At 40.8% G+C, this 288,358-nt stretch overlaps 8 protein-coding genes and 2 long non-coding RNA genes across 29 annotated transcripts; 5 read left to right on the top strand and 5 right to left on the bottom strand.

Annotated features, from left to right (window-relative positions):
• Window positions 1-22,446: 22,446 nt before the first annotated feature.
• MOB3A (MOB kinase activator 3A) lies at window positions 22,447-40,970 on the bottom strand. Of its 2 annotated transcripts, none has more exons than XM_026698977.2 (4): window positions 40,693-40,970; window positions 29,986-30,524; window positions 26,286-26,488; window positions 22,447-22,999 (listed from the first exon to the last, which is right to left on the bottom strand). In XM_026698977.2, the coding sequence occupies exons 1-4, from the start codon at window positions 40,887-40,889 to the stop codon at window positions 22,970-22,972; spliced, it is 969 nt and encodes a 322-aa protein (XP_026554762.2). In that variant the 5' UTR covers window positions 40,890-40,970; the 3' UTR covers window positions 22,447-22,969. The 2 variants fall into 2 exon arrangements, with proteins under 2 accessions (XP_026554762.2, XP_087778871.1); XM_087922745.1 differs by having other exon boundaries at window positions 40,697-40,788.
• A 4,111-nt stretch (window positions 40,971-45,081) lies between these two features.
• On the top strand, window positions 45,082-60,138 carry IZUMO4 (IZUMO family member 4). The gene is made up of 6 exons (XM_026698402.2): window positions 45,082-45,316; window positions 47,076-47,156; window positions 50,352-50,423; window positions 51,567-51,593; window positions 55,717-55,792; window positions 60,087-60,138. The coding sequence occupies exons 1-6, from the start codon at window positions 45,082-45,084 to the stop codon at window positions 60,136-60,138; spliced, it is 543 nt and encodes a 180-aa protein (XP_026554187.2).
• A 6,282-nt stretch (window positions 60,139-66,420) lies between these two features.
• On the top strand, window positions 66,421-74,565 carry LOC148128396 (uncharacterized). Its single transcript, XR_015741314.1, has 4 exons — window positions 66,421-66,463; window positions 69,153-69,170; window positions 71,789-71,811; window positions 74,430-74,565. It is a non-coding gene; the product is annotated as an uncharacterized LOC148128396 (long non-coding RNA).
• Window positions 74,566-74,950: 385 nt separating this feature from the next.
• Window positions 74,951-127,196, bottom strand: AP3D1 (adaptor related protein complex 3 subunit delta 1). 8 transcript variants are annotated; one of them, XM_087922740.1, is made up of 34 exons: window positions 127,071-127,196; window positions 126,691-126,852; window positions 114,807-114,902; window positions 111,437-111,517; window positions 110,767-110,847; window positions 109,755-109,862; window positions 108,038-108,167; window positions 106,647-106,786; window positions 102,701-102,774; window positions 99,996-100,045; window positions 99,801-99,850; window positions 98,883-98,931; window positions 96,823-96,968; window positions 96,319-96,467; window positions 94,820-95,050; window positions 94,432-94,663; window positions 94,165-94,310; window positions 93,792-93,933; window positions 93,288-93,359; window positions 93,054-93,129; window positions 90,790-90,989; window positions 89,865-89,938; window positions 88,986-89,009; window positions 87,733-87,934; window positions 87,088-87,150; window positions 85,208-85,294; window positions 84,762-84,899; window positions 83,976-84,023; window positions 83,616-83,805; window positions 82,429-82,517; window positions 81,629-81,714; window positions 79,943-80,064; window positions 78,618-78,697; window positions 74,951-76,865 (listed from the first exon to the last, which is right to left on the bottom strand). In XM_087922740.1, exons 2-34 carry the CDS (start codon window positions 126,784-126,786, stop codon window positions 76,770-76,772), a joined length of 3,648 nt encoding a protein of 1,215 aa, XP_087778866.1. In that variant the 5' UTR covers window positions 126,787-126,852; window positions 127,071-127,196; the 3' UTR covers window positions 74,951-76,769. The 8 variants fall into 8 exon arrangements, with proteins under 8 accessions (XP_087778866.1, XP_026554765.2, XP_087778869.1 ...); XM_026698980.2 differs by having other exon boundaries at window positions 126,957-127,089; XM_087922743.1 differs by lacking the exon at window positions 88,986-89,009.
• Window positions 127,197-130,995: 3,799 nt separating this feature from the next.
• On the bottom strand, window positions 130,996-136,968 carry LOC148128395 (uncharacterized). The gene is made up of 2 exons (XR_015741315.1): window positions 136,855-136,968; window positions 130,996-132,226 (listed from the first exon to the last, which is right to left on the bottom strand). It is a non-coding gene; the product is annotated as an uncharacterized LOC148128395 (long non-coding RNA).
• Window positions 136,969-137,802: 834 nt separating this feature from the next.
• On the top strand, window positions 137,803-214,219 carry DOT1L (DOT1 like histone lysine methyltransferase). Of its 8 annotated transcripts, XM_026698983.2 has the most exons (29): window positions 137,803-138,173; window positions 151,831-151,874; window positions 156,191-156,265; window positions 161,722-161,785; window positions 163,588-163,816; window positions 165,809-165,903; window positions 168,854-168,916; window positions 172,753-172,808; window positions 174,952-175,031; window positions 178,814-178,882; window positions 179,778-179,884; window positions 180,589-180,630; window positions 181,255-181,338; window positions 183,744-183,981; window positions 185,419-185,532; window positions 186,872-186,963; window positions 188,501-188,602; window positions 189,483-189,620; window positions 190,192-190,317; window positions 191,026-191,510; window positions 192,429-192,552; window positions 195,562-195,708; window positions 197,142-197,271; window positions 197,758-198,383; window positions 200,861-201,066; window positions 203,287-203,351; window positions 204,241-205,191; window positions 206,086-206,720; window positions 212,132-214,219. In XM_026698983.2, the coding sequence occupies exons 1-28, from the start codon at window positions 138,093-138,095 to the stop codon at window positions 206,679-206,681; spliced, it is 5,229 nt and encodes a 1,742-aa protein (XP_026554768.1). In that variant the 5' UTR covers window positions 137,803-138,092; the 3' UTR covers window positions 206,682-206,720; window positions 212,132-214,219. The 8 variants fall into 8 exon arrangements, with proteins under 8 accessions (XP_026554768.1, XP_026554769.1, XP_026554770.1 ...); XM_026698984.2 differs by lacking the exon at window positions 151,831-151,874; XM_026698985.2 differs by lacking the exon at window positions 195,562-195,708.
• A 5,761-nt stretch (window positions 214,220-219,980) lies between these two features.
• On the bottom strand, window positions 219,981-229,524 carry PLEKHJ1 (pleckstrin homology domain containing J1). The gene is made up of 6 exons (XM_026698987.2): window positions 229,403-229,524; window positions 226,892-226,959; window positions 226,068-226,134; window positions 222,482-222,572; window positions 222,085-222,148; window positions 219,981-221,338 (listed from the first exon to the last, which is right to left on the bottom strand). The coding sequence occupies exons 1-6, from the start codon at window positions 229,494-229,496 to the stop codon at window positions 221,273-221,275; spliced, it is 450 nt and encodes a 149-aa protein (XP_026554772.1). The 5' UTR covers window positions 229,497-229,524; the 3' UTR covers window positions 219,981-221,272.
• A 187-nt stretch (window positions 229,525-229,711) lies between these two features.
• Window positions 229,712-244,231, top strand: SF3A2 (splicing factor 3a subunit 2). Of its 2 annotated transcripts, none has more exons than XM_087922738.1 (9): window positions 229,712-229,908; window positions 232,490-232,641; window positions 234,324-234,395; window positions 235,855-235,901; window positions 239,197-239,306; window positions 240,767-240,816; window positions 242,154-242,294; window positions 243,063-243,131; window positions 243,801-244,231. In XM_087922738.1, exons 2-9 carry the CDS (start codon window positions 232,516-232,518, stop codon window positions 244,122-244,124), a joined length of 939 nt encoding a protein of 312 aa, XP_087778864.1. In that variant the 5' UTR covers window positions 229,712-229,908; window positions 232,490-232,515; the 3' UTR covers window positions 244,125-244,231. The 2 variants fall into 2 exon arrangements, with proteins under 2 accessions (XP_087778864.1, XP_087778865.1); XM_087922739.1 differs by lacking the exon at window positions 229,712-229,908 and adding an exon at window positions 230,249-230,465.
• Window positions 244,232-248,478: 4,247 nt separating this feature from the next.
• AMH (anti-Mullerian hormone) lies at window positions 248,479-260,452 on the top strand. The gene is made up of 5 exons (XM_026698452.2): window positions 248,479-249,206; window positions 252,478-252,656; window positions 254,393-254,516; window positions 255,579-255,762; window positions 259,382-260,452. Exons 1-5 carry the CDS (start codon window positions 248,612-248,614, stop codon window positions 260,325-260,327), a joined length of 2,028 nt encoding a protein of 675 aa, XP_026554237.2. The 5' UTR covers window positions 248,479-248,611; the 3' UTR covers window positions 260,328-260,452.
• A 3,923-nt stretch (window positions 260,453-264,375) lies between these two features.
• On the bottom strand, window positions 264,376-286,150 carry JSRP1 (junctional sarcoplasmic reticulum protein 1). Of its 4 annotated transcripts, none has more exons than XM_087922736.1 (7): window positions 285,935-286,150; window positions 276,027-276,165; window positions 274,576-274,622; window positions 270,493-270,799; window positions 269,202-269,345; window positions 266,830-266,909; window positions 264,376-266,380 (listed from the first exon to the last, which is right to left on the bottom strand). In XM_087922736.1, the coding sequence occupies exons 2-7, from the start codon at window positions 276,142-276,144 to the stop codon at window positions 265,712-265,714; spliced, it is 1,365 nt and encodes a 454-aa protein (XP_087778862.1). In that variant the 5' UTR covers window positions 276,145-276,165; window positions 285,935-286,150; the 3' UTR covers window positions 264,376-265,711. The 4 variants fall into 4 exon arrangements, with proteins under 4 accessions (XP_087778862.1, XP_026554773.2, XP_026554778.2 ...); XM_026698988.2 differs by having other exon boundaries at window positions 285,980-286,115; XM_026698993.2 differs by having other exon boundaries at window positions 285,625-285,999.
• Window positions 286,151-288,358: the final 2,208 nt, after the last annotated feature.

Below are 288,358 nucleotides of genomic sequence, written 5' to 3'. Positions count from 1 at the left end.
TTTTTTGGAGTCAACTCATAAAGCCTTCCTATGCCAGATAAGGCTTCTGAAGGACACAGCTTCCAACTGCCCAGTCTTAATGATACGAATCCTCATTTTTGGAAGTCCTGGATCCCAGTGGTAAGGAAGAACCTCAATCTCCCAGTATCAAGAAGGCCTTGAGGACTCTTGTTCCCCAGAGTTATTGGAGGACTCAAACAATTCAACCTGGCAGTCAATATCTAACTCTGACTCTTTTTTGCATGTGTCATAGGTTATTCCCATCTGTTGTCGGTCGGTCAGATTGAGTTACTAGATTGCTTCGTTTACTGTAGTGGTCTATAAATACACAGATATATAAATGATGGGAAATAAGTATGCTTGACATGAATGCTTTGCTTTGCAGCAGGCAAACTCATTTACCTTTTTGAAAAAAGCAGACTGGACAAAATAACATTAAGAGGGGGATGAAGTCTGTTAAGCACCAGCAAAAGTTTCCATTGGGAACTAGGATGAAAGCTAATAAAATAAAATATTCCAGATACATAGTTTTAGAGACGGAACTTAAATAAAGTGAGGAATAACCCCAGTTTGTGGAAATAAAATAATAAAATAAATAAAAAATGTGGAGGAAAGAGCAAATGTTAAGCCCTACCTGGTCACCTAAAAAATTGGAGATTTAATATTTGCCCACACCTTTCCTTTAGTACAAGAAGTCCTCAACTTCCAACTTACAAATTTAGCAACTGTTCAAGGTTACAAAGGCTTTGAGAAAAGTGACTTAAAGCCAGTTCTCATATTCATGACCCTCACAACACATAGTTGTGTGATCAAAATCCAGGTGCTTGGCATTCAGTATGCATTTATGAGGGTTTGCAGCATCCTGGGGTCATGTGATCACCATTTGTGACCTTCCCAGCTTCCCAGAACAAGTGAAGTCAGTCTGGATTCGGTTAACAATCATGCAATTCACTCAGCAACTGCATTGATTCCCTTAACAACCATGGAAAAAATGTTGCAAAATTAAGCGTGGCTCTCTTAACAGCTATCTTACTTAACAACAGAATGTCTGGTCCCAATTGTGGTTGCAAGTCAATCTTTAATTCAGGCTCTTGCGAAAAGCAAGACCACTCCTGTGTTATTATCTCGAAGCATCATTTTGCAGAAAAGTTTGCAGAAAACAATTGTTGTTGTTGTTTAAGAACCAAAACAAAACCCAAAGAAACCAGAAACCTGTTGGTTGTCACACAGTTGCAACACAGGAACACAGGTGGTGACATTCCCTGACTCAAGTTCTGCCAGCCCAAGGTCAAAGTGTTGCAATTCCACTCCCTTAGGATGCTGGAGAGATTCTGTTTGTGTATTTGGCAGACAGCCCAGCTGGAAAACCCATAGTCCATCAAGTTGCTGGCAACCGGGCGGTCCAGACCATATGACCCTGTGGAAACAGAACGTTCTGAAGGATACACCACAGCTTGGGGGCACGTCCAGGACACTGCTTGGCTGAGCTGCTTCCAAAGCTGCTGTCTTTTGTGTTTGAAAGCAACCGTCTCTCTCCACCACATACACACTTTCCCTCCAGTGGGCAAAATAGCCAGGGAATGTAAATTGACTTCACGATGACTTTTGCAAAATTGCAACCTGGGGAAAATTGCTACAGATCAGTGCAACCCAAATTGTCCACGTTGGTTTGTTGGTATTTGCAAAATTCCCCGGGAGAACTGCCAAAAAGGGTGGGAACAGAGCCCACTGCCAAAGAAATAGAACAGATCCCACAAGTCTGCAACTTGTTTTCAAATTTTCTGAGCCTGAGCATCTCTGGTGCATGTGGAAAAATCCTCCCAGCAGGAGAAGAGAAAGGCAAAAAATATTTCTGTGAAAGATCTAACATATGGTATGTTCCTCAACAGAGATATTTATCCTATGATAAATTGATACCCACAGCTTTAAATTCTGCCATTTGCACATCTCTTGAAAAATGCAGTTGCTTCAAATTCTGAATAGTGCGGGATTTGTTTTGAAAAAAACAAACAAGAATTAGGTGCAAAATCCTTGTCCTATTATGTGCAAAAAGAAAAAAATAAAATAAAAACTAAAGCAACATAGAAAAACCATCAGATCAATGACAATAGGTTTCTCTGCCCTTTGTTTGCAGAACTTCAATTTCAGAAAAATCCTAGCACTATGAAAAGCAGGCCTTCTTCCATATATTGTTGTTCCTGGCCAAGTGATCAAGTCACTCACAAATTTACACACCAGCCTGTGGATGTCAATTGTAACAGAATTGTGAAATGTTGTTCGCCTTGCAAGAAGAAAGCTGGGTACTCTGTATCCACACAACACAGGATGAATTAACTAGGGATTACCTCTGAGTAAACATACATATGGTTTCCTTAAACAAGTTTGGTTACTTATGCCTCGAAACCTGTTTTTCTGGTATATTTTTTTCCTGGCCATTTCTGAAGGAGGAAACTAATGAAAACTACAGTGTGAACCTAAAATAGGCAAGACACAATGGGGGAAAATGCAAAAACTGCCATCTTATCCACAAGAAAATCAACCTGAAGAGCTATAGCTAAGCCATGCCAGATCTTCATACAATACTTACATGCAGAAACATTTTTTTGAGGTGGGCTACTGCAGGTAGTCTCGACTTATGACCACAATCGAGCGACAAGTTTCTGTTGTTAAGTGAGACATTTGTAAACCGAGCTTTGCCCCATTTTACGACCTTTCTTGCCACAGTTGTTAAGTGAATCACTGCAGTTGATAAATTGGTAACCTGGCTGTTAAGTGAATCTGGCTTCCCCATTGACTTGGCTTGTCAGAGGGTTGCAAAAGGTGATCACTTGAACCTGGGACATAGCAATAGTCATAAATATGAACCAGTTGCCAAGCAGCCAGATTTTGATCACATGATCATGGGGATGCTGCAAAAGTCGTAACTTTGAAAAACAGCCATAAGTTACATTTTTTCAGTGCCTTTGTAATTTTGAACGGTCACTAAACAAACTGTTGTAAGTCGAGGACTACCTGTATACATTTAATGACCTGGGACAGTCCCTCCCCTAAATTTTCAAAACCCCTAAAATTCAGTTTTTTGCAAGATACGCATGTGGATTAAAGCCTTAATTTTAGGCTTTATTGGAACCACATGGCTATGTGTACGTGTCTTCCAATATTCCATTGCCTGGGTTCCCATAACCCTAAGAAAAATACCAAGGCTGGGTTTACATTAAATGCTAGGCAAAAATGTTTAGGTTCGTGGTTCACCACTGGAACCCGAATTTGGCAGGTTGCCTCGGGGCATCAAAATAGTTTCTGGTCTTTGCCATCTCCAGGAACAAAGACAAAGGGATTGAGAAAATCTTCCGGATGGCAGTTACCCATCGAGGAAATGTTAGTCAACTTAAAATGTACCAATAATTTCATGTGATAAAAAGCCCCAGCTTCCTGTGTTGGAATCCATATGCCCTCTTGCGTTAATAAGAGTCATACTGTAGGTAAATAATGAACCTCTGACAACAATTGGAACATCAAAACAACATTTTATGAACAAGATGGTGCCCAAGGGATGTCTTTCAGCGGAGTTTGGACTTCATCTCCCAGAATCCCCTCATGATTAAATACTGGAAAGATACTAGCTAGATCTTAACAGTGAAAAAAAAGAGAAAAGGATGTGCTGATTTAGGATTCTGGTGGAAAGGCAAGAAAGAAAGCTAGCACAGAAAGATGTGAAATGGATAAAATACTCGTGTAAGGAGGCCTTTTGCATTACAGAAATAAGTTTTTGCTTTGGAAACTATGATCAGATCAAAATGTCTCACCCACCTTCCCATCCACCTGTCATATCATTTCAGCATATAATCAGCAAGGTTTCTCCCAGAAAACAACAGCACTTAGCTAGGCTTGGAAACGAAGCCAAATCTAACCTGGTTAGGACTGCAATGGGAATTTTCCAGGAAATCTCAGGATAATTGTCTGGCTGGGAAGAAGAGAACAACAGATCACCAATCAGTTCTGCAAAGAAAATGAGGGGTGTCACCAGGCATGAACCTCGACTCATGAAAATTGCAGTGTAGATTTTTTTTTAAAAGTGGGCTTCAAAGCCCATGAGTATTGAAGTGTTCTGACCAAGGCTTCTGAGACCATAATTATGCACATGCTTATTTTAAAAACAAGTCTTGTTTTATTGCAACGCTGGGAATTGTTTTCATTCCCAGCCGGTAATGAATCTCAAACAGTCCCTCGAGATAAGCACCCACCTTTCTTTTCTGTGAAGTGCTGCCAGTAACAGAAGTGTCAAATGAATTAGAAAAAGAAAAAACCAACCAAAGTACAAAGAGCTTCAAGAATGAATCTGAACTGAACGAATGACTTTGCTTCCTGCAAAGGTTTCATCATCTTTGCCCATCTTTTATACCTTATGAGAAGGGCAATCACCTCCCAGCCTTACTCCCGAGTCGCCCCTTTTGTTTCAGCTGCTCTTGCCTTCTAGCAGCTCTGTGCATATGCACACTGGGAACAGGCTCCCCTAGGTCCTCTGCCTCGCTGTTGCTAGACTCCAAAGGCTCTGGAGTCAGCACCCCACTCCCAGATGGTCCTGGCCCCCTCTCTGCATCGGATGCAGGACCCTCATCCGAGTCCTCCCCAGACTCCCAGATTGATCCCCTTTCTTCTCCACTGTCCGATTCCGCTGCCATCTACACAGGCTGCCAGCGAACCACAACATGAAGCAGATGCTTTACACTGAATCCTCCCTTTTGGTTTTCAAACTTAATTTTAGATCCTGGGGTAGTCCAGCACCTTGACCCTGGTTGTTGCAGCTCCCTGAGAGATGCCAGGCTGAATGCAGGCATCGACGTGGGCATCCTTGCCATGGCAGCTGGGAGAGAGATGGTTGCTTCTCCAGGTAGTTCGACTCTTGCAGGTCACTCTGTCCCACTGCCAGATAATCAGCAAAGAGCTGCCAGTGGCTGTCTTGCCTCTGGCCAGGAGGAAAACAGGGTGGGTGTGAGAGGGAGTGTTGTACACTGGACCAGGGGGACCACATCAATAATTATTGTAAGCCACTTAGAGTAGCTCCATGATGAGATTAGGTGGCAAATAAATCGAACAGAGAAATAGATAAAATTAATACAGTGGGGAGGAGAGGATTTTCCCTTGCTGGTTTGTTGGGAGGGGAGGGGAATTTTGTACATCCAGACTTTATAACCTGTGGACTTCAACTCCCAGAATTCTTGGGCCACTCAAGAATTCTGGGAGTTGAAGTCCACAGGTGGTTGTTATAATTGCCCACCCTTGATGCAGATTGAGACAGGTTAAATGTGTTGGAAAAGGCAACCAGGAACTGGGTGAAAATCAGGGTTTTGTCAGCATTGCCTGGGCTAACCTGAGTAGGCTGGGGGAGCTCAACAGCAGCAAAAATTAGCTTTTCTCAGACACATATATAGAGTTTTTAATTCTCTTTTGAAAATGTTTTACAGTCAGGAGCTGTTTGGTAGGATGTGTGGCAGAAAAAAAAGTATATTATTTATTTTTATTGTTTTCATTTGTTTCAGATTTTTTTACTGCTGCTTTTACTTTGTAAGTAGCTCAAGGGCAAACATGCATACCTAATTCTTCTTCCTCCTCTGTTTTTCCCTGCAACAACAGTCCTATCTAGAGGTTTGTGCTGAGAGAGAATGACTGGCCCAAAGTCACCCAGCCAGCTTTCATGCCTAAGGTGAGACGAGAACTCACAGTCTCCTGGTTGCTAAGTCAGCATCTTAACCTACACCAACCCAACTCTTTTATTTTTTTTTAAAAAAAAAATTTATATTTATCTTTTCATTATTTTTAAATCATCTTGGAACCCAACCACATTTGTTCTAAAGCCTAGTGGCTCTTCAACAGACTGTAAGGTGAGGGGAGAAAGCAAAGAACATTAAATGCAATTTCTTAAAGAGTGATTGTTATTTTCGGTGCACCAGTGGGTAACATCAACATGTCCAAACTAGCTGTATCAGCAAAACCTTACCCTTTATACAGAGGGCTAATGAAAAAAAAAAAACGCCAGTGAGTAAAACAGCTGAGGCACGGTAATCCGCTGTGGTGCCCCTCAGCTGAGCTTCAAAACTGCAGAAGTAAAGGAAGCCCAACCGATCGCCAGAGCAAAAGGTTCTCCTGAACCCGTGTGAACCCTGAGCAGCTCACCCCTGCCTTGGAGATCTTCTAGTCCAATTCCTCTGCTCTGGCAGGAAACCCTATACCGTTGTTGGAAGAAATATCCTTCTGGGTTCAGTTCCAAGTGGGGAAAAAGACAATGGGAACATGGAGGCTGCTTGGAGGGTTTAATGGTGGACAGGAGGACCACATGGCCCGGAGCTCCAGAGTGAAAAGGAAGGATGATCACATACTTCAAGGTGAAGGAAGAGATCAAGAAAAAAGGCTGAGGTGCTGAGAGTGCCTGGGTTTTATACCCTCTCTTGGGATTTGAATTGGAGCTTGTATTCTAATTGGTTGTCAGACTCCCAGGGGCAACTCTGTAGGCTGTCCTGAGTTCCAGGCTTGGTTGAGTCTTGCTGGATGATGCACTGAAAGGGCTTTGGGCAATTGCTATAGTTTTACCTGGAGATCTTTGCTATGCAAAGTATTCTGGCCCAGGCCTTAATGGCCCACCCATTAACAAAGGTGGGGGTGAGTTTCTGCTTCTGAGTTTCTACTCTTTTTAGGGGAAATATTCTGCCTTTTTAATATTTCCTAGGATATTTCAATTTTCTAGGAGAGGGGTGGGTGCCAACCTCCTACACCATTTCAGACAGATAGTTGTCCAGTCTCTTCTTAAAAACCTCCAGTGTTTGGTGCATGTATAGTGGTGTAAATTATATATGGTGGTGTATATATGGTGTAAAAATACAGTTGAGAAAGTCCAGAAATATTTCACAAGAAGAGTTCTCCACTCTTCTACTCTTTGCAGAACACCTGATGCCACCAGACTTGAAATTCTAGATCTAGAAAATCTAGAACTACGCCGCCTTCGGTCCGATCTAAGTATAGTGTATAAAATCATACATTGCAATGTCCTACCTGTCAATTAATACTTCAGCTTCAACCATAACAATACAAGAGCACACAATAGATACACACTCAAGGTTAATTGCACCAAACTTGATTGCAGGAAATATGACTTCAGCAAGAGAGTGGTCAATGTCTGGAATACTCTAGCTGACTCTGTGGTTTCTTCCCCAAACCCCAAAAACTTTAACCTTAGACTGTCTACTATTGACCTCACCCCTTTCCTAAGAGGTCTGTAAGGAGCATGCATAAGTGCACCAACGTGCTTACTGTCCCTGTCCTATTGTTTCTTTTTATTTTTCTTATATGAATCCAGTTCATGTATTCATAACTATGTTTATTCTTATACCTATTATCTTATAATCACTTGACTAAACAAACAAACAAACAATTGGCAAAACGACATCCCAAGCAGAGAATTTCCTGTTGCCTCCATACTTTTGCACACACAGGTGTATGCTCACTTTGGTGCAGCAAACCCACATGTGGGATTGTGGTGCTATTTGAGCCAGTCACCTGCTTACTCCATTTCTTAGCAACAACACTCATGAACATCCACCTGCTTGGATCTCCTTCATGGAAAGATTCTTCCCCAACCCTTTTCCCTCTGGAAACTTCTAGTTACATAAAGGACGGTCTGCATGGCTGCCAGCAAGATCCCATCAGTCATTTGCAAAAGGCAGCTTTACTTGGAACAGCTTACATTTGCAATAATATCTTTAATACCACCAAGCAACAACACGGGAGGGAGGTGCATGAAGGGAGGCTCAGCCAATCTCATTGTACACATGTTGTACTCTGACAATAAAGGTAATAATAACATCTGCCTATCCCAGATCAGTCCTTGGGAAGGACTTAATAGGTGGACAAAAATGCCAAATCCAGTCTGAACATCTGACTGACTAGGATGAATCATAGTAATAATAATAATATGGTGCATTGAAATATCTGAAGGAAACACCGTTTGCCTCAAGCAAGAACTGAGCAGATCACAAAATAGAAAAGATAATAGAAAACAAAGAAGCTACAGTGTTCTGGGACTTTAGAATTCAAACAGAGAAGCACCTGCCACATAACACCCTAAACATAATACTGTAATAGCTGATAAGAAAGACCAAAAAAAGAGGTCTGGATAGTGGACTTTGCAGTACGTGAACAGTAGAAGAGAAAGAACTGGAGAAAAATCACAAAATACAAAGGCGTGCAAATAGAAATAGCATGGCTGTGGCAATATAAAGCACAGATTGTACCAATAGGTGTCTTGGGTGCAATCCCAAGAGATCTGGAGATATAGACGAACTTAGAATAACTTTATGGTCACTTTAAATGTACACTAATAGACATACATTAAAATGAAATTTTGTTGCACGCAGCTCCCAGATAACAGATAATCAGAGTTGGAAGGGACCTTGTAGGTCATCTAGTCCACCACCCCCGCCCAAGCGGGAGACCCTACACCATTTCTGACAAATGGCAGTCCAATCTCTTCTTGAAAGTCTCAAGTGATGGCGCTCCATCAACTTCTGAGGTCAACTTCTGTTCCATTGGTTGATTGTTCTCACTGTCAGAAAGTTTCTCCTTATTTCCAGGTTGAATCTCTCCTTGCTCAGTTTCCATCCATTATTCCTTGTCTGGCCTACAGGCGCTTTAGAAAATAAATTGACCCCTTCCTCTCTGTGGCAGCCCCTCAGATATTGGAAGACCACTATCATATCTCCCCTGGTTCTTCTCTTCACTAGACTAGCCAGGCCCAGTTCTTGCAACCGTTCGTTGTATGTTTTAGCTTCCAGTCCCCTAATCATCCTGGTTGCTCTTCTCTGTACTTTTTCTAGAGTCTCAACATCTTTTTTATACTGTGGTGACCAAAACTGGATGCAGTACTCTAGGTGTGGTCTTACTAAGGCTTTATAGAGTGGTATTAGTACTTCCCTTGATCTTGATTGCATCCCTCTGTTAATACAATTTAGGATTGCATTAGCTTTTTGGGCTGCTTCTGCACACTGCTGGCTCATATTTAGCTGGTTGTCCACTAAGACTCCAAGATCCCTCTCATAGTTACTGCTGTTGAGCCTGGTTTCACCCAGTCTATATGTGTACTTTTGGTTTTTCTTGCCTAGGTGTAGGACTTTACTTTTCTCTACATTGAATGTCATTTTGTTAGATATGGCTCAGTGTTCTAGTCTGTCAAGATCCATCTAGATCTTGAGCCTATCTTCTTGGGCGTTAGCTATTCCTGCCAGCTTAGCATCGTCTGCAAATTTGGTAAGTTCCCCTTCTATTCCCTCATCTAAGTCGTTAATGAAGATATTGAAGAGTACTGGGCCTAAGACAGAACCTTAGGGCATGCCATTGCTTACTTCCCTCCATGTAGACTTAGACCCATTAAGGACTACTTGTTGAGTAGGGTTTGCCAGCCAGTTGCAAGTCCATCTAGTGGTGGTGCTATCTATTCCACTTTTTTCTAGCTTATTAAGAAGCAGGTTGTGGTCTACTTTGTCAAATGCCTTGCTGAAATCTAAATATATTATGTCCACAGTATTTTGATGGTCTACTAATTGTCACCACCTCCAATATACACTAAATAACAGGGGTGGGATTCAAATTTTTAATCATTTCTGTGGGCATGGCTTAGTTGGTGGGCGTGGCTTGGTGGTCATGTTATTGGCTGGGCATGGCCAACTCAATATCACTCACATCGAGACACGCATCTCCTCGCCTGGCCTCTCATGACTGGGGATGCTGCAACAGTCGTAAGTGTGAAAAATGGTCATAAATTACTTTTTTCAGTGCCATTGTAACTTTGAATTATCACTCCACACAAGCAAAGTACCAGCAAAGGAAGGGAAAAAAAACTCCAGAGAAGTTCCTGAGAGAGGAAGTCTAGTCCTGCCAAGAATGTAATAAGGGTTAACGGAGAGGCAGTTTCTGTAAGCAACACCAGAATGTTTCCTTCCTGCCTTCCTTACAGGATTAGGCCAGGAATTTCTTCTAACAACCGGTTCTCCAAACTGTTTAGAATGTATACAACCTGTTCTAGCGAATAGGTGCGAACCCCACCCTTGCATGTGTGGAGGGGTGGGGCACACATGCAGGGAGTCACATGCACATGCGTGTGGGTGGGGTGCATGCATGGGGGCTACGTGTGAATGCATGGGGTCATGGGGGTCGCATGTGCATGCACAGAGGGCAGGGCGCCTGCATGGGGCACGCACACACATTGCATTTTGGGGATGCACGTGTGCACGTTTTGGGCCCTTGGTGCCGAAAAGGTTAGCCATCACTGATCTAGAGGTTATGTTATTTGATATGGCTTATATTGTCATCCGTGCTGCTACAGAAGCCAGTCGAAGGGCACGGGATCGAGCCTACAACTGAGATGGACAGCAGTGGAAAAGACATTTATTTCCCTGCACCAGCTGTTCCTCGGCTCTGCGACATCTCCCTTTCCATGGTTAACCACACATGGCTGGCCTTCTCCAAGGCCACAATCCAAGCGCCCCAAACTTCCCCCCCCAACCCCCAAGCCAATTGCAATGAATCATAAAATTACCAGCTCCGATTCTTTCCGAGAAGGAAACAGTAGACACCCTCCTCCCCCTGATTCTAGGAATTCTGGCTCAGGAGACACGAAGACAAAGTTCAGAAGAAGCCTGGCCAGAGGATTGCCTTCGAGCCATACATGGCCACCGTGTCCCCACAACAGAGCCGAGAGAGAGAGAGAGAGAGAGAGGGGGGGGGCAAAGAAGGGGCAAGGTGACCTAACTCCCACCTCAAACTAGGGGTGGGGTCAGTCACTCGGGTCATCCAATAATGGGATTCTGCTGCCCGACAATGTGCTTGCAAGAGCCGCATTAAAATAGGGCCAATGTTGACAAAAACAGGGCCCCTCTGTAGCAAGGCCGAAAGTGAAAGCTCAGAAAGGATCAACACACACCTAAAGTCCCTCAGTACACAGAGATTAGTCTTAAGGGTTGCAAACACACACACACACACAAACAGACATACACAGACACACAGAAATTGTTTTACAGGGTTTTTTTTTCTTCCTGTTCAGTCATGTCTGATTCTCAGAGACTTTCTGGACAGGTCCCTACAGTTTTCTTGACAAGGGTTTTTTTCCCCCCCAGAAGTGGTTTTGCATTGCCTCCTTCCCAGGGCTGAGGTAAAGTAACTGGCCCAGTGCCATTCAACAGGCTAAGGCAGAACTAGAACTCACAGCTTCCTGGTTTTTAACCCGCTGCCTTTGTTCAGTACACCAAACTGGCTCTTCACATAACATTCAAGCAAACTCCAGTCTTACTGAGCCCATGTACTCATTTTTTCACACATGCACCTACCATCCAGATGAATGGTACATGCATACATTTATTTCTTTTTTTAATAAACTTTATTAAGTTTTACAATTAAAATACACAAACAACACTCAAACAAATTGGGAAGGAAAGACAACAAAAAGGGAAAAGCGGGTAAATGATTAAAAACGATTACATCATCAACAGTTTGTGGTTCCTTATTTATCTCATTATTTTGTGCCATATTTCAAATTAATATTTAGTGCAAATATCTAATCACTACTATTAACACTCCTCATTCACAATTTATTATTATTATTATTATTATTATTATTATTATTATTATTATTATTATTATTATTATTATTATTATTATTATACGGTCTATCTTCTATCAATCCAGCATACATTTATTTCTACATGGCTTGCCATTTAAAATGGGCAGGGGTTGTTCAGATCGATGTCTAATTTTAAATAAAAATTCAGATTCCCAAACAACCCATGGGAACATCAACCAGTGGAAAGGGCTTTTAATCGATTTGAAAAATGCTCCAGATTAAATTGCCTTTGGGAACAAGCAGAATGCAAATAAAGCACATAAGCAAACAAACAAACAGTTAAAACAAAAAATCAGGCACAAGAAATCAGGATTGTTCAAATGTGTACGAGTTGTGGGCACGGAGGGACTCCCAACTGATGACGTGCTTGACCTCTCCCTCAAGGTCAGCCTGGTTATCTCCTACAATGACTTCCTTGTACTCACTTGAGCACTTGCAAACATACATGCCTCTTCCAGGCTAAGGGACAAAGTATCTCTCCTCTCACTGATGAAGGAACTCAGGGATGGGCTTCAAAAATTTTAGCAAAGGGTTCTCTGCCCGGTGGCTGGGTGGGCATGGCCTAGTTGGCCTCCTGCACCACAGCGGCGGGGCGTTTTTGCCCTCCCTGGGCTCTGGAGGTTTTCCGCAAGCCTTCGGGAGGACAAAAACGGCCACCCCGGGCTCCGGAGGCTCTCTGGAAGCTGGAAATGGGCCCATTTCCGGCCTTCCTGAACTTCTGGGAGGCCTGTTTTTTGCCCTCTCCAAGCCTCCATGTATGCCCTGAACTTACCTGCATCCAAAATGGGCCGTGTGAGAGGGGAAGGGGAGGGGTGGGCGAGGTCAGCCAGGAGAGAGATTTGGAGGTTCTTCAACCTGCACAGAATTTTAGCTAGGGGCTCTTCCGAACCCCTGCGAACCCCCAGCAACCCAGCCCTGAAGGAACCTAATGATTGAAAAGGAGACATTTTGGAGTCTGATACACAGAATTTTGAATGCCTCTTTAAATTCTGACTTGACATTCCTGTTCTCAGGGTGAGGCATTTTCTATTCTTTCTGCTTGCCAAAGAGAAATAATCAGGGGTGGGATTCAATTTTTTTAACAACTGGTTCTGTAGGTGGTGGGCATGGCTTGGTGGTCATGTTACTGGCTGGGCACGGCCAACTCAATATCACTCACATCGAGGCACGCATCTCTTCGCCTGGCCTCTCATGACTGTGGGGATGCTGCAACAGTCATAAGTGTGAAAAATGGTCATAAGTCATTTTTTTCAGTGCCATTGTAACTTTGAATGATCACTCCACACAAGCAAAGTACCAGCAAAGGAGGGGGAAAAAAACTCCAGAGAAGTTCCTGAGACAGGAAGTCTAGTCCTGCCAAGAATGTAATAAGGGTTAATGGAGAGGCAGTTTCTGTAAGCAACACCAGAATATTTCCTTCCCGCCTTCCTTGCAGGATTAGGCCAGTAATTTCTTCTAACAACCAGTTCTCCAAACTGCTTAGAATGTTAACAACCGGTTCCAGCGAATAAGTGCAAACTGGTAGAATCCCACCCCTGGAAATAATGTTTAGGGACACATTCTTCTTCCTCCCTCTGCCATTTTGGGGCAAATATTTTTCCTAAGAACCACATCATTCTTATGGAATTGTAAACAGATGTTTTCTTATTCGTATCCATTTCATGTATTCATAACCATGTTTATACTTATACCTGTTATCTAATAATCGCTTGACAAAATAAAATACATAAATAAAAATAAATTTCACTGGTTGTTAAGCGAATCACTGTGGTTGTTGAGAATCATGCAGTTGATAAATGAAGCTGGCTTCTTCTATTCACATTGCTTGATCACAAATGGTGATCAGGTAACTCAGGACACTGCAACTATTGTAAATACATCCTGTGGTTGCCAAGTGCCCAAATTTTGATCATGTGACCATGGGGACGCTACAATGGTTGTAAATTTGAGGACAAGGTCACTTTTTTCAGTGTCCATGTAACTCTGAACAGTAGCTGTGGGGATGCTACAATGGTCATAAGTGTGTGCAGCAGCAGCCAAAAAAGCTAATGCAATCCTAAATTGCATTAACAGAGGGATACAATTAAGATCAAGAGAGGTACTAATACCATTTTATAAAGCCTTAGTAAGACCACACCTAGAGTCCTGCATCCAGTTTTTGTCACTACACTATAAAAAAGATGTTGAGACTCTAGAAAAAGTGCAGAGAAGAGCAACCAGGATGATTAGGGGACTGGAGACTAAAGCATGTGAAGAATGGTTGCAGGAACTGGGCCTGGCTAGTCTAGTGAAGAGAAGGACCACAGGAGACATGATAGAAGTCTTCCAATATTTGGGGGGCTGCCACAGAGAGGAAGGGGTCAAGCTATTTTCCAAGACACCCAAAAGCCAGACAAGGAATAATGGATGGAAACTGAACAAGGAGAGATTTAACCTGGAAATAAGGAGAAACTTTCTGACAGTGAGAACAATCAACCAGTGGAACAGATGTTGCCCTCATAAGTTGTGGGAGTGCCATCACTTGAGACTTTCAAGAAGAGATCAAACTGCCATTTGTCAGAAATGGTGTAGGGTCTCCTGCTTGGGTGGGGGTTGGACTAGATGACCTACAAGGTCCCTTCCAACTCTGATTATCTGTTATCTGTGAGGAAAAAATCGTAAGTCACTTTTTTTCACCACCACCATAACTTTAAAGAATTGTTATGTAAATTGTTGCTAAATGCCCAAATTTTAATCATGTGACTGTGGAGATGCTATAATGGTCGTAAATTTGGGGACCGGCCATAAGTCACTTAGATGGCCTTAGATTACGGAGGCTCCATTTATTCCTTGTAGCTAAATAGCATTGGCCATTACCACAACAGAGCAATGGGATCAGAATAATGTCATAAATTAGTATAAATTTTTAAAACTATCATTACATATGTGTGGTTGAATTTTATAATTTACTGTGTGCATATAAACATGCACACCACATGCTAGCTGGGAGTAAAAGTCTATACGTGTTAAAGTTGCCAAGTTTGCAAAACATCGCTAAAGTGAGAAAATAGCTTTGACTAAAATTTTTTCTTCTCTATGGTATTACCATGATAGGCATCACCCCCTAGAGGTCAAATCATGATATAACCATTGAAAGTTTGACAGGCATAAGCTCTGTCCATGAACATCCTTTTTCCTAGAAGCTGAATTACTTAGGATATGAGAGAGAGAGAGCTTATCTGTTTACAGTTTGGAAGGTTGAAGGATGGAATGTGGGACTGAAAATTGGCTGTTGAAGTAATTTTTTAAAAAAATCTTTGTTTTCTTTCCGACAGGTTTTTAGTGCTGTTTAGCTATACATGCTTGCTTTTGAATTGTAGTCCTAGACAAGACTCTGGGACTGCAAGGAGATCAAACCAGTCAATCCCAGAAGAAATCAACCCTGACTGTCCTTTGGAAGGACAGATCCTGAAGCTGAAGCTCAAATTCTTTGGCTGACAGATGAGAAGAGAGGATTCATTGGGAAAGATGTTGGAAAACATGGAAGACAAATGGAGACAGGGACCAATGGCAGAGGACGAGATACAGTGGAAACTCAGGTCATGAACGCTTCTGTTTGTGACCAAATCAGGGGATGACCAAAAAATCTACCCGATTTTTGAATTGGGTCATGATTCAAAAATCGGGTGGCGAACAGAATCGGTGCAGAAAGATTTCTTTTCTGCGCTGATTCCCCCTTTGGCACCATTTTCTTTTTTTTGGTCCATGCATGCGCAGTCGGTCGTGCTTCCAGTCATGAGCAAATCAATTTGCAACCATAGTCCTGGAACAGATTATGGTCATGTCCCAAGGTTCCACTGTAGTTAAATAGTGTCATTGTTCTAACCAAGGCTTATTGAAACACTAACAAAGCACATGTTAATCCCCTAACCCTTTTTTCAATGGCTGTGAATTTTATTCATTCACTCAAACTGTAATGAGTCTCAAACAGTTTGTCAATAGTCCCATGGAAGTCTGCCAAAGTCCTTCAGGATAAGTCTGATAAGCACCCACCTTTATCTTCCTTGAAATGCTGCCAGCGACTAAATTTCCAATTAGTTATATGAGGCCAAATGGAGCACAAATTCAACACAGAGCTTCAGGTTTCAAACCAACCAGTATGAACAAAGTTGCTTCCTGCAAAGGCTCATGTCCCTTTGCTCTTCCTTTATGTCTTATGGGAGGGCCAATCACCTCTAAGCCTTACTCCCGAGTCACCCCTTTTGTCTTAACTGTTTTCGCCTTCTGGCAGCTCTGCACACATGCGCACTGGGAACAGGCTCCCCTTGTTCCTCTGCCTCGCTACTGTCAGATTCTATAGGCTCTGGAGTCAGCACATAACTCCCAGATGGCTCTGGCCCCATCTCTGTATCGGACGCAAGACCCTCGTCCAAGTCTTCCCCAGACTCCCAGACTGGCCCATGTTCCTCCCCACTGTCTGACTCTACTGCCGTCTCCGCAAGCTGCCAGTGGACAACAGTCACTGATGCAACGAATTTGGCAAACTCCCAAGAGACAGTGGACACGGGGAGGCGCTGGCATGCTATGGTCCATGGACTGGCAAAGTCAGATACGACTTAGCGACTAGACAACAACACCTGCTTTTATATCTGTGTGTTTTTGAGTAGGTCTTGAGCTCTGGCATAAGTTCCTCCAGTTTTCTTGGCAAGATTTTTGGAAGTGGTTCACCCTTAGCTGTTTCCTGGGCTTGAGAGAGGGCTTAAGTATGGCCCAGCTGGCTTCATACTTACAGCAGGGCTAAAACTTATGGTCTCAATCAAACAATCAACCAATGGGACAGTTTGCCCTCGGAAGTTGTGGGAGCGCCGTCACTTCAGATTTTCAAGAAGAGATTGGACTGCCATTTGTCTTCTAAATGGTGTAGGGTCTCCCGCTTGGGTGGAGGGTTGGACTAGATGACCTACAAGATTCCTACCAAACTTCCCTTCTTAAACTCCATGTCACAGTGACTCTTGTTTATCAGTTTTTTTTTATCCTGCCTTTATTATTTTATAAGCAACTCAAAGAAGTGAACATACCTAATGCTTCTTTCTCCTCCTATTTCCCTCACAACATTTATGAGGTGGCTTGGGCTGAAAGAGAGTGATTGACTCAAAGTCATCCAGCTAGCTTTCAGGCTTAAGGCAGGAATAGAACACACAGCCTCCTGGTTTCTAGGCCATACCTTAGCCACTACAGCAAACTAGCTCTCTGTAAAAAGTGTTTGTTGAATTACTCATAAAATATTTATTACTGTGCATATAAAATTAATTCGAGCCACATTGAAAGATGAACTTGAAAAGTGGGGCAATATTATTATAAATCGGTAGATAAAAGGAACCAGATAACCAACTGAGAATAATACTCAGAAGGAAACAGTTCCTGACTACAGCTCCAATTATCCCAGCTCCAAAACCCCAAAGGAAAAAGTCTTGTTTTAACTGCCTTTCTGAAACTCAGCAGGGTTGACTCAGGGGTTTGCAGCAAAACCATCCCGAAGGGCAGTGGCCGAAACAGAAAAGGCACCCCTGTCACATCAGATAGAGCCTAGGATCATGGGGCTGGAAAGTACTCAAGATCTTCTAGTCCTGTGTTGGCGAACCTATGCCACGTGTGCCGGAAGTGACACATGGAGCCATTTCCCCTGGCACGCGAGAGGTCGCCCGGAAAGCTTCACTGCGCATGTGCATGCGATGCCGCCCGACAGCTGATTGTTGGGTATCTGGCGCGCATGCACAGTGGGCAGAGGGTGTGTGCGCAGGAGATGCGTGTGCATGTGAGGGACACGCTGCACGTGAGGGGGAATCACACGCACATGCGCAAAAGATGCACAACATGTGAGGGGGAATTGCGCACGCATGAAGATGCACACTCACAAGGGGAATTGCATGTGCATGCGCAGATGTGTGGCGCAGGAGGGGGGTCTTGCATGCATGCGCAGGGGGCGTGGAGGGGGCAGCAGACATTGCCTTCAGGGTGCTGGCACGCGAGTGCGCGTGTGTGCATGCGCAATTATCGACACGGGAGCCAAAAAAGTTTAGCCACCACTGTTCTAATCCAATTCTCTGCTCAAGGCAGGAGATCTTATACCATCCCCATCAAATGGTTATCCTGCCTATTTTTGACGGAGCATCCACAGCTCCTGCGGACAAGCTATTCCACTGATTAACTGTTCACACTGTTCGAAAATTTCTCCTTCTAGTTCGGATGTAGAATAGGATAGGATAGGATAGGATAGGATAGGATAGGATAGGATAGAATAAACTTCATTGTCACTTTGTACACGAATTGGCATACATTAACATTTTGTTTCATAGAGCTCTCTAAAGGGTCACCACCTCAAATACCACCTCCAGTATAATGGCCTGCCACCCATTGCTTCTGGTCCTGCCCTCTGCTGCTTAAAAAGAGTAACCCCCTCTTTTCTGTGACGGGCCCTCAAATACTGGAAGACAGTTATCATGTCCTCCCTAATCCTTCGGTTAAGCTAGCAAGGCAAACTTATCTGCCGTCTTGTTGGTTACCTGAGGTTTGGCCATATGACTGGGAAAGCCATGGCAACCATTGGAACTTTGAACCCGGGTTGTAAGTACAGGTAGTTCTCAACTTACAACAGTTGATTTAATGCCCTTTGAAGTTACAATGGCACTGAAAAAGTGACTCATGGCTGTTTTTCACTTATGACTGTTGTAGCATCTCCATGGTCACGTGATTTATGGTCACGTGATTTATATTTGGATGCTTGACAACTAACGGTTAATAATAATAATTATGATGGGTAATAATAATAACAGATAATCAGAGCTGGAAGGGACCTTGTAGGTCAGGGGTGGGCACACTACGGCCCAGGGGCCACATCCGGCCCGTTGGTCTTTTTAATCCGGCCCGCCGAAGATTGGTACAGAATTAAGGTTTGATGTGAATGATTGAATGATTGCATTCATTTGATTTTGACTTGTAATGACAGGCATTCCGACACCAGGTGGCGGCCCGTCTGTCAAATTTTAAAAGTCAATGAGGCCCCCGAGCCAAAAAGTTTGCCCACCCCTGTTGTAGGTCATCTAGTCCAACCGCCCCCCCCAAGCAGGAGACCCTACACCATTTCTGACAGATGGGAGTCCAATCTCTTCTTGAAAGTCTCAAGTGATGAAGCTCCCACAACTTCCGAGGGCAACTTCTGTTCCATGGGTTGATTGTTCTCACTGTCAGAAAGTTTCTCCTTATTTCCGGGTTGAATTTCTCCTTGTTCAGTTTCCATTCATTATTCCTTTTCTGGCGTTCAAGTGCTTTAGAAAATAGCTTGACCCCTCTTCCTCTCTGTGGCAGCCCTTCAAATATTGGAAGACCTCTATCATGTCTCCCCTGGTCTTTCTCTTCACTAGACTAGCCAGGCCCAGTTCCTGTAACCGTTCTTCATATGTTTTAGCCTCCAGTCTCCTATTCATCCTGGTTGCTCTTCTCTTTACAGTGTCCTGGAGTCACTTGATCCCCTTTTGCAACTTTCTGACAAGCAAAGTCAATGGGGAAACCAGATTCACTTAACAACCGTGTTACTAATTTAAGAACTGTAGTAATTCACTTAACAAATGTGGCAAGAAATGTCATAAAATAGCGCAAAACTTGCTTAACATATTTCTCACTTAGCAACATAAATTTCAGGCTCAATTGTCGTCACAACTTGAGGTCTACCTGTAGTAAGTTTTAAGTAGGTTGTAAAATACTTCCATCCTAACTCTGAACAGTCACTGAGCATAAGTCAAAGGCTAATATATCTTACTCCTTAAAGAAGAGACGGTGTTATGAAACTGGACTGTTGAAACACAGCACAGGTATTCCTTGACTTATGACCACAATTGAGCCCAAAATTTATGTTGCTAAGTGAAACGTTTGTTAAGTGAGATTGCTCCATTTTACGACCTTTCTGGCCACAGTTGTTAAGTGAATCACTGCAACTGTTAAATTAGTCAAACGGTTAAGTAAATCTGGCTTCCCTATTGACTTTGCTTGCAAAAGGCGATCACGTGACCCCAGGACACTGCAACTGTCATAAATGTGAGACACTTGCCAAGCAACTGAATTTTGATGACATTATCATGGAGATGCAACCATGGCCACAAGTGTGAAAACTGATTGTAAGCCCCGTTTTCCAGTGCCCTTGTCATTCTGAACAGCCGCTAAACAAACTGTTGTAAGTTGAGGACTACCTGCATAGCCCTATTCCTCAGCCAACAGAGATCACAGGCGTGGAAACGATGCTGGCTGCTCAGGAAAGAAAAACCAGGTTCACCAGCACTCTCCCCAAAGTGAAGAGCAATAGAAGAGCATTTAAACCCTTAGAATAATCCTAGGAAGACAAGTTTCTAAAATATTTCCAGATGCTGATTCGGTTAATTACAAAGGACTTCCTTCTAGAAGCTGTTCCTGGTATTGCTACAGCTGCTCCCTTTCCAGAAAGAAGTGCTGCTGGCGCACAGAAGCGGCCCAGAAGCGTTGATGGGAAATTGGACACTCCTGGCTGGAATGTCCCTCAATCCGAGAAGGAAGCAGAGGGGGATTTTCCAGGGGAAAGACCCAAGGAAACACCATTCATCTCCCAAGGCCCATTCAGATTGCCTCCAGTGCAATTAGCTGAGAAAACTTGGGTTGTTTTCCCAACATGGTATAAGTTACACAACTCTTGCAGCATCCTCATGGTCATTTAATCAAAATTTGGATGCTTGGCAAGTGGCTCATATTTATGACGGTTGTAGTGTCCCGGGGTCATATGATCACGGACAAGCGAGTCAATGGGGAAACCAGATTAATTTAACAACCATTTTAGTAACTTTATAACTGCAGCGACACTTAACAACTGTGGCAAGAAAGGTTGCAAAATGGGGCGAAACTCACTTAACAACTATCTCACTTGGCTATGGTTGCTTTTTTAAAAAAAACACAACCCTGACTCCAGGTCTAACATCTCAATTCAGGAATGAACCTGAAAGGTTCACAGAAATGAGAATTTGAAAGAAGAAGAAGCAGGCTCATTGAATCCTTCCCCCTGCAGTGTGCAAAACAATCCTCAAAAATAGCTGGAAGCTCCACTTCCAACGTCAACATCCACAAATTTTCATCGGTTCACTGTTGTTATGAATCTTATCCCTAGGAAGTTTAGATGAAATCCAGGTAGCTGCAATTTAGAGCTACTGCAGTTAGTCCTCGGTTTACAACCGTAATGGAGCTTGGAATTTCCATTGTATGTCGAACTGTTAGTGCACTTGTACTGTATGTAGGCAGGCAGAGGCAAATGGAATCAAATCATGGGCGGCAGAATCTGTAACAACCGGGGAACACTTCAACATGGTATGTCATCATGACCTCATTATGCAAATTAACATACTGAGATGATGGCAAGTTACGTCATGCCGTTTCTGTAGACATTAATGACCTAGCTATGAGTGGCGCAATGGCCTAGAGGTGGAGCTCTCGCCTCACAATCATGAGGCTGTGAGTTCGATCCTAGGTAGAGGCAGAAATTTCTCTCTCTGGGCACAATGAGTTTATATCTGCTGAGCAAAACTCCGCATTGGTGACAGGAAAGGCATCCTGGACATTAAACTCTCTGCTAGCTCCATTCAGTTGCCCAGACTTTACCCTGCAAGGGATTATGGGGTCGTTAAAAAATGATGATTAATGACCCGTCTATCGTCTGTTGCTCCTCTCCTCCTTGCAGACACCCACAATCAGAGCCAGGATGTGGGGGGACTGGCAAGGAAGTAAATTTTTGAGGAAGCACTAAGAGCAACCTAAACTTCCAAAGGGCACAGAGATGCCTTGGAAGGCAATGGACCCTTTCACTGGAGATCTTTGAAGCAAAAGTTGGGTGGAGTCCACCATACAAACTAGAGTTTTAACTAAAAAATTGCACATCGTTTCCAAATTTTTAAAATTATTTTCTGGGCATGTAAGCCTCCCCCCCCAAAAAAGAGGGGGTAGACAGAAAATCGGAAAACTCCCATATACTGATAGTCCTCAACTTACATTCATTTGTTTCAGCAGTGCTGATAAAAATGTTTTACAACTGGTTCTCACATTTATGACCAATGCAGCGTCTTCGTGGTCATGTGATCAAGATTTGAGCATTTGGCAACTACTTAAGAGTTGCAGCATCCCAAGGTGATCCTCATTTGCTACTCAAAGGTGCTTTTTTTCCCCTTTCAAAAGGCCACTGGACAATTTTATTTGAGGAAGAAACGGAAGTTATAAGCTTCACCAGTTATAAGTGATATAACCAGTATCAGTTATTACAATGGATAAGCTTCTTGGATAAGAAGCAAAATGGTCTCCCTCTTCTTCCTAAAGAAACCCACAATAGTCCAGTTGCCCTTTGAAAGGAAAAAAAAGCACCTTTTGATACTATTATGACTTGGTTTACAGAGAATGTTCATAGACATCCTTTAACACCTTCCCAGGCGCTTTCTGATAAGCAAAACCAATGGAGGAAGCATAATTCACTTAATGACCTGTAAAATCGGGCACAGCTCACTTAACAACCACACTTAACCGTGGAACTTCAAGCCCCAATTTTGGTCTTAAGGAGAGGACTACCTGTAAACCAGGGGAGGCATTTGCAGTTCATAAATTCCAAGTCCCAAAGCCTAGTTTGGCTCACTGTGCGTGACCCAAAAGAGAAAAGTTAAATTGCCACGAGATAATTTCCTTCCTCTACTTGGGAGAACAGGAAACAGAGCCGCTACATAAATATGCCAACAGGAGATTTCAAGTGAAAGAAGTGCTAAAACTTTATTTTATTTTTTTTGCAACACAGGTGATTCCAAGTAATGGCCTAAGCAAACTCCTAAACTACTTATAGGTGTCTGTGGATTTCTCCTCATTTAAGTCAGTCACTCCCTTGATGTAATAGATGTTGTCTTCTGAAGTCCAGGCGTGATTTTGGCAGCAAACCTCAAAATAACACTTCCAAATCAGCCCCCCACCCCCCCACCGTTATACGATGTGAGAAGAAAGACATGGAGATTTAAAGAATGCCTTACAGTTCCCAGTGGTCCTTTCCTTCTTAAACAAACATACATATTTCAATCATCCAACAATCATGTGATTTTACAAAAAAATTCATTAGAAGAGCTTCTGAAAGCTCTTTTTTTTTAAAAAAATAAAAAAAAATAAAAAGATGTATAAAATGGAAGTCCCTCTGGATCATAAGGTCTTCTGTGTGGTGTTGGGCAGGAATGATCTCCAATCCGGAGGGCATTTGGCTTGAAAGATGGCAGACAAATTCCCAAGATGTCAGTGGCACATCCGCGAAGTCATGTCCTTCTGTCAAAGAGAGAACCCTTAAATGTCACTTAGAAATCACACAAAATAAATAAATACATTAGAAATCACATTTTCTAAAAAATAAATAAATTAGAAGTTATTACAGGTCGTCCTCGACTTATGAGGAGATTGAGCCCAAAATTTCTGTTGCTAAGTGAGACCGTTGTTAAAGTGAGTTAGTTTTGCCTCATTTTATCTTGTTTTGCCACAGTTCTTAAGTGAATCCCTGAAGTTGTTAAGTTAGTAATAGGGTTGTTAAATGAATCTGGCTTCCCCACAAACTTTGCTTGTCAGACGGTCACAAAAGGGGATCACTGCAACCATCATAAATATGAGTCCATCGCCAAGCGTCTGAATTTTGATCACGTGACCATGGGGATGCTGCAATGGTTGCAAGTGTGGAAAATGGTCGTAAGTCACTTTTTTCAGTGCTCCTATAACTTCAGATGGTCACTAAATGAACCACTGTAAGTCGGAGAACTACCTGTATATTAAAGTAGCCCATGAATTATGACTGGTCCCTTAATGACTATTCAAAGGTCTGATAGCCCTTCCTGGGGGCACATGACCCCATTTTGAAATTTTAATAGCCGCCTCCCCTCCCAGGTCATGTGACTCCACTCTGGGCACACTGCCATTGGCAGAGTCCTGCAGTCACATGATCACATTTTACAGCAGTGTTGCCAAAAAAGCTGCATTTACTTCTGGTTTTCAGCAAAACCAGCCCATAGGAACCACTGGTTTGCTTAATGACCGCCACACAAACAAACAAAAAAGGTTATTAAACCAGGTAGGGCACATGGATAACCTGATTTACAAGCATCAAAGTTACGACAGTGATAGGCAGGCTTCATTATGGTTGTAACTTGAGGACTGCTTGTAATTCAAGAAAGTATGAGGTGCTCTCTGAGTCTGGATGCTTTCTTGCTGACATTTCATTACCTAATCTAGGTAACATCTATCTATCTATCTATCTATCTATCTATCTATCTATCTATCTATCTATCTATCTATGTTTTCGCGGGTATTTATATGTATGGTATTTAGGTTTCTTTGGGTATTTTCCCACGTCTTAATATTTGTGCTTTTATTATAGCGATGTTTCGGCAGAATCTCCTCTGCCATCCTCAGGCTTGTGTATTGGGTTCTTTTTAATCTTGTGTGTCAGGCTTAGCAGCTTAACAAAAAACAGCTGCTAAGACTGACACACAAGATTAAACAGACGAACACAATACCGAAGCCTGAGGATGGCAGATGAGATTCTGCCGAAATGTTGCTACAACTTTAAAAGCACAACTATAATGATGTGGGAAAATACCCGAACCATACGTATAAATATCCATGAAAACTTAAGAAAATCTCTCTCTCTCTCTCTCTTTCCATGCAACAGGATCTCAAAATTAATGCAATTTAAAAAAAATTGCAAGAAAAGTAAACAAACTCATGTAGAGCTGAGTGGGAATTACATTCAGAGGAAAATAAAGATAGGTGCTATGTCATCAGTAAATAATAACAATAATGACACTATACCGTCACTTTCTCTTTTAACCAAACATGGATCAGCCATGCCAGCTACAAAACCTATTTTAGTTAATTCTTTAACTATACATTGGTTCCACTCATATCCTGATTGCTTTAAGCCATAAAGACTCTTTTTCAATTTCCAGCAATCTTTGATACCTAAAGGTTTCTCTAAATATATAGTGTGTTGCAATGGTGCATGCAGATATGCTGTCTCTGCATCCAAATGATTTACAATGTATTTCTCCTTAGCTGCTCACACTAATACTGCCCCTAATGTAGTAGCCTTCAGACTAGGTGCAAACACCTCATCATAGTCATTTGCTGTCTGATTGAACCCTTGTGCTACTAACCTGGCTTTATGGGTAACAGTCCCATCTACACCTGTCTTCAGTTTATAAATCCATTTACATCCTATGGCGTGTTTACCTGGTGGTAACTTAACATTTTCGTATAACTCCAGTGTTTTTAATGATTCCAGTTCCTTATCCATTGCTTTCTGCCAAGCAGCCTGATCCTTAGCAGGATACATTTTCAGTTCACTATAATTACTTGGAACTGTATTCACTTGGCATACAACACTAGCCTGATATCTATCAGGTGGTCGTGTTACTCGGGTAGAACGTCTTGGTAATACAGGGCTTACTGGTGGACTCACCTGTGCCACCTACTCCTATTCTTCTATTTCTTCCTGTGCCTGTCCTCCTACTTCCTCCTGTTCTTTAATGGCTATTTGGGGTTTACTGATTTTATCTTTAGGGACTATTTGGATGTCAAACATAAATCTTCTTCAAATTCTCCCAACACCTAGCAACTATTTTCATTCTGTTTTTGGTTTTGTCTATAGAGATTTTATTGTTTTCTTGCCGACAGTTGTTAGCTGCCTAGAGTTACCTACTTAAGATAGATAGCCAAGTACCCTTTCCAAATAAATAAAATGAATAAATCTCAATAGTCCGATGTCATTTATTCCACTTGTCTACAATAAAGATGTTGGAAGGATTGTCCAGCTACAGATGGAAAGCACCTGGGCGTGCCACCCCTTCCTTCCTTGTTTCTCTTTTCTTCTGCACATATATTAATGTTTATACAACTTTGTTAAATATCTAATCCTAATCAATAAGTAACTAAAACCTCAAGTTGATAACATGCATTTTATACATCAGAGTAATGAAAGGGAATAAACTTAGTACTATATATTCTTGTTTCTCTTTTTGTTTTGCAGAGGTGTTAATGTTGATACAACTCTGTTAAATATCTAATCTTGATTACCATAAGTAAATAAAACCTCAAGTTAATGACATGCATTCTATGCATCAGAATAATGCAAGGAAATAATACTATATATTATTTTTATATTCATTTTTTCAAAAGAACACTTCCATGGTCTTATTTATACCTTCCTTGTTTTTAATGGTTATTTAAGATATGTTTTTATTGTTTTACTGAAAGCCATTCAAAAATGGGTGATCATATAAATTATATACCAAGCTTCAGCAATAACATGTCCTAAATGAATTCTGTGGCTCTTCGTTAAATAAAAATGTACCCTTTTTCTTTTAAAATGACCAAACTCTTCAGAAATTACCAAATCCCACTGTTCCGGGGTGAAACTTGAAGAACAAACTGCTGAAATTGTGCAATACCCGGGGAGCTCAGGAGGGGGAGCTCTCCATCCCTCTCAACTCAGGTATCTGAACCAAGGCTCCCCAAGTGGGACATCAGCAAAAGCAGCCACCCCCCACCCCGACTCCCCTGCACTCACCAGAGGCTCCAGTTCCTTGTTGTCTATGAGATTGAACTCTTTTACAAAGTAGTAGAAGTGCTTGTAGCATGTATTCACGTGGGCTTCCGAGCCCATCTGGGCGATACGGTCAAAGTGGTGGATGTAGACATGGACAAAGACGCGGAAGAGACGAGAGAGGATCTTTTTCACAACCTGGAGGAAGTTCTTAGGAAATGGAGTACCTGTGGAAGACCACGACAATTAATTTTGCTTCCTTCTTCCCTCCCTCCTTTTCCCATCTTCCTCCTTCCCTCCCATTTCTTCCCTTCCTTCCTTTCTCCTTCCCATCTCCTCCCTCCCTCACTCCTTCCCTCCCATATTCTTCCTTCTTTCTTCCCTCCCATCTCCACCCTTCCTTCCTTCCCTCCCTCCTTCCCATCTCCTTCCTCCTTCCTCCCATCTTCTTCCTTCTTCCCTCTCATCTTCTTCCTTCTTTCTTTCCTCCCATTTCCACCCTTCCTTCTTTCCTTCCCTCCTTTCCATCTCCTTCCTCCCATCTTCTTCCTTCTTTCTTCCCTCCCATCTCCACCCTTCCTTCCTTCCCTCCCTCCTTCCCATCTCCTTCCTCCCATCTTCTTCCTTCTTCCCTCTCGTCTTCTTCCTTTTTTCTTCCCTCCCATCTCCTTCCTTCCCTCCCTTGGTTTATTTAATCAATTTATCATATCCATAGCAAGAAAGATGGCAGACAATTTAGGTAACTAAGTATGCAACTTGCATATTCCCAAAATTAGAGTGTCCCTTTCCAGCACCCAGTAAGAGGAAATAAAATAAGGAAAAGGAGTCTTGGGTTATATTACTCTGTAGCTAAAATAGATAACTATTATTTAAGATTTTACCAAGATATAAACTGAGTTTAGAACACTGTGCTGAACACTAATCTGAGAGTTCAGTCAATTGTGGCTTAGTCAACAGACTAATTTAGAATTAAGCAAGCAAGCGTGAAGGCAGCTGTAGAAAAGACGAATCAATATTCATCATAGAGTGCAAAGGCAGTGTGTGTGTGTGTGTGTGTGTGTGTGTGTGTGTGTAATTAAGAGAAGGGAATAAAGGAGGCTGCTAGCTTATAAAATTTGACAAGGAACATTATGGATTATATATTACCTGAAACCCAGTTATCTGAGTTCTGGTTTGAAATGTAATAATTTATTAAATCTGTCTGCTGCCCAACTCTCAACCGCTGAGCATCTTTCCCCCCTTTCACCTCTGGAACTTAAGTCGCCAATCTCAGGAATAATCAAAATTTCACAAAACTGAATCCTCTCATGATTGCAACCATTAAAAAAAAAACATTCTGGGCCCCACAGCTTTTGCACAAAGTCACGTAATGGAATCAGCACTCAAAATGCAGATTCCTTTCTATATGTAAGTGGCTCCATTCATGAACTGCTTTCATTGTTCAGCAATTTCTTCTGTGTTTTAGCCAATATTTGTCTTGAGGAATCTTATGTTCCTTAAGAGCTGCCCCTGCCAGTCCAATCCATCTGTTTTTACTTTCATCTTTTCAACCACTTAAAAAGGGTTCTTATAGAGCAGGGCTGTCAAACTCCTGGCCCATGGGCCAGATGTGTCACACTCTGACCATCCTACACCCCAATTTAGTGAAGGAGGGAAAAAAATCCCAAAATGTCACATGATGCTGCCATGACAATGTGAGTCTGACACCCGTTTAGAGTCTCAACCCATTACATTTGTTCAGCCTCCTGTAGGCATCCCCAGTGACACGCCTAAAAGACAGTTTCAATCACATCATTCCTGCATTTCTTAACTTTTCTAAACATACTAAGCCCATGTATCTAGCACTTCATCCAAGCATAGATCTCATCCCGTCCCCCCACAAATATCTAATTAAGATAAAGGTTCCCCACGTGCTAGTCATTTCCAGCTCTAGGCGGTGGTGCTCATCTCCGTTACAAAGCCGAAGAGCCAGCGCTGTCAGAAGACCTCTCCGTGGTCATGTGGCCAGCATGACTAAATGCCGAAGATGCACGGAACGCTGTTACCTTCCCACCAAAGGGGTCCCTATTTTTCTACTTGCATTTTTTTTTACGTGCTTTCGAACTGCTAGGTTGGCAGAAGCTGGGACGAGTAACAGGAGCTCACTCCATTACGTGGTGCTAGGGATTTGAACTGCTGATCTTTCTGATCGACAAGCTCAGCGTCTTAGCCACTGAGCATAAAAGCAGAGTTTAATGATTACATGTAGTCCTCAACTTGCAACCATTCATTTGTTCAAAGTTACAATGGCACTGAAAAAGTGATTTACGATTGATTCTTCTACTTATGACTGTTGCAGCATCCCTCCTGTCATATGATTAGAATTCAGGCACTTGGCAACTGGTATTTATTTAAGACAGTTGTAGTGTCCCAGGATAATGCAATCATCATTTGCACCCTTTTCAAGCTTGACAAGCAGTCAATAGAGAAAGCTTGATTAGCTGAAGAACTGCACAACTGTAGTGACTCACTTAAAAACTATGGCAAAAAGTGTCATAAAATCAGGGGGTGGGTCACTTAACAACTGCCTTCTTTAGTAAATTCTGATCCTAGTTGTGGTACTGTTGTTAAGTCGAGACATTTGCTAAAAGAGTTTTTCCCCATTTTATGAACTCTCTTGCCATAGTTCTTAAATGAATCACTGCAGTTGTTATGTTAGTAACACTGTTGTTAAGTGAATCTGGTTTTCCCATTGACTTTGCTTGTCAGGTCACAAAAGGGGACTCCAGGACATGGCAACCATCATAAATATGAACCAATCTCCAAACATCTGAATTTTGAGATCATGTGGCCACGGGGATGCTGCAAAGGTTTGTGTGAAAAACAGTCATAAGTCGCTTTTTTCAGTGCTGTTGTCAAGTTGACCAGTCATTAAATGAACTGTTGTAAGTCAAAGACTACCAGTAGATGTAATCCTATGACTATTAACTATAGGTAGTCCTCGACTTAGAACCTCAATTGAACCCAATTTTTGTTGTTGTTAAGCAAAACATTGGTTAAGTGAGTTTTGCCTCATTTTACAAAACTTTCTTGCCCCAGTTGTTAAGTGAATCATTGCAGTTATTAAGGTGTCAGGGCTCCAACAAATCCACCCTCAATCCAACCTCATTCAAATCAAGTCTCTAGCCGCATCTCAGAGAAAAGAAAATTGATTTATTAGAGGCTGCCATGTTGGCACGTGGCTGGGTGCAGCCAATACTAAATTACATCGTACATTTTCCCCTTGACCCCGGTCTTTCCCCCACCCCCTGGATGTGACTTCTGTAATGGGACACATACATCTCCAAGAGTCATCCATCATGATCTCCAATAACCTTCTTACGCTCCGACAACTTTGGGCTATCGCGGTGATTATCTAGGCATTTAAGGAATGCACTGTTTTCCCCCACTCCCTTTTTCTGGCAGCTAAAAAGACGAAAGGAGTATCTTTTTAGTTGACGTAAGGTAGTAATACAGCTGCTAAGTGAATCTGGTTTTCCCATTGACTTGGCTTGTCAGAAGGTTGCAACAGGCGGTCACATGACCCCCAGTTACTAAATGACCCTGGTTACTGTCAAGGGCTAGCTGTGCACAATTGCACTAGTCATTTTTTGCACTGGCTCCACACCATAAATCTTACATTCATTTTCTAATCAATTCTGTAATTTTCTTCCTGTTTTTTTCAACCTCTTCCCAACCAACTCACCAACGTTCGTAGGGAAGAGATCCTCGTTGTTGATCTGCACTTCAATCCAATCCATGAGAAGGTTCATGTATTTAGGCGCGGAGAGGGCAGTGGGCTTACGGTACTTCTCATCCTGCCACCGATACTCGTACTTTGGACCGCCAGACATGACCGGGCAGGATTTTTCCGTGCAATAATCACTGATTGTCCCATAGATGAGGTTGATGCGGTTGAAGAAGTCCACCACGTGAACAGCTACCCAATCGTTCAGCTCCTCATCGTGAGGGAGCTGCACAGCCAGCTTTAAATCCAGCCCAGCATTCAGGGAGGCCTGGGCCTTTTTGTGAAGCTCAAAGCGCTGTGTCCCAGGTTCAAATTTCCGTTTAGGCCGGAAGGTCCGATCCTTGTTAAAAACTTGTTTCAAAGGATTGGCCATCTCTTGCTCCCCAAAGTTTCGAAGATCTAGAAATCCACCACCACGTGCCTCTCCAGGAGTGTGATCACTACAACCAACACCACCTTTAAATCTCCTTTGGAATTCCACTGGTGAACTTTGCAATCTGCAAGGCAAAAATATATAAAAGGAAGTTTGAGAGAAGTGGGAAAGGACGGTTTCAAAATAAATTCTAAAATTTGGTTCTCCGGGTACATCTTTTATATTCTGTTCAAACTCCCTATTCTGTCCTGTACAAAGGCAGATAGATAAACTCCACAAAGCATCCATACAAAGTCTTTTTTATTGGTTCATCAGGCATCCTCAATAACTCACAATTATGACAAGATTCTTCTCAATGTCCAATCCTTTGCATATCTGTCTTTCTGGATAAAAAGATGGTTATCTCTTATCCCTTTTATCCCATATCGTAGAAGCAGGGGGTAGAGATGCTACCATGAGGCTGTGTTCAGGCAAGAGTGAAGAAACTTCCCCCAACCCACCAAGGGTCAATCCAGTGACCAAACAGGGTTACATATGTGGCCACATGACATGAACTACATTTCTCAGGATACCTTAATTACATTTACCATGATGCATTCCCTTAAGGGGACAGCTCTCAATTCATAACTAACTATCCCAAATCCCATTAATTCTAAACTGTCTGGACAGTACACTCCCATTTAAAAAAACCAAGATAGAATTGGGCAGTATTTAGATACATGACTGGGTGCCTTCATGGGAATGCAACTTTGAGAAAAAGAGTCACAATAAGTAAGACATACACAACAATAGAGGTAGATATCAATTTAGAATCCTAATGGAGCCTGCCTATTGTAGCAATAGCAGTCTTATATTACAGAGTCAGCCTATTGCCTCCAACAATTTCGGTCCTCATTTTACCAACCTCAGAAGGCTGAGTCAACCTTGAGCCTGGTGAGATTTGACCTGCCAAATTGCAGGCAGCTGGCAGTCAGCAGAAGCAGCCTGCAGTACAACACTCTAACCACTGCGCCATCACGGTTTACTATGGTTGTAAGTCGTGACATCCATGCGACCGATCCGATTTTATGACCTTCTTAAGCAAACACTGTGGTTGTAAAAACAAATCCATTGTTTGTTATGGGGCGTTTTTGCCAAAAACCTGTTTCAGCAAAAATGCAACGTAAAAATATGGTCCTGAAACTATGGAATATTGCAAATGACCATAAACATGGGTCTGCTGTCAAGTACCTGACATGCTTGGTCACGGCACGTGACTGCAGGACAGTGGCCATCTTAACTTTGGAACCGAGTCATAGGTAGCTCTGGGGAAGCCCTTCATAACTTTGAATGGTCATAAGTCGGAACTAGCTGTGCTATGAATGACTTGTGCAAGAAGGAAAGCATTCTCAGCCTCAGAGAAAAAGTGAGGGACTCTTGATTTCTTAGCATCTTCTCTGACTTGAAGAATCTTCATTGCTTTTAAGCTTCACGCATTCCTAACCTTCTACACATATCACTGAATAAAAATAATAGAAGTTACTCCGGAGCGTAACAGCTGTGAGGGGAGCCTGACTGAGAGAATGAGGGGAAGGGTAACAAAAAGACACCCCCTCTTCTAAAATCAGCTGTTTAATTCCTTTAAGTTTCCTTTAATTGCTTCCCACTCAGTGGCCTTATAAGAATCTTGCCCCGTCTGATAATTTTCCAGGGGGTGTGTGTGTATCTGAATTGAAGATAATCATATCCAAAGTCCAGCATCTGGAATGCTTGCCAGACCATGTGTCATGCCCCTGTTGGGAGTCTGAATCCGAGGAGGAAGCCAAACAGTTGACAGGGAATGGGAGTGTGGCTCCGGTTGACTATGGAGCAGGTTGGGGAAGGGCAAAGACCCGCTGGGCAGAGCAGGGAGAGGTAGAACAAGGGAGAGGGAGTTCAGAGGAAGACCCAGGCCCACCCCCTCTTCATCCTAGGGCACACAGGGAGGAACAGAGAAGAGAGCAACATGGGTTGCGTGGCTTACGGTGGAGGAAAGGGCCCTGATTCCCTTCATTAGCCACAGCTGGGAAGACAGTTGATAAGAAAGGTAGGCTGCGTGAAGCCGAGAGCAAACTTGATTTATCCTGTGTTGTCATGGCTTATCTGTGTTCCTAGCATCTTCCCAACCATGTGAGTTTTGCTGTGTCTTCAAGTCTGAAATTCTTGCTCCTGCCCTGCCAAACTAATTACTTCAGTTTGGCTTGTTTGGACTTTAAGTTAGTTTGAGATGACCATGTTTTGGATTTAATTTTCTGCAGTCAAAGGCTGTTCCTGGGAGAGTTTTTCTCCAGACAGAAGGTAACCTGGACATTGGGGGCAAAGTTGGAGATAATAAAGAGACTTTTACTGATTATCTGACTGGGTTGCCTTTGTGCCACGCCCCGGGTCATCACACAATGTGAGCAAAGCCTAAAGTTCATTCCCAGTACAGCTAGACTTCCTCTGAACATGGAGTTTCCTTATCTGCTTCTCAGCCCTGGGTATAGACTCAGCCCCAATCTATCCAAGTTTCCTTTGGATTGCCTCCGTTGGCTGCTGAAAAGATCTCTGTGAGAAATCCACAAAGGACCAGTTTATCCTTTCCACAAACTGGTATGCACAGGTAGACACCTCCTAATGTTGGACGTTCCACTGATCCTGTTTGGGGAGAACCTATTGGCCATATGTATAAATACCCCTAATAACTCTTCATCCAATCTCATCCAGAAAGCCGCGTTTTGAGAAGGCTCCCCTAATTCTCCAAAAGGCCTCTCATCAGAATGCAGTCTGGGAGCAAGTACGGAAAAGGCAGCAGAAGACAAATGCTGTGACTCTTCGTTTACTCAGAAACCACCCAGAGTCTGCCATCACCGCATCCTGTAAGCACCCATTTCAGTTCTGTTAAGAAAGCGGAAATCCAGTGAACGTTTACCCAACTTGCAAAAAAAGGAGAAGAGAGCAAAAGGTCTCCTTTCGAAGCTCAAGACAACAAATTACTAATTTTCCTCTGAAATGAACTTGTTGGCTGCAATTTAGCTCAGTCTTTCCTAAACAAGTTCTCTCTTTCTCTCTCTCCTCTGAGTCCAATCACCATAATCCATAAGCAACATCAAAGATCTTGGCCAGCTGACATTATGGGATGCTGGAGGAATGGGAGAAGGCCCAGCTGTGGGTTGTGGTAACAGGAAAAGAAAGAGGGAGAGGGAGTGCCATTTTGAGCTCCTGAAGGAAAGGGAGATTATAACTTCGGGAAACAAAGAAAACTTGTATTACACAGATTAAAGAGTCTGGGGTAAGAAAAAAAAACATATCTCAGTTTACAGTCTGTTTGGTGCTGGCCTAAGATTTCCAGGAAATGCATAAGCAAGGCTGAAAAGCAATATCCTTCCCTTCTTGCATGATGTGGTAACTACCTTAGTCTATCTTAGACTGACTGTGCTCAGGGTGGATCCATTCCATTGTCAAATCTATCTATCTAGTCATCACCTGAGACTTTCAAGAAGAGATTGGACTGCCATTTGTCAGAAATGGTGTAGGCAGGGTCTCCCGCTTGGGTGGGGGGTTGGACTAGATCAGGGGTCCCGAACCACTGGTCCCTGGACCGGTACCGGTCCGTGGAACAATTTCTACCGGGCCGCCGGTTTGCTGGGCGCCACCATCTTGTTTTGATGAAAAAGTGCTTCCGGTGAGCTTTTCCGGGTAGAAAGCGGCGTTTGGGTGCTGAAAGAATCCTCACGCCTTAGTTTCATCGAGGGGGGGGGCGGCTTCGAACGAAACTAAGGCGTGAGGATTCTTTCAGCATGCATGGTAAGGCGAGCCGAAGCCGTCGCGAAGCCCATCGACACAGGTACAAAGGAGGAGTTGAAGGTGGCGGGGAGAAGCGGGGGACGGCTGGCTGGCTGGCCGGTCGCTCGGCTCACCTTGCCATGCATGCTGATGCCGGTACCGGCCCGCGGATGATTTTGTGATGCCGGTACCGGGCCGCGGCACAAAAAAGGTTGGGGGCCACTGGACTAGATGACCTACAAGGTCCTTTCCAACTCTGATTATCATCTATCTATCTATCTATCTATCTATCTATCTATCTATCTATCTATCTATCTATCTATCTATCTATCTATCTATCTAATCTTCCACCCATCAATCTTCTACCATCCATCCACTTATGATATTTTTATTCCTCCTTTATTACTTTTAAGAAATTCAAACTCAAGGCAGGGAACATACATAATATTCCTTCATCCTCCTTTTTTCCCCCCACAACATCAACCCTGTGAAGTGGGTTGGGCAGAGAGAAGTGACTGGCCCGAAGTCACCCAGCTGGCTGGATGAGAACTCACAGTGTGTCCTACTTACTAGGCCAGCATCTTAGCCACTACTCTAAACTGACTCTCCATCATACAACACATGGATATGACTTGCTTGTAATTCACTGCATTCTGAAATCCTCCTCTTCTTTGAGTTTTGGATAACTCAAGACAGTTTGCATAAGGCTGCCACCAATTTCCACATATAACAACAACCCTGTGAAGCAGATTCCTCTGAGAGTGGGGAGAATTGTCTCAAAATCATTCAGCTGGTTTTGATGCCTAAGGAAGACACTCACGATCTTCCAATTTCCGGGCCAGCATCTTATCTACTACATCAGGGGTCTATGTTGGCTGGGGAATTCTGGGAGTTGAAGTCCACAGATCTTAAAGTTGCCACGTTCTGAGACACCTGCACTACACCAAACTGGCTCTGGGTTTGAATAATGCCAATGAGAAATTCAGGAAGGAACTGATCCCAACTTAAACAGAGACAGCAGAATTTATCTCGAGCTGCTGACCAGGCAACACGTTTGTTTATTGACTGTTTCTAAGCAACTCCACATCTGTGGTTCTCTGGATGCTGTACACAATTGAGGTTTACGTTATGCAGAGAAAACTGCCACCACCAAAAACATCAGAAACTTGGGCACGTCTAGTCTAATGAAGGACTAGGGTTGATATGATAGCAGTGTTCCAATATCTCAGAGGCTTCCACAAAGAAGAGGGAGTCAAGCTATTCTCCAAAGCTCCTGAGGACAGAACAAGAAGCAACGGGTGGAAACTCATCAAGGAGAGAAGCAACCTAGAACTAAAAAGAAATTTCCTGACAGTTAGAACAATTAATCAATGGAACAATTTGCCTCCTGAAGTTGTAAATGCTCCAACACTGGAAGTTTTTAAGAAGAGATTGGACAACCATTTGTTTGAGATGATATACCGTTTCCTGCTTGACCAGGGGGTTGGACTAGAACAGGGGTCGCCAACCTTTTGGACCTCAGGGACCACCAAACTCATAATTTTAAATCCCAGGGATCACTAACTGGTTCTGTGGACGTGGCCTAATTTATGGGTGTGGCTTGGTGGTCATGTGACTGGCTGGGCATGACTTGTATGTAAATATTATAAATATTTATATAAATATTGAATTTTTTTATAAAAAAGAGCAACTTTTACCCAAACCCAGGCAAAGCAGGCAGGCAGATTGAGTTGCTCACAGAATCACATATATATTCAGAGATCTATCTATCTGCTATCGGCTACCTGAGTCTATCACATAAAATTTGCTTGACGTGAGTCTGCACTGAATAATAGAACCTTCGGTCCTAAGGAAGGTTCAGCTGTGCTTAAAAGCAGAGCCGAAGAGCTAAAGACTAGAAAGCAAGAAATCCATTAATTTCTTGCTTTCTAGCTAATCTAAATCTCCCCGCACAGCAGAACAACTGATGGTCGGGGGAAAAAAAAAGGAAAAATAGCAATTTAGCGGGCAAGTTTGCCGGGTAAGGAGTGAGTGGGCGGGAAGGATTCCCGCGGGCCATGTGGCTGGCGCAGCCTTGTGTTTCTGTGCAGCCTGGATTAATTGCTTTGGAGTGGGGGCTCTAGGGTTGAAATTTCTCTGCAGCTCACCAAAATTTTCTCATGGACCATTCTATTCTAGTTGTCAATCAGCTACGTGACAATTCTATAGAATAGAATAGAATAGACTAGACTAGAATAGAATACAATAGAATAGAATATCCTTATAGAGGAGATGGGCAGCATAAAAATGTAATTAACAAACAAACAACAAATCCATTCCTCTTAATGGCTGGGAAATTCTGGGAACTGAAGTCTGCTTAAAATTGCTAAGGTTGAGAAATCCTGATCTACAGAGATGATAAGCAGGGGAAGCGATCAATTTACAAAACCACATTCAAAATACAGATGGACAGCAGAGGCAAAAGATTTTAGAAGTGGCAGAGGAAGAGTGTCAAAGTGGGGTTTTTTTTTCTCTACCAACCCCCAAAGGTGAAGTTCCTCAATTCGGTTGAACTGATGCAAAACCTCAATGAGTAATACCACTGAAGTGCATTGGCGGGACAGCTGCCCTCCACCAAAAAGGGGAATAAAAAAATTTAAAACCTCGTAATCTTATTTATATAGAAGTGCCACTCCCTCTGCCATTTAAACTTTTTGGAAGAGGGTGTGTTGGCTTCTGGCTGCAGGACCCTAAAACAGCAGCAAAGTTGAAGGGAGAAGGGAAGACTCACAGAAAAGAGCCAGTTTAAAGCAGGGAGAGATCATCCTTTTTGCCTTATTTTGTAAGTTAAATTTTCACTGGAGTGACAGAGTAGAAGGGAGCCTCAAGGTCATCAAGGCTAACCTCCTATCAAAGGCATAGCTGAGATATGGCTGCCCCATCTCAGCTTAAACTGAGTTTAGTGTCACCCAAGGCACTCAATTCCACTGCCAAACAGCTCTTAATTCAATAGCTACATAATGCATGTCAGGTCATCGATTGTTGCTTATTCACATGAATAAAAATAAAAAATTACACTATAATCAATTCTCATGGCTTCTCTGGATGAGTTCCCATATGGGAAGAGAGGAACAATTTATCATAATTAGCATCAACTCTTTCGGTCTTACTACAGGTAGTCCTTAATATACAACATTCATTTAGCGACCATTCGAAGTTGCAACAGCACTGAAAAAAAGTGACCTTTGGCCATTTTTCACTTATGCCCTTTGCAGCATCCCCAGGATCACATGATTTATATGTGGCTGCTTGACAACTGGTTCATATTTATGATGGTTGCAGTGTCCCGGGGTCATGTAATCAGCGTTTGTGGCCCTCTGACAAGCAAAGGCAATGGGGAAACCAGATTCGCTTAACAACTGCAGTGATTCACATAACAAATGTGGCAAGAAAAGTTGTAAAATGGAGCAAAATTCATTTAACAAATTTTTCACTTTGCAACATCAATTCTGGACTGAGTTGTGGTCGTAAGCCAAGGACTACCTGTACTAGATTGACTCACTACATCTGGGGTTGGAGGAAGATTTGAAAACTTCCAGCACGTATGTACACTTATTTAAGCACCATTACATGTGAATTATGTGCAGATCAAGATCCTTAGACCTGGATCCTTTGTCTGCATTCACATGATCCATTAACTATCCAACCACTACAGATAATTATCCGTTTAACCACCCATTTTATGACCAGAGTTATGACCGTTGGAAGTTATGATTTATGACCAGTCCTTGCACTTATGAACATCACCAGGCTCAATGTTGACTCTGCCTTCCATCCTTCTAATGTTGGTAAAATGAGGACCCAGACTGTTCGGGGCGATAGGCTGACTCTGTAAACTGCTTAGAGGGCTGTAAAAGCACTGTGAAGTGGTATATAAGTCTAAGTGCTATTGCTATCACAGGACCCCCATGGTCATGTGAGCAAAACTTGGACACTTGAGAACCAACTTGTATTTCTGATGGTTACTGCACCCCAGGGTGACATGATCACCTCCTTTGACCTTCCTATGGGGCTTCCAACAAGCAAAATTAATTGGGGGAAGCTCTTTAACTACCATGTGATTTGGGTTTTACGGATTTTCCCTTTATCCCTAGTAAACGATGCTGGAACAAAGATGAGGGGAAGTATTTTAATAGCTCAGTTTTTAAACAAGGAGAAGCAGATACTGGTAATCAGAAAAGTAGAAAAATTTTGTGCTTTCCCCTTTCAGCATACCAAAATCACATCTTGTTTTTTAAAAGACAAAACTACGGCTTTGAATAATCAGACTTCTGTCTTCTTAATAGTTCTTTGAAATGATCACATTTTCAAGATGAGTTCCAGCTACAGGAAATTCTTTGTGTATTTCTAAGTGGAACTCAGCCAGGCTTTTCAGAGAAAATCTCAATTCCCCCCATCATGTTAGAAATGACACTTCAACAGGATGTTGGTTTGCACTGATGCTGTTCTGCTGTTCCAGAATACAGAGAATTTAGCCTGCAATCTTAAATAGCTAAAACTTCTGTAGTGAATTTCCTGATTGCTCTAATTCACCCTCAGGATTCACTACCTGAAAAATAGGGTTACTACTATAGTAAGTACTTAGAGGGCATAGGCAATATGAGTTAGTAGGAAAGGCTAGGATAATAAGTCACTTAGTAACAATAAACATTTATCATCTTTAGAATACAAAACAAACAATCTGCTGAAACTCACAAGGTTATTTTGAATTGTGTGCACACAAGATAGGATAAGTGCCAAAAGTCCAAACTTGGCACTTATGAAGAACACATTAAATAGCATTGAGCTAAATACTGTATAATAAAGAACGCAATAATATATACTCAATGACTTAATACACCACACAAGACTACGCTAAAATGGAGTTGGATTAGTTGGCAGATCAACATACAAGGGGAACCCAAACACTGTTTTAAGAGGTGGGAACTTTATATTAAATAAGGTATATTAGTTCTGCGTTACAAAACTCAAAAAAACGATTAGCTGTTGTCTAGATTTACGTAGCCCTGATCTGGCAGCCTAGGTCACTGAGTAAACCAGTGGTTACAAGAAAGCAAACCATATTTATTAATCTGGTTTCAGTCTGTTGTATGAAACCCAGCAACTGTGAATGATGGCAGGAGAATCCATTCAGATTTCCTGGACTTGCAAAAGTTATTGAAACTCCGACAACTCTCTTTCCCAATACAGCTCCACCCCAGTGCCAAAACAATCTGGAAACGTATTAAGCAACACCATTCACAAGCCTTCTGTCCTTCAGATTTGTTAAACTATAACTTTCATCGCCCTCCACCATCTTGGCTGTCTGACAAGAATGCAGAACTACCAGGCTGGGATTTTGAGATGACCAATGTAAAACCCATCACGTTTGAAAAAGTGGGGTGCAAAGCTTTTATGTGGTGTTTCTTGACCTCTCTTCTCTCAGGACCTTTCCCCACTTATCAAAATCATGGAAAACCCCTAATATATTTGATATTTGCCATATTGAAAATTAAAACTGGCGCCACTGCTGCTTCTCATGATAGTTTGGTGGGAATTGTTTAATTAGGCTGGCAAATAATTTTGATTTTGTGGACCCCTGAAAAGTTTTGGGGACTTGCAATGGTCCCAGGACCACATTTTCACAAGTTCTAAAGATTTGCAGACACCCTTTCTATCATCCAAGTAAAAATGTTTGTACTATTTCATTCAGCAGTCAAAATCATTTTGCCAATGCTGCTAGCTGTGACGCGGATCATGAAAAGAAAAGAAAAGAAAAGAAAAGAAAAGAAAAGAAAAGAAAAGAAAAGAAAAGCAATAGAACATTTTATTCTTTAAAACAGTGTTTCCCAGCCGTAGCAACTTCTAAGATGGGGTGGATTTAAACCCCCCAAATTCCCCCATGCTGGCTGGGGAATTCTGGGAGTTGAAGTCCACCCATCTTAAAAGTTCCCAAGGGTTAGAAACGCTGTTTTAGAAAGATCGAAAATAACAACGCGGCCTCCACATCACTGATATTCACAGCTATTTAATCGCAGAAACCAGCTCGTGAAACTTTCCATACCACGGCGGTAAACCGGATCAACGATCCGGAGTAGGAAATGTTGTGAGGTCGGGCGCATCTTTCCCGGCCAGTTGCCAATCTCATGAAGAAAAGCGCACGAGGGGCGATCAAGGTAATCCTTGGCGGAAAGCATTTCTTTTCCTTTGTGCCCTTCATCCTAAAGGGCCGTTTGGAGCCACTATTCCTCCTACTATGCCTTTACTACGCCGCTCCTCTACTGTGTCTTTACTACTCCCGCGGGCAAGGAGGGCTGGATTGGGTCAGAAGACAGCGGAAATCCAGCGGCAAGAGGCGCTGCTCTTCATTGCAACACCGGATTAAAGAGAGCCGGCGACCGTACGTTTGCTGGGGAGGAAAATGCAACACAAGCGAAAGAAAGCAGAGAAAGGGATTGCGGACGCGGGCAGATTCACACGTGCATCCATACCTGCCTCGGTCTTGACGAACCTTCCCAACGCGGGAGAAAAGGCTCGTTTCTCTCCGCAACCCGAAACGCCGTCTATCCGTCCGCCCTGCAGGCAAGATTTGAACCAAGCGCCACCCCTTCCGCCTCTCCTTACAGTCAACCCGGCTTCCTTCCCTTAAACGGATAAGACCCGTATCTTTTGCTTGTAAGGATGGCATGGGGTGGGGAATTCCTTTCCCGGAAATCCTTCGCTGGAAAAATCAAGCGGTTTTTTTATTGCCCTGCATGGCCTCTCCACGTGGACAGAGGAGATAGATGGATGAAGGTTTATTTTTATTTTGGTAGATTTTTGTTCTGCCTTTTTTTTTTGGTTTACTCTTCCTGATGGCTCTTTCTATTCCCGCCCCCCAACCGCAGCAGCGAAGGAGTAAAGAATAATATGGTTAAAAACACTTAAATTAAGTTGCTGCTTAAATTCATCAACACTTATATTAAATTTGTTATCAGGGAGCCCAATTTACAGAGATAGCCAAAGGATATATAAAAAAAGCTTGGACATTTTTTTAGCAACTCCCCACTACAGAACCTCCAGAAAATGAAACATCTAAAAATAGAAGAAGATCAAAATTATGGTTTCATTCCATGTCACCTTCACCTTCATATTCATTCTTTCAATTCATATTATTGTACTCTCCTTCATTGCTTCATTGCTTTGCTACTGTTATGCTAACACTTTAATTATTTTTTTCCTTTTTACTCTTGTAAGCCACGACGAGATGGTCAGCAAATACATTTATCAAATAAATAAATACATTTAACAAATTCATAGACCCAGAACTAGTGAAAGCATCCAAGACGGCAGTTTAGATAGACCTCAACTTATGATTAGTCATTTAACAGCTGTTCAAATTTATGATGAAGTTGCACCCCCAAAAAAATACTTATTACCTGATTTTGAAGTTACAATGTTCTTTCCTCCCCCGGAAATCACATGATCATATTTTGGCTTCTCAGCAACCAGCCTTCATTTATGGCTAAATACAAGGCCTGGAGCATGTAATTACAATTTACTAAGGTTTTGCTGGAAAATGGCATTTGTTTCCTGTTTTGGGCAAAACTTATCCCAAAGCGAACAACGGATTTGCTCAATGACCACTGTTTCCTTAAAATCACTGCAAATAAACATTGTAAAATTGAGTCCAGTCATATAGTAGGAAGTTAGCACCCACCCCTCTCACTCCTACCCACTGTAGGAAGTTAGCACCCACCCCTCTCACTCCTACCCACTGTAGGAAGTTAGCACCCACCCCTCTCCTAGAAAATTGAAATACCCTAGGAAATATTAAAAAGGCAAAATATTTCCCCTAAAAAGAGTAGAAACTCAGAAGCGGAAACTCACCTCAGAAGCAGAAACTCACCCCCAGCTTTGTTAATGGGTGGGCCATTAAGGCCTAGGCCAGAATACTTTACATAACAAAGATCTCCAGGTAAAACTATAGCAATTGCCCAAAGCCCTTTCAGTGCATCATCATCCAGCAAGGCTCAACCAAGCCTGGAACTCAGGACAGCCTACAGAGTTGCCCCTGCATGGCCCCATGGGAGTCTGACAACCAATCAGAATACAAGCTCAAATTCAAATCCCAACAGAGGGTATAAATCCAAGGCACTCTCAGTATCTCAGCCTTTCTTGACCTTCTCTTCTCACCTTGAAGCATGTGATCATCCTTTACACTTTGGAGCTTCAAGCCCACTGGTCCTGCTGTCCACCATTAAACCATCTTTCCTAACAGCCTCCATGTTTCCAGTGTCTTTTTCCCCACTTGGAACTGAACCCAGAAGGACATTTCTTTCAACACCACCATCATGACTTATGACCATAATTGCCAAGGTCAATTACGGTCATATCTCAAGGACTACTTGTACAACCAACCACAACACACAATTAACAAGTAGAATAGCTTGCCTTCAGAAATTGTGGGTGTACCATCACTGGAGGTTTTTAAGGACAGTCGTTTGTCTGAAATGGTATAGTGGACAACCAGCTAAATATGAGCCAGCAGTGTGCAGCAGCAGCCAAAAAAGCTAATGCAATCCTAAATTGCATTAACAGAGGGACACAGTCAAGATCAAGGGAGGTGCTAATACCACTCTATAAAGCCTTAGTAAGACCACACCTAGAGTCCTGCATCCAGTTTTGGTCACCACACTATAAAAAAAGATGTTGAGACACTAGAAAAAGTACAGAGAAGAGCAACCAGGATGAATAGGAGACTGGAGGCTAAAACATGAAGAACGGTTACAGGAACTGGGCATGGCTAGTCTAGTGAAGAGAAGGACCAGGGGAGACATGATAGCAGTCTTCCAATATTTGAAGGGCTGCCAGATAAGAGGTGGGGTCAAGCTATTCTCCAAAGCACCTGAAGGCCAGACAAGGAATAATGGATGGAAACTGATCAAGGAGAGATTCAACCTGGAAATAAGGAAAAACTTTCTGACAGCGAGAACCATCAACCAATGGAACAGAAGTTGCTGTTGGAAGTTGTGGGAGCTTCATCACTTGAGACTTTCAAGAAGAGATTGGAATGCCGTATCGTCAGAAATGGTGTAGGGTCTCCCGCTTGGGCAGGGGGCTGGACTAGATGACTTATAAGGTCCCTTCCAACTCTGATTAACTTTTATCTGAGCAGAGGGCTGGACTAGAAGACCTCCAAGGTCCCTTCCAGCTCTGTTCTATTCTAATACCTGATCTGGTCAAATACAATCAGATTGAAATATCTAGAATCATGGACCACATCAACTGCTGTCTCACTACTTATTTTCAGTTTGATGGACTTATATAGCAACAAATCAGAAACATCCATAAGATCATCACTCTCACAATTCATACATGAAACCATAATGCAGTGTCTAGAAACTACAGAACTCCCATGCAAATAACTGAAAGTATGGATCTGGTATGTATGTGACACCATCATAATAAAAAAGGAACAATTGGAGAAGATACATGAAACAATCAACATCTTCAAAGGACTAAAATTCACGAAAGAAAAAGAAAACCCACTATCCTTCCTAGCTTCCTCATTAGCAGAGGAAATAGTGGGAACTTAGAAATACAATATAGAGAAACAGCCCACACTAAACAAGTGTTCTGCTACCAAATTAACAATCCTACCTCCGAAGAGGAGTTGTGTAAGAATGTTATTCAAATGAGCACAAACACACTGCAGCAACCCGGAACACCAGAAAAAGAAAAAAAAAAGTTCACCTATACAACAACATCATTTTCCAACAAAATGGATATCCACCCAACTTTATCAAAGTGTCTGACCACTACTGCACAATCAATGCAAATTATGAAAAGGATAACACTGTCGTTTTTTAAATTTAACAAATTTGTATTGCTGCCCCCAAAACTTCAGAAACATGTCAGAAACAAATAACAGATTATTACAGCCATACAGCTTCATCATAGCACACAACTAAAGCCGTTCAAAACATCTTAAGTAAAACACACAACCCAGTAGCCCAAGAATAAAAATAGGAGTCATCTACCATTGTGAGGACTGTAACAGCCCGTTTTTATTTATTACATTTATTAAATTTATAGACCGTTTAGGAGAGGCAGAAAATGAATAGAGTGCTATTAGTTTGTGATTAGAATGTGCTAATAGAGCACATTCATGAACCCCAACTAGCAATAAGAAGGCACAGTGAAAACTCCATAATCTCACAACACAAAAGATCAGAACACGTTCCCTCCTGCAGCAAACAACCAGATAAGCAGGGATTAATACCAGACAAACAGTGAAAGAGAAAACAACACCCTAATCTTTATCTCAATCTTCCTTTCAAAAAAGAAAAAAAAACAGCCATATGTTTCAAAATATGTTGTTATTATTTAGTGCTCCAAGTTCTTGAAACACCTAACTTCAGCATGCTGGCTGGGGAATTCTGGGAGTTGAAGTCCACACAACTTATAGTTACCAAGTTTGAGAAACATTTGTTTGAGGCAGGGGTGTCAAACTGGCAGTCCACGGGCCAGTTGCATCACATGAACGCCACGCCCACCCCAGCTCTGTGAAGGAAAAAAACGTCGCAATATGTCATGTGACGGCAATGTGACACCAGGAGTTTGATACCCGTGATTTAAGGGCTCTTGAATAGCCATGTTCAATTTGGTGACTCCCAAAGGCATTGGTCTTCTGCTCCCAGAGTTCCTGCTTGACTTCCTTCTTGTGAGGAATTCTGGGAATTGAAGTTCAAAGTTCTCGGAGGACACCAGACTGGGTGTGGCTGTTCTGGAACAGCTGTATCTGTTCTGGAGAGTTCTATGGAAGCAGAATGTCCCACCAGGGCCCCCATTGTCTGATCTGGGGATGTCATGTTCTGGAATAAGGAACGCAGCCGAGAATGGGTTGCGAAAGCCTCTCTGTGGCCTTAGCAATTGTTCTGCTTCTTGAGCCTTGCCTTTCTCTGGCTTGCCTGCAGTGCGACCCCGATTTCGCCAGCCACTTTTCCTCTTATGCCCCAAAATTGAGTCGTAAGTCTTGGGGGCTCGGTGTCGTGCCAGTGGCAGGACGGAGGCTACGGGGCTGGGTTCAAGATACTCTTCAGGAATTGAACCTCAAGATTTCCCCCGAGATCCGTGAGTTATCTCCCAAGCAGGGCTGGCCCATATATCTATTTTGTTTGGGCATCAAACAAAGCTCAGTCCTAGATTTTCCAAACCAACATATAACTAGGGTTGCCAACTCATTCTGGCTCAAAGGACCAGGTTATTTGCTCCTCCCCTTCTCTTATGAGTCACTGGATCTCTCTCTCTCTCTCTCTCCAATATAGTAGCCGTGTTGAAAAGGAGGCTTCACCAGTTGGATTTCTGTTTGTTGCAAGCTGCTTAAGACATAACAAACCAGCTTAATATGTGGGAAAGAGATGTTCTAAGCCAGGGGTGTCAAACTCGATTTCACTGAGGGCCGCATCAAGGTTGTGTTTGACTTTGGGAGGCCAGGATGGGTGTGGCCAGGGGGTGTGGCCAACATGATGTCACTCACGTCAGGGGTGCCTGTGGGGGACCAAGCACTCTGCCAGTGAAAACTGACTCCTGGGCCCTGTTTTCAGCTGCGATGGCCTGCAGCTCTCTGCCAGCGAAAACGGAGCTTGGGGGACGCATGCGCCCACCCCCGAGCTCCATTTTCATTGGCAGAAGGCTGTAGGAGGTCGCCACAGCCAAAAAAGAAGCCTGGAACAGCTGTGCGTGGCCCTCCCGAGCTCCATTTTCACTGGCAGAGGCACCACAGGCCGGTCCTTTGCTATTTCCAGAGCAGCCCTGTGGGCCAGATCTAAGCACCCTGTGGGCCACAGGCCTTGAGTTTGATACCCCTGTTCTAAGCCAATGGTCTCCAACCTTTCCGGCTTTGCAGACGGGTGTTGGTGGTGGTGAGAGGGAATGGTTCTCTGTGAGTGGCATGTGCATGTCTGCAGCTTCATTTACGTGACTGGCAGGCCGCGTGCCACCCACACGCATAAATGGAGAAGCACACTTGCCACCAGGGGTGGGCTTCAAAAATCTTAGCAAATGGTTCTCTGCCCGGTTGCTGGGTGGGTGTGGCCATGGTGGGTGTGACCTAGTCGGCCTCCTGCACCATGTCAGGGGGGCATTTTTGCCCTTCCCAGGCTCTGGAGGCTTTCCTCAAGCCTCAGGGAGGGCAAAAATGGCCTCCCAGGGCTCCTAAGGCTCTCTGAAAGCCAGAAATGCACCATTTCCGGCCTTCCCAAACTTGTGGGAGGCCTGGTTTTTTGCCCTCCTTGAGCCTCCGCGTGCACCCTGCATCCATAACGGGCCACGTGGGGACTCGGGTCGGGTCAGAGTGGGTGGGGCCAGCCAGGAGTGGGATTTGGGGGTTCTCTGACCTGCAGAGAATCTTAGCTAGGGGCCCTCCCAAACCCCTGCGAACCCCCAGCAGCCCACCCCTGCTTGTCACCCTCTCTGTGTGCAAGCAGAGCTGCCTGTACCTGCCATTTCTTCCCAGTTCTGAACAAGCTGCAGCCTGGTAATGGGCCATGGCCCAAGGTTGGGGACCCCTATTCTAAGCACTGTTGACAGTTCAAGGTCTGGGCCTACCTAGAGCATATTGCTGCCTGTTGAAATAGCCACTATTCTGCCCCTATAAAACAAGAGGCCTTTAATGGAATAATAGTTCAGTTTGTGGAACTCATTGCCACAAGAATTAGTCCCCAGAATTGGAAGAAAAGGAAAGTTTTAAGACAATAAGTACCATACTGACACTTTTGTCAAGCATTGATTGATTTCAGATATTCCCCCCAAAAATCTAGATGGAGATGGCTTGGATGTCTACAATTCTCTTACTTTCTCTCCTTCCCCCACCCCAACCACCTCTCTCCAGCTACAAAGAAGTTGCACACCATAGCTATCACGGTGTATGGAAAACTTGATATGTTGTTCAAAAACCACACCTACAAACCAGGTAAATATACAGAGGCAGGTTACTACAGGTCACAGTCATTTTCTTGCCTTCGTTGTGAATTACCTTTGCCATATTTAATCATCAGGTAGATGCAAATGCGTCAGAGGTGGTATTCAGCAGGTTCTGACCAGTTCTGGAGAACTGGTAACTGAAATGTTGAGTAATTCAGAGAACTGGCAAACACCACCTCTGACTGGCCCCGTCCCCATCTATGCTCTGGCTACTGAGTCCCAGCTGATTGGCTTGGTCTCCCTTTGTTGCCCTGCACAGGAGAACGGAGCTGGAAAGCAGGTTAGTGGGGTGGGGGGGTGGAATGGAGATTTTATAGTATGCTTCTGCTGCCACGCCACCAAGCAATGCACTGCCCACCAAGCCCCGCCCACAGAACTGGTAGTAAAAATTTTTTGAATCTCACCACTGATTAATGCTTTTACTTGGTTTAGTAAGAAAATTACTTAACTCACCTTTCAACTTACCTTTTCTCCTTCTGTCTATGTGTATTCACTTTAAGCTGTTTTTCTCTTGCCTTCTTGGGTTTTCAAGACACATGGAACAACAAGCTAGCATCCTGTGCAAATTCAAACCACGGGTTTGACTGATGAGTACAGGTAGTCCTCGACTTACAACAGCTCATTTAGTGACCATTCAAAGTTACAACGGCACTGAAAAAGGTGACCTATGATCTTTTTTCACACTTACGACCACTGCAGAATCCCCATGGTCACAGGATCAAAATTCAGAGGCTTGGCAGCTGGTTCATATTCATGATGGTCAGGATGTCACAGGGACATGTAATCTGCTTTTGCGACCTTTTGACAAGCAAAGTCAATGGGGAAGCCAGATTCACGTAACAACTGGGTTACTAATTGAACAACTACAGTGATTCTCTGAATAACAGCAGCAAGAAGAGTTGTAAAATGGAGCAAGCTGACTTAACAAATGTTTCACTTAACAATATAAATTTTGGGCTCAATTGTGGTCATAAGTCGAGGACTACCTGCAATTGTAAGGAGTGTTGAGTCAATATTGATTCCTGGTCACTGCCTTAGCCAGTTTTCTGGCAGTTTACTAGGTAAGATTTCAGAATCAGTTGCTATTATTGACTCCTTCCTATGACTGAAAGAGAGTGACTAGCTCAAAGTCACTCAGCTGACTTGGTGCCTAGAAGTTACAGTCTCCTGATTTCTAGCCTAGAAGTCTAAAAATAATCACAATATTTCTATTAAATTCAAATAGTAAAAAAATCCTGCCATTCTCAAGACTTGCTGTTTCATAACCTGAGTGTTTAAAGAGATTTGGATTTGGATTTATGGAGATTGGAATCATCATACCACAATTCTCAGAGTCAGAACAGAAATGACAGATGAACAGTAATTCTTAAAAAAAGAGAATAGATGGAGAAATTGTATAGGCACAGCACTGGTTGAAGTCAAAACAAATAAATCATATTATGGCTCAGTATCTCAGCCATTATCTCCCTAAATCAAAAGGATTTTGTAAATCCAGTTGCTGAATTGTCCAAATTCTGGGAGAGCCGAAAATCCTATGATCCGGATATATTCTGCATATTTACTAAATCCTTTTAAATTTCAGCAAAGCTGTTCCCAAACATTCATGCATTGGATTGCTTGGCATCAACCACCAAGTCAAGTTTGTCACTCACAATTTTATGGATCTGTATTCTCCATAACTCACTGTCTTGCATTGCCTCCTTCGGAGCATCTATGGCAGGGATGTCAAACTCGATTTCATTGAGGGCCACATCAGGGTTGTGTTTTTCCTTGGGGACCAGGGTGGGCGTGGCCAGGGTGGGCGGGCCAGCTTGACGTCACTCGTGTCAGGGGCGGCAGTGGTGGTCCCAGCGCTCTGCGAGGAAAAATGGGCTCACGAGCTCTGTTTTTGGCTGCGACAGCCTCCTGTAACCCTCTGCCAGCGAAAATGGAGGTCCATTTCTGCTGTCAGAGACACTGCGGGACGTTCCTTTGTTGTTTCCAGGGTGGCCCTGCAGGCCAGATCCAGCCCCCGGGCCTTGAGTTTGACACCCCTGCTCTATAGTCATCTCAATGTCATCCTTTATAGTGCCCAGACAAGGTACTTGGGCAGTGGTGGCTAACCTTTTGGGGCTCCTGTGCCAAAAATTGTGCGCTGCTGCTCGTGCGCTCGCGTGCCAGCACCCAGAAGGCAATGCATGCCCCCCTGACCCCTGCACATGCATGCACAATCCCCCCACCCCTCTTACCTGCACTGCACCTCATAGCTGATTTTCAGCTGGTTTGAGGCCTTTTTCGGCCGAAAAAGGCCTCAAACCAGCAGAAAATCAGCTGTGAGGCACGCGCATGCATAGTGAGGTAAGTTTGCCTGCGGCTCACGTGCCGGCACAAATGGCTCTGCGTGCCACCTGTGGCACGCATGCCATAGGTTCGCCATCATGGTACTAGGGCGTCCCCAGTGGTGGTACTCTACCGGTTCGACCCGGTTCTAGCATATTGGTAGCACCAAAGAGCAGCGGAGACCGAACCAGTTCTCTCTGGCCCTCTGCTGTGGGGCCCACCCACCTGCCCAGGCTCCCATATTGACCTTCATTCCCAGCTTTTGAAGCGCAGTCGCTTTGTGTGGCACAGCAGATTGCCACACGTCAGTTGCTGAAGCGACAAGGAGAGTGCAGGATTGCTGGAGGTGAGTCAGAAAGCCTCTGTGCCTGCGCAAAGTGTGTGTTTGGCAGGCATGTGCAAAGTGTGTGCGTACACACAAAGTGTGCCCATCAAGCCGCGCCCACTGAATCGATGGTAAACTTTTTTGAAATGTACCACTGGGCATCCCCTTCTCTTTTTTCCACTGATCACTCCCAACATGACTGACTTTTCGAATGAGTCAGCTCGCATGACACAGCCAAAGTATGATAACCTTTGTTTGGTGATTTTAAGTTCTACAGTAGTGATATTTTTGGTGAGGTTCAGTCTAGGACTTTGCTGCAGTCTATGGGATGTGTAATGATCATCTCCAAGTTCAAAGCTGTCCCCCTTTCTCCTATCTGCCTTTTTCCGAGTCCAGGTTTCGCAGCCAGAAATAAATAGCAATTGAAAAAAAGTATTGCATTGACTAATCTGCATTTGGCTGGAAGGCTGATATCTTCACAATAATGTTTTGGTTGTGTGTTCTCATATTTCTGACCTGTCGGATCTCTTGGTTTCCCAGGTGATCTTCCAAAAAAACTGGATTCTATTTTTGAAGAACAAATCCAAATGCTACAGGACGCCATCATTGACAGTGAGCTTTCCTTGTTCTGTTTCTGAATTAATTTGAAAGCTGACGAGAATGCCTCTCCTAAGACAGGGCCTGCTGTAATATGGACCACAAAGTGGAGATGCCTCTTTTAAAATGGGGCATCCTCTAATGCAGAGGGGTCAAACTCAAGGCCCGCGGGCCAGAGGGTGCTTAGATCTGGACTGCGGAGCCACCCTGGAAACAGTGAAGGACTGGCCCGTGGTGCCTCTGCCAGCGAAAAGGGAGCTTAGGTGGGCTGTGCGTGGCCTTCCGGGGCTCCGCTTTTGCTAGCGGAGGGCTGCAGGATGGCAAGCTGGCCACGCCCACCCTGGCCACACCCACCCTGCCTCCTGAGGTCAAACACAACCCTGATGCAGCCTTCAATGAAATCGAGTTTTGATACCCCTGCTCTAATGTCAGGCCAGTGGAATCTCCCAAGATGGGCTGGTGACCTGCCTAGGGGTGGGATGCTACCGGTTCAGCCCGGTTCTATAGAACCGGTAGCTCTGAAGAGCAGCTGACACCAAACTGGTTCACTGCGATGGCCTTCTGGTCATCTGTTTGGCCCACCCGCCCACCCAGGCTCTTGGCTGTCCTTTATTCCCTGCTTTTTCAACCTCAGCTGCTTTGCGCGGCACAGCTGAGGTTGAAAAAGCAGGAAAGAAGAGGCTTTTCAAATGCTGTGCACCTGCGCGCAGCATTTGTCAGCTGTCCAGGCGGCACAGCTGATGATTTTTTGTAAATGCTGCACACACACACGCAGAATGCCCTCTCACCAAACCGGTTGTAACACCAGTTTAATCCCAGCTCTGGACCTGGACCTTCTTCTCAGATGGCACCGGGAGGGTATGTTTCCCTTATTAGAGCAACTGTCAATAATTCATCGCGGATGAAATCCTCTTTTGATGTGGCAGTGGGTGTGAATGCTTCCTCCAAGGTAAAACTTATTGAGGATAAAATTCCAACAAATGCCATTGAAAATCACAAATCTTCTGCCTGTTGAGCGGCTCCTTGGTTACCTATCCAAAAACCTTTAAAAATTGCAGTGGGATTTATTTCTGAGTAGACCTGCAAAGGAATATACGATGAATGGATGGAATGCCTCCGCTTGGTTAACTGTTGAAATTTTTTCCCCCTCTCTCATAGGCAGACTCAAGTGTGAAAACCACTGTGGTAAGTGGGGGGAGGAGAGCTGTTCTTTAAAACAAATGAGAGATTCTGCACACTACAGTGTTTTCATTAAAAAAAAATGTCAAGTTTTTTTTTTTAATTTATATATAAACATTTGGAATACAGTGTATTATCCGGTCATACCATTTTACAAGAGAAAAGAAAAGAAAAAAAATAGTAACATATATGCTAATAACAATAGTAGTACTACAACAGAATGATTTAACCATATTTATAATTATGTTAGATTATTTGTAATCCTATTGATTTTATTAACATACTTATAATTACAAACAATGTTCATGTTTAATTTATACATAGCAATACTCCTTCTTCATCTAATTTCTACCTCTTATCTCTAACCACGGATAAAATCTATTCCACATTAAGTAATACTCTGTATCTCCTTTATGTTTTATTTTCAATGTCAGTCTATCCATCTCTGCACAATCCAATATTTTCCGAATTATATTTTCATCCGATGGGGTGTTCTCATTTTTCCAATATTGTGCAAATACAATTCTCGCTGTGGTCAATACATGTAAAATTAAATATATAGTCTACAGTAGTTTCATACATGGCCTCCTCAGAACCATCTTCTTGTCTCTGAAGGTTCTCATGGCACCTTCCTTTGCAGTGATTCAGAAGACTCGAAGGAAAGCAAATATACATATCCCAGGATAATGTTGTGGGATCCAATATTTCTGGACTTTCTCTACTGTGTTAACATCAGATATGTAATATGGGTTCCAGACTGATGAGCTGTATTCAAGTATTGGTCTAGCAAATGTTTTTTATGCTCTAGTTAGTAGTGTGATATTACCAGAGAAAAAGCTACGTAGGATTAGGTTAACAACTCTTAATGCCTTTTTGTCTATGTAGTTACAGTGGGGTCTAGCACTTAGATCATTAGAGATGAGTATTCCAAGGTCCTTTACAGAGCTTGGATCATCAACAAGGCCTTGATTATTCAGCTTATATTTTATTTTCTGATATTTCTTTTGCCAATATATAAGACAGAGCATTTATTTGTTGAGATTCGAAGTTGCCATTTGTTTGACCATTCTGATACACAGTCAAGATCTTTTTGAAGGGTAGCAGTATTGTCTGCGGTATAGAACAGCTTTACATCATCAGCGAAGAGAACGCAATTGCTCTTAATATGAACATAGAGGTCATTTATGTAGAGTATGAAGAGAGTTGGTCCTAAAACACTGCCTTGGAGGACGCCACTGTTGACAGGTACAGAATTTGATAGGATGTTTCCAATTTTGACCATTTGTTGTCTGTTTGACAGGAATGCTTCTATCCAGTTATGAAGGTGTCCAGAGATACCATAAGATTTTAGTTTTAGTAGTTTGTCGTGTACCACTGAATCAAAGGCTTTACAGAAGTCTATGTAGATTGCGTCTATTGTTTTGCCCTGATTGAGGTTTGTAGTCCATATGTTTTTGCAGTGTCAGAGTTGAAGATTACAAGATAGTTTTTTTCTGAAATCAAATTGTTTATTAGAGAGTAGGTTGTTTGTCTCTAAGCGGAGGATAATGGATTGGTTAATAATTGATTCCATGACTTTACAGGTGACGCAGCATAAGGAGATTGGTCTGTAATTTTCAACGAGGCTGGGGTCTCCCTTTTTGAAAATGGGGATGACTGTGGCTAGTGACCATAGATTTGGCAAGGAGCTGGCCCTGAAAGATTTTTCAAAGATTATGCTTAGAGGTTCGGCTATGGCAGTGGATAGCTTTTTTAAGAAGTAGGCACATATTCCGTCCGGTCCAATAGATAGAGATGGTTTTAGATTGCGTAGTGCTTTTTCAATATTGTCTTCTGTAAAATTGATATGTATTAGATCATTGTAGTTTTCTGTGGTTCGACTAGGAAATACTGCGCATGATCCATTGCTGTTTACAAATTCTGAGCCAAAGAATGTGTTAAAGAGGTTGGCTTTAATAGTGTTGTCGTTGCAGTCTTTACCATTAGGTCCTTTCAGGGGTGGGATGGACCTTGAGTCTTTTAGTTTGTTGTTTACAAAATTGTAGAAAGCATGGGAGGAATTGGTGTGTAGAAGGTTTTCCTCTTGTTTAATGTGATAATTGGTGCATTCAGTCTTTATCTGGTGGCATAAATTTTTGTATCGGCTTTTGAAATTGGCAACATGACCAGATTTGTTTTTCTGCCAAAGTGATCTCTTTTTGGATTGAAGCTTCCTTATTGTTATAGGTAATCTGTTTTTTCTAGTTTTGGGAGTTGTTATTGGTACATATAATTTGATGAATCTTTTGACTTCAAGTAAAAATATGATGTAATGGTCTTCAACAGTATTGCATCCAGTGAATAGAAATTGCCAATTAAGGGATGAGAGATCGTTGTCCATAAGATCGTAGTTGCCTTTTTTGAAGTTATAATTGGGGATTACGTCGTTGTGGTGATTTTTGTGTGGACGTATGTTGAGACAAAAGTCAATCATGTTGTGGTTACTGTTGAAAAAGGTTCCTATAATTTGTATTCCCTAATCTGAATTCAAACTATTGCAGAAGATGAGATCGAGGCAGTTGTTAATTCTAGTATTGTTGGTTACTAGTTATTCCAGTCCCAGATTTGTTACAGCATTGTAGAAGGTTGCATGTATGGGTTCATTGTTACATTCGTTTAAGGTCCAGTTAATATGAAGTAGATTGAAGTCACCAAGAAAGATAAAAGTGTGTGGGCAGGATGTTGCCCATGTTAGTAGTGAATTTAGCTTGTTTACATGTTCAATTGCATAATCAGGGGCTGTGTAATATAGTAAGAATCGAAATGTGATATTTAAGGACAGTTCACAGACAATGGTCTCAGGAAGAGCAAGCTTCTGGGTAACTTGGATGTTTTTTAGATGTAAGGACTTTTTATAGAAGATAGCAACACCACTTCCTCTATGGATTTCACGATCTGATAGGTAAACATGATAGTCTCTTATTGAGGTAATGAAGTCAGGGAGAGATGCGTTGAGCCCTGTTTCACAGACAAATATGATGTCGAATTTAGCCGTATTTAGTAAGAGGAGAAATTCAGGTATTTTATTTGCAAGCCTTCTTGCGTTGAGTAGCTTGCATTTAAGGCCATTTGTAGTTTGAATTGAGGTAGTTAGGGGCATGCATGCCTAGTCTTGCGTCTCTCCATGTCTTCTTATTTCTTTGAATTGTTCTATGTATTTCTTTGAATTGTTCTATGGTCAGACTGGTGTTAGCTTTGATGGTGTCTAGCCAGCGTGTTCTTTGACAATCTTGCTTAACAAATCTAATAAATTCCTTAACAATTTCTATCTCACTTTGTTCAGAAGACAAGCAAGACTGGTGTTTGGTGGGGGAATTACACAAGATTTCTCTCTCACCAGTCCAGGATTTAATATTGATTTTTGTGGATTTTTGCCATGAGTCTGTTGCAGTCAGCGGTCTATAAGTCTGGTCAATGAATAGGCAAGCCTGAGTTTGATAACATTGGCAGATTTTTTTAGTTCAAGAGAGAGCATCTCACCTACCAACTCAGCTACAGGGCATTATAGATCTGAAGGCAAGAAGGTGTGTTGACGTGTCCAGAGATGAGGGGTACCTGCAGGGTTTGGTCAAGATAGTCAAGATGGAACGAATGATGCACCTAAAAAACAGGCACTTTTGGTCATAGATTGTGGCTATTATCTTGGCTTTTTTGGCCAAACTCTGTGGACACTCTTGGTAGGGATGTATACCTGTTGCCTGTCCGCTGGTCCTTAAACCAAATAGGTCTTTTGGGGGGATTCTGCTTCAGTGAACAGCCATGTTTGATGCAGCTGCTTTAAGGAGTTCCAGAAAGGAATTCCAGGTCCATGCCTTCTAAAGCACCTTTCATTCCTGAACCAAGCCCACTGCAGTGCCTTAGTAGCTCTCCCTTGAGATGAGCATTTAAGAAATACAAAATATAACAAACAAACAGACAGCTGTCCAAGATTCCACAAAGGCTCTGTTTCCCAGCTCTGTAACATTTTTGGTATGCAGAATATTTATTCTATTGAGCATAGTGTGCCTGAGTGCACATGTGTATATTTGATATAAAATATTACACCTTTTCTTTGGTGACGAATTAATTTGCTGTTTCTTTTTTTTTCCAGGTGTAAAACACTATGAAGCTATCTCCTGTGAGACATGCAACGCAACCAAACCAACTTGTTTTGGCTATAACTGCGAGTATGGATCATTTTTCCTTCCTTCCTTCCTTCCTTCCTTCCTTCCTTCCTTCCTTCCTTCCTTCCTTCCTTCCTTCCTTCCTTCCTTCCTTCCTTCCCTCCTTCCTTCTTTCCCTCCCTCATAATTATTGAGATATTTAAACCTTGGAGCTGGCAAACATAGCCCTTATTATAAACAATATTAAACAATACACAGTGAGAAAAATGGCATATGTGGGCCAATATATTGTAAATTTTTGTGTAATCTGTTCTATTTTGGCTAAAAGTTTTGTATGGCATGTACTAGTTCTGCCTCTCACTTCTGTCAAGTCTCACCCAGCTAGGGAAGATCGAGAAAACAAGAATTATTGTTTCTTGCCACTTGGGCTAAGTTGCTGCTTATAAAATAAGCTTGCAACTCTCTCACCTTTTATTTCTTGATTTTTAGGACAGTGTTTTTCAAACTCAGCAATGTTAAAGTGTGTGGACTTCAACTGCCAGAACTCCCCATCCAGAATTCTGGGAGTTGAAGGTCCACACACCTTAAAATTTTCCAGGCTAAAAAAACATTGATTTAGAACCCGTCCCTCTTTGTCCCAAAGTTGATTTTTTTCAAGAGGCAACTGAACTTTCTGATTTTTCTTTTCTTTTTACTTCTCATCCAAGAAGCTTCTTCAGCTCTGACTGGATGGTGAGAGAATGGAAGGATTTATACTCCATTCTAAACGAAACAACAATTTCATAAACTCATGGCATAACATAGGAGAAAAAACACATCAGGACTAGATTCAGCAGCCCATCTGCATTTAAAACAGGGGTCGCCAACCTTTTGGACCTCAGGGACCACCAAACTCATACTTTTAAATCCCAAGGACCAAAGACCCTTGGAAAATCCCCCCAAAAGTCTGCAGGAAAATTCCCCACCCCATTTTCCTACTGATTGATCATTCTTTATTTGGGATCTCAGGATACCATCTTCAGCTCCGTTCTCAGGGGGAGAGAGAGAGAGAGAGAGAGAGAGAAACTTTTGGCTTCATGCAAGGAAAGCAGCAGAAGCAGCAGAAGTCTTTCTTTCTCTCCCCCAAACTCCACCAGAAATGAGTCTTTGTGAGACTTGTCATGCCGGCGCAGCTTTTGGGAACAGGATGCCTTGCAGGGTCCCAAAGACTCATTTCTGGTGGAGTTTGGGGGAGAGAAAGAAAGACTTTTGCTGATTTCCTTGAGTGCAGCCAAAAGCAGAAGATGAAAGAAGCAGAAAGAAGCAGCCCAGTGGCCAGGCCAGGTACGTGAGGCAAGTTCTCCCCCTCCATCCTTCCTGCCCTCCCCTCACTACCTCATGTTGTTCGCAATGCAAGCGATGCAAGCATTGTGTTCCCGCACAGCCTGGATTAGTTAGTTAGTTTACTTTATTGTCATTGCACCTCATACAACAAAATCAAACACCATCTTCAATGCACATCATGACCATGAAAATAAACACAAACACACATCCTTCACACTCCACATTAATTGCTGGGGGCGTGCTTTGGGGGTGACATTTCTCTGCAGACCACCGAAATTTTCAACCCACTGGTTGGCAACCACTGATTTAAAAGACACAGGCCACTCCTTTGAAGACAACAAAGCCCATATTTTGGACAGAGAGGATTGCTGGTTTGAAAGAGGGTTTAAAGAGGCCATGTATGTCGAAGTTGAACAGCTCTCTCTCAACAGAGGGGAAGGGATATCACACCCTCTATCTCCAGTCTATAACACGGTCCTTTCAGCAGTTCCAAGAAGGCTCCACACCAATTTGTACTACTCAGGTGACACAAATAAAACTACAAGTGGTCTCAAGACTCTCTAAAAGAATGCAAGCGACCAGCTGTCTGCAAGGAGTATAAATTCTTCTGCTCCCCCACCATCCAGTCAGAGCTCAAGAAGCTTCTTGGATGAGAAGCGAAACGTCTTCAAAGAAAATCCAGAAAACCCCGTTGCCTCTTGAAAAAAGCACCTTTTGGACAACCATGACCTGGATGACTGAGAATCTCCATAGATCACTTTCCCTTTCTTCCCACAACCTCCATGCTATCAGTGTAAACAGGCATCATCTTATGGAATCATGATTAGGTCCCAACTTTTTTGATGCAATGGCGATATATCCACAAATCTCAGAAGAGGGGAAAATGTCATGTCCCTGTTGGAGTGTGACTCCGAGGGAGAGGAGGAACAACTGACAGGGAGTGGGAGTGTGGCTCCAGGGGAAACTGGGGAAGGGCACAGGCCGGCTGGGCATTTAAAGGAAGACCCAGGCCCATCCCCTCTAGGGCATGCAGGGAGGAGTGGATAAGGGAGAAACATGAATGGCGTGGTCTAGGGGGAGGAAGGGGCCCTGATCCCTTTCATGGGCTGCAGCTGTGAGGACTGTTTAAAAGGACAAACTGCGCATGGGAGAGTGTTGGAAGCGAAGCATGAAATAATTCTAGTCTTTCAGTTCTTATCTGAGTTCTGGCATCCTTCCCAGTGTATGTATTTCAATATCTGTGGATGTCTTCAAGCCTTTATCCTGCCTTGTCTCATTAATTGCTTCAGTGTGGTTTGTGTTGTTTTTTCTATTTATAATTTATATGTATTTTGAGTTTGAACAGCATTTCTTCCTTTTCGCAACTGTTTGTGGGGGAGTTTTTTTTCTCCAGTCAATGATAATTGGAGCTTTGAAGCCAAGTTGAAGGAATTAAAGGGACTTCACCTGTTTTTGTGACTTTGTTGCTTTTGTATGACCCACCCTGGGTCATAACAGAAAAGCTCCTTAAGGCAGCTTTTGGGCAATTACGTACCTCGACAAACCAAGGATGAAATTGTCTATAAATATGGTAGACAGGAAGGAAACTATAGAAGATAACCATGAAATGGTTTGAAAACAACCATTTGGGCAATGAGTCAAATGGCAATTTCCCAGTTCCAGAGACCTTGTCCATTTGACTTTAAAGGAGGACAGGACTGGTGGAGATATGCTTTAATGTTGCCAGCTGCCACTCTTTCCTTTGACAGGCTGAATCATTGTTAACACCTTGCGGTATCTTGTAATGCCCTCGGGCATAAACTTTCCCCTTGAAGGGCTGCCTTTCCCCAGTGACATCTGAGAGATCCTTGGGGCTATCTGAGCTTGCTTGTTTTCTTGCAGATGATTCATTACCCTAACTAGGTAACATCATCAGTGCTAGTAAGGTGTGCAGTTTATTGTCAGTTTATTTTCTGGTAGCTTGCCCTGTCAGGGTTGGTGGGGGAGATCTTAGAGATTCTTTGGTTGGGCTCTTTGCTGTTGGCTTCTTTGGCAATTTCTTGATTGGGGTATTGTTTCCTTGATTGTTGGTCTCATGTTAACCTGGGTGTTAATCTGTGCTGATCTGAGTGCCGATTGCTGATGGAGAAGAGTGTTCGGGCCTTTTTGTGCTTTTTTTGCTCCCTTTTGCATAGTCTATAGATGTTGTTGATGTCTGTATGTCTATTGATGACTGATTTGTCAGAGGGCCAGGCTTCTAGAAATTCCCTGGTGGTTTTGGACTGGGCTTGGTCTAGGATGCTCACATTTTTCCCATTTGAAACTATGATTAAATCAAGGGTGGGCTTCAAAATTTTTTAGCAAAGGGTTCTCTGCCCAGTTGCTGGATGGGTGTAGCCTAGTCAGCCTCCTGCACCATGGCGGGGGGGGGGATTTTTGCCCTCCCTGGGCTCCAGAGGCTTTCTTTGAGCCTCCAGGTGGGCGAAAACGGACTTCCCAGGCTCCGGAGGTTCTCTGGAAGCCGAAAACGGGCCCATTGGATTAAATCTGTCTATAAATTGTGAGATTAAAGAATTTTCATCATGTCTTCGGATTGCTAGTTGGCGTTCGTGGATGCCTTCTGTCAGTCTTCTGCCTGCCTGTCCTACATAGTGGTTGTTGCAGTCCTTACATTGTACGTTGTAGATGACTCCTGTATTTTCCTTCTGGGGTTGTTGGGTCTTTTGGGATGTTTTGAAGGGCTTTAGTTGACTAGTGTGCTCTGCAGATTCCATGTGGTTGTAGGCGTCTGCTGGTGGTTTCTGAGATATTCTTGATGTACGACAGTGTAAGTCTTGTGTTGGTTATGCTGTGTTGTGTTATATTGGTCAGGGACTTTTTGACAAAGTTGCGTGGATATTTATCAAAGAGTCACTGTGAGTGAGTTCGCCATATACATTTTCTTAATAAATAAACCAATTAAGTGGTTAATTTAAGATTAGGATTTTGTATATCCCTGTGAGGATTTGCACAACTTCTCGCTTATATTTCCATGTCTTATATTCCTTTTATGCAGATCCTCAGAAAAATGGAAAGATGCCTTGAATGGACTCTATGAATATGTGTAAGTCTCACTGTATTATGCTCTGGTCACAAAATAAAACCTTGAAGGTTGAAGGCCAAAAAGAACCTAGAGCAGCCATGGCCAAAAATAAGGATAGAAATGGCCCATCCAGGTGAGACCATAACACCTGGCAGCATCTCTTTGGATTGTCTGTAGTACTTCAAGGTTTTAGATACCACCTGCAAATAGATCCTGTTGACTAGAGTGATCAGGGATTGAACTCCTATTTCCTTTGTATTCATTTATTAATGATTGGACTTTTATCCCATCCTTATAGATGGGTTGACATGAGCGATCTTCACACAACACTCCAAGCTGCTGGTTTAGCCAATCAGGTTTAACCTATCAGATTTAGCCTATTCAGATCTTTCCTTTGGTTGGGTGGCCCCAGAGGATTGTTGAGTAAATCATGTTTAGAATAGGCCGCAATGCAAAGACTATGGTTTGTCAAAATCATGCAGGGATGTCTATGGGATCAGCCAAAAGCACCACAAGCTCCGTGTGTACAGAAGATCCTGTTTTTTTTTATTTTTGAATGTGGGAAGGGGACACATGACGAGAGTCAGCTTGATATACAGGTTAAGGTGCTGGATTACAAACCAAGAGATTGTAAATTCTAATCTTCCCATAGCATGAACTAGATGTATAAACTCAGGTCAGTTAATCAAACTAGGCTGGTGGTTTGGGAGAAAATAGGAGGCAAGAGCATTATATAGACTGCCTTGAAATATAAATATATATGCATTACTTAGGATTAATTTTAAGATTTAAATGTAATTATTATAAATTAAATTTAATAAATAAATTAAAATGATATCATACATGGAATGAGGATTCAGTATTATCATGTGTGTGTGTGTGTGATAATACTGATATGATATGATAAGAATAAAATGCAAAACAGAAAAATATATATCCAACACCACCAACAAATAAGAAAGAAGCAAACAAACAAACAAAATGTGTATAGGAAAGGAAGAAAGAAAATAACCCAAACATCAAATAAATTTAACATTAAACATATAGATTTCACCCCTGCTGGATGCCTGGAAAAAAAATAAAGAATTTTTTAAAAAAACCCTGATAAATTCTTCTCCCCTTTACATAACAGGTCTACAATTAGCTATAAGCTTTCCGGATTCAGTATTATCTCATTGTCCCTTCGGATTGGGCTTCTTTTCATTTTAAATGTATTTAACTTACTTTAGAGCAAGCTTTTGTGCTTTTCCTGCCTCAGAATGGAATATATTGTAAGAACGATGTACTGTAATACAGTATTCAAAACTGGAATGGAAGCAATGGATGATATTTATTTAAATAGTAGCAATAGCACTTTTACTTATATACCGCTTCACAGTGCTTCACAGCCCTCTCTAAGCGGTTTACCGAGTCAGCATATTGCCCCTCAACAATCTGGGCCCTCATTTTACCGACCTCGGAAAGATGGACAGCTGAGTCAACCCTGAACCTGATGAGATTCAAACTGTTGAACTGCTGGCAGTCGGTGATCAACAGAAGTAGCCTGTAGTACTGCACTCTAATCACGGCGCCACCATGGCGTTTGTGAGCCAGTTTATTCCCCCTTGCATTCATGTGTGGTGTGCAGAATAAGTTAGCACCACAAGACCTAGGCTAGTCACGAGGACCATCTTGATATTAATGGTGCTTCTCATGAGTGACATAATTTGAATGCTTTCCCATAGAAAGCAACCATAATATAGTATATTTAAAATGCATCCTGAAAAAATAGAGAAACTAATACAGGCAATTCTCAACTTATGACCACACTTGAGCCTAGAATTTATGTTGCTAAGTGAGAAATTTGTTAAGTGAGTTTTGCCCCATTTTACGACTTTTCCTGCCACATCTGTTAAGCAAATCACTGCGGTTGTTAAATTAGTAACACGGTTGTTAAGTGAATCTGGCTTCCTCATTGAATCTGCTTGTCAGAAGATGATCATGTGACTCCAGGACACTGCAGCTGTCATGAGTCAGTTACAAAGCATCTGAATGAAAAATCACATGACGCTGGGGATGCTGAATGGTTATAAGTGTGAAAAATGGTCATAAGTCACTTTTGAACAGTCACTAAACGAATTGTTGCAAGTCAAGGACTACCTGTAATCAACTCAATTTCTGCAGGGGCAGTTTGATTAAAGTTGTTTTGGGGTAGTTATGGGCCCTGTCTGGCAAGAATGATGATTCTTGTTAACTTGAAGAAGTACATATACATGTATATATGTATTTAATTCTAAAAGAGAAACAAAGAACTGATAGCACATCTAACCATGCAGGCAGAAGATCAGATTTTGCACCAACCATTCTGTGCAAATTTAGCCATTTTTCAAGCAATTTTTCATTTTTCAAGTTAGAAACAAGATGTAGTAATGTTTCTTACTTATATGCCTTTTTCTTTTCTTTTCTTTTCTTTTCTTTCAGGAAGAATTTGAACAAGTAAGTAGAGAATTATCTGCCAATGAGTGTAGGCTTTTAATTAAACTAGCTGATAACCTGGCGTTGCCTGGGTATTTCTTTATTTCTTTATACATATATATATATACGTATGGTATTTAGGTTTCTTTGGGTATTTTCCCGCATCTTAATAGTTAATAGTTGTGCTTTTAAAGTTATAGCGACATTTCGGCAGAATCTCATCTGCTATCTTCAGGCTTGTGTATTGGGTTTTTTCTTAAATCATGTGTGTCAGGCTTTGGTAGCCAATCAGGATGAAGAAAAAAACATTCAAATAAAGCACAAAGCCAGCACCAAATTCAAACAGAAACGGCTGTCAAAGCCTGACACACACAATTAAGAAAAAACCCAATACAGAAGCCTGAGGATGGCAGATGAGATTCTGCCGAAATGTCGCTATAACTTTAAAAGCACAACTATTAAGACGTGGGAAAATACCCGAAGAAACCTAAATACCACACACACACACACACACACACACACACACACACACATGATAAAGGATTTGATTTTATCCAAATTTATTTGGCAAACATCTGCAAAACACATTGCTGCTGAAGATTCCTCTTTAGACTATTTAGACAAGGCAGTGGAGGATGGGTGGAGGTGTTTCTTCTTCTTCTTCTTCTTTTTCTTCAGCGTTTGTCTCGCGCTCGGGCGAGGTCCGCTAATGTCCTTGAGTACTGCTTCCACACCTCTCTGTCTGCCACGTGTGTTGGGTCTGCCTTCGCGATCTCTAGATCGGCCTTGATCGTGTCCATCCAGCGTTGTTTAGGTCTACCACGCGGTCTCGCTCCTCCGACAGTCACCTTCATTACAGATTTGATGATGGATTCTTCCTTGGCGCGGCTCACGTGGCCGAACCATCGTAGCCGGGACTGCCTCATGACCGTGGGGATGGGCACGACGTTGAACCGCTCTCACGCACTTCTTCGCTCCTGACGCGATCGGTAGGGTGAGGCCTACCGACCATCGGAGCATTCGCATCTCCATTATCTGGAGTCTGCTCGGCTTCTTTGGTCGTCGGCCAGCACTCTGCGCCGTATATGGCCACGGGGCGCACCACAGAGTTATAGATTTTCGCCTTCAGGCGCATCGGCATCTTCTTGTCACAGAGGACGCCCGTGACGGACTTCCATTTGCCCCACGCTGCATTGATCCTGGCTGCCACCTCAGTTTGTAGTAGGCCTTCTTCCCAAGAGTAGTTCCCAGGTACTTGAAGGTGGAGGCGCGCGGTAGCTCCTGCCCGTTCACGTGGATGGAGCCTGTCATTTCATTATCAGTGGTCAGGTATTCGGACTTCTTTAGGTTCAGCCGGAGCCCGAACTGCTCGAGGCGGTCGTGCCACTGTTGGACTCGGTGCTCGAGTTCAGCCTTGCACAGGTTGGCCAGGAACACATCATCGGCGAGAGCAGCGTCCATGGGGCGGGCGTGTACAGGTCGTGGTGTAATTGTGTCCATCACCAGAATGAACAGCAGTGGTGAGAGAGCAGAGCCCTGGTGTACGCCGACAGTAATATTAAACTCCTCTGATATCCCAGCTGCCGCTTTTACACGGCTTTTGTGACATCTGTATAGGAGTTGGACCCATTGTACGAGCAGCTCAGGCACGCCGTGATCTCGCAGTGCGTACCAGATGAGATCGTGCGGGACTCGGTCGAAGGCCTTTTCCAAGTCTAGGAAGGCGTGTGGAGCGGGATTTTCTTCTCTGTGAGCCTCCATCAGCATCCGCACATCGAAGATGGCGTCGGTGGTGCCGCAGTTCTTGATGAATCCAGCCTGGTTGACGCTGATGTCGACGATGTCCCGAATGCGCTTATCAAGGACGCGCTCAAAGATCTTCATAGTGTGTGACAGTAACCTGACCGGTCTGTAGTTGGAGCAGTCCGCTGGGCTGCCCTTTCCTTCCAGATCGGAACAGTGGTGCTGCGGTACCAGTCGTGTGGCACTTTTCCGTGGAGACGATGTTGTTGAACAGCTCGCACAGCCACAATGCCGAGCCCGGTAGTGCCTTTTCCAGAAGTCGGCAGGGATGTCGCTCTGGTCCTGTTGCTCACCGCTTTTCATGGCCTTGATGGCGTCGGCGACCTCGCTGGCATAAATGCCTGAGACTGGGCCTTCAACTGGGTCACCTCGCTGGGTTCGTGGGTGGAACTCCTCGGTGGAGATCTTCTCAAGTATTGCCGCCACCTCTCCGCAGCGTCTCTGGGGTTGACGATCAAATTTCCCCTTTCATCGTTGATCCCATGAAACTGGTCAATGTCCAGGGTCTTCCTGTGTCTGTGTTTGGCTAGGCGGTAGATCTCATTCTCGCCTTCTCGCGTGTTCAGCTTCTCGTAGATGTCATCGTAGTGGAGCTTCTGGCTGTCGCTACTGCTTTCTTGGCTGCCTTTTGGCCGCCTTGTATTCGCAGAGCTTCTCGCTGGTCTTGTCCTGAAGAAAGGCCTTGTAGAGCCGCTTTCTTCAGGTGTACGGCATCTTGTACTTCCGGTGTCCAGAGCCATGTATCTCGCTCGATGCGTCTCCGTCCTGGCTTGGTGCAACCAAGCTGTTGGCAGCCGGCAGTGTGAACAGTGCTCTTCAGCATGGACCACGCTTCCTGTGGCCCGTCGACCATCTGCGGAACTGCTCCGGTTTGATGAGGGGTCCCGCCATCTTCTTCTGGTTCCACCACTTGATTCGTGGCTGGTCTGCATTCCTTTGTCAATCCTGGTCTTGGGCTTGTTGATCCTGATCTTCGCCATCAGCGGCCTGTGCTGACTGCTCGATCTGTGACGGGTACACCTTGGCGTTGAGCACGCTTTTAGCGGCTCTTCGCCGCATGCGATGATGTAGTCGATCTGTGTGTGGTGGCTCCCGTTTCTGCTATGGTAGGTGAGGAGTTGAGATTCTCGCCTAATGAAGCAGGTATTCGTGATGGTCATATCATGGGAGTCGGCAAAGTCCAGGATCCTCTGGCCATTCTCATGGGTGGAGGTGTTTCACAGTTGGAATTGGATACTTGGCAGTAACCCTATAATTAATCCTTTGTCAATGGCCTTGGCAGCTGGCTAACAGATTCACCTTGGCTAAATTAGATTCTTTAGTGCAGACAAGAACAAATCCTCAGACATAGCTTTTATGACAGGAATGTGAGGTAAAACTTTCTCTTTGACGGTCTCCCTGGCCCTCTGGAAATTCTCTTCTCCCTGAGCTAGGATGGATCCCCCTTGCAGTCATGTAGGAAGCTGATGGAAGCTTCTATTTTTCCTCAACCCGTAATGATCAAGATTGAAGGTGACTGATGATTACGTTTAACATTTAATATGCTTCTGGTGGATTCATTTGTTACTGAGGGTTGAATTGTGCAGGGTCTTTGGTGCTCTGAGCTTGGATAGTTTGTTCTTACAATTTACGTTGGTTGACGCTTTCATGTTTTAGTTGTTCCTCACTGCCCAGAATCTCTGACTGGGGGACAGAGAAACAAGGTGAAATAAGCCAGAACGCTCCAATGGTGGGATTCAATTTTTTTTACTACCGGTTCCGTGGGCGCGGCAGGAGAAGGTTACTGCAAAATCCCCATTCCCTCCCCGCCCCACTAACCTGCTTTCCAGCTCCGTTCTCCTGTGCAGGGCAACCAAAGACCCAGCCTATCAGCTGGGACTCGGGAGGCAGAGAAGAGATGGGGGGGGGGCAGTCAGAGGGAGTATTTGCCAGTTCTCTGAACTACTCAAAACTTTCACTACTGGTTCTCCAGAACTGGTCAGAACCTGCTGAATATCACCTGTACCAGAACCTCTTGTGACATCATCTGATGGTTGTATCCACAGGGAACCAGAGGTGTGGGCATCGGCCCTAAGACAAGTCCCTACATTTAGGTAAGTGCCTATTTCTTTGGAAGCCATGGGGAAAATAGAGAGCTTTAATGCTGCAAAAAGCTCCTGGTACAAACAGGGAGAAAGGGGAGAAGGGGAACTTAGCACTGTGCGCAGAGGATTTTGGGACAAGGATGAGGTGTTGAATAGATATTGCCAAAGCTACAAGGCTAGACTGAGACCCCTTAAGGCCCCTTATGGGAAGATAAAAAGAAAGGAACATTGCATTGTGAGAGTCATTCCAGTGTTGCCTTAAGGCAAGGGTCTTCAAACATGGCAAGTTTAAGACCTGTGGACTTCAACTCCCAGAATTCCCAAGCTAACATGACTGGAAGAGGAATTCTGGGAGTTGAAGTCCACAGGTCTTAAAGTTGCCATGTTTGAAGACCCCTGCCTTAAGGCAACACTGGAATGACTCTCACAATGCAATGTTCCTTTCTTTTTATCTTCCCATTCCCATTTTTATTGAGTTATAAAGTATTATAAAATACAAAATACAAAGTAAATAGAAAAGCAATAGGGCAGGGGAAAGGGAAAGAGAAGTGAGGAAAGATAAGAAAGAAAAAGAAGCATTGACTCTCCCTGTTACAGTAAATTAAGGCATTCACCTCAAATCACAACTTTTTGCTTTTCTGTAATGGTATGAACAAGCCATTTCTTTAAAGATCTATCAGTCTAATCAATAAACCCCAAAGTTAGACTTTAATTCTTTTCCACACCGAGCACAAAGTTCAGAAGCGGTCTCCATGTGGAAACAAAAGTACTTACATTCTTTTCTTTAATCAAAGTGGTCAGTTTTGCCATTTCGGCCAATACCATCAACTTCTGCAACCATTCGTCCATAGTAGGAATCGAAGTGTCCTTTCATTTTTGTGCATACAATAGTCTTGCTGCTGTCAACATATATAATAATGAAGTTCCATTTTTTTCTCTAGTTCTTTTTCCATGAAACCCAAATGGAAAAGTTCTGGTTTCATTTTTATCTCTGTTTTCAAAACTTTTTGTATTAAAATATGAATCATGCATACTCTAATTTTTTTTTTGCTGTATCACATGTCCACCAGTGGTGGGATTTAAAATTTTTTACTACCAGTTCTGTGGGCGTAGTGTGGCTTGGTGGCCGTGGCAAGGGAAGGATACTGTAAAATCTCCATTCCCTCCCTACCCCACTAACCTGCTTTCTAGCTCCGTTCTCCTTTGCAGGGCAACAAACGGAGACCCAGCTGATCAGCTGGGACTCGGGAGGCAGAGAATAGATGGGGTTGGCGGGGCCAGTCAGAGGTGGGATTTGCTGATTCTCCAAACTACTCAAAATTTCCACTACCAGTTCTCCTGAACTGGTCAGAACCTGCTGAAAACCACTTCTGATGTCCACCATAGATGATAAAAGATCCCCTCTGTACTTTTACATTTCCGGCATTCATTTGACAAACCTTTATACATCTCCATTTCTATGTGATCACCCCATCCAGGAAACAGCTTGCCCAAGCCAAGGCTTTCTCTCTAAGACTAGGTACCTTCTGCCTCTCCAAAACAGGTTAGACTATAACTCCCAGCAGCCTGGGAAACTGGAAGCTGTGGTTCAGCAAAGTCTGGAGGGCCACAGGATATCCTCACTGGACACTTTTCTGCAATATATATTTTGCTGAATGCAGTTCATTTTTTAATGCTTTGTATATAAAAAATGCTGATGGCTGACAAATATTGTGGCATATTGGTTTAGTCCTCCCCAAGGTGCTTTTCAAAAGGTAACTGGAGTTTCTTGATTTTTTTTTCTCTGCTAAAATATTTTGCTTCTTATCCAAGAAGCTTCTGCAGTTCTGACTGAAGTTCTGATTCAGTTCTGACTGATGTGAAAAATTTTATAGGAGAGGAAAAAAGCCCCCCCCCCAATAAAAAATAAAAATCCCATTGTCTTTTGAAAAGCACCTTTGGGACAACCATGACCTGGATGATTGAGAATCTCCATAGACATTAATTTAGTTCCTTAGCAAGGAGCATGCATCTTAAAAGTTGCTAGGTTGAGAAACATTGATTGAAGAAGACTTCTTAAAGGTTTTTAAAGTTGAAGGATTAGGGGAACTTGCTCTTTCTTTCAGGTAAATACAGGTAGTCCTCAACCTATGAAAACAATTGGGTCCAGAAGTCCTGTTGCTAAATGAGACAGTTGTTAAATGAATGCTGCCCCATTTTACTAACTTTCTTGCCATGATTGTTAAGTGAATCACTGCAGTTCTGAAGTTAGACACGTTTGTTAAGTGAATCTGGCTTCCTCATTGACTTTGCTTGTCAGAAAGTTGCAAAAAAAGGGATTACATGACCTTGGGATACTGCAACCATCATAAATAGGAGTCAGTTGCCGAATTTTGATTATGTGACTGTGGGGATGCTGCAATAGTTGTGTGAAAAATGGCTGTAAGTCATTTTTTTTCCAGTGCCTTTGTAACTTTGAGCGTTCACTAAATGAACTGTGTTGAATACTACCTGTACAGATTTGTAAAAAAACATAATTATGGAATCTGTTAAGCAGAAATGAGGTCAGTAAATAGTTGAAACATCCACAAGAAACCAAGGAAACCAAAACAACAACAAATCAACCACCACCCATGAATTCAAAATAGGGGCTGAACTGCTATCTTTCTAATAACTAAAAATAATTTCTCATGGTTATGTTTTTCTGTTTGTCTTTCAGTCATTGTACTGCCAAAAGGTAAGGAGTGATAGTAAGGAAGAATGCCCAGGGAAGAGGTCTCCACACTTGGCAATTTCCCACAAGTCAGTTGAAGTCCACAAGTCTTAAAATTGCCAAGTTTGGGTACCCCTGGTCTAGGACTAAATGGGATGGGGTTTGTGTCTTAGTTCACACATTACTCAATTGATTAGCAGAAGTAAAAATAAAATCTAGCTATAACTTACTCAAGAAGGCCAAAATTGTACTGCATCCATCCATCCATCCATCCATCCATCCATCCATCCATCCATCCATCCATCCATATCTATCTATCTATCTATCTATCTATCTATCTATCTATCTATCTATCTATCTATCTATCTATCTATCTGTCATCTATCTATATATCTCCATCCATGCATCCATCTACCCATCCGCCCATTTCAGGCAAACTGGCTTTTTGATATATGGTGTCCTTAGTGCTCTCTGAGCTTGGTGGTTTTCCTGCAGATGTTTCATTGCCCACTTAGGTAACATCATCAGTGCCAACAATCATCTTAGATATGTGCTATTCTCCTTTATTTATTTATTTTTAATTGTAAGCCACCTAGGGTTGATGCAGAGGCAAGCAGCCTTGAAACTGAAAAATAATAAAACAAAATAAGTTATTTGGTAGAAAGTATATGTAGTACTGCCTCTTGTCCAATCAGATTCTTGTTCCATGTTCTGTATGCCCAATCAAATCCTGTCCTAGTGGGGGCAGGCAACCTGGGGTCACATGGACTCCTGAAAATCATGTTTGCTGAAATTCCAATGCTGAATATTGGTGGAGTGATTTGCAGGAATGAATGCAAAACCTCCTTAAATAAAACACTCTCATTCCCACCCTTATTCCCTCTTCACCCCATTCCCTGCAATAGGCTGACTCTGTAAACTGTTTAAAGGCTATAAAGCACCGTGAAGCAGTATATAAGTCTGAGTGCTATTGCTATTGTTATATAAAGGAGAATATTTGTAGCTCAGGTTGAAATTTGGGGTCCTTAGTACTCTCTGAGCATGGTTGTTTTCTTGTAGGTGCTTCATTATCCAAACTAGATAAGTGCTAGCACAGTGAAACGTTTGCAAGACAACAATTAAGCTCCCTGTTACCTAGTTAGGGTAATGAAACATCTGCAAGAAAACAAAGCAAGCCCAGAGAGCACCAAGGACCCCTCCGTTTCAACCCTGAGCTACCAATATTCTCCTTTATTGATACAATTAAGTTCGGAGAGCACCAAGGACCCTTAATCTGAACATGTGTTAAGCAACCATTCAAACTACGTATAATGTTAATACAATTTCTCCTCATGGCTTTTGTAATTGTCCTGTTTTGTCACATGAATCATCACAATTGAGTGACAATTTTGGGAAGGCTCCGGCAGCCACATCCAAAGATTTAGAAAGGGCACAATTGCTGTTTCTGCACATTGTTGGCGCAGCATTGGAAATGTTTTGAGAGATGTTTTTTTTTTTTCTTGTTCCAAAATGAATGGGATTGAATCTCCCACCTCAGAGAACAGCACTGCACTTTCAACTATAAACTAGCCAGCCATAATTTCAACCTAATTGTGGACTGTGCATAATTGCCTTAATATGTTTATGATTTAGTGGGTCACATGAACTCAGAAAATTCTAGCATGTACACAGAAGAAATTGAAGAGGCCCCTTTGTTAAGAGACCCTTTGAAAGCCTGGATATAACAAAATCCTCAAGCAAAGGCTCTTTGTAAAGACAAAAATGTGATGATATTTTAGAACAAGGGGTAGACATTTCCCCCCAATTACTTGTCTATGACAACAGGAAATTCCAGAATAAATGGATAACTTTTTTAATTGGAGAGACATAAAAACTGGGGATCAGATCCGTTTTTCAATTCGTAGATAACCCATTTGGAGTTAGGAAGAGGTCAAAAGGAGAAAAAGTTTGCTGATGATCCCAAGCTGTTCAGGGTAAAAAGAAAATGAAGGGATGACAGAGAGAATCGCGAAGACACCTCCACATTGGTTGACTGGAGTTTTTCCGTATGGGACAGGGAGGTGAGGAGCTTAGTTAGTTGCTCTGGAAACACTGCAAATGCCTTACGTACTGCAGTTAGATATTTCAGCATCATTTGGATCAATAGCCCACTAAAGACCATAATATAGGGACCGTATTTCTCAACCTTGGCAGCTTGAAGTTAGGTGGACTTCAACTCCCACAATTCCCTAACCAGCTATGCACATAGCTGGCTGGGGAATTCTGGAAGTTGAAGTCCATACATCTCCAAGCTGCCAAGGTTGAGAAACACAGATCTAGGACACTTTTTCCTAATTACTGAGGGCAAACAAGAACCACTATTAGGGATGCCTGCAGGTCATAGTCCCAAAAGTCAAAAAGACAATGGTGTGACCAGTTTTATATATATAAAACACCAACTTCTATAATCATAACTTTGTGGACACCTCTGGAGGACAGTATTTTCCCATTTTTATTTTTATTTTGCTTTTGAGATTTTGGATGAATAGGATTCTGCTGCAGGTGATGCTTGGTTCAGAAAATATCCTTCTTTGATGTTTGCATTTATCCTTCTTCAAACTTCCTCTAATACATTATTAACTTTAATTTCCTCCTTTTTATAGCCCAGATAACCTGAATTTTACAAGTAAGTTTCAAGAGCATGAAGATTTAATTCCTACAAAGAATGAGTTCAAGAGGTCCAGAGATCCATTTGTAATTGTTTAACATGCAGTGTACCAATGTAGTTAGTTTCCCCTACAAATGGGGGGGAGGGGAGACTCTTTAACCCCCATACCCAAAACTAACTCCAAAGTGATTCAACTCTTCATCAACTTATGCAGATATTTTGAGACCACACCCTGCTAAATTATGATTTGCTTAACTGTGGTTTGAGTAAAACACAACAGCTGAGTTTACAAATTTGCTGATCCAAAATCCAAACCACATAATTGCAGGTGAAATGTGTGCTTTTATCAGTGCCTGACATTATTTTATGTTTAAAGTATTATCTTTAGCAAGGCAGTTTTGGGGAAAGCTGTTTCAAATCAGACTGCTGATTCTTAAGTAAGCAGGGATATGTTATTTTAGGCAGTGCTATTACTAAGTTACTTTAAGCTGCTTTACTGTACTTGATTACTTTCATTTGATTGGCTACATCTGCAAATCTTCACTAATGTGGAACCAAATCTTAGGAAGGATATGTTAGGAATGATACTGAGAAATTGAATCTTTTTTTAGAAGGTAACAAAGTTCTCAACCTGGTTGTTTGTTTGCAGACATTTCATTGTCCAACTAGGCAACATCATTATGCTACTGGGTGTAGGGTTTGCAATGAAGAGGTAAAGAAGGAAAACATAGGAAGAACGGTTGGAAATGGATGTTTTCCCTGGAGAAAACAACGAGGAGATATGATAACTGTATTTCAACTGTTGTTATGTAGAACCTCTAGGGCCCAATTGTTCAGTTATTCCAGAAGAATTTTAAATTGTGAGGAAGTAGATCTTTGTTGGATATCAGGAATGATTTCCCAGCTGCTTAACAGTGGAATAGGCCAACTTGGGAAGACCACACTCACTGGACATTTTTAATCAGAAGCTAGATAACCACCTATCTGAATCTTGTTAAAGATGAATTCCAAATCTGGACAGAGTTGGGCTAGAAAATCTCTAAATTCCCTTCCAATTCTTACCTACCACAATTCCAAATATTCTGTACACCTAACACAGTCTGAAGATGATAATGGACGATCGCTCACATTATTCCCAACTGTTACACTAGCTAGGGTTGAAGAAAGCTGGAATCTAATTTCATGGGCCACACACTCGGTTACTCATAGCAGGTATAAAGAGAAATGCCTTAAGTCCATTTGTTTTTCAACCATAGCAACTTGCAGATACAGGTAATCCTTGACTTACAACCACAAATGAGCCCAACATTTCTTTTGCTGAGCAAGAAAGTGAGTTTTGCCCCACTTTGATCTTTTTTGCTACACTTAAGCAAATCACTGCAGTTATTAAGTGAATCATATGGCCATTAAGTGAATCTTGCTCAACTTTGCATGACGGAAGTTGTCTGGAAAATTACAAGTGGTGATCACATGACCCCAGGACAGTGCAACCATCAGAAATACATGCCAGTTGACAAGTGTCCAAATTTTGGTTATGCAACCATGGGGATGCTGCAATGGCTGTGTGAGAAGTGGTCATAAGTACCTTTTTTTCAGTGCTGTTGTAACTTTGAACGGTCACAAAATGAAAGTTGAGGATTACCTGTATATGGAATTCTGGGAGTTCTAGTCCGTGTATCTTCAAGTTGGCAAGACTGAGAAAGATTCCCTTTAGTTAAGATCAGCATTTTTTATTGAGAGAATACCACCTCTTAGATCGGGGCTATGAAATTCAGAACCTAATTTAAAACACTCTTTGAAAGTGGTCGCATCTGCCAAACCAGGCCCTATTTTGCCGAGACCAAACAGAAGAGGCTGATCTTGCTGTTCTTCATTTACTGTCCAATGCTCCATAGACTGTTCCCAAGAAGTGTGGCCTTCAAAACTAACCCTCCACAAAGTAGGTGGTTTTTTTATGATGGTCTGACTGAGGCCATTTTGAGACTTTAGCGCCAACAGTCTCCTTGCTACAGGTTATACAGCAACTTCAAAATGGCTTCTTTCCATAAAATTTGGCTAACTTTATTGAACACCAAGTTGTTGCCAAAGCTGACTCACTGATGATTTTAAAAAGGGGTCGTTCAGACTTGTCCCTGGAGCAATCAGTGTCTAAGTGGAACTTTTAGTCTAGTGGTGTCCAACCTTGGCTACTTTAAGACCTGGACTTCAAGCCCCAGAATTCCCCAGCCTGGATAATTCTGGGGGTTGAAGTCCACAGGTCTTCAAGTGAATAAAAGGAAATATATGTGTCCTAGGATAATGTTACAGGATCTAATCTGAGTCGGTCTTAAATTGGCCAAGGCTGGACATCCCTGCTTTAGTCAAAGACAATATTCAAGTGAATCACAGCAAAGGGGATGTTGAGTCTGAGCCATTGGTAATTAAAAGCCATATATTTTGATTAGAGGTTATCTACAGGGGAAAACATTTCTAATGAACCGAGACACTCCTTAGAACTTTCTGTGCTTTCCTCAATTACCAGCCCAAGTATTGAAGGGCTTGTTTTGTCTTGGGCTAAAGGGATGCTCACTTAAAAAATATGAAGTGGTGGGAAGAGTTACTAATAATACCTGTGGGCTTCCTCTCTCTGTTCATAGGTATAGGAGATACTCTGTCAAAAAACTGGCTCAAAATAATGGCTTTGAAGGATATGGAAGAGGACGCCACTCTCTTACGACTACTTGAGCCTAATTGTTAAATTGTTGAGTTGCTGTTTCTTTTGTGTAACACAAATGTGACACACAAAATAAAATGAAGAGATCCGTCCAAACTGCTATCCTGATGATTAATCCTACTATATCCACATACAAATTGAAGAAGTTTATTTGCTTAACATCCCTGTTCCCCAGCAGCGTGGGAAATGTCTTGGAGCCTTTCTGAAACAAAACGGACACAAAAAATGATAGGTTCCCTCTTATGAATCAGATTAAAGTGACTGGGTGAAGGCAGCAATGACGACTATTCACAATCTTACCAAACGAACTATGATTAAAACTCCTTTAAAATCTGGATTTCAATCTATTATCTGTTATTAAGCGCCAGGAGGCAATTTGAACCAAGCGCAAAAGGGTTAAAAATTCTGCATTCACCATTAAGATTCAAGGCACAATTCAAAAGATTTTTAAATTCTGTAAGTTTTGAAATTTTATTCAATCATCTGACACAAAAAATTCTTACAGCAGCTTTGTGGTATGTGTTTTGTGGGGGAATGTCGATAGTAAATAACTTTTTCTTTTAAACATAACATATTGTACAATTTTCAGAAGGTCTTTAGAATCACTGTAAGAGAACAGACTCTACATGCTAAAGTGACAAGTTTTTATCCAGGAATATATATATATATATAGATATATATATATAGATATATATATTTAAAATCCATTAACTTCAAGGAGCATTTGCCCTTTTAAGACATTTCTGAATAGGCGCAGATTTCCCAACCCCCAGGAAAATCTGCAAAAATTCACAAAAAGTCAACAAATAACACTCCCGGCCTTGCTCCTTGCAATAATTGCTTTACCAGCCTCTGCTGCAATATTGGGAGAATGCTAAATTATTCTCAGTAAATCCTGCAGCTCGGCTCCCAATAGACATAATTACTGTACTGATATTAAAAAAAAAAGACCCCTGACCACACAGAAAAATATTGAGGCACCAAATGTCTTGAAACACAGAGGACATAATGCAAGCCAGAGACCAAAGGGTTCTGTTGGTTCCATCCTGTCCCCCCACCCCCCACAACACCGTCTCCCCAAGTTCAGGATTCTAAATATCAGTTTTTGTAGTATCCAATAGTGAAGTTTCATTGTGGGAGAATTAAAAAAAAAAGGGTTGCCAGGTGCAATTTCTCATTAACTTAACAATCAAGGTGTCCCACCCTATTTGTAACTGATCATCACTAATATCTTCCAATCTTGCGGAAGAGAAAAAGACAAGTTTGTCAGAAAGAAAGAAAGAAAGAAAGAAAGAAAGAAAGAAAGAAAGAAAGAAGGAAGGAAGGAAGGAAGGAAGGAAGGAAGGAAGGAAGGAAGGAAGGAAGGAAGGAAGAAAGAAAGAAAGAAAGAAAGAAAGAAAGAAAGAAAGAAAGAAAGAAAGAAAGAAAGAAAGAAAGAAAGAAAGAAAGAAAGAAAAAGAAATTCACTGGCTGCAACTATGGAGTGTGGACACTTTCAAAAACAAACTGTCACTAGATTGTGACCATCTGCTTAGGCTTTGTAAAAGCTGGGCATGGCAGATTGGCCCCACTGTAGGATTGTTCAACCTAAACATAGAAGAAAGAAAAAATAACCACAAAACCCCCAAATCTACACAGACACAATGACTTTGGACTTCTAATTAGGCTACCTTTTGTTAATTCCAGAAATGATATATTGCATTGGGCTTCAAACATTCCTGTGGGAGCCCATCCTGATGAGAGAGGATTAACCAATCCCAGCCACAGGCAGCAGGAAATGCTCCGGAACAACCGTAGGGAAGGAGGGAAGATGCATCCAAATTGGTTGCAGAGGAGGGACATCCTGACGTTTTTCTCCTTTTTAAGTGCGGGGAATGGAATTTACCTGCTCTCACACCGGGAGAGGTGCAAGCAGACCCAGGGATGCTGTTGGGTTTCCAATATGGACTCTGTATCTCCTCTACCCCATTTTCTCCTGGCCAGGATGCCAATCGGGGATCTCTTTGCTATGGTTGGACCGTTCCAAACAGAGGAGAGCACAAGTTCTAAGATGTGTAAACCGCAAGAAAATTAAAACAAAAATAGAACGAACACAACAACCCAGGAGGGAGGAAGAAATGGAAAACACATGCCCTGGGAGATCAAACATGCGCACAGAGGGAGAAAAATCGAACGCTCCACTGGTTTCAGTCCATGAGCCTTGGGATGCTGCTCGTCTGGGGGGGCCAGAAGGACGAGGGGCTGTGCCCGATTCCAAGAGTATTCAGCATTTTGACAGGGTTTCTTTGAATTCTGACAACAGATTTCCCAATAAGGTTGAATCATCGCATTTTCCATCAATGGACACAGAGTTTTCTCCCTGCCAAAGGATGCATTGAAGGGGCGGAGGGGGGGAAGAGAGAGAGAGAGAGAGAAAAAAAAATACTTTTTAGGGTTAGGTAGCATGATTCTTGACTCTTTGTTTGTATCCCTTTATTACATCCAGTGCATCTTCCTCCTCCTATTTGCCTCACAACAAGTACCTTGTCAGGTGAGTTGGGCTGTGAGAGAGAGACTGGCTTAAAAGTCACTGGCCAGTTTTCATGCCTAAGGTGGGACTAGAACTCACTGCCTCCTGGTGATTAGCTCAAAGTCAGTCAACCGGTTTTCATGCCTAAAATGAGAACTAAAACTAGTTTCCCCATTTCAAGCCTGGTGGCTTAATCACTAGATCAATCTGTTTCTCGTAATCCTCTTTCTTCTCATCTGCCTGGAAACTGAATCATGTTTGTTCTTTTCTCCTATTCTTACAAGGAGATGTCAAGATTTACCTGCCTGTTAGGAAGCAACTTCATTTCTCCCCTGTTGAAGGGGGGGCAATCCACACTACGGCTTTAGCAGGGAGTCAGACTGAGAGAGGTGTTAAACAGACAAGACTTAACTTACTTGTTCTCTTTATAAAGCAAATCCAAGTTGGAAGTAGACAAAATATACAGTGCTACCTAATGCCACTACCGGTCATCTGATGGCTATCTTCCTTGCGTTCCGTAAATGGTGTGTTTAAAGAAGTAGATGCATGTAAGTATTATTGCAAATACTGAGTAAATTACAAGAGCAACCCCTATTGTGTCAATTCCAAAAAATTAAACAATTTCTTTTGCATTAATTGTTGGAACTGATTTATTATTTAATACTGATATTCTAACCAAGGATGTTATTAAGAGTATAGATAGACCTCACTTAATGACCATTTGTTTAGGGGTCATTCAAAGTTATGACTGTGCTGGAAAAAGAGATTTATATCCAGTCCTTGAAGTTGTGATCATGACTTGGGTGCTTGGCAATCTTTGCACATGTTATGATACTTGCAGATGCCTGTGGTCATGTGACGTGATGAAATCTGTGGGTGGCCTTGAGGAAAGAGGGGAAGAAATGCTACCCAGGAAACAAACCAGTCATGAGAAGCAGGAGCCCCCAGTGGCCTAATGGTCAGAAAAGGAATCTTAGTAAGGATTGATCCTAATCGTTCAAGTGGCAGGGGGGAGTTTGTACTTTCAGACTTGCAGGATTCTGATAATGTAACCAGACCATTAAGTAGAACTAGTTTGTCCTGTTTGGTTTACCTGGGAGAGCTGACAGGTGATCACCTTTTGTAAGCCTGATAGCCAGATTCCAACAGATTCCAGATTTCAATGGCAAAGCTGGCAAAAGGTTGCAAGTCAGTCATGTGATGTCTCATTTAAATCCCCGCATGCGGGATTCGCTGAACAAATGCAACCGGAAGTGCCAAAACTTCCATTGTAAGTCGGCACGGTCATGTGACTTTCTGCTTTCCAATCACACCACCTACTTAGCGAGAGAGTTGCCATTTTGAAAGAGTCATTAATTGAGGACTACTTAGATATTTTAATTTTATTGTGGAAGTAATAAAATCTAGAGATGAGAAAAGTCACTACCTACCAGGGAATGCCTCTGATTAAAATATCTGGTTTCTGCAATTGCATCATATGCATGATGGGACAGTGTCCTATTATGCTTTATTATTTGTAGCTGACTGATTAAACATCTGGTAACGCTATCACCACATATTGGTTGCACAATTTTGTACTTTGAGCTTGGTTTTTGGATTCACCTTTTTCACGAGTAGGCAGACATGATGGCCCTGGATAGAACGGCTGTACATGGATGCACAGGCCCCCATACGTTCAACAACTGAAAGAAAAAAGGAAATGGTTAAAGGGCTTCCATCCCTTCCCCAAATACAGTAGAACCTCTGGTCACAACCGTAATTCATTCCGTAACTTCGGTCACAAACCGATTTGGTTGTGACCTGAAGCGAGACTGACTGAGCATGCGCCTACTAAAAAAAAAAAAAAATGGTGTGGAAGGGGAAATCGGCCACAGCCGTGTTTGATCGCCACCCGATTTTTGAATCGTGACCCGATTCAAAAATGTTGTGAATTTTTTGGTTGGAACCCCGATTTGGTTGTGGTCAGAAGTGTTCGTGACCAGAGGTTCTACTGTAAGGCTTTTGGGTTAAAAAAAAAAAGATCTGCACAGTTTTAAGGAGTGCGTATCTACATGAGCCACTGATTTAAGTAGATCACTAGCCAGTCACTCAGGCAACAAATGATGGAGAGAGGGAAGAATCCCAAGTGCCAAAAATCATGTTTATCTGACTATCTTTTATTGACAGTTGGGGTGTTCTGCTCTTTTTAGTGCCTGTTTTCCTTTTCCATTCTTCAGAAAAGAAACAAGCCATTTTTTCCCAAGGCATATCGTTCTCATATATATCTCTAGATTTTGATGACATCACATTTGTGCAGATCCAGCAAAATTACTGAGCACCAGCAAGTAATTGCACTGAGACAGTCAGCACAGTGAATCTGTTACAGTGAAACATCTCCTCTAAGAAGAGATGCTTTTGGCTCACAGAATTAGCAGTTTTCTCATGGGAAGTCATTTGAGAAGCACTAGCAATTACGTTTTTCCTTCCAATAATGAGGCAAAACTAGCACAGCAACTCACACTATGTTCAATAAGAAGCCTCCTGCAAGCTTGCATGGTTTTAATGTCCTTTTAAAGATCCCAAGATACCTCTCTAGGATTTATTTATTTATCGCATGGCACGTGCACATCACATTTCAATAAAAACACAAGGGATAACAATACAAAATATGAAACATAAAGTCTAAAATATTATAAACCTCTCTAGGAATTCCTAGCTGAGAGAAGCAGGACTGCCAGGCTGGGAAGATTAGGAGGTTACCTCCTCTTCAGCATTAAGAAACCAGAGCTAAAGAATGGCTGATTGTCAACTGTCTGAAGAACTTTGCAAAATGAGGGTTCACCAATCTTCGTGTCATCCTGAAGTAGGGAAGTTTATGCCCAACAGCAGAGTTGTGAGCCAATATACACAAAACTGTGAGTCAAGGAGTCTTCTTAGCAGGAACTCACCAGAGAAATGATGGTGGAAGCAAATTTTTGCCAGGAGGTGATGGAAAGGGATGGTGATGCCATCAACTTTAATTGAGCTAGCATGCAGGTCCCCCAACTCCAACAGCTTGGCAAAAGCATCACTGTGGAAAATGCAAAGAGGAAGAAGCTTAGATCAGCAGTGGAGGAAGTTGGAAATTACAGAATGGCTAACATCTACCTTGACCTATCTGATATTAGAGGAGATTTTAAAACTTATTCCAAGCTCAGTCCATATTTACTTTCTGTAATTAGAATAAAAGAGAATATATGTAATTAGGAGTTGAACTGTGGAATCCTTGGTGCTCTCTGGGTTTGGTTGTTTGCTTGCAACCAATGCCTGATGATGATGTTATCTGGTTGGATAGTGAAACTTCTACAAGCAAACAACTAAAGCTCAGACAGCACCAGGGACAACACTCTTTCTGTAATCTTCGGGGATGCTTCCTTTATTGGTCATCTGCTTAATGTATTCTTTAGACAACATTAGAAAAAGTCAGATCCAAGGTATAATACAAAAGCTGTTATCATCTGGTTGACAACAAAATTCTCCAGACAGCGATTTATTTTTATTTATTCATCATAAAAAAAAAAAAAAAAATTTTTTAAAAGAACAGAAAAAAAAAAATCCCCCAAAAAAAAAACCACAAAAAAAAAAAAAAAAAAAAACAAAAACAAAAAACCCAAATTTTAAAAAAAAAAAAACCACCCCCCAAAAAACAAAACAAAAAAAACCCACCCAAAAAACCCACACACCAAAAAAAAAAAAAAAAAAAAACCACTCTTTTATCCCTCCCCACACCCCAAAAAAAACAAACAAAAAATACAAAAAAACAAATACACCCCCACCCCCCCCCCTCCCCCCCCCCAAAAAAAAAAACATCCCCACCAACCCACCCCCCCCCCCCCCCCCTCCCACACCCCCCCCCACCACTAGATAAAGCCTCATAATATAATATACTGTAACACAAGATATCATGAATTGCTACAATACTTTATATTGTACATCTGACTAATCTATTCCTCAAGTGTAATCATCTGGAATCTTTTTCTAATTACATTATTCTCTGATTCCTCACATTCTGTGCTAATTTTAATGCAAACAACTATTTCCATTAAATTCCCCACTGAGGCGTTCTCACAGATACAATTAAATACTCAGGGATGGATGCTGTGAAGGGGAACATGCTCACTTCAAACCATTTTAACTCTTTCCAAAATGTTTCTAGAGTGCCACAGTTGATGTGATTTTTAGCTACATCATCCTAAAATCCTGCATGAGAACGTAAGCATTTGCAAGTTTTACAAATTTCAGAATTTTTCTGTGCAATTAACCAAGGTTCAAGAGATTTTAAAGCAAACATATTCATTTTAAGAACATGCAGGGGTGATTTTTAGCTGTGACAAATACTCTGCTACCCATAGGAATTATGTTACGGATCTCTGAAATTAAGTTTGAGTGTGTGTAACTGAAGTAACATCATTTTCTCCCCCTCCTTAAGGGTTCTTTGATTCTTCTTGCATTCTCACTGAATTTTAAGTACAAATTCATCAAGTCACAACCACATCATTGCAAGAATAATGCTGATCTATAGGTAACAGCGCAGCATATTTCTTTCAACAAATGAAGAACAAGTTGCTTTTCTTCAGGAAATACCATTAACCTACCTATAACAGGGTGTCGTAATTAGATAAGAGGCACAACTGAAGCATAGCTTGAAGTCTAACTTTTCATGTGTTGAGCCTTCGTCGTCCTGCAGCATAATGATAAGTGGAGGTAAATCACAGGACCAAAACTAGTGGATGAGACTTAGTTTAAACATTCCTAAAAGAGCTTCATCCCAAACAGACACTGGGAAGGGGAGGGAATCAGAAGGTCACACATCCTTTAAAATACAATATCACATTTTATCCTCTTGATAGAACCCAAACATTTTAACTTCCTAATATGGCCAAATGTTTGATTTGATTCTCTCCTCATACACAGCAACAGAAAGCCAACTCCATTCTCCATCACTGCCTAGAATAGTGTTTTTCAAACTTGGCAACTTTAAGATGTGGTTGACTTTATCCCCAATCTCCCTTGGGAACCATACTTTTACTCTTCTGGGAGAGTTGCTATAATAGGAGGAAGCCTCAACCAATAGCCTGCAGGGAGCTCATTTCCCACTTCCTTGAGGGAAGTATCTCCAGTTGCCCTGAAGTTCGGATATAGGTAGTCCTCGACTTGAAACCATTCGTTTAGTGACTGTTTGAAGTTACGACGGCACTGAAAAAGTCACCGACGACTGTTTTTCGCCCTTACTCCCATTGCAGCACCAGGATGGGGAAAAAATTCACTCAAGCTAACTAGTGAGGGTCATCTCTTTGAAAAATAAAAAGTTGATCTTAATATCTCTTGAATCCCTTTTAATATTTTCTCAGCAATGAACTACATGCATCATTAGCAAAGGATAACAGGCTCTTACTTTGACTATAAATGACAAGGTCCCTTTTAGTTTTTGTGCCATGGCAATACTCTGCAGGGTGAAAACAAACTGGGTTTCATTTGAGACTCCTAAATTTGGGAAAAGACAAAAAAAAATTAGAATAGGATAGCAGAATGTAGTTAGATTTACATATACAAAGTGAGAATTATATCTTGATTTCAAAATCTTATTTCTCACAATCAAATTTCTTTAAAATACTTAACCATTTTTCCCCACTAAAGAGTACAAAGCATTAGCAGTTTAACAATAGGCAAAATCATCAATCAGCATTATTTTAATATGTACTGAAGGCAGGACTGGGAACTGCTAGAGAAAAGTACAGATAGTCCTTGACTTACACCAGTTCATTTAGTGACTGTTACAACAGCACTGAAAAAAGTGACTTACAACCATTTTTCACACTTATGACTGTTGCAGCAACCTCATGGTCACATGATCAAACTTCAGATGCTTGGCAAATGGTTCACATTTATGATGGTTGCGGTTTCCCCAGATCATGTGATCTCCTTTTGTGACTGACAAGTGAAGTCCATGGGCAAGTCGGATTCACTTAACAACCATGTTGCTGACTTAACAACTGCGGTGGTTCACTTAACAGTTGTGGCAAGAAAGGTCATAAAATGGGGCAAAACTCACTTAACAAATGTCTCTATTAACAAAAGAAACTTTGGGCTCCATTGTGACCATAAGTCGAGGACTACCTGTACCACTATAGGGAAAATACATTTGTCATTATCCATTTTGACTCGAAAAGTCATTCACCTTCAGAAAATACTCTGCATAATGGGAACCAATTAGAACTACTGTTCCAAGGATATGGCAATGGGCTCATATTCTGGTCCTCAGGAATACCTTTACAAAGATCGTATGTCGTGATCAGACAGCCAACATCTTTTGGAGATTATTTGGGCTGACAATGGACCCACAACAGCAAGAATCTGTTCAATTCTAAATCCACACCTTTGAAAATTAATCCCATAAACTGAAATCCAAAGGAGACGAGGCGATGTTGCTCTAGGAATTTAAGATAAACTTCCAAGGTTTGGCTCAGATGGAACTATGATACGTATTCATAACAACATATGCCCCATCCTCCAAGATTCTTTACAAAGGCTTCTTTGAAAATCTCTTTCCCACCCCTCTCACCAGGAAGCAGTCAGTCATACCAGGAGGCAGCTGAAAAGGGACAGGTATCCCATCGTGGATGGAGGATCCTTCCGGCCGCAGCATTTTAGTATTCAGGGAGTCCAAAACATTCAACTCCATGCTCTTTAGGAAACTGCTGCTCTTATTTTCAAAGATTACAGAAACGGTAACCTGGCTATCATTCTGGAGGTTCCCCTGGATATCGTACGTCTGCAAAAAAAAGAACCATTGGAAGGGAGAGGACACAGGAGAAATTAGGAGCTCCGTGATGCTGCTGAAAACTGGCGTGGAAAACAAGAGCAAAGCACGGTAGATCCTGATCATAGTTCAAAAAAAATCAAGAGAAACAAAAAATTGGAAAATTCACATGGACTACTCACCATTTTAATGTAGGGATTTTCAGCAAGAAGAGTATAGCTTGACATAGGCTGGGAAAGAAGGAGAGAGGATAAGTCAAGATAAGCAAAGGGGAAAGAAAAGAATGGTGTGACTTGGGAGCTGCCTATACAGCAATGAAGTGATCCGTGGATTCAGTGCAGTGTATCTATGGAGATTCTCAGTTATCCAGGTCATAGCTGAAAAAGCACTTTTGGGACAACCTTTTTTCACTTTTCATTCAAGAAGCTTCTTCAGTTCTGACTGAAGAACTTCAATGAGACCTGAAGAAGCTTCTTGGATGAGAAGTGAAATGTCCTCAAGGAAAAAAATGAAGTTTTTTGAAAAAGCACCTTTGGAATTTCAATGCAGTAGATTTAACAACCAGGTAATAGCAATAGCACTCAGACTTATATACCGCTTCACAGTGCTTTACAGCCCCTGCTAAGCAGTTTACAGAGCATATTGCCCCCAACAATCTGGCTCCTCATTTTACACACCTCGGAAGGATGGAAGGCTGAGTCAACCTTGGTCTGGTAAGATACAAACTGCCCAACTGCAGGCAGCAGAAGTAGCCTGCAGTACAGCATTCTAACCACGGTGCCCCCGCAGCTCTTAATGGTTGATTTCAGTCCCAGTAACCTCAACCAGGGGATGGGGAACTTTCTGTAAAGTACCAGATGCTGGGCAAAGCTGCTGCAGAACCATGCCACAGCTGTTAGGTCTTCTGGAATCTCAGTCTCCCAGTTATCGAACGATTACGACCTTTCTGCACTGATCAAATTTCTCACCGGCAGTGGCTCTTCCTCCAGAGTTCCGTTCTGCACCGATTCTGTCTGTGGCTCATCCCCTCGGTCACGATGCTTTGGACGCTTCTTCTCTTTGGATTTTTCCTCCTTCTTATGCTTCTTCTTTCTATGCTTGGATTTCTGTAAGTCCACATAGACCAAAAGTCAGCTTCCTGGTTCCTCAGCTGCCTCTTGGCTCACCAATAAAAGCTGTTTTATTTTGGACAAGTCACATATCTTGCCAGAATCTGCTGCTAAAACTCATGCTGGCCAACCTAGGCCTCTGCCTAAGATACTGCTGGATCAAAGACAGTTCAGAAATTATAGTAGATCCAAACCATACTGAAAATATTCCCAGATGAGATACAAGTTGCCATTATCAGAAACTGGTCAAGAAGCATCTGTTCCCAGGCAAAATACAGAAGAGTGGAGTTCTCTAGGCCACTTACCTTTCCTTCATCTTCTTCCTGAAATTCCTCCTCTTTCTTAGGTTCTTCAGATTCCGTTGGATCTACACTGACTTCAGGCAGATCCTGCTGAAGAAACAAACTGGGATAATGAAAGCCAGCTTGGTCGAAGAGACCACATTTGGGAGCATCGCAGAAAATATGCAGATCAAGTCATCCAGGTATGATCCCTGTTCATATTAGTCCTAAGTCCTCAATGTAGTCAGCCTCCTTCTCCAAGCCTCATTGGGAATGGGCCACACAAAGGAGCCCACCAACTGAAAGTCCATGCCAGCATCTTTCCTCAATTAATGGGGTCCCCAGGTCCACTCAAAGCATATCCTAAAGCTGTAAGGCAGAAGAGGGCAAAACCCTTTTTTTTGCATTTGGCTTTCTGGTGTTTTGATTAAAATGGAGATGTTAAGTTTATTTTAATGCTTAGTTTTGCTAAAAAACAACAACCCAAAACCAAATAAATAAAACCACTTTCTCATAGTTTGAAGGTTTGTCTCCAAAATTCGTTAGCAAAAAGTACTCCACTCCTCCACTCACAATAGAATTCCCTATGACTCCAAGGCTCGAAATTTTGGGCCTAGACAATCTAGAACTGTACCACCTGTAGTCCAATCTAAGCACAGTTCACAAAATTGTCTGCTATAACATCTTGCCTGTCAACGACTTCTCCAGCTTCAATCACAATAATACACGGGCAAACAACCAATACAGAGTTAAGGTAAACCGCTCCAAACTCGATTGCAGAAAATACGACTTCAGCAACAGAGTGGTCAATGCCTGGAACGCCCTACCCGACTCCATTGTTACAGCCTCAACCCCTCACAGCTTTAACTCAAACTGTCTACTGTGGACCTCACCCCATTCCTAAGAGGTCCTTAAAGGGGGCGTGCATAAGCGTGCTGTCTTACTGTCTCCATTTATCTGTATTTATTTCCTTTGTTCCTGTTTATGTTAATACTTATACTTGTTATCTTGTACAAGTTTGACAAATAAATAAATAAATAATCATGGGGAATTCAGTGGGTAGTAAAAAAAGAAACTGGTAAGTTACATATAACCTGTGGGTTGTTCATCCTAGTTATAAGAATATCTTAATAGTTCTCAATTTGTAATCAATGGCCACAACTCCAACTATGAGCTCACAAAAAGATACTCTGTCTTATTATCTGGCCCACTTTTCTGTCAACTCGGGTATCCTTAGGATAAAAGTCATCAGCACGTGCAAAGATGATTTCTCTCAGTTGTAATGAGTCTTGGAGAAACCAAGTGAACAGCAGAAAAAAAAAACCTCCTCTCCCAACCTGTATATACATGCACTTCTGTATTTTAGGAAATGCAAAAAGCATCACCTGTCAAGGAAGTTAATAATGATGTAAAAGCACGGAAGGAATCATCATGTTGTTTTTTTACTGCATATATTTGTATAAAAACTATTTATAATAAATAAATACTGAAGTTGCAGTTGTTGTTAAGGGGAGGAGGGGAGAAAGTAGAACCTCCTGCAGGAAATAGAATACTCCTTCCTAAAACAGATTACGCTTTCCAGAAGAATGTTTTTTTCTCAAGACCACAAAGGGGTGGGTGGGTGGGGGAATCACTTCTCTGCACCCTCTGAGGTCATAACACTCAATACCACTGCTAATGCTAATGTTAATTTAACAGCATATTTAATTTGGATCCAAAATAGCAAGGGAAGGAAAGGATGTTATGAATCACCTTTTTGTGACATAATAAATTATTTACCCAGTTCACCTGGATTTTCTTTGCTAGAGCTCCCTTCTCTTCCCTGGAAAGCTGGAACCAATATTTCTAGAGAAGGAGATATTTTTCAGAGGTTCTGCTGCACATTTTATAAAGGAGAGACTAACCTTTGCCTCCATGGCAGTGACAGGCGGTGGGGTATCAGAAAGCCACAGGTCCACATCTTGAGCCTGGAAAAACCACCCCAAAAGTATTATGGACAATTATTATAGGACAATTTCAAGCATTCAAAACACATATTCTTCTATAGGGTTCCCACACTGCACTAGGCAGCATGTCATTTGCTTTGTTTGAGCTCAACAAGAGATACCCAGCAACTGTGATCCTGAATAAACATTATGCGTCCCATAATGTTTACAGGAATATTGTATTCCTTAATAATATGCTTAAAGCTACAGGTGCAAGAGCTGCCACCACCTGGCAGTTCTTGATTACCTACTGTGTTATATGCAAATGAACTGCAAGCTATAGTTATTTAAATCTCAATCTAGAATTCTGGTTGTAACTGCAAATATATTGTTTGTTCAGAAATATTTGCACATCTTTATTATTTGCATTGTAAATATTTATAATAAATATATGCATAAATATTATAAACAGTATATATAGGATTTTATTAAGTCAGAAACTTTGAAATAGGCTACATTTCACTGTTCCTTATGGGCACTTATGCCTATCGAGAAGCTCTTAAAATCTTCATTGGACTTCTGCGATTGTAAAAAAAATATGGCAGGCAGAAGCAACGAAATTACCTTTTTGTCATCTTCATCTGCTTTTCTTTCTCGCTCTTTTCTTTTTTCTTTCTCCCTCTCTTTCTCTTTGTGCTTCTTTTCCTTCTTTTTTGGCTTCTTGCTTTTCTTTTCAACCGGGGGGACTTGAGTTTCTTGAGGAGATTTAAGACTGTCGGCATTTCGATGCCTCTGCACGGGAAGTGCCTCACTGTCTGTTAAAGGCCTTAACAAAAAAGATGATAAGACCTTCAATGAAATTCCACCAAATGTCTCTCCCAACTTCCAACAGCAGTTCAGGGTCAGCAGAGAAGGTCAGAGTGAATTAGTTCCACTACATGTGATGAAATATAATTCAACACAATCTAAAGAGGATCACATGAAAGTAAGTGATGTTTATTGAACAAAATTGTTAGAATTCTATTTGTAAAATTCTTCAACATAAAAGCAAGCTTTTAAGTTCCAGAGAGTGAAAACTGAGAAAATTTCATCTATCATTTTCCCAGATTGAAAAGGTGCAACATTTTCAATTCAGATCATTTTAAATATAGAGCTGTATGGTCTGAAAAAGAAAAACACGGCTTCTTTCCTGATTATTTTTGTAATCACATTCAGAAAGCTTGGAAATGATCCCTAATGCAAATATAGTACATTTTTTATTTGCTCACTTTTAACTTTTTCAGATTAAAATTACAATTTGTTCATTTCCCCCTATCCCCGGCTTCCACAGTCAGAATTTCTGCTATTGATGACAAATACAGAACTTCTGCAAAAAAAAATTGTCAGCCTTTATTAAGCGGAAAAACAATTCAGAAAAGAAAATTATTGTCCACTTGAAATATATAACTTAGTCTTGACAATTTTGCAAATTTGTTGTATTCATCTTGAAGCAATTGGAGATTCCTCCTTGGTACAAAACTTTAATCTTGAATCTCATTTTACAGGAACTGGGTGGAGGAGCAGAGGAAAAGGAACAGCTCACACTGTAAAGCCCAACATTTTTCTCAATCAAATTACAATTTCTCAAATCTCCACTAAAAGATTGGGAACATGTGTAAATGTAGTGGCAGGGTCACTATTCTTTTATTTAAATAAGATTGTTAATAGGATTCAGTGGTTATGCAACCAATCATCCAGAGAGTAAATGTAGATATTTAGTGCAAATTTAGAGATTTGGTGTTAAGTTTTTTGCATAAACAGCTGACATTTGCAATGTTGTGTTTTACAGTGTTGAACAGAAGCAGTTAGCCTTTCACGCTGTCAAAGAGGGAACTTACCTGCCAGAACTCCCTGAAATCAGACTGTGTATGAGAGACAGACAGACAGAAAGAAAAACAATATGACTACAGGATATGACAATTTCTGGGAATGGAAATAATCCAAAGGCAAAACAGAGAAATTCTATGAAATTCCAACAATGTCTTTCAGTGTTGAAAAACAAATAAGTTTTGCCTCCATTTGAAATTTAGGGAACTAATATAGTAAGATTCTGAAACTAATTGCTAATTAAAAACTATTTGCCCTCTATTAGTTGAACTCCAAATCCCATCAAGATTAATGAGCATGGTTTAAAGCTGGGGATAGAAGAGATGCTGTTTAGAAACACCTGGAAAGTGCAGATTTCTCCATTCCTTCTCTAGTGGCATAAGGAAGATCCAAGCCTGCAATTCTCCCTTTGGAAGATTCTTAATAGCAATAGCTATAGCACTTAGACTTATATACTGCTTCACAGCCCTCTTTAAGCCGTTTACAGCCAGCATATTGCCCCCAACAATCTGGGTCCTCATTTTACCAACCTCAGAAAGATGGATGGCTAACTTTGAGCCGGTCAGGATTGAACTCCTGGAAGTGGGCAAAGTCAGCTTGCAATACTGCATTCTAACCACTGTGCCATTACCAATCTTGAATTCCCTTAATGCATCTTTATATTCAGATCTCAGATGTATCAAGATAACATTCAAGTTGCCATTCTATAACTAAATTTGTAAAACCAGCTGTTTAGGAATCAAAGCCCAAGTCTTTAGCTTGTCTAATTTATGTAGAGTATCTGAGTATACCACGTTCAGTATTCAATAAATTCCACACTTGGTCACATTCAGCACTACATATTGGCATGAATCTTAGAGGGTTTTGCAAGAGCTAAGATTTGTACTCACTTATCTAAATCAATATCCAGTGCCTTGTAGGGATCATTTGGATCCTTGTCATCCTCATCACTGGGCAGAGCATTCTATGTCAGAGGCATAAGAGGCAGAAAATGAGTAAAAGGTATCCATTCTCAAGGAAAAAGTATTGTGATCTCTGTTTCTCAGGGGTGCTTTATATTTCTCCCATTTATGGTGTCCTAAACCAATTAATCCCACTTCTATAATTCCCCCTCCCCCCTTGATCAAACAGTTTTGGTGACGAAAGCAACACTGGAAAAAGTATTTGTTGGCTGCAGTTCACATTTATTTCATTCTTTGGTGCGACTTACAGCGTACTATCTCTGAATGCCAGGAAGATAGCCTATTTTGTTGAAAAACAAACATCCATCTTCAAGCTGTGCCATCCTTGTAAAATATATCAAGAACAGGACAGCTTAATTTTGTATGACCTTGGGCCTCATTCAAAAGCTCTCTAACAGTGGTCAATCTGAATCTGTGGCAGATATTTTTTCCCTGGAAAGAAGGGGATTGAGAAAGAGAGAACTAGCAACTGTAATTACTTGAGGCTGTGCTCCATCCTTCATTTCTGTCAGGCCCTGCCGACCATTCGCAGAGCTAGGCCCAGATCTAGCAACTGGCTTAAGGGTCACACAATGGAACAGGAATGTGAATCAAAGTGCCCTTCGTTTATTTATTTATAATCGGCCTTTATTATTTTTATAAATAACTCAAAGTGAGGAATATACTCCTTCCTCCTCCTATTTTCCTCACAACAATGACTTTTTGAGGCAGGTTGGGCTGAGTGGCAATAACTAGATCACAGTCAGTCAGCTGGCTTTCATACCTAAGGAGGGACTAGAACTCACAGTCTCCCGGTTTCTAGCCTGGAGGATGGAAGTCTACAAAATAAGGCTTAAAGCCCTGCGGCACTTACTTCTGGCATCTCCTCTGTGATAATATCCACGTGCTGGGCGGGCGCAATATCCTCATCACTCTCTGTGTGCAGGGAATTGTGGCGACGGTTCTTGCCCCATTTTTCTTTCTTCTGCTTCTTTTTCTTCTTGTCTTTCTCCAGTTTCTGCTGGTGCCGTCGCTCCTCTTCCAGCTTCACGTACTGGTCAGATGCTGGTAAGCCTGATAAGGCCAGAGGAGAGAATGGAAGGGATTGGATGGAGGCTGGCTACTGAACAAAAGACAGCCTACAAAGGAAAGCTTTCATTTTGATTAAGGTGCCGTCAAAACAACCCGATTTAAATTCCAGGAAAAAGTGACAAACCTGAAGACATTGTTAGCAAACTTTGCTAACAGATGATGCGCAGATACATCACTGATCATCCCGTGTGAGAGAAGGGAAAATATTGAACCATAACATTTCTACCTGCTATCTTTATACATAAGAGAGTGTTTTTCAACCTGGGCCGCTTTAAGATGTGTGGACTTCAACTCCCAGAATTCCCCAGCCAGCAGGTTGAGAAACACTGACATAAGGTAACAGTGAGAAAAAAGTTGAGATCTCTCACCTGTCACCTACCAGCATTCATTTCATAAAGTTATTTGAAATATTTCATTAAACAGAGTCATGAAATAGATTGTAATTTGGACATATTCAAACCTGCCTATTTTTCTTTTCCCAGTTTTCTCCTTTTTTTCCTTGTGTGTTGTGTCTTCTAGATTTTAAGGGTCTGATTGGGGACTATCACACTACAGATAATTCTCATGTTAAGCCCATAACGGACAGATCCTTTTACAGTCTTAAGTTGAAACAGTCACATGACTGAATCGATTTTATGACCTTTTTATGGTGGTTGTTAAATAAACATTGCGGTCATTAAGCAAATCCATGATTTGACTTACTATTGACCTCACCCCCTTCCTAAGAGGTCTGTAGGGGTCATGTATAAGCACAACAATGTGCCTACCGTCCCTGTCCTATTGTTTCTTTTATTTTTTTATTTTTCTTATATGTATCCATGTATTCATAACTATGTTTTTACTTATACCTATTATCTTGTAAGCAATTGACAAACCAAACCAAATAAATAAATAAATATATAGATTTGCTGTTGGTGCGTTTTTGCCAAAAACTGGAATTGCCAAGTTTCAGCAAAATCATTGTAATGTGGTCACAAAACCGTGAGATGCTGCAAATGGTCATAAATGCAGCCCAGCTCTGGTGGGGGAGGGAGGCGACTGTTGGAATTTCTAGCTCAGATTGTAAGTCCCCCTTTTCTGACTGGTGATAACTCTGCATGGACATTAAGAAGGAAGACTACCCGTACTGACTTTTTAAAAGTCGGCTAGAAAGTTTCTGACTAAAAAGCAGGATACGAAGGTTATAAATTGACTGACTGAACTAACCAGTTAAATGTAGCAGTCCTTAAAAAGAACTGCTGCTTTGAATGTTATTTTTTGTCTCTATGTTGCACTCCATTTTTAAGGATTTCAGTTTACTGTATTATATTTTACAGGACTTTATATGCTTTTTAACCAAAGTACTTTTTAAAAGAAGTACTATTAATAAGAAACCAATATAGACCAGGTTCAGAAACTGCATGAATTGCCCTAACAACAGCAATTCATACCTTGATCATTGAACGCTTGGATTACTGGAACAAACCCTATAGGGCTAGATTGTAGAAACAAATGCATATGTTATGCCGGACATGACTATGCCCAAATTTATTTTGCCTATCCAGCCAGGTGGCCTTTTCCGTAGTGGCCCCTTTACTTGGGAAAGTGTTTCTTTCAGAAATAGATGCAGTATCCATGCATTCTGTAAAATGGTTAAAAATTGTTTATGCTATCATAGATTAGGTCCTAAATCAAAGACCATAGACTTGGGGTGTATGTATCACATATATACATGTACATCTGTGTCAAGAAAGATAAATAGGCCCGGAAAGGGAATGAATGCTGGGAATTGGCTTTCCTGGAGAAACAGAGGGAACTCTAATCAGTTTTCTGTCCTTCTCTTAGCAGCCATAATCCTTTCTTTATTAACTATGCTCATGACCTTATTTTCAGATTCCTGTACCAGATTTTTTTGAACTTCTGAAAACTTTGGGGTTTCTCCAAGCCTCCCAACATTTCATTATTTTTGAATGATGATTCCATAAATAATGTCCTTTAAATTTGACCAAGGAATATAGACGGGGTGCTAAGCAAATGATGCTGAAATCTGCCATAAAATTCTCTTACCAGGAACTTTTAAAGGAACAGAGAGATCGATCTGAACCACGGGTATGTGCTCAACACCAGGGCTATCTTGGTACCTCTGCAGAAAGCAAAAAGAAGAGAAATTTAGTACTAATGTACAGACTCAGCAGTCTGACAGATGCATGCAAACACTTACATTAAAAAAACACCAATTATTACATAAGTATCACAGGCACTAAGTCACTATTTTTATTCCCCCAGATAAGCCTTGTTTACCTTTTGTGGAGATGGAGAACTTTTAATGTAGAAAGGATTGTTTGCCTGCTCCTGTTTCCTAACTTCTCGACGCTTTAAAAAAAAAGCAAACAAAAACATTCAGAAATAGGATTGCTGTGACTTGGGTTTCATTTATAAAAGGAAATTCAAAGGTATTTCTTTTTCCACTTGAAAAAAAAATAAGAATCCTGGATAAAGGTAGAAAAGTCACTTGCACTGTTAAAGAGCAGGTAAGGATTGAACAAGTTACAATCAGTCAGACAGCTTCAGTATTTCAATCAAAGGACCAGTACATTTTCCTATTAAAAAAAAGTGTTAAAATGACTAAAATTTTGTTAAATCATGAAATGTTGTGAGAACCTGGAAATCACACGATACAAAGTTCCTGGGGGTACTTCAAGACAATTTTGTTTTTTTCCAAAAAATGCAATGAACTTTGAAGCCTGCCTCCAGCCACCTTATATAAGCACACTGGAACTGCCCCTACCCATTCACCCAGCTTACCCTGGCCAGCTCCTCCTCATCCATTTCAGGCTGCCGTTGCTTTGAATGCCTTTGCTCTTCGTCATGGAATATGGTCCTTGGTTTTTCATCTTCAGAATCACTGTCTGAAGGTGGCTCATTGATCCAAGCATCGAGATCCAAACTATGAAAGAAATGAATCTCTGTTTCAGGTTATGTGAGAAGACGGCAGCCAATCTTTTAATTTCCATCCTGTTGTTAAAACAGAGGTTGCCAAGGACCCAACTCTACATAAACATAAATATAATCTCCTGGTTCTTCTAAGCACTATGGCTTATGAGATGGGCCAAGGCGACAGGCTATGGAGCTTGAGGCTTAATTTTATCATCCTACGGGAAAAAGCAGAGCATCTCACCCTTCTGGGACTGGAACTTTCTTCTGAGCTTTAGGTGCTACAGGGTTAAGCTCCCCAGCAAACAAGGCAGTCACTTCTTCAGCCACAGGGACCTCTTTGATCTGAAGCTTCTGGATATATTTCATGAGCTGGAGGATGCAGGAAGCCTAAAGATCAACAATGAATGAATGAATGATGTGTTCTTTCACTCCAAACCCAGCAAAATGCAAAGCTGAAAAGTCAATTTGGCAAAAAAGAAAAGGAAAAAAAAAGGCAGATTTTTCTTACTCTCTCCTGGACTTCAAGATCAGCACTCTGCACAAACTGAGGCAGGCAGTCAATCATCATCTGGGTCGCCTCCTGGGCCACTTCCTTCTCACCAGCCTGTTCCTTTTGCTGGAGAATTGAGGCATAAAGCTTCACCATGTTTTGGACATAAACTGCTTGGATGTGGCCTGGAAGCGTGGTCACTTTAGGCCGCAGCATGGCTTCAAGGGTCTGCTGGGGTTCTTCAAGGTGCCTGAAGTGAAGAAGAAAGCTTAGGGAGTTTCTTTCTCCTCCTTGTCCAGGACAGGAAAAGGGGAGTCATAAGAAACGCTTCAGGCCTCAGGGACAAGAGAGAACTTGGCCTTCTGAAAACCCTTCCTTTTCAACCACTAGATTCCCGGGCACTTACTCTGAGAATTCTCCACATATCCAAGCTGCAGCGTATAGCACCTCACAGATTCCGTTCCTCTGTGTGTTGCTGGCCAGTAAGTGAGCATTGTCAAGAAGCATGGCCATCTGGGACACAGCAAATTTGCGGATGGCCTTCACTCGGATTGCCACGTCTAACATCTGCGAGGCAATGAGATGGCCGTGCCTTGTACCTTCCAGCCGTGTCAGCTCCACTAAGATGCTGATGTACCTGAAGCGGATAAGAAGAGGTACTGATGTGCAAGCCGAGAAACCAAGGGGAGACTATTATTATAAAGAGGAGGCCCTTCGGTAAATTTCATGCATGCTTCATGTACACTGCAATTTTCAATGATTCAAATGTTAATATCTCTATTATCCTTACAGCTTCTACACACACAAGTACTCTACTTAACGCTTGTTCATTTCTTCCTCAGCTTGCTTTTGGTTTTCAAATTCTAGTTCCCAGCCTAGGTGCCCCTCCCCACATCCTTATATGGCCATTGGTAGCTTCTGCTTTTTCTGTTCCTCTCTTTGTTTGTTCTGCCTGGCCTTTATCTGCTTGTATCAGAACGGCTCAAAAGTAATTAGCTATAGCTGCCTGCTCCAACTCTCCTGTTTCAGGTTATGTGAATTTCAGGGCTGCTCCAACAGCTATCTCCTCACAAAATCCTATTACAACCATGGGGCACAACAAGTATTAGAGCAATGGGGTACAACAAGCATTATTACTAATTTCTAATTTCACACAATGCTGGATTAGAAATAAAATTTGCTCAAGGGATGTGTGTGTATAAGTGAATGTATGTATGTGTGTGTACAGAAGCAGAGTGATCCAATATGTACATTTGTATATGAGTAAACATTTTTCAACAACTTTTTTTTACCAAAATCTATGTAGATTTGAAAAAGCAGAACCATTTAAATTCTTTGGGTGTTGTCTCTCTCTGCGTGTAAAACAAACAGCAGGTTTGTTTGAGGTTTGCTTATTGATTTTTTTTTTAAAAAATATAACTGTTAAAAACAGACTTTGCGGCTCTAATTATGAGGAAACCCAAAATAATCCAACATAAAAGTGCACATTCTGAGGAAAGCAGCAGTTAAAGAAAGCAAAAAAGGCTGAGTAAAACTGATAGATATAAGGATGTGGGCTACATTTGGGGAGAAATGCTATCCATAAAAGAGAAACAGAAAAGAAGCAATAGGGTATATAGTATGTGGTTTATTAGCTATTCTTTGGTTCAAGAACCCTCCACACCACATCTCCTTTATGGGAATTTTGTTCATGTGTCCATGGGGTTGCTGCAATGGCTGGAATTTCAAAGCCTGGTTGTAAGTCCCTTGGTTCAGTACTGTCATAACTTTGAACAAATGGACACTAAGTGAGAATTACCTGTATTATGCAAGATTTAAACTTTACTTTGGAGGAAAACATTGTATAACCTTCTGAAATCCTCCTGAGGCTATAAAGCAGGACCCAAGTATGTGATAAATACTGACCATTCAAAGTTGGTGATGTACTGGTAATTGGACTGGCTACATATATCAATGATTTTGGTTAGCAGCTCATCCCTGTAGGTTGTTCCTTCAGCTTTGTCCACATGGATCATCAGCTTTTTCACAATTTCCATCAAATTCTTCTTGGACACCTGTAGCAAGGGCCCAAACAAACAGAAACTCAGGCACCAGTTACCAAATGTTGGGTCTCTATACAGGACATGGGAAGATGCCTATTTGATGCAGCTTGGCAGAAAACCCATAGGATGTAGCAGTGAGCTACGCCAGATACTTCATTCTGGAAACTTTTGACCCTCCCAGTTTCTTTGCTGCCTTGAAAGTGGTTTAGGGATACAACTGCTTAAACAAACAGTAAATGAATAAGCTATCTTAGATTCCCTTTTTTCCATCTCATTATTATCAAGACCGTATTAGTCACTCTAGTATCTAGGTTACTAGTTAGAAAAACAAATTAGCCAGGATGCACAGTAAGTATTATAAACCTACCATTCCATATAGAAGATCCAAGGCTCGGAGGCGGATGGATTCATCTTTATCGTCCAAGCACTGGAGAATGAGATCCTTATGAGACTGTACTGATTTAGGATGTGTTTTCAAGATTTTGGACATTGCCAGCAATCCCAAATACTTCACTGATGTAAAGAAACAACATACACGCACACAAAAGAAAACACAATTCAGAAAAACCTCCTTGTAAGGGCCCTCTCCATTTTTGCAAGAACAACGTTCACACGTGGTGATAAATAGATTAAATTCCAGTAGTCTGAAGTTTTGTTCTGATATAGAGGGTTACCTTTGCCAGTGTCTGTTGGATCTAGTGCATTTACTACACAAACAGAAGGAACATAAGCAATAAGACACTGCTCTTTATTGCTCTGACCAGTTCTGTATTTTCTATTTCTATTTCTAGACTTGCCAGCTAATACTACTTGGAGATGTCAGGACTAGGGAGGCACATGCAATTGATTCTTTTCCTTCTTCTTCTTCCTCTTCTTCCCAAGTTCACCAATGGTATTAAAAGAGCACCATTTTGCATGTATTAATGGTAACAACAAAGAAAAAGAAAGTCCCCATTCTACAGTTGTCTCAAATTAAAATCCTCTAGAGAACAAACTTCTTTGAATTCCCAACCATCTTGTCTGCTAAAGATAACAAATTTGAAAAGCACCAGCTTGGGGAAGGTTAACATACTAGAAGCTGTTTTATAAATTGTGTCATTCTTAAATCAAATCAAAATTTTCTTTCTTTCTTTCTTTCTTTCTTTCTTTCTTTCTTTCTTTCTTTCTTTCTTTCTTTCTTTCTTTCTTTCTTTTGATAAAACATTCTTTTTCTTCTCCTTTCTTATATATAAATACATACCTATCACTTTACTTCTTTTGGGAATAACACATCCAACTTTCACTTCCATTTAACAGATGTGGACAAAACACAGCCTTAGGCTATTTTGGCATCTTTTGATAAATTGCATTCTTTGTCATATGTTATCCACATTTTTCTAAAGCATAAGTATATTTCAAAATTCCCCATCCATTTTCCCATCTGTGGCAAACTTTCTGCTATACAAATTCATGTGCTTAGGTTTACATGCAGCAGTTACTTCATGTTCCCTGTCAAACCTAAAAAATCTTGGCTTCTGATGCATTTTTTTTAGATCCATGCTCCTGGTTGCATTATACCAGCAATCTGACATGAATTAAATTTTACTTAAGTTCTCAGACAAACACATATCATCTACATACTGGTGTTCATACATACATACATACATCCCAAACGAATACATCATTAATATCAATAAACATTCAATAAACTGAGCAACCAATGAAACTTTACACATCTGTGACTTACTTCCTGCTCAATGCTGAACCATTTACTAACCACTACACTATATATGTTTTACTGTACTTACTATATTCAGCAAAACATTCCATAATTTAAGCCTATTCATTTTAGCAAATGCATTCTCTAAACTCAGAAGTGGCTGGGAGAGACTGAGCATTACCACAAACAAAATGAATATATGTATATGTATATGTATATATATGTACAGTATTCAGCTTTGTTCGGGTATTTTCCCACCTCATTATAGTTGTGCTTTTAAAGTTGTAGCAACATTTCAGCAGAATCTCATCTGCCATCATCAGGCTTCTGTATAGTATATACAGGCTTCTGTATATGGATCTTTGGTTGTTCGGGTTTTCTCCCGCGTAAGATTCGAAGTGTCTAGGCAACGTTTCTAGGCAACGTTTCGATGAAGTCTCATTCATCATCTTCAGGCTTCTGTCTTCGGCTCTTGCTTCTCAGAGTGATCACTCTGAGAAGCAAGAGCCAAGACAGAAGCCTGAAGATGATGAATGAGACTTCATCGAAACGTTGTTTCAGACACTTCGAATCTTACGCGGAGAAAACCCGAACAACCAAAGATCCACATACAAATACCCAGAACCTCAGAAAACAAATAGGCTTCTGTATAGTATATACAGGCTTCTGTATATACAGAAGCCTTAATTACTACTACCTTCCAAGATGGCAGCTTCTCCCATACTTACAGTTTTGGTCTGAGTCTTCTATCAGGATCCTCAGCTTCTGCACACAAAGCTGCAGAGACAGTATATATTTTATTAATCTCTTCTGCTGAGCCAAGAATTTTCCTTCTTCTGCACCTTAAGGTCTTCTATTCTTTATAAATGTCAGTAGTTCTTGCTAATAGTGGAATTAGTGGAAGACCATTCCATAACTCCTGGTGGAATATAGTAAGGGCACAGGGGGAAGAGAAGACCTGCTATAATCTCAGCATGGATGGGCAGCCCAGTTCTTATTGAGGGCTCCATTTCCTGGGGGAGCTGCATGATAGGGCTACAGAAAGAAGATATGGCCATAATAATAGGAATCAATTTAGTCTCTGATCTGATCTGTATCTGATTAAGGCAGCAGGCTAGAAATCAGAAGACTGAAAGTTTTAGTCCACCTTAAGCATGAAAGCCAACTGGGTGACTTTGGGACAATCCCTCTGCCTCCCTCCTTTACCAAAGCAACCTGGTACTTGGGATAGTGCTAGTATACACTGAATATGAAATTTCATTCAATTATCACAGTCAATATTTTTTGATGGTCTATCCTTTCATGAACATGCTATCTAACCTTGACATGGGACAGTGTTCTTGTTTTGGCTCCTAATTATTTTGTTTAGACAGCAGCCATACTATGGAGAAGCTTCCTACTGATCCCTCAAGAGTATATTCTGTGAGGACATCCCTATGTCCCACATATTGCTGGAATTACAGTGCTAAGCTGGCCCATCTGATCCTGAATTCTTTGGTGTGTGAGATACCAACATATAAAACAGGAAACATCTAGCTACCTGCACAGATCCCCTCTACATCCAATCTAGGTGTATAATTAAGATACCACAACATTCAAAGCCAACACAAAATAAGAGACAGACACCAAAAACAAAAGCCTGTTACCTGGATGCTTGCACTGTGGTTGGGCATTCCCGAGGAAAGAGAAATTAACACTGTGAAAGAGTTAAGGATGCACATGTTTAATTTTCAGTCAACTTTTCCTGGAAAAAGCTAACTTTCAGACATATATTTATAAAGTATCTGCTTTTCTTTTTTACTATTTAGAAAATGTAATATACCTCAATGATACTTCCTTACCTGCTATCACTGTGTTCACGCACTCGTAGAGGAGTGACATGGCTGAAGTGCTGAGGAAAAAAGACAGACAAATGACTGAATTATGAAACACAGTTAGTCCCAGAAGATGTTTCACCAGAAAGGTGACTGTATGTACGGTTTCTATAATTTAAAGAACTAAGGTGTATAAAACGTTGAAAGAAAAAAAAAACTCATTATTGCTTCAGAGAGCCTTATTCATAGTCAGCCATAGTTTAGTCATCTCTTGTCCTGATTATTATAAAGTTTATGTGAGCTGCCCTTGAAAACCACTCAGAAGCTTCAGCTGGTCTAAAATGTGGCTCCACCAGCAGTCAAATGCTTGCCATGATACTAACCATTACACAAGTTGCATTGGTTACCAATAGGCTTTCAGGTGCAATTCAGGGTGCTAGTTGTCAACTACAGGTAGTCCTCAACTTATGACCACAATTGAGCCCCTAATTTCCATTATTGAGACACTTCTTAAATGAGTTTTGCCCCATTTTGACCTTTCTTGCCACAGTTGTTACGTGAATCACTGAGCTTCATAAGCTAGTAACATGGTTGTTAAGTGAATCTGGCTTCCCCATTGATTTTGCTTGTCAAATGGTTGCAAAAGGTGATCACGTGACCTTGGGACACAGCAATGGTCATAAATATGAACCAGTTGCCAAGCACCTGAATTTTGATCACATGATCATGGGGAAGCTGCAAAGATTGTAAGCGAGAAAAATGGCTAAGTCACTTTTTTCGGTGCCACTGTAAACTCTGAATGCTCACTAAATGAATTGTTTTAAGTCGAGGTGTATAAAGCTGTATAAAGCTTATTTGAGGGTTCATCTTTCTCCTATTATGACTGCCCACTTGTAAGATCTGACAGAGTTTGCATGCTTTGAGTCATATCTATTAAGACAGCAGCCCCCAACCTTTTGGGCACCAGGGAGAGTTCTGTGGAGAGAGGTTTTTCTGCAGACCAGAGGGGGCGTGGTTTCCCATGCTGCCTGCATCCTGTGGATGGGGCTTCTGGCATGCCCTGGACTACTGCCAGTCCAAGGACCAGGAGTTGGGGACCCCTGTATTAAGGCATGTCATCTGATGAGTCTCGGGAGACAGGCCTTCTTGGTTGTACCATCTGCTCTTTGGATCACCAATCCCCTCCTCCCCACGGGATCCAAACAGCCCTGATCCCACTCTTTTTTAGAAGAGCTGTTTCCCCAGGCCCACTGTGACTGGTCTTGCTATTGGGTCTGTTGTTGTCTATTCTGACAACTTTTCCTTTCTATGGCATCAACTGTTGCACTGGCTCTTTATGTTTTTCTATATCAGGGGTGTCAAACTGGATTTCTTCAAGGGCTGGATCAGCATTGTAGTTCTCCTCTGAAGGCTGGCAGCAGGGGCAGCAGGGAGGGATGGCAGTGGAGACAACGACAATGGATGCCTCCTGAAGCACCCTGCCGGCCAAAACGTTTTTTCCCTCCATGGCTTCCTGAAAATGGGCTGTGTGGCCTGTTTTCTGTCCATTTTCCGGCCTGTTTTGAGCCCATTTTCGGCCCGTTTGGGGCCTATTTTTTGGCCCATTTTTGGCTGGCAGAGTGCTGCAGGAGGCCATGGAGGGTGAAAATGAGGCGTGGCTCCCCCCCCCGCATGCAGTCCGTTTTAGCCGCCAGAGGCACTGCAGGCTGGTCCCTTGATATTTCCAGGCTGGCCCCGCAGGCCAGATTTAAGCATCCTGCGGGTGTCATCTAGCCCGCAAGCCTTGAGTTTGACACCCCTGATCTATATCATCACTTCAAGTAATCTTGAGTGGGTATCCTATAGATGGGATAGAAGGACAGACAAATACAATTATGGAAAAGCAGAATCAACATTTGATATTTTGTTGCGTGAACATTCTTCTGTATATAACATTCTTCTTCTATATTTCATTTCTTTTGCAGAATGAAGGATTTAGAATAACTTTCTGCTTTGATTTGCTATAAATCAAAGACTGGAAAGAGTGGGAGTGCCCATTTTGCTTCATTTCTTGGAAGCAGATTACTTTTAAAAATATGGATAGAGTTGCCATGAATTCTATTTAATTTAGAAAAGTGACTTTGTGGAAAAAAAACAGGATTAAATGGACACTTCTTTCTTCCATCTAGTCTGTAAGTAGTTCCAATGGCCTCATTTATCCCACTTGCAGTTTCCATGATCACATTTTGGGGATTTGGACTAGCTCCCTTTTACGGTCATTTGCAGTACCACACAGTCACATGACCACAATCATGAGCATTGTTTTGCTGATTTCCAGCATTTATTTCTGGTTTCCAACCAAAAACGGCCATTGCAGAAAACCAGTTCACTTAACGGCAAATAAGGATATAAAATTACAGTCATGCTTAACAACAGCCACAACTTACAACCATAATTCCAGGCTCAATTACAGTCATAAATTGAAGACTACCTGGACTACCTTCAAAGGGATAAAACAACATTCTTTTTGGTGCTGTCTGGGGAATCACGATTAAAAAATCGCATAATGGTGGCAAATAAAAAAGACAGTCAAACCAATGCCAACACCCAGGATACCAATGACTAACCTTACCCAGAAGCACAAATAGTTTTATTGAATTATTTAATACTGACATTAAAATATATAGATGGCTGATTAGAGCCATCTCCCCCAGCCACAAAATGAAAAAATCTGGAAGAATTATCTGACTTACCTATGTATTAGATTGGTCAGGGGTTCTATCAATTTCTTTCCTAGCCTGGGTTCCAAAGGGGTGAGAGCACCAAACTAAAAAAAGAAAAGAAAGGGCATTACTTGGTAGTTGCCTCAGCATATATGCTAATTCTGTAAACATGAGTAAACATACAGCAGCAGACAAGAACCTGAACTGCTTCAGAAAACTACAGTATTAGGTAAATTCAAGCTGTCATTTAATGAACTGGCACAGTGCTTAAACCTAATCTTAGCCATAAAATATTTTGCTTGGTTGTGGCTCAGTGTGATATACAAGCCTATGAATTGTTTAGTATAACTTATGTGTAGTATTGTGTGGGAACAACATCAATATGGGACTTTCTGACAGTGATGAAAACCTACCAACCAGGGTTCAGTCCCGATAATTACAATATTTCCACCATCAGTAGCAGGATTCCTCTCTATGCATTTGCTCAGAAAAAGAAGAGTTATATTACAGTCATCTCTTGCCTGTTGGCTTTCTACTAGTATCTGGTTGCATAGTGTAGAAAGGGAAGGCTGGATTTGATCTGATCAGCATACCTCTACTCTGTGGAGACCAGGGAGATACTTAGCAGGCTAAAAAATGTTTGGATTTAAAAACCATTTGTTGACCGTAAACAGTGATTGCAGAAAACAAAGGAGGATTCCAGAATTCTGCTAGATTATAAGAAAGGTCAGTCAATCTATTATCTTATCATTGTCAGAAATTACCTTGGAGAAGCCCACGACAAGGACGTATAAGCAAAAACCCATCCAACAAATGGCTCAGTAGCAACTGATAATCAGAGAGATACTTATAATTAAACACAGAAGTTCCATCTGGCTATTAATGATTAATAAACAAATAATTGTTTATACTTCCCCCAAAATGCCTAGCACCCTTTCAAAGCCATTAGTATAAATTATGCAGCAAATTTTATGAGAATTTTAGTCTTGAATTTAATGTCCTGTGACATTTTACTATATAGAGATCAAAAGGGAAAACATCATCTATATTACAGCTTTCTAAAATAAAGATCATTTCTAAAAAAAAAACGTGTGGGAGGGTATTTTTGCCTTAATCATCTCTGCCTCCTTCAGCCATTTTTAAAAATTAGGTACCCCAGACTTCTTAATCCTATCCTTCCAAACACATACACACACTGCAGAGAGTACAGCGTTGCAGACACCTTCATTTTTGCTATTCTACAATGGCCAAAGAAAGGACTCCAGAACATTCACACTGGCAGCATGAAGGTCAACATCTATCATTTAAAAATTGTCTGCTTCATTCTCCCATGGGACACATATAGATAGAATATAGAACATAGAATAATAGAGTTGAAAGAAACCTGGGAGGTCTTCTAGTCTGACCTCCTACTCAAGCAGGAGACCTATAATATTTCAGACAAATTGTTGTCCAGACTCTTTTTGAAAGCCTCCAGTGATAGAGCACGCACAACTTCTGAAGGCAAGCTTGGTTAATTGCTTTCATCATCAGGAAATTTCTCCTTAGTTCAGGTTGCTTCTCTCCTTGATTAGTTTCCAACCATTGTTTCTTGTCTTGTCTTTGGTGCTTGGGAAAATAATTTGAACAACTCATCTTTGTAGGAGCCCCTCAAATATTGGAACAGTACTATCATGTTACCCCCAGTCCTTTTCACTGGACCAGACATACTCAATTCCTGTAACCATTCTTTGTATGTTTTAGTCTTCAGCTCCCATTAGGCAATTTTTGTTGCTCTTCTCTGTACTATTTCCAGTGTCTCAACATCTTTTTAATACTGTGGTGACCAGAATTGGATGCAGTATTCCAAGTGTGGTCTTACTAAGGTTTGTAAAGCAATACAGATATTTAACAATAACTTGTCTAAAAAGTCCTCCCTCTATGACAGTCATACCCATCACATTTATATTTTTTATATTTCTATTACTGCATGCCACTTACAATTAAGTAAAGTGACAAACTTTTATTAAGACATTATAGCAAGGAATCTTTTAAGGGAGAGAGCTATTACTTATATGAGTTTATAGCAAACTAATTTTTACAGTATTTCCTGAAATTTGTAAAACTACAAATATGAAAGCTAAATTTCCTTTTCCTCCCTTAGCAGGAACTAGAAGAGTGGGAGAAATGTAAAGGAAATCTAAGAATATGAGAAAGAACTATAGTGAAGAGGCCATACCTTAAAGGTAAAAAATATTTATCTTGGGTGCATAAAGCCCTGGCATCTGCAGTTACAGAAATCTTGGCTATAAGAGGCCCATGAAAAGCTACTGCCAGTCAAAGTAGACTAGGCTGAATATGCTTCAAAATCTTTTTGAAAAATAAGCTTCCAAACATGTGGGAGCATGCCTCTCTTTAAAGCAGCTGTATCTTTTTTTCAGAATTCCATGGAAGCCTAATAAAAGATACAACTGCTTTAAAGCCTTTGTATTTCTGCTTCATCCTAATAATTTTAAATATATATATAGCTCTAGAATAAATAGCAGGCTACGGGATTTGACCATCCTGTAAGAATCACCATTTGCTTGCTCCAGCCTTGTCTTTGCTGGCTAATTGAATCAGCCACTTTGTGATTGACTCCACAGTTCAGGGAAGGGATCCTTGAATGTGGAATCTGCTACTTGCACATCATTGTTGAAAAAAAAACCCCCACCCACTTGACCCAGAAGAACTTTCAAATTATAGGAAGGTCTTAAATGTGTAAACTTTCTAGGGGTTATTTGTAGCTTCACCTCCCCCACTATGAAATTACCCAGCATGAGAAATCTTGGCCATTCCCTCTTGTCAGAAGTATGGTATCAAATATTCAGGAAAAGATTTTATCCTATGTAACTCACATGCTACGGAATGGGAGCATGTTCAGCTTCAATATGTAGGGCAACGATAACAAATTTATTTTCATTAAATTATTATTCTGCTTACTTTAAGGGCTCATTTTAATTGCATTGTTATTTCTTATTTTTCATTGTTATTGCTATAAGATTGTTTAAATCTTGGCATAAAGAGAGGTGGGATAAAATTCAACAATAAATTAAATAAAATGAATTACATATGAATCCACAGTCAAGTTTTTAAGGTAGAAAAGAGTATGTTTCAGCAATCATCCAGGTGCCAGGGAAGCTCTTTCTATTCAAGACACTAGATAGCAGCTGCCAGACACAATTCTGTATTTCCCAGTAGCAGAGATACCTGTGTAGATTCTGGTATTGTGAAAGCATACAGGTAGTGCTCGATTTACAACCAGTCACGTAGTGACTGTACAAAGTTATGATACACTTACCTTGAGGCTATTTATCAAAGTTCTGACAGTCATCTCCCCCACGGTCATATGACCAAAGTTTAGGCACTCAGCAACATGGCCATTTGCAGCATGTTGGGGTCATATGACATCTTATGACAGCTTTGCTGAAAATCAGCATTTACTTCTGTTTTTTGACAATCTTTTGCCCATAGCAAACCGTGGGTTCACTTACAACCGCCACAGAAAATATCATGACCTGTTTTGCGACCATCAACAGTTACAATGATGGGTAAACTCCATTATGGTCGTAAGTTGAGAACCACCTGTATAGGATCAACAGACTGAAGTCCATGTATTACTGATTATGCAAACTCAATCCTATTTAATTCATAATTTTGTTTTTTGTAACCATGATTGCTTTGGGAAATAAGGATGGAAAGTTAAAAACAACCAGTAATGGAACTGCTGTCAAGAAGAATCTTTTTTGCTCATTCTTGTTTCCAATCTCATTTTTCTGTCTCCCTGGCAGATTTCTACTAGTGCTTGCCTGAAAACCAACAATTCCCCTCCAAAGCCTCCTGCTTTTCTCCACATCAGTCTGTGTCAGCTGCTACACCTCTGAAGTGACAGGGTTGTGTTTTTCACACCACATATACTGAGAAGAGATACCAGCTGCCAGGACCTGCTCATACTTGCCAATTTTATAATTTTAATGAGGACCCAGTTGTTAGTGGATGACGTCATCAGCTTAAAAAAGAGTGGAGCAAGAGAAAGATAATTCTTTGGATTGCGTCTGGCTAGCTCACATATAACATTCACAGCAGCTGATTGGACACCTGGAGGAAAAAAAAGAGGGTGGAATATCTTAGTAAGAGGGGCTGTGAGGCTCATAAATAGCAACTAAGCAACACTTTTTTCTTTAATTAATGTGCAAAATAATCCATGTAAAACAACTTAGAGGGATTTGGAAATAGAGAAGTCCATCCGATTCCTGCCCCACAAGAATGTTCCAATGACATACGAAAGGAGATTTCTAACTATACAGTATCTGAAATACAAGCATGCTCACAAGATATAGTTGAAACTTGAAAAACATTTCCTCATTCCCACTATGCTACTGTTTAAACTGGCAAAGAATTTAAATTGTTTACCCTAATACAAATGTGAAGGATGAGTAGTGTTTTCACAGTCAATAAGGGCTTCATGGCTACCAGGTGGGATCCATGCCAAGGTCCTGCATTTAGATCCAATTGTATACCCCAACCTTCCTATATAAACTTGGTCTTCCAGTCGCACTGAACTATAACAGCCAGCATGCCCTAGACCTTGAGAGCACTAAGTTCGGGAAAATGTGAGCTAGCTCCTATGCTGTAAGGACAGAGAGTAAAATAGGGAAGATGGTAACTAGGGGGATGGTAACACTGAGGTTTTGCCTAGAAAAAAGCATGGGGTGAATAGTATTAAGTTAGAAGGCAGAAAAGTAGAACATTAGGGTTGTTCTTGGTATAGAAAAAAGAACACCCCCCCCAACTCCAATAATAGACTGTTTTAAAGGAACAGCAAATTCTGATCTGAGAGAAAAGGCATATCTACATGTATTGTCTTCTCACATTCTAAATTTAATTAAAAAAAACACTTAATCCATATTCCCACATCAAAACTTTCTACCTGTCAAGGCCTATTTTGTCTATCACAGAGGTTCAGTGAGGGAAATGGGAACATAAGGTACAAAGCTGCTGTGGTATGTAACAGCTGTGCTAATCAGCATATTTAATTTAGCTCCAGCAATGCTGCTAATAAACTATTTTTGGGAAGCAAGATAAAGCTTTGAGAGCTTCACGAGTTAATCCATCCCACATTTTCTTTTGCACTTCACACTCATCCTGTGCATATGTGTAAATAAATGGCGTGCAAAGCTGTTTATTTTGGTCCTAGAATGTCATAGCATCCCCAGTACAAAACTAAGGAATCTGGTATACAAGTAACATCTCTATTACTGCAAAAGACCCTATCCAGATTTATTTAAATGTACACCTTCTTCCCAGGTCAAGAGTCCCAAACTGCTTAGAATCTTCTGGATCACTAACCAGGATCTGGGTCTTCCAGTTTCTCCTTAAGGCGGGGGAATGCAGGCCGAAGGGATTCAGGATATTTCAAAAACACTTTATACATGATTAACACTGCCTTCTTTCTGATGTAAGGCTTTGTGTGAGACATCTGCAGAGAGAAAAAGCTTTTTGACACATAGTTTTGCAGCAATTAAACCAAGAGTCCTTCATTTAATCCTTCAGAAAACACTCCTAAAAATTCAGGGGGTTTCTTTCCTGTGGCAAGAAGGAAGAAGACATCCATTTCAATGTGATTTCAAACCATGAAATTGGTCATGATGTTATCAAGGGGTAACATATACCTGTTTATTATCAATTAGATAGCCTACAATGAGAAGTTTATCACATCTAAAATCTGTGGGTTTTCATAGCTTTTAATAATCTTTGAGGTCTCACAGCCTGGGAGGAACAGCTTCTTAATTAGGTTTGCAGCATATTAAGCCTCAGAATCTAACTCAATGCACCATACACAAGTGGAAGGCCTGCCTGACCATAGGTTTTAGCAAACAGGCCTTCTGAAAGTTGCTTTGGGGGTGGGGATGGGGGGCAGAATGAAAGGAAAAGAACACAATGCTACCTGTCAAAAGAACTAGTGACAAGAGTTTGCTCTGGCTTTGGGACCAACAATTTGCTACACTAAGTATGTATGAATAACTAAGTATGTATAACTGATAATTTTAAAGAGTCCAAATGTAATATTTTTGCTAAGAAAGACATTTGAACAAAAAAGGTAATCTATTAAGAATTCCTGTTTGTAACTAAAACGGTAACACATTTAAATAAAAATATGTTTAATCAATGGATGTTAATTATTCTTCAAATAACATTTGAATAAAGTTTTTCAAGTTGCCTTGAACAAAAATCAAGTTGTGTCATCAGAAACTAGACTGGAACCCCATTAGTAATTGAATTAATCCTATGAAATCTTGAAAATTCCCCATCCCTTCATTATATTTATTTACATCAGGGTTTCCCAAATCGTGGGGCATTCCTCCCTTAGGGAAATGTAGATAGAACCCAAGAGAGGTGTGAAGGACCTTTTTTATTTTTTAATGTCTTTATTAAAAATAAAAGTTCCATTGTATCATTTTTATTGTTAATCTGTGTTCATTTCGATGTTTGGCTTTTTAGAGGAAGTGTGTACATTAAGATTACACTAAAGGGAGCTGTAATGGCATAAAGTTTAGGAACCCCCGTTTTACAGGTTTAAAATTTAGATATCAAAGAATGGGAGAATTAAGCATCAGAAATCTATTTTCTTACCCTGCAATCTCAGTCAATCTCAAAATGCTCAATAGGTTTGGACTTGATTAGTACTTGGACAGGAGAAAAACAGAAAATCCTAGGGCTAGGATCCATACTGGAAAGACTAAAAAAAAATCCCCAAATAATAATGTCTATACTATTACCAAAAAGCTCTACATACATGCTGTTATAATCACTAGGAATCAAATTCAATTTAGGACATTTTAAAAATAAGTCAATAAAGATTTGTGACTGTAACCATTGTGTTTTTGCAACATTTCCCTGCATGTGACTGGACCACAAAATGTGTCTCCACTGCTCCTCTAGTCAGCTGCTCTTGATATTTATTTGCTTTGAAAACATTTCTTCCTCATTTGGAACTTCAAAGAGGGTTTGCTCAGAGTGAACAATGCAGGTAGTGTGAATGGCCGGCCACTCTCCAGCTACTCACCAGAGTCATGATGTCATTTGCCAAATCTCTAGCAAGATCGGGAGTCACAAAACAGGACAAACCTGTTAGCGCAACTCCAGTATCATACTGATTGGGGCTACTCAGGTCCTAGAACAGTAAGGTAGAAAGGTGGGAGGAAGAGAGGGGGCAAGTGAACGAGAAAAAAAAATAGTATTTTTAAATTTTTGGAAGTATGCTGCAGATTTACAATATTTACATTCAAAATTCACTGTCAATCACATACACTTTTGAAAATGTCAATCACTAAATGACTCACTCTCCAAAACATAACGTATCATCTACAAAAACTCCTTTTGGCTTTTAGAATAGAATAGAAATAATTAGAATAATAAGAATTAAACTTATTAGAATAAGAATAAGAACAGAATAGAGTGGAACAGAATCATCAGGGTGGAAAATTTTGGAAGTTTTCTGGTCCATCCACCTGGCCAAGGCAGACGACCTTATACCATCCCAGATAAATAGTTGTCCAATCTTTTCTTGAAAGTCTCCAGCGATGTTTCACTGATTGTTCTCACTGTTAAGAAACTTCTCCTTAGTTCCAGGCTGGATTTGCTTTCATGAGATTCCACTCACTGCTTCTTATCCTACTCTCAGGTGTTTGGGAGAGTAGCCTTCATATATTGGAAGACAGCTATCTATTTGTTAGTTCCCTTAACCGTTCATCATTTTAAATATACAGAAACTCTTCTTAGCGACTGTTCCCTCAGATGAATCTGTTTGCTTACTGATGTCATCTCTGGAGACCCTTCTTGGTGCTCTGCTATATGAGAAGTAGTTAGAGGCAATGAAGATTGGGCTTTTCAACTACAGTGTTCCTCATTTCTACTGTCATTGCCTTGGTGCAAAAAGAAACTCAGAGAGTCTTTTTTGAAAGGAAGTTGAACTGTTTCAATGAAAATAAAGTCAAATAAAGCTTTGAAGTGTTTTGTTGACTACAGTTCGGCATAAGTATAATACAGGTGATTCAAGCCTCTTTTGGGGAATTTACCTTTCGGATCTGGTTAGTTGTCAGCATTATAACATCTGTCCCTTCATGAAAGCATTGAGAGGCAGCCAAATATCCGATCCTCTGCAAAATGAATTAAAAGTAATCACTACTTAAGACTCAATAGAGTTGCGGTCCATCATCTGAGAAACAAGGAGTCTAGTAAAATATAGACTGTAGGTGGTACAAAAGAATTGCATTAGGGCAACAGTTGGGGGTCTCAAAAAAGTACAATATAATAGAAATAAAATGACGGGAGAAATACAGAAATAGTTCTGGATGTACAGTTTAGCTTTCTAGACCTAACTGTAAAAGTATATTTAAATATATGGGCAATATCAAAATTGAAAAATCAGACAGCGACCCAAAAGGAGGCATCTAGCAATGATGGGGTTTCAGTGCCCTGCATAACTTCTGACACATCTTAGTGACTAGTAATATCAGAATTTTGTAAAGTAAATATTATTTTGTTGACAGAAAACAAGATTGTATAATAATTTTTACTGAGTAGAACTTAGCCTGCTTTTACATTTTGATTTTTTTTAAAAAAAGATACAAAATGTTATGGTTCCAGCTTCAGCAAGCAAAGGTCATTCTGCACAGAATTTAAAGTCCTCAATAACAGCAATTCTTGATGGTTTCTAACACTCCAAATTTCATATAGAGCACTTACTTTAAAAGTGAACTTGGATGCACTCATGACTTCAATGATGTTGAATGCTGCCCAACTGATATCATAGCCCAGCATCTGCAACTATTAACGGAATGGGATGTCACATTAATCTCAAAACAAGGGATAACTCAAAGTTCCCAATATATTTCAATGTATAAAATATTTGCTTGAATATTTTAACCTGAGTTTATATAGGAATACTTTCAGATTTTTGAGTTATGGGCCCCATATTTTGGCTTGCAAGATAGCCTCTAAATCAGAAACTTAGTTTGTATAAAGCAATGAAAGCACATCCTGAATAAAGCTGAACTTTGGTTGTCTTTCTGGCATACTGACCAAGATGCGCTGAAACTGTTCAATAATGTCTTTATAATTAGGTGAGCTAGGATGATGGTCAATATTTAAGAGCTCATTAGCTGACAACTATGGCATATGAAGAATTCTAACTTGTAATAAAAGAGGAATAAATTGTAAAAATATCAATTAATGAATAAATGAAAAATAGAAGTGTTACGTGGTTGGGAAACTCAGTCTAAGCCTATAGAGTGGAGTTTATTAATACATGTATTATTTATTATCATCAATACATATGTATTTATAATACATAAAGTGAAGCTTCGTATGTTATGAATGAATGAAAATGTATCTCAAAAAAGAATGAATTTGCATAATGTACACTGTTGTGGTTCATATGAAAATAGAAATTCACAGGTAACAGAACATGTGGGTATGAAAACTGGAAAGGCACTACAGAGCCAACTATTTTTATACATACACACAAAAATCTAGAATAAAAAGGTGAATTTATGTACCTCAGTACAGGGGTCCCCAACCTATGGGCTGTGGCCCACTAGTGGGCTGTGAGGGTCTTGCAACCGGGTTGCAGAAATGCTGGCAAGCACATGCTGGCGCAGATGAGCATGCACATCCTCACTCGTGCAAATAGATGAGCGCGTGTATGCTCCATTTGCATGAAAGCAGGCACCTGTGCATTCTGCTCGTGCAAATGGACTTGCACATATGTGCGTGCTTGCTGGCTACTCATGCGAAACCACCCTCTCTCCTCCCCCAGCCAGTCTGCAAAGCCGGAAATATTGGGGAACTCTGCCTTAGTAGCTGGAATAACTAATTTTAAGACATGTAAATACTAGTAGAAAAATAGTTTATTTCAACAATATTATTTGAAAAAAGAACAAATTGTATATATCAGAGCAAGCTTCTGCTGATTTTATAATAATGAAGTCATTGTTTTGTATCAAGAAAGTTGTGAATAGAAGCTTGCTTAACAACCCACAATCTTCACTTAATGACAGGAACTGGAATGCAAGGATTGATGTTGCTAAGTGATGGGGTCACGTGATGTCACACTTTTCGACTGCATTGCTTAGGTGATAGAAATTCTGGTCCCAATTGTCATCCTATCTTGAAAACTACTTATAAAAGGCAATATGAGAAATGTGTCAATGTGGTGGAAGCAAGAATGGTTTGCAACAATGGCGAAGTATGAAGATATCTGTGTGTGTGTGTGTGTGTGTGAGAGAGAGAGAGAGAGAGAGAGAGAGAGAGAGAGAGAGAGAGATTCAGCTTTGTTCGGGTATTTTCCCACGTCATTGTAGTTGTGCTTTTAAAGTTGTAGCGTTTTGGCAGAATCTCATCTGCCGTCATCAGGCCTCTGTATAGTGTTCATCTTCATTCAGATGAACACTATACAGAGGCCTGATGACAGCAGATGAGATTCTGCCGACACGTTGCTACAACTTTAAAAGCACAACTACAATGACGTGGGAAAATACCCAAACAAAGCTGAATACCATCCATGTATGTGTGTGTGTGTGTGTGTGTGTGTGTGTGTGTATGTATGTATCTTGTGTGTGTGTGTTGTGTGTGTGTGTGTGTGTGTGTGTGTGCTGTGTGTGTGTGAATCTGGCAAACAGATCACATATATATATATATATATATATATATATATATATATATATATGTTTTCTGAGGTTCTTGCGGGTATTTGTATGTGGATCCACATATATATGTGGATCCATACACACACACACACACACACACACACACACACACACACACACGTGTGTGTGTGTCTGTGTGTGTATGTGTAAATGGTGCTGGTGATTTCTTTTTTTATTTTCATTCTTCATTCCATTAGCTTCTTTTCCTATGTTTCTTATTCTTTCCTGTGCTTTGCATAATGATACTTACAGTGAAGGGTATCGCACAATATATCTTTATATTTATAATCAAAAGCCATGCCAAAACAGCAAAGAACACCACAATCAATACAAAACACAAGCTTTTAAATTAAGGGGCTGCATATTATTATCACTTGAAATTTATTATAGCTTCCGTAAGCTGGGCTGCTTACCAATGCAAATAAAAAATAATAAAAACCATTAAAAACATACAACCCGATAGACAGCCCCAACTAAAACAATCCAATTATTATAAATCAAACCATATGGCCACATAACATTTCTGTCTTAAAGGCCTTTCAAAAGTTGCTGACAAACTGTATTTTTAAAATGATCGAAAGAGAAATGATTAAACACACAGGAGTTAGGCCCACCAAACACATTTAATCAGACCAGTCAAACCTAGTCATTTATACAGCTGCTTTGCTTTAACCTAGACAATCTGAAACAAGGTGTCAAACTGAAGAGGTGTCAAACTGAATTTCTTGGAGGGCCAGGTCAGCATTGTAATTGTCCTCCATGGGCCGGCTGCGGGGGGGAGATGGGACGGATGCCCTCTTGCAGCACCCTGCTGGCCAAAACAGGGCATGGGGGGGGGGGTCTGTCTGCGGCTCCCTAATGCCCCATTTTTGCTAGCAGAGGCATCGCGGGCCAGTCCTTTGCTATTTCCAGGCCGGCCCTATAGGCCAGATCTAAGTAGCTTGTGGGTTAGATGCAGCCCACGGGCCTTAAGTTTGATACCCCTTGTCTAGAAGAACCTTAATTGACAGGTCCCAGAAAAAGTCAACTCTGTCAGATCTTCCAGAATGGGCAGAAATGACAGGAGATAGGCGGTTCCTTAAATAAATAGCCTCTATGCTATTTAGAGTATTAAAGATAACAACCTTAACTTTGAATTGCACCAGGAAGTCAACTGGTAACTAAGGGAGGTCACAGAATATGGGCAAGGCACGGCTATCCATCATTGCTTGTACTGTTAAGTGCTGTACCAGTGTAGCTTCCAAATGATTTTCAAAGGCAGTCACATACAGGAATGCATTGCAATAGCTCAACCACAAAGCGATCATATCCTTTACCAGATCTTCCAAGAAATAAAATGCTGTTAATATATCATTGAACAGCTCTGGAACTTTCTATCTTAGGGCATTCTAAATGAAGAAAATACTCACATAGGTGAGTTTGCAAACAGCATTTGCTTTCACAGCAATATTATCCTGCTTCAGTTCTTGTTTGATCTCATCAATGCATTGGGAGATGTACTTTGCCTGGAAGATAAAAAGAAAAAGTAAAGTGAGGTCATTGATTATAAAGAGCGTCAATCCAGAATGACCCAAATTACTGACAGCTGTAAAACAATTCACAAATAAGTTTGTCTGCCCTAAGGACAGAGGCAACAATTTCTGTGCTGAAATGCAGTAGGACTGACTGTCTTTAAGAATTCATCTGTTTATCTATGACTAATTCTGATATTGGAATTTCCCCCCAAATATCAATAAACAAAGTATTAGAAATCCTCTCACAAAGAGAGTAAACTGTCTCCTGCAAGGATAGGTGACTTGAAAACTTTTTGCATTGGATATGATTAAAATATCTAATTATCTATATAAAGACACTCTTTTTTGTTGCTCTTCAAAAAGGGACTGGAAGAAGGCAGTCAAAACTGGGAGACTGCTATTTAAATCATGACCTAGTCTAATAATTTTGTTAGCAGGATAGGAAAAACATGATCTACAAAAAGTCGTCAGTGATCTCTCATCACTGGTTAGTGATGATGGCACTAAAGAAAGAGGCTTATGATTAGTCCACAAAGTTTGGCCATTACAGTGTCCCTATGGTCATGTGATGATTCGAGAGCTTGGCAACCAATGAGCATTTAGGATGGTTTCAGTCAGTGTCCTGCAGTCATATGACCTTCTCTAATGGCTTTCAACAAGCAAAGTTAATGGGGAAGCCAGTAGGAAGCTGCAAGTTGCAATCATGTAATGTTGCACAACAATTGTATATGACCTGCCTAATAATTACAACTAGTTGCTGGAATTACCATTACAAGTTAGTGCAGTCATGTGATTTGTTCATTTTATGACAGTACTGTTAAGTTCCTGGTCCCAATTATGCTTGTATAATTGTATATAGAGAGCCACTGTGGCGCAATGGTTAGCATGCAGTACTGCAGGCTACTTCTGCTGACTGCCAGCTGCCTGCAATTTGGCAGTTCAAATCTCACCAGGCTCAAGGTTGACTCAGCCTTCCAAGGTCAGTAAAATGAGGAAAAAATTATTGGGGGCAATATGCTGACTCTGTAAACCGCTTAGAAAGGGCTGTAAAGCACTGTGAAGCGGGATACAAGTCTAAGTGTTACTGCTATTGTAAACTGAGAACTACCTGTACTATATTACAGGTAGTTGTAGTAGGCTTTGGCCAGCAATGTGGCTTCCTGGAAAGTTCTTCATTAGAAAACCTACCCTTGCCATGAAATTATCTGAGGAATACATAAATAAATTTGTGTTAACATGCAGTAAAAAAAATGCATGTTAATTTTAGATGCTAAACAAATCTCAACCCTTCTCCACAACTGACTGAAGTATTTGGAAGTGAAATTAAGAAGTACTGAAGAAGCAATTGTGGAGCTTCTGACTGTTGATAGCTCTTTTCCAATACTTCATCTCAGACTTACAGAATATTTGGAGGATTATGCAAACTTGCAGCTAATCCTACTGTACTGTTATCTGACTCTGCCAAATAGTTTCAGATTTCTGCCAGCCACACCCAACACTATGGACTCTCTCATCATTTGCCTCTTGGAAAATGCTTTTTGTCACAGGATTTTGTCCTATCAACTCACTGAGGCATATGAAGTGATTGTGAAAGGGCCAGATAAAGAAACCGAAGCTCTACAACTCTCAGTAAGAATTCAAAGTCAAGTAACAATAATTTAAGACAGAACTTTTCAAACTTCAGGAAAAAGTACACAGCTCTGTTCTAAAGCATCTGCTCTGAATGCAGACAGTCATAGGTTTAAGTGACAAAACAGCTCAGGTAGTAAAACAGAAGCCCCTTCTTTAGCATGATATTTTGGGGAGTCATTGCCTGTTAAAATAGACAATATTGGATCAGATGAATAATCCAACTAGAATTCATTTTTGTAAACTGCTCTGGGATTAGGAAAAAAATATGGAGGAATGAATGGCCATTCACACTTGACACTCAGGTCAGACTAGGGAACCTCTTCTCTGTGCATCAATAAATGCAATAAAAATGCAACCTCTTCTCTGTGCATCAATAAAAGGTAACTGAGTTAACTCCAGCCTAGATAAAATGATCATCCACACGGAAATGCGTAGAAAATTATCCTATGTTAAGGAATGTATAGGGCTCAATGAATTCTTAATTTCTGAGGACATACTTGGAAACTATTAATTTTTTAAGAATGTGCAACTGAAAATTCAGATTACATTTCAATGTCATGTTTTAAATTACAAGTAGTCCTCAATTTACAATAATTCATTTAGTGACTGTTCAAAGTTACAATGACACTGAATAAAATGATTTATGACCATTTTTCATTGTCTTCATGGTCATGTGACCAAAATTCAGACACTTGGCAACTGACTCATTTATGATAGTTGCAGTGTCCCAGAGTCACGTGGTCACCTTTTGCGGCCTGCAGACAAGCAAAGTCAATGGGGAAGCCAGATCACTTAACAACCGCATTACTAAGTTAACAACTGCAGTGATTCACTTAACAACTATGGCAAGAAATGGAGCAAAACTCAACTGTCTTAACAACAGTCTCACTTAGCAAGAAAAATGTTGGGCTCCAAAATTGTAAATTGAGGATTACCTGTAACATGCAAATCAAAAGCTACCAAATCTGGATTATGGTACAAACATCTGAATGCAAATATCTCTTTGCTCAGGATAGTTTTGCTCAAATTGGATAGCTCGATGTAAGTCTCAATTCATGGCCTTTAGAACCTTTGCTAATTGCATAGATGAAACACAACATGTTTCATGTTCTTGCTTAACCATCAAAGTCTCTGGATGACTTTACAGAATGACTGGAGTACTTTCTTGCCATGTTAATTCCTGGGATATAAAAAAGACAACTCTATGGATGCTGATTTGAGCTACTGTTGGTCATACTCCATTGCTTTCAGATTTTGAAACAAGCAAAAAGACTCAAATTTCCCATGTCTCTGCAATTCCACCTGGAATATGAGATGCTGAGAGAACTCCTTGTTCAGCATGCAACAGATCTTTTAGTATATAATTCTTCACACTAAATATTTGATGGCTATGTCACAGCAGAAGCATACAGATGCTATGGAGCCCATCACTTGCATATCTAATTCTCCAGATCAGGCTGAACAGTTCTTGTACTTGCCAAGAAAAATGCAGTTATTTCTCTTACAAAATGTGCCATTCCCAAAGCCACTGCAAAACGTGAGGATATGGATAGTTCAACCTGTTGACAGCAAACCCACAAATGAAAAAAACTTCACCTCTGAATCTCAACAGTAAGACAAAAACTGAGCAAAACCAATCTGATATTTTATGTAAGTGTTGAATACCCAGTTTGGCAGGGAGAAGGGGTCAAGCATGGAGCTAGCTTGGAGTCACTGCAGAACCAGCAAAAGGACAAGGACTGATCCCCTCCCCCCAGTTCCTTGGAGCCTTATTTAATTGTTCCCAAGAGTGGGCTGCCAGAACAAGGAGATTCCTGTATTATAGGCAGAACATAATAAAGTAGTTAGCTTGAGCTCTATATGCGTAGTTCTGACAATAAACCAAAGGCAGCCATAGGCAGCTGCCCCCCCTAAAAAAAACAGCAAGAATTCTGACATCAGCAAGAAAAGACAGGAAAATGCATATGAAACATTTAGAAAAAACATAATGTAGTTTTCCTTTAATAGGTGTGGACTAAGCATGGGGAGAATATAGTATAGTGTGTTCTCAGGAAAACATCCAAATATTATAACTGAAATATTGATCAATCATGTCAGGATACAGAATCTCAGAGACAGTGTCATTTCCTTATCAAAACAGATTCTTGCTAGGATGGAGTGATAGCTATGGACACTTGGAGCTTTTCAATGAAAATATAAAGTATCCTGAGAACACTATATGGAGGAGGCACAGCATTAGCAAAAAGAAAGATCTGCCTCCCCACCCCCACCATCACACTTTGTTCTCCCATCTGAAGCTGCTGAAGGTGAAGTGTGATTTTTTTTAACACTCTTAAATAAAGAGTCATTCTGAATTGCAATTGGCCCGCTGTGGAATATATTCCTGTGTATTTTACAGTGCATATTAATCAGCTGGGCAATAGCAACTAATGGCAGCTACAGAAACATTAATCTAAAACATATAAGATGTATGTATTTCAAGCATGGCATCACCAAGGCAATTTACACCCTTTTCTGTTTACTGAAGGTCAAAGCATGTACATTAACTGAAACAATAGCCTAAAGCTAGGCGGCCACTTGGCATTAGATCAAAACTTAATTCTGGCAAACTACATTAAATCCTGACATGAGACCTAGAAAAGAAGGAGAGAACTGAAGGTCGTTGTGGAACAGGGAAGGGGATAGGAGAAGCCATTCAGATCACAATAAGCAAGCCGTTTAAGAGCCTAAAAGTTGGGGAAAAGGTTGGAAAAGGGAATGAAAATGGAGGGGAAGAAAGAGTAAATAGGAGAAGCCATCTGAACAGCCAACTTCTGCCAGCCTAATAAATTATCCATCATTCTGATAAAGACAGTATGAACTAAGATACAGATACTTTTTTCACTGTAATTCCAGTAATTGTTCTTAGAGGCCAAAGATGACTGCTGGATGAATCCATTAAAATGGGGTGATAAATATAAAAAGTTTCACCCATCTTTAATTCTTAGGCTTGGAGCAGAAAGCACAATTTTGCTCTCCCACTTCCACTGTAGATTTTCATCGATTTTTCTCATACCAAATATTTTTTCTAGAATAACTAGCATGGTATAAAATTACAGACTGCATTTCTTTTTTCAAAACACAGAGCAAGGAAATGTGCTATGCCCATTAGCCAGATGATAATTAGAAAAATTAGACAGCAGAGGTCTTTGGAGAATTGGGCTTATTAAAATGTAACTGTATATGTGATATGATGAGAAATCAAGTTTATTGGAACATCAAGCAAAACAAAAGAATCAAAATTCTCATTTCTCATGCATGCTTTTTGGCCTGCTATTTTTGAAGAATGGATCTTGTTTGGAAGAATAGGTTTGGCAACTGTAACATACTTCTTAAAGCACAGGATGCATATTCAAAAGGTTAGTTCCCCCCCCCCCACCTTCTAGGGAAGCCATTGTTTAAAAAGTCAAATTATTTTAATGAATAGCATGAGGCTCTTGCACTTATAAGAGGTCCAAAGCACCTTTTCTGCATAAAATTTCAAACAGGTTCAGTTCTTAATTCTTTACATTCTGACAAGATGGTCACATCATATGCATGCACAATGCCATCCAATGGCAGTAATATTTCAGGAGTCTAAGAGCCATGTGAGAATGTAATCAGCATGAAGATACTACCTTATGCAGAGAGTCTTCATGCTGAGTGTAGAGACCACAATTGGAAAAATATGCATTAAGCCTGGGAAACAGAAAAAAATTAACGAGCTCAAACTGTTTCCTTCCTAATTCATTAGTATAAAAGGAAGTCAGGGAGGAGAAAACTTAAGTCAGACTTTTAAGATTCAGTTAAGATGGCATATATAAATAGAGTTCCAGGCTTAATCCTGATTTGGCCTTCCTCACATTTTAATGAATTGTTTTGGTCATTCAGTCTAAACTTAGTATCAAGCCTTTGGAGTCATAAGATTTAGGACATTAAAAATGAAAGATTTTGGTTTTTTTTTCAGTGTGCTGAATTCTTCATAAAATTCCCACATTTGGAGTTGGTAAATTCTTATACTTCCAGGAGGGAATTGAACAGCCACTTTTAGTTGTCAATCAAACTTTCATTTTCAGCATAAAAATCCAGGGGACATATGAAATGTAAACTTTCATTCATAACCAACTTTGACATAAAAGAGTTTAATTTATTAATTTATTTTAATTTATTTAACATTCAAAGTCCTAAGGCTATGTATTAACCTAGTCCTCCTTTTTGCTCCATGGCATATTTGTGGGATCAGAAAATGAGCAACTTGCTGTTCTGCATGTCATAAATTCATCTGCATACAAGAGCTGCTATTAAGCTCTTTATAACAGTTTCAATATGGGGATAAGCTAGTAACAACTGTCTTCTTCAAAGAATCAAGCTATAATCAATATAAAAAAACACAGCAGGAAATAGATGGCTGATTAAAAAGCCCCTGTACAGTTACATCACTTTCTCTCCCAAATTTCCCATGGCAATTCCAAATCTATCAGTGAATCTTGTATATATGTCTACCATTTTATTATAATCCCAAACGAAGCACGTAAGTCTGCAGTGTCACATATTTGAAAATGCTTCATGTGGTAAATATGGAGCCACATGACAGATTTCTCTGTTAAAAGTTTCTGCAAATCTTACACAACCACAAATAACTGCTATGCTCAGAACCCATAATGCATTATTCCCTCCACTATAGGGTGTGAAGAAACCAGCAGCTTTCATTTTCATTGTTTTAATTGTCAGGTTTAAATACACAGCAACCTACAAATATAAATCTTAACTGAATTCTAGTTAGCACAAGGTGCATGCCATGCTTAGAGATAAGTATTTATTTATTGAAAAAGACTGGGCCATTTATACAAAACTTATTCTTAAACATTCTGCCTCCATCCCTGTGGTTTGCGCCCAACCTCCTGTCCTTTCTGTAAGAGCCTGAAGACTTGGTTCTGCCAGTTGGCCTGGGGACCCAATGGGGGACTATTGGTCTAACAGCTGACCCCACCTCCTCCCTGCGTATCCTTCTCCCTCCAGGCCCATCTTTTAATTCAATGGTCCCCAACCTTTTTGGCACCAGGGACTGATTTTGTGGAAGACATTTTTTTCACAGACTGGTGGTGGTGGTGGTTTTGGTTTCATTTACTTGCCTGCAGCTCACCTCCAGCTGTGCAGCCAAGTTTCTAACAGACCATGGATCAGTACTGGTCCTTAACCCAGGGGTTGGGGACCCGTTTTAATTCACATTGCTGTATTTCCATTATTTATTTTTATTATTCCACTGTTTTTCAATTGTAATATTTACATTTTTAATAATTTGATGTTTGCTGTGGTAAGCTGCCCATAGCCCCATGGAGAGATGGGGGGAGGGGGGGGATAAATAAATAAATAAATAAAATTTTACAACCAAGCTGGATGGCTCAAAAGGACACAACAGAACACAAAAGAATCGTACAACCAGCATAAAAACCATTTTCAAAGCAAGACTTCCCCAATACATGAACATTCAGATTTACTGTGAATGCGTGAGTATGGGTAATAACAAGAGTTTTACTCTGGGTGAACAACTTACCCATAAACTACAAGTCAGACAGACTTCAAAAGCCAAACCCTCTGTCATATGGCCAATACCTTAGCTTTCTTTATAGAGGTTGTCCTTATGATACAAATGGCTCCACAATTTCTGTTGCTAAATGAAAAATTTGTTAAATGAATTTTGCCCCATTTTGCAACCTTTCTTGCCACAATTGTTAAGTGAATCATTGCAGTTGTTAAGTTAGTACCACGGTTGTTAAGTAAATCTGGCATTCCCATTGATTTTGCTTGTCAGAAGGACATAAAAGCTGATCACATGACCCTGGGAAATTGAAACCATCATTAATATGAATCAGTTGCCAAACATCCAAATTTTATTCAAGTGACCGTAGGGATGCTACAACGGTTGTAAGTGTGAAAAATGGTCATAAATCACTTTTTTCAATGTTGTTGTAACTTTGAACTGTCACTAAATGAACTGTTGTAGGTCAAGGACTACCTGTAGTGATTTGTGGTAATTTCCTATGATTTTCTTACTGAATTTTAAAAAAAAGCCTGAGTGGGATACAGTAAGATTAATTCTTCCCAAGACCTTTATTTTTAAAATACTGGTATGTAACCATAGAAGAGGTAAAAAAGCAAAAAGCTTAGCAGTAGAGATGCTGCTCCACCAGTAGGTCTGCTTTACAATTCATATCCGGAAGTCTTATTCATTGCTAATTGCCACTGAGGCATATAGTAGTCTTTTAAGTTCAATCAACATGTAAATAAGGTAACAAAAAGCTAAGAAATTGTTTAAGACTTTAAGGCATTCTTTTTAACCACAATTTAATCTATGGGTACAATAAACTATACACTTTAACTTATAAAATTAAACCAGATGTGCAATTTGTTTGAACAAAAGAAACTATATTTAAATATTTCAGTTAGAAGACCTGAAAGCCACCTCATAATGGAGAAAAACTATGTGGTTGCTAGCTGTTGACAGTGACAATGGCACATAATCAAAACTTCAAATGTGGAAAGCTAACATAAACTAAACAAGGTTAAGAGTAATTATATACTAGTCCTTGACTTATGACTGATCACTTAATGACCAAAGTTATGACAGGCTTCCCCAAAGTTACATATGACCAAGTTTCAAAGTTCATACAGCCATGCTGCCTGCAGTCACATGATCACATTTTGGGCATTTAGCAAATGGTCAAATGATTACAATTTTTTGTATTTACTTCTAGTTTCCGACAAAAATACACCCATTGGTTAAAATTGGTTCATTTTACAATTACTGAAAAAAAGGGCATAAAATTGGGTGCAGTCACATGGTGACCTGCTAAATGACCACAACTTACAACTATAACTCCTATAGTTTGGAATTCATACATAAATTTAAATTTCATTTCTTCACATGCTTGTGGTAAATGAGAGGTGTAGATGAACAAAAGAAAACTTGGCTAATTATGATAAATTATTTATAATTGCATCAAAAGACTAAATGTTCATGTTGTAAAGGCTATAAGACTCAGCCATTTCCTCTTTTTTAGTGGGTAGATTATATTAGGAGTCATTACAAAACAAAGTACAAATAGTTTCTCACTCACCCAAGGGCAGCTGGGAAACAAATACAATGTAGTAAGTGCTACATTCCTTAAATATAATAGATACATAGCAAACATTTCAAGGATGCAAGCTTTGCAAAAATATATAATTTGAAGTAGCTTTGTTAAAGCTTCTTCCTACACGTGCCCATATACAATTTATAAATTTTTTTGGTGGAGGCAGGACACAGATCAGAACGCTATATATACTTCTAAAGAAAAGAATGTAAATCTAATATAAATACTGGATACTTGCAAAACAAAGATGGGATTTTCAGAGAAATGTTTTAAAATCAATGCGTAAGTGCATGAACTATACTTTCCTTAATTATACCTGAGTCCTGAGACAGCAACCTGTTCCACACTAAACCATGGCTTGCTTAACCATTTTAAATTCAGTATCTGAGACATAAAATAGATTGGGTGGCCATTTGGTGGCCAGGGGTTCACTTAACAGTTTTGGGAAGGATTAAAACCACAATGAGTGGGATGATGAAATAAAGACAGCATGAGTGGAATCATTCTTCCCTGCCTTCCATATTAGAGGTTGTTTTTTTTAATGGCCCATTATATAGCTTACAGTACAATGTTCCTATATTTCCTATCATGAAAGAGTAGAAAGCTGTGCTGTAAAGGCAGAAAATCATGCTGTGAAATTTTAATAATTTTAATTGAAGTAGCATACCAGGACTGCAAAGGTCAGTTTTGCAGGCCATATAGCAACCACTAGTCATGTTTGGCTACACTCTTAGCACATTCAACAAATGATTTCAATCTTTATCTTGGGGAACAAGTAAAAAATAGTTATTCCAGTATTATCTCAAGGTGGTGGTTAAAAGTAGAATTGCAGCTAAGTGAGGACAGAAGATTGTTGCCACAGATTAGTTAGCTACAGCGATCAAATAGATTCATATTTCTAAGAAACCTCCCTTCCCCCCACAAAAAAATTAGGCATGAAGGTAATGTATCTCCCTTCCTGAGGGTCCTCAATATAGGAAATTCAGCAATGAATCAGCTTTGTTGATTGAGTAGGTTTACTGCAAACTAATCAGGCTGCCTTAGAAAAGCTACTTGTCTGAGCCTCAAACCCTGTTTCCACTACACGTTCGATGGCTGTGTTTGCAGAGCATGTTTATAATGAACTAAACCATGATTTAGGTAATTGTCTGAGTTCATATAATATACTGAACCATAAATTAGCCACAGAGGATAGGTTTATTCAACACAACAGGCTAAAATGTGGCTGGCTAGGTCATAGCTGTGGCATGCAAACCCAGCCAATATAACCATACTCGTTTAGTCTTATCACACATGTATTTACAATAGTTACTTATCTTTAAAAGCATATATGCAAAAAAAGTTGCACTGGTAGTAATGTGTTATGACTACTAGATACTTGCAACATTCTTGGGGGACTTTAGAAGTTGAACTAGGGAATCTATTGTATGAATTCATTTGCAAGAATTCAACCCATAATCTTAGGTAAGATGGGACATAATTAATTACAGGACTGTTGAAAGACAAGATAAATAATACAATGGTACATTCAAACACAAGCAGAATAAAGATGTTTATTCCCAAGTGTTAGTGTGATGTAGTAAAGTATTTTGAACTAGATCAAGGTTCGTCCATCCTTATCCACAGAAGAACTGCTACGAGGAAAATTGCAGAAGTGGTATCTATGCCACTTTCAGTTCTTTGTTGGAAGAAGAGTTTGCAACACTGGTCTACTTTGAGTAAATGTGAAATAAACAAATTATATATCAGTGATAAAGGACTCCAGATTTTTTGTTTGGTCAATGTATTTTACTGACTTTTGTTACTGAAGGCAGGGGTTTATTCAACTGTAAGACCACAAAACCTAGTCTAGTAAGAGCTTGATTATATCCACTTATATACCTATGTGGTTAATTACACAGAGATCTTCATAAAATATTGCCACAGCATAGTGACCAAGTCACTGAGATGCAACACAGAAAGCTCTGTCCAAATTTATCTTTTTAGCTACTATGGATAGCCTTTAAAAAATTACACCTTTATTTATGAAATTTATCTCCCACTCCCTTTCAGAAATGCAGGACTGTCTTCCAATTTTATACTCACAACAACCATGCTTGAATAGGCTGGGCCAAGAGTCTGTGATTGGCCCAAATGAAAGGTTTTTAAAAATGCTCACATGATGACAATATTACCAATTTATCTTGCAAAACTAGTTATGGAAGCTGAATAATGTCAAGTTGAAAATGTAAGACGCTATTTATCACAAAACCTATTTTACCTTTCTTTTATCAGAAAGGCTCCCCAAAAGGACTACAAAAATTAGTGATATAATACAGCACAGTTCCTATTCCAGGGCTTTAATGTAAAAGATACATTTATGGGAATCAAAAGGGAGAGGAATAACAAACTTCAAGCACAAGGTCCAAAGGGAGACCTTCTTTCTCTATTGTACTAATAAAGAAATCTTGCGCAACTCTTCTCTTTCCTTCCTTAACAGAGCCACTAAGATTAGAAACAAAGATGGAAGATCAGAAAAACCTAAAATGTTAAAAAAAGAAATCATATCCTCTTCTCCTGAGGGACAAAATAGATCAGAGAGAGCAAGTTCTTTGATTGAGCCACTCCCCGCATTTGGTGTTCCCGGAGGGAAACAAAGGGTACATATTTCATTATGCAAAAAAACAAAAACAAAAGGAAGGGAAAGGAGAAGGCAGCATGGGGTGGGAGGAACAGCAACAAGTGCATCCACAAATTCTTAAACCAGCTTTGTCCTTAATTTGGCTCCTTGAAGAAGCCTCGGGCTTCATTTCGCATGACATCCAGCTGGCATGCAACTAACTGGCTGGGGCTGAGAGAACTGGCAGTTTAACACATCTGAATCACCAGGCCGGGGGAACTTGTGACTTAAAATCCGACAGATGCTGAAGAGGGATGCGCTATCGCCGACATTATGGCCTATCCCACCCTTCACGTCGCCCTCCACCCAGGTTAGGCTGCCAGTCTCCTCTGCTCACCTCATCCTCCTTATGGTTGCGGATGCCCCGCACCAGGTCCTGCAGGTTCTTGTCAAACATGCGGTCGATGCTCCCCTTCACCATCTTCAACGCCATCGTGGAGAGGGAGAGCCGACGGAGCGGGAGAAGCCAAACTAAATGAAAAAGAAGGCAGCGTTCCACCTAGAAAGGAAGACACGCCACAGGAGTCAGGAGTCAGGCAGAAAAAGGCAGGTCGGCGGCGGGTCACATCCCGCGGGCTGGAAAGAGCGTCGCCGCTTGCCCACCTGCTCCCCCTTTCTTTTTTTCCTCGCCTACCGCCCCACCGGCGCTTTTCTGAGGTAAAAGCCGGAGCGGCGGACAAAATGGCGGACAGTCAGCTGAGTGAATGCAGGCCACACCTCCTATCCTCCAGGCCAGCCTCCTGTCCCAGCATCACGACCGTCTTGTGAGGACGCGGCGTTCAAGTTTAGTGCACTGTAGGAACTATTTGAAATCTATGGTTGTTCCATAGAGTAAGTTAGTGAGGGTAGTGAACTGACGTCACATCCGTCTGGCGCTCCCTCCGTCTCTATATCACTAGCTTTGCTGATTGGGCTGTTTCAGTCCACGCGTCAACTGAGCTGGCTTGTTATTCTCCCACGCCTAAGTGCGAAAGCAACAACCAGAGAAGCACGCAAAAAACCTCTTAAACATTTTTTATTTTGCTTATACGATGTTACTGCAAGAGATTGACAGGGATATCCCGCTATAGTTGCTTGATAATGGTTGTCTTCCGCGTTGTACTGAACTACAAACCACTCGGTCTAGGATGTTTTATGAAATCAATCCCTGTGGTTAGTTTCATGGTTCAATGCCAACCATTGTTTAGTCAGCTTACTTTTCTGGATTTCCAGAGTAGGAATGAAAAAAATCTGGATGATCGTTAAAGCTGAAACCCATATTTGCTTTTCTCTCGTGATTTGGAATATTTTGCTACCGTTAATCTAGAAAATAGGATTAAAATTAGAAGCATGTTTGTATTAACTCTGGCAAGCATAGTTAACCCACTATTCTGAGTTTATATGATACTGAATTATAAATTGGCTTCATATGTTGGGACTGTACATTACATCACATCACTAGATCAAGGTTGGGTATTTTGTGTTTTTGGGCTGACTGCTATTACTATTTTAATTTGTGTTTTTTTTAGTTTTAGAATACTGCTTTAATCATGTTTTATTATGCATTTTATATTTTTATTTCTGAATTCAGATTTGAATTTTTACCTAGAGAAAAACAACTATAAATTATTGTAAGTTACATTTTAATATATTTTATCCTGCTTTTCATTCAAACAGAAGTTATTTGGATAAATAGCATTAAAGGTAAATTGATGAGCATTTTATATTGCTGCATAATAATCATAAATGCAATGGCTATGAACATGCAGCTGTCAAAGTAATCAAATTTTACCTACTGTGAATGCTTTAGCATGTTATACAAACCAGGGATGATGTGCAAATCTGTCTTTATGTCTTGTTCAGTTTTGGATTAGCATATATGAATTCATTCAAACCATGGTTTACTATAGTGTACAAATCTGGTAAATAGGATACATCTATTTTGGACTGCAAACTCATTGAAGTGGGCACTTCTAAAACTTAAATAGATAGATTAGTTTGCGCCAAAAATCACTCTTAAAAGCTTTTCTGGTAATACAGAATCAGGTCTTTCTCCTAATATGACGTACTTGCTGTTGCTCTAATTCAATCTAAAAAAATCTGAGCTAAACCAAAATTCAGCATATCTTGAGTCCACTATTCTATCTCAATGGTAGTGAGTCTCTTATAAAGGAAGCAGACATAGCACCAATTTTTTTCTCAGTCACTAGCTGTACCATGATGCCGAATAATTAGTTTCATTTTGAATTCTCCTTTTCTGAGGCTGCAGGGATTTTTTCAATCTCAGACCAATATGGATTTTTCTGGATTGAGCAAATTTGCTTTAAAATAGTGCAAGGCTATAGTCTCAACAGAACTGTCTGCATCAGTGTTGTTCAGAGATCAGGACACCAGTACTAATTGGTACACGGTTTCTGGGACATGTTCAGCGGTCTATAGTCCAGAGATGATTTCCAATGGAACCTCTAACTCTGGATTTTGTTGTTGCTTCCCTCTTCCCTCTTCATTAGAATTCTATTGAATCAAAATAGTGTTTCCAGTTTGGACGAGCCATGTTACAGAAAGTAACAGCCACATTTTCAATTGAGTTTAATCTAAATTTCTCAGCATTCATTTTTATATTCAATGGAATTATTTGTACTGTAAATGCATTTAGGACAAAAGCCCCAAAATAAGTGTATATCACTTCTGTAATCTGACTCAAATGTGCTATATATGATTTGATTTAATGGGCAAATTGTTATGCATAGATTTTGATGGCTAATATACACAATATGATAAATCAAAACCAAGCACACTTAGACAGCTCTTCTGTGTACATTTCTATTGAACAGATATAGCTTTTCAGTAAATATTTACACAATTTTAGCATTGTGTTAAAATACTTGTATTACTTTTTCCTATATCCACCTTATTTAATATAATTCAATTAAAATATGTAAGATAATTATTTAATTAAAAAATAACTAAAACCAGAAAACATATGCATTTGAAACAAGGCCAAGTGCACTTTAGCAAAGTAATTAGAATTGTACGCTTCAGTATAATATTCCAATCTTCCCCAACCCAGGCATTTGAGATCTTTTGAGCTGCAACTTCCTTCCTTCCCAGCGCATCTACAGGGCACTAAGCTAGAAATGGCAGTTAAATATGATGCCAATATACAATATAGTTGTGCTTATTTTTTCCAGCTGAGGGCAGTACAACACAACTCCATAGAAATATGTCTTTAAAAGCAATATTTTGGATTATTGCATTGTTGTCTGGCCAGACAGACCACTGCAAAAGGGATTGTTCTTTTCATTTATTATAAAATGGCTAGTTGAAATACTACAGTATTATATAACATGCTTAACCAGCTTGGGGTGCAGTTTGTGATTATAACATTGCAGTGAGCCAGGGTCATGGGATTGTGATTGATCTAATTTATATAGCTATTCATCTCATCAAAAGTGATTCTGGTGGGTGAACAACAAAACTAAAACAGTGAATAAATAAAAATCCATTTATAAAATCCAATTGTATCCAATTAATCCAATTATAAAAGCATTTAAAAATATAAAAACCAGAACAAACAAGGAAATGAGACAAAATGAAGTTAATAAGTTTACCTGTCCCCTGGGATCCCCAGGCTTGCTGGCATAACCAGGTCTTCAGGGATTGTCAGAAGTGGTTGTTAGGCCAACCTCCTTTTGGGGGAAGAAGGTTCCACTTCTGAAAAGGCATGCTGCCTATAGCTTGCCAAGTATAGTTCCGTAGCTGACAGAGCCCATAGCTTTCTCTGCTGGATCTAGCTGGAAGGGGCAGTCCCTCAAGTAACCTAATCCCATGGTTTTGAAGTTAACACAAACAACTTGGATTGTACCTGGAAACAAACTGGTAACCAATGCAGCTCTCAAAGCAGAAGTGTAACGTGTGTTCTACCATATAATTGCTTGTGCAGCCACATTTTGCATCAGCTGAATTTTTTGAAGACTCAAGGACCCCATGTAGAATGCATAGCAGTTGTCCAACTGGGAGGTGAAGAACAGGGAATGGATGACTAAGTTTTCAGAAGCAAGATCAATGGGGAAGCTGGTAGGAAGTGAGAAGTTATGGTCACATGCGGTCCTCCCTTAATGATGGCAACTGAGATTAGAACTGCTGTTGCTAAGCAGCAGGGTCATGTAATATTATGGTTTTTGACCACATCGCTTAGTAATGGCTGATGATCCTAACTGCCGTTATAAACTGATGACTACCTGTATTCTACCTTTTTTATTTAGGACTCAAAAACAAGAGAAATAGTGCTCCCTACTTCTATTTTTCTCCAGCAACAATCTTGTGAGAATTGGTTCAAAATAACCCAGGAAGCTTCTGTGCTAAGCTTAGGTCCCAAGAACCAGCACCTCTCAGCTCTTGGTCTTATATTGTAATCACTGTATCACACTGGTTTCTCCCCAGTTGGAGATGGAGAAGCTATCCCCACTCCCCCCAATCACTGCAGTCAGATATTTTACTACAGTACAAAATTTCATGGAATAGTAGCATCCTGGTTTCAAGTATGTCATCTAAGTTCAACCAGGCAGAATTTTCTAAAATGGGTGATGTGTAGAGTTTAGGGAGAAGAAAATGTTCTTGTCTCCAAATTCTGGCTCTTGTTCAAGAAACAAGCATTTCTAGATTTGATGAGCATTTTTCCTTTTAATTGTGTGATTTGTCCTGACAGAACATGAAGAAATACAACAAAACAGCTTACCCTAATTTTCCTTCGCATTCCAGGGTGGGAAATTGAGAATACATAATCTTAAAAGGTAAGAGAGATGAGAAGACTAAATGATAAAATATAGTTACTAAAAATGTTAAGACACATTTTTGTGTCTAAGCTCATGTATATATTTGAAGAGATCCAGGGTAGCCATATTCCTGGTACTGCTCTTGAACTTTTAATAGTTACTATTAAACTATTTGTAGAAATTATATCAGTGAGGTTCCCCAGTTCAGAACTAAGAGAACCTAAACTGGAAGTTCTTGAGGTATATGATTAAAACCAAGGATTGGGCTATTGCTGGTGGAATATATGTATCCTATCTTAGCTACACAAATTAATGTGTCCAATTTTGTACTGATTGTAAAATTGATCAAATATGACTAACTTTTTTAACTAAGGGGACAGAATTACCTTCTTGCAGTTTTCTGTCAAGTTGTACAATGTTTAACCATGGTTTATTAAATAAACATAGTTGGCTGGTTTCAGAGTATGGTAAAGCCTTAAACTTACAAATCTCAATGGCAAGACCTGCACAATGTTCCAAGGAACAATGAAAGAACAAAGCTAAAATGTACAATATATTCCAAAATATACAATATGTAGTATTCCAAATACTAAAACATACCAAGTTCAGAAAGTTGTGTGAATGCAATGTGTATCAAATTGATGAAACTCATATTTGCTTAAAAAACAAGATTTTGCATGAATTCCCCAAAAATAAATCATGGAAGCATTTATGATACAAAGCAGATAACTACTGGAACGTGTTTCTGTGCCACATGTGTTGAGAAGCAGATAAAGGCATACAGAACAGCTGAGAAGGAACAAGGAGAAAAAAAACTTCAGCTTCAATCAGCAACCAGCTGCCCCAGAGAGAGTCATGTTTTCCATCATGAAGTTCACTAATCTTGGAAAATGACTGCTGTTATTATAGTTATCTACAGCATCAGAATATTGGAAGCTATCTTCTGCTGCAATGTCTATGGAGATTCTTAATTATCCAGGTCCTGATTGTCCCAGAGGTACTTTTTCCAAAAGGCAACAGGACTTTCTTGTTTTTTCCATTGAAAATGTTTTGCTTTTCATCCAAGAAGCTTCTTCAGTTAAGTGGGACTTCTGCTACATTTTCTCAATGGAGTTCCTTCTACATATTTAGAGAAAACAGACTTCAACTGTTAGATTTCTCTAGCCATTATGGCCAATGTTGATAGACTCAAAGAGTGATGAAGCCAACCCTCTGCTCCGCGTAGAAACCCAAAATGAAGCTCTGCTGACTGTTGGTTAGATCAGGGGTCTTCAACCTTGGCAACTTTAAGACTTGTGGACTTCAACTCCCAAAATTCCTCAGCCAGCTTTGCTGAAACTTCAACTTTGGGATTTGAAGTCCACAAATCTTAAAGTTGCCAGGGTTGGAGACCCCGGGTTAGATTACCTCACTTCATTTAAATCAAGGCTGTCAAACTCCTGGCCCATGGGCCGGATATGTCACACATTGGCCATAATGGCTAGGGTTTAACAAAGGGGAAAAAAAAGTCCTGGCACGTCACATGATGCCACTGTGATGTGAGTTTGTCACCCCTGACTTAATCATATCCAGTGTGGAGGGGCCCACCAGTTCTCTAGCTAATTGGTTTTAATTGGTTTTGTCTGAACTCTTATTTAGATTTTTTTTCAATATTGCTAAATTGGAATGTGATGTAGGCCTTAGTTCCTAGTCCCCCATTTATTTTTGGTGCCCTTCCCTGAAACTTCTAATTTTTAATTCATCTTTAGGTGAAGTGTCCAGAACAGTTTTTGTGAGGTCTGACCAAAGCAGAATTAAATGGAATTATTTTATTTATTTATTTGATTTGTCAATTGCTTAAGTATAAACATGAGTAAGAATACAGGAAATAGGTACAAATAAATGGGGACAATAGGACAGGGACGGTAGACATGATTGTGCAGTTATGCATGCTCCTTACAGACCTCTTAGGAATGGGGTGAGGTCAATAGTGGATAGTTCGAGGTTAAAGGAGTGGGGGTTAGAGGATGTAACAACAGTCAGGTAGTGCACTCCAGGAATTGACCTCTCAGTTGCTGAATATTATATCCTTTATTTGGAAATGATACATCAGCTGATACAGCGTAAAGCTGCAGCAGCTGTTTTTGGAGTCACATTAGATTGCTGACTCATTCAATTTGTAATCAACTATTTCAACAGTCTTTTTTGCAAGAACTTATTTTATTTTATTGGATGTAAAGACTGCTTGACATCTGAAGACTGTGAGTGGTTTACATTTCCAAAATAGGAAACAAAAGAAAACATGCACATCAGTGTTCCACAGTGCAGTGGAGTGTAATTACTTTATCTGATCTTACTGGGCAGGCAAGAACTACTGAAGCTAGGTGGACCCCAGTGGTGGTATGCTACTGGTTCGGCCTCCAATGATCAGCTGAGAAGAGGGGGAAAAAATCAACTGAGAGGAGAAAGAAAAGTGCAAGATCGGCCCTCCCAGCTGCCCCTGCGCTTTTCTCTTCTTTATCCTCTCAGCTGTTTGGCACCGCAGGCCTCAGCTGGTGTGGGGAAAGCTACACATGTACATTAGGTCTGTGCACAATCACCAAACCAGTAGTGGAACAGGTAGGATCCCACTGCTGATGGATCCTCAAATAACCTAGCTTATTCCATGATGGGCTTTACAGGTGATAACCAGCACCTAAAATTGCACTTGGAAATAACTGGCAATAAGTACAGCTCACAAATCAGCAGTGATACATTGGCATGTGATCTACCCATAGTTGGTTATGTTGCTGTATTCTGGATCAGCAGTAGCTTCTGAGTGGTATTCAAGGACAACCTCATTTTGAGAGCATTGTAGTAACCTAATTAAGAGGTGACTAAAGCATGACTATTGGCAACCTATGGATTTGATTTTTGTTTCCTAAGTGAAATTAAAGGATTAGATTGTGCTGTTGTCTGTTAAATTTCACATTTCAGTCCATTTCTCATGTCATTGATACCACACATCTGGGAAGCATCAGTGTTGGAAAAGATTGTTCTACTGGCTTAATTCATGAAACAAGCCATGGATTGTTGAAAAATAAAGCTTATTGCTTAGATCTATATGATAAAAATACCCAGTTGAACTAGCTCTAGCAATTCAGCTGTGCTGGGGAAACAAAATCCATTGATCTATTTTGTGTATCAAGAAAAATATTTGGTCTGAAAAAGCCCCCCCCCTCCCCCCAAGCCTCTTCATTAAGAATTCACCGCCAAAGTCTTGCAGCCCAGAATATATTTTATATTTTTTAAAATGACTGGCTGCAGCAGTGAAATTATGTTTAATGTTGAATTCCTAATAATGGGAAGGAGCTGGTTATCTTATCATTTTGGATTTATAGAAACCAAAGTTTAAGATTAATGTTTGACCTCTTCAAATTTTGATTTCCTTATAACTCAAATGAGGATTGTTCTAGATTTTGACTTCACTGTTCTACAGAAAGCCAATTTGGTGTAATGGTTAAGGATCATCAGCCTAGAAACTATGAGTTATAATTCCACCTTAGGCACAAATATAATCTTGGGCTAGTTATTTTCAGTCCTAGGAAGGCTGCAATGGCAAACCACTTCTGAAAAACCTTGTCAAGAAAGTTGCAGGGACTTCTCTAGGCAGTCTCCGAGAATCAGACATGATTGAATGAAAGGAAAAAACACCCTCTAGATATGGAATATTTCCAAGGTATAATTTTGACATTAGAAAAACAATAAACATGGATTAACAGTGTTTTGTGTAACATGGACTGCCTGGGATATGGTGGGTTAGCACAACATATTAAGCCTTAATATGATCTTTTAATTTTGATGAAATATATTGTTTCAATCCAAACTTATAGTAAGCCCCATTATACTAGTCGTTTGGGAATAATGCAGTAACCATGGCTAACTGAACCATAATTTACTGAATTAATCTAATTTCTTGTTTACACCTGTAAAAGTAAGCTAAAACAGTGCCAATTTTACCATTCAATCGGATTGCTTCTTAGGTATGTAAAGCTATATAGTGTGGAGACCAAAACCTTTATGCCACTTTGAAATCTACTAAGATGTAATACTGAAAGTTATGGGAGTTGCTTCAGTTCCAACAGATGTGGAGAACATCAATTTTGGAGACTACCTTGAGCCAAGGTTGCTCAGTGAAAGACATTATATGTATCTTTAGCTAAATTAACCAACATTTAGAGTCATTTTATCATCAAGGGGGAATTAATCGAGGATCTGGGGTTGAGGGCAGCCTATTTTCCTACATTTAATGAATACCAGAATTTAAACCTGAAACAGTTTGATTTTGTTGAATCTGTTATATCTCATTTAAACATTTGAAGATAAAAGAGTGGGAATTGGTATAGTACTTTGTATTTTGGAGGAAGTGCAGGTTAAACATTTAATTTCAGTAATATTAAACTGATGCAAAAACAACTTCACATAGCCATAGAATTATTTAAAACTACAGTATTGCCATGAATAAAGTGTAGAGGGAATAGGAAAGAGAGGGTGTGGTAATGTTTATTGCCTGCTATATATTTCAAAAGCAAGTGGAAAATCTTTGAAATTTAAACCACTAGATTTGAATTTTGAGAGCACTGATAAATTTTGGTGTGGACTTGAAAAGGAAACATTCTCAGTGCTAGCTATACTTTGTTTAGCTTTAAACATTCAACAATAAAGGTTGGTTTATTTACATTCACGTTCATGTGCTGAAAGTTGTGATCTTGAAGATGGAAGGACACTTTGGAATTGTCCTTGAGCAGATGCTACAGAGGGAGTGAATTCACTCCTATCAGCAAGAAATGCTGACACAGTTTGAACAGCTTCTCAATGACGTCTCCTTTCAAATGTTCTGTACCAACAGCTGCAGGGAGCATCTGCCTGCACGTTCCAAGCATCCCCATTTCCCTTTGCAATGTGCCATGAAACCTCAAATTTACTAACAGTAAAGCAGTAAACAAGAGACAGATGAAAAGCTGAAATTCTGTGCCTAGTTCTGATATGTCTCTTGAGTACAGTGGATAGGGTACCAGGGTAGTCCACCTCTAATCATTGCCAGGGAAGGTGGTTTAATTGGAGAATTGCTTTGCCCACCTTCAAGAATCTCAGGGTAGCAAAAACGTTTTCCTCTTCCCAACCTCAATATTATCCTCGTGAGGTAATTAATCTAACTGGTATTTCCCCAAATATATGCATTACCTGAACTTTTCTGAGGATGCCCCCAGCACCTGCCAGCAAACATGAAGAATTATTTGGTATTTTAACCTCAAAGTCAAAAACAGATTTCCATCGGAAATAAAGACTTGGCATCATGACTTCACTTGTGCTGTTTTAATTCTCATCTTGATATTTGTAAATACGTGCAATATACGGTCAGGAGGTCATTTTCCCAGGGCAAAGAGTAGGATTCAATTGTCCTTATGTCCCTCAGAATAAACACCGAATCGCTACAACGTTAATTATGGTGTATTCTTATCACTGTGGCGGCGCGGGGGAAGCTTGACGACAACGGCAATTTTGAGAAGACCCAGCCAAATGAGCCCCAAACAGGAAACCTTTCCATCTGGAAAAGCATCCGCCTTCATTAAGAGGTAGATTGTGCTTAATTAAGGCAGGGAGCGAAACCTTTCCAGGCTTGCCTTGTCATCTTTTCCATGTCTCTCCCTCCTCCCCCAATCCCCCGTTTCTACGTGTGAACATAGTCTGCGTTGCGTGTGTCTACTATTTATAAGTCGAATACATACCTGAGGAAAATCTGACGTGCGCGTCGTGACATCGCGCGTGTGTAGGGAATCGCTCTGTATATGTGTGTGTTTGAATCGCTTTGTGTGCCTGTGTGGTTGAAAACACGACTCTAAACGATTTAGGGGACTCATTGAGATTTCAGCGTGACCGTTACTATTTTTTTCGTGCGTTGGAAGGGGGGAAGCATCGTGAGGAGGAGGAGTTCGCGCGCCGAGAGAGAGAGAGATAGAGAAAAAGACGAAATGTGGGGGCCAAGGCGGGGGAGGAAGCGCGAGCGCGCGGCCGCCGCAGCCGGGGCCTCCACTGAGGGCAAGTGAGGACAACGAGGCGCGCGCGCTCTGGCCAAGGCAGACAGGTCCGGGCCCGCTCTTTTTTTTAAAAAAAAAAATTGACTCCGAGACTCGCGCTCTTTTTTTTTAATCCATCGAACCTCCTCCTACACGGGTGGGGGGAAAGCCTGGATGAGGGAGAGCGAGCGCGCGCGTGTGTGGGGGAACAGAAAGCGGTACAACGAAGGCGGGCGTTCTTCCTTTCATCTTGGCACCGCGCGCCTCTTCTTGGTTCTGCGCGCGCGTCCCTCTCCCTCCCTCCCCCACCCTAGGCTTCCCTTTCGAATAATTCACTTACATCTGGGACGTGCGTGCGTACGTGCGTTCCCTTAACGAGCCCGACTGCGTGCGCGCCAATCTCCCCCCCGAGCTCCTCGTCGCGCGCGACGCCACCTCTCCTCTCCCCCGCCTCTCTACGTGAAGCTCTCATTTTTCTTAAGAGCGGTGGCGTGAAGGACGTAAGACCAGCAATAAAAGCTGTACTGTTACATTTTGGGTTGACGTTCTCCGCCCGCACGGTTTTTTTTTTTAAAAATAATTGCCCTCCCTCTCCCTTCTCGCTGTTACCGTCATCGCCCTCATCATTACCACCACCTCCACTGGGCGGCCCCTGCCTTTGACGCCGGCGGGGGCGGCCCAAAATGGCGGCGGCGCGGCTGCTGCTGCTGCTATTGCTGAAGAAAACCCCGGCCCGGCGCGAGCGACAATAGAGAAGAGAGAGCGCGTGAAGGGAAGGAGCGGCCGCTCGCTCGCGGGCTGGTCCTCCTCAGCCGCCGCCGCCGCCGTTTCGCTCTCCGCCGCCCCGCCGCTCTAGCATGGTGCGGGTCCGCCGCCACTTGCTCCCTTTCGCCGCCCCGAGCTGACCTATCCTCTCACTGAGGCTCTGCTCGCTCTCTTCCGCCGCCAGCATGGGCGAGAGGTTGGAGCTCAGGCTGAAGTCGCCAGTGGGAGCGGAGCCGGCCGTCTACCCCTGGCCCCTGCCCGTTTATGTGAGTGTGCGGGAGAGAGAGAGAGTCGTCCTTGGGCGCCCCGGTGGGGAGGAGGTGAAGGAGATCGGGGTGTCACGGGAATGGGGGGGGGGGTTGTCTTCCGAAGGAGCGGGGAATCCCTGGAGGGTTACTTTTATGGGCACGGTAGGAAATGAGAAGGGGAAATGCCTTTTTTTGAGAGAGAGAGAGAGAGAGAGACGGGGAACCCTGCGGGAATAATTTTAGTAAAGTAAAAAGGAATTTGGAAGAAATTAACCTGAGGTGGGGGGAATGCAAAGGAAAAATCCGGGCACACTTACTCAGTGTCCTGGATGGCACGTCTGTTGGGAGTTATTAGAAATTCTCTAAGGGGGGAGAAAAGTTTGGGAAAGGTACAGAGTGGGAATGGCAAGGGTTTATTTTTATTTTTGGTACGAGGGAACTGGAGGCTGAAGTGAAATCGGGTCTGAGGTAGCCTCGTGGAAAAAACCCAAGAGTATTATGGTGGAGGGAGGGCGAAATAATGTGCTGTCATTGTAGTGAGGTACCTTACAAAACTGAGTTGGGGAGGATTGACAGGCAGCTGTTTGGTGTCACTTCGGCAGGTTTTCATTTAAGATTATATGGAGTTCTCGTGAGAATTGCTTTTGAATTTTGAATTCCTGCTAAACGGAAAAGGGAAAGGGTATTTTTGTGCTGGGGAAATGTAGTAACATTTATTTAGTAACATTTATTAGAGTCAATAGGTGCAAAAACACTTTGGTTTGGATGCATTATGGGGGGCTATTATGTAAGGCATAGCTAATGGGAAGTCCTGATTGCATTGTGATAGAAAAACTGAGGGGTGCTGGTACCCTTGTTCCCTCCCTTCTAGTTCCTTTTCTTTCTAACGAAAGAGAAAATAATCATGAAATTTCATCTTCAATATTTTCTCCTCATCTATCTAAACCCTCTTTTCTCATCATCCCAGACTTTTTTTTGTCTCAGGCACTCGTCCTGGCTTGACCTCCTCATAACCTAAGTTCTCAACTGTCTTCTAAACCAGATATATTTGGAGTTGTCCTTTAGTTACATTGCTGCCAATTTTCTTCATGCTAGTACAATATGTGTTCTGAAAATGTACTGTTTTCTCTTTTACTTTCCTTTCTCAGACTTTAGGTTTTCCTTTTGATTGATTACCTTAATAAAAACTTCCTTTCATTCCTAACACATTTATAATGGTTTTTACAATTTGCTATCACAATCTATATGCAACAGCTTCTAATGTACATATTTTTACAAGGAAGTTAAGACAAATTAATGCAGAATTCACATATTATCTTTATCAAGTTCAAAAGATAAACTATCATAAAGGTAGTCCATCTCTTGAATGTCAATTTTTGGATGCAGCTATGAGAGAGGGTCTTTAGGATTATTGAAAACATTTTATTAAACTACTGGCTGCATTCAGTGTACATATGATATTTAAATGTGTGAACTCTGCCATGTATGTTATGAAAATTCAGGAAATAGAATTAATTTAACCTTTAATATCATAGCTTAGTTAACCAAGTATGTGACAAACATAACCACCATGAAAAACAGGATTGTGGATTTGATGAATCTTTGGTCTATTATGCAAAGTAGCTCTTCCATTCTGCTGAAAGTACTGTATTTTATATATTTTATTTTCTTGATGCCACTTTTGCAGTCTTTATTTCTTGTTTGTTAATCATAGCATTGCAAAATTGGAATCAATTTTGAAGGTCATCTAGTCTTAACTAAATTTCTTGATGAATTCAGGATTATGGTATGCAGAAAGGGTTGGCATTCCTGATGGACAGCTGCCTACATTCAATGTAGCTTTTCCATTGCCTTGGGGCTTATTTTATTCTTTTATTCTCACTGCTATTGTGATAATCTAACTTCAGAGAAGGGGGTGTCCTTACAATTCAACTGTTGCCTGTCAAACTCTGGAATTTGCTTTAGCCCCCAAATCCTCAGTTGACCCATAGATAGCTGGCCTCCCTCAGGACACTGTGTTGTTGCTTTCTTGGTTCTCTGCCAACTCTTTGGTATTCCCCACCCTGTCACTTTTTAAAAAAACTTGCAAACATTCCTTACATCCCAGGCCAGCCATTTTAAAATAATCCTACTTTTCCTGTTGTGTGTGACTCATTACTTGCAGATACTCCCTGTCCACACCCAAGCAATATTTGTTCCATTCTGTTCCACCCTCTCTGACTTTTCTACACTCCATAATCTCTGTCTGCAGCCCTACTCAACAGTCTCATGTTTTATATTTTCATGTTTAATTACTATTGATTAAAGACTTATCTCTTTTTCTCTTTTCTTTTTCTAAGCACTTTAAATAACCAGACAGCAGGTTTAATACTACATAAGAAAGGTTGTAATTTGGAATGATTGTTTCTGTATGAATTAGAAAGTTTGTATGAACACTAGGATATTATTTCTACTCTAGGTAAGAGTTCTGAACAGGTAGAAGACTGATTATAACTAAATAAAATAAATGGAATATTAATTAGCTTTTCTTTTACTTCCTTTCTTCAGGCTTACATTTTTTGAATTGCTTTGGACTGAAACATAAAAGAATGTGTAAAGTTAACTTTCTGACTGTATTGAATGAGGAATATGTTTCACTTTCCTCTGTTTTAAAAAGGAAACGAAACAGTAATGGGAGGAGGAAGATAGAATTGAAACCTAAATAAAGAATACTTTGCAAATTTCCCTTTCCCCTATTTAGTCATAAATGCACAAATTTATTCTAATTAATTCTATAGTTGCAGTCCATATTTGGTTACTGCTCACATCAGTGATGACGCTTCATATTATTTTTGTAATGCCTTAGCTGCATAATATTTTACACATTTCACAAATTTTGTCTAACCTTTTGTAATGAATCATTGTGTTTTGTAATGATGTGGCCCTGGGAAATGACAGTTAAGAATACAGAATGTATGGGGGTGTCAGAGAGAGAGAATGTGTGTATGTGTAAATCTTCACATACTTGCCATACCATGTGTTTGCTATCTTAGCAGGGGTGGGGAATTGCATTTTTTGTTGGAGAATGGGAGTATAGTATTTTTTTTAAAAAAACACTTGGCATGGAACTGTTTGGCTATTCTTGTATTGTGTGACATTTCTCCATTTGTATTCCATATTTCACAGTTTAAAGGAGGTAGGGTGTACAATACGTTGAATTTGATGATGCAGATCAGAACTGGGCATCTTTTTTTGGATCAGGGGAGGGACCATAGCTTTTCTGCTTGCCAGCTGGTCAAAAATGGCTACCTGATGCATTACTGGAAGAGGTGGGCTGAAAATGATTTTTTACCTTGGGGAGGTTTTAAGAATAGGAATAGAAGCATACTGCTTTGAAAAGGCTATATGTTTTCATTTTCAACCAAAGAACCACCCAGACACAAAGTTAAGCGAAAGCCCTGCTGCTGCCCTAAATGAGGTACTTTAGTATTGAATTTCAGTGACCTGATCCTGAGCTGCCAGAAAATTATTTGGTGTGGATGTTTCGACTGCATTTCAGCAGATGATATGAAGAATTAGAATAACCTTATTTGTGGAAAGATGAATAAAATCTCTGGGCTATCATTGGCCTTATGTGATCTTGGGTCCTTAATTATCTGGTTTCTAAAACTTCCTGCTTATTCACAAGGATGAGCTATTTTTGACTGTCATTCTCAGAGACCATGGAGCCTACAATTCTTCATGTGGTCTTGTGTGTGTGTGTGTGTGTGTATGACAGAGAATTTGTGGTGGTGGGGGTTGCACCCATAACTGATGTGTTTTTTTCATTTTACTTTTTCAGTATAAAGCCTACAGTAATTGTAATCCACCTTGGCTATAATCCTAAATAAATGTACATGGGAGTAAGTGCTATTAAACTCTGCAGATCTTAGTAGGCATGTAGTAGGTACATTAGAATCTTTATTGAGTACTGGACTAATTTCCACAGAGCATATTTTGCTTAAGGTCTGATCATTATGAAACATTGTTTTCTTCCTGTACATTAGTGTTTTACTAATGTTGCTAATCTTTGAAATTTTGATTTTCTTTTTCCAAAGCTAAAACAAGATATGTTAAAGGAAAATATAGCAAAAAAAAAGGATATACTTTTCTAAGCATGAGGTGAAGACCCGTTGCCCAGTGCAATGTAGTGAAGAAAGTCTAATTAAAAAGATCAGAAAGTAGTTAATAAAAAAGGAACTAATTTTTATTGTAAGGCTGTTTCCAGTCAGAAAGTTCCATGCCAAAATCCACTAGCTAGGCAAAATATAATCTGGCCTGGTGCACAGAAGCTTTTTCCGTCATCTCTTATAAATCAGGCCAGTGGGTTTATCTGATCTAGAAGCCTCTTTACTGTGATTAACATTGTAGTAGGTTAGTGATATCTAGAGGACTATATTTTTCTATCCATTGCTCCTTAGAAACAACTGAATGCAAGCATTTCAGGATTTTATTCTCCCTTTATTCACTAAAGGTGTGAGCCATAAAATGTCTGCTGTGCTGTGGTGCCTGCCATAAGTCCCCGGAGAATCAATATGCTTTGGTTGCTCCGTGGCAACTATCTGCAATTGGTTTGACTGGTTTTCCCACAAAATAGTTCCCACTGATGAATGGAGTGTGTAAGTCTACTCAAGTTCTTGTGGAAGTTCTAGCAATGCATTAAGGACAGAATACTTATTTTATTGGGGTCTCAAATCTTGAGTGTGACAGTTGTGTGGCATCCTTTCTTAGAATCTGGTACTTCTGTTATGGATATTAACCTGACACATTTCAGAATCTGTTTTTGTTGTTGTAGCAATGTGAAGTAGTCTGTTGTGATTGTCCAATCCTGGCTGTCTTTATGATTGCCAAATAAATCTGTAAGATCTCTGCTGAATCAGCGTATCTGGTTTTCAACAATAGGCAACCTAGATGTTCTTGAAAAAGTCCACAGCCTACCTATCTGAAATATCTGTTCAGTGACTTTGGCTAATCATTACCAGCTTAAGTAGTCCTCCAAAATTTTTTTTATTCTACTTATTTTCTTTACCTCTATCCTGCTTTTATTATTATAAATAACTCAAGGCAGCAAACATGCTCCTTTTTTCTCCTATTTTCCCCACCAGAACAACAACCCTGTGAGTTGGGCTCTCATTTTCATTTGTATCAAATGTAATCATTTTCATATGTAAATCCTTTGTCATCACAATATCTCATGACAGGGAGTTCCTCAGAATTGTGTCAAGAAGTATTTTCTTTCTAAATGTCAAACTCCCAGCTTTGGAAGCCTTTCCCCCCCAAATTAGCTGCAGAAAGAGAGAGCAAGGCAAGCCATTGCAGCAGAAATGTGCAAAATCTTAAAAAAAAATCTTGGAAACCAAAGGAGCTAGAGGAATATTGTACTGTAGTCAAATGAAGACTTTATTTTTCTTTCTTTCCCTCCCCCCCCGCTTCCCCTCCTCTGGTATAGAAGCTATTTGGCATCAAGGGGAAGAGGGGGGGGGTCTGCTGTGGTTTCGGAGCATAGCTCTCTGACGTCAACAAAATGTCTCTTAGTTTCACTGCTCTAGTTCTTCTTGGTTCTGCAGGCAGCAAAGTGGGAATTGCCTGTGTTATATGTGGCAGGTGACGAGAGTGTTCCATAGAAAAGGCCAGGTTTGAATTTTTTGGCAACAGGACACCTCAGGAGACTGGAGAAGAAATTTCAGTTTCTTCCTCATACACGGTCCTATCTTAATTTTTTTTTTCCTTCATTGCCATAAAAGCAGTTCCTGACAACAGCCTCTTTGAAAGACGGAGCTTAAGTGTTAGCACTTATCATCCCATTTGTACCTAAGATTGTACAAGACAGAATGCAGATCTTCCAGGGTTTTTTTTTTTTTAAAGCAACGTGGCTTTTTAAAAACTCTTAATCATGGTAGTCTCTAGCCTGATTTAGCCAAATCTCCCTAGATCACTGAAAGGTTTCTTTCTACCAGCTCTGCTAATGCAAGAGCTATAAAACAGAGAAGCAGCATATTATACTTTGGACCTTTGCTTGCCTAGTAGGCATTCTGCTACTAAGTTACCAGCAAGGATTTGTTTGTATGTTGGATTATTTTAAGTTCCAGATTCATATGAGCTGCTAGTTATATTGGCAGTGCCTGTTAGAAATCCAGTATTTTTCCAGTGGCTAAGGATGGAATATCAATACTTTTACCACCATCCAGAATAGCCAAGTAGCTAAGCTGTTTATTATATTTGAACTTCATTCTTTGAAAAAGCTTCTGACAGTTAATAGATCCCTTTTTTCCTACCTCCCCTAACCCTCTCCCCTTTCCTTGTAAAGTAGCATAGTTTAAGAGAGGAAGTTTACTCTAATTGATTTTCATGGCTGCATGAAGATTTGAACAAAATTATCCCAGTGGTTTTCTCTTCTGCTTTCTTAGAAGTCATGTTGGGTTGGAATGATGACTAATAGTTGGGGTTTCTTTAAAAAAAGTTTATAAAGCTAATTTACGAGTCTACATACACCCAGAGTTTATTGGATAAGCTACATGTGCATCATAGTGATAAAAAAAAAACCCGGGACTGCTAGAGACTGTAATATTTGCATAATTGCTTAGCTGACAGAGGGAAAGGCTGCTGGTGTCACGATGTTGGTTGTTAAGAGCTTGGGAGGAAGATGTGAGATGTGTATTCCCCTGCAAAGCTAATTAAGGCTGTGGGAGAAGGATGTCTTGGTGTTCCAGATACAATCCTCCCACTGGTTTTCATGTCACAGTGAAGCGTGTGTCACTCTGCCTCCCACCTTCAGGTTCCCTGAAAAGGGATGTAGAGGGTTTTTCTGATGAATCAGAAGTAAGATGATTCTTACAGGGTTGAATAACCTCCCTGTCCCCCTCAGTGATTCAGAAAATATTTTCTGACGTTGACCTCTGGCATTCAAAACATCTGTATGTGAAATAGAAGTGGGTGGTTTTTTTTTTTTGCTAGCTTGCTTTCTGGCCACTTGTGAAAGCCTTTCATTACCACCACCCCAACCCCTGTCTTTTGCCAATGCTAAGCAAGAGGGGTTAGATATTATTTAGGTTCTCCATAGTCACTGGGGTTAAAAGGAGATTTCACTAAATGTCTTCTAGGACATGGGTCTCCAGCCTTGGCTACTTTAAGCCTGGCAGACTTCAACTCCCAGAATTCCCCAGGAATATATATTTCTTCCACTGAGAATAGCAAAAAAGAGAAGAAAAAAGCTTTTGAGTGAAATTCAGCTTCTTGGGTGCACCTGTGCAGTTTCCTTGCAGAAGTATAGGAATGGCCTGTTACTGCCTTTTTGCAGGATGCCTTTTTAAAAAAAAACTTCCCAAACTAAACTATACCTCTAATGTTCACTTGTAGACACCTCTCTAAATGCAGGTGGTCCTCAACTTACAACCATTCATTTAGTGACCGAAGTTACAATGGTACTGAAAAAATGACTTACGACCGTTTTTCACATGACTGGAGTGTGAAAAATGCACATTCTCATGGTCACATGATCAAAATTTGGACACTTGTTATATATTTATGATGGTTGTAGAGTCCTGGGTCATGTTACCACCTTTTGCGACCTTCTGACATGCAGGGTCAATGTGGAAGCCCGGTTCACTTAACAACCATGTTACTAACTTAATAATTACAGTGATTCATTTAACTGTGGCCAGAAAGATTGTGAAATAAGGGAAAAATTACTTAATAACTGTCTTGCTTCGCAATGGAAAGCTCAACTGTGGTCATAAGTCAAGAACTACCTATATGGTCTGTCTCCTGATTTAGTCTGCTGGAAGCTACCATCTGCTGAGCCTGAGAATAGCAATAATTGGCTGGAAATCAGGCTATTCACAAGATATTCCATGAACTCTGTTTCGTTAGGAAGTTTCACAATTTCCTCAGAAACTATTGTAGGTTCTTCAGTTAGAAAATAGTAAAAGAGAAAGATAATTACTTAAGATTTTTTTTCATCTAAAAGCTCTAGCAGAAGGAGAGTAGTAGATGAAGGACAGTAATAAGGCCCAACATGTTGATTGAACCTTATCAACTTCAGGCTATACTTCAAAAATTCTCTGTAAAACACTATATTGTTTGAATGGTTCTGAGGCATATACGTATGAGCTGGCACTATATAGTAGTGATTTTGCAGTTCATGGATGGAGTGAAAAGGTGGCTGAGGAGGGTTAACCAAAATTTTCAGAATCCAGGAGACGCTTATTTGTAGTTGCCTGATTATTAACTGGGAATTATAAATTTTGATCATATTTGTTCCATAATACTATCTTGAGTGAAACAGAGTTCTTGATTAGACCACAGTTGGATCTGGCAAAATCTTTGCATCACTGCAAAGGACTTACTTCTTGGTTCTTACTCCAAACACTGTGGTTGCTTAATGAAACATCATGTGGCCATGACTTAAGATTTTACTTCCACCTTCTCTGTTAACTGCTTGTTGCAAGCTAATTGGGTAGTGTCCAAATGGCAATTGTGCGATTGCAAGATGTTGCAGTGGTCATAAATGTGAGGATTGGGCACACAGCCTTTTCTTTTACATTGCTCTAATTTCAGACCACTGCTAAATAATAAAAGCGCCTAGCTATTTTATTTATTATACTTTAAACCATCAGCAATTTGAAGTGCAACATTTGTATGTGGGACTAGACAACCCATGACCTCTTGGGTCATTATTTCACAGATATTTTCTTTACCAGATTCCTCAATGATAGAGCTTCTAATCTATTACCTTCATTGGAAAAACTGAGATACATTCAGAAATGCATCTCCCTTGAAAATAATTGAACTGTTGAACTGTATAGCATAGTCAAATATAGACACATGTTCTATGACATTTTATATTATGTCATAGCAATAGAAATAGCTGTAAACTTATGCAGGTAGTCCTTTGACTTACAACAGTTCATTTAGTGACCGTTCTAAGTTACAACATAACTGAAAAAAAGCGAGTTACGACCATTTTTCACATGACCATTGCAGCATCTTCTTGGTCACATGATCAAAATCCAGATGGTTTGGCAACTGACTCATTTATGACAATTGCACTATCCCGGGGTCCTGTGATCCCCTTTTGTGACTTTCTGACAAGCAAAGTCAACGGGGAAGCCAGATTCACTTAACAATCAGATGATTAACTTAACAACTGCAGGGATTCACTTAACAACTATGGCAAGAAAGGTCATAAAATGAGCTAAAATTCACTTAACCACTGTCTTGTTTTGGGCTCAATTGTGATTGTAAGTCAAGGACTACCTGTATACCACCCCATACTGCTTTACAGCATTGTCTGGATGGTTTACAATGTCAGCATACAGTATTGCCCCAACACTCAGTGACTTCATTATACTGACCTTGGAAGGATGGAAGGCTGAGTCAACCTTGAGCCGGTCAGGATCGAACTCCTGGCTGTGGACAGAGTTAGCCTGCAATACTGCATTCTAACCACTCTACCACCGGAGCTCATAAACTGTTTTATCATAATTTTTATGTCATAAAATGTTTTATAAATTTTTGCCAAATTTCATTTCCATTGGAGTCACGTGTCTTGTATTTTAGATGCATTCTGTAAGTTAGCAAGTTTGAGCTTTTACTCTATTGTGTATCATTTTGCCCAGTTGAGGATTACAGGAATCAGAATTTTAATAGTATATGAATATTGTCCGAACCCAGAGAATCTGCTTATTTCTGATGAGGAAGGAAGCTGTTTCATGGGCATTTGGAAATACAGGATAGTATTAAACTGAACTGGAACTAGAACCTTTAAAGAAGACCTCAGTACAGAGTCTACGCTTCAGAAGTTTTGCTTATCTTTGATGACCAAAGTTTGATGATAGGATGGATTAATTTAAATCAGAGCAATTAAAAGTCTGATTCAAATCATAAACTAAGGCTTCTAATTCTGTATTTCCTAAACTAATGGTTCCTAAAATTTGATCCATAGTAGTGTACGAGTGAAGTCTAGTACATGTAGCAAAACAGAATTAAAAATAGTTTTAAAAATTTAGCCAGAATCAGAGGAGACAGTTAAAGTTATTAGTTTAGATGCGTATGCTTCATGTGTCATGTGTCTCAAAAGAGAAAAATCATTTTAAAAATGTAGCCAGAATTGAAGGAGACAGCTAAAGTTGTTTGTTTATTTAGATGCGTATGTCTCTAAAGCCAAACAGTCCCATGAGAACACAAACATCTTGTTAGGTTTGGATGTTTTTTTAAATGTAATTTTGCAGTGATATAGATATGTCCAGGGGAGGAGAATTGTATTATAGCATTGGTAGGTACCATGTTACCAGTCCTTAGTTTATTGGTTCCTAAAATCTTTAAATAATAATGCAATGATCCACGTAAAGAAAATGCTTGCGGGTTGATGACTAACGAATAACACATCTACCCAATATGGGAGATTTTCATATGACCTTCTTGTCAAGTCAAAAATTTGTTTGATAGTCTCCTCAGTTTTCCTTGTCCATTAAGCTTTCCACCACTCAGCTCAGAAACTATATTTAAAATAAAAGTAATATAAGTCAAATATATTATTTAAAACATTGATTTTTATTAATTTCTCACTTAATACCCATTCCTAATTTTGAAAGAATGCTATTTTAATATTTTGAAAATGATAGAGAACTATTTATAGTACTATCACAGAGATTTTCATGTGACTCATATGCTGCTTGTTTCCAGTTTATCTGAAAGTCTTTGTATACTGTTCACATGATCTTCTGTTAGAATTCTGTTAGAGTTATTCACAATATATGAATAGAAAGTCAGAAGGAGGAGCTATATGTCCTGCACAACATAAAGGATGGAGATGTTCAGTGAAGTTCTGCATACCACATAGCAAATTCAGTTCATGAGTGCTTTAGATAATGGTACAATATCTGTCTGGTTCAGAAAAAAGGTTGTTTTTATTTTAAATTTGAAATAGCTGAAAATATAGAGGGCTAAGAACATAACATTTGGAAGCAGACTTTCCTATCAAAGAAATTGCACTTCTAACTTTCTAATATTTTAAGTGTATTGTTTGAATTCTTAAGCTTTTGCATTGAAGTTTCTTCATATTCTTGTATAGCATGTAATTAAAAGATTCTTATGAGTTAAGGTATTTCCATTTCTAATCCCATCACTGTCTTGAATTCACTAGGAATATGGAAAGCTTAATCAGATTCTATCTGTAGTTTCTATGGTTTTGAATTCAGTAAAGAGACCAGTGTTAATTTCTATTTATTTGTTACTAAAAGGAGATAGTTGAAATGAAAAGGACTCATAAATATGGGCTATTCTTTTGCATAAAAATTTTAGAAGAATCTTGTTGTTTTTTTGTGATATGTAGTTTTTATTAAGAATCTTTATTATAATAGTAAAATCTAATATAAACCAACCTTAAAGAAAGAAAAGTGGACTGTAAGGAGTAAAAAGTGAAAAAAAGAGAAAAGTAAGACTATAATAGAAAAGAAATATAAAAAAGTGACTTCCAACTGTCATCACAATAAATATAAACAAATTTAGTGACTTCACCTCCTCCAAATTAACAAACATTTATCTCTTTATTTCATATCCCTTTTTTTATCTATAAACAAATCCATAAAGCATTATCTTTTGAGTCCTGGTGTTAGCAGAAAGTCCATAAAGGGTTGTCAAATGTTATAACATCTTGTTTAACATTGATCAAATAAACCAACTTTATATTCTTTCCTGTTATTTCTAAAAGGCTTGAACTTTGATTTATTCAAATATTGTTGTAAGATTTGGTTTCTCTTCATTTCTTCTTTGTTGCATCACATCAAATTTTTTAAGGCTCTAACATGCTCTTTTGTAAATCCAGTAGGAAAAAAATGATCTAAGTCACTCTTTTAATTTTATCACTTGTATTTCTATTTTAAATTTTAAAACTCTTTTAAATTTTAAAACTTTCTTTTGTAAAATCTAATGAAACATCCTTTTCTAAGTCATGATATTGCCCTGTTAGTGGTAAATCTACTTTCAATGCCATCTATGTTTCATCAGATGAAATTTGTTTTACATCTGTTATTTCTTCAACAATATAGAAACATATATTATTACTGACATTGTTGATATTGTGCTTACTATTTTCCAATTCCCTTATTCAAAGTCTCCTTCAATATTTTCATTGTTAAACGTTTTACAACATTTTATAAGCTTATTCCTTAGTACCTAATTTTTGAAATCCTGAAATTGCTTATCTTTGTTTTGTTTTGTAAAAACCAAAACAGAATCTATTTCCCATTAGAAGCTGCTTGTTTTTTAGAATTAATTCCAAAATCTTATGAAAAAGCTTCAATACTCCAATTTTACCTGGACCCCTTAGTCAATTTCTAAGATTAAAATCTTATTTAGCTTTTCGCTGTTTATTTCAGTTTCTTTAAATGTATAAGCTTATTATTATTTTAATTCAGGATTAAAGGTAGACTCACCAGGTGTTTTCAAACATGTTGTTCTCTAATAGCTTAGAACTGATTAACAAGTAGTTTCTGAAAGTGATTAGAAAGTGAGATCCATGAACTTAAGTATCCTTTAAAACTCTCTGTCTTGATTTGTAAGCAAGAAGGTGGATCCCTTTGTCTCCCACCACTCAATCCAGGGGAAATTGCTATCCTGTGGTCTTACGAGGAGCAGCAGTTTGAAGTATATATGGGCAATCTTCTGTCCTCTGTTTATCTGAATAGGTTCCAAGGAGCCAATTCCTTGGTCTTTGCTGCAGTCATTGGCTTTGCATCTTCAGTTCACCCTACTTTCCCCAGAAGTCATGAAGAATCTTATTGATTTTGACTAAGGATCTAACTAATTTATATTTCTGCTTTCCACAATTAAACAGATGCTCCCAAGGGCCCCAAGAAGGATATAAATGCAACAGCTTACCTTTGCTGTCTTTCATTCGCACCTGGAAATCAGAGATTGGCTACTTCTAAAAGTGAATGTTCTATAGAGCAGGGGTCCCCAACCCCCAGGCTGCAGCATGCCAGAAATGGGGCTGCTCAAATGAGCAAAGCCCCACCAGCACATTTGTGTCATACAGACAGTGTGCAAAACGATTCCCCCTCCGGTTCACGGAAAAACCAGTCCCTGGCATCCAAAAGGTTGGGAACCACTGCTATAGAGATATCGTGACAAGCATTGGTTTCTGCTCTTGTGTATTTACGATATGAAATAATGCAATTTTTTTTGACATGCTGCATACAAAATTTGAAGATAAACAATAAAGAAACCTTATTATTCCCTTTTGTTTCAAAATTTAGCTTTCGGAAATGAAATATAATTGCCCTATGGATTCCATTTTGGAAGTGGAACTAGCTCCTCTGTTCCCCTGATACAGAATGCAACTGGTAGTATTTCGCATAGCTTTCATCATTCTGTGGTGCCCAGAGATAAGATTGCAGTAGGTTGATCTAGTGCTGTGTAGAAGATACAAAAGGAATACTTTTCACACAAATGTTGGGGAGAAATAGGAAGCACAGAATTTGTGTTGTGTTATTCTTTATGAAATGTTTTAATAAAGGAGGTTTAAGTTTCCTTTCTCTGCTTTTGCAAATAATGTTTAATAAAGCAAATGACTCTTGTACTGACAGCCAACGTACATGATGTCACTTCCTTAGATGTCCTGAAGCCACCTCTTTCTGTTTTTTTTTTGTTGTTTCAGGATAAACACCATGATGCTGCTCACGAAATCATTGAGACAATTCGGTAGGTGTTAAGGCAAATATGCACTACAAAGCTTTCTCTCCCTTACGTTCCCAGGGCTGCATCTCAAAACAGCAAGTGAGTCTTCCGATAGGGAAAAGATGAAGAATGGAAACTTGGTTCACGTTAGGATTCTATACTTGGTGTGTAATCTCAAATTCCTATGATATGGTATGCTTTTCCATACAGACATAAAGTACCATTTCTGGGTTCCATTAAAAGCAATGAAACAAAAAAAAAAAGGACATATAGGACATATATTGCAGTAAGCCATTATTTTGCAACCCTGGTTTGTTGCCAAATCATAAATTGTGGTGAACAAATTATTTGAGTCATACAACATCCTAATTCAAAATCAAATCCCATTCTGATGTCGGAATGGGACAACTTGCTGCAGCCAACTCACCGCAGGACAATTCAACAATTCAATTGAATTATTTAAAAAAGTTAAAAAAATATTCTAATTTTTCTGATACACATTTCATTTTGTCCTTCCCTTGGCATCCTTTCTTTAATGATTCTATTCCACTATTTCTTTGATATTAGTGTAATTCTTGTTCTACGGCAAATTGGCCATGGTGAGTTGTTCCATGGCAAATTGTCATATACCCTCCGATGTTCTTATGCTGCATACATCTAGCCACTGACTGACTTAGCATAAGGGGGATTATCTTGGTGGAAGTGGTTACTAGATTAACAACAGATTCCCCCCTCCTCTCCTTCCTCCCTCCCTCCCCATTTTTTAACTGGGCACACTATTTGGATCTTCACAGTATTTTATTTATGTCTTTTAGCTTTTGGGTCAATTTTATTTTCTTAAGGTTGTAAGCCGTCCAGAATTACTTTGTGGTAAGGCGGGCAGCCAGTAAATTTTACAAACAAACAAGCAGATAAATAAGGCAGCCTCTTAATTGCAGCAGTAGAGTGTCCAACAATAATCTTTCACTTCACCTGCAGTCTGATTCTTATAACTAGATTTGTCAGGGATTGGACCAGGAATCCTCCAGTGCTTTCTAGTGCCAAGAGTAACAGCCTATCAGTGCACAGGTTCAAAGGTGATCCTGTACCTCAGTCACTGCAGCTGCTAGTGAGGAAGATGATGCAATGTGTCACCTTGGTTTTTCCCTCAGTAATTATAGCCATGCATCTACTTTGGGAATTGTATAGTAAGCAATGGACTAGATTCTCTGTATCCCAGGTTAGCATACATTGCTTGCAGTTTATCCTTTTATCCTAGGACATAGGGATGCATGGAATCTTTGTCTGTTCATTATTCCTGGTTGTGTAGATCTGGATGCTGACAATATTTCTGACTAGTCTGCAGGTTACTCAACTGTGCTGTGTTCTGACTAAAAATGTACATTAAAATCAGGTTTAACCTGTCCTCTAAACAACAGATTTATTACTGTTACATGTGAGACCTACAAAGCTTGAAATATGTTCACTGTAAAGATTATCACACTCTAGATGTATAGCAGGTATGTCAAACTCACGGCCCACAGGCCAGATGCGTCATGTGCTGGCCTGCTCCTGCCCGGTTTAATGAAGGGGGGGAAAGTCCCAATACATCACATGACGATGCCGTGAGGATGCGAGTTTGACACCTCTGATATATAGGATCAGTGCAGATCCCTTTGTAACTTTGGTTATAGACGGTTAGTTTCTCAGGATTAGGTTTCAAGGAGAGAAATTTGAGGAAACTAGAGGAAAAAGCAAATTTTGAGAGCACATTGTAATAATTAGATATGAACTTTTACATTTAAAACATAAATGTAACTTAAAATGAATGCATTGACGTATTTATGAAATCTAGAGAAGTTACAGTCTACATACATTTGTTTTAATGGTGCTTATAATTTGAGATTCAGTCCTTCATGTATGGGAATTATTTCACCTTTGGTCTAATAGTTTGATCTTAGTAGTGCAGTCATTGTCCTAAATAGCTACTCAAATAATCTTAGCTGAATTCTACCAGAAACTTCCTTCTGTCTCTGCCCCTTGTTGTAACTCTCTCTGATTGCAATAAGTAGCATTCTCTCAAAGACCTCATTGACTCTGTTATGAATAACAAATGGCTTATCTTGTAAAAAAAAACTACTAAATCTAAGCCTTCAGATAACTCCTTTCTTTGGCTCAGTGGGATGTGGTTTTAAGTTTCTTGGGCAAAGCAGCAATTGCCTCACTCCTATTCCTATTGCCTTTTAGCGTTGTTGATGCAATACAGAAGATAACAACCTTTTATGGAACTCTCAACTGAAGGATAAGCTGCAAATTGCTTTGCCCAAGAACAGACCTTCTGTCTGACACAACCTAGCTGTTTAAAATATTATCAGTTTTTGAGATTCAGGCTTATTAGGATAGTTTATTGGGAAGAAAGCAAAAACATGAGTACATCTAAGAGTTCCTTCTCTAAGACTATGAGCCAGTTTGGTCTAGCGGTTAAGGCATCAAGCTAGAAAGCAGGAGATCGTGAGTTATAGTCCAGACTTATCCATGAATGCCAGCTGGGGGGCTTTGAGCCAGTCCCTTTCTCTCAGCCCAAACTGCCTCACAGGTTTGTTGTTATGGGAAAAATAGGAGAAGGAAGGAGCATTAGGCATGTTCTCTCCCTTGAATTATTTGTAAAAAAAACTTATGTATGATATGGGTCAAGGAGAAAGGGAGATATGATAGAAATAGTAGTTTCCCTTTCTGAAAATTCTATATGTGCCTTGAGACATATCACAAATCATGGCTTAGCTAATAAACCAGAATTGGTAACTTACTTTGCTCAAAGCCAGTGACCATTGTCTCTCCAGAAGAAAAATATAATTTGTGTGTTTGCCTCTTATCTCATTTTTATCTTGTTTTCATATCACTTCTTCCCAATGTGTTAGCCTGGTATCTCCAGGCTGAAAAAAAAACCCCACCACTTTCCAGACTCTGCATCAGTAGAATATAACTCATATTGCTTTTTATATCTTCCATTGAAGTTATAGGGTAGGTCTATGTGAGCTGCTTATGTTGGTGGTTCTTTTTTTAAGGACTAGCTGTTGGGGAGCAAGGATAAAGTGCTTATATGAGGTTGCAGGTCTCGTCCCCCCGCAATAAGTTATTGCTTGCCAGCATAAACATCTGTCCTTGCTGATGGCGATAAGTGAACATTTTCTCTCCTTTAATGTAGAGTTCTCCCAGTGAATAACCATCATTTTAGTTTCTATTGCCCCAAATCTTCAGCCTTTACGGTACAGGTAGTCCTCAACTTACGACCACAACTGAGCCCAACGTTTCTGTTGATAAGTTAGTAACCCAGTTGTTAAATGAACCTTCCTCCCCCATTGACTCTGCTTGTGAGAAGGTCGCAAAAGGTGATCGCATGACCTTGGGACATAGCAACGGTCATAAATATGAATCAATTGCCAAGCATCTGTATTTTGATCATGGGAATTTCGGGAACTGTGAAAAACAGTCATAAGTCACATTTTTCAGTGCCGTTGTAATTTTGAATGGTCACTAAATGAACTGTTGTAAGTCGAGGACTACCTGTATTTAGCACTGCTGCCTTGATTGCAGCATTGCAGAAATACACAAAATGTTGTAAACATCAGAAGGGAGGAGCCATACATCTATAGTTAACATCTGCTCCGAATGATGAAGTCCAAGATGGTAATCCCTGGCATCTCCAATTCCAAGGAAATGCCATTAGCGGGCAGGGGGTGGTGATGGAAATGCCATTTAGTACTGCCAGATTAGACCATGTTGGTCTCAGTGGGCTTACATTATATTGCAGCCTTCTTATTTCAAAGAAATTAGAACAACTGAGCACCTAGTATTTCAGGTTGATTACATTATTCTTCGTGGATGTTGATAACTGAAATAATCGGTATAAAATAGATTAGTAGAAGGTCCCACCTCCACCCCATCTATGCACTGGTTTGTTTGATCTGTTTTTAACTTTTGATTAATGTAATAATGTAATGTTTTAAAGTAGTAATTATTTTATTCTATTAAATATGGTATTGTAAGCCACCCAGAGTTGCTTGGTAGAGAGATTGGCGGAAAACTAATTTCATTAAAAAAAACAATAAAATAAAGTTTAACTACCTTAAATTTATTTCTTGGAGACTTGAAAATAGCTATTATGCTGAATACCTGAGAAGAATATTTATTTGCTCCAGTTGAATAGATGTTTTTTTTTTCTCAGACTGCCAGTGAACCGCATATGATGAATAGTAAATGTATTTGGACTGGTAGGGATCTTTAAAAATAAAAATAAAAACATAGGAATTTAGGAGAGTTGGTTGAAAGATTAATTGATCTTCTTTGTTTTTGTTTTTCAGGTGGGTCTGTGAAGAAATTCCAGACCTCAAGCTTGCTATGGAAAACTACGTTTTAATTGACTATGATACTAAAAGGTGAGAAAATGATAATTATTTAATTCTTCAATAGGGATAACTTATTGTATAGCAGGACTAAATGCAGCAATTAAAGTAGGCTTATGAATTTTTGCAGTTACAAAAGGTCTCTGGATAATTGCTAACTGGTATAGAATTAGTGTCAGATGCTGTAAAAATAATTTTTAAAATATAAATAGTGCTTTTGAATATTTCTGTTACATTTTATATTTCTGTTATATTTTGTTATACCTGTATTTAACAGCTGAATATAGCAGCTGTTTACATAATGCAGGTAATCCTTGGTTAACAATGGCAATTGGGACCAGAATTGCTGTCACTAAGTGATAAAGTTGTAAAGTGTGATGTAACAGGAAGTGCCGCTTAGCAACAGCAATTCTGGCAGTCCTGATCGCCATCATTAAGCAAGGGTTGCCTGCGTCAGTAACCAAGGACCTCACATGATCGCAACTTCCTGCAGACTTCCCCATTGACTTTGCTTGTGGGAAATTGGCAGGGAACACTGGAAATTGTGTTCATGTGATTGTGGGGAGACTTTTATGGCCCGAACTCTGAAGATTGATTACAACTATCAATTGTTCAGTGCCCTTTTTAAGTTTGAACAGTCACTGAACTAAACTGCATTGGAGCAAGTGACAAGGAGCTTAAAAAACCCTTGAGAACATATCAATTCAGTTGGCAAAAGATCAATTGTTGGCAAAAGTTTTCATCTTTATTCCATCCTACCAAATCTGAGTGATTATTTGGATCCCCAGAACAGTCTTCTTTGATTGCAGTTGTGCTTTGCAACCCCCCGCAAAACAAGGCCTATTCTATTCCCTTGTTAGCTTCCATTTGGCATGATGTTTTTATCTGCTGAGTTGCAGGTTTTGGTATTGATGAATTCTTTTTCCTGGATCCAAAATATAATTTGTTTTGAGAATGTGTTTTATTGGCTTTTTGTTTTTCTTTACGTTGTCAGCATTTTTTAACATATTTGCTAAAAGGCAGGTAAAAAAAATAATAATAATAGCCCCTGCATCAAGTCTCCTGCCCCCTCCCTCACTTTTTAAACTTTTGCTGCAAAACGCTAAGCAGTAAATGAGTAGTCTGACTGCCACTTTGTGTTTAGTCTCTTAAGGCATGTAACCAAAATTGGCATTAATGAAGGCCTTTGTGGGAATCCTGATTTCATTGTTGGGGTTGTTCCTTTTCCACTTCAAAGTAAATTGGAAGCAGATGTTACCAAAATAAACCATAGCATTTTAAAAAAAGTATTACTTATATCCCTGTTAGGAGATGCAATGTATCTTAAAGATGACTTTGGACCTTTAAATATTATTCTGCTGTGAGTTAATCTGGAGCAGTAGTCCAAAGGGTTCTGGGCTGACCTGCCAAAATAGCCTTAGGGAGCTTTAGATTGTCAATTACTCTGGAATTCCTGTCAAGCAATCTTAACTGCATCTTTTAGGCAAAGCTACAGTTAATAAACTTTAGGTTTCTTATATTTAATGAGAATAAAAAAAAATCATAAGAGTAATAAAATCATAGGATTGTAGAGTTGGAAGGGACTAAGGATCATCACCCCTCTGCAGCATTCAGGAAAAACTGCTTCTTTCATCATTGAGAGATGGCTGCACAGCTTCTTTTTAAAAGCTTATTGGTAGTGTTGTACCACTAAGAAGATGTCTGAAGGTTGAGCCTTCAGACAACATTACCTGCATGATTTGAGAATCTTCATTTATTCTCAACTAAGAAGATTTTTCTTCTATTTATGAAATCCAGTGGCTAAAACTTATATGTTCACTTCTTCTGCACATGGTTTCTGTGGCTTTGTGCATAGTTCTTGGTCATCTTTCGTGTAGCTTCTCTTTCTTTACCTGAAAATTGCTATTATGTGTGCCCAAAATCTTCTTTTCCTCAGACTGGTCATTCTTACCTTTTTCTCACAGGGCATGCCCTCAAATCTCTGAATCACCTTTGTTGCTAACTCTCTAACCCCAAATTCTTGGAAATGTACAGTATTCCAGTTGTGGTTTCATTGGTGCCCAGTAGAGAGGAATAATAACTTCTTGTTTCTTTGGTACAATTCTTCTTGTAATGCAGAATACATTGCCCTTGTCTCTCACATGTTCATGCTGATTAACGTTCTTGGACAATGACCATACTCAAATCTTCAAGCAAACTCTCCATTTTATATGTGTGCTCTATATTTTTCTCTAAATGTAATTACATTTCTTCCAGTTGAATGATGTCTTGTTCTCTATCCAGATTTACAGATTTCTTTCTGCCACTCTGTACGTTGGCTGAACTTGCAGTGAAAACATGTGTTAATTGTGATAGTTCTTAGTGTCTTCCTTAACTGGGTGTTCTTCCTATTGAGTATAATGGCTATGGACAATGAAAATTGTGGCCTAACTTCTGGATGACAGCAGGTTTAGGAAAACTAGTCCTTTCTTTGTGTTTTTTAGTAGGTAAATAACTCCTTGAGCATAATTCATTAGAAACTTTTAATTGTTTTTAAGTTATTCTTTGTGTAATTTTTTGAATATCTAGCCTTTAACTCCTAGAAGGTTTCAGTACTAAGGACAGTGATACATGCTATAAACCACAAATGAAAAGCAAATAGCAGATAAAATTATTAATCAGATCAATTAGATTAACTTTTCAATTGCTATGAAACAATAGCTTTCAAAGAAACAATATGATATATATTTAAAGAAACCGTTCAACAGATTTCATGGGGCAGAAAAGTTCTGTCCGATATTCTGATTAAAAGAGGAATAGATATAAAGGGAATATACAAAGAAGCCTCTACAGCTGATTTCAGTGGCAAGACAGGACCCTGCAGCATTAGGATTTAATTAAGGAGACCCTGAAAATAAATTTTGTAGTCACTTGTCAGTAAATACTTTTTTTTAAACCATGATACTTTCTGCACATATACTGATTGTTGATTATTTGAACTTCACTTTTTTTAGCAAAAAATGGAGAAGTTTAGAGTTTGAGCATTGACCTTAATAAATTCTGGAATGGGGTGGAGGTTGTTTATTTCATTTTTTTTGTAGAGAAACTGAGTTTTTTGCATGCTATTCTTCCCTTGTGAAATGACAAAACAAATACTAAATCCTGCATGTCATCTTCAACCTAATCAAGGACCTGTGTTAAACATTAACTGGCAGGACTCAAATCAAAGGTTGAGCCTTTGCAGCACACATGGGAGTATAGTTTCAGAGTATAATCTATGTCACTCCATTTTAATTCATGAGCCTTTTTTTCCAAGAGAAGCAAAACATTTTAACTTTGACAAATTCTCTTCATGGATTAAATCTTCAGTACTTAATGCTTCAATATTATACCAAGAGGCTGGTACTATGCCTTTAGGATATTGGTTCGTGCTATCCCATTTGTCAATAATTGCACAATACAATGGATAATGTTGGCAAACAAGAATGCTGCTCATTACCAGTTTAACTGTTTGTGAATATCATGAGTCAGTCTGGTAAATTTTTCATCTGGGTTTTTTTCCCCCTTTGTACTTTACACTTTGAAAGGTACGGCTGTTAATTAATGTATAGGTAGGCATGGTTTGCCAGATACTCTTTGTTCTTTTGTTAAAATTCTGTGATCTTCTCTGGCTGTACTTCAGTTTTGCATTTGAACCTGTCTTCCCTGGTTCCTGATTTCTCACACTTCAAACAGTACATGACACTGAAGGACAGTTTTGCACAAGTATCTCCAAGTAGCAACTACAGAAGTAGTTAGCAACTTCAGAGGCAAAGAGGTTTTCCAGCTGCTGATGTGCCTGTTCCGAACATATGGATTCCAATGTTTATGGAAACTGTAGGCATATTTCTCTAGGGAAAAAAAATACACTTCTGCATTCTCATTGCAAGAGTTAGATAAGCCATTGGGCTCTTTCCAAATAGAGGGAGTGTGCTACTATGAATGCCACTGAGGTATCCTGGGATACCTTTTGAAAATACAAACACGACAAGAGATAAATTGGAAATTGACCACACACCCTTGGGATTAGGCAACAATATTGGTGACTGTTCAGTTACAAAGACAGGTTTATTGCTGACATGCTCCAATATGCTCTCCTGTTGTTTTGGCGTAGCTGCACAGCTCTCTGCACTGAAGCTTGAAATCTGATTATGCCATGGACATGTGACTGCCATGTCCCTCCCTTCTTTCCTCCCCCTCTATCCACATGACCTGAGATGATTCTTTAATTCTTTCATCCTCAGTTAGGTTGCCTGGTTTAGGAAAAAAAAAACATTAGTCCAAACAGCTCATATGATGAATCTTGTATGCCTAGAGCAGCATTCTCTAATCTGGTGCCCTCTGGGTGTTCATGGGATTACAATTTGCAGACTATTCAGCTAGCGTAGGCATCAGAGGGCACCAGGTTGGAAAACAAGTATCATTTACTTAGACAATCAATTGTCCCCTAGGAGAACTTTGGCACTGAAATATTTTGAAATGCTGCTTCTGAAAAATCAGAATTATTAATACCAATAAGGGTGCACCAGAGTCCATGCATTTTAATGCTGTCATGTTAAGCAGTGTAAACGTTAATCAATTGTGCTTCATTGTTTTAAATGTTTCAATAAAACATAAGTTTGAAATGAAAATGTAATTTTATTGGCAGTGCTAAAGTTTCTTACGTATGATTGAGTCCCTGTGAACTCAGTAGAACTAATTTCAGAATAGACTATGTCACAAGAGTATTTTTGTTAAATGTTTTTTTCTAGATAAATATTTGAATTGATTTACTTGTGGCTACTGGTAATAGGTTAGATGTATTTACTGACAACTTGTATTGAAATATATATCCAACATCTTGATCCTATAACCATGATGGCGAACCTATGGCACAGGTGCCACAAGTGGAATGCAGAGTCATTTGTGCTGGCACGGGAGCCACAGGCAAACTTACCTCACTGCGCATGCCCACGCCTCACAGCTGATTTTTTTTCCGGCTGGTTTGAGGCCTTTTTCGGCCTCCCAGAGGCTTGGAAAAAGCCTCTGCAAAGGCTTCTTAGGCTGAATTATAGGCCCATTTGACAAAACAGGCCTATAATTCGGTCTAAGAAGCCTTGCAGAGGCTTTTTCCAAGCCTCTGGGAGGCCGAAAAAGGCCTCAAACCAGCCGGAAAAAAAATCAGCTGTGAGGCGCAGTGCAGGTAAGGGGGTGGGGGTGGGGATTGTGCATGAATGCGCAGGGGGCGTGGGGAGGGTGTGCTGGTGCGCTCACAGTTTTTGGCACAGGAGCCCAAAAATGTTAGCCACCACTGCCCTATAACCTTTAAGGAATTAGAAGGTACTTCAGAAAACTTTCTGGAGAATTGTCCAAAGATATAATTAATACAGTTTCTATAGGATGCTTGTGGCTGGGCAGACAATTGTAAGAATATTGAGAGAATATGTATTTGCCTAATGGATTACTCTTGTCTTTTTGTCTCATTATTTTAGTTTTGAAAGTATGCAAAGACTTTGTGACAAATACAACCGAGCTATTGACAGCATTCACCAATTGGTATGTGTTCCTTGCTATTTTGTTTTTGCATTTTTGCATTTTGTTGGGGCAATTGGTTTCAAGGTCATCAAGCAGTACAGCTCATTTTGCTGATTCACTACAGGTGTATGTTTTTAAAAGTGGCTCACTAACCAGTAATTGTCTGATCAATAGCTAACTAGCAGCCAAATCAATCCCCAAATTTGGTAGGTGGTGGGGTGAATAAGGAAATTTCAATCTTTACCTATCTGTCACCATAAGACATAGGAGGTCCTGCTGGATTGCTTTTCAATTCCAGCATAGTATTTTCTGCAGTAGTATTCTTGATTGTTCTGTCTTCAAAAAAGTATAAAAAGAAACATCCATGCACATAGGTAGCCCTTGAATTAAAATGATTGGTTGCTTAGTGACTATTTGAAGTTATGACATACCCCCTCAAAAAGCAATGGTTTCGTGCAGTGCACAGTCAGCATATTGCCCCAACAATTTGAGTCCTCATTTTATCAATCTTGGAAGGATGAAAGGCTGAGTCAATCTTGAACCATTCAGAATTGAACTCCTGGAGTGAGCAGTGAGTTAACCCTGAAGTATTGCATCCTAACCACTGAGCTACCACGGCTCTTAGATGAACCACCCAGAATCATTGGGACTAAGGTAGCAAAGAAATTTAATTAATAGTAATAATAGTGAATAATGAGTTAGGAAAACAAAGCTATATTTTATATTTTAATATTGGAATATCTTAATTTTTAATTTCAGCATATGTGTACCACTTTTGCATAAATTACAATATAATGATACAAAATATAACATGAAATATTAATATTAATCAATTAGAAATAATCATTGTGGTAAGTAAAACAACTGAATAAACAGATAAATCCAACATTTATATATAAATTTATATATGTATTACCTTTCCTGTAGAGGACCTCATGGTGTAAGCCTTGGTTAATCACTTTTCTTCCACCTTTTCCCCATTTTTCCTTAAAGAACATTGTGAAACACTTTAAACTGAGAACCAGAATGACTGGTGAACTTCAAAGTGGTATGGGGATTTGAACTTGGGTCTCCCAAGGAGCAAAATGATAATCCAGAAGACTTTTTCCTTATAGTTTTGCCTACAATTTGATAAAGTTAGAACAAAAGCCAAGCCTGTCAAGCTGATTTGAAACACCAGACAAACGTGAGATATAGTAGCCATTAACATAAGTGTCTACTGCATAATGTCTACTGCATAGAGGAGGAAAGATTGATCAGTGACAATTAGCCATAATGTTTGTAGGGAATGGTTATTTTAGAGACAGCCTGTCTTTAAACATCAGTAGCTGGAGGCAGACATGACAAAGAAAGCCTGTTGCTTTCAGGCTTTGTTTATATGCTTTTCAAAGCAACTTGTTGGCCAACATAGAATGTTGCTCAGCTCAGGAATGCTGAACAAAGGGAAATAAAGAGCTGCAAACCATAGTTTATTTACTGTTTAGAAAGCACAAACCATGATGTATATGATTTCCATTACTACCAACAGTACACTTCGTTAGAATTTCGGTAGTATACATACTTCACTTAATTAAAGTGGACTAGATGTAAGTTGATTATACTAGGGTTAATGCTTATATGGTAAGTCTAGTTACATGGCAGATGCTTGTCATAGGGTGAAGGATTTACTCAGTAACTTTTCCAGCCTTCTTATTTGAATAATGTTCTTGGTGCTGTTGATGTTATGAACAAGTGTTGAGGGGAGTTTTGCACTTTAAAAGCTGTTTTTGCTATAAGGAACAAATTGTGATTGAGATAAGTGGGTTTCTTGTTTCATTCTTCAGTGGAAAGGAACCACCCAGCCCATGAAACTGAATACCCGCCCTTCCAATGGGCTACTGCGCCATATCCTACAGCAAGTATATAACCACTCAGTGACGGACCCAGAAAAACTCAACAACTATGAACCCTTTTCCCCAGAAGTATATGGAGAGACTTCTTTTGACTTGGTGGCCCAGATGATAGATGAAATAAAAATGACTGAAGATGACCTCTTTGTAGACTTAGGCAGTGGTAAGTGTTCACTACCCATTTCTCTTTTCTGACTCGACTCAAAATAGTTCAAACAGAATTGTTATACTGTTTTCTGAATAGCCAATCCATAGCTTGAAATGTGTGTTTTGTTTACTGGAAAATGATGTTCTTTGGCTTTGACTTTCTTCTGTCTTGATGAGCTACAGTGCTGGCTTCCAATAGACAGCACCAAGTTGGAAGTATAATTTACTGTAATGCAAAGCTTGGTGACTGGAATTGGAAACCATGGTGGTTTTCCAATTTTGACATGATGGAAATAGATCATAATTTTGGCAATTGACATTGTCAGTGTCCAACTAGGTCATTGAGAACCACAAAATGAGGGAGGTAACTAGAGAGGGAGTGTGGGAGTGTGGATGTGGGTGGAAATAAAAATAATAGCGTGCGGCATCAAGCTCTGGCCAGCCAATGGTTGTGATGCCTCCAGCATGTGTTGTTTTAGCCATGTGAATTTATTTGTCCCTTAACATCTAGTACTTCTCTTTAAATCTCTAGGTGACTCCAATACTATATTCCTCTTGTGTGCTCCTTTGCTTCCAAAAAGTGTTTGGGTTTATTTGTTTGATTTGGAAAAATACCTAAGTTTAATATTTCTTATAATTTCAAATTTGAAAATAGTGTTGCCGGTTTTGGCTAAACCCAGAGCATAAAATAGAATCTATTAGTTGGAAAAGCAGGAACTTTAGTTAATGCAACTAACAGCATTTCTGTGACCCTGTCACTATCAATTTGTCCAGAAAAAACAGTGGGTGGCAGTTCTGGGTATCTAGGGAGGGGCTGAACCTTCCTTTGTTGAAGAGCAGCACCCTGTGCCATATGGCAAAGCCACAGTGAAACTGAGAGGAATGCTGCAACCAATATGGGGGGAAAAATCTACTATGCAATCTGAAATTGTTGGGTTCACCTAGAATAGTTTTTTTTTTTTGACTGAATGATTCCTTCTCTTGCAGCTAGGTAATTAGTTAAGGGGCAGAGGAGAGTTAAAGATTCTGCTATACAGATTCTTATTTTTCCAGCTGTCATGCTAATGTGAAATCTTAATATATTTTTGACTAAGGTATTTCCCTATTGCTTCTGGATAGGCAGTAGAATTAGCAATGTTATGCCTTGCTGTTTATTGTTATTATTATCATTATAGTTTATTTATTTGTATCCTATGGTAAACATATCCAACACATCCTCCTCCTCCTATTTTCCACACAGCAACAACTCTATGAGGTTGGCTGAACTGAGAGAGAGAGAAACTGGTTCAAAGTCACCCAGTTTCCTACTGTTTTGTCAATGAAAAAAGAGCTACATATGCTTTCCCCTCCCTCCATCCCTCCCTCTCTCTCCCCCCCTCCCTCCTCAGTTGGTGATTGTTTTGAAGTTTCCCCTCCTTTTTTTAAGGAAATAAAGTTGTATTTGAAACATTTTCATGAGCTGATAATATGGGATTGTAAACTAAATAAACCATGGCTTGGAGAAAAAGGCAAAATCTGCTGAACTCTAATTGTGAAATATCAGTGGCATTAAGTGCACACAAATCTATCCATGTATTTCTGAAAACAGACTTGGCTTTAAGTATCTGGACTATTGCAGTGATATTTTGAAAACAGCTCTGGAAACTTCAGTAGACTGAGAATCTGACAGCCAGATGTCTGTCTGACATATAGCTTGAAATATTTCACTCTGGTCTTATGTCAGCTCCGTTGGTAACCTTCTCTGCTCCAAGCTTAGATCAAAGTGTTAGTTTTGCATTTAAACCTAGTTCTATATGTTAATCTGCATTTCTAACATGTAGCATTAAGAAAAATCCTGGACTTCGTGAACCAAGGCACTGCTGTGCAAGGCACTCTGATCTACAAAATAACACGTTTAGAAGTTTATTCATATCCTTGAAGTTCTTATGTAAACTTTACTCCAAATTTAGCTTCTCATGTGACATTGCGGCAGTCCTCATAACTTTACTACTCTGTTGTCTTCTTTTAGGTGTGGGTCAAGTTGTGCTCCAGGTGGCTGCAGCAACAAACTGCAAGCATCACTATGGTGTGGAGAAAGCTGATATTCCAGCCAAATACGCTGAGGTAACATAGTGCCTTGAGTTAAAATTGTAATATATGTTAGAAATCTGGCCAGAGTGATTATATATACTATCCATTTTTTAAAACACCGTCTTCAACATCCAGTGCTTAGATTAGTGTTGCTCAGCCTCAGTCAGCAACTTTAAGATGTGCAGATTTCAATTCCCAAAATATCCGAGTCAGCATGCTGGTTGAGGAATTCTGGGAGTTGAAGTCCACTGAGATTAAAAAACACACTGGTTTAGTTGCTCAGTTTTACAGACTGTGGTGACAGTTAATAAATAGTCTTCCCCAAGAGTAGAGAAAGGAAAGAAACAATATATGGACCCTAAAGTTATTCAGAATTTTTCTGGCTTCTAAAACTGAATGTCAGGGCTAAGAACTTTTCAAAATAGCAGCTCAGGTACTTATTCCAGACCCAATCACTTTATTGTTTGTTATCAAACTGCATCTTATAGTGCTCCGGTAATAACAATTCCAACATAGAACTGCCCTTGCAGAAGGTGAAACCTTACTTGTGAAGGAGCTGCCCAATCTACCTTATTGTTGGCTGGTCGTTTTTTTTTTCTTCCTCATTGTTCTTGTCGTCTGAGTTAAGCCATATCAGTAGTTTTAGATTTTGTAGGGGACTGTATTAAAAGGATTCTTTTCTAAGCCAAATACCAAAAAGAAGGTTTGGGTATAACACATAGAAAAGGAGGTGGCATGTGGGCACCAGAAGGCATTGGCAGGCTGGGCTTCAGCAGAATTATGACTGGAAGACGGGATATTGCTTCTCAGAACAATTTCCTAGGAGGTGGGTAGGTAGAATATACAATTCAGGGATAGTTTCTATTACAGGGAAGGCTGCAATAGCTACCAAATTTGGCTCTGTAGCAGCAAGGGCTATATGTGAGGCTGCCTTTGAACAGCATAGAAATCAGTGTATAGTTTTATTTGCCCTTTTCCCCAATACTATTTTTTCCCTGAGAGTCCCTGGTGCTCTCTGAACTTGCTTGTTTTCTTGCAGACCTTTCATTACCCAAACTAGGTAACATCAGTTTATATTCTAATCTAGTGGCTTGCCCTGTCAAGGTTGGTGGAGGAGATCTTTGGTTGGGTTGTTTGCTGTTGGCTTCTTTGGCAATTTCTTAATTGGGGTATTGTTTACTTAATGGTTGGTCTGATGTTAATCTGGGAGTTAATCTATGCTGATCTGGGTGCTGATTGCTCCTGATAAGCTGCTTGGGTCTTTTTGTTCCTTTTTGGGCTGGGTAATAGTCCCTTTTGTATAGTCTATAGATGTTGTTAATGTCCATGTGTCTGTTGATGGCTGATATGTCAGAGTGCCAGGCTTCTAGAAATTCCCTGGCTTTTTTGGACTTGGCTTGGTCTAGGATGGTCACATTTTCCCAGTTGAAACTATGATTAAATCTGTCTATATGTTGTGAAATTAAAACATTCTTCATTATGTCTTTGGACTGCTAGTTGGTGTTTGTGGATGCATTCTGCCAGTTTTCTGCCTGTTTGTCCTACATAGTGGTTGTTGCAGTCCTTACGTTGTATGTTGTAGATGACTCCTGTTTTTTCTTCTGGGTTTGTCGGGTTTTTGGATCTGCTTAGGATGTTTAGAAGGGCTTGTGTGCTATGTTGATTCCATATGCTTGTAGTAGTATGTTGGTAGTTTCTGAGATATTCTTGATGTATGGCAGTGTAATTCTTTTTAGGATTTGTGTTGGTTGTGTTGTGAGTTGAGTAGTCATGGACTTTTTGTTAAAGTTGTATAGTAGATATCCATTATTCTTTTTTCTTCCTTTTAACCTGTAGATGCCAGGTATTTTAAGTTCTTGAAAGCATATCCTCTGCCATTGATTTTAGTTCCCATCTGAGACTAGGACACATTTCTCTAACCCATGGCCATCTGTGCTCCTTGGGAAATAGCTTTCACAGAGAATATTTTTCTGAAATTCTGTCAAATGGAGCAATCTGGGTTGAAATCTGTACAGGTAGTTGTCAACGTACAGCCACAATTGAGACCAGAATTTCCATCGCTAAATAAAGCAGTTTTTCAGTGAGTTAGACCTAATTTTACAACTTTTTTTTTGCTATGGATGTTAAGTAAATCACTGCAGTTCTTAAGTGAATTACCTGGTCGTTAAGTGGATCTGAACCACAGTGGCTCAGTGATTGGAATGCAGTACTATTACTTCTGCTGATCACCGGCTGCCAGCAGTTTGGCAGTTCGAGTCTTACCAGGCTCAAGGTTGACTCAGCCTTCCATTCTTCTGAGGTGGATAAAATGAGGACCCAAATTGTTGGGGACAAACAGGCTGACTCTGTAAACAGCTTAGAGAGGGCTGTAAAAGCATTGTGAAGCGGTATATAAGTCTAAGTGCTATTGCGATTGCTATCTGGCTTACCCCATTAACTTTGCTTGTCAGGCACTGGCTGGGAAGGTTGGAGGTGGTGATCACATGACTCTGGGATGTTGAAGCCATTGTAAATATATGCTGATTGCAAAGCGCCTGAATTTGAACAGATGACTGGGCGATGCAGCAACGGTTGTAAGCATGAGGGCTGGTCATAAGTCATTTTTTTCAGTGGCAATGTAACTTCAGATAGTTGCTAAACAAATAGTTGTAAGTCAAGGACTACCTGTAAGTTTCCTAGTGCCAAGTAGGTGGCTACTCTGTGAAAGACACTATAAGTGTTGAATTTTTCAAGTAGTAAACCCAAAAGCTGTTCAACAGGTCTTGCTGCTAATTTTACCATGCTTTTGTAAAGATAAGATTAAATCCAGCTACCTTCCACATCCTAAAATGGTATGTTAATGCCAGTGCAAATTTGTGTATGGTAGCAGTTTTTCATTAGATACTCTCATAGTTTCCATTTTCTTCTATTTGAGGAAATATAATCTCTGGATTTTCTTTTTCTTTTAATAATTTTTTTGTTTTATTTCTTCTACCTTTTCTAGACGATGGACAAAGAATTCAGAAAGTGGATGAAATGGTATGGGAAAAAACATGCAGATTACACAGTAAGTGAAACTAAACCACAAAGTTCCTTTTAAAACCAAGCAAATCTCCTTTCATAGCCCTAATGTAGATAATGACTTTTTATTTTAGTGTAGGAGTTTCTGAGAATTATCTTTGAAGTCAACTGCAAATTAAAATTAAAGTTGATCTGAAAAGTCAAAGGAACTTTGGTCCTTTTGGTGATGAAGAAAACTTTAATAAACCAGAATATGAATTAATCATTTACAAGTTCAGGCAACTCGTGTGCTCTTTAATTAAAGTCAAGTTACATTTCTTCTTTGTTTGGATTCATCTAAGTTTTGACTTGAGGCTTATGTGTTGTCCATCAAAACCCAAATGCATTTCTCATTCTCACCTTGAAAAAATGTCTTCACCACAGAGCAGGAAATGATATACGAATATGGCCTTTGAGCCAAGAGCTTAGAGGATATAGTATTGTTCTGGCATTTGTAAATTTTGCCTTTGAATAAAAGAGAGCTACTTCCTTTACAATTTAGACCAGCATTTCTCAAATTTTACAACTTTTAAGATGTGTGGACTTCAACTCCCAGGTTCTAGAATTCTGGAAGGCTACACATTTTAAAATTACAAAGGTTGAGAATCACTGTTTTAGACAGGTGATTTAGAGTTTGGCATCTATATACTATCTGGGAATTTCTTCTTGTGCTTTGAGTTAAGACTTAAAACTCTTTGTAATTCATGTAAACTGATAACAGGGAAGTATCACCACAATTGGCAAACTAGGCAGGTACTTAGGGGTGTATTGATATGAAATCACTTAGATTTGAATGGCTGTTTCTAGAATCTTTCTCTTAAGGATGTCATCCCTCCCTCCCCTGAATGCTTTCCATGTGTCACTTTTCCCTCTCAATTTTCTTAAGTTATGTTCCAAGATATTAATAAGGGGCCTAGAAATAGAGATGGGCTTAATGAGACGGCGCAACTTGCAAGAAAATGTATGATCCAGTGATAGGTTATAATTTTTCCTTAAAATGCTTGGATTAGGGAGATGATCTGGTTTAATGTCTCTCTGCACAATCGTTAGCCAGGAATTTTAAGGTGTTGAAAAGCCATTGCTTATACATAAAGTTAATTCAAAAATTGACACATTAATGCTCAAGGCAGCTGTCTCCAAGGCTGGGAAAAAATTTGCTTAGCTATGTTGAATATGAACAGGCCATTATGTCTATTCCTACTTTTTTGGTTTCTTGTTGAGTGAAAAATAATGAAAAAAGTAAATGAGGCTGTCAGGAAAAAAGTCAAGTGAGATTATGTGCCACCAAGTCTCTTCGAAATGATGTAGACATAGAAAGATAAGTCAAGTGAATTATTGGATCCTTTTATCCGGGTAAAGAAGAGAATTGCCCAAAATTAGAATTCAGATTAAATTGGTGAGCTACAAAAGCAGAAACCAACATCCTTCACTGATAGAAGATAAATGAGACATGCCATGAAGAATATATATTCATTTGTGTAATTCATTCAGCCTATGTATCTGCCCACTTAGCTTACAGTGTGGAGCAGCCTACATCATTTCCAAAAAGCAAATGTTTATCTGTCCCTGTGTGTCTGTCGATCCATCCATCTCAGTATAATATAATGTATTGAACCAGAAGTAATTCAAACAATGAAAATCCCGTTCCCTAGGGATTTTATTTCCCCATCACATTTCCTTCCTTCTTTCCTCCCTCCCTCCCTCCCCAAATGACTCAGAGCAGAGAACAAAATCTTTTAAAAATAAAAAACAATTAAAATCTCCATCTCCTTTCTTTTTGTTTCTCTCTCCACCCCCCCCTTAATAGCAACATCATAGCCTTCGCCCTGCTCATCTACCCTGTGCAAGGACTGCTTAACAGATCTACTCTTTTGCCACAAAGAAAGCCAGCAGAATATTTACTTGTTTCTGGATGAATATATTTACCGCCCGTTTTTCAGCGGGAACTTCAGCCCGCTCAAATATTTGAAAAGCCCTCCAGTCCCTCCTGTGGTTTTGAAATAGAGCCATGTTTAGCAGTGTTCCTTTTTTATTATTATTTTAAAAATAGCTGTGTGTGCTTTTCCAGGCAGACAATTCCTTGTGAGCCAAGTGTATCAAAGAGTGGCTGTTGGAATGAAAATGTGTGTGTGTGTGTGTGTGTGTGTGTGTGTGTGTGTGTGTGTGTTATTATATACACAGGCAGGCAGCCAGGTCCTGGTTCTTCCTACTGTGAGGCAGTAGGTGCATTTGCTGTGGGTAGATTTCTTTTCTCAGATTTCTTTTTGAGCTCTAAACTCCAGAAAAGCAGTCTTTTTTGGAAAGGGACTGGTTTCTTAATGTGATTGGCCCTCTAGTCGTATGTCATTCTGGTGCTCCTACTTGGGATCCCAGCTGCCTCTTTGGCTAGATTCTGGTCTTTACTTGCCATAAATGTAATTCCCATGCCTTTGGTACATAGGCCTGGCATTGGCATATGTATAGAAACCTGAATCAAAAACTTTTGCTACATTTAGAACAGTCCTGCTGAATTCGAAAATGCTTGCCGAAACAGGGAATGTTTAACCAAATAGTACTGCAGAAGGAGACACATGTTAGTCTATGGCTGTAAAAAAGTCAGGAGTCTGATAGACTCTCTTAATAAAATTTGTTACAAGTAGTCCTCACTTAATGACCAGTGACTTAGCAGCTGTTTGATGTTATGAGAGACCTCTGTATGTTATTTATGACCCATTTTCAACACTCTCACCCCCACATGGTTACATGATCACATTTTGAGCATTTGGCAACTGGCTTGCATTTATAGCCAATTTGCAGCATCTCATAGTCAGGTTTTTGGCATTTTTTTTTTGCCAAATTTTGACCTTTACTTCTGGTTTCTGACAAAAACGTCCATTGTGGGAAAACGTGTTCATTTAACAACCAAGGTGTTCACTTAACGGCTCCTGCATAAAGGATCATAACATCAGGTGCAGTCGCATGCTAAGCACTTAATGAAGGCCATAACATTCAACTGTACTTCTGGCCTTAATTCTGGTCATAAATTGAGGATTATCCATAATCAGAAAATCTTCCTGATTTTGAAATTAGTAGCAGTAACTGGCCTGGATCCTCTAGTTAAAAGCTTGGTTATCTCTGTTTTGGCATATATTGTTGAGTGTGATTAAAATGTTGATGTGCCAAATCTTTTCTCTTATGTAACTATTCTCACAACTGTTTGGTTCACACAGCATATAAGCCACAAAGTACTATTATCCTGTGTCTGGGCCCCATATCTGTGCTCAGATTCTCAATACCTGTTTTAGGTCGTGGTAAATTGTACAAGCTATTGACACCATGTGCTGTGTCTGAAATATAGAATTATATTTCCTCTCCAAAGTACATTTTAATTCTGAAAGCTGAATGGTGATTGAAGTTGGGGGCTGTTTAAGTCTTCTGCCTATTTGGAATTTCTGTCCTTTCCTTTTGGGTCAGAAGGTAGGATGGGAAGTAAGAATTCAGAATGGAGGAAAAGGTTTAAGCATCTACTCTTCAATCCTCTTTTAATAATTATACTTTGCATAGTTGCTTGTGTGTTTTTAATGTTGGGGGAAAAAAAGCCTTGTATGTCCTTTGGATTTACATAGGCTTAGTCTTCTCTTGAAACAAGTAACTGGTTATATTAGAATCACAAATGAACTTTGCAAATGGATTATGTTCTGTTTCATACCATGTTTTGATGCCTTAACATTCAACATTAAAAAACCATAGATTCTCCCTCTTCTCTATTCTATGTTGTAATAGATATGTTTGGATTAGATACCTAAAAAGTGGCTTAGTTTAAATTTGAATTTCAAGCTCCTTTTTCCTTTAATCTATTTTTAGCTGGAAAGAGGTGATTTCCTCTCAGAAGAATGGCGAGAAAGAATCGCAAACACAAGGTACAGTTTTAACCTGAATTTCCAGGGCTGCCATCCTAAATATACAATTGTTTGATAAAAAGTCAGTCTCATCTCCCACTTTGAGGATTGCTACTCATTAGCTCCATTGATTTGTTAGCAAATAATATTACTGTTCCCTGTTTCTTGGAATTTCAGAGATAATATTCAGAGCGGAGGACATTCTGTATGGGAAAACAGGGTAGAATTTAAGCATAGCTTTCCATGGTTTTGGGGTCAATTCCCCAGGGAGGTGGTGGACATCCATCCCTTTGATGGATATATCCAGGCATATCCAAAAATTCATCTGTTGAGAATGCTTTAATTTGGACTTCTGCCCTAAGTAAGGGTTGTATTAGAGGGCCTAAATAATCCCTTGATTTTGCTATCTTTATATGTTTACATACAAAACTAAATGAAGTCAAAGGATATACATTGCTGTTCAATGGCAGATTCATTATTGCCACAATATAGCTTCAGAGCAGTATCAATAACAGACTTATATACCATTTCATCATGCTTTACAGTCCTTTCTAAGTGGTTTATAGAATCAGATTATTGTCCCCAACAGTCTGGATTCTCATTTTACTGACCTCGGAAGGATGGAAGGCTGAGTCATCCTTGAGCCAATCAGGATTGAACTCCTAGCAGTGGGCAGAGTCAGCCTGCAATATAGCATTTTAGCCAATGTACCATTACAGGGAGGTCCTCTTTTCTGAAAAATTATCTCAGCCCATTCTTTAAGTATTTTTAATTGTACACCACCCAGAGTTCCTCTGAGAATGTGATGGGTGGTCTCTAAATTTGATAAATAAATAAAATAAATTCCTCAGCCTACGCAGGCAAAGCCTTTTAGACCTTAGATGGGATGGTGGAGTTCGGCTCTCTTAAGGCTATGTCATTCCAGTATGCCAAACTCCAGTGATCTCTCAAACATTAGTTTCCATTAGTATAAATTCTGTGGAGTATTATTTGAACACAGATACTTTTTTGAAGAAGAAAAAATTCTCACCACTAAATAAGGGAATGAAGTTTTAGTCTATTTCTTTTTGGAAAGATTTCTCTGAGTGTAGGTCAGGGAAGAGTAAATAATCTGAATTATAGCACGGGGTTGGACAAAATGTAAATCCAGATCTGTTGACAGATCTCAGAAGGAATTATAATAAGTTTTAAAAAGGATTTATATTTCCCAAATATTTAATAACAGCAACAAAACAGCCCAAAAGGCCTCCGTTTTCAGATATACTGCTGGAATTAAAAATACTTAGGGAAACTTGGTTTGCATATTTATGTAGACGCTTCTGTGAGCTTCATTTTCAGTTCTGATATTCAAACCAAAAGCTGGGCTTAGAATTCTTTAATTGTCTTGAATTTGTTTTGTACCAAATTTCAGCTAGTAGAACTCTAGAAAAGGAAGCTCCAGCAAACTAGAGAAATTACACACATTTCTTGAAGTTTGTCTGCTTTCATTCTAGTTCTTCTCCTTCCTGAAATTTAGAAGAAAATGAAATGGTATGCTGAGTCTGATACAATTAATTGCTATTACAATGCTCTTTATGCTGCACAGTTGTCATGTAAGGCATTTTATCAAAAGCCATATGTGATTATAGGTAGTCCTTGATTTTTGACCAAAGTTATCATAGACCTACCTTGAAACTACTTATGATCCAGTCGTGGGGGAGGGGGGGAAATCACGTGACTGGACTTTGGGTTGCTTGGCAAGATATGCTGCAGTCACATGACTCTTTTAGAACAGTTTTGCTGAAAAGTACCCCTTCCAGTTTTCAGCAAAACTGCTCCATTGGCAAACCATTGGTTTATTTAGCAACCACAGGGCTTGCTTAATGACTACTTCAAAAAAAGATTATAAAACCAAGGGAGTCACATAACCAATCTGCTTTACAACCTTTGTGATTCACCACTATGATACGGGGCAGGCTCCATTACGGTCATAAGTCAAAGACTTCCTGTATTCAGTTCTTTTACAAACAAAAGAACACTTTGTAAGTTTCTCTGGCTTTATTTAAGTATAGTGAGTTAAATTTTGTAAGAGGTAAATGTTCCCCTCAGCAGAAATCTGTTTTAAGCCTTAATGGGAAATCAAGATGTTTTTTCCTTGTTTTGCTAACACACTGTTACTTTGCAGTGTTATCTTTGTGAATAACTTTGCTTTTGGTCCTGAAGTGGATCACCAGTTGAAGGAGCGATTCGCAAACATGAAAGAAGGTAATAAATCCAATGTTCTTTGATTAAGACTTTCTTGAATTAAACATACATACATACATACATACATACATACACATACACACACCAGGCTGGAATGCAGCTACAGGTATGGGGGATGGGTTTGACTTGTGATTGTAACCATGAAGTTTATATAAACTGACTGTGCCTTTAATTTCAAATGTTGCATCTTAGAGCTGATGTCTTTTATCTACCTTTTCTTGGCTTTGTCTCTTCTAAGATTGTAAGCTCCCTGAGTTCTCTTATATGAATGTTAGCTCATAAAGCTTAATATACATGGAAGCAATCAGTATTAGTAATATCAGGGACTTCATTCTTCCTATCTTCCAAATATATTCAATGATGCAATTACATAACTTTAGGCCAAGGATCCCCAAACTTGTGGACTTCAACTCTCCTGGCTGGAGAATTCTGGGAGTTGAAGTCCACAAATCTTAAAGTTGCCAAGTTTGGGAACCTCTGCTTTAGGCTCTGAACTTCTGAGCACTCTCCCCTTTAGCAAATAATCTTTACATGCTATTTTTATTACTCCTACCCTTCTCCCTCACTCATTTTATTGAACAAGGCCTTGGGCTTTTGACCTAATTTATATTTATCTTGAAGCAACAATATCATTTGACCTTGAAACCCATGTAACCTACATGGTTTTCTCTTAAGAGAAACCTTAAAGCTCTATGAAGAACTCTGTTAATGACCTCCTCTTTGGCATCATTTGTGCTATAACCACAAATTTTAGAGTTCCTCAAATTCCTTTGAAAACAAACCAGAGCAGTTTTGTTTGATGCCAGCTACAAGGCCCTTTGATATGTTGGTGACACCCCCCTCCCCCAATGTTGACTGCCCACTTCAGAACTCATGTGCCAGCATGCTTTCAGCATAGATTACCATAGGATCCTTGATACTCTCTGAGCTTGGTTGTTTTCTTGTAGACATTTCATTACTCAACTGGGTGGCACCATCAATGGTAAAAAGAAGTGGGATTTGCTCTCTGCTTATATACAGGTGGCTTACCCTATGAGTATTGGTGAGTGTGTCCTTGATTAGGTAATGTATGCAAGAAAACAGCCAAGCCCAGAGAGCGCCCTGAGTTACAGATATTCTCTTCTGTAGGCATAGGTTGTTATATATTGTATATATGTTGTTTTCTCTACAGTGAGGGTTGTGGGTAGTGATCAAAGGAATCAGATTTTGATGAGGGCCTTGAGATTGTGGCAATGGTCCATTTATTTGCCATCTTCATAGAGCTTCCTTTACATTAAAAGCATTAAGAGTAATATCTCTTGGCTATGTTTACATTTTGTACCTGAGCCTGGTAGCCTTATTAGCCATCTGCAGCTTTAAGATGAAGACAAGGCAAATGCTTAGGCAAATGAGTGGGAGGCATCTCAGTTTGGCATTGTTAGAGGAAGTTGTTGGATTAAATAAGCTTGATCTGATCTATTAGGGCAGCTTTTAAGTCCTGCTTTTGGAACAAGCATTCCAGTCTTCATCCTTAGCCAGAAACCTGACTTAGGTTTGCCTTACCTTATAATTTATTTTAATTACCAAGGGAGAGATTTGGCATCTGTTCTTGAAATGTGATCCACTGCACAGTCCTAGAGCTATACAATTACTTCTCTGGTGCTTATTCTAAATAAAGGGTTTTTTTTTACTTCACCTGCCAGGGAGTTGCCCTGTATTCAAATCCTCTTGGGTGTGGTCTTTGGAGTTATCTTATAGCCAGTTGTTCTCTTTCATCAGGTCATTCATTTCTTAAGCCATCAAGCTCTCTGAAAACTCTCACATTCTCAACCAAAAACTTTCTCAAAGGCAGATTCACAGTAAAGTTGCTGAGCTGGTTTCTTTACAGATGTAGTGCTATTAAGACATGCCTTTAATAGGGATTAGGAATGGCTGAGTAATTATCTCTATTTAACCATTTTACTTATCTGTTACAGTAAAACAATGAAAAGTCATGTAGCACCTTTTAGGCTAAATTCTTTTATGGCTTAAGCTTTCACTGCCTAAGATTGCAGTCCACCCCTTTCACTAGATGCATTAAATGTTGTGCTGAGTCATAGTATGCAATTTAGAGGGATCCTCAGCTGCGAGAGAAAAATATATGCATGGGTAATAAAAATATATGTATGGTAATGCATTTGGGCATCAAGACATGTTTATTGTGGCCATTTGGGTACATGAACACTTCCAAGCCATTACCTGAGCTATAATTCACCCAGAGGTTTAGCTTGACTGTTATAATCCAGCTATTTTATGAAAGTTTCCTACTGCTTATATTTTTCTTAATTTTGAGATGGTCAGGCCATAGACCATATGCGTCCCCCTATGATCCCCCCTTCCAAATGCCCTTTTTGCTCTGTGTTGTTGGAGATTTGGGGAGGAGATTAAAGGAAAATGGGAAATTTCTCCCCGAAAAGTACCTGGTTCTCCACAACTTCCTCTGTTACCACTCTGTTTCATGGAAGGGTTTACCTAGCAAAAAAATGATCAAACCTCAGGGTATAGGCATTGCCCCTTAATCCTCCAGCTTCAAATAGCAAAACCTGCCAACTTTTTGCTGCCTCAAGGAGCCAAAGCAATTAAAATACAGTCCCCCTAATATAACAGAAATGTTCACTGACTCACATTCATAGTATATAATGGTTGCTTTTGTGAAGAACAAAAGATCCTAAGAGCGATTCTTTATCATTTCCCTTTTTATGCAAGCAGTAAATCAGGAGTGTCCAACCTTGGCAACTTTAAGACTTGGGGGTTGGGCAATTCTGGGAGTTGAAGTCAGCAAATCTTAAAGTTGCCAAGATTGGACATCCCTGCAGTAAATTATTTTTGGGGCTTTCTATAAACATCAAATTGACATTGGATAAACAGCCTAGTCTTGCTGTCTGTCTTCTCCAGTTCATTGTTGTTTTCCAAGAAGATAGGTAGTTCTGCATCATTTATTTTCTCCGGTATTTTTTGTCATTTTTTTGCATTTTTGTGTTTCTCGGCCTCTATTTTCTCTGTTTAACAGGGTGGTTTTGAAGGATTGTATGTGAGCTGAAGATTAATATTTACATATACAGAGATTTGTTTTTCAAAAAAAGTAATAATTTTCTATTTTGCTCTTTTCCCTTTCCTTCAACTATTTAGACAGAAACTGAGAGCTCTGACTGCCAATTTTATCTATAGGTAGTCCTTGACTTACAACCGTAATTGAGCCCAAAATTTCTTACGTTGCTAACTTACACAGCTGTTAAGTAAGTTTTCCCCATTTTACAACCATTCTTGCCACACTTGTTAAGTGAATCATTGCAGTTGTTAAGTTGTAACACGGTTGTTAAGTGAATCTGGCTTCAAAAGGTGACCACATGGTCCTGGGACACTACAGTCATCATAAATACGATCCAACTGTCAAGCATCCAAATTTTGATCACCTGACCATGGGGGAAATGCTACAGTGGTTGTGTGAAAACCATTCTACGTCACTTTCTTTAGTGCCATTATAACTTCAAATGGTCATTAAACAAATGGTTGTTAAGTCTGGGACTAACTGGACTTTAAACATATCCTCTGCTATTATACTCAGCATTTATATATATATATATATATCACTTGAAAACATTACTGATCTCTAAAATCACCAGATATGTTAAGCTCATCAGATAGAGACATCACGAATGAAAAGATATGTGTATCTTTATGACATGAAATTAAATAACTTTACACATTTTTTCCTAACTTGCCACTGCTAAGGGAAATTAACCTGTAGCATTTTTTTTTTCCAGGTGGTCAGATAGTATCTTCAAAACCTTTTGCACCATTAAACTTTAGAATAAACAGTCGAAACTTGAGTGGTAAGTTTTTGGCTTTTTCTTGTTATATTTTCTTGTGTTTTAAGCTGCACATTGAGAAGTAACTCAAGTGACAAAACATTCCCAGCATTCCTCTCTCCTATTTTCTCCACAATAACTCCGTGAGGTGACTTGGGCTAAGAGAGACCAACTCGCCAAAAGCCATCCAGTTGTCTTTCATGCCTCAGACAGGACTAGAACTCATAATCTCCCAATGATTGGCCCAAAGTCACCTAGCTGGCTTTCATGTCTACGACGGAACTAGAACTCAGAGCCTTCTGATTTCTAGGGCAGCATCTTAAGCACTCCACCTATGCCCTCTAGGTGTTTTGAACTCTAGCAGGTTTGCAAAACTCGTTCCTCCCTCCTTTTCCACTGAACCTATCCTAAACCTCATGTGTTTATAAGAGTGAGGTCCGAGGGAGGCATTTATATACTTGGACCACAAGGAAAAGCTTCTGGTAATTAGGAATAAAGCAACATTCTTTACTAGGTGGAAGTTGGGTGAATACAAATACAAACCCATTTCTGTCCTTCCTGCCGAATGCAGAAATCTGGTGGGATTGGGACATGAGGGTAGGACTTGCATTAGCACCTTTGGGTCCACGCTCCTCCCTTTCAGTCCTAACATGGGATAGTGATTGCCCCCTTTAGGTTTTGCTGCATCTAAATCTATATACAGTTGGTTGCAATTGTATTATAACCGCCTTTTCACTCCAGGGATTCTACTCCCACATATTGGAGCTAAGAATACTTAGCTTGTGTTGGTGGTGGTTTTGCTGCAATGACCTAACATAAGTGTCTTTACAAAATCTAATACCATCTATATGTAGTTACGTAAGTTAATTACTGAAGGAAACTTCCTAATTCTGTCACCTTTTATTTATTTATTTCAAAGATATTGGCACTATAATGAGAGTTGTAGAATTGTCACCACTGAAAGGATCTGTCTCATGGACCGGGAAACCAGTTTCTTACTACCTGCATACTATTGATCGAACCATAGTAAGTATTCGTACAAGCTGCACTGAATGCCAATCAACTTCCTGGTTCAATTCAAGATATTTTGGTTATTATCTATAAAGCCTTACATGGCATTGTACCTTGTTGTTTGAAGGACTGGCTATCTCCAATGGTCTCTGCCCACCTGGTATGTTCCAGCAATACAGGTGCTATGGCATGTTTTGTTTTGTAAAGTAATTACCATGGCATCCGAAGCAGTGGTGGGATTCAAATTTTTTTATTACCTGTTCTGTGGGCGTGGCTTGGTGGGTGTGGCATAGCTTGGTGGGCATGGTAGGGGAAGGCTACTGAAAAATCTCCATTCCTTCCCCACTCCTGGGGGAAGGTTACCACGGGTTCTCCGAACTACTCAAAATTTCCACTACTGGTTCTCCAGAACTGGTCAGAACCTGCTTGAATGCCACCTCTGATCGCAAGTGAATAAAAGTTAGCATAATTTATATTCCTAGAAGGCCAAGTATCTTTTAAAAAGAACCCTTTGCCTAATTATACCTGATTGGCTCAGTATGAATTTTTAAAGTGGCTTACTTTAGATTCTTCGGAAAGCTGGAAAAATATGTATGGGAGGCTTTTGATTTCTAAGTACATTGTCCACTATTTTCTCTCTCTTTGTGAAATGCATTATAAACTTCTTAAATGTTTCTTCTGATGCCCATTTGTCATTTTTACTTTCTTTTTCATTTTAGCTTGAAAATTACTTCTCTAGTCTCAAAAATCCAAAACTCAGGGTAAGTGATCGTTATTGTCAACAAATCTTATTCTTCCAAAGAAGAAAATAAAATAGTGAAAACATTAAATATTAGTCCTTCTGATTTTGGAAACTTTTGTTTTCCTGTAAGATAATGAAGTAGACATAGCTCTTCTGTGGCCATAGAATTGCATCAACTTGTATGCCTATTACAGTTCTGTGATGGCACAGAAAAACGGCAGAATACGGAGCTAGCCCTGCTTTGAATATCTGTACCTGGCAGATATATTTTCACTATCATGAACATTCATTTTAAAATTAGGTGGAAAAATGAACAAATCTTTAAAAGTAATGATACATTGAAAAGTATTACTTATATAACTTGCATATAAGTCATCATGGTGAATACAAATGTATTCATTTCCTTAAAAAATACTAAGATGTTTCGGATTCAGAAGTCCAGGACTGTCACTGTCACTTTCAATAGAGTCTGGATAAAGATTAGTGACTAATATATTGGATAGTGAATCACAAGAGTGCAATGAATTCAATTTTCTGTTCTAAAGATACTTGAATAACATTAAGAGGTTAATCTAGAGCCTTTGTCCTCCTCAGTTAGCTGCGGGACAGTACTCAACTATTTCCTTTATTTTATTTTCTGCAGGAAGAACAAGAGGCAGCTAGACGTCGACAGCAAAGAGAAAACAAGAGTAACACAACAACTCCAACAAAAGTCCAAGAAAACAAGGTCTGATTCCAATTAAGGCTTCTTTACATATTTACTGATAATCTATATAAATCTCTCACACACACATAAAATTCTGCAGAAAAGAATCTAGAATCTGCATTAGAGTAATACTTTCATTAGGATTAAATGATACAGATCAGTTCTCAAAACTTTAGTCGATAAATTTCAGTTAATACCAATAGCTAGTTGGTCATCTGCTTTCCATTAGATTGTAGGCTCCTATCCCAGCTGTCTTTCTGGACTCATGAGAGCTGTTTTTGAAAACATGATAAAACTACTTTAGTTTGTGTGCAACATTTTTGTGTTGCCAACAGTGAATGATGATACTCTTCAGGATTTCAGACCTAAGAATGCCAGGGGAATGGCTCTTCTGAGACCTTCTTCCTAGCATAGCAGGCATTCCTATTAAATTGCAGTTTTTCCAGAATTCCAACAGTAGAATAATGGCTTGGTTGATAAGATGCTCTAGATTGGAATGAGACAGAAGAGATATGATGACAGAATAGATAAGATGAACAGTAAGTCAGTACAGGTTGTCCTTGACTTATGAACATAGTTGCGACTGTTGCTAAGCAAAGCAATTGTTAAGAGGATTGTATCCAACTTTACGACTTTTTCTCATCACTGTTGTATGTGAATCTCTGGAGTTGTTAAATAGATTACTTGGTTGTTGAATAAATCCAGCATCCCGCATTAACTCTGTTTGTCAGAAAACAGCTGAGAAGGTTGCGAAAGTGACCACATGATCCCAGCATGCTTCAATTGTTGTAAATACACGTGGCACCCAAATTTGGATCAGATGACTGTGGGATGCTGTGAGGGTTGTAAGTGTGAGGATTGACTGTAAGTTGCCATTGTAACTTTGAATAATTGTTAAATAAACGGTTGTATGTCAAGGACCGCCTGTGTTTGTGGCAAGTACACCCTGATTGCCAGCCAATTTGAAGCTCTAGAAATTATTATATTATAGCAGGGGTCTCCAACCTTGGCAACTTTAAGACTTGTGGACTTCAACTCCCAGAATTCCTCAGCCAGCTTTGCTGGCCAAAGAATTCTTGGAGTTGAAGTCTACAAGTCTTAAAGTTGTTAAGGTTGGAGACCCCTGTATTACAGTACTGGCTATGGAGGATGGAGGAGTTTAACATCGTAATGCATGTCTTTAGAGCAGTATTCCCCAATCATATGTTCTTCAGAAGTGCAAGGCTTAGGACTGATTGGGGTATTATTGATTGGGATTTGTAGTCAATTGGATCCAGAGGCTGTATTAAAGGTCAAGCCACTCAGTTCGCTGTTTCATAGATAATTACTCTAAGCCATATATTGAATTGTCTCTGATTCCTTTAGAGATTACCTTAAAAACAAAAACCACACCTCTCTCAGGGATGAAAGGATATAGCAACCTTCCCTGGCACAGTAGGCTTACACAGGAAGGTAATTATTAATATGCTATTTTCTTCTAGCATAGCTGGCCGCCTTTGGTTGATGGCAACTGTTCAGGTCTCCTGCAGAAAGATAGTTTTTTATAGTTCCACTTGATGGTAGTACAGGTAATCCTCGACTCAGGACTGCAATTGAGCCCAAAATGTCTGCTACTAATTGAGACACTAGTTAAGTGAGTTTTGCTCCATCTTGATGACCTTCCTCGGCACGATTATTAGATGAATCACTGCAGTTTAGTAACATGGTTATTATTAAGTGAATCTGGCTTCCCCACACAGACTTCATTTGTCAGAAGGTCACAAAAGGTAATCACATGACTCTAGGACACTGCAACCGTCATGACCCAGTTGCCAAATTTTGAACATGTGACCATCGGGGATGCTGCATTAGTCGTAAGTGTGAAAAACGGTCATAAGGCATTTTTTTCACTGTCATTCTTCAAAAAGTCACTGAATGATTATAAGTCAAGGACTATAGGTACAACAGTTCGTTTAGGGACTGTTCAAAGTTCCAACGTCACTAAAAATGTGTCCGTTTTTCATGGTCACAACTTTTGTGGCATCCTTATGATCATGTGATCAAAATTCAGATGCTTGGCAACTGGTTCATACTTATGACCGTAGCCGTGTCCCAGGATCATGTGATCCCTTTTGTGACCTTCTGACAAGCAAAGTCAATGGGGAAAGCAGATTCAATTAACAACCAGGTTACTAACTTATCAACAGCAGTAACTAACTTAACAACTGTGGCAAGAAAGGTCGTAAAATGGGGCAAAACTCACTTAACAGAAATTTTGGGCTCAGTTGTGGTCATAAGTCAAGGGCTACCTGTACTTATGCTAAAGACTGAATGTGGGATGTTGTTTTCGACTACCCTTCTCCACAAGGAGAAAGATCCTTTTTTTTTTTCTTGACTCAAAGTTGCCTTTTCCTTCCTTTCTTATTTCTTTTCTTTTCTTTTCAAAGGACGATGGTGCTGAAGAAGACAAGAACCTAGGGGCCAACACTGTTAAAAAGCCGTCTCCTTCCAAAGCACGCAAGAAGAAGCTGAGCAAAAAGGGAAGGAAGATGGCTGGTAGGAAGCGTGGGCGTCCCAAGAAAATGAACGTGGTGAATGCCGACCGCAAGATCAAGAAGAACCAAACCGCACTGGAGCTTCTCCACGCTCAAACTGTATCACAAACAAACTCATCCTCTCCTCAGGGTGAGCCTTACAGCTGGGGAATGCCAATCCCCTTAGAAAAGATCTTCTTTTCTGTCAGTTTAGGCCGGTGCTACTCAACCTCAGTGACTTTTTAACTATGTGGACTTCAACTCCCAGAATTCCCCAGCCAGCCATGCTGGATAGGAAATTCTGGGTGTTGAAGTCTATACAGTTAAAAGTTACTGAGGTTGAGAAACATTGATTAAAGCCATCTGACCCAAAGCTATTGTGCAGCATCATCTCCTTATAGTCCGAAAGGTATTTTTTCATGAGGCAACTGGACTTCCTTGGTTTTTCTTTTGAAGATATTTCACTTCTCATCCAAGAAGTTTCTTCAGCTCTGACAGGATAGTGGGGAATGGAAGAGCTGAAGAAGCTTCTTGAATGAGAAGCGCAATGTCTTCAAAAGAAAAAAACCAAGTCCAGTTGCCTCCCGAAAAAGCACTTGTGGGACAACCATTACCTAGATGATTGAGAATCTCTACAGACATCCCCATATAAGAACACAATTTTTTAACGTGTGCCGATCTTAGGTGTTTTATCTTACTTTGCAAGAGAAATGGGGATATGGTCCATTGGTGCGCAGACTTCCACATGGGAAACTAGCACACCGAATGGAATGCTTAAAACATGTGCCGATGCTAAGAATCTAGCATTTGTTTGTTTTTGTTCAGACATTCTTCCTGAATTTGAAGTAGTTGTTAGTCTGAAATTCGATTGCTGGTAATGAAGCAGTTGGGCCCATCTGTTAAACTTGACTTCAGTGGTATATTTGAACTGACTGAAATTTAAAATTGCCCAATTGAGCATAGATGGGCAAGGACTGATCTGCTGAGATCCCCATCCTTGATCGGTTTTTATCTTGCTGCGGTTGGATGTAGCTTTCATATATGCTTTTGTTAGTTATAGTTCAGGTAGACCTCAACTTACAACCATTCATTTAGTGACTGTTCAAAGTTACAAGGGCACTGAAAAAAAGTGGCTTATGACTGTTTTTCACATTTACGACCATTGAGGCATCCCCATGGTCAAAATTTGGGCCCTTGGCAATTGGCATGTATTTTTGACAGTCGCCCTGCCCTGAGGTCATGTGATCCTCATTTGTGACTCCCAACCGGCTTCCAACAAGCAAAGTCAAAAGGCAATGCTGGATTCACTTAACAACCATGTGATTCACTTAACAATTGCAGTGATATACTTAACAACTATGCCCAAAAGGTGGTAAAATGGGGCGCAAGTCACTTAACTGTCTTAGCAGTGGTCTACAGCGTATTTTTTTTAAACTGTGAACTACTTTTAAACAGCACTGGGGGGAAATTATGTCATAGACCAATAATTACATCAAAGGGGAATGCTGAATGTCTAATCCCAGACTGGCCAAATGGACTCCTTCCAATAGAAAGAAGCTTAATGGACCCATGTTCTCTCTTCACACAGATGCCTATAGGTCACCTCATAGTCCATTTTACCAGCTACCTCCTAAAGTGCAGCGGCATTCGTCCAACCAGCTCTTGATTACTCCTACTCCACCTGCACTACAGAAGCTGTTAGGTAAGGGCCTCTCTCCCATTTTGTTGAGCAGTTCATATTTCTTGACATAGCATCTGCTGAAGGTGTAGAAAGAAAGGCTCACAGTTTTATGACGCCTTCCAGACTTTCTGAGGATTCACCTAAACTTCAGGATCCCACTTCCCACGTGGGTGAATTCATGCACTTGCAGGATCTGCATCACAACCTATAAAAAATAACCTGTGTATTTTCTTCTTAACTATTGGGAGGAAAGTGGTTGAAGATAATCCAAAATAGATATTGGTAGTGAAGCCTATCAAGCAGGAGAACGGTGGAAAATTATTTGGCAGATTCAGTAGTAGACATTTGAAGCTGTGGTGCATGGCCTAGAGGTGGAGCTCTCGCCTCACAATCAGGAGGCTCTGAGTTTGATCCTGGGTAGAAGCAGATATTTCTCTCTCAGGGCTTACTAAGAATATATCTGCTGAACAAAACTCCGCATTGGCAACAGGAAGAGCATCTGGCCATTAAAACGCTCTGCAAGCTCCATTCTGTTGCCCAGACTCCACCCCGCAAGGGATTATGGGGTCGTTAAATGAAGAGGATGATGAATAGTAGACATCTGAAGGAAAACAGCTTCAGCTGTGGAATAAAAGGACAAGACTCCTCTTAAATCCAGTCTTGGAATTTGTTTTCGCTCCCTGAACTGAATGTACATTTCTTTCATATAAAAATTGAGTTCTCTTTTTTTTAAATAATACTTTTTCTTTCTCTCCACTCTGGTTTTCATTCTTTTAGGGATTTAACTTACTGAAACCATTTTAAAAATTTTGTTATTAGGCGTTATCTATCAATCCTTGATGCATTATTGTAGATAGGGCTTCAACACTAGATTCCAGTCAGATTTTTTGCCTGTTTAGTATCTCCACTACAAGGCAGGGTATTTAAGATTCATGATAACCATATCCCAACATACTGAAAGTGCATCCATATCTGTTTCTTATCTCTTATTCCAGATAAACTCAGAATATGAAAAGTACCTTTCAGCATATCTCTTGGGAGTTGCCAGACAAAGCAGTAGAAAAACAAGTTCTCTCACTAGAGCCTCTGTGGATAAATAAGGTTTATTTTTAATACAAGGAGGAAGAGAAAAGGTCAGAGGTCAACAGATTGCTTATCTGGATCTACTAATCAATTACAGAATGACTAGCAGGAGGTAGTTGAGAATTTCTGAGTCTCACTTGATTAATAAGAGTAGCATGAAATTTTAAATTAAAGAGCTGGAATGTATGAAGTTTTAGTAATCCCGGAATAGATTTTAGTATTTGTGTATTCCTAATGTAGATGCAACAAGCTTTTTTTCTGTCTCCTTAACTTACAGACTCTTTTAAGATCCAGTACATGCAGTTCATGGCTTATATGAAAACAAATCAATATAAGGCAACTCTTCAGCAGTTATTGGAACAGGAAAAGGTAGGTGGCCCAACTTGGTCCTTTAGGAAAGAAACACTCTCGACTCCAATGGTAGCAAAACCATTACTTTTACTAAAGCCAAGTGGTTACAGTAAGCAAAGCCAGGATGAAGCGTGTGAGTGGGAAAATTCCTCTGGTTAACTTTCCCTTTCTTGGCCCACCCTCCTATTACCACCCCAACTCTCTAGTCACATTCAGACAAGATGTTTTGGTAACTGTTCCCCCTGTAGTTGGTTAGATGGATAAGTGCTGCATTCCAGGGGTGAAATTCAATTTTTTTCCCCTACCGGCGAGGCTGTGGGTATGGCTTGGTATAGTAGTAATAACAATCAGGGGTGATTTTTTTTTATTGATTCAAATCGTCCCGACCACCAGGGTGGGATTCTACCAGTTGCACCTATTTGCTAGAACCGGTTGTTAACATTCTAAGCAGTTCGGAGAACCAGTTGTTAGAAGAAATTACTGGCCTAATCCTGTAAGGAAGGCAGGAAGGAAACATTCTGGTGTTGCTTACAGAAACTGCCTCTCCGTTAACCCTTATTACATTCTTGGCAGGACTAGACTTCCTGTCTCAGGAACTTCTCTGGAGTTTTTTTCCCCTCCTTTGCTGGTACTTTGCTTGTGTGGAGTGACCATTCAAAGTTACAATGGCACTGAAAAAAGACTTATGACCATTTTTCACACGACTGTTGCAGCATCCCCACAGTCATGAGACGCCAGGTGAGGAGATGCGTGCCTCGATGTGAGTGATATTGAGTTGGCCACGCCCAGCCGATAACATAACCACCAAGCCACATCCACCCAGTCACATGACCACCAAACCATGCCCACCAACTAAGCCACGCCCACAGAACCGGTTGTTAAGAAATTTGAATCCCACCCCTGCCTACCACCTCTCCCGAAGTGGGCTGAGATGGTTGAATTTCACCCCTGCTGCATTCCATTCCCAGGGCTCCGGCCTTGAGATGTCTCAGGACTGTACAAATATTGCTTTTGATTTCCAGGTCCTCTTATTGGGTTCCCCCCTTGCCTCCCTCTATTCTCCCCACCACCAAATGTATAGGAGACTGACATCTAACAAAGCACAGATTTGAGTGCTTGAAGGATAGAAGCTTTGATATTAGACTGTTTTTTTTTAAAGGACTGCCAATTAATTGCCAATAGAATCAGATCACTCCATACTCCAAGTCGATCTTCCAACTGAGTCTAAATCAGGGGTGTCCAACCTTGGCAACTTTAAGACTTGTGGACTTCAACTCCCAGAATTCCTCAGCCAGCTTTGCTGGGAGTTGAAGTCCACAAGTCTTAAAGTTAAAGTTAAAGTTGCCAAGGTTGGACACCCCTGGTCTAAAAGGTTGACCTCTAAGGTCTTTTTCAATTCTGCTTCTAAGATTCTGATCTTACTACATTTGCCTCCCTCCAATCCTTCTCCGCTTCTAGTATCTATATGCTTGTAACCCTGTTATGTCACATTTCAAGGAATGACATATTTACTTTTCTGAAGTGTTGGTGTTTCCTTCCCTTTTTTGTTCTCTAGGAGAAGAATACTCAGTTAATGGGAAAGGCTCAGCAGTTGTTTACTCACTGCCAGGCTCAGAAAGAGGAAATCAAGAGACTCTTCCAGCAAAAGCTAGACGAGGTACCGTGAGGAGTGGGCTACTGTACAGATTGCAGGGCAAAAGGGAAAGCTCTCTGATGCTGCGGATTGGGAACTGCACCCCAACCAAGGGAAAAGGCAGAGTTGGTAGATCCCTAGCTGGGAATTAAGTCCAAATCTGAAAATGAAAGATGTAATGAATTTGACATTTTTAGAATAGGCCAAAGTTCAAGGGATATAGTGTAAATGTGGGCTTTTTTTCATTAATAACAATCGTGTCTAACAATTGCGATAATGGTGGACTAAAATTTAAGCTATGAAAATTAATTACTACCTGAGGTGGATGTAAAGTAAGCTTAAGACTTCACTGGATATAACTCTGAGGAATCACTCGGTTTCCGATGGAGCTCTTTTAATTTCTACAGTGCTTTTCCAGTGATTTAGTCCAACGTATTTCTAATAGGGGAAGTGAGATCAATGCATAATATTAAACTTTGTTGTTCTGAGTAAAATAAAAAAAACAAAACAAATCAAGAGCAGTTCTTAATAAGTAGTACACAAACATTATACCTACTAAAACACTATATTAATTGCCCTATTTTATTGCAGTGTAAACAGAACTTTTGTTTCTTTTTGTTTTGTTGGTGCCTTTGAGTCAGTCTTGACTCCTGGGAAATGCCTGGACATGTCCTTCGGTTTCCTTGGCAAATTTTGAAAGTGGTTTGTTGTTGCTTCTTGTAGGACTGAAGTAGCTTGAAGTCATCCAATATGGCTTTGTGCCTAAGGCAAAACTAGAACTCACAGTCTCCTGATTTCTAGAATGACGCTAACAGGGTTTCTAATATTCAACAAAACCATTGCCTTTTTGTTGTTGGAAAAATAGTAGTTCTAACTGTTCTGTCCTCTTCCTTTTCCTTTGTAGCTGGGTGTTAAGGCACTAACATATAATGACCTTATCCAGGCCCAGAAAGAAATTTCTGCTCACAACCAGCAGCTGAAAGAGCAGACCTTACAGCTGGAGAAAGATAATGGTGAACTCAGGAGTCAGAGTTTACAGCTGGTTCGTATTCCTAGATGCATTAAGCCACAGTTTTATCTTGTTTTGAAACCAATCACAAATTCCAGTTCTGCCTTTAATGTTAATTAAGATTGTCATCCTCCCTGGGCCTCCAATCCCAAAAATGTAAGATTCTGAAACGAATGGGGGATTAGTTATTAAAAACAAGGCTTTCCATTTAGGAGGTCCCAGGAACATGAGACTTGCACCAGTTGAAGACAGATTGTGGTGGGTTAGATGTAACAGGCTAGTGTGAAACTTTGTACGCAGGTGTGAGCAAAAATCTGTAGCTGGACTACTTTTAGCCAAATGAGCTGCAGTTAGCAGCAGAGCACATGCTTTAAAAGTTTGGAGTTCTTAGAATCTTTCCATCACTGGAGTCTCATCCAGCAGACCCTGCCTAAGATGGCCAGACAGAAGAAGCTAGACTGGAACTGATAATCTAATGTGGGATACATCACATTTTATATCAAGAGGAGAAATCGATTTATATGGCATGAAGTGTTGTTTTGACAGTATGATGTAACATTTTCCAAATAATATATGTCCCTGTTCTTTTTTTGCCTCCTTCCAGCTGAAAGCTAGATGTGAAGAACTAAAGTTGGACTGGTCAACACTTTCACTGGAAAATCTTCTTAAAGAAAAGCAAGCATTAAAAAATCAGATTTCTGAGAAGCAAAAGCACTGCTTGGAGTTACAGGTAGCGTATGGCCAGGATGTAATAATATATTTTGTTAGCATTGACTTCTAATGTTGCCTTTAAAAAAAACAACAACTGGGCAATGAATTCAGCAGTGCTCCTTGGTAGTCTGGTGGGTGGCCAGGTGCTTCACATGACTAATTCCTTATCTTCAGAGGGGATTACAGTTAATGCAGTTCAGGCAAAATAGGGCAGCCTATTGAGCAAGGAGCATTTAGCACAGCATGTTTTGCTTTCCTAAATGAAAGAAAGTGGGGCAGGGTTTGTTGAGTTCTTAGAGGAATCAAAGGAGCTTCAGGGTCGAAAAATGTGAAGGGACTATTATTCCTAAAATACCTTATTTATAATAGTACCAAAGGCTTTTTAAAAGTCAACTGGACTTTCTTGGTTTTTTTCTTAGAAACATTTGGCTTCTGATCCAAGAGGTTTCTTCAGTTCTGGCTGAATGGTGGGGAATAGAAGGATTTATATTCTTTCCTTAGCACTCTGAAGGCCTGTCCTCCTATTCCCCACCATTCAGTCAGAACCAAAGAAACCTCTTGGATCAGAAGCAAAACGCTTTCAAGGAAAAACAAAAAAACAAGAAAGTCCTATTGCCTTTTGGAAAAGCCCCTTTGCGACAACCATGACCTGGATGATTGAGAATCTCCATAGACGCTTATGATAATAACCTTTATTAATGTTCTTCTCCCTCCTATCATTTTAAAGATCAGCATTGTGGAGCTTGAGAAAAGCCAAAGGCAGCAGGAACTCCTGCAGCTGAAATCCTACATGCCTTCTGACGAATCGCTGCCAGCCCAGCCCCGCCACAAAAACCACCTGAACCGGGAGGCAGAGCCTGACCACAGCACGCTTCACCTGGAGCTGGAGTGCCCCAAGTTTCCCGTGCCCCAGGTCAATGGCATGAGTCCCGAACTGTCCATAAATGGCCATGCCACACCTTACGAAATTCACAATGCACTCAGCCGGCCAGCTTCTAAGCAGACGACTCCTCAATATCCACCTGCCCACGTGGACCAAGACATAATTCCTTGCACCCCGATCCATAGCTGCAGACAGAAGCTGGACAAAGGCTCAAATTTATCCCTACCAGATTATACCAGGTTTTCTCCAGCTAAGATCGCCCTCCGGAGGCATTTGAACCAAGACCACATAGGCAGTGGAAAAACAGCACCCAGTGAGAACCATCAGAGGTGAGGAGCCGGGTGGTTAGGTCATATTCTCCCCCCACCCCCCTTTGGTGGTAATTGAGTGAATTATCACTGCAGGTAATCCTTAGCTTACGGCTACAATCCAGCCCAAAATTTCTGTTGCTAAGCGAACAGTCTTTAAGTGAATTTTGCCCCATTTTACGACCTTTCTTATCACAGTAGTTGTGAATCACTGCAGTTGTTAAGGTAATAATATGGTTGCTAAGTAAACCTGGCCATTATACAAAACTAGCTTTCTCAGTACTACAACCATGAACCATATATACTATCTAGGATTGGAAGTTACCTTTGGGGTAAGAGTGGCACTCTGGGTAGCTATGGAGGATGGATACTCTGTGTATGGGTGCTGCCTTTAGCTGAATCCTGAATGGGGAAACTCTGAAAGTACATGGGAAGTTGGCAGAGCACAATCCTCCAGACTCGCTTTTATTAAGAATGCCTCTGTGTTTAGAAGGAAGCTGCATCCCTCAGTCAGTAGAAGAACCAGAAAGCATTCTGCGGATGGAAGAGAAAGAGAGGGTGGCAGATAACGGTCTTTGAAACTACATTTCCCCCCTCCCCTCCAATATCTTCCTTAGCAGCCATTTTGGGCATAGATAACAGTTGGTCTGGGATGGAGCCTGCAGTGTCTTTTCCGTTTTCAAAAGGCATAATAATTCTACTACCTTGATGCATCAAATATTATCTAACGAACCATTTCTTCCCATTAGAAATCTATTAAGCTGTTAAGATGTAAACAGTGAGCCTTTTTGAAGAAAACCAAGCTATCAGAAACATTTTTTTTCTGACACACGGAAGAAGGGCTTTCTCTGCATTTCTTTCTTGCTAAAGGATGCACTGCAAAAATCTTTGTTTTTAACCAAGCAGAAACCTTCAGAAGTTTTTTGTTTTACGTTTCAGGGCTGAACATTTAAAAGAAAATGGCCTTCCATTTCAAAGCCCTTCAGTATCAAACGGCATGAAGATGAGCCCCCTGGAAGCCAGACCCTCTTCCCCAGCAACCTTCCCAGCTGGGAATGAGAAGGTAAGGAATTTTGGGATGATGCCTCTGAACCTCTCGGGGCTGTTCTTGTACCGAGCAGCAGCGACTGAGTGGGAACTCGTGGTGCAAATGGAGTGCATGCTAAGGGTCAAAAATTAACACGACTGAGGTGGACTTAGGGGATGCAATCGCTGAGTAGAAGAACCAAATACAGATAGCCTTTGATTTATGACCAATTGCTTACGACTGTTTGAAGTTAGAATGGACTCACAAAAAAGTACTTACAACCTGGTTCCATAGTTCTGTCAACCTCTTTGCCACAGTCAGATGAATGCATGTCCGAGATTCAGCAACTGGCCTGCGTTTGTGGCCTTTGCAGTATTTCACAGACATGTAACTGCGGTTTTCACAAAAACACTCCATAGGGAACAATGGATTTGCTTTACAATTACCGCACTTGCGACTGTCATCAGGATCAGTCACATAGGTCACCCACTTTACCACCATCATGACTTACAGCCATAATGGGCAGGTTCCATTACAGTCGTAAGTTGAGGATTAGTTGTAGCATCTTGAACCAGCACAAATACAGTTACTTCTGTAACTGTCTTTATCCATAACACTCAGAAATAAATCAGATCATGAACAGTGCATTGATGCAAGTACTGTTAACAATTGGCTATTGTAGTAAATAAACCGCAAGGGAACAGCAATCAAAAAGGAGAAAACTTGAATCACATCTTAACCTGGGATTATGATACATTAATCTCAACTAAAAATTTGTAATTATGATTTAATTATATTAATAATCTCAGGTTTAGATACGTGTGGTGCCAAATGGACTGTGTGCAACAAGCACTCTATTAGTTTATTACGTTTATGATACTTTGTTAAACCAGGATTACTGGTAGAGTTATGTGCAAGTCTGATTTGTATTTTTTCTAGCCAAAATGAAATGCAAAAAAACCCGTACGGCTGGACTAAAGAAAAGCTCAGGCTAAAGTCCCAATATTTAAATTCCTAATGTGAAATACATTTGTCTGCGTCTTAAATGTTTTATGAATCTACACAAAGCTTATTCTTTTCCCAGTCAACATTTTTATTGAATTATAAAGTATTATAAAATACAGTGCTTATTCTTGATGAGGTGTGGAAGAGGAAGAGAATATATCTTGTTTTGTGTCTCCTTCAAGTTTAAATGGGCTTTGTAATCAAGCGCCAAATTGTAATCAAGCTTGATTAAAAAATGAGGCATAATTTGTTTGCAAATTGAAGTAAACATGATGGCATAACTATTTAAATCAGATGCACTGTTGTAGAAACAGGTGCAGATAAATTCATGAACTCCAAAACACAGCTGTGTAATGGGCAGCATGAGACCAGACCTAGTTCCCATCTCTTCCCTTCTATGGTTTCCTTTTATTTAGGAACCAATTCCTCCATTAGTTGATTAAAATATAACTCCCAGCATCCTTCACTTGCAGGCTTTAACATCTTGACAGAATTTGGGCTATAAGTTCGCCATTCCAGAATAATTTACTTACTGGTTTGTTAAATTTATATGCCACCTATCTTGCTATCACGTGACTCTGGGTGGATTACAACATGAAATGAACTATCATTTTCATGACCATAATTCACATCAATGGCAATCTGAATTCCATTCAAACTAAATCTGCCATTCCGTTGTAGAGTCTGGTTATGAAGCAATCATACATAGATCGAACAGAATTGCTCTTTTCTAACTCTAATCACTTCTTTGTTTTGGACTATAATTTTGCCCCCTCATGCTTTCTTATTGGTTTGCAAATCTTCTGTTTGCATTTTTAAAATGCACGCTATTCCCTATCAGAGTTTTGCAGATTATTTTTTGTAATAATAGTGTATTCTCAAGAATCTTTTTCTGTAAGTTGTTTACACTATACCCATTTTTTAAAAATTGCAAACTGCACCAAAAAAATCCTGCAGATATAAGAGTTAGCACCCTTTTTTTTCAGGCTTATGTAAAAATAAAAAAAATACTTAACTAATAAGCAGAAAAAGGGATGCTGTGCTTGTGTGTGCAGGAGGAACAAATCATTTTCAAAGAGACAGGTAGTCCTCAACTTGTAACTGTTTAGTGTCTTTTTGCGACTTTCTGACAAGCAAAGTCCATGGGGGAGTCAGATTCACTTAACAACCAGGTTACTAACTTATCAACTACAGTGATTCACTTAACCACTGAGGCGATAAAGTTCGTAAAATGGGGCAACACTCACCTAACAAATATCTCACTTAACAATAGAAATTTTGGATTCAACTGTGGTCGTAAGACGAGGGCTACCCGTATTTATATCCTGTATGCGCACGTATATAAACTTTATGGCTAAAGTAACCAGGGAAAGTAGGGAATATTCTTCAGACTTACATTCTCGCTTTTTGTGTCCTGATCAGAGCTAGAATAGCATTCTGCGCTGTATATGTGTTGTTATTATTCAATCAGCAATAGCTTGCTCAGACTTCCACAGCCTGGATCCCTCTAGAGACGTTAGAACAGCAGTGCTGTAATTCCCAGTTGGTATAAGCCAATAGGTTGTGATTCCAACTGAAGGGCATAAGTTTGGAAAAAAGGCGAACCATCTCTTGTGCAATATGACTTAGCTGTAAATTTACTATATACTCTTTGCCACAGTGACACAAGGTTATGGAAATATTTCCTCATGCACCATAGCAATCCTAAACACAGCTGCTAAGTATAAACACTTGGCGTGGTAAGTGTTTTAGTTGGGCGAGCGACACCATTGCGGTTATATTTCCCTATTAGATCATTAAGTAAAACATGAACTGTTTGTGCGGTATGTGTGTGTCTATGTTGGCTGGCTGATGCAATTGACCTTGTCTGCATCTGTAAGAACATTTTTTTGGGGGGTGGGGTTTGTTTGACGGGGGAAATGCTTGCAATTCTTCAGAACGCCTCCTTGCACCGAGTACTCGGCCAACAGCCATGGCCCAGAAGCACTGGCTGATGATGCAAGCTGCATTTTTGGCATTGTCTGCTTTGTATGTTTGCAGGCTTTGCGCGAGAGGACGTCTGCGAATAATGGGGAGACCATCACCAGCCTTCCCATCAGTATCCCCCTCAGCACAGTGCAGCCCAATAAACTCCCTGTTAGTATTCCTTTGGCCAGCGTAGTCCTTCCTAGCCGTGTTGAGAAGGTGGTGAGTAGGGGTACTTTGTTTCCCCCCCCTCCCCATAACCCTTGCTGTAAAGCCAATTATACCATATTACAGTGAATTTATAGCATTCTTTAAGTGCGATGTATGGTAAGGGAGTATGCTTCCCTCGGATACTTTATTTGTCTATTTTTATCCTGCTTTTATTATTTGTACAAATAACCCAAGGCAGCAAATATACCTAATATTCCTTTCCCCTCCTATTTTCCCCGCAACTATCTTATGTGGTGGGTTGGATTAAGAGAGAGAGCGACTGGCCCAAAGTCCCCCAGCCGCTCTCATCCCTAAGGCGGAATTAGAACTCTTAGTCTCCCAGTTTCCACACCGATGCCTTAAGCATTAGACCATATAGTTTTGTTTCTTGCTGCCTCTTAACTGAACTTACTAAACCACTTCAAAAAATCTTTTTAAATTCGATACATGATGACTGATTCCTAAGAAATTACACCTTTTTTCTTTTTTAAAATCACTCTTATATTTTTCATTTATCCAATATATCTATTTGCTTTCTATAATGTGCTATAAAAGGAGGTTGTTAAATCTGTGTTCAGCGCTTAAGCTACTTTGAGCAGCTTTGTTCTAGCTTCTGGTTTTGTTGTTGAAGTTGTCAAGCTGTTAAAAAGTAACTATTTGAATAAAGGCTAGTTTAAATACTTGGTATGTGAATGACAATAACCTTGTGGGTGATACTGATTGTATAGAATATCGTCTTTCCTAGATAACACAACTATAGCTGAATGACTGACCACAGATTTTGCATAGAGGACATCCCAGGTTCAGTCCTGATTTCAGTGGCTAGGATGAGGATAGCCAATCCTTTAACGGCTCTGGGTTGCACTTAAAATTTTTGTGGAGATTGAAGGCAGCAGTGCATGGAGCAATGCTTTATAATGAGCGCACTGCATCACGCATGTGGCCAGAGCCTGATTTTTCCATGTTTTTTTCACAGTTTGGACCTCTTAAATTATGTCATTGCTATTAACGCCTGACACCCTAGCGTTTATTTGTGCGCAACCTCAGTACAATGGGAAGCCATGTCATTTGCTTGCAGCCATCATAGTTAGAGGGTCTCTGAGGGCTTCGAAAAAGGATGTGACCACATATAATCCATGGGCTAGAATGTTAGGTCAAGGGTGATGGGCAGAGAATGACTGCTAAGCAGAGTAGACAACTGAGATGGCTAAATAGTTTGACATGGTTTAAAACTGTTGCTGTTATCTGCAAAGAGAAATGCTTCCTCCTAGAAAAATAGAGTTCTGAATGTAACTGTGTTTTACTTTGTTTCTGACCACTACTTACCAGCACTCTAACTTTACACAAGCATAGTAATTTTAAAAAGTACCTTTTTTTTTAACCAAAGTTAATTTTATTATGCTTCCTTTTCCAACCATCTCCTTTTTCTCCCTTTCTTCTTTCAGAGAAGCACACCTAGCCCTGTCCATCAGAACCGAGATTCCTTTTCAACACTTGAAAAACAATTTGGTGCTAGTTCTCATAACAGCATTAGCACTGCTGCTGGTAACAAGCCACTGACCTTGGCTACCTCAGGTGAGCTCCTTCTTTTCCTACTGCTGCTTTCCAATTTACAGTAGGTGGTGTGTTTGAGAGGGTAGGGATCAGTTGATCCACTTTGGAGAGAATGCCTGATATTCATTGTAAATAGCATGAAGAAAGCTATTTCTCCAGGATTTAGCCTCTAATGGCACTCTAATGCCAGGAATATCTGTAAAGAACCTCTCTTGAAGATCTTAATTTACAGAGCAACATATATGCATTTATTTTATTTATTAAAATTTTATTTACCGTCTCCCCTATAAGGTAACTCGTATGCATAGTTTTACATGTTTTAATTTGCATAGTTTTATCTTTTTAAACTTTCTATTTATCTTTCTATGATTTGTAAGCTGCCCAAAGTTGCCTTATCAGAGAGATAGGCAGCATATATATTTAATAAATAAACAAAAATGTGAAGAGTGGCTAAAACAATTAACCAATTCCCCTGATATCTAATTTTTTTCATTCCTCATTACACAGGTTTTTCTTACATGTCTGGCTCTGCACCAATTGGCGGCACAGTTCCAAATAGCCCTGGCCCATTGAACCCGGCTGCTGACAGTGTAGCTATGGAGGAAGTGTCCAGTTCAGGAAGCTTGTTCAACTCCACTGGGTCTCGAAGTTCTACTCCACAGCATCCCTCCTTGCTTACATCGTCCTCACGGAATTCTGGACAAAACTCCCCTGCGCACCAGCATTCTGCAAGCCCAAGGTTGAACGGCATCTCCCAGAGCTTGGGAGGGGTACTGCAGTACATAGAGACTCAAAAAATGTTTGCCGAAAACGCCAGAGGAGACCCTCCATCGGACTCTGCCTTTTCTGACCCTGAGAGTGAGAGCAAACGAAGGATCATCTTCACCATCTCCCCTGCCACAGGAACCCTCAAACATTCTCCATCAAACAAGCACAGCCCCCTCACCACAAGTATCCGGGCAGATTGTGGCCAGGCATACATGCAAGATGGGAAGAAGCGTGGCCGGAGGAAGCGGTCCTCCACAGGAATGCCGAGTGTGAACTCCGGGGTGTCACCCAAACGCAAATCATTGCCCCCCATGGCTGGGCTCTTTGCACAGCCTTCTGGATCTCCCCTTAATATCAACTCCATGGTGAGAATCGAGGTTTGAGCTCTGCAGTTTTAAGACCAGATCATTTTGCCCACCTAAAATAAAGCCTTAACGCAGTGGCCCCCAACATTTTTTGTGCCACAGCCCGGTACTGGCATCACAAAATGATCCACGGCCCGGTACCGGCATCAGCACGCATGACAAGGCAAGGCGAGCCGAGCGACCGGCCGGCCAGCCGTCCCCCGCCACCTTCAACTCCTCCTTGGTACCTTTGTCGATGGGTTTCGCTTCGGGATGGTCGCTCGGCTCGCCTTGCCTTGGGTGCTGAAAGAATCCTTGCACCTTAGTTTCGTTCGAAGCCCCCCCCTTTGATGAAACTAAGGCGTGAGGATTCCTTCAGGACCCAAACGCCGCTTTCCAACCGGAAAAGCTCACCCGGAAGCACTTTCTCGTCAAACAAGATGGCGGCGCACAGCAAACCAGCGCCCCGGTAGGAAATGTTCCACAGACCAGTACCGGTCCACTGCCCGGTGGTTGGGGACCCCTGCCTTAACGGATAACCAAAGCCAAAATTTATTTTGAAGATGGATGTTAGGTTATTGACCAATTGTTTTGTTAATAGAAGATCCTAGGTTAAATCTTAGTATCAGTCAGTCCGTTGTTTTATTTGAGCAATGATTACACAATTATATGAAAACATAATTAAAAATAATTTTCAAACTTGCATAAGCTGAAACTCTTGGGCCTGCCTTTGAGTTCAAACCTGCTTCATCCCCAGAAGAGTGTTTATCATGGGAAATGGTGCAGAGGTTGATAAACATATAGCCTATTTGGCTTAAGATAGATTCCAACATAATTAGAAATTGTTTCCTGAATGATGACCAATAGGATTTTTCATAGACTGATGATCTTTTGGAAATTACAGGTAGACTTCTATTTACAACAATTCATTTAGTGACCATTCAACGTTAAAACATCACTGAAAAAGTGACTTATGACCATTTTTCACACTTAACAACTATTGTGGTCTCCCCATGATCATGTGATAAAAATTGGCAACTGATTCATATTTATGACGTTTGCAGTGTCCTGGGGTCATGTGATCACCTTTTGCAACCTCCTGATAAGCAAAGGCACTAGGGAAGTCAGAGTCACTTAACAACCGGGTTATTAACTTATCAATTGCATTGATTCCTTGGCAAGAAAGATTGTAAAATGGGGGTAAAACTCAACAAATGTCTCATTTAAGAACAGAAAATTTGGGCTCAATTGTACTCGTAAGTCAAGGATTACCTGTATTTGAATAGCTGGATAAATAGCATGTATAGTGTTTTATCATGCACCAAAGATAATTGTATGGTTCCCTTTGAGAATCTGTTAATCAGGGAACTATAAAAAGTTTGGAAAGTTTTGGTAGCCTTGTTTTGAATAATCTCCTTAGTGTTTCTTATAACTCCTTACATTAATTTCTGCCATCCTAACTGTGAATGAAATTAAGTTGCTTTTCTGTATATATAGGAAAAGGCAAGGAATAGTGCTCACTTTCTCCTGTAGAGGGAAGCAATATGACAGGTTGGGATCTTCCTTGAGGTTTTATAATCTAAATAGGAAGGCCTACTCAGCTCAGTTTGGTCCTATGGTACAAGTTCCTCATTTCTGACCTAAATCTTAGGCAAGTTATTCATCCTAACAAAGCCAGCTGGCATGGCACAGATTTTCCACCCTTCCCTAAAGAATTGTAAACTTGCAGTGTAAGACAAGAGTGGGCAAGTATGGCCCCTCAATACCTGTGAACTTCAACTCCCAGAATTCCTGAGACGGTGATACTGGCTCAGGAATTCTGGAAATTGAAGTCCATAGGTCGTAAAGGGGCCGTAGTTGCCCACTCCTGGTCTAAGGAACAATTTTTTAGAAATGGAAAAGAGGCTGTTTGCCAGGAGCCCTGGTGACACAGTAGTTAGAATGCAGTATTGCAGGCTAACTCACTGTTCACTGCCAAGCAGTTAGATTCTGACCAGCTCAAGGTTGATTCAGCTTTCCATCCTTCTGAGGTCGGTAAAACGAAGACCCAAATTGTTGGGGGCAAGAGGCTGACTCTGTAAACTGCTTAGAGATAAAGCACTATGAAGTGGTATATAAGTCTAAGTGTTGTTGCTATTGCCAACCACCTGGACCGTAATTTCAGGATTGTGGAATGCTATGACATGTATGCATGAGGAACACTTGTAAGTCACTTTTTTTCAGCACTGTCATAACTTCAAATGGTCACTTAAGTGGATGACCCTAAGCTGAGGACTACTTGTAATAACTCTCCACCTAAAAAATAATGTATTTCCTTTCTCTTCTCCAAAGCTGAGTAATGCTGTTGGCAGCTTTTAATAGGGATTGAAACGGGCAATTTTTGGAACCCCGACAGCTGTCTTTAAAAGCAGAATCCCTAGAAACACAGTTAGCTCTTTCTTCCCGCCCCTTGTCTTTTTTCAATCCTTAAATGTTCTCTTTTTGTCTTCCCTCCTCAGGTCAGCAACATTAACCAGCCTTTAGAAATAACAGCCATTTCTTCCCCCGAAAACTCCCTGAAGAATTCTCCTGTTCCATATCAGGACAATGATCAGCCACCTGTGCTGAAAAAGGAGAAGCCTCTAATTCAGACCAATGGCATCCATTACTCCCCGCTCACCTCTGATGAAGAACAGAGTCTGGAGGATGACCATAACAGCACCAGGTGAGTAGTAGCAGGTGCAGTCCTGGCGTGAGGGGCTGCTTCAAGCAACATATGGTCTCAGATCCCACAGCATTTCTTTCCTTAAGCCTGTGCTTAAGTTTGAAAACGTGTTTTAGGTTACTTTACCATGTAATAAAAGTGCTTTTATTTTTTCGACAGGCAAAGTGACTGTACTTTCTGGTTTTTCTTTGAAGACATTTCGCTTCTCATCTAAGAAGCTTCTTAAGTTCTGACTGGATGGTGGGACAATGGAAAGTTTTATGCTCTTTGCAGACAGCTGGACATATGCATTCTTTTAGCGAGTCAATTAAGGTCACTTGGAACTTTAAGGACCTGCTAAAAGAATGCAAACCAGCTATCTGCAAGGAGTATAAATCCTCCCATTCCCCACCATCCAATCAGAGCTGAAGAAGCTTCTTGGATGAGAAGCAAAATGTCTTCAAAGAAAGTCCAGTTGCTTCTTGGGGAAAAAAAAAAAAAGCACCCTTGGGACAACCATGTCCTGGATGACTGAGAATCTCCATAAACACTTACCATGTAATAATACTGTGCATTTGTAATATGTTCTTGATCCCACTTTTGATGTGACTTTTGAAACTATTACTTCTCCTTTGTGTCCCCTTATTAAAATCACGCCCTAGTGATGTTTGCTGTCTTGTAGGGACTGACTTAAATTCTCAGCATTTAGAAATAATCCTGGATTTATAACCGGTCGCTTCAATGACTGTTGGAAATTACGACAGACTTCCCCAGAACTACTTACAACAACGTTTTCAAAGTTATGGTGGCCATGTATACACCTAGTGGTCCCTTGATCGCATTTTGTGCACTTGGCAACTGACTCATGTTTGTATCTGTTTGCCTGCAATTTGTGACTTCTTTGCCACTTTCCAGATTTACTTCCAGTTTCTGTCAAAAAGTGCCTAGTGGGAAAAGCAGATTCATTTAATGACTGTTGTGTTCGCTTAATAGCCACAGTGGTCATTAAAGACCATGGGTGTCCACTTAATGATTGCCACAAAAAAAAATCGAAAAACCTGGTCTTATCACATGATGCCTCACCTTACAACCTCTGTGACATGACTGTAATTCTGGGTTTGATTACTGTCATAATATAATGGTCTTTTAATAACATGTAACCTATCATCATTCTTAATTATTGTCTGATTTTCTCTCAGGAGGGGAAAGAACACATTTTATTAGAAACCATAACAAACAGTAGTGTGTTAAATTAAATTCCTGAAGGGTGTTAAGGGCTTAGGTAAAATTCCCTGGCATTACAGCAAAGAGACCTGATGAATGTAGTGTTTGGTTTTTCATTCTAGAACTATAATCCACAGGAATCTCAAACTAAAATGATTATGAGGACCTCCCTATTTAATATGCTTGAAATGTCTGCAAGCAAACAACCAAGCTCAAAGAACACCAAGGATCCTACAGTTCAGCCCTGAGCTACAAATAATTCCTTTGTTTGGTAGTTTGCTTGTTGGAAGCCAAGGGGCAGTTAGAGGTCATGGTCACATGATGTCCTCGCTTAATTACAGCAGTGGGGACTGGTATTGCTGTCACAGCGTGATGTAATATCTCATCACACTTTACAATCACATCACTTAACAATGCAAATTTTGCTTCCAATTACCATTGTACCTCGAGGACCACAACCTAATATTTGGTAACATACTGTTTTGAGGCACTAACTGCAATCAAGTGCTTTCTGAAGCTCCGGTGGCAGTAGTTTCTTACTTTCTTTCTTTATATTTATTGGCTGCCCGACTCCAGTTGTCAGATGAGCAAACTTCCAGCTGTGAGTTGGGGCTCTTTTCATGGATGTTGTGTTGGGTTCAGATCATACAGAACAATTTAATATTAGATTTTCAGCCATTTTGGGGTTCTTTTAGGACTTGGGCAATAGCAATAAGACTTATATACTGCTTCACAGTGCTTTACAGTCCCCTCTAAATGGTTTACAGAGTCAACAATCTGGGTTGTCATTTTACCGCCCCCAGAATGATAGAAGGCTGAGTTACTCTTGAGCCTGGTGAGAATCGAACTGCTGGTAGCCGGAGGTCACCAGTATTAGCCTGCAGGACTGCATTCTTACCACTGTACCATCATGGCTGTGGGTGTCCGTTTTGTGTTATTATCCTCTTGGAGGATCCATGACCTGTGTTTTCTAACATGTCTGTATATTAATCAAAGAATCCTTTTTTCCTTTCCTAGAATTGAAAGAAAAATTGCGACAATATCTCTGGAAAGCAAATCTCCACAAAAGCCGCTGGAAAATAGTAAGTTTGTAGACCAGCGGGTGGGCATTTGATAAGACAAAATGGATTGACAAGGACAAGGATAGAAATAAACTCTACCACTTGTGGTTATCTCCTTGTCATAAAGCCTTTCTAAAAATGTTCAAGAAAGCAAGGAGCCACAAAAAATTGTTGGCCTGGCATGTGGCCCAGCTTCCCATTTTTCCCTCAGCTTCAGTCTGGTAGGTAGTTTGGTTCGCTGATGGTCATGTTTTTTGTTCTGCTATGTTGCTGTGAATTTAGAATAGATGTAGATTTCTGTGGGGAAAAAAAAACTAAAAAAACCTGCAAACCTGTTACCAGCATTAACACAATTCACCCGAAGCATCATGGTCCAATAGCTGTTACTGAAATCAAAATGTGTGAATTCACTGTGAAGTGTTTAAAAAAAACAGGTGAGCATCTAAGTTTAGGTAGTGACGGAAATACTATTTCAAAAGATGTGAAACTGCTGGCCCTCATAGTTTTAATCATTGAGTTGATGGCTGAGTTCAGATAGCTTGTGCTCTGTTCTAAGTCAACGTATCTTTTGTGGTATGAATCTGGGTGACTATTTTTAGAAGCCATAGTGCTGGACTGAATGGATTTTGATCCAACCAAGATGGGCTGCTGTTCTCTAATTGTGACGAATGCAGAAGTCACAGAAGTCGCTCTCTTTCCATTACGAGTCCTTGCACAGTAGACGATTTATGTATGGCAGGTTCCTAGCTCCAGAATTCTGGTAGACAGTCTAGCATTTTCTCCTTGGGATCTTTTAAAAAAGCCAACCCTGTCTAAAAACAGGCCCCTTGTTTAATTTTATTTCTCTCCCCAAAAAGGGGGAACACATTCTCCTGAACTGATGCCTACGTTTTCTGTCTTTGCAAACCAGGCTTCAACTCAGCTGGGAGAAAGCAAGCTACTGAAAGCATGAACAGCAGCAAGTGGAAGTCAACCTTTTCTCCAATTTCTGACATCAATCTTTCCAAAAGGGCAGACAGCCCCTTGCAAGCGTCGGCTGCGTCCCTGAATCAGAACACCCTCTTTGCCTTCAGACCATCTTCTGATGATAACATGGCGGGGGACAAGGCTGGCACGCATGCAAGGAAACACATGACTGCATCGGATGGGCTTGGCCAAAGTACCAATGCCATGAATGGATTTGCTTACAACGGCGGGCTGTCGGCAGACGTTGGTTTACATAGCTTTACTGATGGTGCTTCACTTTCTCACAAAACTGCTGACGTGGTGACGGCTCTGGGGGGCTCCTCCCTGGGTTTCCTTGTACAAAGGAACAAAGAGTCTGGAGTCTCCGAGACAAATCCATTCTTGGGCAAGAGGCAGCTAGAAAGCCTTGGCGGTGGGAAAGGGGAAGATGTCAGCTGGTCAGGACTGAAAGGCAAAGAGACCAACGAACTGAGTGTCCGGCTGGGAGGCTCTTCAGACAAGGCTTCGGTGCTAAACAACAAATTCGGCAAAGGACGGGAACGAGACGTGGAGTTCAAGAACGGCCACAACCTGTTCATTGCTGCTGCTGCTGCTGCTGCTGCTGCTGTCCCCTCTGGTGGCCTTCTCAATGGCAAAAGCCTCTCTGCAGCCAGCTCTGGCAAGTCATCCAGCACGGCCTCCTCTACTCAGACCCACCACCCTTTCTTGAACTCCTTAACCACTGGCACGCAGTTCCCCCTTGGCCCCATGGTAACAAACTCCTCGGTACTGCAGTCCTTATTTAATTCAATGCCAGCCGCCAGCCTAGTGCATGTATCATCAGCTGCCACCCGCCTGACCAACTCACACACAATGGGGAACTTCTCTCCCGGGATGACAGGTGGAACAGTTGGAGGTAAGCTGAGCTTTATTCATGGCACACTATGACTGAAAGCGACATACTGTCAGGTGCAAAGAAGCAAGAACGACCTGATGAATTGTTCAGTGTAGTTTCTTAATTGCTGTTCACCCATAGACAGGAATCTTGCCAGACTAAAGCACACACTGCATAACTATCAGATAAATCTTATGAAGGTTCAGAGTGGGTCTAGACCTTTTCTACATACCAAGGACTCAAGGCTGATTTGTCTTGTTAGTTCCTTGGGAAGAAGCCCTTCCATCCTGAATTCAGCGCCAGATTCCACCACCCTTCCTGGTATTTCACACCCTTCATCCTGATGACAGATATTTTCTTTCTTTCTTTTGGAAATCTTTTTTCCACCTGGATTTATCTCGTGAGAAATCCCTGTGAATCCCTGTCATGTAGCTGAATTTCTGGAGCATCTTTTAATCAGTTCTGTGAGAGTGTCTATGAGCTAGGACGAGGAGGGACTGGGAACACTTTGCAGCATTATATTTTAGGCTTTTCTCTAAACCGAGGCACCTCAGAATTTCAGGAAACAAAGCCCCGCATGTATCTTGAGAGTGGGCCTAGAATGAATGGTAGCTTTTCAAACGATTCTGACTGCTCAGGGTCCATGTGTTGATCTCCGCTGGGGGTTGTGTTGGGGTATTGAGTTCAGCCACGGAGTTCCCCCTTGATGCTTCTATAATGTGAGCAAGGAAGAGGTAAGTGTGTCTCTCTTCTGCTAGGTTGTGTGTTTTTATTTTTTATTTTACTGCCACTGCCCATTGCCTGCTGCTGTTTTCATACTGCATTATTGCTTGCCTGCCTGCTTTTGTTTTGCTTCTCTCGCTGAGAGCTGTATAAAGTCCATCTGCTGAGGGTTGTTTTCTCTCCTGTTTGCAGGTATTTTTAACCATGTGGTGCCTTCTGCCTCCTCCTCTTCCTCCTCCACTCCCTCCCCCTCCACTTCCTCCTTTTCATCCTCCACTCCCTCTCTCCATTTTGGCAACGGTGCCGTTTCCAGCTGTACCCTCCTAAGCTTGAATCCTCTGCAGGTGGCCACCAGCTCCCCATCATTCCACGTGTCCCCCAATCCAGCACCGTCTAACGACGCCCAGCACCTCAGCCGCGCCCCACCACCTGCCACCCTTCGGACTCCACCTCCTCCTAATGTTTCATTGCCCCCTCCTCCTCCCCTCCTCACTTCTAACTCTGAACCTGTCCTCCTACAGAGTTTGTCATCTCTGCCAGTTTCCGAGGCTTTCTTGCCGCCATCTTCCACTGCTAACTCCGCTTTGTCTATTAAACTAGCTTCTCTTCAGCACAAAACCTCCCGCCCCTCCTTCACTGTCCACCATCCGCCTTTGCCCCGCTTGGCGCTGGCCCAAGCCACGCCTGGGATCCCACAGTCCAACTCGGCTGGCACACCTGCTATGTGGGTCACCCTTGGCATGCAGTCTCCTTATGCTTCACATCTCTCTGGAGTTAAGCCGCGATAACGAGCTAGGCTTAGCTTTTAAGCACTGGTGCTCTGTAAGGTAAGGCTGGTGCGGGTTGCCTTGGGGAAGGTCAGGGTGGTCAGGAGGAGGTTGGTGCTCTGACGTGCTAAGACCGAGGATGGAATCGCAGGTCTCTCCTTCCCGCTCTGCACTTTGACCTTGTTTCCCTTAAGAGGCGAAGCTCAACAGCCGAGTTTGTTTATTTTTTTTACAAACAAAAACTCCTTGAATTTAATTCCTGCCTTGTTCTCTTGGGAAAGTCCGGTAGCAAGGAGTGAGAAAAGCCCTTTTCTACAGGAGACCTTGGAGAGCTGCTGCCAATCAGATAGAAACCTTGGGGACAGTCCCTAACTAAGTAGTGAGGTCCAGGGTTTTACACAGAGAAGTACCTCAATGTGACTCCCAAAGATAAAGGCCTCCCCGGGATGCACACAATCTGCAGGACCCCCTCAGATTTGCAGTGTTAAGCAAAAAGGAAAGAAAAACGGGGGGGGGTGGGGTGGAATGTAGCTTTGGCTTTGCACAGTGAGATCTTAATTTGTCGTCCCTCCGTGGCACACAACAATCTTCCAATGATAACAACTACTCCCCTTTGTTTGTTTTTAAATGGAAATTGTGGTTCTTAAAGGTTGCCCCTCCCTGCCATAAAGCCTTACGATTAAAAATAGTATATAAAGAAGTTGGTCTGAAAATCTTTGCACATTAGAGGTAGGCGTAGGTAATGAGCTAGGTGGGCCAGATTATTCTGAGGCAGAAAGTGAACGACTGGTGATAACATCAGGTCTGGTCACATAATTAGCGACCAAAATTCTGGTCCCAGTTGTGGTCATAAGCTGAGGACTTACCTATGACCTACTTTATGGTTCAGTGCATCCAACACAAGACAGAACACATAGGGAAACGATAACAGTCCTTGCCATGGATCATGGTATGACCATCCACGCATGTCGGAGCTATGTAGATGTCCTGGAGTGTGAAAATTAATGCTGAAGATTTCAATATTTCTGAAGTTGCAACAGTGGCTAAAGACATTTAATCTTAGCCGAAGCCGTATGGAAAGAGAAAACGGGGTCAACAGAAGGCTTTATAACTAATTTGCCTTCTGATGTTTTCTATGCAAACTTAATTGGTAATTTAGGCAAATCGGGGTCATGACTAAAACCCGAAATAGGGGGGAAAAAACTACACTGTATCACACAGACGGTATACTGTATATACTGTAATTCTTCATAGAGATTTTGGGCTGTCAAGGGAAAGGATGTGGTTGAGAAGTTTCTCTGTGTCAGGAAAAGGGTGGGAGGGTATGAAAATGAAGATAAGGATGAAGACTGCACAAGGAAAGAAAAGATAAAAGCAGACAAGCAGCAAAGAATAAGGAAAGAAGAGGCTTCAAACAGCAGAAAAGACCAACAGGAAGGAAAAAGGGGCATTCTCGGCATCCGCTTGACAGTTGGCAACCGCTGTGCCCATTGCCCAGATCTGTTTTGGTTATCAGTTGAGCCCATTCCTGGACTCGGAGATCCTCTTCCCATCACTCATGCCTTGGCTACCTCGTATGCAGATTATTGCCATGCACTTTATATGGGGCTGCCTTTGAAGACATAGAAGCTTCAGTTGATCCAGAAAGTAACAATGTGAGCCGCTATGGGCAGGTCTTACTACATCCATATAGCTCTGATTACCACTAAATTGGGTGAACAATTCTGGTGCCGGTTATTACCTATAAAGGCCTACCTGGCATGGGGCCTAGTTGTGTAGGAGACTAACCATTTGGATAGGGCGACACTCGGTATTCTGTGAACTGTTGTTTAGAGCACAAGGAGTTATTCTTTAGATGTGTTTATAGTTTGTTTTTTAATTGATTCATTGGGTGAGCTGTCCAGAGTTATCACAAATAAGAGAAATCTTAGAAATCTCTTGTCAGTCTCACCTGTCTTCTCCTCCTCCTCCTTTATAATCAGGGATCGGACACAGGTGCTAAAACAGAGTTGGCATGCTCAGGGTCTCATGGATTAAACAGGGCCCTCTAGCAGACCCAGGAAGCACGTCTTCTTTCTTTCAGCCCCTGCCCTCTGGGCAGCACTGCCCCCACCTCACCCTTATTCTGCCTGCCTTTTAATAAGCCTTAAAAAAACTGATGCATCTCTCAGGAGTAGGACTAGGATGATTGTTGGGTCTTTTTAGCCAGGTGTGATAACAGGCAATAGCACTTAGACTTATATATCGCTTCACAGTGCTTTAGAGCAGGGGTCTCCAACCTTGGCAACTCTACGCCTTGTGGACTTCAACTCCCAGAATTCCTCAGCCAGCGCATGCGCTGGCTGAGGAATTCTGGGAGTTGAAGTCCACAAGGCGAAAGTGCCAAGGTTGGAGATCCCTGCTTTAGAGCCCTCTTTAGGTTTACATGATCAGCCCGTTGCCCCAACAATCTGGTTTCCTCACTTTACTGACCTCAGGAAGGATGGAACGACTGAGTCAACCTTGAACCGGTCAGGATTGAACTGCTGGCAGTCGGCACAATTAGCCTGCAGTGCAGGTAGTCCTCGACTTACAATCACAATGGAGCCCAAAATTTCTCTTGTTAAGTGAGACATTTGTTAAGTGAGCTTTGCCCCCATTTTATGACTTTTCTTGCCATAGTTGTTAATTGAATCACTGCAGTTGATAAGTTATTAATAGGGTTGCTAAGTGAACCTGGCTTCCCCATTGGCTTTGCTTGTCAGAAGGTCGCAAAAGGTGATCGCGTGACCCTGGGACACAGCAAAGGTCATAAATATGAACCAGTTGCCAAGCATCTGGATTTTGATCACGTGACTTATGGGGGTGCTGCAAAGGTGGTAAGTGTGAAAAATGGTCATAAGTCACATTTTTCAGTGCTGTTATAACTCTGAACCATAACTAAACGAACTATTGTAAGTCGAGAACTACCTGTACTGCATTCTAACCACTGAGCCACCACTGGAGAGGGTTTCGTTGTTCCTCAGGAGTCTACAATTCTTTTTTAAATTCGGCAACTGTTTCAGAAGCAGCTACTTCTAGAAATCTGTTTTATAATTAAAATAAGAATTGTACTGGCACAAAGTATGTGAGGCAATGAAATGGGAAGGAAGGAAAGAAGCTGCATCAGATATATGGTAGGCCGTGGATTGTACATCTATGCTATGAATTACACCAGCTTGATTCATACAATATAATAAGCCAAAATCAAGCAATCTGTCAACTAAAAAGATACTCCTTTGGTCTTTTTAGCGGCCAGAAAAAGGGAGTGGGGGAAAACAAGGCATTCCTTAAATGCCTAGATAATCACCCCGGTAGCCCAAAGTTGTCGGAGCGTAAGAAGGTTATTGGAGAGCATGATCGATGACTCTTGGAGATGGATGTGTCTGGGGGTGGGATTCAAATTTTTTAACAACTGGTTCTGTGGGCGTGGCTTGGTGGTCATGTGACTGGCTGGGTGTGGCCAACTCAACATCACTCACATTGAGGCACGCATCTCCTCGCCTGGCCTCTCATGACTGTGGGGATGCTACAACAGTCGTAAGTGTGAAAAATGGTCATAAGTCACTTTTTTCAGTGCCACTGTAACTTTGAATGGTCACTCCACACAAGCAAAGTACCAGCAAAGGAGGGGAAAAAAACTTCAGAGAAGTTCCAGAGACAGGAAGTCTAGTCCTGCCAAGAATGTAATAAGGGTTAATGGAGAGGTAGTTTCTGTAAGCAACACCAGAATGTTCCCTTCCTGCCTTCCTTACAGGATTAGGCCAATAATTTCTTCTAACAACTGGTTCTCCGAACTGCTTAGAATGTTAACAACTGGTTCTAGCAAATAGGGGCAAACTAGTAGAATCCCACCCCTGGATGTGTCCCATTGGAGAAGTCACATCCAGGGGGTGTTGAGGTAATTCCCTGTTAGAATGAGCGCACACAGGGAGACGTAGTGAGAGTGGTGAAGAATAGCACACAACCAGCACACAGATACACTGTATTGTAAAATGTAGGTTTTTACTTCCAGTAAACGGTTAAGCAAAGTCCAACAAGCAGTCAAAGACATTCACGGTTATAGCAGTCAGTTTTCAGTCTAGTGATAATCCAATAAAGTCCAGTATCAAAAACAGTTCAGTAATAGACTCACATTAATCCAAGAATAATGACGATCAACAACAGTCAATAGGGAAAAATGCAGGAACCAAAATCAGCGAATGACCAACTAGCAATACTCTCTGGGAAACCAGGTTTCTGGCTCCATCTTATGGCCGTTTGAGGAACCACACCCAATTACAATTTTTAGCATTCCCTTAAACAGACAGTATTAAAATGCCTATCCTGGTTTATATATTTCCAACCCAACTGTTAGGTGACTTACATTCCTAACAGGGGGAAACCAGGGTCAAGGGGGAAATGTATGATGTAATTTAGCATCCAGCTTACATCAACATGGCCACTCCTAATAAACCAATTTGCTTTTCTCTGAGATGCAGCTAGAGACTTTTGATTTGAATGAGGGTGGATTTGTTGCAGCCCTGTCAGCCAGCCCATATTATGGCCTTGGTGTTATATTTTAATTGGCCTATGGCAGCATATATTTTAATTGGCCTATGGCCAAGCTTGATTCAGTCTGCTGTATCCATATACTTCAGCAAAATGCAACGTCCATCCATCCAAGCTACGTAGGCAGGGAGTAGTGACAAAAGATTCAGAGGGAGGATCTATCTACTAATTTTCTGGATTGCCTTTTTGCCTTGCTTAACTATGACTGTTGGATACTCATCAATTGACTGGGTTCACATGGTATACTAAGTCAGCAATGGAGTTAGTATATTTGGGAAGCCCCAGTGGATTCTTTTCCTGAATGTTATTTGTCATGTTTTTTTTTAATTCTTTAATTCATTTCTTTATGATTTGATTGAATTTAGAGCTGCCCGACTCCAGTTGAGCCATGTGTTGTTTTAAATGTTGTAAACCACCCGGAGCCTATTTGTAGTTGGGCGGCCTCAATATCCAATAAATAAGTAGATAAAAAACATTGTGCCACTTCATTAAATAGGAACCAACAAACTTTATCTGGGATGTTTTGTAAATTCCAATGCAAATCTTATTTAGCACAGATCAGGAATTCTTTGAGGTTTGTTCAGCTTGTTGGGTGTAGACAGGGAACCTTTTTGTTGCACGTATTGTTAAATAATTGGAAGCAGGAAACCATCATAAATTCACCCTTCATTCCCATTGACCTTTTGCATGTCAACGGTAAAGTGCCCAAACTGTAAAAAGTCTGTCTGTCTTGCTTGCTGAGAACTTTACTTTAGATCTATTATTGTCTGACAGTCTGGAAAGAATTAATGTAAAAAAGAGAGAGAGAGAGAGAGACTCATTGTTGACCATTGTTTAAAATGCCAACTTAAAATTGAATCTTGTCCTTCCCTTTCTTTCCTTCCTTCCTTCCTCTTTTACAGGTAACTAGGACTTCTACCTCAACCTGATGTGACCTATGCAAGGACAACATGGACCAACTTCTCTCAGTTCCCACTGAAGGTGCTTGCCTCTATGGCTTAAGGGTGTTTTTTTTCTCCCTCCCGCCCCACTTCTCTTTAACTACTGGACTCAAACCTAAGTCATAAACGTAAAACCAGAGGAAAGAAAATGCTACTGTGAATCTTAAGTTAAAATATATATTCAGACTGCAGAAGAAAATGCTTAGAAACAGCTTCCAGTTTGTACTGTTGATAGAATAGATATTTATATATTTTTAAATGTTTAAAAAAAACATGCGCCATCACCCGACCCCCCTCCCACAACCTTTTTTTGTTCCACCTGAAGTTGTAGAACTGAAAAAAAAAGAAAAAGAAAAAGAGGAAGGGAACTTTAATAACAGAACCACCGTTTTCTCTGAAATAAAAAGACTGGCACATCAGCAGAGATGTAACAGAGCTTCTCTTGGTGCTATTGACATCTGACAAACTGTGCCTCTTCAGTTCTGAACCCATGGTGCTTTTTTATTATTTTTGTCCTGGTGCAGATGATCACCATGAAGTTTTGTGGTTTCTGTACCTCACACCTGGCTTCTTCTATTCTTCCTGCTCCCGTTGGACACATGTCAACTGGTTAGTTTTTATATTGAAATCAAGAAAGTAGGTGGATGTGGGAGAAGGGAAGGGGGGGATAGCTCTTTTGAAAACTTTATTTTTTAATGATTCAGACATTGGTGTAATTTATAATGCAAGCCTTGGTCAGCTGTCTCTCTCCCTCCCTCACTTCCTTCTTTAGTCTCTCCTGGTGGAATTCAGCTGTGGTGTTCATGTTGGGCTCTCCACCAGTGTTCAGACATGCAGTGGTTGTTTGGAAGGGGGTACTCTGCCTTAATTGTGTGAAAGCCAAAGGGTTGCATTAAAAAAAAATTTTTTTTTGAGGGTCTGAGTCACTGGTGAAAAGAAATTGTATCTTCTATGAATATGGGTGGTTATTAAAATGATCCTTGCCATTCCAAGTGGTTGGTTTACTTTGGGCAATCAAGAATCAGGTTCTTGACTTGTCAAAGTCTCATAGTTGCCATGCAGGCTGACTCCATGAAGCTGTGAGTAGACTAGTCTCTGCTTTTGTTTTCCAGATTGGGTTTTTTTTTTTTTTTGGTCTTGTGTGAAAGTCTTCCAGGATCACTAGATCCCAGCCTCCATCAGTCCCAGGTGGCTAGCGGTCAAGGCTGGTGTGATTTGCCATCTTCTGGAGCAGGGGTCTCCAACCTTGGCAACTTTAGGACTTGTGGACTTCAACTCCCAGAATTCCTCAGCCAGCATGCTGGCAATTCTGGGAGTTGGAAGTCCACACGTCAAAAAGGTGCCAAGGTTGGAGACCCCTGATCTGGAGGGCCATGGGTTCTTGACTGGTAATTAGGAAGGTTTTCTCTTTCTTTCTCTCCCTCTTTGTTTAGGGGTTTGGGATTCCATCTTCTGGGATTCATACTGTTTGAAAATTAATTTGTAAGAATTCACAAATTGGAAGCTCATCCAACCAGCTAATTTGCCTTTTGTCCTTTGCACCTTCCCCTTGGGAATACCTAGTAAGCTTATTATGTATTTGCAGATCCTTAGGAACTGATCTAGGAGCCAGATAAGAAGAGAATATTCCTATCTAGCTGTATCTTCTGCATACCACCTCCCTTGTTCAGAGGGAGTTGCCTACTACATTTTATAAAGGCATAAGTCCTTTGATGTTGGTCTGACCATTTGTCTGTCAAACTTGAGAAGTCAAGGCAGCTGAATCTTGCGTCAAGAACGGACTGCCCTCAGGTTCCTCTGTTGAGTTGATTTGTTTGAAGTACAGTGTATTTTCTTAATTAGCAAGACTACTACTTGATTGAGAAGCAGCTTGGGTTTTGTTTTTGTTTTGTTTTGTCAAATTGAACACGTGCTGGTTTCGATATATGGCATTTGCTTTTAAGGAAGCTTTTAATAGTATTTACTTTCATGTTAGAGGAAACAACCACAACACTCAAAGTTAATTTTTTGTTATCACTCTGAGTATATTTTTTAAGAAAAAGAAAGAAAGAAATCAAATCTGTGATTTGGGAGTTATCACTTTACAGAGGAAAATATAAGGCACACAGTTTGGGAAAAGCAACAAATATTTTATAGAAAATGACGGTGATTTCTTGTTTATTTTTGTATCAGACTGTTCATAGTAAAATAGGAAGAGGGATATAAAGTCTGGTTTAATTTTTTCAAGCATGTAAAAGCAAGTGTGAAAGGAAAGGAAAACTTTGGTGTAAACCTTTGAACAGAAAGCAAGAATTGTGAGTAGAAATACAAGTGAAATGAAGAATAAGGTAAAAAACATGTCAGTGTTCCCATTCAATGAGAGCCAATCAGTTGATCATATTAATAAACCTTAATATCTTTTTCAGACAACTTTAGAAAATACATGCATGCAGGCTTAAAGCTCTGGGTAACTCTACAGGATAATTCCATATTTTTTTTTTGCCTTTTTGGTTCCATAAAGCATATCCTTCTGGCTGTTTTAGACTACAGCTTCTCTTAATCTCAGCAAGCCTCACCAAAGTTCAGGAATGAAATGAGAACAGGTGAAGGAAAACAGGCTGGGTGAGAAAAATGCTTTAGAAAGTTGAGCTCTTTCTGATGATATTTAAAAACATTGCATGTTTTGCATAATTTCTGCATTTGTTCCCTTTGAGCCAAAAGGAAGGGAATAAAGGGGAAAATTGCCAAACTATTCAGTTTCCCTTTGGAAGAAGAAGGTTTTTATACCAACTGCATAGCTTGAACAGAAGGTTTTGAGACACTTTGCAACCTGGAACAAACACCCCAAATAATTATGTAAAATAGGATGGTTGTTTTTCCTAGCTTGCCATGGGCAAAGGAAGGAGATTGTAGGACAGGAAGAAGATTAGAAAATATAAACCAAGTAGTTGAGTTCCTAGATTTTTAAGGCACAGGAATGTGGAGTTTGCTACCTTCCAGTGTTTCTCAATTTCAGCAGCTTGTAACTTTAAGAGGTATGGACTTCAGGCCTTGCTGGGGAATTCTGGGAGTTGAAGTCCATACCTCTTAAAAGTTGTTGAGTTTGAGAAATATTGCACAAGAGGCATGTTCTGGCTGGGTATAAAGGAGAGGACTTTTCATTCTTGATACCATCATTATAACTTTAAGCATATTCACCTGCAGTCTTTTTAAACATCTCTCCCCTTTCTGTGTTCTCTCTCTGTTGTGGTTGCAAGGGCAAGCTCCGGAGTGGGGCATTTTATCTGCTTTCTTTCTATTTTTCTTCCCCTATCTATCTCAGAAAGCCTAATAAATTCCCAGTTTTGTTGTTCTACTGCCTTCCCCAAAAAAATTTAAATAAGGGGCCATGGATTAAAAACCTCTTCAGAATATATGTGAGCTACAGGATAACACAGCATATGGTTAATTAAAAAAAAAAGGTTGTGCTGATCAAAATACACATTCAGTGAAATTGATTTTAGTAGAGCACCTATATAATTAGGTGGCTGTTTCTCTTTGGACAAGCAAGATTACAGAAGAGGGGACTATGAAGCTATCTTCCCCAAACTCTCTGCCTTATTCCACAATGAGCATCTAATTTCTTGTTGGTGCTGTTCAGGTGTAAGAAATGCATAATGCAAGAAGTTGGATTGATGAAGCCTAACTCTCGTGAAATCTTCTCTCCAGCTACACGATTATCTCACTATTTCTGAGGCCAAGATAAATTTCTATGGTGCTCCAATCAGTTCTTTGCACTACTGGGTATTGGGAAACGAAACCTGTACCCTTTTCGATGTGGAGTTTGTCCTGGCTGAGAAGAAAATTAATGGCTAAGGAGTCTTTGGAACATTTCTGGGTCAGTCAGGATGTTTAAGTGGAGTGGGCTAGTCATATTTCTTCCTAGGCACTTCATGGTTCCTGGGGTTTATGGATATTTTTCCCACACATATCCAATTTTAGCTGCATCTCAGGTGCAGCTAAAGACAGACCAGATCTTACCTGTTAAGTATTTTTCAACCTACAATCTAACTGTCCTTAAATGCACAGAAAATGAATTTTAAGCAGATTAGAAAATCACAGCCTGTATTTCCTGCAATTACATTTTCAGGAGAACAAGTGAAAACACTCAACTTGACCCCATTTCAGCATAGGTTATGGTGCTATTAATCTGGGTGCTTTCTCAGGCCAGCCTGGGATCTGTCTTATCCATGTTTCTTCTTAGATTCTTCCAAGCACAGGTACAGCTGATTTGTCACTGTTATAGATAATCTTGTTCATTGTTTGTTCTAGTGTAAGGCTCTTGTTCTGGATTGATTAATGAAATGTGGCTTTTATCAGTGCTCAATGTCTTGATGGCACCCCTTTCATCCGTGTAATGGGAAGCGTGCAGTCTTGAAATATAACCATTTCATGTATTTTGCTTCCCCTCGTCTGCCTTTAAATATCTTGCATCTTCTCTTTGGCCTGATATGTAAGCATTCTTTTTTAAAATGTATGCTCAGAGCCCAAAATCAGTGAATGAAATAATTGTCTACAGTTGAAAGGTTTGGGGCGGGGAATATTATGTAATTCATGTGTGCTATCACAGCAGCAAAGATCAGATAAACTTTCATTCAAGGGACATATTGTTTGAAAAGAAGAGAACTGAGGGGAGGGTATGTGGTCTCCCAAGGGATATTATATATGCAGGGACCTACAGATGATGGAGCAGACTTTCACTGGGGAATCTGATCCGATCTTTCTGATGCAGGAAGTTAAGCATTAAGGTTTCATCTCCAACGTTGGCTTCTATGGATCCTTAACACCCAGGGAGATCTTTTTAAAATCTGCCCAAAGTTCACTAGAGTTGCAGTTTATAATATCCAGTAACAGTTTGGGGATAGAGTAACTCGGTTTAGGAGGACTCTCTGGATTCCAGGGTGGCAGCCTTTTCAAATGCCCGATTCAAGCTGAAGCGGTCTCCTGTCCAAATTTCAGGAACTTAAAATGAAGGGATTTTCATATTATTTAGTTCATTTTCTCCCGTATGCCTCTCTCCTAACCCCCACATAGATCGTGCTGCAGTTTTTCAAAGATTACCTTTGCTAACTCTTAACTTTCTGGGATTTTTTTTTTTTTTAAATGAGGAAAAAAAAAAGACAAGTCTAACTCATATGGTGACTTGTGTCAGCGTTTTGCATTTTTGAGCCTTTTGGATATATATTCTCTGCAGAATGGAACTGAAGTCTGTGTTGGAGTTGAAGGGGAACTTCAGTCAATAATGGAAATTGCTGCTGCTCAGGAATTCATTTGTAAAATATTAAAAAAAAATTATATAAAATCCATTTGTAAATGGATTGAAGAGAGTATCCATTTTCTTAAAAGGTGGCAATATGGGATGTTTTTTTTCCTAGGGTCTAGGAATTGATTTGTACACATTAGCCCATGGACATTTATTTAAAAATCCAATTTTCCACTGTGGTAGGACTACCTAGATCTGAGCTGCAAAGAACCAGATTGACAGCAAAGATGCAGAAATCTCCTTGCTGCCTTCTAGTGGCTATTCAGAGCCTTGCAGTCCAGATCGGATAATCCTATTCCACTGTATCTTTCTCTCGTCTTGTTTTTTTAAACTTTGCTCCTTAAGTTTTATCTGCCGTTCTTCCATAAAAGTCACATAGAAAATTCTGGCATGTGTATATATGTATGTAATAATAAGCTTATTGATATATTTTCCACTCTTCTGATCTTTCCAGTTCTAGAATTTCCATTCTTTGAATCTTCCCACACTTCACTTTGATTTGTAAATGAAAGAAAAATGGCTTTGAAGTTTGTCTTTATATTAAAAATGTATGTATTTTAATACACTGTACTAAATGTGGTGCTTCTATTCATTTTAAAGTTGGCTTGGGATTTTTGTTTTTTTAATCCCATACGCAGGTCGCTGTATCTATGAATTGTTTGTCATGAAATACAGTTGTGGCCATGAATTTGTGTGGCTCTAATTGCTAAGCAAATCTAATGAGGGAGATAGCAATTATATTAACAAAAAATATAAAACTCTTCCAGGCTTTTGGCCGGAGTCAAATAATATCAGATAACCATCACTGATATTCTGTTTCCTGGGAACGATGGCATTAGCATGCTGAACTGGAGAAGGCATTGCAGAAACTATAATGTACAGAAGGTCATACCTTAGAGCAAGGGTGGAGGACTGTGGTCCTTTTATGACTTGTGGACTTCCAACTCCCATGGCCGGCTCAGGAATTCTGGGAGTTGAAGTTGGCAAGTCATAAAGGGCCCATAGTTCCCCAACTCTGGCTTAGAGCAGATGATAAGCCTTTTGAGCTCAGTGTGTCAAAAATTTGTAAAATACCTACCTTGGCTCTGCTGGCATATTAACACACACACACACAAATGACAAAAGGGGCCTCTCCGGATCTCCTCTCCGGATCATTTGGAAGTTGCGTGAGAATATTTACATGGTTTATGGATACCTCAGAGGCTGGATGAGAGCAAGACCATTTCACATGGCTTGCAGAGGGTCTTGAGGCCTGGCATGTCACCGGTGACACGTGTCATTATTTATATCCTGCCCTTAGTTTTTTATAAACAACTCAAGGTGGTGAGCATATCCAATACTCCTTCTTCCTCCTATTTCCCGCATAACAGCAACCCTGCAAGGTAAGTCGGGCTGAGAGAGTGTGACTGGCCCAAGGTCAGCTAGCTGGCTTTCATGGGTAATGTAGAACTAGAACTCACAGGCTCCTGGTTTTTAGCCTGACACTTAGAAATGTTTGCCATCACTGCTTTAGAGCCATTCTAGCAAAAGGAACGTGAAGAGTTCTGCTTGCCCTACACTTTTCACTCTAATGTTCAGATACCACTAATTCTATAAGTGATAGTAATGGAAAAATCTATTAACTCCTTGCCTTTAGATGCGGAGTCCTGTCAGAATCAGCTAACATGGCCAATACTGGGGGATTTGGTTTATAACATTGGGAAAGCATCAGGTTGCTCACCCTTAAAAGTTTGACTTCTTGTCATTTCAGTGACAATTTCCCAAAGACTGCAGATTGGATTGAGGTTAAATATTGGGAGCATTAAAATTCTTAATGTAGGCAATTTTCCCTATCTACAAGTAATATGGCTCTGCCCAAACATCCTTTTTCATTCTCTTTGCCTGATCTGCAAGAATTCTTGCTCCAAATATTGGGGGTTGGGGGGGGGGTGTCAAAGAAATGTGTTTTGTCCTGAGAATAGGTAGTTAAGTAAATAACTAGAAGAGTTTACAGAAAGCATGAACCATGCTTTATAAACTACACAACCAGCTACATCACAAAGAAGCAAACTGTTTTTGACTTAACGTGTTTTGTTGCCAACCTGGACAGATGCTTCTGGCTTGATCACTTGGTTGATAAGACTGGACAGCCGCTTGTCAGAAATGGTATAGGCCAGGTCTTCTGCTTGAACGGGGTTGGACTAAATGACCTACAAGTTCCCTTCCAACTTTGTTATTCTGTATACGGTTCTGACAGGGGCCGGCAGATGTTATCTCAGAATCATTGTACCATGTCTTTCAATTACAACATTTCTAACCCTCTAATTTTTCAATACATCTAGGGTGCCATTCACTGACTAGACCTAAGCAAGTTTCTTTCCTAAATATTTATCTGTCCTGAAGAACAAGTAAATAATAAGTCACCAAATAAAGATTTGTTGAAAGTCCAACACACCTACTTGATAACACTTTTAACAGTAATGGCAGAGCAGCAGAAAATAAAAGCAGATAACAAAAAGGCAAAATAGGCAAAATAATTAAACCCATCAATGGAAAAGTAATTGCTTTTTTATTATACAGAGATGGAATGGTAGGGGAAGAGAAGGGAGATTTGAGGTTACAGTACATCTTGAATTTCTGAAGGCTCTAAACGCTTTTCTAAATAACCACAGGCATTCTGTCGGAGAAGCGTTTTCCCTACTTTCTTGATAAAAATTAAGAAAACTTTCAAAATGCCTGAGGAAATTTCACAGCAGGTTTTAAAATACATTCAGCTGCCAGTTCCCAAAGTTGGACAAGAAAGATACTGGAGGAAACAACAGAAAGACTGTGTAACACCAAGAATGTGGTGGATACAGGGAGAAATTTTACAAACACCAGACGCTTCAGGAGTACATCTTCACGGCTGCTATGAACCACTAGTCACCCAACCTAAACACCAAGCATGTAAGATTATGAAAAGAGTCTTCCCCTTTTATTCTTGCAGGAAATAATCACTAATGACTGTAAGGGCTGCCAAATGATCTGTTTGCCACATCAAAGGCTGAACGTCTATTGAATCTATTGTTTCAGATCAGCAAGCCTGAGCCTACTTATTTTGATCACTGATTAACACCGACACCCCTGTATTCAAAGAGGCAGAGGGCTTGCTGTGTCCATTTGCCAGCCAGCCTTCCACTTAAAAGTACCTCGCATCAAGAATAAGTTAAGGACTGCCTATCCATTTTGTACCTGGGAGAAATCGCTGGCCTTGGTAAGCTTCATGATTGATTGCAACAGCTCCTGAAGAGACAGATCTGATCTTTTCCAGTCTGAGTCAAATGCTTAATTAGACCCAATGCAAGGAGATGGTAGGAAGACCAGTCTGACAATAAATTTGGGAGTGGACACAGCAGAGCTGGGCTACCTATTAAATTCATCTCTGCTGATGACACGTTTTGTCATCTTGTCACTAAAACCTCCCTGCCTTACCAAAGGGGATTAAAAAGAATTAAAATCGAGGCCTTCTTCCAAATGTGAAGCTCCCTTTCCCCATTTCCTTTATTTTTACAACTGTACTTGCTCTGCGCACCTGTATATGAGAGAGGCAGGACTGATTCAATTAACCACAAAACTGATCCTCCTTATCAATAATCTTCATTGCAGATGTGGCTATTGGTAGTAGCAAAACTGAGATCACAAAGCAGCAGAAGAGATACAGCAAGTGTGGACAGTGTGGGTATGTTTTTTTTAAAAAAAAAGAGAAACATTCCCTTTCCTCTCCCTTAAAGTTCGTAAAAAAAATAGAGAATTTACTCTGTCGACATTTCAGCAGTGGAGTTCCTGTGTTCACCTTATGTGGATTAAAGTTTCCGTGCCCCCAGCTGGAAACGGGCTTCCTCTGAGATGCCATATTGCTCCAAGGGGTCCTGCATCCAAAGAAGCAAGAAGGTGGCAGGTTGACAGTTTGAATCAGCATAGAAGAGAACACAGATAATTTGTGGAACAAATGGCCAGCTACCTATGTTCATCTGGCATATGTTCCACTGAGGTCATCTGTATCTCCTTCCAAGTTAGCAGATGCGCTGGCTTGGTGCTGAACAGCATGACACCTTGACTTTTGCTCCTATTCCTCATCTGAGAATCATAACTCAAGACTTTAAACATTAGATACTTCTAAGATTTCAGCTTGATTTATCCCCAGGCTCTTGAAATCACACTTTTCCCCAGGGAAGGTATACAATCGTATCTGTAATTCACATGAGAACAGGAGCAGAAAGCTATTCGTGTCTTCCCCTGCCTGGCTTCAATCACTATCTTCTAGCTAGTAAATGTTATCAAATGCCTTCAAAAATGAAGCTGTCCTATATTGCCCATTCTAAGAGGAAGCACTCCAAAGTCCCCCTCAAGCAGTCTCACACACTTATTTCAAGACACAGTCATGGGTTTACCCTTGCGATGGAGGTAAGCCGATTTTATTACCTAAAAACCACACCAGCACAGAATTCTACACTGTGATTTACAGACAACTGCTTTCATACAACATACCCAAAATTAAAATATTAAAATATGTGTGTGAATCTGGTTGGTGCGCGTACATCTCAAAGGCCTTTAAATACTCTTAGCAATCAGGATGTTCTGGAATAAGTATTGTCATTTATAGCCACTGGCTTACCTTCCCGGTCATCTTCTGGATCTCATTCCGATAAAAGATCAAGCTGCTCCTCATGAATTCATAACTGTAAATCGAAGAACAGGAGAACTGAAAGGACTGGCCCGTTAGTTTGGATGCAACTGATGGGATAGATACACCATTTTGCTCCCCGATGATCACTTAAGAAAGAAATGCCACCCAGCAGAGATGGAGCCTATTCTTTGTTTTTCCAAAGCAGCCCCAATGTAGGCAGTGAAAGTTTTTAAGGCTACAGTTATAGTTCCTGATGGCAAAATAAAAATAAAAATAAATCAGATAACAATATCATCTCTGCCTTCAAGCTTGCACTTTAATTGATACTCTCCAAATAGACAGACCAATAAGATTTATCAACCTACAGGTGATGAGATGAGCTCACCTGGCCTTGCGAAGCACCTCAATCCATTCCTGGCACTGCTCTTCTGTATCACATTCAAAGTAGTATTTCCTCTCTGGCTCTTCGAGGAAGCCTAGAAAAACAAGTCCACAAAACAGTCATCCAGACAGGTTCTGTTGCTTCTACTCTCCCGGAAGAGGGAAAGTAGGTTACAGACCCCGTTGGTTACAGAATTTCAATGGGTGGGATCCAGGAAGAGAACCCACCTTTCATAGATGGGGTTGGCCTCCACCCCGGCCCTTTGGAAGAGTGTTAAGATCTGCTTGTGCCAACTCATGTGGGACACAAAGAGGGACATGCAATCCTGGAGGGTGTGTGTGTGTGTGTTACCATTCCCATTAGCATTTAGTTTTTTTACTTATAGTATCTGTGTTTTTACTTATGTAATTTTTTTAATGTTTTTTTAAAGAATGTTTTTTATTTTTTATACATCTCTTCAAGTGAGCAATATGATTCCAGGTTACAACATACATACATAATCATAATTACATTTCCAGCTTTCGTATCTAGTTCCATATCAAATCGTTATCTATTCCATTAAACTTTAAATGAATTATTCACTTCATTTTTTCAATTCAAGTCTAATAGCAAAAACATTTCATCCTCAAGCATAGTTTCACTCTTTACCCCATTATTTTCATTTCTAGCTTACCACCTGTTTTATTTTATGTAGTATTCTCAAAGCTGATGTATACCTCCCCAAAAAAGAAAGAATAAAATAAAACTAATATATTCAGGATCCCCCCAATCTACAATAAATCTTATATTTATTCCAGAGATATTCATATAACCATTTCATATTTCTTCGTTTCCATTTAATCAAATTTTACCCATGTAATTTTATTAAGTTTTCATTCCTCACTTTTTAAATCATAATACTCTTGTTACAAATACTTTACAATATCATTTCTAGTTTACCATATTCTCTGTTTTTCTAATATCCTTTGTATAATCAATTACATTTTCTATTTCATATCTAGCATATGTATATAATAAAAATAAGGAAAAAAACATATTTCCTCTTTGTTTACATTTAATCAAATTTATCCTACAAAATTATATTTAATTATATTTAATTTTCATCCCTCACTTTTAATAATATAACCATCTCATTACAAATATTTTCTAACATAATCATTTCTAATATCATTTGTATAATCAATTGCATTCCCATTTCCCATTAAATATATGTTAAAAAAAAGAAAAGGATTTAATAATAAAACCATTCTATCCTTTTTCCCTGTATATAATTATGTAATGATCTTACAGTGAGGTCTTGTTCCCCTTTAATTCCAATTAAGCTTATTTCTTTATTTTTAAAGATGATTCTCAATAAACTTTAAACTTCAAAACTCCCCAGTCTATATTTCTAAAAAAGAAAAAAAAACACCAAAGTACATTTCCATGTGGTATCCCCCCTTTATTTTATCCTTAGCCTTCGTCTCTAAATCTCTCGGCCCTATAGTTTCTTCCAATTTTAGCCAATTTTCCTTTTCTAAGTTTTCCCAGTCCTTTCTCTTAGCTCGTTTTTTCCTCCTAATATTATTTTTATTTTCATCTCTCATTCACTTGTTTTTCTCCCTCCCTTTCCTGATGTCTTTTCTGCAATTTCTTTTTGTACAGCTTCTTTTGTTTAATCTGGAAGTATTTCCCTTTTTATTTACAACATCTATCAGCAATGTCTTATTTTTAGTTTATTTCTTGTCTTTTTGCAATGTCCGTTGTTCTTTTGGCTCTTCCTCCTTGGTCTTTCTTTGTTCTTCTGTGGACTGCGTCACCATTTCTAATTTTTCTACCAATAAATCCCATAGTTCCATGCTTACTTTATCATTCCTCTCACATTTTGCAGTTCCAATCCAAGTTCTTTGCATATTTCACTCATCTTATTTAATCAGTCGAGTTATTCTGTTTTGTTAAAAGCCAACGTCTTCTATTTTAATTAATTTCTCTTGTTAATCTTGTTAATCTGTTTCCTTATCACAGTCCCAATCTGCCAAACAGTCCCAAGATATTATCTTCGTTTGTCCCTTTGTTTTTTTACATTTTTTATGTTTTTCTGTACACAGCACAGAATCGTACTGAGAGTGAGATGGTTCAACAACCATTTACACAGAAGGCAGATATTGATCTAAGCCAGGGGTCTTCAAACTTGACAGCTTTAAGACTTGTGGATATTTTAAGTGCTTGACAACAGAATCTTTAAATGCGTTTTCCCCAGTTTCTCTGTTCCCCTCTTCAAAATAATCAGAGCCCTCCCACCATACAGCTCCCAAATCAGCCCCACCTTTCCTGTGACCTTCCTTGCTATCATATTCTCACTTTGGGGAGAATTGTCCATTCCTTCTTCATGATGTAATTTAACTGTCAACCCTGCCAGAAAATTACAGCAGTCCAAGCAGGATCAAACTAAAGCTTGCTTTATCAAGAGCTATAAAATGTTGCCTATTGGAAGAACATATTGGATTATCATATGAACAGAATTCCATTAAAATGTGACTGTTTTGCCACCAGAAGGAATGCAGTATATTCTACTGCACGGAGGACAGAAGATTTATAGCTCAGGGTTGAACTGTGGGGTGCTCATTGAATTTGGGTGTTTTTTTGCAGATGTTTCATTACACAACTAAGTAATGTCATCAATGCTAGGTGTCTCCCCCCCCCCCTCTCTCTCTCTCTCTCTCTCTCTCTCTCTTTTTTTGCTGATTTTATGCAGGGGTTCTCACAGAACTTAAAATTATTTAAAGAGTTCCTCCACAGTAAAAAGATGGAGAAAGGCTCAATCTCAAGCTAGTTACCTGCTTTGAGAGTGGAATGACCACAACTCTACCATATTGCAGTTGTGATCATGGACTGTTGAGATTTCACTGAACTGGCTGTCTTCTCCCCAAGTCTCCTTCCCTGGTTAGTCACTCTCAAGACCTCCCTCACCCAGCTCTACCTGGTTTCCACAGCTTCCCCGAAAGGTAGGGAAGAAGCGGCTTTTTTACTGCTGCCTGAAAAGGGAGTGTACGAAGCAAATGTTCTGACTCATCTTCCTCTTCCTCAAGTCCCCTTACTAGGAAGAGATTGGGGGGAAAACGTATAATAACTGTCTAGTTTCTCAGTCATCCAGGTCATGGTTGTCCAAAAGATGCTTTTTCAAAAGGCATCTGGACTTTTGTTTTTTCCTTGAAGGTGTTTCGCTTCTCATCCAAGAAGCTTCTTCAGCTCTGACTGAATGGTGGAGGATGGAAGGATTTATATTCCTTGCAGTCAATTGGTCGTTAGCACACTTTCTGAGAGTCATTGAGACAACTTGGGAGGTTTATCTGTGCCCTCAGGATCACCTGAATACCGCAAATGGGTGTAAAAAATAGCGCAAATGGGTATGTATAAATAACTGTATAACTAGGGAAAGCAGCTGCCAGTCAGAGCCAGCAAACCTAGACTGAATGAATCAGTGAATTGACTCAGTGTACTCAGTGACATTGTTATGTTGTCAATGTTTAAAAAAAAGGCTGCCAACTTGCTAGGGGAAAATTTTTTTGCTCCTTACAAACATCCCAACAACTCTTTCTAAAGCACTTACTGATGGAAAAGACATTTTCTTCTTCTTTGCTGATCTTGCAGCGTTCCAACAATAAAGCACCAATGGGCTGAGGAGAGATAAAAGGTGGGGAGAGAAAGAATCAGATCTGCTTTTCAATTAAGGTGGAAAGGTTTATAGGTAGTCCTTGACTTACAACCACAACCACGGAGCCCAAAATGTTGGCCATCACTCATTAGGGTTGTAAGTCGAGGCACCACATGACTGGACTCGATTTTACAACTGTTTCTATGACGGTTGTAAAGTAAGTCACAGTGGACGTTAAGTGAACCCGCATGGTGGTTAAACAAGCCTTATAGTGTTAAGTGAGTCCAGAATATCTCATGGGCTTTTATTGCAACTTTATGCCGGAAAACGGCAAAAAATGTCGCAAATCACAATCACATGACCACAGAACTCTACAACCACCCTCCCACATACACAAAATCTTCCTAGGGTGAACTTAAAAACACATTCCAACTCTTAGATTTATTACAGGAGTAGGCAACCTTACTGTTCCAGATATATTGGATATTCTGTTTTTTTATTAGTCTCAGAAAGCAGGGCCAATAATTCAATTTTAGCTGAAGGGCCACAGATTTCTTCAACCCAGTTGATGGCCAAATACTAGAAAATTTTTTGTTAGTCATCAGCCAATAAAAATATCAGCCTAACTACTGCACCATGTACCTAAGTGTACCTTAGACCTAGGTGCAACTAGGTGCAACTCATATCACGTTTTAACTAAGGTACAATGTACCTTAGACCTAGGTGCAACTAAGGTGCAATTCCGATCACGTTTCAAAACAGTTGCTAACTACTGTTACCTCAGCCTCGTCTGTTCGGAAGTAAAAGAGAAAATTGACCACTAATTTCACCAGGCGCTTCTTCAAGGCTGCAAAGAGAAAAGAGATACAAAAACTATTTTTATTTTTGTTTACTTATTTATTCAATTTCTGTGGCTGCCCAACACTACCAAATGACTCTGGGCTGCTATAGTTCGATAGCTGGGTTATCATCAGGAAGCTGGTAAATAATCCTCGAGTTTGGAATAGCATAGCTCAGCATCTGCTACACCCCAGCAGATCCACGCTATGCACCTAAGACCAGTTATAATCAACCTTTGATAAAGGTTGCTCAAACCTTTTCTACACACATAGGTAGCACATTAACACAACCTTAAAACTACTGTTAGCATCAGCATATAACACAATACCATTTTGTCTTCCTACCCCGTGTCAGTTAATGGCAAAGAGCAGTTAGAATAGTAGTTTATGATTGGCAGAACTGACTTCTAATCCTCAGTCACAACATTCGTTAAATGATTTGGTGCTACTCACTCCTCTCTTGGCCTCATCTGTCTTAATGGAGGAGTATCAAGAAGCATGCTGGCTGACATATGTCAATCTGAGTTTCATGGAGGAAGAATATCATATAAATAAGAAGCTTTTTACCCTCAGAAGTAAAGAATATTTAGCCCCCTAATGAAATCAGTACCATTTGATACTATAATAAATGGGCCCATTCTGTCTTGCAAATTCAGAATGCTTTAGAACAGTTTTTCCCTGCGCTTTAATAATTCTCTTTCTGGAGACTCGAACTAAGAAAATTAAATCTGGAGGAGTCAAAAAAGAGCTTTAAAATCATTAAAATCAAATATGTGTATCATACTGGGAGTGAGGAATTACAATTCATCATAACTGGGGGGCGGGGGGATATAATAAGATTTAGAAAGGGATTAGTGTATGGTTTTGGTAAACCATACAAGTGGTGCTAAAAGGGAGCCTAGCTATTCATCCCTGATGCAATAATGCTGCATTTATGCATGCACATGAATAAGCAAAATAGCCAAACTGTTCACTTAAACAGAATGGCGTTAGTATTCACAGTGGAACAGCAAGTTACCAATTGTCACATACAGCACTGACACGTTCCAATAAGCAAACAATGAAGTTAATTCTCCCAAGTGCAGCACCTTCTGAAATCAGGACAGCCAAAGTACCCCAGAGACATGTCCTATACAAACCTCAGAGTTGACTGCTGCATTATGGTGGGGAGAATCTCCAAACTCACCCCTCTCAAGAACTGAGCAGGTTAAGGGGCTAGGAAATAGGAAATATCAGGGAAAAGTATGGAGTAGAGCAGGGGTCGTCAACTTTTCGGACCTCAGGGACCACTAAATCTATAATTTTAAATCCTGCGGACCACTAATATGAATTTTTAAAAAAGATAAATAGTATTTAGTGCAATATAAAAAATGGAAATAATTTTTCTGCTGACCACCAAAATTTTCTCGTGGACCAACAGTGGTCCATGGACCACCAGTTGGTGACCGCTGGAGTAGAGCACCCTTCTTTGACAGATGGGCCTTCTGAATACAGAAGCCTCTGCACTAGATTATTTGTGCATCTATATCTATAGTTATATTAAAATTTATGATAAAATGCAGTCATATTAAGGAGATTTTAATATGTTTAAGAAAGTATTTTTTATACGAATTATGTTAGAAGTAACTTGTCAGTCAGTTGTAGCAAACCTACCCAGTATCTTGTGGCACCTTAAAGCTGAACTACAGGTAGCCCTTTACTTACAACAGTTCTCTTTAGTGACCGTTCAAAGTTACAACGGCACTGAAAAAGTGACATGATCATTTTTCACTTATGACCATGGCAGCATCCCCAGGGTCATGTGATTTACATGCAGATGCTTGACAACTAAACTCCCATTTATAACTTTTGGGATCTTCTGACAAGTAAAGTCAGTAGGGAAACCAGATTCACTTAACAACCATGTTACTATTTTAAGAACTGCAGTGATTGGCTTAATAAATGCAGGGGAAAATGTCGTAAAATGGGACAAAAGTCACCAAAAGTGGCACAGCAAGTTACCAATTGTCACGTTTGGTACTGATTAACACACTTATCACTTAGCAACATAAATTTTGGGCTCAAAAGTTGAGGACTAGCTGTATTTTACTATAAATGCATCGTATTACTTTTGGGGAACCAGAAAGCATTAGGCAAAAGGCAAATACAAAATAAATATAACACATAAACTGTAAACATAAAACGGGTAAATGAGTCACGGTCATCGTGAAAATGAACAAGAGATTAAGACAAAAACTAAATAGAAGCTGGAACTGAGGACTAGCATCCACAGGACTGACAAAAGCCCACTCAAGGGACTAGTCCTCAGGGATGGCAGTCATGCCAGAGAGGCCCTTGAACATCTCGCTTCCATTTTCCCCCAGCGCCCCCAGATGACGCAATTATCGCCCCCCCGTCCTGTCACATCCCCCTCCCTTTCGCTCCGTGACGTCACGAGCCCCTTCTCATTACCACTTCCTTTCTTGGGGGCGCGCATGAGAACCTCCGCCGCCTTTTCGGCCGGTTGCCGGGAGAGCGACAGCAGCTCCCGTTCGTTGTACCGCATCGCTTCCACCGCTGCCCTGCCCCGCCCCGCCCCTTCGCCCTCCGGCCTCTCGGATCGATGGCTTCTTCCCTCTTACTTCCGCCATGGCTTTCTCACGAACTGGACTTGCCCTTCTGTAGCACTTCCGGGTCCGAGTCTCACCGCCCTCCTGGCAATGTGGTCTCTCTCTGATCATCTTCCATTCCTAGACTGGACGCCTGGGGGGAGTTTCCCCTCTTCTTCGGCTTGATAAACTTCCTGAAGGATATCCGGGCCAACGGTGATCTAACCCGGAAGTGAAAGCTACTTAAGCGGTTTTGGCCTAGTACGTTCCAGCGGCAACAAGGCGACGCAGTGAAGGAGGCCTTGGTTGCTCGGGCGATTCTGTGCCCCTCGGCGGCTGATGAAGCGAGAGGGAGTCGAAACGGCACGGGTGAGGAAAGAGGGAGAAGTTCTAGAATGCCAGCCTTGAGCTCAGGGGCCATGGTGGGGAATTAAACTGTGGGTGAGAAACATGCAGGAGGATATAACTAAGTGGTGGTGAGACCGGACTGGGAGCAACAGGACTGATGGGAGGAGAAAGCAGCCCCCCAAAACTTAGTGGGGCTCAGCCAGTCGTGGGAATAGGGGTAATAGAGGCAAATGCCCTGCTTTGGAGGAAGGAAGACCTGCATTCCCTTGTACAAGCTTGTACAGGTAGTCCTCGATTTACAACACTTAGTGACCATTCCGAGTTACAAAGGCACTGGAAAAAGCGACTTATGACCATTTTTCACAGTTACAACCATTGCAACATCCCTGTGGTCACGTGATCAAAATCCAGATTCTTGGCAACTGACTCATATTTATAATGGTTGCTGTGTCCCAGAGGAGTCATGAGATTCCCCCTTTTGCCATCTTCTGACAAGCGCAACATCAGTGGGAAAGGCAGATCTGCTGAACAACCATGTGACCAACTTAACAACTTCAGTGATTCGCTTAACAACTCAGGCAAGAAAAGTCGCAAAATGGAGCAAAACTCACTTAACAAATGCCTTGCCTGGCCACTGAAAGTTTGGACTCAGTTATGGTAATAAGTTGAGGATTATGTGTAATGATGGGAAAGGCAGGGGGTAACGAAGTTAATAGGGGAAGGAATTGGAAACTCAGGAGCCAGAGTGGAAAGGAGCTTTATTGCATGGCAGGGGAAAGGGGGCCAGGATGATGGTAGTTGGAGCAGAGACTATACTTTTGGTTGGAAGGAAGGAGGTAAACAGTTGGAGAAAGATTTTCCAGCGCAATGTGGAGAATTAGCCAAGGAAGAATGGAAGGTTAGCCTGGAAGAGTTAAGCTGGAAATGGGCACTGACATAAAGGAGAATTGAGTACAAACCTCTACAGCAGCACCAACCATCAGCTTTTCCATCTTGCAGGCAGACTGTAGTTATGAATGAAAGTGAATATTTGTGTCCCAGGGTAATGTTGCAGGATCTAATCTGGGTCAGTCACTGGGACCAGAGGTTTTGTCTTCCAAACTTTCAGATTTGTGCTGGAGCCCATGGTGCATGGTGCAATAAGATTGTATGTTTGTTAGTAGGATTCACTGGGTTGGCGTTTTGACTTCACTGTGAGTTGTGTTGGGGAGGGGTGCACGAAAGGAAGCTCAGCCAATCTCATTGTACACATGTTGTACTCTGACAATAAAGGTTGATTTGATTTGATTCAGACAAAATCTCTGATGCCGGGGACCAAACCAGATTGGATCTTGCAATAGGTTGTAGTGTGTGAATTTGAAGTTTGTTTCTCTACAGGCTATTGAAATTGGCTAATGCAGCATTTTTCTTTTGTGCTCTTCCTTCTGAATAAATTGGTTATTAATTGGATTATTCATTATATATGAATTCATTATAGTCACCCACAGGAAAAGACTTGCCTTCACACTTATGTTAAATGCTCTTTACATGTGATGTTAATGTCCTGGAGGAAAGATCATTGTTTTTGTTTTAGAATGATTACGGCCCACTCTATTAGGAAACCTTGTTATTAAAACTTGGTTTTCAGTTTTTATGGTTTCTGCCTTTTCGCTTGTCTAAACAATTAAATGTCAGAGTTCCAGCAACCCTCCATTCCAATCAATAACTCCAAGACAGACATATCTTAAAGGTACCTTTATTTGGATAGTAACTGGCACATCTGTGGAATTCCAAATCTGAAAGTTTCGGGCTTCCTTGCAAAAATGAAAAATACAAATATGTCCTCCCTTAACCATCACCATATCACATGGTCCAATCAACATCAGTCCTAAAGTAAGATTCCCATTACATTATGTGCCACACTCAGTGACCTTGAACCAAACAAAAGATTTTTATTTTGTCTAACTAGATACACTCAAATGAATTCCTCCCTCCCGCTTTCTCAGGCTCAGTTGTGGCAGCGTGGGAGCATCGAATCTCAATATGGCTTCCAAAGCTGACAAAGTTTCTTGTAACAACTGAGATGGGTAGCACAATGGCTCAGCAGTAAGATGCTGGTCTTGTCAGCTAAAAAGGTTTGAGACCCGAGTGTTGCGCAACTGGGTGAACTCCCGTTTTTCCCCCAGCTCTTGCCAACCTAGCAGTTCAAAAGCATGCAAATGTGAATAGATAAATAGGTACCACTTCGGTGGGAAGGCATCTGGCTCCATGATGTCATGCTGGCCACATGACTGGACAGTGCTGCCCCAATAGCCTTGAAACAGAGATGAGCACCGCCCCTAAAGTCGACTACAACTAGCAGAGTAAAATCTGCCGTTCCTTTTTACAACAGCTGAGATATAACGTTTACTCTCATTCGATTTTAGCTCTTTTAATTTTTGTGCAGATTTGCCATGTTTTCTCAGGATATAATAAGACCAAGACCATTTAGGCAGTACCTGAGTCTGGAGTGACTTCGGGTAGATCACAGTGTAAAGAACACAATCTAGATAATCCTACGCTTACCATCATTCAAGTACACCAACTTCATTTTCTCCTCTCTTTCTCTGTCTCCGATTCCCAGCATTTTGAACCACAAAGACTTCAGTCATGGATTTTCAGCACCGTCCAGGTGGAAAAACGGGGAGTGGAGGTGTTGCCTCGGCCTCAGAAAGCAATAGGGACCGCAGAGAGAGGTTGAGGCAACTCGCCTTGGAAACAATAGATATCAATAAGGTGAGCTTCTACTTTTGTTTTTTTGTATGGTGAATAAGAAGTATGACGTAATGATTAAATAATGGACTGATTATTGCTCCATAGCCACCATCATTCAACTGTTAAGGTGTTAGACCAGGGGTATCAAATTTGGTTTCATTGTGGGCCGCATCAGAGTTGTGTTTGACCTCGGGGGGAGAGGCAGGGAGGCATAGCCAAGGTGGGTGTGGGCAACTTGACATCACTCTTGTCGGGGTGCCTGTGGTGGCCTGAGTGCTCTGCCAGCGAAAACAGGCTACCGAGCTCCATTTTTGGCTGTGACGGCCTCAGGCAACCCTCTGCCAGTGAAAACGGAGCTCTGTTTTCACTGGCAGAAGCACCGCGGGCCAGTGCTGTTTCCCCTGCGGGCCAGATCTAAGCACCATGCGGGCCTTGAGTTTGACACCCCTGTGTTAGACTAAGAAGACCAGGTGCAGGTCCATCCTCTGTCACAAGAGTCCACTGCATGACATCTGCCGTACACTCTCAATCTCACCAGCTGTTTGCAAGGATCAAATTAAGGATAGAAAGTTAAGGGTAAATGCACGCCACAATGAACTCCCGGAAGAAAAGCAGTATGTACACTCGATAAAGAACGGCTTGCTTAAGACAGAACACATATTTTTCAACAGCCTATCTCTGGTTTAATTCTCTAATCTATAAAGTGGCATTTATACCTCAAATATTCAAGGCTTGCCGCTTCCATCAAAAAAAACTGCTCTGAACTACATCGATCCAAAGTGTGTGTTTTTTGGGGGAGAGGGGGGACACCCAGAATTCCTCAAATGCAGCATCTTGAGGCAGCAGGTTTGGAAGGGCCTCTCTTTTGATTGGTAGCTACCAATTAGAACAGACAGCAGTGGGCTAGTAATGAAAGAATATACTAAATCAGAGGTCTCCAAACTTGGCAACTTGAAGACTTGTGGACTTCAACTCCCAGAATTTCTCAGCCAGCATAGCTATGCTGACTGAGGAATTCTGGGAGTTGAAGTCCACAAGTCTTCAAGTTGCCAAGTTTGAGGACCTCTGTACTAAATGAAACATAACAGTTGGGTGTATGCATCTCTCCAAGGATTTGCATCGTTTTTCATTTCAAAATTACCATAATAGCAACTCGGATGTAAAAAAAAATTACATGTGGGAGGAAGTCAAAATTGGGGCACTGGGTTTTAGTTCACTTCCAGAAATCATCTGTAGAAATTGGTTTGGTTTTGTGTCTTTACATCAGCGTTGACTTCTAGTGACTTCCTGGGCAAGCTTCTGCAATTTTCTTGGGTAAGATTTTGGAAGTAGTTTGCCACTGTCATCAGCGTTGAGAGAAAATAACTGGCTCAAGGTCATCTGATTGGCTTTGGGCCCAGGGCAGGAGTGATACTTATGGCAGGGGTGTCAAACTCGTGAAAATGCGTTGTGTCGTATCGCAACTTTTTTTCCTTCACTAAATCGGAGGTGGGTGTGACCATGCATAACGCATCCGGCCTGCAGGCCGTGAGTTTCATACCCCTGACTTACGGTGTCCTGGTTCCTAATCTGGAACCTTAACCATTGCACACAACTGGTTGTCTCATATGTAGCTTGTGTGAAGTCTTACACCTGGGTGTGGTACATACGTACTTTTTATATTGCCTAAACTGAGACTTAACCCTTATTTCTGTTCCCAACAGGATCCCTATTTTATGAAAAATCACTTGGGGTCTTATGAATGTAAACTTTGTCTGACACTGCACAACAATGAGGTGAGGACTTATTTTTGCAAATTATCTTTGTCTGCTAAGGAATGGTTTAATTTAGCAATAAGTTATTGTAGATGCCCCAGCCTCATCAGAAGTATTTCTAGAAGAATCAAATATTGTTACAATCTTTTAAACATTCTAAAACCTGATGATTGGTTTAATTATTGATGTCTTATTTGGCTGTGCTAATTCTTTATTATTTTTATGTATTTATTTATGTCCCACCTTTACTATTTTTGCAAACAACCTGAGATGACAAAAAATATCCCACACATCTTCCTCTTCCTGTTTTTCTCCATAACAACAACCCTTTGAGGTGGGCTGGGCTGAGAGAGGGTGACTGGCCCAATGTTGGTTGTTTGGCTTTCATGGCCAAGACAGGATTTGAATTCAGTCTCCCACTTTCTAGTCTGGTGCATTAACCATTAAACCACGCTGGCTCTCTTGATATTATTTATCCTTGTATTGTTAATAAACTTGATTTAGCTGTTTAATGTACATTTTTAACTCTTATGGATGCATTTGTTGATTGTTTTGCAAAATGTTTCGAATCTTGTTTTGTTTTGATGGTATGAAACAAATGATAACATCTTTGAATGGATATAAGGCAGCTTCCTCCAAATCTGTTTAAAACAAACCCTTCCTCGGTTTCACAGGAACTAGACTGTTAGCCTGGGTTCCCACAGTTGGCTACAACAGGTCGGGGACCCTATTGTTTACAGGTGGTTTAGCAGATGGGAACCCAGCCATGCTCTTAGTTCAGTGTGAGAACCAGTGAGAACAATCAACCAATGGAACAGAAGTTTCCCTCGGTAGTTGTGGGAGTACCATCACTTTCAAGAAGAGATTGGACTGCCATTTTTCAGAAATGGTGTAGGGTCTCCTGCTTGGGCAGGGGGTTGGACTAGATGACCTGCAGGATCCCTTCCAACTCTGATTATCTGAATCTGAATCAGATCATCATATTAACCCATAATTTAGTTTGTTTGTTTTTGCAGTGCATATGATGTGAACAAGAATTATGTTTTGTTAACTCATTTCTAGCGTATTGTATTGAGTCAGCTTCTCTTTCACCTATAGAAAAGGTTTAGCTGAATAGCAGAATATTTCCTTTCCGTATAAAAGATTTACAACATCTGGGCACCTCCTGAGAAGGCAAAGAAAGACACTCATCTGAAACTCTGAAAACTGCTGCCAATGAAGAGCAGAAAATGTTTAGTGGAATTAACCCAGCAGTCTGAATAAATAGCCCATTTAATTAAAACCTTTTAAAAAAAAACACTTTAGGGAGAAGTTTATCCCAGAATTGCCCCCTTGACAGTGCAGAGTTAAAGCTCAGCTGGAGATTTGAGTCTGCTTGACTTTACTGATTCCTTCCCAGCTTTGTCTATCCTTGGGGGAGCCAGAAATTCTTAATCCATAATTTAACTAGTCTCACCCACCCTTTCTTCTTGTCCCACAGGGAAGCTACTTGGCACACACCCAGGGGAAAAAACATCAGACCAACTTGTAAGTTGCTGAAATCGTAAGCACCTCTTTCCTTTATTTTTATCTAAACCTCTCTCCCTGTTCCCTTATTCTTGCATAGGCCAAAAGCCTATACACTCAGAAAGAACAAAGAGCATCTTGGGAATCGGCTAAAAGTATGCTACTTACAAAGACACAATTGTCTTTCTGTAGCCTTGGGGCAGTCTGGGATGTAGCGTTTTTTTTCATGACATCCGTCAGCCTTCCTCTACCTGATAAGAAACTGTCTCAGGAATACTCCTTTGGCTGTAGACACAGTGTGTGTGATTTTTCCTAAGAGTGTGCATGTGGGGCGTGAGTGCGTTGTCTGAAAGCTCCAGTTGAAGGCCAGTTTCACATTCAGCATTACATGAAAGTTTATTTGATCTCAGAAGCATTCCTAGTAACTATAGTTAAAAGCAATTTGGATAGTTTTGTTTATATGGAGGGAGAACCAAGCCAGGGCACATGTTGCTTCCTGTTATTCTGTAATTATTCTAAGATATTTAATTAATTAAGATATGTAATTATTCTTGGATATTTCTAGAAACAGATAGATCTCCAAGCAGGGGTGGGATTCTACAGGTTTGCACCTATTCGCTAGAACCGGTTGTTAACATTCTAAGCAGTTCGGAGAACCGGTTGTTAGAAGAAATTACTGACCTAATCCTGTAAGGAAGGCAGGAAGGAAACATTCTGGTGTTGCTTACAGAAACTGCCTCTTTCTTAACCCTTATTACATTCTTGGCAGGACTAGACTTCCTGTCTCTGGAACTTCTCTGCAGTTTTTTTCCCCCTCCTTTGTTGATACTTTGCTTGTGTGGTGGGACCATTGAAAAAAGTGATTTAAGACCGTTTTTCACAGTCACAGTCATGAGGGGCCAGGCGAGGAGATGCGTGCCTCAATGTGAATGATGTTGAGTTGGTCACACCCAGCCAAGCCACGCCCACCAACTAAGCCACGCCCACAGAACCGGTTGTTAAAAAATTTGAATCCCACCCATCTCCAAGTATTGTTAATAAAGCAGTGGGACCGATATAAATGGCAGTGCGCGTGCGCGATTCTCCCGCCCCACTGCGTGTGCGTGCACAACCCCCTGCACGCATACCGCGTACCTCTGCATATACGCGTGCGACCCTCCCATGCTGCGTGCCTCTACATATGCACAGGCGTCTCCACCACGCATGCACATCAGATACCGGACAATCAGCTGGCTGGCGGGGGCGCATGCATGTACAGTGGGGCTCTTCTGGGCGACTTCTCATGTGCCGGCAGAAGTGGCTCTGTGTGCCACTTCTGACATGCGTGCCATAGGTTCACCATCACAGTACTAGACCAGTATTTTTTTCAAGGGGGCACAGTGGCTCAGCAGTTAAAGATGGTCGGCTGGAAAGCTGACAGTATCTAACAAAATGAAATTCATTGTAGAGAAAAGTAAAGTCCTACACTTAGGCAAGAAAAATCAAAAGTGCACTGGATGAAATCAGGTTCAATAGCAGTAACTTTGAGAGGGATCTTGGAGTCTTAGTGGACAACCAGCTAAATATGAGCCAGCAGTGTGCAACAGTAGCCAAAAAAGCTAATGCCATCCTAAATTGTATTAACAGAGGGATACAATCAAGATCAAGGGAAGTACTAATACCACTCTATAAAGCCTTAGTAAGACCACACCTAGAGTACTGCATCCAGTTTTGCTCACCACATTATAAAAAAGATGGTTTTTTAAATAATTTTTTATTGGTTTCTAAAACAAATATAAACAAAACATAAAAACATCAAATCATCCTCCATCTATGTACATACAGTGTGCCGGTTGGTTTACAAATTGTTTTGTGCTTCCATTTCATAGTCTTCAATTATAATTACATTGTATATAATCTTGTATTTTCAATCAATATATTAAATACATTAATATCATTATTAATCAGTCATTTGACTATACTTTTATTCATTCATGTTTTCCAAAATGATCATATTTTACTTAATTTGTTTTATGACAATTCAGATTATCATCCCAGATCTATCCTAGAATCATTTTGTAGATATAATAAGAAAAGAATACATCTTTATATATTTATTATTTTCTAAAAGTCTACATATTTCATTACTATATTTTATTGTCTAACCATTGATAGAATAGATCCCAAATTTTATAAAATTGTTTATCATCTTGTTCTCCAATTTCAAATGTCAATCTACTCATTTCAGCACATTCCAATATTTTCTTAATAATTTCCTCCTGTTATGGTATTTTCTCATTTTTCCAGTTTTTAGCAAATACAATCCTAGCCGCTGTTACAATCAGGTATTTACAATCAGGTATTTCAAGTCTTTACTATAGATTTCAGGTAAAATTCCCAATAAAAATATTTCTGGTTTCAAATCTATATGCTTTTTTTGTCATTTTTTTCAACCACGTATAGATTTTAGTCCAGTATTTTTTAGCATCCACACAAGTCCACCACATATGGTAATATGAGCCAGATATCTGATGACATTTCCAACATTTTTCGGATTTATTCTTGAACATTCTTGCTATTCTTGTCGGGGGAAAGTGCCACCTGTAAAACATCTTATACAAATTTTCTTTATGCTGTTGACATTGTCATTTTATTATTTTGAGACCACAATTTTTGCCATTTCTCTAGATCAAGATGTTTGAGACTCTAGAAAAAGTGCAGAGAAGAGCAATTAGGATGATTAGGGGACCGGAGGTTAAAACATACAACGAACAGATGCAGGAACTGGGCTTGGCTAGTCTAATAGAGAGAAGGACCAGGGGAGACGTGATAGAAGTCTTCCAATATTTGAGGGGCTGCCACAGAGAGGAGGGGATCAATCTATTTTCTAAAGTGCCTGTAGGCCAGACAAGGAACAATGGATGGAAACTGAACAAGGAGAGATTCAACCTGGAAATAAAGAGAAACTTTCTGACAGTGAGAACAATCAACCAATGGAACAGAAGTTGCCCTCGGAAGTTGTGGGAGCACCATCACTTGAGACCTTCAAGAAGAGATTAGACTGCCATTTGTCAGAAATGGTGTAGGGTCTCCCGCTTGAGTGGGGGGTTGGACTAGATGACCTACAAGGTCCCTTCAAACTCTGATTATCTGTTATCAGACCGGGCTTGAGACCCAAGCACAGCATGAATTGTGCAGGAATAATTTTAAAGACCTTATGCACAGGTGCTGAAATATTTACTGGTTCCCCCAATGGTGAAGACCTTTGTAAAAGAAATCCCCCCCCTCTTTTCTCAGAGTGATTTGTTAATTTCGTTCCCCTTCCTTTCATTGACAGAGCTCGACGAGCTGCGAAAGAAGCCAAAGAGGCCCCAGCTCAGCCTGCTCCAGAAAAGGTGAAGGTGGAAGTGAAGAAATTTGTGAAAATTGGCCGGCCAGGATACAAAGGTAGGCCCCTGCGACTCCGGAAGGCCTCAGAAATTGTCTCACCCTGATGGGATAAGCTCGCCCCACTCATGCCTGCAGAAGGCTCTGTGAGGCAAGGAATTTTGGCTGGCAGGGTCCAGAAAAAGAGCCTTTTCTGTCTTGGCTCATGCCCTCTGGAACATTCCCCCACCCCACTCCTGAGGTAAGGTCTGTTCCCGCCCTTTTGACCTTCCGAAAGGCCTTGAAGATATGACTGCACCAACTAGCCTGGGGCCCTAATGGGAATGTGACATGTTGGAGGTGGCTAATGCAGTAGAGAACACCCACCCTCTCCATCTTGCTTAGTTTTATTTTGATTCAGTTTTAAATGTTAAAATCTTTATTTATTGTTTTAATGTTTTATTCTGAATATTATCCAATGTTTATAAGCTACCTAATCTCTGGTGAGATGGGTAGTATACAAGAGAGAGAGGGAGAGAGACAGACAGACAGACAAACAGCAAAGTATTCCACAGCATTTCTTTGGAAATAGTTGAATTTGAAATGGGTGTTTTTCCCCCCATCTGCTTTGTTCTTCCTGTGTGCTTGAAGCAGCCTTCATTTCATGGCTGCTTCATATTCATACTCATAAGAGCCGTGGTGGTGCAGTGGTTAGAATGCAGTACTGCAGGCTAACTAACTGCTCACTCCAGGAGTTCGATCCTGACCAGCTCAAGATTGATTCAGCGTACCATCCTTCTGATCAAACAAGGACCCAGATGGTTGCGGGCAATGTGCTGACTTTGTAAACCGCTTAGAGAGGGCTGTAAAGCACCATGAAGTGGTATGTAAGTCTAAGTGCTAGAGTAGAGTAGAGTAGAGTAGAGTAGAATAGAATAGAATAGAATAGAATAGAATAGAATAGAATAGAATAGAATTCTTTATTGGCCAAGTGTGGTTGGACACACAAGGAATTTGTCTTGGTGCAAATACTCTCAAAATACATAAAAGAAAAGATCCATACGTCAAGAGCTGAGAATCATAAGGTACGACACTTAATGATAGTCATAGGATACAAATAAGCAATCAAATCATACTAGGAAACAGTCAATATAAATCGTAAGGATACAGGCGACAAAGTTACAGTCATACAGTCACAAGTGGGAGGGGATGAGTGATAAGGAGTGATGAGAAGATTAACAGTATTAGTAGTGCAGACTTTGTAATAGTTGAACAGTGTTGAGGGAATTATTTGTTTAGCAGAGTGATGGCTTTCGAGAAAAAACTGTCTTGTGTCTAGTTGTTCTAGTGTGCAGTGCTCTATAGCGTCGTTTTAAGGGAAGAAGTTGTGAGGGGTCTATTGCTATTGCTTTGTAGTTCTTTGAATGGGAAATTCAATTGGAGATTTGATTCTGAGCTCTTGGAGCCCAAAGCGGATGAAATAAAGGATCCTGTCGCGAACTCCTACTTACTTCTCTGTCTCTCTTTATCCCTCATTTCAGTAACCAAGCAGAGGGACCCAGAAACAGGCCAGCAGAGCCTCCTTTTCCAGGTAAAATGCATATAATTTTTAAAATTTCTTTAATAAAAATTACATGCCAGTAGTCCTCAACTTACAACCCAGTTGCTTAGCGACCAATTGAAGTTAACGACAGATTTCTCTTGGGGCTACTTCAGGCATTGACAGACATTTGCAGCATTCTGTGATGATATGATTTGAATTTACGATGGTTTTGCCAAAAGCTGGCATTTATTTCTGGTTCACCATTGTTTGTTCAACAACTGCAGCACTCGCTAACCGCTGCAGAAGAGGTGGTAAAATATGGCCGGTCAAGTGACCGACCTGTTTTACGGCCATCATAAGCTGAGGGCTACCTGTATATGTGTTATGTCTCACCTGTATCTACAGGTGAGCAATCAAAACTCTAAAGTTCCAAAAATACAAGCAACCGAAAGCAAACCCCAACAAAGATAACTGCTGAAGTTTTTCCAGTCCTCAGCAGTAATTCTGAAATCTGTTTGGCAATCTTGAAGTACCTATAAATCACAATGCCTCAGAGAATCTTCACAGTACTTTTGCTCCAACAATACACTTTGCTTCTGGCAAATTTCTCAAGCCAATCCGTTTCCTTTTATCCCCTAAAGAGGGCGTGTTAGTCTCATTAATCACTGGTTTGATGCTTCTTTCCCAGTTGAGATTGACGTCTCAATCTCAGTCTATTTCTCACGTCAAGCCAAGATCCCTCAAAGCCCTCTTCCTCACTTGAAACCTCTCGCACGTTTTCTTGATTATCTGTTCCCGGCTGCTGTGTAATCAGAGAGGGATCTTCGGGGGAGGACTCTGACCCCTTCAATAAATCAGGTTCGTCTCTCATAGCTAAGTCCACTTCCTCATCCTGGCTACCTTCAAAATCACTCAACAATGCAGGCTCAAATCTCAGTGCCAGATCCTCTTCACTCAAGCTCACATCTTCTGACAGACCAGATTCAAATCCCGGAGTCACAACATATATGTACATGTATTTTTTTTTAAAGTTCAAAAAGTGATTGGCTCAGTCAAAAAAAAAAAAAACCCAACTTTTGGAGTCCCTGGTGCATTCTGAGCTTGGTTGTTCCCCTGTATGTATTTTTCTCTGTCCTGCAGGAGAACAACCAAGCTCACTGAGCACCAGGGACCCCACAATTCAGGCTTGATCTACAAATATTCTTTCCCATTGGTACCCCAACTATTGAGTATCAGTTCGTGAAACTGAGCATAGAACAGGCCTGCTCTTTCTGTCCCTCCCCTTCTTTTTATCTTCAGCTGTTCTCCATATGAGGAGGCAGTTGGGTTTGTTGGATTTAAGCGGTCCTTCCAACTTCCCGTTCTTCTGGCTCTGCACCCCACAGATCGATTACCCAGAGATCGCTGAAAGTATCATGCCGAGGCACCGTTTTATGTCAGCGTATGAGCAGAGAATTGAGCCTCCCGACCGGCGTTGGCAATACCTTTTGATGGCAGCAGAGCCCTATGAGACCATCGCTTTCAAGGTAATGTTCTAGTCTAGCCTCTTTTTTGGTGAGGTTCTTGGGACATACAAAAGGGCAGATTTAGTTGTGGAAATGTAAGTGCTTCTGGGAAGGGCTTTGGTTTGAGAGCTTTCAAAGGAAGGGGAACAGAAGTCTAAGATTAGGGCTTCTATTAAACTTTGCCGTGAAAATAAATCTAATTGTTCTAGAATTTCTGTTTTGTGTTGAACAATTGGTATCGTGAGATCAAATCCTGAAAGCTGAACTTGAGTCTCAAGCTTCCCTGATTGGCTGGTTGTCCCTTCTCAAGGAGACAGTTCCTGATTATCTGGTGGATCGAATGAGAGATATTACTCGCTTCTTTCCATTGACAAGTACCAGCTGCTGCTGCTGCATATCAGATGCAGCCAAAAATTGGATGCTGCACTTGGGATGTCAGGATTGATAGTTTGCAGCACCTGAGCTACCCAGTACAAAAATGCAGTGTGGTGGCCTAGTGGTGGAACGCTCGCTTCCCACTCGGAAGGTGGAGAGTTCAATCCTAGGAAGCAGCAGATGTTTCTCTCAGCTTGATTTTTCTTCTTTCAGTTGATGCAAAGATCAAAGCATCGTCGACTCTTTTATCTTGGCCTTGATAGGAAAAAAAAGAGAGGTCCCCCCGCCTTCCTTCTGTTATTATCTCTGAACAAACTGGATGGCTTCTTTCATAAGCTGCTGAACCCAGCCTTTGATGTCCTGGGATGCCTCAGCTTGGCACTGCTCCTAACCTCTTCCCTTCCTCTTTTGCAGGTGCCCAGTAGGGAGATTGACAAAGCTGAAGGCAAATTCTGGACTCACTGGAATCGAGAAACAAAACAGGTAAGGGGTTAAGGGGTTAAAAGCCGCCCATTGCCCTTGTCAAAGGGAGCTGGATAATTTGAAAGCTCCTTTTAAAAAACCAGCTGTCTTTCACCTTGGCAGAGGCACTGTTGAGAGGAATTGTAAGCCAGGATCAAAAATCCTAATCAGCATTGTGAATAGAAAAAGTAAAGATCACCTTCCTGGATTACAGTCTTTTTAGTCTTGGATGTTGGAGTGGCAGGCTGAGTGCCTGAGGCCTTCCTGTGAAGCCTGTAGCATAATACTTGGAGGCAGATTCTTTGGAAGCTGGAGAGGACTCGGAGACAGAGTCTCTAAAACAAAATTTATAAAAGAGTGCACTGGCTGAGGAATTCTGGGAGTTGAAGTCCACCAGTCGTAAAGTTGTCACAGTTGGAGACCCCTGAACTAGTGTTTATTTCTGTGTCATATCTTTTGCGTAACATGGATTCACTCAGTCAGTTGGGGTGGCAGAACTGTTTTCAGCCAGCTAGGTAGGAACTCTTGTGAAAATCAGGCTGACCTGATCAGAAGAGCGCAAGAAAGCTTCTGTGGATGTTTACTCCCAAGCCCTGGTTTGGAGGAATCCTTTGTGAAGATCTAACAAGATCCTTGCAGTCAAATAAAATCTAATGTTCTCTCCCCTCCTGTTTTTCCCCCCCCTTTTAGTTCTTCCTTCAGTTCCATTTCAAGATGGAGAAGCCACCTGCTCCTCAAAGTATCCCACCTCCAGCTACCGTGAAGCGGCCTCCTCCCCCCCTCATGAATGGCCTGCCCCCCCGGCCACCACTCCCGGAATCTGTCCCACCTCCTCCTCCTGGGGGCATGGTTCTGCCTCCCATGCCTCCCCCGACAGGACCGTTGCCCCCAGGCCCACCCCAGTTGCCCCCAGCCCCTGGCGTCCCTCCTCCTGCTCCAATGCCCCCAATGCTGAGACCCCCTCTCCCCACGGAAGGACCGGGGAGCATTCCTCCACCACCCCCCACCAGTTGAAAAGTCCGGTCTTCCTGTCCTTCCCTGGAACCGTTTTTTTAAAAGGCACCGGTTGATCTTGTCTCGTTTCTTTCCTTGTGTACTTTTTAAATACATCAGTGGCTTCAGTTCAGAATCTTGTGACTTCATTTAACAAAAAGACAAAAAACCTCTCTTCATTCCTCCCATTCTTCTAACGAAGAAGAAATATTGATCTTAAAAACATCCATCTCTAGAGAAGTGTTTCTCAACCGTGGCAACTTTTAAGATGTGTGGACTTCAGCTCCCAGAATTCCCCATGCTGGAGAATCCTGGAAATTGGAAGCCCACAAGTTGCCAAGTTTGAGAAACGCTGCTCTAGACTACTTTTAAGTAAAAGAATTTGTTTTACATTGGGGGCTTTGCTTTTTGAAGATAGTTCTTTGTGGGAAACAGATAAACACCAAGATCCTGGTTCCTTCTCTGCCTAACTAGACTTGCCATTATTAGCCTTAGATGTGTGCCCAGAGCTAATCAAATGCAGAAGGCAGCTTCAAGCTTCATTGAAACCTGTTGCCAGAAATCTTAGAAGAGCACAGCTGGATTGTTAGGTTTATAGTTTGCTTTGGCTACTGCTGTAATCAGCAAGGATTCCTGGCAATTAACACCACAATCACATAAACATAAAACCCACAAAACCACAGGGTTGCATTACTAACTCCTGGTGGCACCAGTCCCGATAGTCTCCAGAGTAATTTGGTTTGACCAGTTTCCACAAATTCGGTAGGAGTGAATGTAGCCCAGGGGTCAGGTTCTTCTCTCAAACAGAGTCCAGATGCTGTCTTTTATACCTTTCCTAACAATCCCAATCACAGAATTTGGGTTTGCTGGTTTGTTTTCATAGCTGCTCCTATGGCTTGACAATTTTACTGGCTATTTGCCACAGTGATCTTTTTTTATGTTAGCAAAAATGATTCTAAAAATGAAGTAAAAGTAATTTTTCAAGTTATAGTAATGCAGAATTTGTTCAGGAACCAATAGTTGGGGCCTGGGATGGATGGATGGATAAGGTAGGAAAGCAGATGTAGGAAGGACAAGTTGACTACACAGAAGGAATTTGTGGTTGCAGTAAAAGCACAGTGGGGTTCAAGATAATTGTGAAACAGGTTGTTCTAAATTAGCCACCACCTTGTTTAGGGACTTACTTGCAGTTACAGTGGTGATGAAAAAATAACCTTACAACCAATGCTCACATTTACAACTTTTGCAGGTAGGTAAAGCAAAGGAAAACTGAATTAAGATAATAAACATAATTGTGGTTCACTTAACAGCCATTTCCCTTAATGCCCAAGTTGCCTATTCCAGTTGTTGCTAAACAAAGGACTATATCTTGACATCTATAAACAATCATTGATTACGCTCATTTATGGTGAGGTTCCCCAGAAAGGTCAGTGTTGACCACAAGGGTCAATGGGATAATTCAAGAGGTCAGTAAATGGGGGTCAAAGGGGGTCAGTAAAGGACCAGATGATAGTGATGAAAAAGTCAATTGAGGTCAATTCATCTTTTGGGGTCCCTTTAGATCTTCACCCTAATTCTGACAGTGAGGGGGCTAGCGGTGAGACTCTGACCTAGGGTGGGATAATCAACTGCTAGAGAGAGCAGCCTTGTCTCTATTATTTGTAATGCTATTAAAATATTAACATTTTTATATGATAAATGTTTGGAGCTCAATGAACAATCTGAAACTTCATGAAGGTTTTGATGAGCGAAGGACTTGGGAAGCCTTGATTTTTGGCCACACAGCTTGTTAAAGTTGGGATCATATCAAACTTCTTGCCATTTTGAAAAATCACAGTGCACTTGGGAACAACACAAGGTAAAGCCTCAAGAATGCAATATTAGCTGAGCAATACCTATACCACGGGTGTCAAACTCATGGTGTCGCGTTGCCCTCTCATGATGTATTGGGACATTTTTTCCCTTTGCCGAGCTGGGATGGGCGTGGCCTGCACACAACGCATTTCACCAACGGGCCATCAAGCTGACACGCCTGACCTATACTGTGGAAGCATGGCAGGTATAGTATATAAACTTGCAGAGATTGCAAGACTAGGATGATCTGGCTTTGACCGTGACATAAATCTCTTACTACCGGGTGCATGTTCACACACCAAAATAACTGCAATTGATCAAAAGCCACAATTTGTAAATTAGCGCTGGTTTGGACCAAAAATGTTGTCAATTTGTTCACATTCTTTAATGTTTCAGCAACTTTTAAGATGTGGACTTCAGTTCACAGAAATCCTCAGCCAGCAAGACTGGCTGGGGAATTCTTGGAATTGAAGTCCACATGTCGCTGAAGTTGAGAAACACTGTTCCAGGGTAAGGATTTCATTAATGCCCTACCTCCTTCCATGGGAGATTCCCAATAGTAAGGCATGATTAAGGCCTTCTTCCTACAGTTTGTAAACTCAGGGTTAACCAGGGGTGGGTTTCTAGCGGTTCTGTCCACCTCTGTAGAACCGGTAGCTCTGAAGAGCAGCAGACATAGAACCGGTTCAATGTCTGCTGCTGTTTTTGCCCACCCACCCACCTGGGTTCTTACCTGGTCTTTATTTCCTGATTTTTCAACTTCAGCTGCCGAACGAGGCACAGCCACAGTTAAAAAAGCAGGAAAAGAGGGCTGTTTCAAAGGCTGCGTCTCTGCTGATGACGATTTACAGGTGCACGGCTCACAGGGTGCAGGGAAGCTCATAAATCCTGAACTGGTAGTTAACCCTGTCGTATCCCACCCCTGGGGTTAATCACCACAATTCATCAAAGAATTTGATCCATTTTTTAAAAGATTTTATCCCAGCACAGTCTGGATTCCCCCCATTATGCTAGGTTAAAATGTGGTTGGCTAATGTGTATGTTTGTTGCAAAAGCCATTTTCCCCACGTTCATTTAAAATAAGATGCAGAACCTAGCCTACGTCCATTAAATCCATAGCTAATCTTTGAGTGGCCAAAGGCTGCCCTTAATATTTTTGGGTTGGGAGGGTCTACAAAATCAACCATGACATTTGGTCAGGAGGGCTGGAGATCTTTGTAACTGTGATGTGGCTATTTGAGGGCACATATCTAGTTCCCTTCTCAACCAAATGCATTTATTTTATTACCATCACCATCCCAATGCATAAAAAAGGGACAGAATTTTTATCCTGTTCCTCCAGTGAAGACTGTAGAATAGATTGTCCATTGTCTTGAGATCCCCAGAGACCAAATTTAAAAAAAAGTTTAGCCTCTGGATAAAAGGTATTGCTAACTTAATTTAAAAGTCTGTAGAGATTCTCAGTCATCCTGGTCATGGTTGTTCCAAAGGTGCTTTTTCAAGAGACAACTAGAATTTTGTTTTTGTTTTTTTTCCTTGAAGACGTTTCGCTTCTCATCCAAGATGTTTCTTCAGCTCTGACTGGATAATGGAGCATGGAAGGATTTATACTCCTTGCAGACAGCTGGTCATTTGCATCCTTTTAGAGCAGGGGTCCTCAAACTTGGTAATTTTAAGACTTGTGGACTTCAACTCCCAGAATTCCTCAGCCAGCGAAGCTTGTGGACTTCAAAGCTGGCTGAGGAATTCTGGGAATTGAAGTCCACAAGTCTTAAAGTTGCCAAGTTTGGAGGCCTCTGTTTCAGAAGGTCCTTGAAGCACTTGGAGGTTTATGTGTCATTCTTGTCAGAGCTGAAGAAGCTTCTTGGATGAGAAGTGAAATGTCTTCAAAAGAAAAAAAAACAAAGTCCAGTTGCCACCTTAAAAAACACCTTGGGGCTAACTGAACTAACATTTGAGGGAAAAGGCCTTTAGTACATCTAGTAACAGTGAGTTCCATCATCAGCTTAGCCTTCTCATGAAGCATTGCAGGCAGCCATTAAAAGACAAACAAAATGTCCCTGAAACATTTTCTTCCCAGATTGTTTTAATAGCTAAATTCTTTCACTCCTTAAGATTTTTTCCCCCCTCACGTTCAATTGTGTCTGATTCTCTGATCCTTTAACCTACTTCAATGTATTAATTTAGGTGATAAATATTTAAAGGAACAAATACTTTTCTGCTGATTAAAAAAAAAACAGCCTTTATATAAGATGATTAAGGGGGAGGAAACACGATAAGCGGACTCTGATACAATGTAAAGACTGAGGTACAAATAGTGTGTGAATGTGGGTTTTGCTTTGATCTCTTGGGGGGGGGGGAGGAATACGATAAAAAGTGTTTATATCAAGGTTGAGCCGGCTTGGATGTTTTGCATTTGCTAAAGCATTCAGACTTAAAAGATATCAAAAAACCTGCAAATAGAACAGCCAGCTTGTTGCAAGAATTCTTCCAAGATCATTCAAGGCCATTAAAGAAGAAAAATTCAGGCCATCTCTCTCTGTGTCTGCCTGTGTGTGTGTAAGTGTGTGTTATCCGATGCTTTCACTCCCTTCTGAATTTTCCCTGAGGAATCCTGGAGAGGTGGCTTTAGTTCTTCAGGGAAGCAAGCAGCCATGCAGCTTGGCCTGGCCAGCATCCTCCTGGGTCTCTGGCTAACAGCTGAGTCCCTCTCCTCACCTGCAAAGGGATACCTTCTAGAAGATAACCCTCCGAGACAAAGGGAAACTCCCAATTTAGGACAAGTGGAATCCCCAGAAGAAGAAGAAGAAGATGTCAAGGTTGCATTGGATTTCCAGGAAGCCCCTTCAAAAGTCCTGGTGGCTTCCCTGGAGTCAGAAGACAGCCTTGGACATCTCCCACCCCACCTACCCTTGGCTGAGACAGAAGGGAAGCCCTTGAGTTTATGGCCCCAGCCCAGTTCTCAGTCCTGGCTACACGAAAGCTCAGAGGAATCGGTGTGTCACGTGAGGCTGGACGGGGGCAGCTTTTGGGGTCCTAACCATCTGGAGGTAGGGGGTCTCCTTAGCCGCTACGACAGTGGGTTCCTGAAGGCACTGAGCAGATCTGCCTGGAACACAGAAGACCTGGAGACCTTTGGGATGTGTCCCTCCAGCCCACCCCACAGCCTTCTCAGGTCACTCCAGCGTGTGGCTGATTCTCTGGGCAGGCCTGCAGGACACCGGTTCTTCATGCTGCATTTGGAAGAAGGTAAGTTCAGACAAGGAAGGGTGGAAAGACATTGGCGTTATTACCACTGTTCCTTCCCTCTGTTCTCATTTCTAGAAAGCTTTGTTTAGAATTTCCAAAACGTCAATGGGAGTTTTAGAAAGTGGCCTTGGACAATGGTAATGCTTAGTATAAAGTCATAAAATAGTATCAAGCGATAGTAATAGTATAAAATGTTGTAAAATGAGGAATTGCTTATATAAAGCATCTAAGGTGCTTTTCTAAAATTCCTCCTCCTTTCCCTTTCCTTCTCCCAATGTACATTATTTTGCTTCAGGCAATTCTGTGGAATACCAAATTTAAATCTAAAGTACATTAAATCTAAGCCGATTGTTTTGTAACACCAATACTGAGGTAAATATGCAAGCAGAAGATACCTGTATCGATGGGTGGCAAAGGAAAAGGGAAAATACTTTTTTAAAAAAAGAAAAAGAGAAAATTGGAAATTGGAAAAGGAGGGGAAATGGTCCATCTCATAACTAGGGCTGAAATAGCTTAAAAGTGCAAAATGCAGATTTCTTGTGGGCATGGAGTCCTTTTGATCAGCCCAAATAGAGAATAGAAAATAGAATGCGTTGGAAGGGACCTCCTAGTCCAGCCCCCTGCTCAAGCAGGAGAACTTATAGCATTTTTAGATAAGTGGCTGTCTAGTAGACTCTAGCAACATCATTTAGATTTGTGTACCGCTTCACAAGTGCTTTACAGCCCTTCTCTAAGCTAGGGTTTGTTTGCCAAGATAAACACGCCTCCCTTGCATGCTTTTGGGTCCCGTGTAGCGTCTGCCGTCTTCACACAACGCAGGAAACCCTGCACGTGTGGAATTGCCAGCACTGGGTTGGGGATTTGAGCCAAGATATTGACTGGCCAGAAGTCCAAATCAGATCCTTCGTAGGATTGCGCCTGTCCTACATCTCTCTTTGGTTGGGGAGATGGGGGGGGGCGACAGAAGGAGAGAGATTTTTCAGAAAGGATCAGCTGCCCTTCTGGAAAGTAAATAGGGATCAGCTGCAGAGGTTACAAAAAATAAATATCCATCTCCAGCTGTTGCAAATAGTTTGGGGGGGGCGGGGAGAAAGGATTTTCCCAATCACTCTGATGATAGTGAAAGCTTCAGCTGCAGCTTTTAATTATTGCTCTCCAATCAAAGAAAATGGCCCCTCAAATTAGATCTGCTAAGGCATGAGGCAAATCAAGTCTTTTTTTAAAAATATTTTTTTTTTGCAATGCTTAATATTTATAAATTGGGATGACACCAGATGCAGGCTCCTTCTTCTCAGCAAATGTGAAAAGAAACCTTGTAGGATGGAGCAGATAAGAGCTCTGCTTTTCCTAAAGGCAGACATAACAAAAGACGTGGACTAGATAGTCACCGGGCCCCTCTTTTTTTAAAATTGTATGTCTTTTTTCAAACTCTTTGGTGTAGTCCATATCTTGCTCTTAGCCAGAGACTTAACAAATCCAATTTGCTACAACATTGGGTACAAAATGAGGTAATTCCTCAAATCCACCAAATTACAGGTAGTCCTTCATTTACAACAGTTGATTTAGTTGGCTGTTTAAAGTTACAACAGCACTGAAAAAAGCGACTTATGACCCTTTTTCACACTTACAACTGTAACAGCACTCCCATGGTCACATGATCAAAATTCAGATGTCTGGTAACTGACTCTATTTATGACCGTTGCAGTGTCCCAGGGTCATGTGATCCCCTTTTGTGACCATCTGACAAGCAAAGTCCATGGGGAAGTCAGATTTTCTTAACTTAACAACTGCAGTGATTCACTTAACTGTGGCAAGGAAGGTCATAAAATGGGGCAAACTTCCATTTTGTTAAGTGAGGCATTAAGAAACGTCTCACTTAGCAACAGAAATTTTGGGGTCAATTCTGGTTGTAAATCGAGGACTACCTGTATGGCATCTTTGAGGACTTGGACTTGGTCATACAATTGGCTAAGTCAGTGACTGGATTCAATGCGCTAAATCAGGGGTCTTCAAACTTGACAGCTTTAAAACTTGTGGACTTCAACTCCCAAAATTCCTGCTCCAGTTATGTTAGCTCAGGAATTCTGGGAGTTGAAGTCCACAAGTCTTAAACTTGTCCAGTTTGAAGACCCTTGTGCTAAATCTATCCTGCTTCACCTCAGCCTCACCAAATATCATGTGTGAATCCGCCAGTGTCAGGCTAAAGCTCCTCTCAATCTATCTCTTGTTAACAGAACATATCATTTTTCCTTGAGATGTAAACATGGATCAATGGTAGTGAAGCCCAGGGGCACCTGCAGGATACGGTCAAAATAACCAACATGGCAGCCACAGTACTCTGACTGAGGTTCTGCCCACATTCTGTGGATGCCCCTGATTCAGCTGTTTTCAATTTTTAAAATACAGCCAGTTGGCTTACAACCATTCATTTAGCAACCATTGGAAGTTACCATGGTGCTGAAAAAAGTTATTTATGACCATTCCTCCTCACACTTATGACTGTTGCAGCATCCTCACGGTCATGTGATCAAAATTTGCATGCTTGGCAACTGGCATCAGGGGTGGTATGCTACCGGTTTGGCCCGGTTCGGCCCAACCGGTAGTAAAAAAAAAAGCAGACGATCAGCTGAGAGGAGGAAAAAAAATCCCCTGAAAATCAGCTGAGAGGAAAAAGAAGAGAAAAGCGCAGGATGGGCCCTCCAACCCACCTGTGCGCTTTTCTCTTCTTTATCCTCTCAGCTGATTGGCGCTGCAGGTCTCAGCTGGTATGGGGAAAGTTGCATGCATGCGTTAGGCAAAGCACGCCCACCAAGCCACGCCCACCGAACTGGTGGTCAAACAATTTGAATCCCACCACTGACTAGCATGTAATGTCCAGAGGTCACATGGTCAACATTTGCAACCTTCCCACCTGGCTTCCAATAAAGTGGGAGAAACTGGATTTGCTTAATGACCATGGTAATTCACTGAATGACTACAGCAAAAACAGTGGTGAAATCGGACATGCCTCACTTAACAACCCCCTTGCTAACAATTGCTGTTCTGGTCTCAGTTCTGGTCACAAGTTGAGGAGTACCTGTAGCATAAAGAATGAAGAAATAATTTCAATGTGAATCAAATGATAGGTTGAAACTCCAGTGACCAGGAGACCAGGCAGAGAAGAGAGTTGGACAATATGAGACAGGACTGCACCTCAGATGGTTTATTTTTAAGAGAAATGGGCGGCACCTGCTTTGTATCCCTTTTTAATTCTCTTCTTCTCTTTTGGTAGTGAAATGGGAAGTCGAGACCAAACTCAGGTTTAAGCTGACCTTTCAGAAGGACGTGGAAGAGCCTCTCAGCTCCTTGCAGCTGGTCCTCCTAGTCTTCTATCAAGGAGAAAAGGAACTTGTGCATCCTGGGGTCCCAAAGAGGTTTCTAGTTGGAGGGGCAGGATTACATCAAAAGCAGGTTTGTGGGACAATTCCCCCCCGCCCTACATTATTTCTAGTAGCTCTCCTCCCTCCAAGGAGATTAAAATAGCATGCACTCCTCCCACAGTTTCAGCTGCATTTATTTTTTTTACTTATACTTATTTATTTGTAAGAGAAGAAACAGACATCTTGCCATCTCCGGAACTAAAATTATATTTATTATACTTACTAAGCTTTCGTCAGTCTCTGCTGACATCTTCAGAGTATTAAAGTACCATTACAGAGATCTATGCTTTTATATATCATTAATCAGTTTAGCGCTTGCACATGTAATAGGCCCTTCCAACCGCCCCCCCTCACCTGTAATTAACTCTGTTGCTTTTGCTTCAGTCATGTTGGTCGATTGAGGTTTATTTATTTGTATATTTATATCCCACCTTTATTATTATTACAAATAACTCAAGGCAAACATATATAACACACCTATTTTCCCCATAACAATAACCCTGTGAGATGGGTTGGGCTGAGAGAGAGGGACTGGCCCAAAGTCACTCAGCTGGCTTTCATGTCTAAGGCAGACTCGAACTCATAGTTTCCTGGTGATTGGCCCAAAATCCATGCCTAGGGCAGGACTAGAACTGCCAATCTTTTGATGATTGGTCCAAAGTCACCCTGCTGACTTCCATGCTTAAGGCGGGACTAGAACTCACACTCTTTGTAGCCTGGCGCCTTAACCACTAGACCAAACTGGCCCTCAGTTCTTTCTTTCTTTGTTTGTTTATTTTATCTATTAATTTATGTCTACTTATATACCAACTTTCTGATTTTTATAAAAAACTCAAGGTGTGAACATACCTAACATGCTCTCTCTGAGCCCAGCCTACCTTGCAGAGTTGTTGTGAGGAAAATAGGGGGCAGGAATATTAAATATGTTTGCCACCTTGAGTTGACCAAATATATATATATATATTTAAAAGGCATGATGATGTTGATGATGTCCTACACAATGGATGATTCAAGGAGCTCTTTTGCTTCTTTGGTTCAGATAGTTAAGATAGACGCTCTACAGAATTCCAAAAATGCGACATCAAAGAACCCAAGTACAATTGTGAAAAGCCCCATTCCTGTTTTAATACCATTTACACTTCATTTGACGTCCCCTCCCTTCATAGAATGCTCCCCCACTCCTGTAATTTTTTCTCTGTTGAAACCAAGGGCCTGGTTTGAAATTTAAAGAAATGAGATTCACTCTGAATATTAGTGAATGTTTGGCAGTGGGAGATCCTAGTGGTTGGAGAAGACAAGTGTTAAAGAGATGTGGACTTTACTTCGCTGGGATTTTAAAATGGAGACTGGAGTGCCAGCTTCTTATGGAAAATTTAGTAGGTTTATAGAATTGGTAAAGGGTTCATTTAGTCCAGGGCTTTTAAACTCACTGCCCGGATGCATCATGTGCTGACCTCGCCCACACCTGACATCGCTGTGACGATGTGAGTTTGACACCCCTGGACTAGATGAATATTTCTTAACGCCAGCAACTTGAAGATGTATGAAGTTCAATTCCCAGAATTCTGGGATTTGAAGTCCACGCATCTTAAAATTGCCTGCCAAGGCGGAGCTGATGCTTTTAGCAGGTCACAGGGATTAAATCATTCTTGACCTGAGAATGAAGCCTCAAGGGAGTTTCCGCATTTCATGAGGCAAATGAGGAGGGACTTCAATCCAATATATGGATGTTGGATTATGTTTATTTTTTAAATTTTCCCATCTCAGGTTGTTTGCCTTTCCAGAGGAACCCGCTACCTTGTCCTCCAAGGTTCCGTGATGTCTGGGAGACATTCTCCTGGTGAATTAAGCTATGAACTTTCCTTGGAAATCAGGCACCAAAACAATACAGGTAGGTGAGAGTTCCATGGGGGGAGGAGTCTCCTGTTCCTCTATTTGAAAAACATAAATTCTAAATAATTGATCAACATGCAGTGATTTTGTCTGGCACAAAATGGAGGCCTTTTGCAGCATCACAAGCAAGAACATTGTGGATCTCCAAAAGTGCTAAACTACAACTCCCAGCAACTTTTCATTATGTGGCCAATAGTGAGGGATGCTAGGAATGTTAGTTTAATGACATTTGTCATGTACGTTTCCTTGTGCTTATGTACAGGTGGTTCTCGAGTTACGGCTATTTGTTTAGTGACCGCTCAAAATTAAAACAGGATTGAAAAAAGTGACTTATGATCAGTCACTTAGCTTTCTAGCTAATCTAAAAGCAGAGCTGAACCTGAAGCTTCTATTATTCAGTGCAGACTCAGGTAGCAGATGGCAAAAACACAGATCTCTAAGTGAATCTGTGATTCTGTGAGCCACTCAATCTGCCTGCCTGCTCTGCCTGATTTTGGGTAAAAGTTGCTCTTTTTTATTAAAAAAATCAATATTTACATACATGGTGTGTTGTGAGTTAATTTTGTGAGTTTACTTGCTAGAAAATTTTATAAGTTTGCTTGCAAGCAAATTTTATGTGGCAGACTCAGGTAGCCGATTGCAGAAAGATAGATCTCTAAATGAATCGGTGAATCTGTGAGCAATTCAATCTGCCTGCCTGCTTTGCCTGATTTTGGGTAAAAGTTGCTCTTTTTTAAAATAAAAAATTCAATATTTACATAGATATTTGTAATATTTACATACAAGCCATGCCCAGTCAGTAAGCCACGCCCAGCTGATCACACTACCACCAAGCCACACCCACAAATTAGGCCACACCCACAGAACCGGTTGTTAAGCAATTTGAATCCCACCCCTGATGACAACCCTGAGGTCCAACATCTGTGTTATATTTATGGTCTTTGAATTCATTTCCACGGTTTCTTGGGCCTCAGAAACCTACGACAATAAGAGGGAGAATCTCATTGCTGGTCCAATAAGTCATTTTCTTGTTCCTTTTTTTTGTATCCTTGCCTCCCAGACGCTGCTGTCTCCTCTGATGAAGCCCAGGATCTTCTGTTTGGCTTTGATGCCAAGTGTTTCACTCGCAGGACCCCGGCTGTCTTGTTGTTGGTGAAACAAAACCTCGGTGTTGGCTCCCATCAACCCTCTTCCTTCCTCTCTGCGGATGGCAAGTTAGATGTATTGCCATACCTGAAACCCAGGTAAATAGTGTTCTCTAAACTTTGCATCCCATTCTCCACCTGTAGACAGGAACTGGTAGCCGTGAAATTCCAGGCCTGCATGAGAGAACAATTGCACCAATTTGCCTCTCTCGGTGTTTGCAGATTCCCTTGATTGTGTAGGCTTTTTCCTTGAATTTATTTATAACCTGCCTTTACAGGTAGTTCTCAACTTATGACTGGTCACTTAGCGACAGCTCCAAGTTACAATGGACCCCTCCCCAAAAGATACTTAGGACCCAGTGGCAAAGTTCTGAAGGAAGATCAGAAAATCAGGTCGGTCACATGATGAACCACTTGATGACCGATGACTTAGAACTGTAATAGGGAGACTTCAGTACGCTCAGAAATTGAGGATTACCTATTATTTTTATGAATAATTTAAGGCAGTGAACATACCTAATACTCCTTCCTATTATTTTCCCCAAAGCAACAGCCGTGAGATGAATTAGACTGAGAAAGAGTGATTGGCCCAAAATCACCCAGCCAGCTTTCATGCCAAAGGCAGGACTAGAACTCAAAGTCTCCTGGGGATTGACTCAAAATCACCCAGCTGGCTTTCATGCCTAAAGCAGGACTAGAACTCACGGTCTCCTGATTTCTAGCCCGGTACCTTACACAAGTCATGTGTAAGCATGCACATTCTCTACCACTGCTTTTTACACCCAATTTTGTCTGAAAAACAACTACATGATAAATGGATTTTTTTTCCAATCAGAATAGAGCTGGAAGGGACCTTGAGGTCTTCTAGTCCAACCCCCTGATTAAGCAGGTAACCCTATACCATTTCAGACAGGTGGCTGTTCAGTCTCTTCTTAAAAGCCTCCTGTGATGAAACACTCACAACTTCTGAAGGCAAGCTGTTCCACTGGTTAATTATTCTCACTCTTAGGAAGTTTCTCCTTAATTCTAGGTTGCTTCTCTCCTTGAGTAGTTTCCATCCATTGATTCTTGTCCTGCCCTCTCTGGTGCTTTGGAAAATAAGTTTGGAAAATAACTTCTTTGTGGTGGCCCCTCAAATATTGGAATACTGCTGGATCAGAGGGAATCACCATTCAATCCAGCATCCAGGTTCCAATAGTGGCCAGAGAAGTTACTTCTTACATGCTCATGTTTTAAAATGGCCAGATTCTATTGGGTCCTCAACTGCAAATGGCACCAGAATTCCCACTGCTAAGCAAGACAGTTGTTAAATGAGTTGTGCTGGGTTTTGTGATCTTTTTTGTTTTGTTTTTTGGCCACAGGTGTTAAGCAACTCATTGCAGTGGTTAAGTGAATCACACAGTCCTTAAGCAAATCTGATTTCTCCCCTTGGTCTTCTTACTTGTCAGAAGGCAGGTGAGAAGTTTGCAAATGATGATCACATGACTCCAGGACATGGCAACCATTGTAAATACAGGCTGGTTTCCAAGCACCCAAATTCTGATCATGTGATCGTGGGGATGCTATGATAGTCATAAGTGCGGGGCATGGTCCTAAGTCTGGACTGTTGCTAAATGAATAGTTTGTAAGTCGAGGACTATCTGTCTGTTGCCAAAACAGAGACGGGTAGAAATGAAGCCCCCTTCCCCAAATATCCAGAATATTGCAGAGTTCACACAAGACATTTAGACCTCAGGGTTAGCCAGACACTCTCTGGATACCCAGCACTTGCTGGAAATATTTTGTAAAGGCTTTTTTGACTTTCCTGAAATACATTGAACTTTTCAGAAGATCTGAGATTCCTGCAGGCCAATAATTGCTTCCAATCTTGCCTGCCCAGAAGTCTGATAAGGACTTTGGGAAACCCTCAAAGGGAACGTTTTGTCGCTTCCGAGGAAAGCAACAATGTAAATAAAGGAGAAAAGAGCCGTTTCATCACCATTATATATTATTAGATTTTTTTATCCCTTTATTATTTTATAAGTAACTCAAGGCAGTGAATACATCCAATACTCGTTTCTCCTCCTATTTTCTCCACAACAACCATCCTGTCAGGTGGGTTGCGCTGAGAGAGAAGAACTAGCCCAAAGCCAACCATTCGGCTTTCATACCTCAGGTGAGACTAGAACTCACCATCTCCTGGAGATTGCCCCAAAATTACCCAGCCAGCTTTCATGCCTCAGGTGAGACTAGAACTCACCATCTCCTGGTTTCTGGCTTGATGCCTCCACCACTAGACCAAACTAGCTCCACAGGAGAGTACAAAGGATGCCACTGCTAGTATTGTGCTCTATATAATAATTACCACCTCTCTGTTTGCCATATTTACCAAAATAAAAAAGGTCCCATGAGTGGGATTCCTTTGGGATGTTGTTGATTTCATTGAAGGGTTGGGTCGCAGAGGTGGTATTCAGCAGGTTCTGACCAGTTCTGGAGAACCGGTAGTGGAAATTTTGAGTACCACCTCTGACTGGAGATTTTACAATATCCTTCCGCTGCCGTGCCCACCAAGCCATACCCACAGAACCGGGAGTAAAAAAAATTGAATCCCACCAGTGGTTGGGTGCCAGTAACTCTGTCAACCTTGGAGAGCATAGGAAGCTTCACAAACTCCTCTTTTTATTTGTATGTCAAGTTCACTGCCCTCTACTGCTGAGAGTTTCACTGATATCCCTTGTTTGGGGGAAAAATGCAAAAGATTTCCTTCCATTAAGTTTAATGAGAACTGGTAGGAAGAAAATATGGGCACATTTCCCTACACAGCATTATTTCAAACCAGTTGCATATAGTGGCGAAGGGGTCCGTGGCAGGGGTGGGATTCTACTAGTTCGCACCTATTCGCTAGAACTGGTTGTTAACATTCTAAGAAGTTTGGAGAACTGGTTGTTAGAAGAAATTAGTGGCCTAATCCTGTAATGAAGGCAGGAAGGAAACATTCTGGTGTTGCTTACAGAAACTGCCTCTCCGTTAACCCTTATTCCATTCTTGGCAGAATTAGACTTCCTGTCTCTGGAACTTTTCTGGAGTTTTTCCCCCCCATTCCTTTGCTGGTACTTTGCTTGTGTGGAGTGACCATTCAAAGTTACAATGGCACTGAAAAAAAGTGACTTATGACCATTTTTCACACTTACGACTGTTGCAGCATCCCCAGTCATGAGAGGCCAGGTGAGGAGATGCGTGCCTTGATGTGAGTTAGCCATGCCCAGCCAATAACATGACCACCAAGCCATGTCCACCCAGTCACATGACCACCAAGCCACACCTACCAACTAAGCCACACCCACAGAACCAGTTGTTTAAAATTTGAATCCCACTCCTGGTCCATGGTGGTCTGAGATTTGAACCTCGCTTTCCTCTTTCTAACCTACATCTCAGCTGCAGAACTCAATGGGTGGCTCTCTTTCAGCCCAATCAATTACATAGTGATATTTTATTGTGGGGATAAAAGGGAGACCACCTAGTGTAGCCCAAGAAAAGGCAGTGATCAGGGATGAGTAAAGAAACATGGTTTTACGGCTGAGCATGAGGTGTGAATCTAACTTATTTGTGAGCAGCTTGCCATTTGACCTTGATATCCTTGAATGTCTGCATGAGGCGTGAACGCAGAGATGAGTTGGGCATATGCAGAATAAGGAGACAGCCAAATAATTTTTAAAACATCTTTCCTTCTTTGCACCAGCTTGCTGAGTTCCGCCATAGCCCACACACCCTCTGAAGCTGCCACCGTCACTAACCAAACCAACGCCACAGTGTCAATGCTTACAAACCCTGGATACTTTTTGGAGATTCTCTCCCAATTTGTCAACAAAGTCCTGAACCCCTCCGGCGAGCCACCTGTCGCCCAGGGCCACCTCCAGCTGGATTTTGACACCATGGAGGCCCTTCCTCACGAACTGCTCAACTTGTCAGAGAAAGTGGCTTTTGAACGGCTGGTGCAGTCTGAAAATCACCTCGTGGTCCTTTTCCCCGAGAACAGCCAAGCTTTCATGGAGCGCCAGCTCGGCCAATGGTACCTGGAGGGAAAGTTGCTTCAGCAGCTGTTGGAGAAGCTGCATTCTGTGATCCAAGAGCTCAAAGCCATGCCCTCCTTCCAAGCCAACGCCAACCTCTTCCATACTCTGCTGGCTCTGTGCTACTATCCTCCGAGGGGCTCCGGAAATTTTCCCGCTGGCGATTCTGCAGAAATGGAAGAAACCCAAACCCGCAGAAAAATCCACAGCCTTCTGTTGCTCAAGGCTCTCCAGGTGGTGCGCACTCGTTGGCGAGAGGCCAGGAAGGTGTCGTTACGTGCCAACCGTAGCACCCAAGTCCAGGATGACTACTGCCGCCTGCGGGAGCTCAGGATAAACCTGGTCTCCACCAGGTACATCATTTTACCGGAGTCATACAATGCCAACAATTGCGTGGGCCCGTGCCAGAGCCCGCTCTCCACCCGCATCCCGGACTACTATTCCCACACCATCTTCCTGCTGCGCATGCACGAACAGGGCATGCCACTCCAGCGAGCCCCTTGCTGCGTCCCGGTGAAATATTCCAAAAGTCTCATGGTTACTTTTACCAGTGATCAAGGGATGATAGTTAAGGCCTACCCAGATATGGTGGCAGAGTCCTGCGGGTGCAGGTAGAAAAGGGCGGGAGAGACCTGATGGGGGATGGGATATTGGACAGTGTCCTGCTGTCCTGGCCAGTATGGGGTACCGTTTTAAACCACAGCACTACGGTAATCCCACTTCTATTGATGAAATTTATGCAGCTGTGTACATAGCAAGCTTGCAACATTGTTCTTGCTTTTTATGATGCTTGGGAAAGTTGGAAACATCCAGTTTATTTGCAGAGAACCCTAATGAGCAAAGATGAGAATTTTTACAGATTAACAGAGTTGGAAGGGACCTTGTGGGTCATCTAGTCCAACCTGCCACCCAAGCAGACCTTACACCATTTCTGACAAATGGCAGTCCAGTTTCTTCTTGAAAGCCTCCAATGATGTAGCTCCCACAACTTCCAAAGGCAACTTCTGTTCCATTGGTTGATTATTTCTCACTGTCAGAAAGTTTCTCCTTATTTCTAGGTGAATTTTTCCTTATTCAGTTTCCACCCATTGCTTCTTGTCTGGCCTTCAGGTGCCTTTGAAAATAGCTTGACCCCTTTCTCTCTGTGGCAGCCCCTCAGATATTGGAAGACTGCTATCTCTAAGTGAGGACTACCTGTACTCTTCCTTTAGGAAGTCAGCTGTGTAGAACAGTGCCCCAATTAGAGAAATAGAGGATTGAGACAATGAGAGGAACAAAGAGCTAACAAAGAGTTAATACCTTTAGTGATCAAGAAGATAAAATGTGAAAGGCTGGTAAAGATAGTCCTCCAGTTATGACCCAAATTGAGCCCAAACGTCTTGTTGCTAAGCAAGACAGTTGAGTTTTGCCCCATTTTACTTTCTTGCCACAGTTGTTAAGTGAATCACTGCAGCTGTTAAATTAGTGACACTGTTGTTAAGTGAATCTAGCTTTCCCCTTGACTTTGCTTGTCAGAGGTCACAAAAGGTGATCACATGACCCCTGGGACACTGCAACCATCATAAGTACATGCCAATTGCCAAGCATCCAAATTTTGATCACGTGACCGTGGGGATGCTGGAAAGGTGTGGAAAATGGTCGTAAGTCACTTTTTTTCAGTGCTGTTGCAACTTCAAATGGCCACTAAAACAAATGGCTGTAAGTCAATAACTATCTGTGCTTTTTAGAGTTGCATTTTCAGCAATAGCTACTATTCACCCATATTATTCTGGAGTGGCACAATTATATGTTAGGGAGATTGAAATCTTACTCGTCTTCTCACCCTCTTTATACATTGGGAAGCTTATCCAGACATGCTCTTAATACCCGAATGTTTTACCCAACAAATTTTCTAATGTATCTTATTCGACACAAGATAAGACCACAGATCTTGGAGAACTTTCCTACCTTGGACCTGCATATCTCCTCCTTTGATGCCTTTCAAAAGAAGCCTTGAAGATTTATTTATTCCAAACTACTGTTCGCTGGTATTTATATCTAGCTGCTTGTAATGCTAGCTGGTATTTCTTAATTATGTTTGCAACAGGTTTCTGTATTTTTCTGTTGTTTTCTTACGCTGTTATTATATTTCTCTGCTGCAATGAAAATATTTGAGAGAGTCATGTATTCTATTTGATGATGCTATGTGTAGTATTGTCCAGTGAACTGAATGGGCTTTGAAAGGGTCACAACAAAGCTGCCTTAATAAAGAAATTGTAGGAAATGACCAGACTGACCCCGAGGGAGGGGTCAAACATGTCATCAGTCTCAAGTCCCTTTGTGCCCCCAAGAGATCTAACTCCAGCCCACATTGAATTCCATTGACTAATCTACCACCAATTGGCTTTAGCTGTTAGTGGTTCAGATTCTTGTAGAGAGCCTAAGCTTTCAATAAATCTTTATATTCATTTGAACTGCCTCAACTTCCTGATTTTCCTCTGCTTGACAGAAATAAAGTTTAATAATTTGTCTCATTTCAAACTATATTTAACATTTTTGGTGGTTGAAATTTGAGTTCACTGCTGTGGTGAGATTCAAAAACTTTTACTACTGGTTTTATGGGTGTAACTTGGTGGGTGTGGTGTGGCTTGATGGGTGTAGCTTGGTTGGCATGGCTTGGTGGGCATAGAAGGGAAAGGATACTCTAAAATCTCCATTCCCACCCCACACCTGCGGGAAGATTACTGCAAAATCCCATTCCTTCCCCACCCCACTAACCCACTTTCCAGCTCTGTGCAGGGCAACAAAAGGAGACCCAGCCGATCAGCTGCGACTTGGGAGGCAGAGAATAGATGGAGGCGGGGCCAGTCAGAAGTGGTATTTGCCGGTTCTCCAAAATATTCAAAATTTCCACTACCGGTTCTTCAGAACTAGTCAGAACCTGCTGAATACCACCTCTGGTTCACTGCCATATATATTTCTTTTATATATCTTTTGAAAAATGGCTTGTGATGTTAATTTTTATTAGATGTACTTTACTAGCTAGCACCATCACTTTTGCTGTAACCTAGTGTTTTACAACTTTCAGGTATGTGGAATTCTGGAAATTGAAGTCCACATATCTGAAAGTTGCCAGGGTTGGAAAAATTGCTACAGCCACATTCAGGGTTGTCACAGGGAGAGTCACAGCTTAGAAAACGGTCTAATAAACAAAATCTTGAGTACAAAGCAGGAATCAGTGTGTGTGTGTATGTATGTGTGGAAAAACATCTCAGTAATTACTTCCCTAATCTCAGAATTGAACCTCCCTAGTTCCAGAATGGGACAATTCACCACAGCCATTCTACCGTGGTTGCCTCACTCCGGCCAACTCACCCTGGCCAACTTGATGCGGCACAACTCAATATAGCCAATTCCATTCCACCATTTCTTTGATATTAGTGTAACACATGTGTGTGTGTGTGTGTATAGATAGATATATAGATAGATGATAGGTAGATATAGTTAGTTATAGTGATAGTGATAGTGAAAGTGATAGTGATATAGATGATGATAGATAGATGATAGATAGATACAGATAGATAGATAGATAGATAGATAGATAGATAGATAATGATAGATAGATAGATAGATATAGATGATAGATAGATAGATAGATAGATAGATAGATAGATAGATAGATAGTCATGCCCCTGTTGGAGGAAAAGGAGGAACAGCCAACAGGGAGTAGAAATGTGGCTTCAGAGGTGGTGGAGGAGGCTGGGGAAGGGCAGAGGCTGGCTGAGCAGTCAGAGGAGGACCCAGGCCCATCCCGTATCCATCCTAGGGCACGCAGGGAGGAGAGGATCAGGGAAAAGCGTAGTCTACTTGGGAGGAGAGGGCCATGATCCTCCTCATGGGTTGCAGCTGTGAGCTCTGTGTAAGAGTTTGGAACTGCGTGTTCACAGACGCTGAAGTCAAATTAGTGCTTTCCTTGGATCATCTTTGTTGGCGTTCTTCCCATGGACTCTCCCCGGTTATCTTCCTGGAACGTGTGATTAATTATCTTGGTTTGCCTTGGAACTCTCGTCAATACAATTTGTTTCTGGTTTCCTTTTGCTTCATTATCTACTTTCTGAATTTAAACTGTGACTAATAAAACAGCGAAGCTAAGTTGAAGGCATTGCAAGACTTTGATTCCTGTTTTAGTTTTTTGTTATTTTTGGGACACTACGGGTCATCACAGATAGATAGATAGAAGAAATGCAGATTTTCTTGGACAAAGTGTTTCAGTTCACATAAAAGCTGCTTTTTACAGTTCAAAAGGCCAAAATAATAGCCCAAGCACCTTGGAACACCAAAGACTGTATGATAGTCTGTGGTAGTGGTGGTATGCTACCGGTTCGGACTAGTTCAACTGAACTGGTAGTATAAAAATAAAAAAAAAGGCTCCGATCAGCTGAGAGGAGGAACAAAGAACCTCAGCTGAGAGGATAAAAGACCGAAAAGCACATGGGAGGGTTGCTCCTAGTTTTTTGTTTCTTCATCCTCTCAGCTGACTGGTTTGTTAGAGGAGCGCGCGTCAGGGACGTGCACACACACACACACACATGCACGTACAATCACCCACTGAACCAGTAGTGACTACGGTAGGATCCCACTACTGGTCTGTGGATTCTATTCCTTATATTAAAAAATGAAAATATTTAAGAAGTTCACAGCCGACATTTATTTCTGAAACTATTATGATTTTTCCTCAAACTGGCTGAGTACTTGAAACGATTTATCTGTAGTAACGTTTATATCGTAAAGAGAATCAGAGCTGGTTTCGCTTCACATTGATAGGCTTCATTTTGTGCAACACAGGGGGAAAAAAAAATCCACTTTTCCCACAAAATAGGAAAGAAGCAAACTCTGAGGAGCGGTCTTGCTTTTCTCTTGAAAAGTGACCAAAAAATAAAATAAAGTTGAGATATCTATCAATCGAGGTATGGGAGTTGCTAAAAACATCTAAGGTCCATTCCAGCATACAGACTTTTTTTGCTACACTTCTGAATGAAGAATTCCAGTTTTAAACATACAGCTTTGGTATCAACTCAAGAAAAGAAAAGAAAACACGCAATTGTGTACAAGAGAGGCAGTTCACACATTCCTGCTGCAAATCTCTGTATAATAAGGGTTTGGGCAATAACACCCCCTTGGGTGTGTGTGAGTGTGAGGCTCTCTCGAGTCAAGGACTGAGGTCCGTACAAAGGTTTAAGGCTTCCTCTGTTATGAAATCAAGATTGGCACTTCATTTGGAGATAACTGGGCAGGTAAAGGACACAGGAAGGAAGGAAGTGCTTTTTTTTGAGGTTCTCCAATGACTCTGGGGGACGCGGTGGACGCGTTGGCTCAGCGGCTAAGACTCTGAGCTTGTCGATCAGGAAGATCAGCAGTTCAGCGGTTTGAATCCCTAGCACTGCATAATGGAGTGAGCTCCCGTTCCTTGTCCCAGCTTCTGCCAACCTAGCATGTAAAATGTAAAGCATGTAAAAATGCAAGTAGAAAAATAGGGACCACTTTAGCGGGAAGGTAACACCGTTCCGTGCGCCTTCAGCATTTAGTCATGCCAGCCACATGACCACAGAAATGTCTTCAGGCAGTGCTGGCTCTTTGGCTTTGTAACAGAGATGAGCACCGTCCCCTAAAGCCGGGGAATCTTTACTTTTACCTTAATGACTCTGAGGGAGCGGTGGAGCAGGTAAGGCTGATCTGCTAAGTGACTCCTGTTCCCCTCCTGAGAATTTGGAGTTGCCGGTGCCACCACTACCAAAGGATCCTAGGAAGGCATAGAAAAGGCACCTCTCGCTTCCAACCCGGGAGAAGCCAAACGTGCCTTTCGGGGACCAGTCTCAACGGGAGCCACCCAGCTTCAAATCTGGGTGTCTTTTTGTGTCCCCCCACACTTTCAGGGAAAGGAGGCGCAGGAGAGAGTGAGAGCGAGAGGAAGACGCATATCCCTTGCCGCAGTGACCTCAAAAATCAGCAGTCCTTAAATCTCAGTCGTGCCTTTTCCACTCCTGAGATTTGGGCCGCCCCAAAGTCTTGGCACTGTCCTTGGGTGGTGGGAAGAGGGGCTTCTGAACCTGCCAGGGCTTTCTGTCCTTGGTGTCCTTCTCGTGCTTGAGGCGGCCTCTCCCCTTGCCGTGCTCATCCTTGGGGTGCCCCCTTCTTTTATCCAGTGAGGGATGCTCTTCCTTACGCTCTTTCAGTGGATGGGCTGTTTCACCATGTTTGTGGCGGTGGGTCTTCTTCCTCTCCTCCTCCTGCTTCTCCTTCCCCTTCCCTTCCCAGCGATGTCTCTTATCCCGAAGCTGCTGCTTCTCTTCATCGTCCTCCTGAGCTTTGCGGTCTTTCCGGCTTTTATTCTTGGAAGGCGTTTCTCGTTTGATTTTCTCCTGGATTTTCCTGAGGCCCACTTTTGGGACTGGTTTTTCCTCTGATTCTTCCTCTTCCTCTTCTTCTTCCTCTTCCTCTTCGATTTCTACTGGCTCTGGCTCTTCTTCTCCATCTTCTCCACCCTCCAAAGGCTCCTCCTCCTCCTCTTTTTCTTCTTCCTCAACTTCTAAAAGTTCCTCCTCTACTTCCAGGAGTTCCTCCTCCTCTATTTCAGGAGGTTCATCCATGTCCGACCAATCAAACCACCGTTCGTAAAACCACAGCTGCTCCTGGAAAGACAGAAAGATTCAACGGTTCTTCATAATGAAACGGTGGCTTCCAAAGTCCTGGCCTGGGATAGTTTAATCTTAAGGGCCATAGAACAGGACTCTTCCACATGCTCTTTGAATACTCCTGGAGACATTTTAGTCTAGTTTATTGAAAAGAAAGACTAGGGGAGACATGATAGCAGCATTCTCAGGACTATCTATGCCTCTGAAGGATATGAGGAAAATAAGAGGGACGGGGGGGCGGGAAGTTAAGCAAAGACTCCCCATCACAAAACAGCTGAACAAAGAATGAACACCCAATTCTCTTGATCCAGGAGAACTGGGTGCCCCTTAAGCAATTCCAGTGGTATTTAAACTGGACGGTTAACTTTTTAAAGTAGGTGGGTTTTTTTTTGCCCTCTGATGAAGTTTTACTGCGAACCATTTTGATCTTCCCACTTTTCACTCACCTGTTCCCCAGGACTGTCTCCTTGTGTGGTCCAGGCGCTCAGCTCGGCCTCAAGAACAGCCCCGCCATATTCTACTACCTCTGTAAAAGAGATGGGATGGTGAACAAGCTCCTGTATTCAAATGAAATTTTTTCTGCATATATTTCTGTGCTTGCTTTCATCCTGCTTTGATTACTTTTACAAATAAGGCAGCAAGCATACCTCAAACTCCTTCCTCCTCCTATTCTCCCCACAACGACAACCCTGTCAGGTGGGGAGAAAATGAATGACCCACTTTCATACCTAAGGCAGACTAGAACTCATAGTCTCCTGGTCTCTAGCCTGGTGCTTTAACCACTAGGCCAAACTGCCTCCTACATGGTCAAGATGCAGTGTGGAAGGGTATCCCCAGTGGTAGGATTCAATTTTTTTTACTGCAGGTTCTGTGGGCGTGGCAGGGGAAGGATACTATAAAATCTCCAATCAGAGGTGGAATTTGCCGGTTCTCCGAACTACTCAAAATTTCCGCTACCGGTTCTCCAGAACTGGTCAGAACCTGCTGAATACCATTTCTGGGTATCCCATACCTTGACGATGGAACTCTGGAAGATCCAAAGACTTAGTGGCGGCGGGGTAGCCTAATAATTTTAAATGTTGGAATTATAGTCAACCAACTTTTATCTTTATTGCGATGCTGTACCCAAAGAAAAGTTCAAATTATAAGAAACCTTAGAAAAAAGTATTTATTATTGTATTTTTATTTCTCACTCTTATTACAAATAACTCGATACAAATATCCACCACATTTTTATCCTCCGATTTTCCTCAAAACAACAACCCTCTGAGGTGAGTTGGGCTGAGAGAGAATGACCAGCCCAAAGTCACGCTGCTGGCTTTTATGGCTCAGTCAGGGCTTGAACTCATGGTCTCCTGCTTTTTAGCCTGATGCCTTACCCCACTAGATGGAACTGGCTAATAGAAAAAAGTATTTGACACTTCCCTCCTCTGTATCTCCCCCTCCAAATGTTTTTAAAACCCAAAGTTGCTTCCCCATTCGGCTCAATAGGGCCCCAGATGTTTGATCCAAGTCTCATTGTTTTGAGTTTCATGATTATTTGGCAAGTGAAGGGAATTCAGGGTGCTGAGGAAAAATAGGAACTTGGTGTTCCGCATATATTAATTGAGTGTTAACTATTCAACTATTCAACTGTTACAAAGTCTGCACAACTATTACTATTAATCCTCTCATCACTCCTTATCACCCATCCCCTCCCACTTGTGACTGTGTGACTGTAACTTTGTCACTTGTATCCTTACGATTTATATTGACTGTTTCCTAGGATGATTTGATTGCTTATTTGTACCCTGTGACTATCATTAAGTGTTGTACCTGATGATTCTTGACTCTTGACGAATGTATCTTTTCCTTTATGTACACTGAGAGCATTTGCACCAAGACAAATTCCCAGGAGTCCACACATGGCCCATTTTGGATGAAGGTAAGTACAGGGCGCACATGGAAGCTTGGGGATGGTGAAAAACGGGCCTCCTGGAAGTTCGGGAAGGCCAGAAATGGGCCTGTTTCCAGCTTCTCGAGAGCCTTCAGACCCCTGGGAGGCAGTTTTTGCCCTCCCAGAGGCTCAAGGAAAGCCTCCGGAGCCCGGGAAGGGCAACAACCTCCCCATACCATGGTGCAGGAGCAGGGGTGGGATTCAATTTTTTTAACAACTGGTTCTGTGGGCGTGGCTAAGTTGGTGAGCGTGGCTTGGTGGTCATGTGGTTGGCTGGGTGTGGCCAACTCAATATCACTCACATCAAAGGCACCATCTCCTCGCCTGGCCTCTCATGACTGTGGGGATGCTGCAACAGTCATAAGTGTGAAAAATGGTCATAAGTCAGTTTTTTCAGTGCCACTGTAACTTTGAATGGTCACTCCACACAAGCAAAGTACCAGCAAAGGAGGGGAAAAAAACTCCAGAGATGTTCCTGAGACAGGAAGTCTAGTCCTGCCAAGAATGTAATAAGGGTTAACGGGGAGGCAGTTTCTGTAAGCAACACCAGAATGTTTCCTTCCTGCCTTCCTTACAGGATTAGGCCAGGAATTTCATCTAACAACCGGTTCTCCAAACTGTTTAGAATGTAAACAAACGGTTCTAGCGAATAGGTGCGAACTGGTAGAATCCTACCCCTGTGCAGGAGGCTGACTAAGCCACGTCCACCATGGCTGCGCCCATCCAGCAAACGGGCAAAAACCTGTTGCTAAAATTTTTGAAGCCCACCCCTGTCCCTGCTCTAAGACAAGATCTCCAATGGAGGCAGCAGCTAGAAGAGGTGTGAAGGGGTGTGTGTGTGTGGCTTTGTTTGATCCAGGAGAAAGTGTGCTGCTCTCTTACCTTGAACCACCTGACAGCTCACACTGAGGAGAGCCAGGAAAGTTGCCACCAGAATGCATTTGTTCAAAGACAGATTTTCCCAAGGCAGCGTGTCCTTAGCAGCTCGGCTTTCTGTCTTTCGCTTCACAGAGACAAACTTGGGTGCTTCAAGCAGAGAAAAGGGAGGGCATTAGCACAGCAGCTTGGCTCTCCCACCATAAAGCCTTTTGCCACCAATTCCTGAGTGTTTTGAAGGTGATCTTTGCAATAAACACTGGATTGGAATTCAGGCCAAAGCTATGGAAAGATTCATCAATTCCCACAATGGGAGAACCAATGGAAAAAGTAATGGAGCTGACAGAGCGGGCAAAATTAACTACTCTAATTAAAGAAAAGAATGTACCCAGCTTGGTTTCTGCTTGGAAACTACTTCCGGACTCTATGCTTGAAAGAGAAGAAAAAAAAACCCCATTATTTTGGGTTTTGATGATTAGATTAGTTTATTGTTATAGAAAAGGCTAGTATTTATTAAATATGTTAAGAAAAAAGATGAGGTTGTAACCGTGTTTTGTATTAAATGGAAAATAAACTGAAAAATATGGGAAATCCCTACTCTTTTTTTCTTCTTTTCTCTTTTCCTTGCACTTCTTTAACTTTTTTCCTCCCTCCTATTTCCCTCTTTTATTTGTATTTTATATTAAAAGTTTTTAATAATAATAATAATAATTAAAAAGTTCAAGCCATGTTCCCATTTTTGTATGTCCATAGCTTTGGAGAAGCCCACATGCAGCGTGTAATGGCAGCCATGTTTCTTTGGATCAATGAAAAAAACAGAATTCAGAATAACAGAGCTATAAGGAACTTGGAGTTCCAAAGGTGCTTTTGCAAGAGGCAACCGGACTTTCTGTTTTTTTTCTTTGAAGAAGTTTTGCTTCTCATCCAAGAAGCTTCTTCAGCTCTGGTTTCAGCTCTTCAAGTTGAATACATCATTTTATAAACCTTCTATCATCGGTACTCACCTTTGCTCCTACAAATTGTCTCTTACAAATCAATCTTCCTAAGTAAAGCCTCCTGCAACTCTTTAGACTTCAATTCCTAGAATTCCTGCCTGCGATAAAAATTGCTGAGAATTCTGGGAGTTTCCTCCGTGCCTGCAAAGTTGTCCAGATCTGGAAAAACTGCTCTAAACCAAAAAATCCCTGGAGATAGAAGTCCCACCCTACAAGGGTTAAAGATGCACTTCCTCTCTTGCCCTTGGCATCTCTATGGCATCTCCAACATAATGCTTTATTGTCTCAAAGAAAAGTCATACCTGTTAGGTGTGGTTTCTCGGCTTGCGGTGCCTTTTCGACCCTTGGCACTTTCTCCGCCGCCTTTTCCAATATGGGTGGTTTTTCTACCCGTTGGGCTCTCTCAACCACCCTTTCAGCCCTCAGGACTTTTGCTGCAACTTGCTCGGCCCGAGGCAATTTAGTGGCCATTTCGGTCAACGGATGCTTCTCTGCTTCGAGTGATTTCTTAGGAAGCCCAGATGTTGTGGCTTCGCTCATGCTATCCACAAATTCATCGAGATCTTTCTCAACAATGTGGAGTGTGCCTTTCTGTTCCTCCTGCAGGCCCTGAAAGAGAACGGTGATGATGATCTACTAGTTTAGAGCAGCCCTGACCGAACTGGAAATGTTCTTATAATTTATTTGATCTCTTTAAAAACATCCCATATTTTCCTATTCTTTTTAAAAAACTTCTAAACATATTTGATGAAACCTGTTTCTACCCAGGATTGGAAATCTACCTTCAGTTGTTGTATATACCCTTCTACCTTCCCTCTGTCTATCGTAATAATTTGTTTTGAAGGCCAGTTGGATTTTTTTTTCCAGTTTGAAATTATGGGATTATTTCCATTTTCATCGTCTCTTATCTCTTCCCATAGCTCAAGGGTGTCAAACTCAAGGTCTGGGGGCCAGATCCAGGCTGCAGGGTGCTTAGATCTGGCCTGCGGGGCAACCCTGGAAACAGCGACCAGCCTGTGGTGCCTTTGCCAGCTAAAATAGAGCTCAGGAGGGCCCCGCGCAGCCCTTACGAACTGCATTTTTGCTGGCAAAGGGTTGCAGGAGTCTGTTGCTGCCAAAAACGCAGCTCGGAAGCCCATTTTTGCTGGCAGAGTGCTTGAGCCATGCCCATCCTGACTACACACACACAACACACATTGAGATCAAACCAGTGGTGGGATTCAGCCAGTTCTTACCACTTCGGAAGAACCGGTTTCTGAGCAGTTTTGTGAACTGGTTGTTGAAATAAATCATTAGGGTAAAGAACCGGTTGTTAAATTATTTGAATCCCACCACTGGGTCAAACGCAACCCAGATGCGGCCCTCAGTGTTATTAAGTTTGACACCCCTGCCATAGCTCCTCAGACTCCTTCACAAAATAAGTGTGTATCACAATACTTATTACCTCAGGTTTTGGATAAATCCCGATCAACTCCACCTACTGAACTATAAACGAACCATAGAGTGGCTGGGATTGCACATCTTACTGAATCATAAGCTAGACAATAATAAGGGGTCCTGGGTGCTCTTTGAGCTTGCTTGTTTTCCTGCAGACATTTCATTACCCTAACTAGGTAACATCATCAGGACTAGCACTGATGATGTTATCTAGTTAGGATAATGAAACCTCTGCAAGAAAACAAGCAAGCTCAGAGACCCCACATTTCAACCCTGAGATACAAACGTTCTCCTTTATTGTTAGACAATCATATTTTGACTTGCAGTTGATACCGAATAACTGAATAACAGAGACAGAAGGGACCTTGGAGGTCTTCTAGTCCACTCCCCTGCTCAAGTAAGAAACCCTATACCAGTGGTGTCTAATCTTTTTGGGCTTCTGTGCCAAAAATTGCACGCACAGCAGCGCGCACGCACTCCTGTGCCAGCACCCAGAATGCAATGTGCCCCCCCTCCCTACACCCCCTGCGCATGTGCACGCAATCCCCCTTACCTGCACTGTGCCTCACAGCTGATTTTTCAGTTGGTTCGAGGCCTTTGTCGGCCTCCCAGAGGCTTGGAAAAAGCCTCTGCAAGGCTTTTCGGGTTGAATTATAGGCCTGTTTCATCACTTCCGGTATTACAGGAAGTAACAAAACGGGCCTATCATTCTGAAAAGCCTTGCTTTTTCCAAGCCTCTGGGAGGCCAAAAAAGGCCTCAAACCAACTGAAAAAAATCAGCTGTGAGGTACGCATATGCGCAATGAGGTAAGTTTGCCTGCGGCTGGTGTACACTTGTGGCACGCATGCCATAGATTCGCCATCATGGCCCTATACCATTTCAGGCAAATGGTAGTCCAATCTCTTCTTAAAACCTCCAGTGATGGAGCATCCACAACTTCTGGAGGCTAGTCATTCCACTGATCGTTTTCACCGACAGGAAATTTCTCTTTATTTCTAGGTTGGCTTTCTCCTTGACTAGCTTCCATCCATTGCTTCTTGTACTACCTTCTGGTTGTATGAACTCAATTAGAGAGCCAACCAGCCTTATAGTTGAGAATGCATTTGGAGTCCCTTTTGTTTCCAAATCTCATCCCTGTACTATTTCTTTCAATGAGAAAAACAATAAGAGATTTACTTTAATGGGTACATAGGATAGCATTTATTAATGCTACGAATTATTATTGCAGAACAAAGCACTCTTACATGAGAGACTCAGAGAGAAGGTCAAGTTTTTGTTAAGTATTTTCAAATTTGAGGAGCCAAGGAATAGGTTTTCTATGGGTTGGACAATAAGTTTCTTTTTATGTGAGTTTGTTCATGGGTCTGCTTGCTGGAATTCCAGTGTCCTTGGCTACACTGATAAAATTCTCTGCTCTGTGAGTTCTCCTCTATTTTGACTACCTAGCTAGCGTGTAAGAATTGAAATGTATGGTGTTGTGACCATCACCAAGTCCAATATTTTAAGTCAGGTCAAGGAAATTACCATCAGCTCCTATTACACTAACTGTTGTACTCTGTTAAATTCCTGTGTTTACCTCAACTCTAAATGCTTAACTTTTATTCATTTTGAAGAAAAGTGACACCATGTGAGTTTACTCTTTGTTACCTAATTTATTATAGCAGTAGAAGAAGAAAAAATGCATACTTTTGCAGCTCATGAGGTTTCCTGTCTATTTAAGTTTTAAAGTTTTGGTTGCCACGGTGTAAAAAAGATGTTGAGACTCTAGAAAGAGTGCAGAGAAGAGCAACAAAGATGATTAGGGGGCTAACACATAAAAAGAACGATGGCTGGAATTCGGTATGGCTAGTTTGATGAAAAGAAGGACTAGGGGGTGATGTGATAACAGTTTTCCAATATCTCAGGGGCTGCCCCAAAGAAGAGGGAGTCAAGCTGTTCTCCAAAGTACCAGAGGGCAGGTCAAGAAGCAATGGGTGGAAACTAATCAAGGAAAGAAGCAACTTAGAACTAAGGAGAAATTTTCTGACAGAACTGTCAGGAATCAGTGGAACAACTTGCCTCCAAAAGTTGTGAATGCTCCAACACTGGAAGTTTTTAAAAAGATGTTGGATAACCATTTGCCCGAAGTGTTGTAGGGTTTTCTGCCTAAGCAGGGGGTTGGACTAGAAGACCTCCAAGGTCCCTTCCAACTCTATTATTCTATTCTATTCTAAATATTGGACAAGTTGGGTTCTCTCCCAAACGTCCTACGGCAAGAACCTTTAGGAAATGTTTTAAATGTTCATAAAGATACAGCCGGTTAACATTTTAAAAAGAGACAAAGAAGTGCCTTTCAAGATCTTTACAACCAGTACAAGAAGAAAGACAAAGTTGCAAATGATTTGGCCAAATGACTGCAGCTGGTCAGTATGTGTCCATCAGCACTCAGCTCGGCAGGACTGTTTGTCCTTAGCTGGCCTGGAAATTTAGGAGTTCTCTTGGCAACAATATTTGGACCAACTGACAATTGTTCCTGTCTTTTTCAGAAGTTTAGGGAGAAGGTTCTGAACCAAATGCAAATGATCGACTTGTGCTATCCAGAGCTGCAAAAACCAATCAATAATGGGAAATTTACATAAAATACATAAATAATAAAATAAAACTAGGTAGCTCAGAAATGCTGGAAAAGATACTACCTGAGTCCCATGTCTCAACAAGAGATCAAATTCTCTTTCTGCCATACTATTTCCCAGCTTTTGGGGGGTGGGTGGTGGGGTGGAGAGATAGAGTTAGTTGCCCATCACAAAAATGCTGTAATAATCATTCAGTCTGGAGGCAAATATCAGGATTTGCAAGCAAACATGTCTGGTTCAGACTCTTTAAGACTTGGAGAGATACCTCAAGGCCTAGAGACAGATGTGTCTTGTGAAGCAACTTTTAAAACATGCCTCAACGCTCGGCTACTTACGTTTGTGCTGCCGTTCACTTCTTCTTGATTTGTAGGTATCTTGGCATCTGTTAAAACACACCCATCCCTGCATTTATTCATGGTTTTCAGTTATTGCACTTATATTTCACTTTCCCTTTGTGAGCTCAGAACAATTTTAATTGTTTCTTCACCAAGCATGAAGAGGCCGTGTTTTTGAACCCTCTCAATAAAGGGATATTTATATGAACACCATAATAACACATTGATTTACATTATCCTTGGGTTTTGAGAGGTTAGAACAAGGCTTTTCAAACTTGGTATGTTTAAGACTTGTGGACTTCAACTCCCAGAATTCCTGAGCTCACATGACTAGAGGAGGAATTCTGGGAGTTGAAGTCCACAAGTCTTAAAGCTGTCAAGTTTGAAGAGCCCTGTCTTAGAACTTAGAATCATAGCATTGGTAGGACTGCAATTTGGCAGTTCAAATCTCACCAGGCTCAAGGTTGACTCAGCCTTCCATCCTTCCGCGGTGGGTAAAATGAGGATCCAAATTGTTGGGGCAATATGCTGACTATGTAAACTGCTTAGAGAGGGCTGTAAAGCACTATAAAATGGTATATAAGTCTAAGTCCACGGGTCTCCAACCTTAGCAACTTTAAGACTTGTGGACTTCAACTCCCAGAAGCAAAGCTGGCTGAGGAATTCTGGGAGTTGAAGTCCACAAGTCTTAAAGTTGCTAAGGTTGGAGACCCCTGGTCTAAGTGCTATTGCTATTGCTTTTGGAGGTCTTCTAGTCCAATCTGCTACCCAAGCAGGAGACCCTATCATTCTGGATTGTCCAAATGGCTGTCCAATCTCTTCTTTAAAACCTCCCGTGATGGAACACCCACAAGCCATTCCACTGATGAATTGTTCTCGCGGTCAGGACATTTTTTCCTTAGTGCTAGGCTGGAGCTCTCTTTAATAAGTTTCTACCCATTACTTTTTGTCCTGCCCTGAGGCACTTTGGAAAATAAGTTGACCCCTTCATCTCTGTGACAGTCCCTCCTACAAAGTTTCCGATAAACTTCAATGGAAGAAGCTGGATTTGCTTAACGACCACCTGGTTCACTTAATATCAGCAGCAATTCACTTAACAACCATAAAATCAGGCACAAGCAGTGGTGAGATTCAGCCAGTTTGCACCAGTTTTGGAGAATCGGTTGTTAACTTTTTGAGCAGTTTGCTAAACTGGTTGTTGGAAGAAATCATTAGGGCAGAGAACTGGTTGTTAAATTATTTGAATCCCACCACTGGGCGCAAGTCACTTAACGGTCACCTTGCAGAAGGTCTGATCCCAAATTGGGATTCTAAGTCAAGGACTACCTAGCGTGAAAAAAACCCTGTGGGGTGCTGTTATAACTAAATACACCTGAGAAGTAAAGTTTTCCTTAGCAGGCATGATAAAGCAACAGTACAAACCTCAAATAACACTCTGAACACAGTCCTACCTTTTGTATTGTGTTCTTTCAGATGATTGTGAATGTCTTCCTGCTGGGTGAGAAGCTCTTTCACAAAATCTGGGCCTTCTTCCCTTTGTTCCAACTGCTCACGAGGACTTGTAGCCATGTCACCCCCTTGGTATTCTGCCTAAGCAGATAGAAAAAGAACACTCACGCCTTTTTTAGCACTATTAAGACCTATTTAGTTGGTATTTTAAGGCCAACTCTGCAGAGTTTTGCTCATCTTAAAAATAATAATAATAATAAAAATCTAGAGATGAAGTACAGCCATAAGTTGGATGGCTTGAACACTTGCAATTTTTCCTACTACCCATGGGAAGATAGCAGCAACAAAACATTGACTTTGAGGCTTTGGGAATGGACATAGGTGTGCCTAGCAGCTCTAGATGGTGCTGAGTGCTGGCCAATCACCAAATGTGTTGAGTGCTCTTTACTAGCCCTGGAGATGTGCATGCTTCGTTGGTCATTAGGTGTTTCTCTCCTTGACTATCAGCAATGAAACAGTTTGGAAGCAAATGGCCGCTGTGCCAATATCAGAGAAATTATGAGAGAAAAGCCTACAGTGATGAAACCAAATTCTACAAGCAGCACCCCACACCGTAACCTACACCGCCTTCCGTTTTAATATAAATGACAAGCGCCTGCGTGGAAGGCCAAAGCAAGATGGCAAGATAAATGTAGTCGTGAAAAATGCCCAGTTGGATCCAGATGCTGAGTTTAATCCCACAAGATGGCGCTTGTTGGCCGTGGACCCGCAGGAAAAACAGGAGGAGGAAGAGGAGGAGGAGGAGGAGGAGGAGAATGGAAAGTCTACCATAGATGAGGGAACTGCATAAATGGAAAACAGAGGCAAGTTGGGTAGATTTTATTTATTTATTGAATTCAATTTATATAGATAATCTAATTAGCTGAAGTCTTGATTGGGAGCTAAAAGTCACAGTACATGATTGATTGGGTAGAAATAGATCAAAGCAAGTTGGTTCTTGAGAAGACATTCTTTTCCAATTTGCTCCTGTCCATTTTTGCAAGTTCCCTTGTTTTGTTTTTTACAATAAACAATAAATAAACTTTGGGAATTGACCTTTTCCTTCCATTTCTTTATATCTTTCTTCAAAATGTAGAACTCCCTTTGGAAAAAAAAAAACCCCAAAAGGCTTTGGAGAAGAATTTTCTCAGGTTTTTAAATAGCAATTGAGTTTCCCTCACTAGAAATGCTTCCTTCACACTTGGATACATAAAACCCAGGCCTCGCCTGCACAGTCATCCTTAAAGCCTCCAAGCAGTTTTCTAAGAATAGGGATATGAAATCTAGTATGCTGGCCCACTTCCAGTCTGGGAAATGCCATTCTGATTTGGCGATGTATCAAAACATTAATCAGCCAAGCACAGTTTTAAAAAGACGAAGGCTGGGTTTTTTTTTTCTTTTTCAACATTTAAGCTGTGCAACGTAAGTGAATCTGAATATCTCTTTAAAAGATTATTTTTAAATCCTGCCTTTATTATTTTTATAAATAACTCAAGGCGATGAACGTAATTAATACACCTCCCCTTATTTTTCTCACAACAGTCCTGTGAGGTGGGTTGACCTGAGAGAGAGAGTGATTGGCCCAAAGTCACCCAGCTGGCTTTCATTCCAAAGGCGGGACTAGAACTCACTGTCTTCTGTTGATTGGTTACCCAACCAGCTTTTGTGCCTGAGGCGGGACAAGAACTCAGTATTCTGATAATTGGCCCATAGCCACCCAGCGAGCTTTCATGCCTTAAGGTCAGCAGTGGGACCTTACCTGTCCCACTACTGGTTGGGTGATCTCGTGCGCGCACACCTAATGTGTGTGCGCAGCTTTCTCCACACCAGCTGAGGCCTGCAGCGCCAATCAGCTGAGAGGATAAGAACAAGAGAAAAGTGCAGGGGCGGCCGGGAGGGCCAATCCTGGGCTTTTCTCTTCTTTCTCCTCTCAGCTGATTGTCGGAGGCTTTTTTCCCTCCTCTCAGCTCATCCTTGGAGACTTTTTGGGTCCAAACTGGTAGCATACCACCACTGCTTAAGGTGCAAACTAGAACTCACAATTTCCTGGTGCGTTAATAAAATCACTAGACCAAACTGTCTTTCCATTATTATTAGTTTTTGTACTTAGCTCAAGACTAAACAGTAAGTTCCAAACTTGCGACTACATCAGGGGAGGTTGTGACCCAAATTCTCAAGAAGACCCATCTTCAGAACCATTTCACTCACACATGCTAAGGCCCTGCCATCCAATTTAAAACTGCAAATATCCCTGGGTTCTAAAAACGCATCCGGGAAGGTTCTGGTACAAAAATCATATGTTAAAACTTTGGACAAGCTAAGGAACCATGTTCCTTAGTTAAAGACTAAGTTAGTCCTGCAGTTTCTTACAAATATTATATAAACACGGAAGCCTGGCCGTGATTGTCCATACCATGTAAATACACAAGCATGCACTCCGTGCTAAATCAGTATTATATATTTCTCTAAAACAGGATTGTTAAACTCAATTTCATTGAGGGCCGCTTCAGGGCTTTGATTGACCTGGGGGAGGGGCAGGTGGGCATGGCTGACCTGGTGGGTGTGGCCAACTGAGTGGGCACGGCCAGCTTGACACCACTCCCCACCCTGCTGGCATGTTTCCCCTTCGCACTGGGTAGACTAGGCTGGAACCATGCTGGCCCAATTTTTCCTCTTTGCATTTGGTAGACCAGGATGGCCCCATGTGGGACCAGATCCGACCACGTTGCAGATCGGATCTGGCCCATGGGCCTTGAGTTTGAGACCCCTGCTCTAGAACATGTATTTCTCTAATCCCAACAGCTGAAAGAAAACTCCACTTTCCCTACCCATTCAAACTAGACATGCATTTCACTCAGTAGTGCGATTCAAAATTATTTACTACCGGTTCTGTGGGCGTGGCTTGGTGGGCATGGCGTGGCTTGGTGGGTGTGGTTTGGTTTGGTAGGTATAGCAGGGGAACGATACTATAAAATCGCCATTCCCACCCCACTCCTGGGGGAAGATTACTGCAAAATCCCATTCCCTCCCCACCCCACTAACCTGCTTTCCAGCTCCGTTCTCCTGTGCAGGGCAACAAAGGAAGACCCAGCCGATCATCTGGGACTCAGGAGTCAGAGAATAGATGGGGGTGGAGCCAGAGGTGATATTTGCCAGTTCTCCAAACTACTCAAAATTTCTGCTACTGGTTCTCCAGAGCTGGTCAGAACCTGCTGAATACCACCTCTGATTTCATTCCTCTATGATAAAAAAAGCTATATCTTAAAGAAATTTACACCTCTCTGCATGTGTTCAGAGAACGCAAACTTTAGAGATACAGCGGAGTTTCTGTAACAAGGACTTATACTTTTTCCTTATCACTCAGAACCCCAGAGACACAAATAAATTACTGTATCTTCCTCTCATCCAGAGGATGATTAGAAGTGCAGCAAAGAAATTGAATCATTAATGCAACTTTTGTTTTTGAGAGCTAGGAATTTTGCCGCATTTGTGCGTTAACTAGAAATGACCTTAACTCACCAAAATAGAAAACTAACAGAGACACTTTTCATTACAGGTAGTCCTTCACTTACAACCATTGCTTTAGCAATGGTGCAAAATTACAACAGCACAGAAAAAAGTGACTTTTGACCAGTCTTCATACTTACAACTGTCATAAGCATCTCCACGGTTATGTGGTTAGAATTCAGATGCTTGGCAATTTAACACTGGTTGCAGGATCCTGGGAAAATTGTATACACTTAATGACCATACGATTCACTTAACCACTTAAGCAATTGCTTTAACAATTGTGCCAAAACAGTTGTAAAATTGGGCATGACACACGTAAAAACTTCCTTGCTTATCAATGGAAATTTTGGTCCCAATTGGGATAGTAAGTCGAGGATTACCTGTATTTATTTCCACTGAGTGGAAAAAGGTAAGATCAATCACATTAGATCTGTTTGGATTTCTATTAGAGTCCAGTTTACAAGTCCAGAGTTTGCCTGCAATACTGCACTTTAACCATTGGTGGCGCAGTGGTTAAAATGCAGTATTGCAGGCAAACTCTGCCCACAGTCAGGAATTTGATTCTGACAGGGCTCAAGGTTGACTCAGCCTCCCATCCTTCTGAGGTCTTTAAAATTAGGAACCAGGTTGTTTGGGGCAATATGCAAATAATGTTTACATTGTAAACTGCCCTTAGAGTACTGTAAACGGGACTCTCTATATATGGGGAAGTATATAAGCTCAAATGCTTGTTATGCTACTATTAGGAAAAAAGCTGTTGCATTTCTGTCATTAGAATATCTCCAATCATATCTGCCATAGCTAATGCAAAGGCTACAGAATTATACTGACAGGAAAAAGACAAGGTCGGAACACTAGAAAACACAGACTTGCAATAATGCACTTATTCTGTATGTTAGTATACAGAATACATAATAACAGAGTTGGAAGGGACCTTATAGGTCATCTAGTCCAACCCCCTGCTCAAGCAGGAGACCCTATACAATTTCTGACAGATGGCTGTCCAGTCTCTTCTTGAAAACTTCTGAAGGCAAGCTGTTCCATTAGTTATTTGTTCTCACTGTCAGAAAATTTCTCCTCCTATCTAAGTTGAATCTCTCCTTGATCAGTTTCCATCCATTATTCCTTGTCTGGCCTTCGGGTGCTTTGGAAATTAGGTTTACCCCTCCTCTCTGTGACAGCCCCTCAACTTTGCTTCTGTATAAGGAATGACCAATTGCTCCCCGTTGTGGAGACTTGGAATGACTTGTCCTTAAAGGAAGCAGTTGGAAAATAGCACAGGCAGAACACAAATCCAATAGAACTATTGGCAAGTAAAAAGGAAAGGGTGCGTGAATATTTAACCATATTGACCTAATAGTGTGGGTAAATGTTTAACTGTATTAAGCTTTATCTAATTATTTAAAAACTAGACCACAAACAGAGCTATTACAGGGAAAAGCAACGCTTAGCATGTCTTGAACATATTTGCAAACATCAAATAGGAAACCAAATCATGTTTTCTTGATCAAACTTCTAGGATCTTTCTAGGCTTCAGGTTTTCCAGTGCATCTATGCACACATATTAAGGGTAGAAGGGGTAGCGGTTATCATCCCGCAGGTATTTTTCAAAATTAAAATGCAAGTTGTTTAATTTTTATTGGGCTCAGGTACACCTCCAGAGGGTGATGAGGAAGACTCAGAAGGAGAGAAGTTGGAATTGAGAAAAGGATGTGGGGAGGAAGGGATTTCTGCATGCGTATGGTTAGCGGTTGTGTGAGAAATCCTTGGTAAATTGTATGCAGAGCTGTAGTTTTTGTCCCATAATGCAGACTTGATTTGCAGAAAGGCTCATATTCTTTTCCCAGTGAAAGGAAATGTCAGAGTTGGAAAAAAAATATCAGAAAGCAGCTGTCAGCAGGCCAGATGTTGATAAGCTGCTTCAGCATAAGGTATGTTTTTAGTTTTGAGGAGAACTCACAGATAGTGATATAGTATATTTTTGCCTATAGAGAATCACAAAATAAGCGAGGAAGGTTTTTCCTAAAGAATCTGCTTCAAAGAAGAAACGATATAGTAGCACAATCTTTCTTCCTTCTTCCCTCTCTCCCTTCCTCCATCCTTCCCCTCCCCCTCTTTTATTAACCACGAACTCAGAAAAACCGGTCTACTGCACATTGTCCAAAATATAACTATTTTATACCACTGATTGATCTGTCCAAGTCTTTTGTGATTCTCTTCAGTTTTCTAGAGTATCGAGGAAAAATCATTTCTATTCTACTAACTGAGGTCCTTCTAAATTCAACTTACAGAAGTAACTAAAATACAAATAAAAATAAATTTCAATTTAATCTGAAAAATAAGAGAACACGCCCACACCTACATATTTTGTGACAGCCAGTGTGGATGTACTACTGTAGTGATGGACTAGAAATAACGAGGTAAAGGTTTTTGTCTTCCCTGAGTCATGAAAACTGGCTTGCTGACTTTGGGACAGTCATTCTTTCTCAGCTTTAGATTCTGAAGTCAAAAAGTATCTGTCCATCAACCCACTCTGGGCAAGAATGATAGATTACAGTCCATGAACTCCAATGAAGAGGCTTCATCCTATAGTGAATTGATATTGCTTTGTACATTTATTTGTCACATATCTCTATCTATCTCCCGATCTGTCTGTCTGTCTATCTATCTATCTATCTATCTATCTATCTATCTATCTATCTATCTATCATCTATCTATCTATCTATCCTGTTTCTCCAACAATACGGCCTCCCCCAATAGGAAGTCCCAGCATGTTTTATAGGCATGAAATGAAATTAAGCCCCTCCCCCCAAATTAAGGCCTATATTAAATCATGCGAAATGGGGAGGGGGAATGGTGGAGGGGCTTGCCGTTAGGAAGTACTTTTGTTGCACATCCGGATATGGTGCTGCCTGCGTTGACCCTGATACGAAGTGCCCCACCAACGCCGAGGTCAACATCCAAGCCGTCGCCGCCCGCCCGCCTGAAGATGCAAGGTGGGGAATTAAGTCACCCCCGAAAAGACGGCCTAGCCATTTTTTCGGGGCTCAAAAAAAAATAAGACCCGGCCTTATTATATGAGAAACACGGTATCTATCTATCTATCTATCTATCTATCTATCTATCTATCTATCTATCTATCTATCTATCTATCTATCTATCTATTTATCTATCTTTCTATCTATCTTCCAGTTCCTTTAACTAAAGTTTATCTACTTTATTTGGGTGTCATTTTCTTTTAAAGAATGTTAGGGCACTTCTACAGATTTCAACGCTTCTAATCTTCTGTAATATTTTTGGAACATTTTCCAAGCCATCCTGAAAATTCTGATTGAAAGGTGAGATGTAAACCCTTCAATTAAATTAGCATTAAATTAACAAAACAGATAACTTTCTTCTCCTCCATTCCAGAGATTGTGTTGAGGAAAAACAACATTAAAACATATTTTATGTATTTACCAAAACAAAAACACAGTATTTAGCTAATGTTCTAAATAAAAACTTGGAGCAAAACAGTTTTTTTTAAAAAAAAGGCAAGATGGTGCTTTATACATGCCCAGAGAAGAACTTTGGTTCCAGAATGAGGAAACAGCCAATGAAAATATCTCATTGGAAGGCCTTCAAAGAAGACTTCTAGCACAGGAGTCGCCAACCTTTTGGACCTCAGGGACCACCAAACTCATAATTTTAAATCCCGCACACCAGAGACCCTGGGAAAATTCCAAAAATGTCTGCAGGAAAATTCCCCACCCTGTTTTCCTATCGATCAATCATTCTTTATTTGGGATCGCAGGTTACAGTCTCCAGCTCAGTTCTCAGGGGTAGAGAGAGAGAGACTTCTAGCTTCATGCAAGGAAAGCAGCAGAAGCAGCACAAGTCTTTCTCTCCCACAAACTCTGCCAGAAATGAGTCTTTGCCGGTGCAGCCTCTTGGAGCAGGAGGCCTTGCAGGGTCCCAAAGACTCGTTTCTGGTGGAGTTTGAGGGAGATAAAGAAAGACTTTTGCTGCTTTCCTTGTGTGCAGCCAAAAGCAAAAGAAGAAAGAAGCGGAAAGAAGCAGCCCAATAGCCAGGTGAGACATGTGGGGTGAATGGGGCAAGTTCCCCCCTCCGCCCTTTCCCCTCTCCCCTCACTACCTTGTGTTGTTCGCAATGCAAGTGACGCAAGCCTTGTGTTCCCACGGGCCATGTGGGCAGCACAGCCTTGTGTTCCTGCGCAGCCTGGATTAATTGCTTTGAGGAGTGCTTTGGGGGTGACATTTCTCTGCGGACCATCAAAATTTTCTCATGGACCACCAGTGGTCCCTGGCCCACTGATTGGCAACCACTGTTCTAGTAGACCGTAATGCATTTCATGTACAGCTATCCTCTTTTTGCATTTACTATAACTACAGACATCCCAGCTTAGTGGCTTTATCTTTGCAGAAACAGACAGATTAGAGTGAAGTATCATAGAGAAGAAAGATGGTGAGTTTTAGGTTTGAGGGAGGTTTCTCTTGGATCCTGGTGGGCTTATCACCTATCAGCATAGAGCAATGCTTCGAGGAGTCCTAGGGACAGGATCTAATTGCTTGTTAACACTTCGATAATGCCCTGGAATGATGATTTGTTGGCAGCATCTTCTGTGAGAAATTAGTAATTAGGTCTTGATTGGAGGATTAGGATGGGAATTTGGGGGGAGGGAAGTTCAATCTCACCTCACCAGGACATTTGTCTTACAGAGTAGAAGACAGAAAAGGATGTCCATGTCTAACCACCTTTGCGGTTCTTTATCAGAGCTAACAAACCAATGATTTCAAGAGCACAGATTGAGTCTTGCTGGTTCTCTCCTCAGTGAAGGTCCTTCTAACACAGGGGTGTCAAACTCAAGGCCTGTGGGCCAGATTTGGCCCACAGGGTGCTTAGTTCTCTCGCCCGCAGGGTTGCCCTGGAAACAGTGAAGGACCGTCCCACAGTGCCTCTGCCAGTGGGAAAATGGAGCTTGGGTGGGCTGTGAGCAGCCCTCCCAGGCTCTGATTTCAGCCACGACGGTCTCCTGCAACCCTCTGCCAGAGAAAACAGATCTCCCAGAGGGCTGCAGGAGACAGTCGCAGCCAAAAATGGGGCCTGGGGGGGCTCAGCTCCCCCCCGAGCTCCATTTTCATTGGCAGATGGCTGCAAGAGGTCATCACAGCCGAAAACGGAGCTTGGGACCCATTTCGCTCGCAGAGTGCTCGTCATTACAGGTACCCCCAACACAAGTGACGTCAAGCTGGCCGCGCCCACCATGGCCACATCCACCTGGCCCCCAAGATCAAACACAACCCTGATGCGTCCCTCAACGAAATCGAGTTTGACACCCTTATTGTAGCACAACCTGTATAAGACCTGCCCACCATCTAAGAATTGCAATGCATATACAACTGCACACTGCTATAGTGTCAGCATAATTAATTCATATATATATGTCTGGAAACTCCATGCAGTTTAGTTTCTGTGAACAGAAATGTCACCCTGCCACAGACGAGAATCCTACAAGGGGAGGCAGTAGGATTTTGGAAATAACAGAGGGACCTTTTTTCAAATCAGTTGAAATCAACTTTAGATGGCAGATTTGTCCGAGACAACTCTGACCATTAGAGCTACAATCAGTTGTAATTTACAATTAGGAAGCAGCTCTGTGAGCCTAGAAAAAAAAGAAAAGACACAACTGCTTGGACTCAAAAAGTAAGGCTCTGCAGGCACTTTGTCTATGCAACCAATTGCTTTCAAGGGATTTACACAGTCCTTGTGGGCAATGGATCTCTACAGAAAGACATACAGCATCCAAGCAAGGCTCTCTGCTACACACAGGTCCATAATAACAATAACCTTTGCTACTAAATATGAGTAAAATACCACCTGCCTTTTCTCTAAACCCATTAGCTGGCTTGCAAACAGGCAGGTTCTCCCCCACCCTACCCAATCCCCTCCCAAACTGTTCACCTGCTGTTCACTTTTAACTAGCAAGGGAAAGCCCACTTAAGCCCACTAAAGTTAGTGTAACCGGCATTTCAATCATAAAAGAAAATACCTTTCCACCTTCATTGCTGTGTTTAATTTCTCGCCTAAACCAGCAAAGGGCAGCAGCTCCCAGGGAGCCGAAATGGGGCTTCACAGAGGCTGCTGCTGACTCAACATCAAAGAGTCATCCAAAAATAGTTTCCTTTCCTATCCAGGCAAAACCATGCAAGGCAGCCGAATTGGACTACAGCCGAACGTTGCTCCGTCAGCCTGGGGGAACCACAAGAACCCAGCTTGCAGATCATGGACCCACACGGTCCTCAGTAGTTGCGGCTCTGAGGTGTTGCTCAAACCCACATGCATAGGTAGATATAATGTACCCTTTTAAAGGCAGAGCCCCGAATTATTGCTCGTCCGCGGCATACCAGGGTTCAAATCGCACCCGTCTGGTCTTCGACTTGTCGCCTGGATTACTTGCCTTCTCCTTCTCCCTCTTCAATTCACACAGCTGTAATATACAGCAACAGGTGTTGGACCCTTTCTGAAGAAAACATTAGCCAATCAAGGAGCTCTTTCTTGCCTGGGGAATTATAGAACTAAGACAAAATTAGATGAAATGTTATTAGGAACCCAGGAGAAGATGATAAAAAAAAAAATCTATCAAGTCTTATTGGAATTTAAATTAGAAGGAGAAAAAGTAAAGGAAACGATGGTGGTATGGATGAAAATTTTGGGGTATAGCATTAATTTAGACAATTGGCAATTATTATGGAAAAGAAATTAAAAAATGACTTTAGCTATACCGTTTAAGGAAAATCTGTACAAATTATTTTATAGGTGGCACATACCTTCATTGAGATTGGCAACAACGTATTCAAAACTTTCCCCCCCACATGCTGGAAATGTACTAAAGAAAAAGGAACTTATTATCATTTGTGGTGGAGTTGCAGAGATTTATGCCCAAAAATATTGGCATAAATTACCTAAGTGGCTGGAAGAAATATGTGGGACGAAAACAGAACATACACCAGAGTTTTTTCTGTTAGGGATTAATATGAGGAAATACGATAAGGAAATCATTAACCTAATAATCCATATAATTACTGCAGCAAGATTGGCATATGCACAGTAATGGAAAAATAAGGATACTCCAAATGAATTTGAAATACTTAGCAAAAGTATGACGTGCGCAGAAATGGATAAACTAACAAAAGAATTAAAAAAATAAGGAGGATTTGGACTTTTAGAAAATATGGGACGAATTTTATGGTTGGCTAGAGAAGAGGAAGATTCAAGAGAATAAGGAATGATTATATGTATATTTAATGTATATGGAATTGTGTATTATTATTATTATTGGACTTAGCAAAGTAAAAACAAAGGTCGATGTTAGGAAGACTGTACCATGTTCAACATTTTTATTGTATTTTTTGTTTATGTTTGTGTTTGTTTGTTTAATAAAGAAAAACCTTTTTATTAAAAAAAGGAACTCTTTCTTTGGACAAGGAGGTTGCTTTTGCCCTGTGGGGATAAGGACAGAAGGCAGAAATAATTATGCACAAAGCAGGCCAATCTCAGGAAGAACAGAATAACAGATTTGGGAGGGACCCTGGAGGTCTTCTAGTCCAACTCCCAGCTCAGGCAGCAAACCTTATACAAGTAGTCCTTAATTTACGACCACAGTTGAGCCCAGTTTCTGTTGCTAAGTGAGACATTTGTTAAATGAGTTTGATCCTGTGACGACCTGGGGCGTGGCACAAAGGCAACACAGTCAGATAATCAATAAGAGTCCCTTTATTAGCTCCAACTTTGCCCCCAATGTCGAGGTTACCTTCTGGCTGGAGAAAAACTCTCCCAAGAACAGACTTTGACTGCAGAGAATTAAGTCCAAAACATGGTCAACACAAACTGTAACTTTAAGTCCAATCAAGCCAAATTGAGGTAATTGGTTTGTCAAAGCAGGAGCAGGAATTCCAGACGTGAAGGCATGGCAAAACTCACACGGTTGGGAAGACGCCAGGAACACAGATAAGCCAACACAGGATAATGTCACATTTGTTCCCAGCAGCTGCCGCAGTCAGCATTCAGTTCTTATAAACTTTCATCCCAGGTGTGGCTAATGAAGGGAATCAGGACCCTTTCCTCCCACATAAGCCACACAACCCACGTTGCTCTCTTCTCCATTCTTCCCTGTGTGCCCTAGGATGTAGAGGGGATGGCCCTAGGTCTTCTTCTGAACTCCCTCTCTCTTGTTCTACCTCTCCCCTGCTCTGCCCAGCCGGACTTTTCCCTTCGCCAGTTTCCTCCACAGTCAACTGGAGCCACACTTCATAAGTGTTTAAAAATGGTCATGTCACTTTTTCAGCACTGTTGTAATTTTGAATGGTTACTAAATGAACTATTGTAAGTTGAGGACTACTTGTACCATTTCAGATAAATGGTTGTCTGAGGATTTGCTTCTGAATGACAGTCATGACATTTAAAAGGGGAAATGTGTATTTATTTTTTATTGCTATGTTTTTAACTCTCAGGGAAGGAGGAATGAGCACTTGCAAAAAATTCTAGCTAAATCCATCTTCATGAAAGCTAAAATCAAAAAAATAATATTTGACAGCCCTTCCCAATATTTGAGGGGCTGCCACAGAGAGGAGGAGGGTCAACCTTTTTTTTTCCCAAGGCACCTGAAGGCCAGACAAGGAATAATGGATGGAAACTGAACAAGGAGAGATTCAACCTGGAAGTAAGAAGAAACTTTCTGACAGTGAGAACAATCAACCAATGGAACAGAAGTTGCCTTCAGAAGT

Source organism: Pseudonaja textilis, chromosome 1 (genome assembly GCF_049901715.1).
Source record: "Pseudonaja textilis isolate UNSWEBS1 chromosome 1, rPseTex1.2, whole genome shotgun sequence".
Classification (NCBI taxonomy): Eukaryota; Metazoa; Chordata; class Lepidosauria; order Squamata; family Elapidae; genus Pseudonaja; species Pseudonaja textilis.
The sequence above is the reverse complement of the archived record's forward strand: the minus strand, read 5'-3'. Positions and strand labels throughout refer to the sequence as shown.

Bases quoted from the DNA above. Each gene is read 5' to 3' on its own strand.
- MOB3A (XM_026698977.2), bottom strand. From the start codon at position 40,889: ATGCCATCCTTACAAGCAAAAGATACGGGTCTTATCCGTTTAAGGGAA. The intron at 30,525-40,692 runs GTATGGATGCAC...TTTGCCTTGCAG, and splicing joins GTTCGTCAAGACCGAGGCAG to ATTGCAAAGTTCACCAGTGG. The intron at 26,489-29,985 runs GTGAGTTGGTTG...GGTCTTCCACAG, and splicing joins TCTCTTCCCTACGAACGTTG to GTACTCCATTTCCTAAGAAC.
- IZUMO4 (XM_026698402.2), top strand. From the start codon at position 45,082: ATGGGTTGCGAAAGCCTCTCTGTGGCCTTAGCAATTGTTCTGCTTCTT. The intron at 47,157-50,351 runs GTAAATATACAG...TTGGTTTCCCAG, and splicing joins AAACCACACCTACAAACCAG to GTGATCTTCCAAAAAAACTG. The intron at 50,424-51,566 runs GTGAGCTTTCCT...CCTCTCTCATAG, and splicing joins ACAGGACGCCATCATTGACA to GCAGACTCAAGTGTGAAAAC.
- AP3D1 (XM_087922740.1), bottom strand. From the start codon at position 126,786: ATGGCGTTGAAGATGGTGAAGGGGAGCATCGACCGCATGTTTGACAAG. The intron at 111,518-114,806 runs GTGAGTATTTTC...TTCCGTTAATAG, and splicing joins CTGTTTGCAAACTCACCTAT to TTGCAGATGCTGGGCTATGA. The intron at 110,848-111,436 runs GTAAGTGCTCTA...TTCATTTTGCAG, and splicing joins CATCCAAGTTCACTTTTAAA to AGGATCGGATATTTGGCTGC.
- DOT1L (XM_026698983.2), top strand. From the start codon at position 138,093: ATGGGCGAGAGGTTGGAGCTCAGGCTGAAGTCGCCAGTGGGAGCGGAG. The intron at 156,266-161,721 runs GTGAGAAAATGA...TCATTATTTTAG, and splicing joins ATTGACTATGATACTAAAAG to TTTTGAAAGTATGCAAAGAC. The intron at 180,631-181,254 runs GTAAGTGATCGT...TATTTTCTGCAG, and splicing joins TCAAAAATCCAAAACTCAGG to GAAGAACAAGAGGCAGCTAG.
- PLEKHJ1 (XM_026698987.2), bottom strand. From the start codon at position 229,496: ATGCGGTACAACGAACGGGAGCTGCTGTCGCTCTCCCGGCAACCGGCC. The intron at 222,573-226,067 runs GTAAGTGCTTTA...TTGTTTTTCTAG, and splicing joins AGAAAATGTCTTTTCCATCA to GCTTCCTCGAAGAGCCAGAG. The intron at 221,339-222,084 runs GTAAGCCAGTGG...CTTTGGATGCAG, and splicing joins TCCAGAAGATGACCGGGAAG to GACCCCTTGGAGCAATATGG.
- SF3A2 (XM_087922738.1), top strand. From the start codon at position 232,516: ATGGATTTTCAGCACCGTCCAGGTGGAAAAACGGGGAGTGGAGGTGTT. The intron at 234,396-235,854 runs GTGAGGACTTAT...CTTGTCCCACAG, and splicing joins TGACACTGCACAACAATGAG to GGAAGCTACTTGGCACACAC. The intron at 235,902-239,196 runs GTAAGTTGCTGA...TTTCATTGACAG, and splicing joins AAAAAACATCAGACCAACTT to AGCTCGACGAGCTGCGAAAG.
- AMH (XM_026698452.2), top strand. From the start codon at position 248,612: ATGCAGCTTGGCCTGGCCAGCATCCTCCTGGGTCTCTGGCTAACAGCT. The intron at 249,207-252,477 runs GTAAGTTCAGAC...CTCTTTTGGTAG, and splicing joins CATGCTGCATTTGGAAGAAG to TGAAATGGGAAGTCGAGACC. The intron at 252,657-254,392 runs GTTTGTGGGACA...TTCCCATCTCAG, and splicing joins CAGGATTACATCAAAAGCAG to GTTGTTTGCCTTTCCAGAGG.
- JSRP1 (XM_087922736.1), bottom strand. From the start codon at position 276,144: ATGGCTACAAGTCCTCGTGAGCAGTTGGAACAAAGGGAAGAAGGCCCA. The intron at 269,346-270,492 runs GTATGACTTTTC...CTCTGCTTGAAG, and splicing joins CGAGAAACCACACCTAACAG to CACCCAAGTTTGTCTCTGTG. The intron at 266,910-269,201 runs GTAAGAGAGCAG...TCTCTTTTACAG, and splicing joins GAGCTGTCAGGTGGTTCAAG to AGGTAGTAGAATATGGCGGG.